The sequence below is a fragment of the Podarcis bocagei genome, assembly GCF_964188305.1.
Source record: "Podarcis bocagei genome assembly, chromosome: 16".
Classification (NCBI taxonomy): Eukaryota; Metazoa; Chordata; class Lepidosauria; order Squamata; family Lacertidae; genus Podarcis; species Podarcis bocagei.
Window position 1 is genome coordinate 13,730,964 of NC_138142.1, and position 255,749 is coordinate 13,986,712.

The 255,749-nt window shown below is 46.3% G+C and overlaps 4 protein-coding genes and 1 long non-coding RNA gene across 13 annotated transcripts; 2 read left to right on the forward strand and 3 right to left on the reverse strand.

Annotated features, from left to right (window-relative positions):
• Window positions 1-29,208: 29,208 nt before the first annotated feature.
• Window positions 29,209-240,037, reverse strand: GP1BB (glycoprotein Ib platelet subunit beta). 6 transcript variants are annotated; one of them, XM_081175179.1, is made up of 2 exons: window positions 239,991-240,037; window positions 29,209-30,902 (listed from the first exon to the last, which is right to left on the reverse strand). In XM_081175179.1, the coding sequence occupies exon 2, from the start codon at window positions 30,892-30,894 to the stop codon at window positions 30,289-30,291; it is 606 nt and encodes a 201-aa protein (XP_081031305.1). In that variant the 5' UTR covers window positions 30,895-30,902; window positions 239,991-240,037; the 3' UTR covers window positions 29,209-30,288. The 6 variants fall into 6 exon arrangements, 5 of the variants coding, with proteins under 5 accessions (XP_081031305.1, XP_081031301.1, XP_081031302.1 ...); XM_081175175.1 differs by lacking the exon at window positions 239,991-240,037 and adding an exon at window positions 37,923-38,820; XM_081175176.1 differs by lacking the exon at window positions 239,991-240,037 and adding an exon at window positions 35,362-35,700.
• Window positions 39,714-129,084, reverse strand: SEPTIN5 (septin 5). Of its 4 annotated transcripts, none has more exons than XR_014002964.1 (13): window positions 76,524-76,754; window positions 71,657-71,692; window positions 63,870-63,966; window positions 62,646-62,732; window positions 61,272-61,395; window positions 59,812-59,946; window positions 58,749-58,866; window positions 56,052-56,153; window positions 54,668-54,764; window positions 51,188-51,323; window positions 48,830-48,932; window positions 41,613-46,938; window positions 39,714-41,582 (listed from the first exon to the last, which is right to left on the reverse strand). XR_014002964.1 is itself a non-coding variant. In XM_081175023.1 (13 exons), exons 1-13 carry the CDS (start codon window positions 128,914-128,916, stop codon window positions 46,882-46,884), a joined length of 1,146 nt encoding a protein of 381 aa, XP_081031149.1. In that variant the 5' UTR covers window positions 128,917-129,084; the 3' UTR covers window positions 39,714-46,881. The 4 variants fall into 4 exon arrangements, 3 of the variants coding, with proteins under 3 accessions (XP_081031149.1, XP_081031147.1, XP_081031148.1); XM_081175023.1 differs by lacking the exon at window positions 76,524-76,754 and adding exons at window positions 128,697-128,707; window positions 128,874-129,084 and having other exon boundaries at window positions 39,714-46,938; XM_081175021.1 differs by having other exon boundaries at window positions 39,714-46,938.
• Window positions 139,828-203,759, reverse strand: LOC308575921 (septin-2). Its single transcript, XM_081175079.1, has 13 exons — window positions 203,633-203,759; window positions 194,883-194,934; window positions 193,991-194,090; window positions 189,833-189,919; window positions 185,912-186,035; window positions 179,885-180,019; window positions 178,483-178,600; window positions 173,129-173,230; window positions 172,577-172,722; window positions 170,130-170,213; window positions 167,466-167,523; window positions 151,359-151,450; window positions 139,828-141,082 (listed from the first exon to the last, which is right to left on the reverse strand). Exons 2-12 carry the CDS (start codon window positions 194,907-194,909, stop codon window positions 151,382-151,384), a joined length of 1,050 nt encoding a protein of 349 aa, XP_081031205.1. The 5' UTR covers window positions 194,910-194,934; window positions 203,633-203,759; the 3' UTR covers window positions 139,828-141,082; window positions 151,359-151,381.
• Window positions 185,973-188,688, forward strand: LOC308576083. The gene is made up of 3 exons (XR_014003068.1): window positions 185,973-186,110; window positions 186,446-188,157; window positions 188,610-188,688. It is a non-coding gene; the product is annotated as an uncharacterized lncRNA (long non-coding RNA).
• CLDN5 (claudin 5) lies at window positions 234,606-236,691 on the forward strand. Its single transcript, XM_081175363.1, has one exon. It carries the CDS (start codon window positions 234,764-234,766, stop codon window positions 235,427-235,429), a length of 666 nt encoding a protein of 221 aa, XP_081031489.1. The 5' UTR covers window positions 234,606-234,763; the 3' UTR covers window positions 235,430-236,691.
• Window positions 240,038-255,749: the final 15,712 nt, after the last annotated feature.

A 255,749-nucleotide genomic window follows, 5' to 3' on the forward strand; every position in this document is an offset into this window, starting at 1 on the left:
TACCTTGGTTGGACTGAGATCTGAAATCCTGGAGAGCCACTTGTGATCAATGTTGTGAGATGGGCCAAAGCGCTGACTCAGTATAAGGCAAAGCTGAGTGGCAGAGTGTGGGAATGTTCAGGGATGCAGGAGAGGATATATTGTTTGGTTACAGCCTTTCCAACTTGTGTAAACAAGTTCACAATTTAGCAGAGTAACATTCCCTTTTTTAAACTCACAGCACATGAGTTTGCTCAGGCTCGTTAAAGCCTCTATAATAACTGTCCTGGTATTTCCCCCTTACTCCCTTATGAAAGATAAGACACGACACAGTCTTCTATAAAAGTATAAAAAGAGTTTACTCACATTCTGTTCACAATCGGATCCCAGAAGGCAGACTTATCTTAGAAAAGTAACATACACCTGGAAACTATCTCATAAGCAGATAGTCCCTTTGTCCTCTCTTGGCTGGAGCCAAGAGGGCATCTTTGGCTAAGCAGATGCTGCTTCTTCGACAAAAATAGTCAAAGAGAGAGAGATGGCGGCCAGTCCTATGCTTTTGTTACCTGCACAGGTGAGGCCACACCCACCTCTAGTCACATGCAGAGGAAATCTGTCCCAGCCCAGAAGGAAACAGGAAGTTTACCTGCTGGCTGGACAAACATTCCTCCCCATGTGTAAACATGTTCACTCTAGGAATGTTGTACTTGACTGCTCTTGTGTTTCACATCCCACAGAGAGCAGCTGCTTTGCATGCAGAAGGTCCAAGGTTCAGTCCCCTTCATCTCCAAGTAGGCCTAGGGAAATCCTGGAGAGGCACTGACAGTCGGTATAGCCAAGGAATAGGTCTCCTGGTGTTGTTGGACTACATCTCCCACTGTCCCTCCCTATTGGCCATGCAGGCTGGGGCTGATGGGAGTTTGAGTCCAATGAGATCTAGAGGGTACCACCTTGGCTTCCTATTTTATGGACAACACTGAGGTGGAGGAACCTCTGATCTTACTCGTTCTAAGGCAGCTCCCTCTGTGCCTATGATTCGCCCTGTTGGTGGGTTTTCTAGAAGCACGTGGCTGATCTGTCTGAGAAACAGATAATATGGATAATATGAATCTTCAGTCAGATCTGGCAGGGCCCTCCTTATGTTCTGGCACTGCCTGAAGGATCAAAAAGCTGCTATGCACAATGGAATCACAGAAGCAATGATACAAGAGGATGTGATGCAACCTCCCTACACCCCCCCCCCAAATCGATCGGCTATGTTAACATCTTAATCACCATTTCATGCTTATCTCCACTTTCCTGCATTGGCCGGCATCTCGCTCATTTTATTCACTCAAGTGGGAGGCCATTAAGGCCAATTACATCTCGCCTTGGGAGGTCTCAGCCATCTGGACCCCTGTAGGGCGATGAGGAGCTTGGGGGGGGAATGCGCTTGGGAAACAGGAGCTGAGAAGGAGAGGGAGCCATCATGGGGGGCAGGGGTGTCCTGGGCCAAGGAAGCATCAAAGCAAAATGGGCACACCACCAAGGCTTGAGCTGCGAAAGAAAGCTTGTTTTGGGGAGTTTCCCAGTAATGACCCACCTGCCAATCTTGTTGCTCAATCTTGTTGCAAGGCAACTTTCGTTCCTCCATCTCACCTGTGCACAATTGTCCATTGCCAATGGCACAAAGACCGGAGAGAAGAGACGGTGGAAGAAGACTGGAAGAAATTTAAGGAATATTTGAAAAAAATATGTTAATATTTAAACCTTAGAACAGCTTTGGAAGTGGATATAGGCTGCAGGGTTAGAAGTAGAAGATAGTGTGTTTTAAAATAGTATTATTTGTAAGTGATAAAATGTGAAGATTTTTATGGTTAAAGTAAGCGTGATTTTAAAAAAAATGGTTAGAAATTGTGATCTATGTAAACTGCTAAAGCTGAGGTAAAATGAAAACAGATAGGGGGGGACTTGGGAAAGCCCACCTAACAATGTTTAGAAAAAATAAGGCTAAGATAAGAATTTGTTTGTATTGTTTGTTTTTCTGTTTGTGTTGTTTATTTGTGTTATAAAATGAATAAAAAAAATTTGGGGGGCGAAAAAAGAATTCTATGTCCTGAGAAACTCGGCGCTTCTGAAAATGTCTAGCCCGAGTCAGGTCTGGCCTTAACAGACTCCCTCAGGCAGACGACAAGGCCCCAGCAGCTCCTGTCAGTGCGGATTCCTACTCCCATGCACTCATGGGTCTGCAAGCTGCCATTTTAAATTTCCCACAATGCCTAGAGTGCTGCCACATCATGGGCATTGTAGGAAAGGACTGCGGCTCAGTGGTAGAACACTGGTTTTTCGTACAGAGGTTCCCAGATTCAATTCCCAGCATCACTAGGCAGGGGTAAGGAAAAACCCCTCCTTGAAACTCTGGGGTCCTACTGCCAGTTGTCGCAAGCATTACTGAGCCAAATGAACCAATGGTCCAACTCAGTACAGTGGACGCTCAGGTTGCGAATGTGATCCATGCGGGAGGCATGTTTGCAACCCGCAGTGCCGCATCTGCGCATGCGTGGGTTGCAATTTGGAGTTTCTGCGCATGCGCAAGTGCTGAAATCCAGAAGTAACCCATTCCGGTACTTCCGGGTTTTGGCGCGTCCGTAACCCGAAAACATGCAACCTGAAGTGTCTGTAACCCCAGGTATGACAGTAAGAGCTGTTCGACAGTGGAATTTGCTGCCAAGGAGTGTGGTGGAGTCTCCTTCTTTGGAGGTCTTTAAGCAGAGGCTTGACATCCATATGTCAGGAGTGCTCTGATGGTGTTTCCTGCTTGGCAGGGGGTTGGACTCGACGGCCCTTGTGGTCTCTTCCAACTCTATGATTCTATGATTCTATGACTGTACAGTGGTACCTCGGGTTACAAACGCTTCAAGTTACAAACTCCTCTAACCCAGAAGTAGTTGCTCCGGGTTGCAAACTTTGCCCCAGGATGAGAACAGAAATTTCACTCCGGCAGTGTGGCAGCAGTGGGAGGCCCCATGAGCGAAAGCACGCCTCAGGTTAAGAACGGTTTTGAGTTAAGAACGGACCTCCGGAACGAATTAAGTTCGTAACCCGGGGTACCACTGTATAAGGCAGCTTGCAACCCTCCAACACGTTGAGGCAAAAAACCAGGACGCTGCCTTCCAGGCTCCCACGCGAGTCACACGACCCACGTGAGATTGTGCCCACTCCCCAAAGCGCTTTTTAGGGACAAGATCACAGCTCCCAAAATGGCCGCCATGCTCTCGTGTGAAAAAAACAGGATGTTCCAATTTTCCAGGGACAGTTGAGGGGTATGAGCTGCCTATGTTCATTGCCCCCCCCCCAATATAATTTATATTAAATTTTTAAACATTTTCACAATAACCTTCAAATCAAATACAAGTTGACTTCCCAACCATCTCCACAGTGTTTTTACTCAAACCTTTTCTACTGCATTATATCACAAAAATTCTCTATTGCAATTATTTTGACATTTTCTTCTACTTCTTTTATCTTGAACTCTGCCAGCGTTTTCATTTGACTGTAATATTTTTTTTAAAAAAAATAGTCCACGAAAGGCCTCCATACTTCTGTAAAAAGTTCACCAGTTCGATCTCTTAATTTCACCGTCAGCCTTGCCATTTCTGCGTTACTTTCAAAAGCTTCTTCTCTTCTTCCCGTTCTTGTGCATATAATATTCTAGCTGCCATCATCACATACGTAAATAATTTTGTCCTCTTCTTTGGAAAATCCTTCCCTATTCTACTCTAAGAAAAACTTCAGGTCCTTTGGGAATAGCTCATTTAAACATTTTCTTCATTTCATTACATCGCTTACTTCATTACATTATTACAATAATCCTGCCGATGTTTTTATCTGTTTGCAATTTATCTGTAAATTTTCAATAAACCATTTCTATTCTTTTATTTAAAAGTGTGTTTTCTTGATTTCTTATTCTTCCAGTAAGTTTCACCATTTCTGTATATTCCATCAGTTTCTGTATCCACTCTTCCTTTGCTGGGACTTCTGTTTCCTTCCACTTTTGGGCAAGAACATTCTTGCTGCTGTGGTCACATACATAAACTTCTATACAATTTAGGTAGTTCTGTCCCTATAATTTCCTGACATGCCTGTCACATTTTTGTGTGCTTTTCAGATTTGTTTATTTTTTTGGAATCAAGTATTTGTGCACTTTTAAACTTTCTCCCCAATTTTTTTTCAAAATTTTCAAATTTTCAAAAATTTGCAGAATCCTGACCCTCAGGCCCCTGTTTTGTACAAAGAATTGCAGCCTCACAGCATAATCCTAGGCATGATTGTTGTTGTTGTTTAGTCGTTTAGTTGTGTCCGACTCTTCGTGACCCCACGGACCAGAACACGCCAGGCACTCCTGTCTTCCACTGCCTCCCGCAGTTTGGTCAAACTCAAGCTGTTAGCTTTGAGAACACTGTCCAACCATCTCGTCCTCTGTCGTCCCCTTCTCCTTGTGCCCTCCATCTTTCCCAACATCAGGGTCTTTTCCAGGGAGTCTTCTCTTCTCATGAGGTAGCCAAAGTACAGTGGTACCTCGCAAGACGAATGCCTCGCAAGACGAAAGAGTTTTCCATTTTTTGAGTCGTTCCGCAAGACGAATTTGCCTATGGGCTTGCTTCGCAAGACAAAACGTCTTGCGAGTTCTTGCGAGTTTGTTTCCTTTTTCTTAAAGCCGCTAAGCAGTTAATAGCCGCTAAGCTGCTAAGCCGTTAAAAGCCGCTAATAGCCGTGCTTCGCAAGACGACAAAACCGCAAGACGAAGAGACTCGCGGAACAGATTAATTTCGTCTTGCGAGGCACCACAGTATTGGAGTCTCAGCTTCAGGATCTGTTCTTCCAGTGAGCACTCAGGGCTGATTTCCTTAAGAATGGACATGTTTGATCTTCTTGCAGTCCATGGGACTCTCAAGAGTCTCCTCCAGCACCACAGCTCAAAAACATCAATTCTTCAGTGACCAGCCTTCTTTATGGTCTAGCTCTCACTTCCGTACATCACTACTGGGAAAACCATAGCTTTAACTATATGGACCTTTGTTGACAAGGTGATGTCTCTGCTTTTTAAGATGTTGTCTAGGTTTGTCAAGCATGATTACTCGGAAGTAAATCTCCCTTTGTTCAATGGCATGTGCTTCCAAGGAAATGTCCTTAGGGTTGCAATTATCTTTAGGATTTTTTAAAAAAATTAAATGTATGTAAAATAAACCACCCTGCAATCAATTTAGGGCAGTGTAAAGTTTCCTGAATCAACTGTATCATGGGACAGTCTCTCCCTGCTATCTCTGGTCACCTTCAGATTGTTAAGAATTTGACAGGCGTGAGTCAAGCACCTACTGGAAAGGGGATTAAAGTGCTCTGTCATCCTAGCACAACAAATCCGCTTACAAAAAACAAGAGAGGATGTTCTGCGGTTAGGAGAGCGATGTGGAAAGGTTCTGAAAAGAGCGGGAGGAACAAATGATTGATGGCAAGATGGGTAAACACCATGGAAACATGATGGAAGTTGACATCATAGACATTTATTCATGGCCTAGAGAAAGCAGTTAGAGAAAAGTATTTCTCCCTCTCTCATCGCACTACAACCTGCGGATACAGTGCCGGATTTACGTATAAGCTAAACAAGCTATAGCTTAGGGCCCCATTCTAAGGTTACCAGATTTTTTTCAATGAATCCGGGGACACTTTTCAACTTCAATGGATTTTGTATGGGGACTGGTTTGTAAATCTGGGGACTGTCCCCAGGAAATGGGGATGTTTGGTAACCTTACCCCACTCTCTTGGGGGCCCCCAAAAAAATTCAAGGGAAAACAAACTGGATGTACATTTTCAAAATATAAGATAAAAAGCAAATAAAATAAAACCTACATACAGCAATAGTGTTTTGTGTTGTGTAGGCTCCTATGATGTAAATAATGGGCCCTGCCTGCTAGCCTGCTCCCTAAAATATCACTGGTTTGCTCATTTCTATATATAGGGTGCCTACATTCTGCATGTGCAGATGGTTTTAGATACCTATTAGGGACATAAATTATGGGACGTGGGTGGCGCTGTGGGTTAAACCACATGATCTTGCTGATCAGAAGGTCAGCGGTTTAAATGCCCGTGACGGCATGAGCTCCTGTTGCTCAGTCCCTGCTCCTGCCAACCTAGCAGTTTGAAAGCACGTCAAAGTGCAAGTAGATAAATAGGTAAATAGATTTACCTTCTCCGGTGGGAAGGTAAACGGCGTTTCCGTGTGCTGCTCTGGTTCGCCAAAAGTGGCTTGGTCATGCTGGCCACATGACCCGGAAGCTGTACACCAGCTCCCTCGGCCAATAAAGCAAGATGAGCACCGCAACCCCACAGTCGGCCACAACTGGACCTAATGGTCAGGAGTACCTTTTACCTTTAGGCACATAAATTACCATATAACATATATTCAACACAAAAAACAGCGACAATTTGTTGTTGACAAAGGACAGCTGGACATATAAAGGGCCCCATTACCTTCAGTAGCTTAGGGCCTCATCCAACCTAAATCTGGCCCTGTGTGGATACTCAGCAAAGATGAATGTTAGAAGGTTCAACACAGATAAAGAAATAATTCTTCCCACCAGAGGAAGCGATGTGCACCAACTCAGATTGATTTGTTGTTGTTGTTTTAGTTTTTATTTATACTTTTCAAATTTATACAGCTCATTAATTTTCCAATCATTTTAACATTTCAAAGTTTAACTTCCTTCCCCCTCTTTTGGGAATTATAGGGACAGAACTACCTAAATTGTATAGAAATTTATTTATGTATGCTACTACAGCAGCAAGAATGCTACTCGCCCCAAAGTAGAAAGAAGCAGAAGTCCCAGCAAAGGAAGAATGGATACAAAAACTTATGGAATATGCAGAAATGGCAAAACTTACCAGAAGAATAAGAAATCAAGATAAGAAACTTTTTATAAAAGAATGGAAATGGCTTATTGAATATTTACAGATAAATTGCAAACAGATAAAAACATTGGCAGGATTATTGTCATAACCTGCGGTTTCATAGGAATATATATTTAAAGCAGATAATTAAATGAGCGAATTAAATGAATTTGGATATGCAGAAGATATTTAAAAATAAATTTAAGGAACCACAGAAAAAGGGGGAAGGAAGTCAAACTTTGAAATGCTGAATTGATTGTCAAACTAATGAAATGTATAAACTTGAGAAGTATAAATAAAAACTTTTTTTAAAAAAGTGTGTTTGTGCAGCACTCATCAGATCAATCACGTTGGTGTAATCTTCCCAGAAATGGTGGAAGTGAAGAATAAACCAACCGCCTAGTGCATCATCTGCTCTGTAGATCTGGTCTGGGGAACCTGTGGTTCTCAGGCTTTTCCCTCAACTACCGTCCCCATCTTCCTTGACCATTGGCCTTTCTTGCTGGGGCTGACGGGAGTTGTAGTTCAGCAACACCTGGAGGTCCAGAGGCTCTCTCTTCCCCAACATACATGGAAGTTAAACATCGCTTCCTACAAACACAGAGTTGGACCCACAGAAGCCTGTGACCAGCACCACAGCCACCCACTTACAATGGTCAGAGGGAGGAACTCATCACAATTAACAGCACCATGATACTCATATGTGAAATAGTACCAAGCACATAGTTTTGCATTCAGGTACGTCCTGTCCCCTCCCTACCGCCAGTAACTGAAAGGCAAAATATCTGTATTATTTTGAGGTCATAGTGCCCTCTTCTGTCTGGCAGGGAGCACTTTGCGTCAGTCCTTAAATATGAAACTGGCTCAAGAGTCTTTAAGCAACTCTTTTGGCAAAAGCAAATTGGGGGACAGTTTGTGTTATAGCTAGGGATGGGTGATAAATTCTTTTTTTTCTTCTTTTTTTTGGTAGGCATCTTAATGAGAAATCCGCACATCTCAGTCCAATTTCCACACTGGAGCACAAAAACCGTTCAAAACTCATGCTTCTCCAGGTTTTGCAATGCCGCGGTGGCAGAGCTAGTAACACTACGAACCATAAAACCCGATGCTAAAAGCAGCTGCTGTTTTTTATTGCTTTATTTCACAAGATTTCCATACTGCTTGATTGCAATCAAAAGCTCAAAACTGTTTGGATAAAACAGAAAAGCAATAAAACCATTAGTTTTTAGTTAATAGTTGTTTAAAGCTATTTAATGCACACAACAATTATTAAAATTGAATAATTTCATTTGTTATTTAATAATATTTTTTAATAAATAGAATAGAAACCAGATGGAAAAACAGATTGTCAATGGTCTACATGTCTAGATAAAGGTAAAGGGACTCCTGACCATTAGATCCAGTCGTGGCCGACTCTGGGGTTATGGCGCTCATCTCGCTTTATTGGCTGAGGGAGCCGGCGTACAGCTTCTGGGTCAAGTGGCCAGCATGACTAAGCCGCTTCTGGCGAACCAGAGCAGCACACGGAAATGCCGTTTACCTTCCCGCCGGAGCGGTACCTATTTATCTACTTGCATTTTGACACGCTTTCGAACTGCTAGGTTGGCAGGAGCTGGGACCGAGCAACGGGAGCTCACCCCCTCGCAGGGATTTGAACCACCGACCTTCTGATCGGCAAGTCCTAGGCTCTGCGGTTTATCCCACAGTGCCACCCGCGTCCCTACATGTCTAGATAGGCTTGCCCAAACAAAGAATGTTTTTAGCAGGTGCAAAAATGAACACAGCAAAGGTGTCTGTCTGAGGTCAACAGGCAGGGGGTTCCAAAGTGTGCCGTACTAAAAGACTGATTTCTTACAAGTATTATGTGTGGCACCCGTAACCGTGCCAGCTCCACAGATCAAAATGGTCCGGTGAGCATGTATGAGATAAGATTATCTCACAAGCAATAATCCCAGGCCTGCCTTTCAAGGGCAAATAGCGACCAAAGTCCTCCAACTATCAGAGGGAGCCCTGGGGAATCAGCCACAAGGGTAGCCTGGTCGCTGGATAGTTGTTGATTTCAGATAATGCCTGGAACACCATCAAAGTAGGAAATAATCCGACATTCATATCATGTTTGTTATGTTTTACTTGGCACCCTTTCCAGGATCTTTCTTTCTTCAGATATCGTCAAAAGCTGAGAAAACAGCTGATTAGATCCTCTAAACTTTCCCCCTGCTGACAGAAGTTTTCTTCCCAGTGGTATGAACCCAACAAGCCAAGTCTGAATGGTTCCAGAGAAGCAGCTAATAGTTTTAAAGACCTGGCTCTCCCTCTAAGAGACGTTGGGATGAAATCAGATTATTTGTTCCACCACTACGCTCATCCTTATTTCTTGGTTACTCTGTATTATGGCTGGGGAAGAAATTCACATCAAAAGGTGAATCTATCAAATACAGTGGTACCTCGGGTTAAGTACTTAATTCGTTCCAGAGGTCCGTACTTAACCTGAAACTGTTCTTAACCTGAAGCACCACTTTAGCTAATGGGGCCTCCTGCTGCTGTCATGCCGCCGGAGCACGATTTCTGTTCTCATCCTGAAGCAAAGTTCTTAACCTGAAGCACTATTTCTGGATTAGCGGAGCCTGTAACCTGAAGTGTATGTAACCTGAAACGTATGTGTCAGAGCTGCCCGAGGTCCCAGCTCACAAAGGACCAACGCCAGTTCGTTGTTATATACAAAAGTCTTTATTGAAGTTCAGTTTCGCTTTCACAGCCGCAGCGTGCAGCTCTACGTCTGAAACTCTAGACCGCTGAAGCTCCGTCTGAATCTCCTCCCCCCAGACACCAGTTTAAGACTCTAGCCTTGCTCCACCTCTTCCTTTGCTCTTTCCTCCTCTGGCTCCGCCTGTCAGCTGGGGTCTCGCCCTTCCTAGACTCTTCTGACGCTGAGTCCCCTGAGTCTTCCCCCTGCCTCCGGCGGGCTTTAGGACCTGGTTCCCGATCCGGGTTTTCTGCTGTCCCACGCGCCTGTACATTCGAATTTGGCGCGCGCGCCCAGCCGGCAACCTTCCTCCTGACCGTTACACTGCTCCTGTCACTGCTTCCCCCTTCGGGGAGGCTGGCTGGACCTGACCTCCCCTCCATTCCCCCACTCTCCGATAGAGGCGTGGTCAGCCCTGACTCATCTTCTCTCCCTGCTGGAGGAGACGCTGGCCCTGACGCATGGGACTCTTCCCCCCCACTACGCTCTGGTGGGGAAGCTGGTCCTGATCTCCAGCTGCTGCTTTGGGAGTCCCCGCTGGCCCCTTGTTTCTGGTGTGTCCCCCCTGGGACCCCCCTTGCCCTGACCATCGGCGCCTCCTTCTGGGAATCTTCTGATTTGCTGGAGAAGCTCATGGAATCTCTCGGGTCACTGCCATACTCCCCTACGCTGCCCTCAGATTCTTCCCCTTCGCTCTCCGTTTCCTCTCTCCCCTGTGCCTCTGTTCCTGAGCCCCTGACAGTATGTAACCTGCGGTACCACTGTATTGCCTACATTGACTTTCGGCTTTCCAAAACCATAGGACAACTGAAATGAAGCCATCTGTTGAAATTCACACTTCTCTTAATTTTGCGATGCAGCTGGGCAGCCTAGTAATAGCCACGAAAATGCATGCACTGTGGGTAAGGTACACATAAAGATGCATAAGTTGGTGAAAATGCAAAAAAAGAAAAAAGCATTGCATTACATTACATTACATTACATTACATTACATTACATTACATTACATTACATTACATTACATGGTTTGCAAAAATGCATTTGTCAGTCAAAACTTCCTACAAAATTGTCCTTATTAGGAGGAAATCCTACCAGGATGCTGAAGAAGATATAAACTTCCCCCCTGCCCCATGTGCTGGGTTATTGATCAGAAGTCCCATAGCTCAGTGGCAGAGCATTGGCTTTGCACGCTGAAGGTCCCAGGTTCAAATCCTGCCATCTCCAGGTGGAGCTGAGGAAATCTTCCTGTCTGAAACCCTAGAGAGCTGCTGCCAGACTAGGCTGAACTGGATGGATCAATGGTTTGGCTAGGGGTAAGGCAGTTCCTACTAATCAAGTTCCCCTCTTCCTGTAATTATTGACAACAATGTAGGCGGGGCGGAGCCATTATGTGTATATGTTCTTTAGCCCTATGGCAGCTAGTGAATATGGGACAAAAACTGGTGTTTCCTGCTTAACCAGTTCATTGATAAATATAACATATACTGAATTTATCACATCCAAATAATATTCCAGTCTGGTTCTTGAACAGGATTCCCAACCATTTGCCTGTACCCTTGTAACCGGAAATTATTTTCACCTTGAGAACGAAAGGATATCAGCTGACTGTAATTATTCTTTGCTAACTACCCTTTGGAGGTCCTGTGCTTAACAATTAACCTGCCAAGCTTAATTATGACTATCCTTTAATGTTCCACTTCTTAGACCAGCCCCAGCATCTGAAATTCTCAAGCCATGACTGACTTTCGTTTTTAACTCAAAAAAATGTCAGCCAGTCAGTCATACAAGGGCGATCAGATTTTACATCTCAGAAATTTTAGAATTTAATATTTTGCCCATATGGTGACTGTTGAGAGGTGATCTTAAGCAGGGTTATAAAGGAAAGCAAGGATATCTTTAGGGTTCAATGAATTCTAAACCTCCCCCATACTCCTAGCGTTGAAAGAATTATGGAGATCGGAATGTGACATTATAGCTGCAGTTCCACGTTTGCCTGTATAAAACCAGGATAGAAGTGATATGGATATTACACAACTGTTCTATTCCGTGCTATCCCATGGTACTTGAAGATTTGCATTTAGCCATCTATATATAGATATTTTTAATCTTGCCATGTAGTCATTTTTCCTTCAAGTCAAGGCATACCGTGCATCTTCCAGAGGCGTCTTTGAACAACTTTCTCAGATAAATTTAGAAAGCAACCTTTGCCTACAATATTGGCATCATGGGTTGGATATCTGCGAAGGTTCACTTCCCAGTGGTGTGACACTGCCAACCCCCCTCCATCCTTCCAGAGACCCTGGAGAATGAGAAGGAGAAGGAGAAGAAGGAGGAGGAGGAGGAGAAGAAGAAGAAGAAGAAGAAGAAGAAGAAGAAGAGGAGGAGGAGGAGGAGGAGGAGGAGGAGGAGGAGGAGGAGGAGGAGGAGGAGGAGGAGGAGTTTGGATTTTATATCCTGCTTTATCACTACCCGAAGGAGTCTCAAAGCGGCTAACATTCTCCTTTCCCTTCCTCCCCCACAACAAACACTCTATGAGGTGAGTGGGGCTGAGAGACTTCAGAGAAGTGTGACTAGCCCAAGGTCACCCAGCAGCTGCATGTGGAGGAGCGGGGACATGAACCCAGTTCACCAGATTACGAGTCCACCGCTCTTAACCACTATACCACTCTGGCTGCCAGTTAGTGTGGACCAGTGGTGAGGAACCTGTGGTCCTCAAGGTGTTGCTGGGCTACAACTCCCACCCCTGGTGTAGACAGTGCAAAGCTAGGTGGACCAACAGTCTTGACTCAGTGCAAGAAGGCTTCCTTTGATTCAAGGCACCAGGCATGGGGAATATGTGGTTCTCCAGATGATGTTGAACTCTAGCGCTCATCAGTCCCAGCAATCATGGCCACCGGTCAGGGATGATGGGAGTTTGGAGTTAGGGTTAGGGTTAGGGTTATGGAATAAGGACCAGCAACATCTGGAGGAGGGACACAGAGGTTTCCCACCTCTGTACAACACCGAAGCCTAATGACCAAAATGACTGCGGTGCTTCTTCCATATCCATGAAAGAGGGACACACACAAAAAGTTCCCCGAAAGTGCCTTTAAGTGGTGGTGTGTGGATGGACGATGATTTCCTACTACTTTACCTGCTCCAAAACAAAAGCTTTTGAATGCACCTCCATCCTGTTTGCTGATTCCCAGCTATTCTATCTGCTGGAATTGAGCATCTTGCTTTTTTTCCTCCCTTGCTTTGGAGATTCAGCTGACACCTCTGCTGAAAGGCAAGTTGTTTTTAAAGCTACGGAATGGATTCTTGCATGGACCCACCTTTGAAGGGGTGATGACAGTGGTGAATATACAGGAAGTCAGGTTAGACCTGACAAGGATGGCCTAAGATACTCTATATTTAAAGAACGCAAGGAGGAAAAGCATCATCTCTCTATCTGCCACGGGATGAATCATGGAATGTTCACAAATATTCAAGTGTGAGGTTAGCTAATTTGCTTACTTACAATATTGAGGCCCTGTCTTTCTGCATGGTAATGGGTCTCAAACACGGCGATGGAGGGTGATTAATTTTTGTTATTTTGTTTCAAACGCAAAAATGCTATCAAATAAGCATAAAAACAATAACATATGTCATGCTAAAAGTGTTCACCCAGTGTTCGTATGGCCTACTGTAAAAGAAAATTCACACACAACAAGGACTGTTATTATTACTTTAATTAAAGGGCAAGAGTGGCTTGGGCAGCAATCCCATAACCATTTTCCTGGGAGTAAGCACTGCTGGACATTCACTTTGCACTCTGAATGATTTTCTTTCTTTCTTTCTTTCTTTCTTTCTTTCTTTCTTTCTTTCTTTCTTTTTTCCTTTTTGGGATTTTAAATTCTCCAGGTTTCAAATTTTGGAGTTTTGATTTCAGTTTAAACTTCTCTATATTTTGCATGTTTTGCTGTTGTCAGCTGCTTTGATACTTAGATGGTGAAAAGTGAGCTATTATAGTCTGAATAAATATAAATGAATAAATTGTGAATCCAAGACAGATACAGCTGCAGACTTCTGTTTAAGGAAATGCTACCAGCTGAAATTTTCTTCAGAAAAGGAGACGGATTCTTATTCTTGAATCTTTTCAATAATGGGGACTTCATACATGAGGTTTCCCCTCAGCCCCAAGTTTTTATGATCACCGGTGCCCATCAGGGAGAGATGAGTCTTTCTTTATACAAATTTATATAAATAATAATGATGGTGATGATTTTTGATTTCTCATTTTTCCTATTTTAGTTTCAGTTTTCCACATTTCTACATCAGCAGTTTGCCATTAGGTGCACGGAGGAATGGACAAATTTGCCAATTTCAAATTCTCCTAGTACTCCGCATTTTCACCCTTAAATTCAGTTCTCCACATTCCATCAGTTTGCAAGTTTCTTTTTTAAAGACACACTCCTCATGAAAATGCAGCAGCAGTTTGCGCAAATTTTCCCTAATGTGCGCAGTTTTGCATGCAATTGTGCCTAACATAGACATTTTAAATGCAGTTCCTCTAACGCAATAAATTCTGTATTTCCCCACACACACACACATGAATTAATGCATTTTTATGCTCGCTTTACCCTAATATACTTATTTTTGTCCACCTCACTCGACTGGAAAACCATACTGCAAAATTCAGGAAGGTGGCCATTTCGAAAGACTGCTGGGTCTTAGTTCACATAGTATTTCGGAAAGCCAGGAAGGGGTTGGTCCACCTTTAGGTGCACACTGAGTTGAATTTCTCCCCCTGACCCCATTGCCCACACAGGTGCCTTCTCTCTCTGACAGGCCTTCAATTAGCTCTTGGCCTCAGGTTATAAATTAAGCCAATAAAAGGGCCTGGAAAACACACAAAAACGGGCCTTCCCCTCTCCATTCAGATTTAGTCAAGTGGCAAAAGCCACTTCTGTGAGAAGCATCTTGTGCTTCGCTGCCCTTACGAGAGGGAATTTGCCCTGCTGATGCACCCATATCCCTGCCCGGGTCATTGGGGACATGTCTGAGGGTGGGTTGAGTCCTGGAGGTCATTCCAAGGTTGCTCTCTAGAGCGATGCTTTCTACGAGAGCCTGGATTTACAACCCAGAGAGCCGTCTCAGGAAACCCAGCCTAGTTCGAGCCCGAAATAGAATTTTATGTCACAGAGGTTAAGCAAGCAACGTTATTTTTTTTATTATAGGGGCCCGGCCTACCGCAAATATCACGAGGAATAAATTTCGCCCAACAGGCTCAAGCCATACTTTATCACCTCGTGTTTTTAAACATTTTTTTTCTCTCGTTTCTTTAAACCACACACATCAAAAGTAGATCTCAGAGCTTCTGAGCCGAGCAGAGAGACTATCCACAAAGTCAGTAGGTGGTCGTGAACAAATAAATAAGTGTATTCCTTCACTCAGTCAAATGGAGCTGGGAATTATGGGACCAGGCCAATGCAGGGGGCATTTGCACCCCATCCTGGCAGCCTTTAAGCAGCCGCTGGCCATATTGCAGAGTGAATGAGGCAGCCATACTGGGCACAGGTGCTTTGACGGATGTCCTTGCAATAATTTGCAAGACATATGTCTATGATACCTCAAGAACTGCTTGGTCCCATGATCCTGAGATTAAGGGTCTACCAGCTGAACTATTCCTTATATCCCTGCCCAGTCACTGAGATCTTAGTGGTCCCCCGTGACATGGATACATTGCCTGTATCCATCAGGAGTTGTGCGTTCAATATTGTGGGCCCAGTTTTATCGAACTCACTTCCAGTTGAAGTCAGACAAGCTCCCTCCCTGTTGTTCTTACCAGACTCTCCAAGTGTCCCTAATTTCCAGGGACTGTCCCAGATTTACAGAAGCCACCCCAGTTTCTGGTTTAATCCTGGATTGTCCCACTTTTCCTTAGGGTGTCCCTGTTTTCATTGGAGAAATGTTGGAGGGTATGGAGTTTTGTGACCCACCCACCCCGAGCCAAGGAGATAAGTAACAATACAACCTTTAGAAGACATCTGAAGGCAGCCCTGTAAAGACAAGTTTTTTAATGTTGGATGTTTTATTATGTTTTTATATATGTTGGAAGCCACCTAGAGTGGCTGGGGCAATTCAGTCAGATGGGTAGGGTATAATAATAATAATAATAATAATAATAATAATAATAATAATAATAATAGAATAGGACACCCCAGTTTTCATCCAAGAAATGTTGGAGGGTATGTCTCAACATACCTACAGAAGATGACTTCTTCTTCTTCTTCTTCTTCTTCTTCTTCTTCTTCTTCTTCTTCTTCTTCTTCTTCTTCTTCTTCTTCTGGTATTCCAGCAGGAATTTCAACTGAATTCTGATGTTATATTTGTAAGACCTTTTCAGTTTCATTGAAATAAGTTTCTGTATACCGCTTAAAGGCAACCGTAATTAAACCGTATATAAATGGCCTAAAGTTGCTCTGGATGAGGTCCCAGTCTCCCAGAAGGAACAGGTGCAAAGTCTGGGGGTGCTCCTGGATCCTGTTATCTTCCTGGAGACACAAGTGACCTCAGTGGCTAGGAGTGCCTTTTGGTTTGAGAGCTACAGTTCCTCCACGATCTGGATAGCCTAACCACAGTTGTCCAGGCACTGGTAACCTCGTGGTTGGATTACTGCAACATACTATATGTGAGGTTACCCTTGGGGTTGGTCTGGAGGCTGCAGCTGATGTGGAACGTATTGGCTAGGCTGTTTGTGAAGGCGAAGTACTGCCAGTATAGAACACCTTGCTAGCAGGATTTGCTGTGACTGCCAGTCTGCTCCTGAGCCAAGTTCAAGGCATTGGCCCTAAGCAGCTCAGGACCAGGTTACTTGAGAGGCCCTATCTCTTATGCAACCAGCAGATCACTGTGGTCTACAGGAGAGTTTCTCCTGCAACTTCCAAAGATCTCAGGAACCTACTCCACATCAGCATGGATTAGGGTATTTAGTGTGGCTGCCCCTGTTCTGTGGAATGGCATTTTTTGAGTTATAAAAAATAATAATTATATACTGCTGATTCATTTAAAAATATATCAGCTATCAAACCCTGTTTTTATTTATTTGAATTCTCTGGATTCCTGCTTTTATATGCTTTTATACTAGTTTAACTGGTTTTGTGTTTTAATGACCTTGTTTTTTGTATTCAGCTTGAACACCCCTTAGAGATTTAAAAAATATGAAGCAGTATATAAGTGCTTTAAAATAAATAAACAACAACAACTGTGCATAAAATCATACAGCAAAAACCATGTAAAACTGTTAAAATCAGAATTCAGATACTGCTGTGGAAAGTTCTGTTCTTAACTGCCTTCATGAGCCTGATGAAATAGAAAAAATACGTAAATAAATCACCAAGCTTATAAAAGTTGAAACAGAATCTCTGTTCCACTGTTCCACAAGCCTAGGCCAATGACACTGAAAACCCAGTTCCTTGTTGTTGTCCAATGAGCCTCGCCAACCCACATCCCAAATGAGCCTCACATCCCTTTTGAGATACAGCAGGCGTCCACTCTATGCCCTTTCCAGAAACAACCGAATGCATTTTTGTTCCAGCAGGCTGTCCCAGCTGGATAAATGGGTCTCTACCACGAGTGTCCATTTGCTGGGGTTTTAGTGATCTAAAAAAATACCTTTATCTTATGCCTTAAGACAGTGGTATAGGTATAGGTAAAGGTAAAGGGACCCCTGACCATTAGGTCCAGTCATGACTGACTCTGGGGTTGCGGCGCTCATCGCGCTTTATTGGCCGAGGGAGCCGGCGTACAGCTTCCAGGTCATGTGGCTAGTATGACTAAGCCGCTTCTGGCGAACCAGAGCAGCGCACGGAAACGCCGTTTACTTTCCTGCCGGAGCAGTACCTATTTATCTACTTGCACTTTGACGTGCTTTCGAACTGCTAGGTTGGCAGGAGCAGGGACCGAGCAATGGGAGCTCACCCTGTCGCGGGGATTCGAACCCCCGACCTTCTGATCAGCAAGTCCTAGGCTCTGTGGTTTAACCCACAGCGCCACCTGGGTCCCTTAAGACGGTGGTATAGAAGGTGATTAATAAACCAATGGCAGTGATGATACTAGTAATAATATTTGATTGATAAAATCACATAGCAGATGCTTCCAAATGAGGGTTAGGGTGCGATTCAGAAGTCACAATGGGAGAGGCTTCAGAATTCCACCTCTCTGTGAACTTCCTCCTCCATTGATTTCAGCTTTGGCAGATCAATGTTTGCTTCAGAAGCTGAATGTGGAAGAGAGCCTTCGATTTAAAAGAAAATGTTGAAAATAAAGGGGAAAGGGTGTGTTAGGAGAAGGAAGACAGGAGGATGTGTTGCGCCTGATGCTCCTTTTGTCTTGGCCGGACTCCCCTGAAAATGTGTGTTCAGTTTGCCTAGTTAATTACCCCCCCAAAAAAAAACCCCAACACAATACAAGGACCACCTGACTGTGATGGATAGTTTGATGCACCAGATAGGTGCGTGCGACAAAAGAGTGTAATTACACAAGTGCTTCCACGCTGGCCATCCAGCCAATTGTTTGGCAAAGGAAAAGAGTGTTCATCCTTGCCTTCCCCTAGCAGATAAGAACAGAATGCCCCATAGTCATGGGTAAACAAGAGAGCTCTTCCCTGGACATCACGAAGCAGCCAGCAGCCGTCAGCCTGACCCATCACCGAAGATTCCTCTGCAGAGAGAAAACACAATGGGCTGGATGCAATGTACGCTCAGCCAACGGTCACCTTTTCTGAAGGGGCTGAATAGCCAAAGACGAGATAAAGATCGCTCCGGCAAGGGCCACAGCAGGCCAGGTGGACAATGGCTAGGCTGAGGCCTCATCCCCATCTGTCATACGGAAACAAAGCAGTTGTCAGCCTGGACGGCTGCATCCTCCAGGCATGTCAGACGCCGGCCACGTTGCGTGAGACGAGTCGGTCACGGCCTGAGCAGACCTCAAGGAAGGTATACTTTCAGCAGGGGGAAGAACAGAACTTCCGGACCGAATGGAGAGCTGCACATAGAGGTATTGTTTGTTTGTTTGTTTCCGGTACTTCACCTTTCCACTTAAACCTCCCAGGTTGGCTTACAGTTACAATAAAGCAACCTGCCTAATAGCAACCTTTTAACATCTGGGGGGGAAACATGGGCCTAGGCCACCAATACGCTGTACCACTGAAGCACTATGATGCCACTTTGAACAGTCATGGCTTCCCCCAGAGCATCCTGGGAAGTGTAGTTTGTTAAAGGTGCTGAAGAGTCCTTAAGAGACCCTTATCCCCCTCACGGACCTACAGTCCCAGAGTTCTCTGTGAAGAGGGATTGTTGGTTAGACCACTCTGGGAATTGTAGATTTGAGGTGGGGGCCATAAAGGTATCCTAACAATATTCAGCACCCTTCAGAAACTACACCTCCCAGGCCGTTGGGGAAGCCATGACTGTTTACAGTGGTATCATAGTGCTTTTAATGTATGGTGTGAATGTGGCTCTAGTTCAGACAGGAAGGACTCTTGCACGGTTAGGACATACCCTTCAACATTTCTCCAATGAAATTAGGGACATCCCGTTCCGTAATGATAATTTTACTATTTATACCCCACACATCTTACTGGGTTGCCCCGGGCACTCTGGAATAAACATTTTTATATTTTTTAAAAAAAAACATTCCCTATCCAGAATTGCCTTCAGACGGCTCAGGGGTTGGATAACTCCATACCCTCCAACATTTATCCAATGAAAATTGGGACATCCAAAGAAAAAGTGGCACATTCTAGGATTAAATCAGAAACTGGGGTGGCTTCTGTAAATCTGGGACAGTCCCTGGAAACTAGGGACACTTGGAGAGTCTGGTAAGAACAAGGTGGGATCTTGTCTGACTTCAACTGGAAGTGAGTTTGATACATTGGGCCCACAATATTGAACACACAACTCCTGATGGATACAGGCAATGTATCCAAGTCATGGGGGACCACTAAGATCTCAGTGACTGGGCAGGGATATAAGGAATAGCTCAGTTGGTAGACCCTTAATCTCAGGATCATGGGACCAAGCAGTTCTTGAGGTATCATAGATTTATGTTGTTAAGGGTCTTGCAAATTAATGCAAGGACATCTGTCAAACCACCTGTGTCTAATATGGCTGCCTCATTCACTCTGCAATATGGCCAGCGGTTCCTTAAAGGCTGCCAGGATGGGAGTCCAAATGCCCCCTGCATTGGCCTGGTCCCATAATTCCATTTGACATCACGGGGGACCACTAAGATCTCAGTGACTGGGCAGGATTATAAGGAATAGCTCAGTTGGGATGGCTTCTCTAAATCAGGGACATCCCTGGAAAATAGGGACACTTGGAGGGTCTGTAAGGACAGTACATTCCTTGCATGGGGGGATGCATGTTCAATCCCCAGCATCTTCAGATTAGGCTGGTAAAAACTCCTGCCTAAAACTCTGAAGAGCAGCTGCCAGCCAGAGTGTACAGTCCTGACCTATGTGGACCAACAGTCTGACCTCTATAAAGCAACTTCCTCTGTTCCATCCTAACCATAGTTTCCCAGACATTTCCCCCCTGATTTTCACCTGGACACTGCTTCCGAGTGCAGTGTTCTGGGTATGACCGGGAAATTCTAGATGTATAGCAACCCTATTCCCAATGCACAGGACTTGAGTCTGAGTCACCACCCCTCCTCAGATCAACATGCACAAGGGGAAGAGATTTGGGGGAGGACCTTAGCCAAGTAGTAGACCATCAACCTTGCATGCAGAAGGTCCCTGGCATCTCTAGGTAGGGGAAGGAGAGGCCTCCTGGAGAACTACTTCCAGTCAATGTAGGCAATACTGAGCTTGATGGGCCAATGATCTCATTCTATATCATGGGTAGGCAAATTAAGGCACAGGGGCCAGATCCAGCCCAATCACCTTCTAAATCTGGCCCACAAATGGTCCGGGAATCAGCGTGTTTTTACATGAGTAGAATGTATGCTTTTATTTAAAATCCATCTCTGGGTTTTTTGTGGGGCATAGGAATTCATTCATTTCGCCCCAAAAATATATAGTCCGGCCCCCCATAAGGTCTGAGGGACAGTGGACCGGCCCCCTGCTGAAAAGGTTTGCTGACCCCTGTTCTATATCATGCGGAATCCTCTGTTCCTAGAGTTTCCGTTCTTGGTCAGGAAGAAACAGGGGCTTTATTGTTGCAGGCAAACTTAGCAAACTAGTAGTTTCTTCTCAAGTCAGGCTATCAAGCTAGGGCTATAGCGAAGAACTGCTGTGCTGCAGCAGCCTAGGAGGGTGAACTGCAAATCAAGAAGCCCTCTGTTCGAATCTTACCTTGATCGTAAACTCACCAGGTACACTGAAGCAGGTACGCTCTCTAACCCTCAGCTCCACCCCCGTCTGAAACATGGGAGATACTTAATACTTTGCATGTGGGGTTGTTAGGAACAAAGGAAACTGCCTTATTGGTCCACCCAGTTCAGTAGAAGAAGAAGAAGAAGAGAAGAGTTTGGATTTGATATCCCGCCTTTCACTCCCTTTAAGGAGTCTCAAAGCGGCTAACATTCTCCTTTCCCTTTCTCCCCCACAACAAACACTCTGTGAGGTGAGTGGGGCTGAGAGACTTCAAAGAAGTATGACTGGCCCAAGGTCACCCAGCAGCTGCATGTGGAGGAACAGGGAAGCGAACCCAGTTCACCAGATTACGAGACTACCGCTCTTAACCACTACACCACACTGGCTCTCGTCTATGTTAACTAGAAGTGGCTCTGCAGGGTTTCAGATACAGTGGTACCTCAGGTTACATACGCTTCAGGTTACAGACTCCACTAACCCAGAAATAGTGCTTCAGGTTAAGAACTTTGCTTCAGGATGAGAACAGAAATTGTGCTCTGGCAGCACAGCAGCAGCAGGAGGCCCCGTTAGCTAAAGTGGTGCTTCAGGTTAAGAACAGTTTCAGGTTTAGAACAGACCTCTGGAACGAATTAAGTAATTAACCCGAGGTACCACGTAGCGCTGTGGGTTAAACCACAGAGCCTGGGACTTGCCGATCAGAAGGTCGGTAGTTCAAATCCCTGCGACGGGGTGAGCTCCTGTTGCTTGGTAGCTGCTTCTGCCAACCTAGCAGTTCGAAAGCACGTCAAAGTGCAAGTAGATAAATAGGTACCACTCCAGTGGGAAGGTAAACGGCGTTTCCGTGCGCTGCTCTGGTTCGCCAGAAGCGGCTTAGTCATGCTGGCCACATGACCCGGAAGCTGTACACCGGCTCCCTCGGCCAATAAAGCGAGATGAGCGCCGCAACCCCAGAGTCGGTCACAACTGGACCTAATAGTCAGGGGTCCCTTTACCTTTACCCTTACCTTACCACTGTACTAATCTTTCCCTGTCCTGCCTGGAGTTGCCAGGGAGTGAAACTGGGATGTTCTGCATGCAAAACATATGCATACCCTCCAACATTTCTCTGATGAAAATAGGGACATCCAAAGGTGCTCAGGCACTGAGCTAAATCTCTACAGTTAGGAGGATTACAACCAGATAAAGCCATTTCCGACCATCGGGAGGAGAGGGGGTTGCGGTCTGGCCCCTCCTCCCTCACGCGCGGGGGCTGAGCTTTGCCCCCGCGAGAGCTGGGGGAATCCCTGGGCGTGCTCGCCACCCACCTGCCAATCGGCAGGCTGGGGAGGTGTGGCCTGGGCTATTTAAGGCCGGGCACGCCCAGGGACAGCCCTCTTTACCCCTGGCCAGCTGAGAGGTTTTTCCCATCCCACCCACCCTTGAGTTTAGGTAGACATAGGTAGATATGACCTTGCTATGGACTTCGGTTGGTCGCCGCAAGGGGCCTGGTAGGAATTTTTCCAAGTTGGCGAACTTACGGCCTTTTGGTTTTTTCGCCTACCTCGTAGCAAACGTCACAACTTTCCTCCGTATTGGCGGTTAGGCATTGGCTGGGGTTCAAGTGGTACGAAAATGGGGGGGGAAGGAACGCCATCACCTTCCCCCAAGGTAAGGGGTAGTCCGGTAGAGGACTCCAGGGGGCGTTGTCTTGTCCGAAACCTGGGAAGGTAAGGGCCTCCGGCACGCCCCCGAGCGATGACACCCGTGGGATCCTAGTTGGCGTACTTCAACAGGACCCCCCACGGTTTGTGTTAACCCTTCCCGGTCACCATGCCGGGTAGTTGATAGGAGCCAATGCCTAAGGCCAATACCTTCAATTCTTTAATCAATAAAGTTGTGGCCTTTTCATGCCCATTAAACTTAAACAATGTGTCCTGTGTCTTTATTTCATTTGGGGGAGGGGCATTGACACGCAATGCACAGGGAGCACTTTGAAGCGCATGAAAGCACTGTACAAATGTTAAATATCCCTTAATTTTGATCAATAAGTTTTCAGCAGCATAATCACTTCACTGTCGGTTTGAGGCCTACTCCAGCCAGGGTTGACCAAGCCCCCCTTTAAATGGGCTGGGCCTCCATTTTGAACCCAAATGGGGGTAGACGTCTTTGATCTAGGGCCCCTCTCAGCATAACATGGGATTAGAACTGAATTGGGACCTGTTTGGGAGCGTTTGCCCACTGATGCAAATTCCCCTCCACATCTGTGCCTCAGAGGGTTGCATCTAATGCTAGTCATGGTCAATCCGTTGAAATTAATGGACGCAACTCGCTTAGGCTCATTAATTTCTGGGGATCTATTCTGAATAGAACTTGGCTAAACGCAACCCAGAATTAATTTTTTGGACCCGTACTATGTAAACAGGATTTTCTCCCTCCCCATCTTCTCTCGGCTCGCTCTCTAGACGATGAGATTTTTCTTTTCTGTGTCACGTTTGGTGACTTTTTGCTTATTTTTCTCCAGTCGGGAAAGATGCCATGAAGCAGGAGCTGGGCCCGTCCACCCATTAATCAAACGCAGCAAGTACTCTACAGGGAGGCACAAAACCTCTGTGTGTTTTCTCCCATATTTCTGAAGCAAGGTCAGCAGGAGGCCGGGGCGGGGGGCACAGGCCTGGCCCAGGGAACCCCCAGTTAGATTAACATTTTATTCAGAAGCCTATTCATCAAAGTCAGGGGTGGCGTGAAGTGGCACCAGCAGAGAAAAATGGCTGGGTGACCAAAATACAGAGAGAGAGAGAGAGAGAGAGAGAGAGAGAGAGAGAGAGAGAGAGAGAAATTATTTCCCTTCTTCTTCTTCTTCTTCTTCTTCTTCTTCTCCTTCTCCTTCTCCTTCTCCTTCTCCTCCTCCTCCTCCTCCTCCTCCTCCTCCTCCTCTTCTGTTTAGATACAAACACAGAGAGAGAGATTATTTTTCTTCTTTCTTTCTTTCTTTCTTTCTTTCTTTCTTTCTCCTCCTCCTTCTTCTCTTTCTCCTCCATCTCCTCCTCCTCCTCCATCATCTCCATCTCCTTCTCCTCCTCCTCCATCTCCTCCTCCTTCTCCATCATCTCCATCTCCTTCTCCTCCTCCATCTCCTCCTCCATCTCCTTCTCTTTCTCCTCCATCTCCATCTCCATCTCCTTCTCCTTCTCCTTCTCCTTCTCCTTCTCCTTCTCCTTCTCCTTCTCCTTCTCCTTCTCCTTCTCCTTCTCCTTCTCCTTCTCCTTCTCCTTCTCCTTCTCCATCTCCATCTCCTCCTCCTCCTCCTCCTCCTCCTCTTTGAGTTGAACTTGTCCCAATTTGCTAACGTTCCAGCAAATCACTGCCCAAGTCATTGCTTTTCCATGCCTTTGTCTGTTTTGGATAGATGAAAGAAAGGGGACTCCTTCACACCACTCATAGCTCAACTATGGAATTTGCTCACCACAAGAAGTAGTGGTGGCCCCAACTTGGATGGCTATAAAAGAGGCTTGGACAAATTCCTGGCCAAGTAGGTCTGCTTCAACTGTTCGAGGCCCAATGTCCCTGAATGTCCGTTGCAACTTTAGGAGGGAAGAGTTGTTATTGCAGTTGGGTCCTTGCTTGTGTGCTTCATGCAAGGACAACTGGTTGGCCACTGGGAGAACGGGATGCTGGACTAGAACGGCCTTTGGCCTGATCCATCAGCCTCTTCATATCTTCCAGTGTTGAACACCTCCAAAGCAGACCTGGCGGAGGAGCAATGGCAAGGGCAAAGAACAATGTGGTTCCTCCTAAGACCAACATTTATAGTGGTATATTTTCCTAAGAAAATTCCTGAGAATTCTGGATTCCAGTTGCCAGGACTGGTGGGCAGGAGAGTGCTATTACGCTCACGTTCTGCTTGTGATCTTCCCATAGGCTTATGGTTGGCTGTCATGAGACCAGGGACTCGGCTATAAAGCTGCAAATAAAACGTTTTAAGTGCAATATACAACGGGACACTAGATGCTGATGGCGAGCCTTATGGAAAAGTCAATGTGTTTTTTAAAAGCGCTTTTAGAAAAAGCATTTTCAATGTGGTTTTTATATGTGTCTGGATTCCACCAAGGGTTCAAATCTCACTTTCAGCTGGTCACTAGCTCTTGCCCATATCTACTTCACCGGGTTGTTGTGAGCAGTGCTATTTTTCTAGAAAAAGAGGAGCCAGAACATACCATGAACCCTTTTTCTCTTAGAATGGCAATGGTCCCATGCTAATCTTCTCTGTATCTTTCCAATTTTAGTATATGTGCTGCCGAAGCGAGATAAGTATTGGAAAGGGAATCATTTACCCACTAGGGGAGAGTGGTTATGTAAGCTTTCAGAATATTTAGAATTAGCCAAATTGACAGATATAATAAGACAAAAACCAAAAAGTGAAGTGAAAAAGGAATGGGAGTGTCTCAATGAATACCTTAAAAGCCAAGGTTCGAGGACAGAAATCTGGCTGAGTCTGGAATAACCTTGCAAAGTGAAAGGATAGGAAGGAGGGATTTATATCTGGATGCTAGGATAGAGATGATAAGGAAAACAGGAAGACACAAGGAGAGGTAAAGGAGACGCTGTGGGATTGGTGGAAGTCAATGTTTTTCTTTTTAGTGTTTATACTATTAACTTGTAAGATAGGGATTTTTTTGGTTTTTTGAATGTTGTGTTTTGTGTTTTGTTATTTTTCGTGTTGTTGTTGTGGAAAAAATACTAATAAAATTTATAATAATAATTTTTAAAAAGAATGGCAACAGTGCCCACTTGAGAGGTGCCACAGGTGAGCTCCTGTCAGCTCCAGCTGGGGTGGGGAGCCCTGGTTTTGAGGATAATATGGAATATGGGAGAGAGGGTCGCCACTCTGAGCTACTTGGAGGAATAGTGGGACATAAATGGAACAATACATCAAGAAAGAAAATTTTCTTAGCTTATTTTTTGCAGTCTGGGCATGCCCTTAAAATGGAATGGAAAGGTTTTATGCAAGGAGGAGCTTTATTCAGTGAGGTTTGCAATGCCAGAGGCAGAGCCCCACAGCGCTGTTATCAAATGATGTTACCGGTCACAGACAGGTAGCATTGAGACAGAAAAGGTAGTCCACTCTGCCAGAGTGTAGTAATTACCCCCGCTATTGAAATATTGGGGATTTTTCTAAAAGCCTATTATAAAATAATAGCAGCGCCCAGTTACTGTGGGTTTATCTCATCCATCAATGGAATGCAGAGGTTTTGCAATTCATCTCCTCTGTTTGTAGGGGAGGAGGGAGGTGGAATTTTAGACAGCTGATAATAAAAATTGCCGTGAGAAAAATACAAAATAAGCCTGGGTAAAGCCCCTTCATTTCACTGACCAAGGTTTTTGGTTTTTTTGTCTGTGTTTTTTTTGTACAAAGAGGATTGTGGCATTTCATATAAGGGGGCCATTGTCCTAGAAATAAAATCTCCATTTCACCTTTCTTCTCTGGCCACGATCAATAGGAGGAAATTAAAGTCCTGTCCTGGGAAGAAGCAGAAAGCTAGCTTACTGCCACAGCGATGAAAGATCAGGTAATCATAATATAGGAAAGGGAAGCACAGGTGAGGTTTGGGCGCCATCTCTTGGACACTGAGAGGCAGTGCTGCTAAGAAGGCCCACACGAAAGCTTTTCAGAAGGCAGCGTGCAGAACAATGAATGGAAGTAAAACATCAGATAAACTGAACAGAGGAAGTTAGCCCATGGGAGTTTAGCTTAGTTTCACTCCATAAATTCTTCTGTGAGAATCTATCATGGCCATAGGTGGAGGGAGAAGCCAGTGGCGTAGCGTGGGTTGTCAGCACCCGGGGCAAGGCAAGTACCGTATTTTTTGCACCATAACACTCACTTTTTTCCTCCTATAGAGTAAGGGGAAATGTCTGTGCGTGTTATGGAGGGAATGCCTATGGGTGGCATGCCTACGGATTTTCCTCCTCTAAAAATTACGTGCGTGTTATGGTCGGGTGCGTGTTATAGAGTGAAAAATACGGTAATTTGCGCCCCCTAACCCGTGGATTTGCGCCCCCTAACCCGTGGATTATTTGCACTCCCTAACCCTAACCCCCAGGTGTTGCGCCCGGTGCGGCCGGGCCCCCCCCTGCACCCCCCCGCTACACCACTGGGAGAAGCATGCAACCAGCTTTATAGCAAGGTTACGGCTAGGGCAACCTGTGGCCCTCCAGACATATTGTAAAATCATAGCGTTGGAAGGGATCCCAAGGGTCATCTAATCCAAAGCAGGAATATGCAGTTGTCCCGTGTGGGGATTGAACCTGCAACTGTGGCATTATCTTTTCTTTTTTTTCCCCAAAAAAATTATTGGTTTTCACACTTATAAAAAAAGAAAAACAAGAAAAAAGAAAAACATTACAATGCACACAAAAAGAGAAAAACACATAAAAATGAATTTTAACTTCCGAATCCTAATTTCATCACATTGATAGCTGACTTCCTCAAATCCCCTCTAACTGAATTTCATTATATCACCTATTTAGCAGTTCTCCAAATTCTTATTTCTAATAATATTAGCTTCTTTCATTTACTAACTTCTTCTCCTTTATTAGTATTCTAATCTTTAATATTTATTAATAACATATTCATATTCTACCCCTAAGCCTAATGATTACTTCCAAGAAATTTCTCTTTATCTTATATTACAATATTTAGCCAAATATTCTTTAAAATTCTTCCAATCCTCTTGTGTCTCCTTTTCTCTCTGGTCGTGGCATTATCAGCACCACGCTCTGTTGTTGCTGTTTAGTCGTTTAGCCGTGACCGACTCTTCGTGACCCCCTGGACCAGAGCACGCCAGGCACTCCTGTCTTCCACTGCCTCCCGCAGTTTGGTCAAACTCATGCTGGTAGCTTCGAGAACACTGTCCAACCATCTCATCCTCTGTCTTCCCCTTCTCCTTGTGCCCTCCATCTTTCCCAACATCAGGGTCTTTTCCAGGGAGTCTTCTCTTCTCATGAGGGGCCAAAGTATTGGAGCCTCAGTTTCAGGATCTGTCCTTCCAGTGAGCACTCAGGGCTGATTTCCTTAAGAATGGAGAGGTTTGATCTTCTTGCAGTCCATGGGACTCTCAAGAGTCTCCTCCAGCACCATAATTCAAAAGCATCAATTCAATTCCATTATAGTGTTGGCTGGGGATAATGGCAGCTGGGGTCCAATATTTTGAAGGCCATAGGTTTCTCGTTGATACTTCAGGAGAAGGGCCATAGCTCAGTGGCTGCATGCAGAAGACCCCAGGGCCCTGGCAACCGTAAATACACACCTTCCGGTGCCAGGCGAAAACATTCCTCTTCCACCAGGCCTTTGGCCTATTAACATCCTATACCCTTTTTAAATGTGTTTGTGGGATGGGGGATTATTGCTTTTGTTTGTAGAGGCGGAGAAAGGGGGGTGCAGTGGGTGCGGCCCACCCTGGGTGCCATACCTGAGGGGGGAGTGACATTGCCACGCTTGTGGCAGCCGCACACCCCCGGGACGCTCACCCCACCCCCCTGGGACATTCACTCCGCCCCCCTGGGATGCTTGGTGTTATGTACTGAAGTTCTCACCCTGGGCCAGCAGGGGGATACTGTAGATAGTTTTCAATCAGGTCCACATATGCAAATAAGCGGTTGAAAGTGACGTTCAGTGATTGGATAGTTACAGAAAATGGTTACTGTTGCGTTCTAGTGGAGCTCTGACTGAACCCTTCAGTTCAGTTCTGTTCTGGCTTGTGAATAAACAAGAGCTGTTGGAAGAATCGCTGTGCCATCTGATATGTTAACCCACAACTTAACACTAGCCCTGCCCCCCAGGTGCACGCCGCTCCATGTGCCAGAGCAGCCAGCTCCGCCTCTGCTTGTTTGTGTTGTTTTTGTGATTTGAAGTCATTTTGCATGTTTCCCTTCCATTGAGAAAACCTTCCTCCTTCCTAGCTTGGCACATTCAAGATTCCTAGGCGTCCTCTGGACCCTTACCAATCCCTCATTCATAAGAGCGTAAGTAGCCACCCTCAGCGCCATGCTAATGAACTGCACCATGACCCTAGAGCGGTTTATAAGTCCTGGCAGGGCAGGCAAAGCCATAAATCTATGGCAACACACTTCTCCACTCATCTCTGGGCCCCCATGCTCCATGCAGCTTCTTCATCTGTCATGCTCACTCGGCTGCATCTGGGTGGGCAGGAAGGACTGCTGATTTGAAAAGTGCTAATTCAGTCACTCTGGTAGCTGTGATTTATTCTTTTATTTTGTAATGGGCATAGAATGAGGGATTCACAACAGATGGATTCAGTGATTTTTAAAAAACGAAAACAAAACCTTGCTATTTTGTTATAATTTCTAACTTTTCTCCTGAACTTCAACATTTCACAGCACAAAACAGAGTGTCATTTGTGATGCCCCCCTCCCAGACCCCATCCTCATTTCAAGAAGTACTAACAGAGCTTGTCCCCCGGCCCACCCCAACCCCACATCACTGGAGGCTCCACAAGGTCTGCTATATTTGTTTTAAAACTATGGACTTACCAGCTTGTTATCCATAGCTGGGGAACTTTATGCAGGTCTCTTAGGCCTTAAACAAAAAGCTTGGATAGTGATTTTTTTTTCAGGCCATTGTTTGTTAGTGGTCCACTTGCTCCAAAAGGGAGCAAAGCCTTTTATTGATTGAAAATCTGCCTTTGGTTCCATATTGCAGGTTCGTCTTTGGAGCAAATTTGAACAGAGCTTATACAGTGGTACCTCGGGTTAAGAAGTTAGTTTATTCTGGAGGTCCGTTCTTAACCTGAAACTGTTCTTAACCTGAAGCACTACTTTAGCTAATGGGGCCTCCCGCCACCACTGCGTGATTTCTGTTCTCATCCTGAAGCAAAGTTCTTAACCCGAGGTACTATTTCTGGGATAGCAGAGTCTATAACCTGAAGCATCTGTAACCCGAGGTACCACTGTACTTTTGATCCAATCACGGTACCATAACACATTAGTAAAGGTCCACTGATTTAATCAAGGACATCTCCCTGACAGAAGGATGTGTTCTTGCTCCCATCTTATTTAATCTATATTTGATGGACCTTCCCCGTACCATCTCATCCACCTAAGACTAGGCTAACTAAAGTCTTTATTCTCCTTTGTGTTGGTGACACTGTTATCTTATACAAAGCTGGGCCAATATATATTTTTTTTAAAAAACCAACCACCTGAATATTGCGTATTTTTGTTTTCAATACTACTGAAACAAAGCCATCTCATCCACAAGTGGACTTCTGCTGAACTCCCCTCTTCTCCCACACATCCAACCCGTTGATCAGTCTGCACCCTTTCGAGAATGAGTCGACCACGTATCTCCCCGTTCGTCGAATTCGGTGACCGTTCGCCTGGCTTCCTTGGCTATCCTTCGAATTCTACGCAGGTAGACGATGACCAGGAGAAGCAGGACTGCTTGCACGAGGAGGAAGATGAAAAGGCACATCTGAGAGATGAGCGCCAGGCCACAGTACCAGTACTGACAGGTGGAAATGATCTCATCCTCTGACAAATAGCTGATGATCCTGCCTTGAAGATGGGAGGGGGATAAGCATATGACGTTCCTGTAAAAGCTCCGGTTCTGCTGCCACTGGAGCCAGGAGCGCAGGTAGAGGATGTGACAGTCACATTCCCAGGGGTTTGCCCACAGGTGAACCACCTGGAGGTCTTTCAGGTTGTCAAAGAGCCCATTGGGGATGGAGGTGAGATTATTGTGGTTGAGGTAGAGCTTGGTGGTCGAGGGAGGGAAGGAGGTGGGGAGGTTGTTGTGCATAAGATCTTTTGCCGTGCAGTCAATGAGAGTGGAGGCGCACAGGCAGGGCTCAGGGCAGGTTGGAGTGACGAGAGGGAGGAAGACGAGGAGGAGGATGAGCTGGAGGAAAATCATCTTCCACCCTGAAAGACGCAAGAGTCGCCAGTTAGACCAACAAACAATACAAGCAACACAAAGACCAGTATGCTAGATAGCACTGCAATTCTTATTGCATAATATACATGATTTACTACAACAAAAACAAAATGTGTACACTTGTAAATTCTCTAATATATTTGAAATCAAATCAGTCTTTGAAAGTCTGTAGAAGTATATTAAGTCTATGGTTGAAACAAAGTAATAGATGCTATCCTGTTGGCTAAGCGGTAAAACTTTTTTAGGCATTCATGGTGCCGAAGTAGTAAGTGAATAACAACGTAGGACAGTGATTCCGGATAATCTGACTGTTTCGCTGGAATCTTCTTCAGCACAACTACAAAAGAATTCAAATATGAAACAATGACCTGTGTACATGAAAACTATATAAACTTCACACATTACAACCCATATGCTACAACTACAATAAGAAGAACAAAGGTACATACCCCATAGATTAGAAGAATGCACAAGGAGCAGTGGTCATGAGAATATGTAACCACTGCTACCAGTTGCATGAAACCATTCCCAGAGGGCGCTCATTACAGGGATACTGAATTGCAGTTATGAATTGGCCAGTTAGACCAAAGCACTACCATCACACATACCAGGTCAATCACTCAAGGGAATGGAAGGACGGGGTCAACATTGCAGGTCGTCTAAATCAGGGAAATGGTGGAGCTCAAGATGTTGCTGGACTCTAACCCTGATCACCTCTGACTCTTGGCCATGCTGGCTGAGGCTGATGGGAGTTGGAGTCGCAACAGTATGGGGTGGGCGACACTGTTCCCTCCATCTCTGGTATGAACTTAAGAGTAGAAAAATGGGAAACTGAGAGAAATAAGAATTGACAGGTTTTCTCATCCCGGCGCAAAATCAGTGTGACCCCGGCTGCTTGTCATCTTAATTTGACCAAAGGTACTTCCTTTACTTTTCATAGTATACAAGCAGCCATTTGTGATAACAGGGTGTAGGGATTCAGCTATACAGCTGCAAATCTAATGTTTTGAGTGAGTTTTAAATGCATTGTACAAAAGTGGCGCTAGATGGCGATGGTGAGCTAATGGCAAATTGAATATATATATTTTTAAAAAAATTAAAGCATTGTCGCAGAATGTGTGTGTGTGTGTGTCTAGATTCAGCCTAGGTTGGGGAAATGGCCTGACCCACCCAAAAGTACAGGGCCCAGAAAATTCTGCAAATGCCGCCATAGCTCAGAGCGAAAGCCTGTTTTCCTCCCTCTGAAAAGCACCCTAAATTTGCACCTTTAAAAGTAAATCAGCAAATGCAAAACGCATGCACATCATATGCAAACTTGTGCCCCAAGTCTTTAAACTCTATATTGATGCCCCTGTACATTGGTCATTTTACTATTTTATAAAATTCAATTGCCCAGTACCCTTTTTCCTTTCTTGCTAGTATTTGGTGCTGCCAACCAAACTCCCTTATACCGAGTCAGAGCATTGGTCTATCTAGCTCAACACTGCCTGATCTGACTGGCAGCAGCTATCCTGGATTCGAGGCACGTATCACTCCCAGATCCACCTGCCGGGGAATGAACCTGAGACCTTCTGCATGCAAATCAGGTGCTCTACCACTGAGCTATGCCCCTTCCTCTAAAAAAACCCAGTCCTAAATTAAGATAAAGGTAAAGGTAAAGGGACCCCTGACCATTAGGTCCAGTCGTGACCGACTCTGGGGTTTCAGCGCTCATCTCGCTTTATTGGCCAAGGGAGCTGGTGTACAGCTTCCAGGTCATGTGGCCAGCATGACTAAGCCGCTTCTGGCGAACCAGAGCAGCGCATGGAAGCGCCGTTTACCTTCCCGCTGGAACGGTACCTATTTATCTACTTGCACTTTGACGTGCTTTTGAACTGCTAGGTTGGCAGGAGCAGGGACCGAGCAACAGGAGCTCACCCCGTCGCGGAGATAGGAGCAGGGAAGGCTCATTCGATGAGCAGAACTTCCCCTCCGCAGGAAAGGAATGAGGATGAACCAGAGGTCACATATTTTGGGAGGAATACTTTTAAATCTACCAACACAAGAGATTTGGAGGGGGGAGGAGAATGAGAAGCAGGAGGTTAGTGTAAGAAGAGCTGTTCAAAAAGCCCATACAAAGGGATCGCAGCCCGTGTAAAGAGTTTTCCGTAACTCAAAACCTTGTGTATTCTTTCATCAGCTGACACAACGGTCAGGAGAGAGACAGAAAGTATCCCATTGCTTATTCTTTCATCTGTTGCTTCTATGGGACCAGAATAGTTGGCTCCATATCAGACAAAGCGCTGGCAACAGGCAGATCTCTTAGAAATTCTTTGATACCCAGCGCTGGGTGAGTTTTTAAGACATCGCTTTGAGACAGGAGTGCTAGCTCAGTGGCAGAGCATCCCAGGTCCAATCCCCTGCATCTTCCAAGTCAGGTTAGAAAAGATCTGTGCCTGAAGTCCTGCAGAACTGGGGCCAAACAATGGAGAGACAGATGAACCAATGGCCTGACTTGAAAGAAGGCAGCACCCATCTCTCTAGAGCAGTGGTTCTCAGAGGGTGAGATGCGCCACAGCGGTGTGGCAGGAAAGGATGGCAAATGTGGTGGTGCAGTTCAGTTTTTTGTGTTTTAGGGACGCGGGTAGCATTGTGGTCTAAACCACTGAGCCTCTTGGGCTTGCCGATCGGAAGGTCAGTGGTTCAAATCCCCATGACGGGGTGAGCTCCTCTTGCTCTGTTCCAGCTCCTGCCAACCTAGCAGTTCGAGAGCATACAAGTGCAAGTAGATAAACAGGTACCATAGCAGCGGGAAGGGAAACGACGTTTCTGTGCGCTCTACTTTCCATCACAGTGTTCCGCTGCACCAGAAGCAGTTTAGTCCTGCTGGCCACATGACCCGGAAAGCTGTCTGTGGACAAACGGCGGCTCCCTCAGCCTGACAGTGAGATGAGCGCTGCAACCCCATAGTCGCCTTTGACTGGACTTAACCATCCAGGGGCCCTTTACCTTACCTTGGGAAAAAAGGTAAAGGACCCCTAACAGTTAAGTCCAGTTGTGGATGACTCTGGGGTTGCAGCACTCATCTTGCTTTACAGGCCGAGGAAGCCAGCGTTTGTCCAGAGACAGTTTTTCCGGATCATGTGGCCAGCATGACTAAGCCGCTTCTGGTGAAACCAGAGCAGCGCACGGAAATACCGTTTACCTGACCACCGGAGTGGTACCTATTTATCTACTTGCACTTTGACGTGCTTTCGAACTGCTAGGTTGGCAGGGGCTGGGACAGAGTAACGGGAGCTCACCCCGTCGCAGGATATTCGAACCGCCAACCTTCTGATCAGCAAGCCCAAGAGGCTCAGGCTTTAGACACAGCGCCACCCACGTCCTGCGTTACCTTACCGTTTACCTATTGTGTTTTAACAAACAGCCATTACACGAATAAAAATAACAAGAATACTGCTGCTAATAGTGGTTTACATTTCTACTCCCGACCTTTAGAGGATAAATCATTTCCCATACCCCCTTTAAATTTTGTTACATGAATGTGTAGAGCCTTAGTAAGAAATTTGGGTGTTCTAAAGGATATATAACTTCTCTACATCAGACAACAGAAAACAGGTCTTTGCAAGAGATGGCCTCCCCTTCTACAATCTTAGCAATGGGTGGATGTAGTTGTTTCTAATATTATTACAAAAAGGGCATTCAAGGAGTATATGAGTTGTGTCTTCTGTTGACACAGAGTTGCAGCCACAAACTCTGTCCTCCTTCGGACAGCCCATCCAATCTAATGGAAGGACGTTTAGTCTTGCCTGTGTAAAGGCTACCCTCATTTCAACATTTGGTAAATCTACCACGTACCTTGGCAGGGATAAATACAATGGAATAAAGGAAACATACAATTTATTAGATTGACAAATCACAATCTCAGCAGTTTGTGATTGCATCTTGGTGTGGTGGAAAGATTCAAGGACAATCAAAGATATTTAAACATTTCAGTGTAGTATTGACTTTTTAAAATTTGCAGAATATGGATAGATATCTTTTCCAGATCAAGCGCTGCTAGGAGCTGTTTCTTTTTGTTTTCCAGTGCATTTCTTATCGATAAAAGCATTGGGTGTGGCACAAGCAAATTTTTAATCGGAAAGTGTGGCCCAGAAGAAAAAGTTTGAGAACCACTGCTCTATATTTATACCCCGCCCTTCCTCCCAAAAGAGCCCAAGGTGGAAAATAACTCTTGAGACTGCGATATCCTTAGGGGAATTGCAAAGATGCACCAAACGACCCAAGAGACTTCCTTGAGAATTCCTTGCAGAGTCACTGAAGACGTTGGAGCACAGCTCAGTCCTGGCTCATGCAAAAACAGGTGAAGACTCAAGTTTGGGAAATGCTACTCTAGATGGACAAACAACCTGACCTGACACAGGACAGTTTCCTATATACCTGTGGGGGAAATGGTTTTAGACTTACCACTCTCAGCTCGCTCCTCTGCAGAATGAGAACCCAAGCTGAATGCTGGCCAGCTGTGTGAGAATTAGTAAGTGTGCAGCTGAGCAATCCTGATAAATCCACTGCCTGCACCAGAAAGATAAGGGGAAGCCTGTTCCTAACCCGTCATTCATTCTGCGGAGATCCCACAGGCTTGTCCTTGCAAGCTGATGCTTCTTCCCTGCTGACTGAAAGACCTGTTTTTTGCATCATGCTCAGAAATGGAATTGCACTCAGGAGCACTCTCAGTTGTGGCAGAATGGTAAATAAGAAAACAATTCTGCAATAAAATAAAAAAATTCCTTCCAGTAGCACCTTAGAGACCAACTAAGTTTGTTATTGGTATGAGCTTTTGTGTGCATGCACACTTCTTCAGATTCTGCAATAGTTCACCAGCAGGGATTCAGAAATACGTTCTCATGTGCCTGTAAGGAAGGGAGGTGGCAGAGGTCCTGTATTTTAGTGTATTTTTATTATTTTGTTGGAAGCCGCCCAGAGTAGCTGGGGAAACGGGCGAGGTATAAATAAATGAAGAAGAAGAAGAAGAAGAAGAAGAAGAAGAAGAAGAAGAAGAAGAAGAAGAAGAAGAAGAAGAAGAAGAAGAAGAACAACAACAACAACAACAACAACAACAACAACAACAACAACAACAACTTCAGGTAGGGTTGGGAAGAACCCCAGTCTGAAACCCTGGAGAATCCTGGGAAATTTAGCTTTTTCAGAATGCTGAGAATTATTAAGAGGCCCCTGTTCCCCTCACATAGTTACAATTCCCAGAGTTGCCTGGAAAGAGGGATAGATTATTATAGAACTCTGGGAATTGTAGCTCAGTAAGGAGAATAGGTAAAGGGACCCCTGACCATTAGGTCCAGTCGTGACTGACTCTGGGGTTCCGGCGCTCATCTCGCTTTATTGGCCAAGGGAGCCGGCGTACAGCTTCCGGGTCATGTGGCCAGCATAACTAAGCCGCTTCTGGCGAACCAGAGCAGGGCACGGAAATGCCGTTTACCTTCCAGCCGGACGTGCTTTCGAACTGCTAGGTTGGCAGGAGCAGGGACCGAGCAATGGGAGCTCACCCCGTCACAAGGATTTGAAACGCCGACCTTCCGATCAGCAAGCCCTAGGCTTTGTGGTTTAGACCACAGCACCACCCACATCCCCCTGTGGGAAAAAGTGGTCTCCTAATAACTCGTGTGTGCGTGTCTTTGTGATTGAATGATTTTACATGTTTGAGTTTACAATCATACCACAACACATTCTAAGTTACAAGATTCCTACAAACCTCTGGACTTCCCACCTTCCCCTGCATGGGTTCTGTTGTTAAATCTTTTCTGCTGCATCTTTATTTTAATAATCCAATTTTTTATAATTCCATTGTGTCCATAGTTCTCATTACATTACAAGCATTATTGAAATCCTGCTAACATTTTCAACTGCTTACAGCGGCCTTCAAGGTAAATTATAATTTCCCCCCATTCTTTATTAAAGTTTTGGTCTTCCTGATCCCCGAGTCTTCCGGTCAGTTTTGCCATTTTGGCATAGTCCATCAACTCGATTTGCCATTCTTCTCCAGTAGGGACTTTATCTTCTTTCCATCTCTGGGCTCCTAATAGCTCTTAGCACCCTTAACAAATTATATTTTCCAGGATTCTTTGGGGCGAGCCATGATTGTTAAAAGTGGTGCAGAAAAAGGGCCCACGTCTCTGCCATAAATGTGGAAGGGAAGGAAGAGGAGGTCCATGCAATTGTGCAACAGATCTGCAGATGCTTTCTGCACACGATTCCTCTCAAATATTCACTCAGGATGAGCAAATTTGTGCACTCGTCGAGTCAAGGGTAGGACTGACCACAAGGACTGATAGCCTGCCTCTGATGACTTGACACCAAAAGCATATGTCGCCCTTAGTTAAGGATGGAGTTCCACCACATCCTGTCAACCGGAACTCAGTCATGCTTCGAAATGTGCACCTCTCTGAATTTTGCAGTGCTGTTCTCCATCCAAGTCATGCATGCAAAAAACACAGGGTAAAGTATATTGGTGAAATTAGGAGACAAAAATGCACTGTGTAAGGGGAAATTGCCTTACAAAAAATGTGTACATTAGGCAAAATTGTGTACATATGGGTCCAATGGAGGAATTCATGCAAAAATCTTGTTGAATTTTCATGAGAACTTTTTTTTAAAAAAATCACATACTGGTGTGGAAATCTGGAGAACTGGATTTTTATGAGTGGAAAAAATGAGAAACTCAAACTGGCAGATTTACCCATCCCTAGTAGAATCTAGCCTTCTGTACAAAGGTGGATATCCTGTATGTTGCTCTGCCGACTTAAGCCTGACAACCAAGGAAGGTTGTCCAGAAGGGAATGTGAACCCTGACTGAAAACATTTCCCCAACCCTGATATAATTTATTGATTTTATTGACTGCATTTGCAGACCACCTAATAAAACAAGACCATCTCCAAGCGGCTTCCCATAGAAGAATCTAGATATAGCTATATAGATATTTCAATCCAGATCATGAAGCTTCTTGCTCACTTACCATGACTGATGGCGATAGTCCTCTCGCTGCAAGAGCCGGCCAACGCTTTGGATCTGAACAAGACTGAAGTCATTGCGTTCAAGGGTCAGGGAATGAGGGAAGGAAGGAATTCTCCTTGCTCAACTTCACAGGCTTAGGTTGTTTCAGGATCCAGACTGCTCTCGCCAGAAAATGCCTGTCCAAAGATTCCACCACTTATTCAAAAGGAAGCTAGTCTGCGATGATGTACAATCTGCGAGGCAGTGCCCTTAACAGTTGGGGGATTGGGCTAGTGCCTAGTATAAAGTCTAGCCTTCCTGAATGGCACCCACACTTCTGTATGTGGACTTGCTCCCTCTTGTCATCCAGATGCAGCCTTGGAGATTGCTGCTCTTCAGCTCTCAAATGGACTGAACCCAACATTCACCAGAGAGTCTGAACCTTCAAGCTTCGTGTGATGAAGGGAAGAAGGGTTGGCCCTGCCTACTCCATCATGTGTCCCTGTCACAACTTCAACACTTTACAGATGCTAGGAAGGCAGATTTCTGCAATGGGGATCTGAGGCAACACCAGGAATGGGGAAACTGTGGCTGTCCACAGTTGATTATACTACATCTCCCATCACCCTGGACAACTGGCCGTACTGTCATGGGCTGATGGGAGTTGTACTTATTTGGAAGCAGAAAGGGCACGCTAGTGGAAACAGAAATGGGAAGGAGGGGCCCCCATGTTGGGATGGGGGACCACTGCTGGTCACTTAAAGGTGAAGGGACCCCTGACCATTAGGTCCAGTCGTGGCCGACTCTGGGGTTGCGGCGCTCATCTCGCTTTATTGGCCGAGGGAGCCGGCGTACAGCTTCCGGGTCATGTGGCCAGCATGACTAAGCCGCTTCTGGCGAACCAGAGCAGTGCACGGAAACACCGTTTACCTTCCTGCCGGAGTGGTACCTATTTATCTACTTGCCCTTTGACGTGCTTTTGAACTGCTAGGTTGGCAGGAGGAGGGACCGACCAATGGGAGCTCACCCCGTCGCAGGGATTCAAACTGCCAACCTTCTGATCGGCAAGACCTAGGCTCTGTGGTTTAACCCACTTACCCAAGGGCTATTCAAGTTCTGGAGCCAGCATTGAGTTCAGGTGATTTTTTTAAAATAAGAATTCACCAAGATCAAACTCCTTAAGCATCCCTATTCTGCTATGGGAGGACTCGCTGATGTGATACCTGTGGGTACTAGTGTGCCTGCCTATGGCGCCAACCAAAGGTCTTAGTAAATATCCCCTCAAAAATCCACAAGGCCCAAGAGACTGTTGACTCAGTTCCTGTTCGCACTGGCTTGTCCTCTCCTACATTGGACACACCGCTTTAAAGATGCCCACCTTTCAGTGAATACCAGGATCAAACACCCATCCTCCCTTCCATTCTGAACAAATGAGAGAATCAAAGAGCTTCCCACTGAGTGGGAGCCTAGTGGAAGCTGATGTAAATGCCTTTCCCTCCACTGATGGGGTGGGATGCCCACACCATTTTATGTTCCTGACTCTCCTCCTGCTCTTTTAGATGTGGCAGCCATTTTGTCTTTTGCCATGCCCTCAAGACAGCAATGTAATGTTATTACACCCCCCTACGGCAGCCATTTTGTGTTTTGCTATGACAAGACAGCCATCTTGTGTTATGCCACACACGCCACGGCAGCCATTTTGTGACTGGCGGCCACGACACCGTCTCAAAATGTGCCCACGGACTTTGAAAGATCGACGACCCCTGTGTTATGGATAGTAATTTAACAGAGTGATCAATGACAAAAAGCGTGGTTTCGGGTTTTTAAAACTTTTAGTTTACTTCATTGATCAGTTCAGGTAGTAAACATTATATTAATAATAATAATTATAATAATTATAATTATAATTTTAATAAAATGGATATGTTTAAAAGGTTCTGTTCTCTTTTATCACCATGACCAAAAAAAAAAAAAAGTTCAACAGAAATGTACAAAACAAACAAACAAACGAAAAAGCGGTAGGGAACAGAGCAAGGCAAGGCGGGTGTCACAGAAGCAATAGCAACAAGCCGCAGTTTACAACATGGCTGCAACGAGTGAGGTGCGAGGGGAAGCCTGAGAAAGGCAAGAGGTCATCACACAGCACAGAGAACAACCTTCCCCCCCTCCTTCCAGGAAAAAAAAAAGGCATGCGGAGTAACTTGTGAGAACAAGCACAAAGCGTGTACCGTTGAATAGCAAACCACCGTTTGTGGGAGCAAATCAGGGTATTGGCACAGATATTGGCTCAGCACCTCCCTGGTGAGGCACAGTCTACCTTGGACCTCTCCAACCCACCACCCACATGCTACTTATGGAAGTTGTGGGCTTGCATCCCCATTGAGACTCTCTTAAGAACATTTAAGAACGGCCCTTGCTGGGTCAGGCTGCTGGCCCTTCCAAATCCAGCATTCCCATCCTCACCGTGGCCAAGCAGACAACCGTGGGAAGCCCACGGGCAGGACCTGAGTGCAACATCACTCTCTCCTCCAGCGATCCACAGCGACTGGTTTTCAGAAGCACCCTACCACCCACAGCAAAAGCATTGCCTCGAACACAGCACGGGGAAGAGCAGAGAAGCGTACCTCCCGGGCGGTTGTAAGGAAGTGCAGAAATGTTCAGGCCAACCTAGGAGAAGAAAGCAGCAAATCCATCGGCGTCCTTTGCTTTTGGAGGAGGGTGGAGAAACTGGTGACCCTCCAGCTGTCGTTGTTGGGACTCCAGCTCCCATCAGCCCCAGGCAACATAGCCAACGGTCAGGGAATGGTGTGAGCTGGAGCCCAGCAAAGGCTTGTGCACGGCCACAGGTTTCACCATCCCCAAGTTGCAGTGCTCAAAAACTGGAGCGGGAGGACAGAGAAAAGCAGGGTGGGCCTTAATTAAAACCCACAAGCCCCGCTGCTGATATCCTCTGATTTTAGCCATACTCCAACAGCTTTCTAATAAAAAATAAAAAATAGGAAAGGGGTGCAAGGACAAAAGATAATAAGACTGGTCCCTCACTGCCTATCTCCTGTACTTCAAGCACTGGTTTGTAACAGGCCAAACCATGTGTTGCTGTTAGAGATAGAAGGATTTGTCCATTTGAGTTCTCTCCGTTTCCCATTTTTCCAAACTTAAAGTCAATTCTCCACATCTCCACAGCAATTTTAGCTTTAAATAAATCCTCAAGAAAGTTATTCAGCATCTCAGTGTGACTTTTTCCCCCCAATAAGCATCTCTGCGTGTGGAGTTTTGACACAGTTTTGCAAAGCCGTTTCTCTTGATATGTGAATGCTATTCCCAATAAAATATTCATTTTTATGCGCTTTCGTAAATGTTGTTTGGTTGGAGACCTGAGCCGTAAAACTCGGGTAACTCTGAATTTCGAAGGATTCTGTGCTTTGCTTCTCAGAGTGTTTCAGAAACAGCAAATCTGATGGATTCGGAGTTAAATGAGTACAGAATTGAAATTCTCCTCCATCTCTAATTGCAGCCCATCAGGATTCGTGCAGATGCACCACGGGCCATGGACCTTTCCCATAGACAGCTGGAGAATGGCCAAATGGACTCTACTCTGGTGCAGCTGTGCGTATTAGGGTGTAAGGCAGCTGTCCTTAAGGCAGTGTTTCTCAAACCTATTTAAAACTCAAGACATCCACAACTGTTCTTGGGTTCCCCTTCATTTAAAGACAGACCAAACCATCTATGTTCCATTTGCCAATGAGCACACAGACCCACGCTGAACCTGCTGCTATGAGCTAGGACAAAGAGCCCCTCCCATTTAGAGGTGGGGCCATAATTTCTATCCAATTATATTTCGCTTCAGCCCATTCAACAATATTTCAAAGCCCCTGGAATGTTTCCAAAAGCACAGGAAGAAGGAAACATCAGGGGAAGAGCTTCACCTTTCATTGAGTCTCAGGGTTGTATCCAAGGTACCTGTGGCTCTCCAAGCTGTTGTTGGACTACAACTCCCATCAGCCCTGGTCATTGACCATGCTGGATGAGAGCTGAAGTCTAGCAACATCTGGAGGGCCACCAGTTCCCCAATCCTGCCATAGCATCTCATACCTTCTCGAAAGAAGCAGTGGTGGCAACACCAGGAAGTCTCCAACTGCCCCAGGATAGTCCCCCTCCTTTGAATTTCCAATGAGCTTCTGTCCCTCAGCTGGAGAACATTGGCTTTTAAGCTCCTGTCTTTAAGGCAAGCCATAGGGCATGGCTGGGGAGGCTGTACCCATCCACATGTTGCTGGACTCCAACTCCCATCAGCCCCAGCCAGCATGGCCAATGGCCAGGATGGAGAGGAGCTGTAGTCCAGTAGCAACTGCAGGACCACAGAGGCCGCTCACCACTCCTGCAAGAGAGCATTTCAGCCTAACAGTTGGCCATACAGAAACCCAGTGGGACACTACTGAATTTCAATTTGTCGGACAAATAGCTGGAGCTGAGATTACTCTGCATGTATTAAAGAGCTTGCCTACGTCACAGTATTTGCATTATCACCAACATTGCTTTGTCCATTGTTCACGGTGTCCTGCCTTGTTCATTGGTTACTGTAACTATGTTGCTTTCAGCTAATCATCGCTGCCTGTTCTTTTGACATTCCATTCCCTGCTGACCTCATTCATTCCCGCAATGCTGTGTCTCATACGCACGCTTGCCAATTTAGGATACACTCAATGCATCTGATGGAGTGGTCCATGTGGCCCGCAAAAACGTATGGCGTAACAGATTTATTAGTCTTTCAAGACTCTCTGCTGGTTTTGCTCCAGCAGGCTAGCTCAGAGAGTTCCCACAGTTATGTAGAAGAAATAATGAGCTTTAGATGTATGGCATGTACACAGCCTAAGCAAGGCTGTGGCATGGTCATGTGGGTTGCTTGCTCTCCTGTGAAGTACCGCCTTATCAGGGAAAGCCACACAGCCTACAGCTTTCTTCACTGGATGCGAGGCTAGCATGAAAGACACGCAGAATGAGAACAGAGCCGTGGCTGCAGGAGAAGGCAATCCTTATCTCTCGCCAACAGTTCCCTGTGCCTTCCAGGATAAAGGGGGTATCATGGAACTTGTCACCCAGACTGGGGCCCCAAAGAGACAAGAGACAAGGGCTGTATTCATACCATCGTTTTAAAGCTCTATGGTGCCACCTTAACATGGTTTCCTGCAAAGCATTCTGGGAGCTGCAGTTGCTTAAGGGTGCCAAGAGTTGTTAAAAGAGACCCTATTCCACGCACAGAGCTACAATTCCCACAGTTCCCTGTGAAGGTAAAAAGGTAAAGGTAAAGGGTCCCTGGATGGTTCAGTCCAGTCAAAGGTGACTATGGGGTTGTGGCGCTCATCTTGCTTCAGGCCAAGGGAGCCGGCGTTTGTCTGCAGACAGATTTCCGGGTCATGTGGCCAGCAGGACTAAACCGCTTCTGGCACAACAGAACACTATGATGAGTGTCAGAGTGCACAGAAATGCAGTTTAGCTTCCCGTCACAGTGGTACCTATTTATCTACTTGCACTGGCGTGCTTTCCAAGTGCTAGATTGGCAGGAGCTGGGACAGAAGCTCATCCCGTTGCAGGGATTCAAACTGCTGACCTTCCAATTGGCAAGCCCAAGATGCTCAGTGGTTTAAACCACAGCGCCACCCGCATCCCTTTGAAGAGGGACTGGCTGTTAAACCGCTCTGAGAATTGTAGAATTGTAGCTCTGTGGGAGGAACAGGGGTCTCTTAACAACTCCAGACATTTACACTTCCCAGGATTTGGGATGGGTGGGGGAGATGAAGGCTGTTAAAAGTTAGAGCATTATACTGTAGATATAGAGGCAGCTTTAAGTAGAATCTGCCTGCCATTTGCTCCAGCTCCTTCTGCAATTGGCCACTCTGCCTTCCACCCAGGGCAGACTTGCCCATGAGCTTAACCGAAGCAGCCGCCTCGGGTGGCAGAATGCTGTGAGATCTCATGAGAGTTCCACAAGATTTCACCGGAAGCCACCACAGCTACACAAAAACAAGGCCGCAGTGGTAGGGGGCGGCAGGAGAGGAGGTGGCAGGGAAGCTTTGCCTCAGGTGGCGAAACAGGATGGACCGCCCCTGCTTTCAACCCTGCCAGTCCCAATGGGCACCAGCAACTGCTGTCCCCTCCACCATTGCCCCGTACGGAAGCTGATGGGTTGATTCTTGGGAATAGGACACAGCCGGACATTGCAGCTAAGAGCAGTAAGCTAACAGGGGGTTCAGGGTAGGCCTCATGCCACACACAGCTCTGTCCTCCAACACCTCAGCACCATTTGCAACACACACACAGATTCCACCTGAGGCAGCAGCGGTCATTGCGGCCAATGTCAGGGCCGGCCTTTTCTGAGCACAACCATGAGACTCCCCAAGACGCTCTGTGTGCCATCTCGATTTCCTCCAGGCTTTAGCCAGGTGGAACTGAGGTATAAACTAGGGCTGCAACTTGGGACCCTGAGAAGTTTCACTTTCTATAAGGAAAGAAGGAAGTCTTCAGGTTGGTAGGCCTGTCAGAGATGTGGTTGAAAACATATTAGAAGTATTTGGAAAGAAGAAGCAAACATCTGGAGAATGATTCTGCCATGCCCCATGTACTTGCTGGGGCCAATGTGAGTTGTAGCGGAAACATCTGGAAGGCAGCAGGTCACCAAAGGCTGTCCCAAACTTGGGTCTCCAGCTGTTATTAGACTACAAATCCCATCATCCCCAGCTACCAAGATTGGTGGTCAGGGATGATGGGAACTGTAGTCCAAAAGCAGTTTGGAAAACACTGTCCTAAACGAAAGTATGGCACATCTAAGGGCAACACGCTATATTCTGCTTGTTTTTCTGTTTAAGATGGGAGGCGAAAGATAGAAACAGAAAGAAAGAGATTTCACCCTTCTCCCTGCAAAGGAGGCCGGTGCTCCCTTATCTTTAGCAGTGCCGCAATAGGGTATTTTGATAGGGATATATTCACATTTCTGTTGTGACAAGTTGCTCCTGTAAAAAAAATATCCGTTTCTAGTCAACAGTTAGAAAACAAGGGGCCCCATCTCTCTTTTGCATTCAAAAGCAGGTGAGGGTGAAACTTGTGGCCCTCCAGAGATAAACTACAACTCCCACCATCCCTAAACATCGGCCGTGCTGGTTGGGGCAAGTGGGAGTTGAAGTCCAACAACATTTGGAGGAGCGGGAGGTTTCCCAGCCTGTCCTAAAGGGAGAAGAAGGGTCAAAAGAGCAAAGAAAGCAGAAGGAGCCCTGTAATTTCAAATTAAAAGGTGGGCCCTGGCTACGAGAAAGCTGCAAAAGCTGCACAACACATTCCCCTCTCCCTGGGAGCCTCTGGACACTTTCCAGAGTGTTACACACTTTGCACAGAATTTAAGTTTCCTTGTTGCAGAATGTGGACTTCTGGGTGCGAGGTGTATAAATGATCTCTGGCCATAAGACTGCCAACTGCTAGCAACAGTAGAAAAAATTCTGCCTCCCCTATTCAGATCTCAGCTGGTTCCATCTGTGAAGCCATACACCCTATAGCCACATCTCCTCAGTTCATGCATGTGTAGTTTGCTCTCAGTCTCACTGCATCATGGACTTCGTAGATGTAACCTTGTGAGTGCCGGGTGCTGGCCTCTAGACTACAAAATCCACGATGCAGCGCAACTGAGCACAATAAGAAAGACTCACACTAACTCTTTATGCAGCAGACATTTGCACGGTGGCCCAAACTGAAGCAATGCAAGTTTCTAGAAGCCCACAACCACACGACACAATCCCAGGTTAGCAGAATACCATGTTTTGCTCCCATCCCAAGTCCATTTTCGGCTGGGATTTTTTAGATCCCTAAAAATGACTTGAGACATTCACTGGACAGCGTACAAACCAATTAGCACATTTCTCTAGGAATCCAAATTTGCTCCATGGTTGGTGAGAGATGAAGCATGGGCTGAGCGTGCCAAGATGATGCTAAACCTCAAAGTAACTCCCGCCTTGCAGATCCTTACCTCTGCAAGAAGTCCAACAGTTGTACATCACTCAATACAACGCACCTAAAACAAGGGCAGTAGGAGCTGTTTTTTTACTAGGATCCCTCACCAGCAGGTCTTTTAAGTCCTTCCCCCCGTAGTGCAAAAAAGAGCCATGAGATTCTTAGTAAAAACATCATCGTCATGTCAGGAATGTTTTGAGAAACCATCAAAGAACGCCACACACCCAACCATCCTCATCCTCTCAAAGCGGCTGGTGGGGAAGAGGACCAAGGGATGTCCTAGGCAAGAGGTCAGGCTGGTTGGTGCTCATGTCAGCAGCACTTGGTTCAGAGGTATCGTCGGCCTTCTTGCAAAAGCTTGCCGTGACCTCCGAAAGTTTGAGGACAAAATGGGGGGGGGGGAAGGCTGGAAAGAGGAGGAGAAGAAGGGTCACAGCACCTTGGTTAGAAGTAAACAGTTAACGTGCATTTACACAAGAGTCCTCAAAATCCATGTGCCATAGAAACGGTGGTTGATTGGTTGGTTGGTTGGTTTTAAATACCAGAATGCTCCTTAACAACAGTTTAGTATATCTAGGAAAGAGTGGGGACAGCAGGGAATATCCCGATCGTGGAAGAGGTCCGCAGCAAGCGGCCTCTCTCCCCTCTCGTCTTCCCGCCTTCCCACTAACAGACGTTGCTACGATCGAAACAGAGCAGGGAATAGTTGACATGGTGTCCTACAGCCATTGCTGGACTGCCAACTTCCTGTGATGGGCGTTGCAGTTCAACAGTGTTTGCAGGGCACCAAGTTGGCTACCCCTGAATTAGAGAGACGGAGGGAGGGAGGGAATGGGCGCCGCTCTTGCTCACAAGTCTCTTTGTTTTTGTTTTCTTTTCTTTGCAACAGGAAAGTCCTTCCTAAATTATCTGCGATTCCAGCTGAACTACAGACAGTGACAAGGATGTTCCTTTCCTTCGCAACTTCCATCCCAGCTTCCTTTTTTTCACTGGTCTTGCATCTGCTGTTTCATTTTCTGCAGCATCTCTTGCATTCTACGCAACTGTAGGAAGAAAAGAGAGGGAGGGAGAGGTTTCGCTGTTTATTTGAAACATTGGTATTCCACTTTTCCAGCTCAAAATAAAAAAATTCCTTCCAGTAGCACCTTAAAGACCAACTAAGTTAGTTCTTGGTATGAGCTTTCATGTGCATGCACACTTCTTCAGATACACTGAAACAGAAGTTGCCAGATCCTTCTATATAGTGAGAAGGTGGGGAGGGGTATTACTCAGAAGGGTGGTGGGAATGGGAGATTGGCAGATAGCTGAGATGAGCCTGTTGACGACTCTTAACGACTGTAATAGGTCTTACAGGAAAAGGCAAGGGGTGAGAAGGTGAGAAATGGCTTAGTCATGTATAATGAGATAAGAATCCAATGTCTTTGTTCACTTTTCCAGCAATACTCTCTCCCCCACCCCACCCCCGCCGCCAGGCTGCCCCCCATTTCAAGGCAGATTATATTTCTACACTGCATCATGGGCTTTGTAGTCTTCAGTGGTATAGTACAAGACCCTGAGTCCTAAAAGAAAATGGTGTTGCTGAACTTGTGCAGTGGAGTAAGGAATAAGACCTCCAACATCTGACTCTGAGTACTTACACTGCCAACAATGGAAAATTTGCACTTTCAGGCAGCGCAAAAGTCCACTCTTACCTAGAGACATGAACACGCCCCACTCTATTTTTGACTGATGGGAACCTGGTGTTTACATTGCTATTGGAGGCTGCTGGTTAAATGTTAAGGTAAAGGTAAAGGGACCCCTGACCACTAGGTCTAGTCGTGACCGACTCTGGGGTTGCGGTGCTCATCTCGCTTTTCTGGCCGAGGGAGCCGGCGTACAGCTTCCAGGTCATGTGGCCAACATGACAAAGCCGCTTCTGGCAAACCAGAGCAGCACACGGAAACACTGTTTACCTTCCCGCCATAGCGGTACCTATTTATCTACTTGCACTTTGACGTGTTTTCGAACTGCTAGGTTGGCAGGAGCAGGGACCGAGCAACGGGAGCTCACCCCGTCACGGGGATTCAAACCGCCAACCTTCTGATCGGCAAGTCCTAGGCTCTGTGGTTTAACCCACAGCACCACCTGCGTCACTCCGGTTAAATGTTAGCCTCCTTCAAAAACAGTTGACTTTGGGATTGCACCTATTGGACAGTGCCTGTGCCGTCACTGATGACAAAATGACACACACTTAATACTGACACCAATGACTGTGGAAGTTCTGAAGTTTTCTTCTTCTCTTTTTTTCTTAATATACTTTCCTAAGTATGCAAATATGCTTTGGGTTAATTGATGAGCCAGGGTGCTGGACCAGAAGGTCCATTGGCCTGATCCAGCACGACACTTGATCCTTTTTCAAGATGAGAGTGAACAATGGTAGGGTTGCCATATTTGAAAAAGTAAACACCAGGACACCCTAAAAGTTGTTCAGCTTTTTTTTAGGAAGACCCCCAAATGGTTGAGCTTTTCTTTAGGGGACCACCAAGATTGTTGAGGGTTTTGTTTTGTTTTTTACAAAAATGCCAAAAAAACGTGATTTTTCAATTGGCTTGCCTAATCATCATCATTATCATAATTAATTTATACCCCACCCATCTGGCTGGGTTTCCCCAGCCACTCTGGGCAACTCCCAACAGAATTGATGATGATGATGATAACAACAACAACAACAACAACAACAACAACAACAACAACAACAACAACAAAACATCAGATATAAAAACTTCCCTAAGATCCAGGACAAAATACTGCCTTTCAGAAATTCCTTCTAACAATGGCAAAGTGCTCCAGTGCACGACAAAAGTACCACCCCCCCCAAACAGCTCCAAATTCAAGAATAAGATAGCTAGCTTGGGTGATGTCTCAAGAGCGACCAACAGCGAAATGCTTCCTTACCTCTTCATCTTTCATCTTGATCAGCTTCTCCGTTTCCGCATCCGGTGTTGGGAGCGGCAAAATCGGAATGGGGCTCTCTATCCTGTTATCCTGAGTCAGCTTGCTAAAAACATGAGCAGGAGAAAAAGGGAGAGCGAATTAAGCTGGGTTTCATTAACTCTCCAATCCAGGAGGTTGCTTTATGGCAGTAGTGACGAGTCAAAAGTTCTCAGAAGACACTTTTCTAACAACAACAAAAAATTCCCACTACCACCCCAGGAAAAAAAGTCCCCCTGCAACATTTATCCTTCATTCACCAACAATCTTGTACATGCCGTTGTTTGCGAGCTCTAAGCACAACAACAAAAAATCAGTGCAAAGTTTGATAATGATATGGAAGAAGAAAAGGTTGGGAAAGGAGAAAGGTAGAACCATCTCTGTTAATCCCCTTAATTACCTGGGTTATCAGTGGTTAAAATCAGTGCAATTTTTAAAAGGTTCAGTCTGCCATCTTGATTCAAACTAGTGTCCCATTGTATCCAAACATTGGGGGGGGGGGGTCCATAATTTCAGGAACCGCCATGCAAAATTTGGTTGAAAACAGTGCAGGTTTGAAAGGTTCAGTCCACCATATTGATTCAAAATGGTGTCCAATTGTGTCCAAAGATGGACGGAAATCTGCTCCTTGATTTCAGGCACCACCATGCAAGATTTAGTTACATGTAAAGGTAAAGGGTAAAGGGACCCCTGACCGTTAGGTTGAGTCATGGACGACTCTGGGGTTGTGGCGCTCATCTCGCTTTATTGGCCGAGGGAGCCTGCATACAGCTTCCGGGTCATGTGGCCAGCATGACTAAGCCACTTCTGGCAAACCAGAGCAGCGCACAGAAACGCCGTTTACCTTCCCACTTGAGCAGTACCTATTTATCTACTTGCACTCTGACATGCTTTCGAACTGCTAGGTTGGCAGGAGCAGGGACTGAGCAACAGGAGCTCACCCTGTCATGGGGATTCGAACCGCCAACCCTCTGTGGTTTATGCCCAAATGCATAGTGAAAAATGAACAAACAGCTTTCCAAAATATATAGTTGATTCACTCATCCAGCCAACCATCAACTTTAAATCTCAATCTGGTTTAAGGAGATAACAGAAATCACTGGGTTAAAGCTGACCAAAAGTTCAGCGGTAGCATTATTATCAATTTATGATGGGGTGGAAGGTTTGCAGGCTATGAAGGACCTGCTCACAAACTTATTGACGGCTGCACAAAATATTATAGCTAGGAAGTGGAAGGGGCAGGCAGAATATAAAACCGAAGAATGGTATAAAAAGGTGTGGGATATACCTATGAATGATAAATTCACATGTGCCATTAAGGTAAGGCAGGGAATATGCAGGAGAAATGATTTTGAGGAGATGTGGAGGCTGTTTGTAGAATTTGTACTGTTAAAACGGAAAGGGGTCAAACCATCGCGAGAGGTGTTGAAATTTTGGGAGGTTGGGTAGTTACAATGGAATGGTCTCGGTGGTGGGGTGTGCATTTTTTTCCTTATTTATTTATTATTATTACTTCGTTTAAAAAAATCTCATTCTGAAGCAAATGGCTGGTAACAACAAATAATAAATAAAGAATAAATAAAGATTCTAGTCCTCATGGGTTTAAGTAAAGGGCTGAATTAAACAGAAACAGAGGCTCCACCACTGAGCTAAGGCCCTTCGCTGAAATGTTGCGTGTCACATTTTCAGAAGAGAAATCATCCCACTTTCAGAAGACGTTTGCCACACAACAACAACAACAGCTCTAAGCATAGCTGTCAACTTACAGATTTGAAAATAAGGGACCAGCAGCCTGGAAAATAAGGGACCAGTAGCCAAAATAAGGGATTTTAGTCAACCAGCTCCTGAGCCAAAGGCAGAAAGCCCAGCCAGCAGCCAAACGAAGCCTCAAGCAGTGGTTCCCACAGCGCAGCAAACCAGCAAAGGAGGTACAGCAAGGAAAGCCACCATCACCTCTCCGCTGGGAAGCGCTGAGCAAAGGCAAGTCCCCAGGCAACACGGCCGATTTAATCAGCACAAGGCATGCAAGCTCCACGCCCCAGTCATTCTTAGACTTCGTATTGGGTGAGCAACGCAGCCAAGCAACACAGTTGGAGCCTCCCTCCGCCCTGGCCGGCAGGGAAGGAGGGAGGGAGAGGAGCTGCTTCCTTTGAAACCCGGGAAATTTAAGGGACATCATCAATAAGGGACAGCAGCAGGACACGGCGCTGGGATAAGGGAGTTTCCCACCAAATAAGGGACGGTTGACAGCTATGGCTCTAAGGGCTGATTCACACAGACGCATTCATCCCTTGACGGAGCAGAACCTCAGGGGGACCCTACCTGGTCATCTGCTGGATGCACTGCGCCCGATAGTTCTCGTAGTGAACGTCGCAGGTGACGTCCTTCAGGTCGTGCATGTGTGTTCGGATCAGCATGTTCCGCAGTTTCACAAAGTCACAGTGCGCCTGGTTCTCCACTGAGGAAGCAGCAACAACAGACATCGTTTGGCACACAGCAACATAATAATAATAATAATAATTTATTATTTATACCCCGCCCATCTGGCTGGGCCTCCCCAGCCACTCTGGGCGGCTTCCATAAAAACCAAAAATGCAGTAAAATATCACACGTTAAAAACTTCCACGAACAGGGCTGCCTTAAGATGTCTTCTGAATGTCAGGTAGTTGTTTATCGCTTTGACATCTGCTGGAAGGGCGTTCCACAGGGCGGAACACTACTGAGAAGGCCCTCTGCCTGGTTCCCTGTAGCTTTGCTTCTCGCAATGAGGGAACCGCCAGAAGGCCCTCGGCGCTGGACCTCAGTGTCCGGGCAGTATGATGGGGGTGGAGACGCTCCTTCAGGTATACAGGACCGAGGCCGTTTAGGGCTTTAAAGGTCAGCACCAACACTTTGAATTGTGCTCGGAAACGTACTGGGAGCCAATGTAGGTCTTTCAACAGACAAACAAATATCGGGGGGAGGAAATATATGCACCAGAATCCCCCTTTATATCCTAACCGTATTCAGTTATTTCAAGCACACACACACACCAATGTGTATGACTGTAAAAGGAACTGTGTTAGAGAATAAACGTGACAAGCACAGCTAAGCTGTGGTGGAAGGAAATCCACCGGATAGCTCATTTCAGACACATTCCTCTGACATGCCTAGGGGAACCCATGAAAAGAAATATGCAATTTCAAGGGGATGCGGGTTTTTTAATTGCATACGACGCATGCGTGTGTGTGGAGGCTGGTCCCTGTTTAGGGAAGCTTTTAATGTTTGATGCATTACTGTATTTTAATATTTTGTTGAAAGCCGCCCAGAGTGGCTGGGGAAGCCCAGCCAGATGGGCGGGGTATAAATAAATTATTATTATTATTATTATTAGGGCAGATGAGGCACTTTGCAGACACCAGTGGAAGTCACCAAAGGAGCCACTGCCGCCACAGGTCCAACCATGAGCTTCACATCCTCACAAATTGCTAAGTCTCCGATTAGTCGAGATGGCATTGTTCCACATCCCCTCTGTTAGTGATTGGGAACATACACATGGCCTCATCAGATTACAATAAGGCGCAGGGTTATGCTCCAACACTAGCCTGCCAGAGGCCTCTGAAGCGGGGGGTGGGGAGAGATCTGGCCCCTCAGGTGCTGTTGGACTACAGTTCCCATCATCTCTCTCTACTGGCCATGGTGGCTGAGGCTCATGGGAGCTGGAGTCCAGGAGCATCTACAGCAGGGCAGTCTAACCTCTCTGACCACGTGGGCCGCAAGAGTACTTTGACACAGAACCTGCGGGCCACAGCACTGAATTTAATTCTCACATCATAAATGAAAGAGTTTGCAATATAGTTAATACTATTTAATTTACACAATTAATATATTTAATTGGACGACTCTGATCTAGAGGACATCAGGTTGGGGGAGATTGTTTTAAAAGCTTCCCCAGCAAGCGCATTCTGAGTTTTTTGACCATTGGCTCTCTGAATTCCATTGATGCTGCTTGCCATTTTAGCACATCGTGTTATTTATATCATGCTTTTAGCGCTGTGGTTGTTACGCGCTTGTTGCCGTTACTTGCTTAATCGTTTGCTGGGTTTCGTTAGCTGCCCCCATTGGAGGGGAGGAAAAGCAGAGCATTATTTCATTTAATTATTTTAAATATATATATATATATATATACCCTGCTCTTCATCACACCTGGGTCCTAAATCTCCTTGCAAAAACAAAAATATACGATATACAAAATTTAGAACATGAATTAGAACACCGGGAGAATAAAACAGCATTTGTGGTGGTGCAAAGGTCTCCTGAAATAAAACTGCTTTCACCTGGTGCCTGAAACCTACCAGAGGCAGCAGGTGTGCTGGGTTCCTCCCAACATTGTGGGTGCCCAATGCGTGGACATGACTGGTAGGAGCCCCAACGCACCTTCTGAAAGGTCCGTCAGGGCCTGTTGTGACTGCGGCAGGCTCCATCAGGCCCTCCGGCTACTGCCACAGGTTCCAACGGAGCCTCACCTGCAGCGGGAGGGACCATCAGAGCTCACCACAGTCAGAGTAGGGGCAGCTAGAGCCAAGGGTACCATCTCACCCTCAGGATTGTGGGTGCCCGTCGCCACAACGCAGATGTGTGACGTCACACATGCAAACCTTCACATGCAGGACACTGAGGTCCATCTCCAAGGCATAGCTGTCAACCTTCCCTTTTTTGGTGGGAAATTCCCTTATTCCAGCGCCATTTCCCACTGCTTCCCGCTGCTATCCTGGATTGTTACATATCCCGTAGACTGTCCCCGGGACAGGTGAGGCTGCTGATCCCTTATTTTCAAATCTGAAAGTTGACAGCTATGCTCCAAGGGCCTTCTGGAGGTTCCCTCACTGTGAGAAGCGAAGTTACAGGGAAGCAGGCAGAGGGCCTTCTCAGTGGTGGTGCCCTCCCATCAGATGTCAAGGAAATAAACAACTATCTAACTTTTAGAAGACATCTGAAGGCAGCCCTGTTTAGGGAAGTTTTTAATGTTTGATGTTTTGTCGTATTTTTAATATTCTGTTGGGAGCCGCCCAGACTGACTGGGGAAACCCAGCCAGATGGGTGGGGTATAAATAATAAATTATTATATTAACATTATTACATGTGTGTGTGACGTCGCACAGCTCTGTTGTGCTGGCCGATGGTGGCTCTTCTCCACAGTCAGTGATGCACCCTATTTCTGCAGGGAGGGGCTCAGAGAGACTCTGCCTCCATGTCTGACACACACACACACACACACACACACACACCCAGAAAAGGGTGCCTCTCATAGGCATCTTCACTGCCACCTGCCAGCTTTTCTCATTGACTCTGTGGGTGCCCAGCCCCCACAATTATATTCTTGTGGGTGCCCAATCACCCATGGCTGCCTGGAATTGGCTCCCATGGCTGGAGCCCGCCCAGCTGTGGAACATTGAGGGGGCCCTTTGAATTTTTTTGTGGGTGCCGGGGCACCCACAGCCCTGCAGAGATGCCACCATGAGAGGCAGCGAATGTCTGACTTCTAATAGGAGGGAGTTCCATAACGCTGGACCCACCACACTGAAAAGACGACTCCTCGTTGTCATGAGTCGTGCTTCTGGTCCATGGGGGACTGCTAATAGCAGAAATCAGAGTAGAATTAAATAGTATAAATAACCGAGGCATGGGCTTCCCGCTCTGGGTTGGCACTTGGAGATAGAATGCCCCTGAACCAGCAGGTTCCATTTAGCTAGGAGGGCCAAACAGCTTTTCGGAGACCCAACGTCCAGGACTCCCATCTCACTTCCCAGGACCATGGCTCACCTTCCACAATTCCCCAAGGGTAGAGCCGCCCTCGTACCCTCTGACCTTTGGCCTCCACCACCGTGTTGCTGCCGATGACTGCGAAGGGAGCACTTTCCTGGAACGGGAGGGTTTATTGGACATGATCAGACAGGGACAGAGAAAGAACGTAGAGATCAGAGCAGTTGGAGAAGACCAGTGGAAGAAAAGAAGATTTAAGGAAGCAGAGTGAGGGATTCCTCAGTTTTCTTGGCCCAGGGTTCAACAGTTCCCATCAGCTCCAACCCCTCTGGCCATGCCGATTGGGAGTGATGGGTCTGGGAGTCCAATAATATCTGGACAGGCAGATGTGGTCCATATTGCTTTAGATGTTTGCCTGACATGCTGAAGGAGGGAGAGGACCATGTTCACCCATCAAGTGTGGGTATTTTAGGACAACATTTGTGTCCAAATTCATATTTTGTGATTCAACATATACTGTATTTTTCCGTGTATAAGACAAGGTTTTAATTATTATAAATAAATGTTAAAAATTGGGGTTCGGCTTATACACGGATAGTGCAGAGGGGGGACGGGCGACTGGTGGCAGCCATGAGCAGGAGATCGGCAGCGGCGATTGGGCGAGGGATTGGTGCCTGTGTCAAGGCCTGCTGGCAATTGGCTGCTGCTGTGGCAATTGGGTGGGCAATTGGCAGCAGCTGGTGGCAAGCGGGCAGATGATTGGTGGCTTCCGCAGGCGATTGGCACTGTCTGCAATCCCCCCCCCAAAAAAAGCTCAACAACTCTGGGCAATCTCCCCCCATTTCCTTAATTTGTAGTCCCCCAAAATAGGGGTCGTCTTATACACTGGGGCGTGTTATACACTGAAAAATACGGTACTTAACTAATGCACACTTAACAAATTTTCACGGCCCTCTAGTGGCTATGGTGGAAGTAATGTGTTAGTGTTGACTCTGAAAGCATATACTCAATTCTCACTAAACTAAGCTTTTTCATGTATATTTTGCTCTAGGAAGTTTAGTTGGCTCAGAATCAAGTACGCACTTCCAGAGTTAATATTAAACACATTACTTCTGGTAAATGAGTCACCATAGCTGCTAGAGGGCTGTGAAAATTTGTGTCCCAGGCTTTTAAAGACTCAGCTACACATGTACAGTGGTACCTCCGGTTGCGAACGGGATCCGTTCCAGAGGTCCAGCCGCATCCTGAGGAATTCGCAACCACAGGGAAACATTTGCACTGAAATGCTGGTGAATTTTCATTACGATTAAATTGCAAACTGATGTGAAAATGTGGAAAACTTAAGACGGACAAAATGAAAAGCTGAAACAACCCCAAACTGACAGGTTGTCTCATCCCTAACCATGACCAAGTATTATGGAAAATATTTTTCTCCCTTCCTCACCTTCAGCTCTCTGTCTTGTTGTTTGAAGTCCTCGTCTTCGTCAGAATCACACTCAGGAAACTGGTAAACTTTAATTCCAAACTTGTCGATCTCCTCCCTGATCTGCACAGGGCGATGGAGGGAAAACAGGAAGAACGCTCACATTACAACATAATACTTGGCTGGTGCCATAAAGAGAAACCTTTAAAGCAGGAGTAAGGAATCTTTTTCAGTCCAAGGGCCACTTTCTCTTCGGGGCAATCTTCCAGGAGCCACAACACCACTTGCTTTCCACTACATCAGACCAACGCATAGCTGTCAACTTACAGATTTGAAAATAAGGGACCAGCAGCCTCGAAAATAAGGGATCAGCAGCCAAAATAAGGGATTTTGCTATTGTAAAGAGTTGCATACATTGGTAGGATTGACAGATGCTGTCAATCCGGAATGAGGCGGTTGCGGCGGCGCCACAGCCGCTGAAGCGCCAGCCTTCTGCGTCCCTCCCTATCCCCTCCTCTTCCTCCTCCCTCAGGCCACCTCCTCAGCTGCCACCACCGCTGCCGCCTCCGGGCTCGCGGGCGAGAGTCTCTCTCCCCCCCCCTCTCTCGGGAGGGGAAAGGCCGATGGAACTCCTCGCACCAGGACGACGGCGCCAGCACGCTCTTTCACGCAGCGGAGGACCCCGAGCCACTGCTTCCCTCTTGAGCCGGGTGAGCATGAAACCCGGAAATTTAAGGAACATCATCAATTTGGGACAGCAGCGGGACACGGCGCTGCGATAAGGGAGTTTCCCGCCAAACTAGGGACAGTTGACAGCTATGGACCAACAAGCCCAGTATTATTTAGTCTGGGCCAAAAAGGAAGCACACCCTCGTCCTTACATCAGAGCATTGTTACAACTGGTTTCTTGCAAGCTGATTTGAGAATCACATGACTGAAAGGCAAGCTACAAGCCAGCCTTCCCCAACCCAGTGCCCTCCCACTCTTCTGAGCTAAATTCAAGGTGTCACCATTTAGTACAAGGGTCGTCAATGCAGTGCCTCTAAATGTCATGGGCTACAACTGCCATCTTCCCTGATGGTTGGCCACACTGACACTGATGGGAGTTGTAGTATATACAGAGGGCATCACACTGGCTACACCTATATTAAGTATGTCAAGTCCTCAACAGCTTGGGACCAGTTTACTTGAAGCATTGCCTTACTCCACAAGTACCCACTTGACTGCTTCGATCTATAGAACTGACACTTTCACAAGAGCTACGTAATGTTGGTTCCACACTTGTAAACCGTCGATCCTTCGGTGTGGCAGCACCTACTCTGTGGAACTCCCTGTCCCATGACTTTAGGCAGGCACCCACTCTATGTTATTTTTGGTGACTGTTAAAATCTGCTTTGTTTAAGCAAGCCTATTCAGGCATGTCATTTTATTGTGTATACAGTTGTACCTTGGAAGTCAAACGGAATCCGTTCCGGAAGTCCATTCCAAAACGTTTTCAATATGTTCTGTCCTCTCCCCCATGCTTTTCAACATCTACATGCAGCCAACTGGGAGAGATCATCAGGGGGTTTGGGCTGGGTGTTCATCAGTATGCGGATGATACCCAGCTCTACCTCTCCTTTAAATCAGAACCAGTGAAGGTGGTGAAGGTCCTGTGTGAGTGCCTGGAGGCAGTTGGAGGATGGATGGCGGCTAACAGATTGAGGTTGAATCCTGACAAGACAGAAGTACTGCTTTTGGGGGACAGGGAGCGGGTTGGTGTGGGGGATTCCCTGGTCTTGAATGGCGTAACTGTGCCCCTGAAGGACCAGGTGCGCAGCCTGGGAGTCATTTTGGACTCACAGCTGTCCATGGAGGCGCAGGTTAACTCTGTGTCCAGGGCAGCTGTCTACCAGCTCCACCTGGTACGCAGGCTAAGACCCTACCTGCCCGCGGACTGCCTCACCAGAGTGGTGCATGCTCTGGTTATCTCTCTCTTGGACTACTGCAATGTGTTCTATGTGGGGCTACCTTTGAAGGTGACCCAGAAACTACAACTAATCCAGAATGTGGCAGCTAGACTGGTGACTGGGAGCGGCCATTGAGACCACATAACACTGGGCTTGAAAGACCTGCATTGGCTCCCAATACGTTTCCGAGCACAATTCAAAGTGTTGGTGCTCACCTTTAAAGCCCTAAATGGCCTTGGTCCAGTATATCTGAAGGAGCGTCTCCACTCCCATCGTTCTACCCAGACACTGAGGTCCAGCACCGAGGGCCTTCTGGCGGTTCCCTCACTGCGAGAAGCCAAGTTACAGGGAACCAGGCAGAGGGCCTTCTCAGTAGTGGCACCAGCCCTGTGGAACGCCTTCCCACCAGATGTCAAAGAGAACAACAACTACCAGACTTTTAGAAGACATCTGAAGGCAGCCCTGTTTAGGGAAGCTTTTAATGTTTGATGCATTACTGTATTTTAATATTTTGTTGGAAGCCGCCCAGAGTGGCTGGGGAAGCCCAGCCAGATGGGCAGGGTATAAATAAATTAGTAGTAGTAGAAGTAGTAGCAGTGCGTATACACCTAGATATGCTGGCTGGGGCGGATGGGAGTTGTAATTCAAAAATCTAGGAAGGCACCAGGTTGAGGAAGACTGGTATAAATCTTCAAAATGAATGAATGAATGAATGAATGAATGAATGAATGAATGAATGAATGAATGAATCAGCACTACCGCTGCTCACCCGCTCTTTTAGCTTCTTGATCTCAGAAGGAATGAGGCAGTCGGCTTTGGCAATAAGGGGAACAATGTTCACTTTTTCATGCAGAGCCTTCATGAACTCCACGTCTACCGGCCTCAGCCTGCAACAAAGAAATGCGGTGTTAGAAGGCAAGTGATCTCTATTTTTCCCTGCACACTAGCAAGGGGAACTTTCTGCCCCCCCCCCCAAAAAAAAGGACAGGACTTCCTCTTATAACAAGTCCCTTTTCCTAGAAGGGCAGCTTGGAAATGTTAGACTCTAAGCTTAATGGCTTTGTGGGGAACTTCCTGCTTCCTCTTCAGATCGTAATGTGTGCACTTATTTTATAATGTAGCAATCCGGTCCCGTTGCATCAGGGAGTCCCTCCTGGTCATTCTGAGGAGTGGCAGACTGGAAGTCTGCCTTAAAGTCCAGTACTGATGGCACCAATGCACTGTGGCTCTTATTATCAGGGGAGGGAACCTTCATCCCATGGGTCTAATAAGGCCCATCAGGTCTCTCCCATTTGACTCACAAGCCCATTTGGGTCAAACCACACCCATCTGCCCTTCACCTGATGCCATATTTGATATTCATCCTTACATTTTCCATTACAGTAGTACCTTGGGTTACAAGCACTTCGGGTTACAGACTCCGCTAACCCAGAAGTAGTACTTCGGGTTAAAAACTTTACCTCAGGATGAGAACAGAAATCACGCTGAGGCGGAAAGCCCCATTAGCTAAAGTGGTACCTCAGGTTAAGAACGGTTTCAGGTTAAGAACGGACCTCCAGAACAAATTAAGTTCGTAACCAGAGGTACCACTGTATTACATCTGCATCCCACTGTTCCTCCAAGAAGCTCAATGTGGATTTTACCCTCATAACAACCCTGAAATGTAGGTTAAGGCAAAGAGAAGGTGAATGGCCCAAGGTCACTGGAGTTTCATGGCTGAATGGGGACTTGAACTCTCGTCTCCAAGGTGCTAGTCCAGAACTCTAACCACTACGCTACACTGGCTCCAGGGTATGTGAGGCAGATAAAGGAACAAGCCCATCCCACCTTACCCATGGCCAAAGGGGGAGATAAAGTAGAGGCAGCAGTGCACCCGGTTGTCCTGGATGTTCTTCCGATTGAGGCCGCTCTCATCTCGGAAGTACTGTTCAAACTGCTGGTCAATGTAATCCGTGATGGCCTTCCAACTAGAGCGAGTCACAAGGAAAGGATTGCAATGGGACACCAGTTTAGATGGTACTTAGGGACAGAGGATAACACACATTAACAGAGGAGAGATCCCTTAGATCCAGTGTAGAAATCGCTGAACTAAATATTGCCTATCATAGAGAAAGAACATAAAGAATTTGCATCCTGTCTGTCAACAACTGCAAGGATGTTAATGGCTCAAAACCGGAACGTTACATTACTCCCTCCTTGGGAACAACAGCTTGGGACTGGACCATAATAGCAAAAATAACTTATCTTTTCTAAGAGTGAGAATTGCAGTTCCATATAGAAACAAATTCTGGGGAAACAGGTTGCCCCTTATACAGCGTTGTCAAGAAAATAATTACCTTCCATGAAAGCAAATTCGAGGAAGTTTTGAGCTTTTGCACTAAAATGTAAACATGGGGGGTAATGTTACAGGTGCATGTTATTTCTTTCAGCTTTCACAGAGCTGCTGAAAGGGCTACTGAGAAGATATGCAAAGTGCTTAGTAGGGCTGCCCTTGAGACTGACCCAGAAACTCCAGCGGGTGCAGAATGCCGTGGCGAGACTCCTTATGGGATCCTCACTGCGGGATCACATTCACCCGGTGCTGTACCAGCTGCACTGACTCCCGGTGGAGTACAGGATCAGGTTTAAGGTGCTGGTTTTAACCTTTAAAGCCCTATACAGCCTAGGACCCTCGTACCCACGGGACCGCCTCTCCTGGTATGTCCCACAGAGGACCTTACGGTCTTCAAACAAAAACATTTTGGAGGTTCCAGGCCACAGAGAGGTTAGGCTGGCCTCAACCAGAGCCAGGGCTTTTTCGGCTGTGGCTCCGATCTGGTCACCAGAGACTAGGGCCCTGCGGGACTTGACATCTTTCCACAGGGCCTGCAAGACAGAGCTGTTCCACCAGGCCTTTGGCCAGGGCACAGCCTGACCCCCTCCTCTGGCAGTCCTCACAGAACTCTAGCCCAATGGTTGCCATTAATCTGATTTGAATTGATTTTAGAATGAAATGATTTTAGAATGCTGTATCATTTTAATGTTGTTAGCCACTCTGAGCCCAGCTTCGGTTGGGGAGGGCGGGATATAAATAAAAATATTGTTGTTATTATTATTATTATTATTATTATTATTATTATTATTATTATTATTATTCACTTAAACCTCTTTGCATATCTTATAGGCCAGTTTGCACTGGTATTGCAAAAGGCATACGAAAAGGGGGAAATGGTCTATTGGAGAGAAACCAGACTGTGTCTCACAATTTCCCCTGCAGCAGAGGTATCCAAAACGGTGTGGGGTTAGGACTCACCACTCAGTGTTGTTCACAGCATCTCCAAAACCTGGCGTGTCGACAATTGTTAACTTCAACTTCACCCCCTTCTCCTCGATGTCCACCGTGTGTTTCACAATCTCTACTGTCTGACTGATTCTTTCTTGATATACAAAGATGGAAGAAAAAGAATAACGGAGGTTAGCGCCAGAGCTGTCCCTCCCCTACCTCCAAATCGGCCTCACATATTTATGATTAGTTGCCAGGTTTTTCTCTCTCTCCTCTCCTTCCCCAAAATGGGATTCCCCTGCCTCCCACCCATCCACCCCAAAAAACAGGGATCCAGTGAGGATCCTAGAAATTATAGGTTGATTAGCTTCACCAGGGAAAACTGGTGGAAAGGGTTGTTAAAGAAAAAAATAATGGAGCATATAGAAGAACAAGCCTTGCTGGAGCATAACCAGCATGGCTTCTGCAAAGGAGGAAAGATGTGCTGTTGCACTCAGGTCTTGCCTGAGGGCTTCCTATAGGTATCTGATGGCCCACTGGCTTGATCCAGCAGGGCTATTCTAACACTCATAATTGTTCTAGAAGCTTTGAACTCTCAAGGAAACTTGTACCCCTCCAGTAGTTGTTGGGACTTCAGCTCCCATCATCCCCTGACCATTGATGATGCTGGTTGGAGCTGATGGAAGTTGGAGACAAACAACATCTGGAGAGTCTTAGAGACCAACTAAGTTTGTTATTGGTATGAGCTTTCGTGTGCATGCTCACCTCTTCAGATCTGAATAAGTGTGCATGCACACAAAAGCTCATACCAATAATAAACTTAGCTGGTCTCTACGGTGCTACTGGAAGGATTTATTTTATTTTTTGGTTTTGTTTTGACTACGGCAGACCAACACGGCTACCTACCTATATCTAGAACATCTGGAGAGTCACAGATACTCCCCCACCAACCCTTCTTTTGAACAAAGCAGCTTGGCTTTGTAGAATTAGCTCCCACATCATCCATGTGGTTGATGCATCTATATCAATAGTCTTTTCAGATCCAGGATCTACCTTTAACCAAAGCATGCATTTGCAGACAGACTTAATTTTTTACCATATATTTATATGGCGGTAGTGCTGCTGTTGCTACTTACATTAGATCAGGTCGTGATCAAGTCATAACCTACTGGTTGAAGACACTATTATTGCTCTGCTCAGAAACAAAGAGGCAACATTTCAAGCAACTGATGCTAGAAGCAGATCCCAGTTTATCAAGCCTAGGTTCCACTGTGGCTACAAATCTATGCCAGGGCTATAGCACTTCAAGCCACACGACAAGACAGAATCGTAGCTGACAGCAACGGCAGGAAACAGCACCACCTACTGGTCGGAGGTGTTGCCTGTCTGATCACGGGCAAATACCTTCGGCATTGAGAAGTTTTCGGTCTTTGTAGAGGTCTGTCAGGAACAAGCTGTTTACCAAAGTAGATTTACCCAGGCCCGACTCTCCTAAAAAGGGACAGGCGCAAATACCAGGTTAAAAGAACATCTTGGACAAGAGGTTTTCATGCTAAATTCCAAGATTATGCATTTGTTACTCTTCAAGAATGGCACCAGGGAGGTAGATTATCGTTCCCCCAAGCAGGAAATGTTTCCATGAAGAATGCTCTGTCCTTGGATTGACACAATATCTCATTGCCACAAATCTAGTTTGTCTTATTCACAATGCTCACATAAGATGCTGTTATTTCGGCAGGGAAAGATTCAAAGGCATTGATTTGGCCAAGGACACACTGAGGGTGACCCCTGAGAGCCTGTAGAAGCAGGCTATACTCAGGCCCCATCTACACTGTGCATTTAAAGCAGGATCGTACCATCCTGGCTACCCCCCAAAGAATCCTGGGAGCTGTTGGTTTCCTAAGGCTGCTAAGAGTGGTGAGGGGTCCCCTATTCCCATCCCAGAGCTATAATTCCCAGAGTTCCCTGGGTCATAGCTGTCAACTTAAAGATTTGAAAATAAGGGATGAGCAGCCTCAAAAATAAGGGATCAGCAGCCAAAATAAGGGATTTTCAGAGCACAGGTATGTTCAACTTCTGAGCCCCTCCAAGCCAAAGGCAGAAAGCCCAGCCAGCAGCCAAACGAAGCCTCAAGCGGTGGTTCCCACAGCGCAGCAACCCGGCAAAGGGGATGCAGCAAGGAAAATCACCGTCACCTCTCCGCTGGGAAGCACTGAGCAAAGGCAAGTCCCCAGGCAAGGCGGCCAATTTGATTGGCACAAGGCATGCAAGTTCCACCCCCCAGTCGTTCTTAGACTCCTTATTGGGTGAGCAACGCAGCCAAGCAACACAGTTGGAGCCTCCCTCCTCCCTGGCCGGCAGGGAAGGAGGGAGGGAGAGGAGCTGCTTCCTTTGAAACCCGGGAAATTTAAGGGACATCATCAATAAGGGACAGCAGCAGGACACGGCGCTGGGATAAGGGAGTTTCCCACCAAATAACGGACAGTTGACAGCTATGCCCTGGGTGGAGGGATTGATTGTTAAACCAATGGGCTGGGAAAACCTGAAAGACCACCTCCATCCTGACAGACCCTCCTTAGATCAGCACAGAGGTCTCCCTCTCTTCGTAGTTCTGCTGAGGAGTCTCACCTGCCACCATGAGGGTGAAATCAAAGCCCTTCTTCACAGATTTCCGGTGCACCTGGTTGGGGAGAGTGGCAAACCCCACATACTGCTTTTCGTGGTCCTGCAAGAAGGATAGCAGCAGCCATTGGTCACCTTCTTATTGCTGCTTTTTAAAACATTTAATTAGCTGTTCTATGGCTCCCCTAATCCAAAAAGGCAGAGAATCAATATCCTTACTGCAATAAATAAGGAAGTCGTTTTGAAATTAATTCAAATCAATCAAAACGGAAAGGTTATTATTATTAATTGTCGCTGTCGTTTACTTCATATGCCACTTGATACCAGGCTTCTAAGCAGTCTACAAGTACAAAAACCAGCTGCGCAAACATGAAAATATAAACATCCATCATTAAAACAATCCCATGAAAATATTAAAATGCAGACATCCGTAATTTTAAAAATGTGCAATGGAACAACCCCATTAAAACAGGAGACTCAGGACAAGAGGTGAAGGATGAGATGAAGTGAAACAAGGCTCCAGATTCAGAGAAAGTCGGCAGATTCCAAATATTGGGGAGACAAGGGTTTCAGAAGCACACTGATGGACCTGTGCAGCCAACACAGGAGGTGAGTTCGGATCCTCAACAGGTCCATTATAGCCCAGTTTTACAGTGGTGGTGGCAAGCAGAAATATTTCCTGCTACCACTCTTCCCGCCCACCTCCAACCCCTTCAAAAGAAACCAGTCCCTTGAGAAAGACACTATAGAACTGTTGCCATGGTGCATTCAACAAGAGTACGAGCTGAGTAGCTGTGCATGCAGATATTTGAGCTGATTCAGGGCCGGATTCAGGTTTGATGAGGCCTTAAGCTACTGAAGGTAATGGGGCCCTTTATATGTCCAGCTGTCCTTTGTCAACAACAAATTTTTACTGTTTTTTGTGTTGAATATATGCTATATGGTAATTTATGGACCTAAAGGTAAAGGTCCAGTCGTGGCCGACTCTGGGGTTGCGTTGCTCACCTCGCTTTATTGGCCAAGGGAGCCGGTGTACAGCTTCCAGGTCATGTGGCCAGCATGACTAAACTGCTTCTGGCAAACCAGAGCAGCGCACAGAAACGGAGTTTACCTTCCTGCCAGAGCGGTCCCTATTTATCTACTTGCACTTTGACATGCTTTCGAACTGCTAGGTTGGCAGGAGCAGGGACCGAGCAACGGGAGCTCACCCCGTCGCGGGGATTCGAACTGCCGACCTTCTGATCGGCAAGTCCTAGGCTCTGTGGTTTAATCCACAGCGCCACCCGCGTCCCCAATTTATGGACCTACTAGGTGTCTAAAGTCATTTGCACATGTTGCCATGCAACCAGTCCATGCAGAATGTAGGCACCTATATACAGTGGTACCCCGCAAGACGAATGCCTCGCAAGACGGAAAACCCGCAAGACGAAAGGGTTTTCTGTTTTGGAGGTGCTTCGCAAGACGAATTTCCCTATGGGCTTGCTTCGCAAGACGAAAGCCCATAGGGAAATCTCTGGGGACCTGTTTTAAATTGCTGGCGGTCGGGAGCAAAGACTTTCGCCCACAGCCGGCCTTCAGAAGAGGTCCTGGACCTCTTCTGAAGGCCAGCGGGGGGCAAAAGTCTTTGCTCCCCCCCGCCTGCCTTCCCGGGACAGCGGAGACTTCTCCGCTGCCCCGGGCGATCTTAAAATGCTGGCGGGCGGGAGCGAAGCGTTCGCTGCCGACCCCCAGCATTTTAAAATCTCCCCGGGACAGCAGAGACTTCTCTGCTGTCCCGGGCGATCTTAAAATGCTGGCGGGCGGGAGCGAAGCGTTCGCTGCTGACCCCCAGCATTTTAAAATCTCCCCGGGACAGCAGAGGCTTCGCTCCCGCCCGCCAGCATTTTAAAATCGCCCCGGGACAGCAGGGGCTTTTAAAATGCTGGCGGTCGGCAGCAAAGCCCTCCTGTCCCCGGAGCTTGCGGGGCGGGAGGTGGGAAGAAGGGCTTTTCTTCCCACCGCCAGCCTTCAGAACAGCCTTCTGAAGGCTGGCAGTGGGAAGAAAAGCCCTTGTTCCCCCCCCCCCAGCCTTCAGAAGAGGTCGGGGGACAGACTGTCCCCGGACCTGGTCTGAAGGCGGTTTCCCTAGGAACGCATTAATTGATTTTCAATGCATTCCTATGGGAAACCGTGCTTCGCAAGACGAAAAACTTGCAAGAAGAAAAAACTTGCGGAACGAATTAATTTCGTCTTGCGAGGCACCACTGTATAGAAATGAGCAAACCAGTGGTATTTTAGGGAGCAGGCTAGCAGACGGGGCCCATTACTTACATCATAGGAGCCTACACAACACAAAACACTGTTGCTGTACACTGTAGGTTTTGTTTTATTTGTTTTTTATCTTATATTTTGGAAATGTACATCCAGTTGTTTTTTCCCTTTAATTTTTTTATGGGGGGGCAAGAGAGTGGGGTCCTAAGCTATAGCTTGTTTAGCTTATACGTAAACCCAGCACTGGCTGTATTGTACAGGTATTCACATATAACATTCAACAAGTGTAGTCTCTGTACTCTACAGCTGATCAATACACACTGTCACTCAAGGTTTGTTCAGCCATCACACTGAACACAGGTACAAGCTGTCTCTACTGGTGTATCAGTGGTTGTGCGAAAGAAACGTCCGCTTACATTGATTTCTCCAGCTTGTATACAGATTCAAAGTCTGATGTTACATGTGAAGCACTGTACAAGTGAACAGGCTCAACTATTTGTGTACATGGGACCACAGGTTGCACGCTCGCTTAATGTAGCATGTGCAGACATTGTACATCATCCCCCTCCCATTGGAGAAAACGCCCAAATGCCACCCTCTTTTCAATGTCTGCAAATGAAGTGGGGGAAGTGGAAGGTTAGGTTGGTTTGGCCCTGCCACCCAGTCTGCTCGACAGCAAGCGAATTTGTGAAGCCATCTGACAACCTGAACAACTGCAAGGTGGGTGGGTGGATGATTGGCACAGCCACAAAGCGGTGACTGGAAATCAACCGTCACAGAACAACAGCTTTCCTCCCGTCTTAAGCAAGACACTTTACAAGCGGAAACTTGTAATCCAGAATGCAGCAGCTAGACTGGTGACTGGGAGCGGCTGCCGAGACCACATAACACCAGTCTTGAAAGATCTACATTGGCTCCCGGTACGTTTCCAAGCACAATTCAAAGTGTTGGTGCTGACCTTTAAAGCCCTAAACGACCTCAGCCCTGTATACCTGAAGGAGCATCTCCACCCCCATCGTTCAGCACTGAGGTCCAGCTCCGAGGGCCTTCTGACGGGTCCCCTCACTGTGAGAAGTGAAGTTACAGGGAACCAGGCAGAGGGCCTTCTCAGCAGTGGCGCCCGCCCTGTGGTATGCCCTCCCATCAGATGTCAAGGAAATAAACAGCTATCTGATGTTTAGGAGACATCTGAAGCCAGCCCTGTTTAGGGAAGCTTTTAATGACTGATGTTTTAATGTATTTTAAATCTTTTGTTGGAAGCTGCCCAGAGTGGCTGGGGAAACCCAGCCAGATAGGCGGGGTATAAATAATACAGTGGTACCTCAGGTTACGTACTTAATTCGTTCCGGAGGGCCGTACTTAACCTGAAACTGTTCTTAACCTGAAGCACCACTTTAGCTAATGGGGCCTCCCGCTGCCGCCGGAGCATGATTTCTGTTCTCATCCTGAAGCAAAGTTCTTAACCCGAGGTACTATTTCTGGGTTAGCGGAGTCTGTAACCTGAAGCATATGTAACCAGAAGCATATGTAACCTGAAGCGTATGTAACCCGAGGTACCACTGTAAATTTATTATTATTATTATTATTATTATTATTATTATTATTATTATTATTATTCACCAAAGCCACTCCCGAGCAAGGGAGGAGGTGGGGTTGCAGGCTTCACACCCCTCCCCACACACGTGGGGGCTGGCTTTCCGCCCCCGCGATCACAGGGGAATCCTTGGACGCGTCATCCCCCTGGCTAGCCAATCGGCTGGCCCGGGAGGCGTGGCCCGCTCTATTTAGGGCTGGCACAGCCAAGGATCTCCCTCTTTCTCACACCTCAGCTCATCTGGTTTATGCAGATGAGGGGGGGGAGGAAGCGCCATCACCTTCCCCCAAAACAAAGGGTAGTCCGGTAAAGGATTCCAGGGGGCGTGGCCTTGTCCTAAGCCTATGGAGGTGTGGGCCCACGGCACGCCCCCACGCGGTGACCCCAGGGGGAGGTCCTAGTTGACGTGCCTCAGCAGGACTCCTCCCACTGGTGGTTAACCCTCACCGGCCTTCAACCATGCAGGCTGAAGCCGGTTAGTTTTTAGGACCAATGCCTAAGGCCAATACCGCTCAATTCCTGTAATCAATAAAGTTGTGGCCTAATTTGACCCATTAACTCGAATTCTTGTGTCTCGTGTCTTTTTTTCTGAGGGGGGAGGCGGGAACTCGCCACGCAATTGCCCATACAGCTGCAAGTCATTGTAGGTGGTCCACACACATTAAATAAGAATTACAGGTGTCCCATTATGCAAGTGGACGAGGACTACTTTCTTTAAAAGACTCAAGTGATATAGGAGCTTATGGCACCTTGAGCTTCTTGGAGGAAAGGTGGAAAAGCAGAGGTGCGGAACCCTAGGCCCAGAGGTCAAATGCAGCCCCTTGGCCTGTCTCTCTCTATGGCCTCTGGGACTCTCTCATGGTCCTTCCCCAAGCCAGACCCCCATGCCTGTGCTCTGTACCTTCCCCTTGACTACTTTTGCCCGGCTGGACTATGCCCTTGAACCAGTGGTGTAGTGTGGGTTGCCAGTACCCGGGACAAATCTTAAGGCTGCTCTCCCTGCTTTGAAATAACACAGGGTTTGCTTTGCCTTTACTCCATCAAGATTTTCTCACTCCAAGTGTAGCTAACCTGCATTCCCTCCAACATTTCTCCGATGATAATAGGGACATCCTATTCTATTATTATTATTATTATTATTATTATTATTATTATTATTATTATTATTATTATTATTCCGCCCATCTAACTGGGTTGCCCCAGCCATTCTGGGCAGCTTCCAACACATAATAAAACATTAAACATTAAAAAAAAACTTCCCAATACAGGGCTGCCTTCAGATGTCTTCTAAAGGTTGAATAATAACTTATCTCCTTGGCTTGGGGGTCGCATAATGCCACCCCCCCAACATTTCTCTGATGAAAATAAGGACGTCCTAAGGGAAAGTGGGACATTCCGGGATCAAATCAGAAATGGGGATGGCTTGTGTAATTCTGGGACTATCCCTTGAAAATATGGACACTTAGAGGGTCTATCCATTCTGTCAGGGACTGGTGGCTGGACCCTAAGAAGTAGGCACCAGAAGAACGGAGGTTAGACTTGGAAAAAGAAATCAGTGATCTGGGGCAGAGGCGGAGCTAGCTGCTCCGTGGCGCACATTCTGTGCACCCGGAGGCGGGGCTAGCATCTGGGGGCACGACAATGTCACCCCCCCTCAGGGATGACACCCAGGGCGAACCGCCCCCACCACACCCCTCTTCTTCCGCCACTGATCTGGGGGAGCCTGTAGCAGCCAAAAGAGGCAGGATTGGAGAGTGAAGAACAGGTAGAGACTCAAGGACTTCCACACCTCCTCCTGCTGCTGCCCTATCCATCTCCTGCTCCACTGTCTCCCAGGACCAGGAGAGGACTGAAGCGGGAGGAGCAGAAACGGGTTACACACAGGCGTAGTCTCCACCTGCTTACGGGCAGCTCAGGTGGGGAAAATATATAAGAGACCACCTTGCCTGTCACTTAGTGCAGACCCAGGTCATCAAGCCTGAGCTTCTACAGCTGCCACCCGCCATGAACCACCATTGGCGGGACTGGCAGCAACAGTAGTGGATACGTTCTGCACTTAAGGTATTTTACTCTCTTGTTAATTATGCTGTTTTTATTTTATATTTGACTTCCTTTAGTAATGTTTTATTTTGAAATGTTTAAGGTATTTCTTTTGTTAAATGTGCATTCTGTGCAGCAGTCGCTCTCCTTTGTAATGCTTTATTTTGAAATCTTCAGGATAACATTTGAGCGTCCTGTTGAATGCTCTGAATGTATACTTTATATCTGTTATATTCTGGATTGTTTTATTTGATGCTTTAATGCGTCGTAAACTGCTTTGAGGTTTTTCTTAAAAATGTAAAGCGGTATTGAAATGAAATTCATGATAAGCTGAGGTCAGGATTGGGGCCTCTCTGTTGAGGCAACTGCCTCATCAGGGATACACCCAGGAGTAGCTGAGAAATGCAGGACTAATGGACATGCCTTTTCAAAACTTGTAGTTGTATATTTTGACAATGAAGAGTGAGTTTCTCACCCTGGACATTCCTTGCCTGACAAGCGCCGTGTCACACTCCATAGGACCTGGCAGAACATGGTTCTTACTACTACAGAGATACTGAATTCCTGGATATATTAATTAGAAATATTAATCCACATGACTAATCTAACATGATTAAATTTTAAACACCAGTGAAAATAATTAAAAGGAAGATGGGTCACAGGGCTGGTCATTTCTCAGTGTCTTCCGAAGTAGAACATTAGATGGATGGTGGACGGACAAGCGCTTTCTTAATGAAATACTCGCTGCACTGCCAAGCTTGGGAGAAAGATGGATTAATCCTGATTCTCTCTTTCCACATTAGCGTGATGGTCGCTTGTAGCTGGTGAATGAGAAGTTAAAGTGTTTCTTTAAGTAGATGTTTTAAGCGAGTGCAGAGTTTAAAGAAGCCTCCGGGGTGGAGCAAGATGAAAAGTCATTCATGGAATTGGCAACTGGGTGAATGGGGTTTTTTTTTTGGGGGGGGGGTTGAGGCTGCTATCCAAACAACTAGATCTGCAAATGAAAGGATGTCCACTTGTGCAATGGAATTTGAGTTCCTTCTCCTCTCTCTACACAAGCCCCCCTCCCCAAATATGCTCCAGAGGATTGGGGAACACACACACATACCCGAACAGATTTAGGGGGTGGGCAGAGAGAAGAGAGGGGGGAGAAGTTTGTTTATTTATTTATAAAACTATTTGTAGACTTCTGTATCATAAAAATATACACTTTGCAGCAATAGAAACATAAAAGCATGCAGTAAAAGCATAAAACAGTTAAATGCATAAAGCAAAACAGTTAAATGCAAATGTCAATAAACCATTGTTGTGTTCTTGCACAAAGGCCTTGCACTAGTGGTTCCACTCTATTGGATTCTGCCCTAAATTTGAAAATTCAGATCAGGACTACAAAAGGTTAAAGCCCCCTACCGCGCCCCCTACCCCAACATAACACAGCAGGGTCCTGACGTGGGTTACACACACACACATTTGTCATTTACATTGTAAAGGCCTTTAATAATAGCTGTTTTCCTTTTAAGAATTTCCATCCTACCCATTTCTTGAAACGGATTCAAGACGATTAACAAAACACTGGTGACCAAAGCCAACATAAACCCTTAAAAAAAAGCCCGGAATGCATTCAAATTAATGTCAACAATGGTTTTACTTTATTTATTTTTTAGATCAAGCTTGCCTCATTTTGCCCTTTGTATAAGTTAATGTATGGAACACTTTTCCCTTTGCTGGCTCTGAGGATGGATGGACGCAACAAACTATTCTTTAAGGGGGGTGGAGTTTTGGTGATTAAAGTGGCATCATGCCTGGTGCAAATATGGGATAAAAGTCCATTTCTGGTTGGGTTTTTAAATGGGAAATCCCAAAAACATCAGCATGGAAACACACTGTTTTTAAAAAAAGAACTACTTACAAGGTGATCCGAGGGTTGCAGGTTGCCTCCATTCCTCTAAAAGTAAAAAATGAAAAATTCCTTTTAAAACTTCAAAAAATTAAGTGCCCAGCCACCCACATCCTGAGATGCGAGGGCACAGGGCACCCTGCTACAAATTGCACACACAGCAAGCTCCCCAGAGGGAGATAGGATTGGTACCCTTCCAGCGCTATTAGGAGGAGTTATAAAGAAAAGCAACACTGTCCCCAGGACTCACAGTTCCTGCTTCAACAGAAGGAACCTGCTGAGCTAGAACCCAGGCGCCCGGTCCTCAAGAGTTTCAGATACCGTATTTTTCGCACCATAGGACGCACCGGACAATAGGACGCACTTTGTTTTAGAGGGGGGAGAACAAGAAAAAAAAGTTCTCCCCCTCTCTGCCCAGTGCCCCTTCAGTGAAGCGGCAGGAGGCGCTGCACAGAGAGGGGGAGAACTTCCCCCTCTTGTTTTCCCGCTCTAAAACAAGGTGCCGTTTAAGGTGTGTTCAGGCGGCTACCTTGGAAGCCTGGAGAGCGAGAGGGGTCGGTGTGCACTGACCCCTCTCGCTCTCCAGGCTTCAGGTTCCTTTAGACCTGCTCTTTGGGGCTGGTGAGGGGAAGCCCACCACCAGCCCCAAAGAGCAGGTCAGGGAGCAGCGGAAAGGCGCAGCAGAGAGGGTCGCGGGGCTATGGCGTCTTCGCTCCATAGGACGCACACACATCTCCCCTTCACTTTTGAAGGGGGAAAAGTGCATCCTATAGAGCGAAAAATACGGTAACTGGTCTGTGTGGGGAGGGAGCAAGGGTGTGTCCACACAAGTCCGGCCCCCAACATTCCTGCACACACCAGCACCATGGCAGACCTTTGATTATATTCAACGCCAGTCAACGTGTGCTTCAGAGAGCCTCACACCATCAACATACGAACAGCTCTGCTGGATCCAGCCAATGGCCCATCTAGACCAGATTATCCTGTTCTCACAGCAGCCAACCAAATGCTTATTATGGGAGGTCCACACATTGTATCCAATGCTCAGAGTAGACTCATTGAAATTGATGCACATAACTCTTTTTCTGCCCACAATTCACATTTGGTTTACTATTTCTTCAGAATACAGTGGTACCTCAGGTTAAGAACTTAATTCGTCCTGGAGGTCCGTTCTTAACCTGAAACTGTTCTTAACCTGAGGTGCCACTTTAGCTAATGGGGCCTCCTGCTGCCGCCATGCCGCGATTTCTGTTCTCATGCAAAGTTCTTAACCCGAGGTACTATTTCTGGGTTAGCGGAGTCTGTAACCTGAAGCACCTGTAACCGAGGTACCACTGTACCACCAGAGCCCAGTTCAAGACATTTTAGCACCACAAAATGGCACCCCCTGCCTCCTTCCCTGCCAGGGAAAAAGGGGTGAGTGAAGATCTACATCAGGAAGAAGAGAGGGGGAATAAAGATCTATGTCGGGAACGAGGGTGGGAGACCTAGGAGCCAACTCCTAGGGACTGAGATCCCTTCAGCTCCTTCAATAAAATACAGTGGTACTCAGGTTACAGACGCTTCAGGTTACAGACTCCACTAACTCAGAAAAAGTACCTCAGGTTAAGAACTTTGCTTCAGGATGAGAACACAAATCGTGCAGCGGCAGCGGGAGGCCCCATTAGCTAAAGTGGTACTTCAGGTTAAGGACAGTTTCAGGTTAAGAACAGACCTCCAGAACAAATTAAGTTCTTAACCCGAGGTACCACTGTACCTGAGGGGGCCGTGGGCCCTCAAAGTTAAGGGGCATTGCCATTTAAACGGTGTAGGTTTGTGTGTTGTGATTACTTGGGACGGGGCATACCTCTCACCCCCAATATTTTTTTTAAGTTGGTGGAAGGAGGCCTGCAGCACCTCCTATTCTCCAAGAGACCACTGTAGAGGCGGCGTTGGGGGACCACCAATGGATCCACAGTGACGGCAGCGAGTGATGCACTCCTTGGAGGCAGGATCTGCTGCCCCTGTGGATCCCACCACCCAAAGTAATCCACCTCACCTTGTCTCATGGGTGGCGTTGATACATCACCCAGGCCTACTTGTGAGTCCCAGCAACTGGTAATTAGAAGCAATCTGCCTCTGACAGGGCATGAGGGCTAAAATGTGAAGCTCAAACCCACCCAGCCCTCCATGTTTACATTGGCTCCAGAACGAGGCAGATTTGTGGGCCTGCTTTTGTCAATGGAATTCCAGCTCTGCTCAGCAAAGCACCCTCTGAATACCCCATTCATTGCTCGTGGTAAATCTAAAGAGGTCCTCCCAGCTGCTTTCTGCTCTTGATACACACAGAGGCTTCTTTCTCCCAAGCAGAACCACCTCCATCCTCATTTAAGAACTGCTATTCCAACATCTTCTCAACCCAGTTTTTGCCGTCCATCTTTTCTTCTCCCTCCCTGGTCCCAAGACAACTGTTTAGCGAAGTTTTTAATGTCTGATGCTGTATTGTTTTTAATATTCAGTTGGAAGCCGCCCAGAGTGGCTGGGGAAACCCAGCCAGATGGGCGGGGTATAAATAATAAATTATTATTATTATTATTATTATTATTATTATTATTATTATTATTATTATTATTATTATTATTACAACACGCAGCGGAAGCCATTCAACTTCCAAGGCATGTTTGAAAATGGAAGCATTTGCGTCCGGGTTTGGGGCGTCCGGGTTCCAAAATGTTCAACGGAAACGTTCGAAAACCGAGGTATCACTGTACCAGTTTTTCTGGAAACCACAGGAGGGCAGAGTGTTCTTGCTTCGCATGGGGGCATCTGCTTGGCCACTATGAGAACAGAATGCTGGACTTGACCCAGCAGGTTCTTGTTCTATGTTCTATGTTCTTCAGATAGGGAGCTTGTGGCCCTCTAGGTGTTGTTGGCCTACAACTGCCATCACCCCTTGCATCACTTGCATCACTGACTCTGCTTGCTGAGGCTGATGGGAGATGTAGTCAAAGGACATCTGAAGGACCAGAGGCTCCAGGCCACTTTGAAAGCCTTCTGAGATGAACTGGTGGTTTACCACCACATCTAGTGGCAGCAAATTCCACAAATTAATTGCATGTTATAAAAATAAACATAAAAAGGAAGGAGACTCCATAAACTCTCCAGCCACAGCACCACCAAAGAATGCCATAAAACAGTTAGGCGTTAACTTTTATGGGCTTGGAAGGACAGACAGGAGGGGAAAGTTCATCTCCTGCTAGGACAATACCAGTCAGTGCATAAACTGAATAGGGGAAGGGTCGTAGCTTAGTGGAAGAGCATCTGCTTTGCATGCAGAAGGTCCTGGGTTCAATCCCCAGCATCTCTAGATAAACCCCTGCCAGTCAATGTAAAGGTAAAGGTAAAAAAAGAGGTGAAGGACCCCTGGATGGTTAAGTCCAGTCAAAGGTAACGATGGGATGCAGCGTTCATCTCACTTCAGGCCAAGGGAGCCAGCGTTTGTCCACAGACAACTTTCTGTGTCATGTGGCCAGCAGGACTAAACCGCTTCTGGCACAACAGGATACCGTGACGAGTGCCAGAGCACACAGAAACGACATTTACCTTCCCGCCGCAGCGGTACTTATTTATCTACTTGCACCGGCGTGCTTTCGAACTGCTAGGTTGGCAGGAGCTGGAACAGAGCAATGGGAGCTCACTCCAGCATGGGGATTCGAACTGCCAACCTTCTGAATGGCAAGCCCAAGAGGCTCAGTGGTTTAGACCACAGTGCCACCCGTGTCCCTGCCAATCAGTGTAGACTGTACTGAACTAGGTGGACCTGTGGTCTCACTCAGTACAAGTCAGCTTCCTATCATCCTGTGAATTAATGGAGGGGATATTAAGGAGCCTTTGCCCCTTTTGTCAAACTGCCTACTTCCTCCTTTCTTCTCAAAGATTTGGACGGCAGGCAATAGAAGAGGAAGCCTTCGCAAGAGACCCAGAAGGCAAATTCTTCCTCCCTGCCATCTGTCTCAGACAGGGTACTATTGGGAGGGACATCTCCCCTGAAAGGCAAGCTTTGGAAATGAACGTTCAGAAGTAACGAAATAGTAACAGATTGCGGCTCCAGCCTTCGCCTGTGCACAGATCCTCGACTCAGGCCTGACTCTGGCTGGCTCCCTCCGTCAGGCGCAATAGCATCCTAGGCTAAAAAGAAAGGGCAGGAAATTTATTCGCTGTCTTCCCCTGAATTCCCTGCCGAAAGCAAAACCATCTTCATCATGTGCATCTCGCAGTTTGACTTGGCACGGCGGAAGACATCTATGTCTAGAGTTAGCATAAAAGCAGACTCCTTGGGCGCACACACCCCAAATGACCCCCCCCCCCCACTGAATCAGAAACTCGCACATCACAGTCCCCCAGCTGTCTGCACACCGGCGGTCCAGCGACTGGGCGCTGATCGGTCCAAAGTGGGTCAAACGCTGGGTGCCCAAGACACACATGCAAATGTGCATTCAAACAAACATATTGTCTAATGAAATGGTACCCTATCCGAAACGTCAGCCCCAAATCAGGCACCCACAAAAGGCAGCATGTGTACATCAGTGTGTTTTCCTTCTGGCTTCCACTGATGTGAGCGGCAACGATGGGAGGACAGCACAGAAAAGAGGCTGGTGTTTTGTTTTGTGGCTTGCATTTTATATAACCCACCGCAGCCTCTCGCAGATTCTGGCCCCCTCTTCCCCTCCCCTGATCTCTCACGCTCTGCCTTCGCCTCCTTACCGGCTTCCTCCTGTTCCTCTGCCCTTGGCAAGTCTCTTCTGTGGCTAACTGCTTCTCCTCAGGCACCATTCTTGTGCCCCCACCCCCTCCTCCTTCTCTCCAGCTCTCGGCTATTACTATAAATATACCCTTGTACCTTCAGCTTGGCTGAGTGGCTTCTCTGGGTCTGGGTCCTGGGAGAAAGCAGCCGCTCGACTAATCGCTCCTGAATAATGATTGAATCCATAATAACCAACGGCAGGCCAGACCGGGAGTCACCATGGGCCAAGCGGGAGAAAAAGCCCAGCCCATGCACTGCCTCCCAGCTTTGACTAAATCCATAAGGCTGCCACCCCCGCCCACACACGGGGAGAGAGAGAGAGAGAGAGAGAGAGGCAGCCCGGGCCTTTTCTGCAAGGCAACCACCAGCTGGCTAGAATTTCCTGTGTTGCTGTTGCCGCCTTGCTCACAGGAGGGTGGAATAAATATCAGACAACAAAGGCAGCGGCTGCCATGTGAGGAGAAGCAGCTCCGTGGGTGACAGTTTCCTCAGACAGTAGCAGCAGCACGGCGTAATGGTTAGAACAGGTCTGACTCGGTTCTGAGGCAGCGTCCTACCCCGGAGACGAAGAGAGTCCTCTTCATCGCTTCAACTGGTGAACCAGAAGCTCTAAGAAGGAGGGAGGGTGATTGGTTGACGGGCCTCCAAACTTTCTCCCATGGTGGAACTCAAGGCAGTGAGAGCCACAGCGCTGAGATCAGGAGATAAACATAAGGGCATAAGAACCTGTTGTCCAACGCCCTGTTCTCTCTTCTTTTAATACAAATTTATTTATTTGGTTTTTCAAATTAAAGTTTTGCAGAGATACATCAAACATAAATCATAAAAACAAGATTCCAAGGAATCTCTCGGACTTCCCTCCTCCCCTTTGTGGGTCCTATTCTTAATCATTTCCTTCTGCATCTTTTATGATAATCCAAATCTTTTACATCTCCATTGTGTCCAGAATTCACCATTAAACTACAACTGATATTCCAGTCCTACTAACAATTTTAACTGTTTGCAATGGTCTTTAAGATAAGTTATAATTTTCCCCCATTCCTTATTAATATTTTGGTCTTCCTGATTTCTGATTCTTCCGGTCCTTTTAGCCATTTCAGCATAGTCCATCAACTTCATCTGCCATTCTTCTATGGTCTGGACTGTAGTGGTTTGGAGTTACTCGTGCGTAAACTGTCCCCGTTTGGGAGCTTAACGGCCTGGGTTAAACCATCTTGACTACATAGCCCATCTCTGCGTGGCTGCCTCAGTCGCTAGCAGAATCTGTCTGTGGGCGTCTCTTAAACCTTTGCCAGCATAAAAGCTGTTTGACACCCAATCGTCTCCGCCTCTCATTGCGCGGGAGTCTCCTGCGCAGGGAAGGCGTGGGTAGTGGAGGACCAGTGCTCTCCTCACTGACTTCCAAGGAAGAATCCCGGAGCCCTTCCCCCTCTTCCCCCATTTGCTCTCCTGGATCCTTGGTGTTGCGCTGATTTCCTTCCCCCTCTATCAAGCTGCATCTCCCCCTTGTGCTGGTCCCTTCTCCTGCAGAATCGGAGATCCTCTCCTTCTCCTGTTGCTCCAATGTCAGTTTCCTGACATGGACTTTGTCTTCTTTCCATCTCTGGGCCAATAACATCCGTGCAGCCATGGTCGCATACATAGTCTTTTCTGCTCCCTTGGGATTTCAGCACCTAAAATCCCTAAAAGGAACACCCTTTTCTCACAGTGGCCAACCAGATGCCTGTGGAAAACTCGCAAGCAAGATTCAAGCACAACTAGAATTCAGAAGCATCCTTGCTTCCAAGTGCAGAGCTGAGCCATTGTGGTTAGGAGCCATTCTCCTCCATGAATCTGTCTAATCCTCTTTTAAAGCCATCGAGGTTGTGGCCCTCACTGCCTCCCGTAGGAGGGACTACCATAATTTGTGCTGCATGAAGAAGTATTTCCTTTCATCTCTCCTGAATCTTCCAACGTTCAGCTCCATTGGATGCCAACGAGTGTTATAAGAGATGTTGGTGCTGACCTTTAAAGCCCTAAACGGCCTCGGCCCAGTATACTTGAAGGAGCGTATCCACCCCCATCGTTTCTGCCCAGACACTGAGGTCCAGCTCCAAGGGCCTTCTGGCGGTTCCCTCGCTGCGAGAAGCCATGTTACAGGGAACGTTTCAAAACATGCCTCAGCACTGCATGGCGCATTAGGCTTCCTGTATACACATCTACCAACATCATTCCCTTGATATTCAACGTGTTGGTGCTGACCTTTAAAGCCCTAAATGGCCTCGGCCCAGTATACCTGAAGGAGCATCTCCACCCCCATCGTTCAGCACTGAGGTCCAGCTACGAGGGCCTTCTGGTGGTTCCCTCACTGCGAGAAGAGAGGTTACAGTGAACCAGGCAGAGGGCCTTCTTGGTAGTGGCACCCGCCCTGTGGAACGCCTACCCATCAGATGTTATGGAAATAAGCAACTACCAGACTTTTAGAAGACATCTGAAGGCAGCCCTGTTTAGGGAAGCTTTTAATGTTTAACCGACCACTGCATTTTAATACTTTGTTGGAAGCTGCCCAGAGTGGCTGGGGAAAACCAGCCAGATGGGTGGGGTATAAATAAGTTGTTGTTGTTGTTGTTGTTGTTGTTGTTGTTGTTGTTGTTGTTGTTGTTATATTATGGGGGGGGACTTTCTCTAGCCACTTCTTCAATGCCATGCACAACTTCTCTTGTGACCTCTTGCTTTCCTTTAAATGCATGTCCCCAACGCTGCAGGCTTTCCTCATAAGGGAAGGAAGCTGCAGAGATGCGTTGGCTACTTCCCCGTGGCTCGTAGGGCCAGATCTGGCCCACAACTTAGCTAATACTGCTTTGAGAAACACTTGCCGGCACAAAGGCAAAGCCAGGAGGTGTTGTCTCAAAGCAGGGAGAGCAGCCCTACAACTTGAGTTCTGCTCAAAGGGAGAGCATCTGGGTTAGGAAACCAAGCACACGCCCTTGAACATTTTGCAAAATGAAAACAAGGGCACGCTTGTTAACGCCCTTAGTCTCATGCTACATACTGTTTTGCAGGCCCCACCCTCTCCATTGCTACATGTCAAAGGCTCTTTGCGACATCCCTCCCCTTTGCAGTAGCCCCTGTCCTTACTCCACCGATACAAAAGCCAAGAAAGACATGGTTCCTAGATTACATGATAACCTGGAAAATGTCAAGGTCCAACAATGCTATCAACGTTTCAAAACATGCCTCAGCACTGCATGGCGCATTAGGCTTCCTGTATACACATCTACCAACATCATTCCCTTGATATTCAACGTGTTGGTGCTGACCTTTAAAGCCCTAAATGGCCTCGGCCCAGTATACCTGAAGGAGCATCTCCACCCCCATCGTTCAGCACTGAGGTCCAGCTACGAGGGCCTTCTGCTGGTTCCCTCACTGTGAGAAGAGAGGTTACAGTGAACCAGGCAGAGGGCCTTCTCGGTAGTGGCGCCTGCCCTGTGGAACACCCACCCATCAGATGTCAAGGAAATAAACAACTCTCTGACTTTTAGAAGACAGCTGAAGGCAGCCCTGTTTAGGGAGGTTTTTAAGGACTGGTGTTTTTATTATGCTTTTAGATATGTTGTAAGCCACCCAGAGTGGCTGGGGAAACCCAGTCAGATGGGCAGGGTATAAACACTGGCGGAGGAAGAGGAGTGCGGGGGGAGCGCACCACCCCCGGCAGCACAATCCCAGTGGGGTGCCATCACGACTGCCCCCCAACCCACTCTGGGCACCACGCCCCCGCAGGCGGCACGTCACGCCCCTGGGATGTGCACCAACCCCGCCCCGTCTGCTCTCCGCCCCCCATGAAGCTCCACCACTGGGTATAAATAATAAAATTGTTGTTGTTGTTGTTGTTACTGACAGGAATAGACTAATCTGTCAGTTTCATTTTCTCTCTCCGTTTCTCATTTTTCCACTCTTAAATACAGTGGTCCACATTTCCACATCAGTTTGCAAAGTAAAATAAATAAATAAATAATACAGAACTTTAGTGTGAACTAATATACACATTTTTGCAAAGCAATCCCTCCTTAGAGATTTTTGGATACTATTTGAATGCATCTATTCATGTGTGCACCTCTATGCACACTTTCCCCTGGCACATGCATTTCTGTACACATCACTTCGCTGAAGAACTGCATTGCAAAATTCAGAGAAGTTGTGAATCTCAACCACTTTGCTCAAGAACTTTTGCGTCTGGGTTTTCGCTTTCTGAACTATGGCAGCCCTAAAGAAGCGAACACCAGTGAATTCCGCTCCTGTTTCCATTTTCATCAGGGTTCTGCAACATCCCTAAGAGGAAGTGAGTTTTACACAAAGAAAAAGTCTGTTTGCAAAGCAGGCCAAGGTTAGAGCTGCAACGGCATGCTCACGCCAGAGCAAGAATTTCATTAGGTTATAAATCTAAAAGGGCTCAGGCAGCTGTTATAATACATCTGTAAATGTCTCTCATCAACTAATCTGCTTTGGGATGTAGTTGTGGACCTCCAAGGCACTTGCCATTTGGCTGATTGGTAACCTGGCCAAATCGCAGCCTGTAAATTCTCCTTGAAATATGACAGGAGCTTTCATAACACCATCTATTGTCCAAAGCAAACAACATAAGCACATCCCCTCCCAGCCCAGCCACACCAACGCATGAAAAAGAGACACAGAGAGGAGGTGAAAAGAGGACTAAATAAGATAGACAACCAAACAATGTTAGAAACTGAGACATATAAGGTAAAGGTAAAGGGACCCCTGACCATTAGGTCCAGTTGTGATCGACTCTGGGGTTGCGGCGCTCATCTCGCTTTATTGGCCGAGGGAGCCGGCGTACAGCTTCCGGGTCATGTGGCCAGCATGACTAAGCCACTTCTGGCAAACCAGAGCAGCGCACGGAAACGGTGTTTACCTTCCCGCCAGAGCGGTACCTATTTATCTACTTGCACTTTGAGGTGCTTTCGAACTGCTAAGTTGGCGGGAGCAGGGACCGAGCAGCGGGAGCTCACCCCATTGCGGGGATTCGAACCACCAACCTTCTGATCGGCAAGTCCTAGGCTCTGTGGTTTAACCCACAGCGGCATATAAACTAGGTGCCAAATGGCTTCTTAAACCAGGGTTGCAGCCGCCCAAACAGAACGTTGAGTTGCCATTTTGGGGCCAGATGGCTTGAAATGGCAAAACATGGAATTTGTGTTGTTGTTCCTGAAGTACATTCTGATTGTGCAGATAAAATATAACCGACAGGATTCCAAGGGACATGTTGTTAGTATGTGAAAAGAAACAAGATACAAGGATCCCCAGGCAGACACCTTCAGATGGTGGAGATGTCCAGCGCCATCCTGGCACCTGGGCACCTGCCAAATTTCACACACTGCAACCAACCACAGGGAGTGATGAATATCCAGCTTGCACTGGTACATTGTGGGAAATAAGAACATGAGAAGAGCTTCCTGGATCAAACCAATGACCCATCACATCCTAGCACCGTGTTCTCACAGTGGCCAACCAGATGTCTCTGGGAAGCTTACAAGCAAGACAGCACTCTCCCACCTGAATTTTCCAGACACCGGTATTCATACGACCTCCAACAGTGGAGGTAGAAGAAGAGTTTGGACTTGATAGCCCGCCTTTCACTCCCCTTAAGGAGTCTCAAAGCGGCTTTTTCTTCCTCCCCCACAACAAACACTCTGTGGGGTGGGTGAGGCTGAGAGACTTCAGAGAAGTGTGACTAGCCCAAAGTCACCCAGCAGCTGCATGTGGAGGAGCGGGGAAGCGAACCCGGTTCACCAGATTACGAGTCTACAGCTCTTAACCACTACACCACACTGGCTCCCATAAATACATACATATCATGGCTTGTAGGCACTGACAACCTTGACCTCTATGAATTTTCTGGTTCCTCTTTTAAAGTCACCTGAGATGATGGCATCTTGTGGGAGCTAGTTCCATACGTGTTGTGCGAATAAGTCCCTCCGTGGGTCTGTTCTGAATCTGCCAACATTCAATCTGCTTCAAAAGAATGGCCAAAGGCCACCGAGTTCTCTGTCCTGCTGTCCACAAATGCAGAACACAAAACACAAACTCACCTCCTACCCACTGAGGGAAGAGCTCGTTGGAAAAAGCAGGACCCAGTCGGTGGCACCTCTCCAGGGCGCTTGGGGCCAAGCAATGACCCACTGCTGGTGCCCCATAGATCAAGGACTTTGATGGGGAGTCTGCCCTGGGTATTGTCTAGGTCAGCGTTTCTCAACCTGTGGGTCCCCAGATGTTGTTGGACTACAACTCCCATCATTCCTAGCCAGCATGATCAGTGGCCAGGGATGATGGGAGTTGTAGTCCAACAACATCTGGGGACCCACAGGTTGAGAACCGCTGGTCTAGGTGCTTTGACAATCAACCCCTCTTCCCAGGGAACTCTGTGAGGAGAACAGGGGCCTCCTCACCATTCTCTCCTCCCTTAACAAACTGTGCTTCCCAAGTTTCCTTGGGGGGCTGACAAAATGGTACAGGGGTGCTTTAAATGCAGAGTGTGGGTGTGGGCCTAGTTAACTGGTGACCTGACTCAGAATGGGCTGAAGAACACAGCATCTCCTAAGCCATGAGCTCCTATAGCACATTGCAGCAAATCCCAGCTTCTAGGGATTTCTGATACAGTGGTACCTCAGGTTAAGTACTTAATTCATTCCGGAGGTCCGTACTTAACCTGAAACTGTTCTTAACCTGAAGCACCACTTTAGCTAATGGGGCCTCCTGCTGCTTCCGCGCTGCCGGAGCACGATTTCTGTTCTCATCCTGAAGCAAAGTTCTTAACCTGAAGCACTATTTCTGGGTTAGCGGAGTCTGTAACCTGAAGCGTATGTAACCTGAGGTACCACTGTACTTGTACAAACTTTAGAGTTGAAGCAAATTTCTTGTAATTCAAGCAAGCTGTTCAGTGCTGTGAATCAGGAGAGGGTAATTATGTGATGCAACAGCTGTCATGCAAGAGGAAGTTCCTGGGTCTTGGAACACTTCCCAGCTCCCTTCTCCTTTCCTACTTCTGAACAGCCGCTTTAGCTCCATAAAAATAAGTCTATTTTTAACCTCCCTGATGATGTGTTGTCAGGAAAGACCATTTTGCCAGCGTTTTGGCTTTCTCTCCTTCCGACACCTTCGACCCCGTCTCCATTCACAACTTTTGAAATCCAGCTTTCGTAAGGGATGGCTTCCCAGTAGTCGAGAGCGATGGCTCCCTCTAATAGCGAACAGGGGTGGTGAGTGCCGATGGACATGGAGGCAGAACATGTTTGATGATAAACCAGAGGGCCGTATCAAGCAGCTGCGAGGGAGGGAAGGGAAACACCCGAGATCAAAATCAAAACACTAATGATCTCTAAAGGCAGGAAGCAAAACTGCCCCACTAAAAATAAAAACAGCCCAAAGGACTGAGCATTCTCAAGAGCCACGAAATGTTGCCAATTGGAAAAGGAAAGTGGGAAAATGGGAGGGTGTAGGAATGGAATATTCTAGAAAAGGGGCATGGCTAGCTGGCTGGCAGAAACCCTGAGCAGGAATACTCCCATAAAGTGTTATAAAATATAGAAGAGCATTTCATGTAGGTTTCATTTGTGACATACCCAAAATACTGTAGTCGTTGGCAGTGTCCGGGCAGAAATCAGCAAAATGGCTTGGAAGATTCGGACGCTGGACGCATGGCAACCCAACTTTGCCCAAAAAAGCTCAACAACTTTTGTGTACAGATTTTCACTTTTTGAAATACCTTGGAAGTCGAACGGAATCCATTCCGGGTCATGTGGCCAGCATAACTAAGTCACTTCTGGCAAAGCAGAGCAGTGTACGGAAATGCCATTTACCTTCCCACCAGAGCGGTACCTATTTATCTACTTGCACTTTGACGTGCTTTCGAACTGCTAAGTTGACAGGAGCAGGGACCGAGCAACGGGAGCTCACCCCGTCGCGGGGATTTGAACCGCCAACCTTCTGATTGGCAAGCCCAAGAGGCTCAGTGGTTTAACCCACAGCGCCACCTGCGTCCCGCAAAATATAAATTTTGTTAAAGAAAACAAATATGGTTTTCCAGACCTCTCCTTAAAGGGAGGCTCAAAAGATTGTGACAAAAGAGAGGGCCTTTTCAGTTGCGGCTCCCCATCTACTAGAGACTGCCACCTGTGCTTGCATTCCTCGCCAACCCCATCTGACCCCCACCAAACTCAACACCCCTCCCTTCACATCTCACCCAAGCTCTCTTCCCCTCACAGTTCCTTAAAGCCCCCACAGCTTATTCAAGCCCCGCCCCCATGTCCTCACAGTTCATCTGTGTCCCTCCATCCCTGATCTATTCGAAGCTGTTGTTTAAAACTGCCATTTTAATACCTGCCTTCCCACTTGCTCCCCCGCCCAACTTCACGCAAATCCCAGATCGTGATGCAGCACTACAAATCCTCCAGTGGGGGGCTACGTGACGACAGCCTTCCAGTTTTTTATATATAGGAAGATATGTAAGATTGGAGGTGTTGTAGGAAAATGTTGATGCTTTATGTGCATTTTTCTATGGGATGATGTATTTATGATTATTGTTTTTAAACATTACGTTGCTTGGAAGCCTGTCAGGTAAACAAAGGACTAATAAATTTAATAAATAATTTTATTAAAAATGTAAAGGGGTGAGATGAGTGTACTGCCTCTCCCCAAATGACCTTAGGCTACAAAGAACACTGCACTGTTGTTATTATTGTTATTATTTTTATCCCAGCTGCTTTTGCCCCACTTGGTACCAAGCTGATTCCGTCTCGTGCATCAGATAATTCTCTCTAAGGGAGCCCTTTGTCCACCGAGTCAGCAGCTGCCTCAAATGGAGCGGGAACAATCCAGGCATTCTGCCCCAGCCATCTTAAAAGGACACTCACTTCCTCTGAGTGCAAAACAAACCAGTGGGTGTGTCCAGCAGTTATTTTCTTTTCGGTCCGAAGTTATTGGGTTGTAGTCTATGCTAGTCCTACTCAGAGTAGACCCGCTGAAATCAAGGGGCTTAACCTAGTCATGTTCATGACTTTCAGTGGGTCTACTCTGCATAGCCATAAAGGCTACGCTGTTCCTCCATTGTTAGAGCAGTGATGCTTCTGCTCGGAATTACAGGTAGGCAATGTGCTCTTGTGCCAAGAATTGTAAGTTGGAAGGAATTCAGAGGGTCATCTAATCCAAGACACTGCAATGCAGGAGTCTATGGTTCTCTGCTCCTATTTTGGCAAAGTAATAATCATAAATAGGTAAAGGTAAAGGGACCCCTGACCATTAGGTCCTGTCTTGACCGACTCTGGGGTTGTGGCGCTCATCTCACTTTACTGGCCGAGGGAGCCGGTGCACAGCTTCCGGGTCATGTGGCCAGCATGACTAAGCCGCTTCTGGCGAACCAGAGCAGCGCACGGAAACGCCGTTTACCTTCCCGCTGGAGTGGTACCTATTTATCTACTTGCACTCTGACGTGCTTTCGAACTCCTAGGTTGGCAGGAGCAGGGACAGAGCAACGGGAGCTCACCTTGTCATGGGGATTCGAACCGCCGACCTTCTGATCGGCAAGTCCTAGGCTCTGTGGTTTAACCCACAGTGCCACTCATGTCCCAATAATCATAAATAAATAAGAATAAAAATGTGCACCCCACCACTGAAACCATTCCATTGTAACTACCCAACCTCCCAAAATTTCAACACCTCTCACAATGGTTTGACCACTTTCCGTTTTAACAGTACAAATTCCACAAACAGCCTCCATATCTCCTCAAAATCATTTCTCCTGCATATTTCCCGTCTTACCTTAACGGCACACGTGAATTTGTCATTAATAGCTATATCCCACACCTCTTTACGCCATTCTTCCATTTGATATTCTGCTTGCCCCTTCCACTTCCTAGCTATAACAATTTGTGCAGCTGTCAATAAATTTGTGAGCTGGTCCTTCATAGCCTGCCAACCTTCCACCCCATCGTAAATTGATAATAATGCTACCTCTAGACTTTTGATCAGCTTTAACCCAGTGATTTCTGTTATCTCCTCAAACACCCTTTGCCAAAATAATTGTACACATTTACACCCCGACCACATGTAAACATGTGACGCAGGTGGCGCTGTGGGTTAAACCACTGAGCCTAGGACTTGCCGATCAGAAGTTCAGCGGTTTTGAATCCCCGGAACGGGGTGAGCTCCCGTTGCTCGGTCCCTGCTCCTGTCAACCTAGCAGTTTGAAAGCACGTCAAAGTGCAAGTAGATAAATAGGTACCGCTCCGGCGGGAAGGCAAACCGCATTTCCGTGCGCTGCTCTGGTTCGCCAGAAGCGGCTTAGTCATGCTGGCCACATGACCACATGAAGCTGTACACCGGCTTCCTCGGCCAATAAAGCGAGATGAGCGCCGCAACCCCAGAGTCGGTCATGACTGGACCTAATGGTCAGGGGTCCCTTTACCTTTAGCTTTTACACATGTGAACATAATTCCCTGTTTCCTGGCATCCCCCTCCTCCCTGGTTATGTTATTATTCTTATTGTTGAAGATATTGTATACATCCCGGCATACTAAGGGGCTGTTTGTAGTTTTCAAACCTTTTTTGCTTAACCCCCCCCAAAAAAAATCCTGTAATCTGTTGCAATAGAACCGCCACCCGCTCTCCCTGCCCCCACACAAAATGAGAAAGAGAAGAGAGGGGGGAAACTAGTAATTCATTTAACAGTTGCCACATTTCGAATTACAAAACTTCCCAAAGGGAGGCGGAAAACCTCCAGTTTTAAACAGACCAGCTGATGATGAAAGCGCCCATAATATTTCAACACAGCAGATATATAAGCATACAGCACAGGCGTTCTCTGCACAACAACATCTACCAACCAGGAAATTGGATAAGGAAATGAGAAAGTAACCAGGAGCTCACATCAGGCTACTGACTTCTCAGGCAGACAGGCCTTCTCACCTCCTAAATACAGATAGGTAGCCGTGTTGGTCTGCCATAGTCAAAATAAAAAAATTCCTTCCAGTAGCACCTTAAAGACCAACTAAGTTAGTTCTTGGTATGAGCTTTCGTGTGCATGCACACTTCTTCAGATACACTGAAACAGAAGTGTATCTGAAGAAGTGTGCATGCACACGAAAGCTCATACCAAGAACTAACTTAGTTGGTCTTTAAGGTGCTACTGGAAGGAATTTTTTTATTTTGACCTCCCTAAATGTCACTTTTAATACTGGACTCTGGTGCTCATCCCAAGAAGCAACCAATGAGTTTTAGCCCTGTGCAAATTAAAAACCCTCTCCCTTTTTGCAGAATTCTGTTCTTCCACTAGAGGGGTGCACCGGACTGCAATACAGGCAGCTAACACCTCCTCGTCCCTTGTCAATCTTCCTTCTACTAAATTAGCCAGACCATTGTTTGATTATTTTCCAAACAGGGTTCTGTGGAAGGCTCCCCAGGATGGTCTGCTAGCTAGGGATCATGGGGGTTGTAGGCCAAAAACATCTGGAAGGCCAAGTTTGAGGAAGCCTGCTCAAAAGTAATCTTACATAACACATCTGCATCTATACTTAGTGGAGAGGAAGCAGCCAGCCTGCCTTGTTGCATAGTTGTTCTGTTGGGATTTTTAATATACTTCAACTGAGAAAATGAAAGCTCAGCTGAGTGATTTGTGACCATTAATGTTAAAAATCCAGCAATGGGGAATTTCTGCAGTGCCCTCCTTTCCCTGATGCCCAAAGCACATGCTTATTTTGCTTAATGGTTAATCCAGCCTTGCATCTAACCCTATATTATCGACAAAGACTGGCAGCAGTTCCCCAGGGGTCCAGATGCAGTCCTCTCCCAGGTGGGGATTCAACCTGGGCTCTTTCGCCTGCTTTGCCACTAAGCCACTGCCCTTTCCCCGTAGCTCCTCTGACAAAGATGCAGTGGCTGGCCCAGTGCTGGATTTACGTATAAGCTAAACAAGCTGTAGCTTATGGCAGAATCCGAGACCAGGGAGAAGAGTCGGTGGAAGAAGACTGGAAGAAATTTAAAGACTATCTACAGAAATATTGTAAAATTAATGAATGATAGAATGATGTTGGATAGAAACTAAGGGGTTTCCAGCTGTAATGATTACGGGAATATGGAAAAAGGGTTATAAATGGGTTAAAATCTAACGGTAAGGATTTGCTGAACCAATAAATTGAAGTGGAATAAAAAAAAGGGAGGTATGAGGAGGTCCAGGAAATAAGTTAAAAGAAAATAAGTAAAAGGAAAAATGTATGTTTTTAACTGTTTTTATTTTGTTTTTTTGTTTTTTTGTTTTTCATTTTTACTGTTATATTTCAAAAAAATTTAATAAATATTTTATAAAAATAAATAAACAAGCTGTAGCTTAGGGCCCCACTCTCTTGGGGGGGGGGGCAAAAAAATTAAAGGGGGAAAAACTGGGTGTACATTTCCAAAATATAACATTAAAAACAAGTAAAATAAAACCTACATACAGCAACAGTGTTTTGTGTTGTGTAGGCGCCTATGATGTAAGAAAGGGTTCCTCAAACTCAGCCCTCCAGATGTTTTTGGCCTACAATTCCCATGATCTATAGCTAGCAGGACCAGTGGTCAGGGATAATGGGAACTGTAGTCTCAAAACATCTGGAGGGCCAAGGTTGAGGAAGTCTGATGTAAGTAATGTGCCCCCAATCATTTTAAGTTAGAGCTTATTAATTATTTCATAGAATCATAGAATCATAGAGTTGGAAGAGACCACAAGGGCCATCGAGTCCAACCCCCTGCCAAGCAGGAAACACCATCAGAGCACTCCTGACATATGGTTGTCAAGCCTCTGCTTAAAGAACTCCAAAGAAGGAGACTCCACCACACTCCCTGGCAGCAAATTCCACTGTCAAACAGCTCTTACTGTCAGGAAGTTCTTCCTAATGTTTAGGTGGAATCTTCTTTCTTGTAGTTTGGATCCATTGCTCCGTGTCCGCTTCTCTGGAGCAGCAGAAAACAACCTTTCTCCCTCCTCTATGTGGCATCCTTTTATATATTTGAACATGGCTATCATATCACCCCTTAACCTCCTCTTCTCCAGGCTAAACATGCCCAGCTCCCTTAGCCGTTCCTCATAAGGCATTGTTTCCAGGCCTTTGACCATTTTGGTTGCCCTCCTCTGGACACGTTCCAGTTTGTCAGTGTCCTTCTTGAACTGTGGTGCCCAGAACTGGACACAGTACTCCAGGTGAGGTCTTACCAGAGCAGAATACAGTGGCACTATTACTTCCCTTGATCTAGATGCTATACTCCTATTGATGAGGCCCACTATTAATATATTTCTTCTTAATTGTATTTCACTATTAATATACTTCTTTGTATTTCAGTTCAACAAATGCTTTGATAAAATACATATTTTGTTATGTGCAAATGGCTTTAAGACTTTTAGGTCCATAAATTACTATTTAGCATATATTCAACACAAAAATCAGCAACAATTTGTTGTTGACAAAAGGACAGCTGGACACATAAAGGGCCTCATTACCTTAAGTAGCTTAGGGCCTCATCAAACCTAAATCTGGCCCTGGACCATAAAGAAGGCTGATCGCAGAAGAATTGATGCTTTTGAAGTATGGTGCTGAAGGAGACTCTTGAGAGTCCCATGGACTGCAAGAAGATCAAACCTCTCCATTCTGAAGGAAATCAGCCCTGAGTGCTCACTGGAAGGACAGATCCTGAAGCTCAGGCTCTAGTACTTTGGCCACCTCATGAGAAGAGAAGACTCCCTGGAAAAGACCCTGATGTTGGGAAAGATAGAGGGCACAAGGAGAAGGGGACGACAGAGGACGAGATGGTGGGACGGTGTTCTCGATGCTACCAGCATGAGTTTGACCAAACTGCGGGAGGCAGTGGAAGACAGGAGTGCCTGGCGTGCTCTGGTCCAGGGGGTCACAAAGAGTCTGACATGACTAAACGACTAAACAACAACAGCTTAGGGCCTCATCAAACCTAAATCCGGCCCTGAGCAGGCCCAAGGCAAGTCATGTATTCCAATTTCCACGGTGGAGATGCAAAATAGAGTTGGGTTCCCCCCCCCCCTTCAAGGACTCCACAAGAGTTGGCCTCCCTCCAGCTGAAGCTGCCCGTGACCTCGAGGGGAACAAATTTTGGTATGAAGTGACAAGTATTATGTTCCTGAGCCAGCAATATCAAAGCAGCCGAACGACAACAAAAAGACACGCACACCGAGGCCCGGACACATAATACAAACGTGGATCCTCCTTTCCGATCCAGGGCAAAATGAAAACAACCGCCCTTTTGTCTTCTATCCTTGGCAGAGTGAAATCAAAGGAGCCTGGAAGCGCTTTGTCTCCATCTGACATGCTGAGTGCAGACATGTTTGGGAGGTGGCAGTTTTATGAAAGGGTGAATTATTTTACCCAAACGAGCCGTCGGTCAGCTGAACTGTACACTTGAGGCCCTCAGTGCTGGGAGCACAAGCCTTATATTGAGTCTTTCAGGCCCTTGGGTCCAGGGAAGGGCTAGAGCTCAGCGCCAGAGCACATCACATTGCACACAGAAGGTCCCAGGTTCAAATCTCGGCATCTCCAGGTAGGGCGGGGAACATCCTCTGCCTGAACCCCTCGGAGATCTACAATTTCCAGAGTGTTTTATCAGTCAATGCCTCTTCCCAGGGAATTCTGGGATTTGTAGCGATTTAAGAAGAATGGGGATGCAGGTGGTGCCGTGGGTTAAACCACAGAGCCTCGGACTTGCTGATCAGAAGGTCGGCGGTTAGAATCCCTGCGACAGGGTGAGCTCCCATTGCTCAGTCCCTGCTCCTGCCAACCTAGCAGTTCGAAAGCACGTCAAAGTGCAAGTAGATAAATAGGTACCACTCCGGCAGGAAGGTAAACGGCGTTTCCGTGCGCTGTTCTGATTTGCCAGAAGCGGCTTAGTCATGCTGGTCACATGACCCGGAAGCTGTATGCCGGCTCCCTCGGCCAATAAAGCGAGATGAGCGCCACAACCCCAGAGTCGGTCACAACTGGACCTAATGGTCAGGGGTCCCTTTACCTTTACCTAAGAAGAATAGAGTTTTCCTAACAACTCTCGACACCCTTAAGAAATTACATTTTCCAGGGGAATAAGCTCTGACTGTTTAAAGTGGCATGATGGTGCTTTAAATGTATGGTGTGCCATTTTGAATATCATCATTGTTTTCTAACATAAATCTCTCAAGTTTCTTCCACCATGTACTCGTTGCAGCCCACATGCTCTTAGGGTTAATCAATAAATAAATCTGAACAAGACTGGTGAAAATTTAAGGAACTTAAATTGGAATAGTAAACAGAAGACAATTAACTACAGTCTTTCTGCCATTTTTATGAGAAAGCATGGCATCTTAAAAAGCAGAGACATCACCTTGCCGACAAAGGTCCGTATGGTTAAAGCTATGATTTTCCCAGTAGTGATGTGTGGAAGTGAGAGCTGGACCATAAAGAAAGCTGATCGCCAAAGAACTGATGCTTTTGAATTATGGTGCTGGAGGAGACTCTTGAGAGTCCCATGGACTGCAAGAAGATCCAACCTATCCTTTCTGAAGGAAATCAGCCCTGAGTGCTCACTGGAAGGACAGATCCTGAAGCTGAGACTCCAATACTTTGGCCACCTCATGAGAAGAGAAGACTCCCTGGAAAAGACCCTGATGTTGGGAAAGATGGAGGGCACAAAGAGAAGGGGACGACAGAGGACGAGATGGTTGGACAGTGTTCTCAAAGCTACCAACATGAGTCTGACCAAACTGCAGGAGGCAGTGGAAGACAGGAGTGCTTGGCGTGCTCTGGTCCAGGGGGTCACGAAGAGTCGGACACGACTAAACAACAATGGCTTCACCCAAAATGATCAACATTTTGAAGCTCAGAATAGCTTTATCATAAGTTCACTTCTTTTAATAGGTATTTGTTACTCCACTTCTGTACTTAATATTATTTTAAAAGATTTGGACAAGGATTTACCCACAGGTTATTTTTAATAACATTATGTTATTCTATTTCGCAGGAGTTGCATTCTCTTAATCTCCAAATGAAATACTTTTTTAAGATAACGATAAAGGCAACCAAAATGGGGAAGGTCTGTGCCTTCCTTCTCGTCGCATTTAACATACCAAAAAAAATGAAGAGTGTGTCGCTCCCATGGCAACCATTTGCTTGCTCCCAATCTCAGCGTGTGCCTCTTATTTGGCAACCGCGCCTCACACTCCTCCTAAAGAACTAAGCCCTTGGCACTGCCAACAGATGTCAAAGGCTTTGGATTGGGCTCCCTCGCTCTGCGTTACACCAGCGACCCTGTTTGCCCTCCAGAAAGGTCCACTGAAGGCTCAAAAGGAAGATGGCACTCTCTCCAGAGTTGCCTCGGTGTCAGCATGGCACTGCCAGTTTCCCTGGGTGCTGGGTGGGCACGCTTGGCACACAACTCTAGAGCTAGCAATGACCACACTTAAGCCACATTCGCACCGTACGTTGGATTTCCCCCAAAAGAATTCTGGGGGCTGTAGTCTGTTAGGGGTGCTAAGAGTTGTCAGGAAACCCCTGTGTTTCCCTCACAGAGCTACAATTCCAGAGCACACTCGGAAGAGGGGTTGGTTGTTAAACCATAAGGGTTTGAGGATGGGTTAGTCTACGCCAGTGATGGCCAAAATTGGCCCTCCAGCTGTTTTGGGACTACAACTCCCATCATCTAACAGGAGCAGTGGTCAGGGATGATGGGAATTGTAGTCCCAAAACAGCTGGAGGGCCGGGTTTGGCCATCACTAGTCTACGCTTTCTCCATCTCTTTTTCTTTCTTCGCCTGAACTGCAACGGAAATCATCCTTCTTTCTCAACGCCAGAATGTCACAACTCTGCCAAGTCTGTTGCTCAAGCCCGCTTCATTTGGGGTCAAGAAAGTTCTCCTTTCTCAGTATTCGTGGTTCCTCTTTCATCCGAGCATCATCTATGAAAATAGCTATCTGAATTCTGCAAGAGCCCAAGGTTTCTAGAAGCACAAAAACTATTTTTACGGGGATGGGAGTGCAACTAAGCAGGAAAGCAACTCCTGAACAGCCCATTGGTGGCAGTGAGAGCCAGTTGGCATGGAATTGTGACGGACGTTTGGAGTGGTGGAGGCAACGGAATGGAGTATCCTGAAAGAGGGTGGTGACTGACCAGTGCAATAGCAGGTCAGGAAATGCAACAGCTGTATACTGTCTGTACTTTGTGAAATAAGAAAAAAAGTTTGTCAGCAGCCTGGAGGACTTCATTGATCGACAAAAGAGAAATGTCATAAATAAAAATAATTAGTGACATGGAGGCTTTTTATTTAAATAGGAAAGGGTGGTGATCTACAGCCCCCCCAAAAAAAAAAATTATTATAATTGGTCTTAGTATTACATTTGTAAGTTGCTCTGGGTCACTTTTGTGAGTAAAGCAATTAATAAATATTACTGATAATAATAATACTGGAGGCCTTTACAGTGTGTAAAAAAAGGGCTGAAAATGGACTCGATTCCAATACACATATAATTAGTAGAAGAAGAAAGAACTACCGGATGGAATTAGTTTAAGGAAGCTCATTTACTAACCGCTAAGCAGCCTAGAAATTCCAAATCTTCAATGTACGAATATTCAGCAGAGGCAGAACATAAAAACATCATGGCTGGCAGCCAATGATAGCTTTAAACTCCATGAATCTGTCAAATTCTGTTTAGAAGAGCTCTGGTGGGTCAGGCCAATGGTGTCTCTAGTCCAGCACCCTGTTATAGTGGCCAACCAGATGGAGAGGCCAGAAGCAGGACTTGGATGCAGCAGTTGTCCTCTTGCCCCTTGTGATTCCCAGCAACTGTTAATCAGGGGTCTACTGCCTCCGTGTAATAGGTATGAGTTACTCATGCGTAAACTGGTGCCTTTCTCGGTTAATTTGCCTTGTTAAACCTTTCTGACTGCACAGCTCCTTCTCATCGTGGCTGTCTCAGTCACTGGCAGAATCCGTCAGTGGGCGTTTCTTGAACCTCTTCCAACATAAAAGTTGTTTGACACCCAGTCTCCTCCTCCTCTCACTGCGCGGGAGTCTTCTGCGCAGGGAAGGCGTGGGTAGCGGAGGACCTGGGCTCTCCTCACTGAGGTCCAGTGAAGAGTCCTGGAGCCCTCTCTCCAATTCCCCCGTCTGCCCCCCTTTATCCCTGGTGTTGCGCTGATTGGCTTCCCCTTCTACTGAGCTGTTTCTCCCCCTGCTGCTGGGTCCTTCGCCAGCATCATCTGGGAGCCTCCCCTTCACCTCTCGCTCCGCTGTCAGTTCCCTGACACTCCAATAGGGGAGTTGGAACATCGCCGCCCTTGTGGCTGCTAGCTGTCAGTAACCTTCTCCTCCAGGAATTTGTTTCACCCTTGTTTTGGAAACCATCCAAGATGGCGGTCATAGCGACATGGATGTCGTGGATGCGAATTCCATCGTTTAACTCTGCGCTGTGTGAAAAGGTCTGTCCTTCTGTCTGTCCCCAGTCTTCCAACGTTCAGGTTCCTTGTATGGCTCCAAGTTCCAGTGATTTGAGAGAGGCCTTTCCAGAATTATAGGGACAGAACTACCAGAAACTTATTCATGTATGTGACTATAACAGTAAGAATGTTACTTGCCCAAAAAATGAAAAGAAGAAGTCCCAGTAAATGAAGAATGGGTGCAAAAACTGAAGTGAATTTGGATAAGCAGAAGATATTAAAAATGAATTTAAGTAATCGCAGAAAGAGAACGAAGGAAGTCAAGTTTTTAAATGATTGTAAAATCAGTGAAATGTATATATCTGAAAAGTATAAATAAAAAAATTAAAATAAAAAGAGATGTTTTTGGTTGGGAAGTGAGTGAGGAGAGGAAAAGAATTTGGTTCAGTTCACATTCCAAGATGAACCTACCAAACAGACCATTTCTAAAACACAACACAATCTGAAGCACAGCCGTCCTTCAATGTTTGCTCTTCCCTGGATTTGCAGTGCAGTTCTCAACCCAAGTAACAAGTGCAACAATGCATCTACGGGGTTTAAATTGTGCCTAAAAAGGCATATATTCATGACAATAACATATAAAAACATGCTGTGCTAGGGGGAATAGCATGCAAACAGGAGATTATTGGGAGAAATTTGCCTAAAAATGCTGGTTAGTTTTCATGAGGACCTTTTTTTTAAAAAAAAAAAATGCAGACTGATGTGGAAATGTGGAGACCTCAGCTGCAGATCACAGACATCCTGCCTCCAGCCTAGCCCATGCAGACAGAGGTTATTATGTGCAAGCAATAAATAAATCTGTATTTAGGCAAGGAGCCTAAATACACGCCTTGCAGCAAAGTATTTCAGAGGAGGCCTGCGACATACCCTCCAACATTTCCCTGATGAAAATAGGGGCATCCTATTTAATAATAATTAATTAATAATTAACGGGTGGCACTGTGGGTTAAACCACAGAGCCTAGGACTTGCCGATCAGAAGGTTGGCAGTTCGAATCCCCGCGACGGGGTGAGCTACCGTTGCTCGGTCCCTGCTCCTGCCAACCTAGCAGTTCGAAAACACGTCAAAGTGCAAGTAGATAAATAGGTACCGCTACGGCGGGAAGGTAAACGGCGTTTCCGTGCGCTGCTCTGGTTCGCCAGAAGCGGCTTAGTCATGCTGGCCACATGACCCAGAAGCTGTACGCCAGCTCCCTCAGCCAGTAAAGCGAGATGAGCGCTGCAAGCCCAGAGTCGGCCACGACTGGACCTAATGGTCAGGGGTCCCTTTACCTTTATATAATAATAATAATAATAATAATAATAATAATAATAATAATAATAATAATAATAATAATAATGGTAATAACAATAATATTTATACCCCGCCAATTTGACTGGGTTGCCCCAGCCACTCTGGGCAGCTTCCAATATATATAAAACATAATACAGGGTGGCAATATGTCCAGAATTTCCTGGACATAGCCGGTATTTGTCCGTCGAAAATAGTGTCTGGGCGGAATTTTCAAAAATCCAGGCATAAGGCAGCCCATATCGGAAGTGTTGATTTTTTTGGTGAATTTCCCAGAAAAATAGCTTTAAAGAGCTCAACAACATTAAAAAAACTTCCCTAAACTGGGCTGCCTTCAAATATCTTCTCAAGGTTGTATAGTTACTTATCCCCTTGGCTTGGGAGTCGGATATTTCCACACCCCCGATATTTCTCTGATGAAAATAGGGACATCCTAAGGAAAAAACGGACACGGGTGGCGCTGTGGGTTAAACCACAGAGCCTAGGTTTTGCCAATCAGAAGGCCGGCGGTTCAAATCCTTGTGACAGGGTGAGTTCCCGTTGCTCGGTCCCTGCTCCTGCCATGCTGGCCACACGACCCGGAAGCTGTACGCCGGCTCCCTCGGCCAATAAAGCGAGATGAGCACCACAATCCCAGAGTTGGCCATGACTGGACCTAATGGTCAGGGGTCCCTTTACCTTTACCTTTAAGGAAAAAACAGGACATTCCAAGAACAAATCAGAATACTGTTGAGGGCAGAAGAATGCAGTGGAATTTGCAGCCCCCCCACTCTGCAATGTTTTGTTGTGAGTCTCACTTGTAAGAATGCAAGAGCAGCCCCACCGGATCAGGCCAACGACCCATCTAGTCCAGTATCCTGTTCTCACAGTGGCCAGTTAGATGCTTATGGGATGCCTGAAAGCAGGACCTGGCTGCTACAGCAACTCTTCCCACGTTGCTGGGAATTGCGAGGCATACTGCCTCCGACAGTGCACAGCTACGTTATCCCATTTCTGTGGGGCAACTGGGGGAGCGGGCTGTTGCCTCCACGCTCTGCTTGCCAGTTTCCCAGGAGCATCTGGCTTTCCACTGTGGGAAACAGGATGCGGGACTTAATGGCAACTTGGCGTGATACAGAAGGGCTCGTCTAATATTCAAAATTCCTAATGCAAGCAGAGTTGCATGAGAAAGCGAGCTCACCACAGCCTCAAGAGCCTCTCAAGAGTCAGCACGTGAATCAATCTTTTCACATCGAGAGAGTGTGGGTGTGAGGACGCATCGGTTTAACACATTTATATCCTGTCGTTCTCCCGTCACAAGTGGCCTCTGCAACAAAATGTTGCAGCATGACAAAAATAACAAAAATAAAAACAAACAACAGCAAACACAACAGCAAGCAAACAAACAAAACTGTAAATAGAAACAACATCAAATCCATAAAATGGGATTCTCCGAATCCCTTCACTTCCCTCCCCTGGTTCCTTAATTTTCTTTTTCAACTGCATATCATTTCTACTCCAAATTATTTTTCTCCCTCACATTTCTTACACTATTTCTAAAATTACAAGTGTTCTTAAAATCCTGCCAGCGTATTAACCTGTTTACAATACTTTTGTAAGTACATAACAAACATTTCCCATTCTTTTTTAAACTTCTTGTCCTCTTCATTTCTGAGCTTTCCAGTTAATTTAGTCCATCTAAAAATAAAAATAAAATGTTGCAGCATGAAGTGCTACAGTTCTGCATTCTAGGCACTGAATTCTATTCCTGTACCTCCATCTTAAACTTTTACTTTCTCCTCCTGCTTAAGCCCCATGAAATCCGCGCTTCCATCTCCATTCCCCCAACAAACACCTCTCGAGGCCCCAAAATATATGATCTGACTGGCATCAAGAGCGTGAACAAAGTCTGCATGCAACTCTGGAAACTCAGAAGTCAAATTTTCTTTAGGTGCGGGAAATTGTCAACAGAGCAGAACGGAAACATAAGTGCTTGCACACTTTCCAAAGATCTCATGTTGCGCAACTTATTTTACCCGTTTTTGCCAAGGAAGAAAAAGAGACCTTTCAGAACATCGCTTGGTCTGCCTGCTATAATTATTACTTTAATCTGGTTCAGCAAGGCCAGTGAAGTTCATAGCTCCCGGGTTCGGAATACAAATCTGTCCAGCTTGAAACACCCGGTTACATCCAGTGTGAACAGAGTGCCATTTTCCTGAAACAGTTCTCCAGTGTCATGGACTGGCTGGACACAGAGGGATGGTGGAGACGCTAGCTGGGCCACCCCCCAAGGGATGAAGGCTCAGAGCCCAGGGATTGGTGGTGCAACAAGGATGAGTGGTCAGAGGGAGAAGAGGGAAGGAGCAGACTGGGAGGACAAGGTATCAGAAGTAGCAACAAGGTTTAGTGAGCAGGAAGTGGCTGTGGCAGAGAGACCTCCAGAATCAGAGGCAGAAGTGGAAGCAGAAGAAGAGGGAGGCCAAGAAACAGAGAAGAGTCAGGCTGGTGAAGAAGCCAGGGGGTCTCCCCCTCCTGCTGCAATCAGCTCCCTTTCCACCAGCCTGCCAGAACCAGAAGAGGTATGAAGAAGGAGGAGCAGTGGCAGGTCCTCTGGCAGAGTCTCAGATTGCTTGGGAAGGACCCAGGAGATGAGGAGGCTTAGGCAGCTGTGGGAAGGTGTGGACCTTCATGTCATGAAATTCTACTTAGTATTGATCCAGAGTAGATTCCAATGTATATTTAGCAGAGTAACAACTTAAACAAATTGCAGGATTCCCATGTATTTCATCCAGCAGAACTTTACCCCTACTGAAGGCAAATGAGCATAATGGTCACAAGTCCAATACATTCAGGATTGGCACTGCCCATAAGAAATCCAGTTGCAGCAGACTTAACTTAAACTTACAATAACTTACAATAAGTATAAACCTTAACACTAAGCATATTGTGTACAGAACACCACACCAGAAGGCAAAGAGATAGAAAGAGAACGTGAAACCCAGGTTCCTTCTGGTCCTACTTTTATAGGCAGCATGACCTTGATTAAAAGAGATAACAGAACCAGTTTAAATCAGCTGCACTTGAAAAGGAAACAATTGGATAAAATTAAGGGGAGGATTTGCTGAAAGAAATTTGGAAATTGGGATACAGAAAGGGGAGGTACGGGGAAGTCGGTGAAGTAAGGTTTAAGAAAAAAGGATTCGAAATTATACATGTTTGTTTATGTGTTTGTATGTATGTTTTGTGTATTGTTTGTGTTTATATAAACTGTGAAAAACTAATAAAAATTTATTTTAAAAAAATAAATCAGCTGCACTTGGCTTCTCTGAAGGAATAACCAAAAAAATCCTGAACCTTCTGCTTGCTTCTTTCACACAGAGAAGCTTCCAGAAACTTCCAGAACCCTCTTGAAATCAGAATAGGAAAGATCTCTACACATCAGATCAGTACTTTCTGCACTAAGAAATGCAAACTGACACTTCAGTCCCCATAACTGCCTCATAGGCGCAAGAGCTTCCGGGAAAAGTTGCTCTGCTCATTCGGCCTGGCGCTACTGAGCAGCTTTGTTTTGCCTAATAAACAGTTAACATCACTTACTCCGTGTGATTTATTGCTGGCTGGCTCCTGGCATCCAGCTCAGAAGCTCAAAAAAGAATTCATGCCCTGCCCATGCTCAGCAGACACAATGCCCTTTGTAGGTGCAAGTGGGAAAACATTTTTTAATGCTACCCAACAACTCTCAGTGATCACTGTGTAGACTACAGGAGATGGCCACTTCAGCATTGTCCTCCCCCAAAAAGAAAATGCATCACCAAACAAAAGAGAGCACAGATTTGCCTGTGCTGATGTGGGGAGAGAGATGGGCATTTAGAAATAATCAATGTGATTTATACAGAACTGCAAAACTTTGCTCACTAGTGGGGAAGACTATGTCCAGGTGACCTGCTCAGTCTGCTGACCAGATGCAGCTTTCGTTAGGGGTCCTCAGGGCTTTTTTTCAGCCAGAACCCACCGGAACTTGGTTCTGGCACCTCTCAGGGGGGCACCATTGCCATTACAGCCGTACCTTGGGTCCCAAACGCCTTGCGAGTCAAACGTTTTGGCTCCTGAACACCACAAACCCGGAAGTGAATGTTCTGGTTTGCGAACAGTCTTTGGAACCAGAACATCTGATGCGGCTTACACAGCTTCTGATTGGCTGCAGGACCTTCGTGCAGCCAATCAGAAGCAGCGCCTTGGTTTCCGAACGTTTTGGAAGTCGAACAGACTTCTGGAACGGATTCCTTTCGATTTCCGAGGTACCCCTGTATAAGAGAACAAGGGAGGTGTCCATGGTGAATTCCAGCACCTCTTTTTCTAGAAAAATAGCACTGCAAGTCCTTTATCTTGGATCCACCAGTTGCTAGAAACAACACAATTCTTTGGTTCTTTTACCAGTGTCACACCTTGCCTGAACTCCCTGCGATATTGACCTTGGACTGTCACCTGACTTTGTCTGTGGACCACATTTGGACAAGCATATTGTCAAGGCAGAGACACGGGTGGCGCTGTGGGTTAAACCACAGAGCCTAGGGCTTGCCGATCAGAAGGTTGGCAGTTTGAATCCCTGCGACGGGGTGAACTCCTGTTGCTCGGTCCCTGCTCCTGCCAACCTAGCAGTTCTAAAGAACATCAAAGTGCAAGTAGATAAATAGGTACCGCTCCGGCGGGAAGGTAAACGGCGTTTCCGTGCGCTGCTCTGGTTCGCCAGAAGCGGCTTAGTCATGCTGGCCACATGACCTGGAAGCTGTACGCCGGCTCCCTCAGCCAGTAAAGCGAGATGAGCGCCACAACCCCAGAGTCGGCCACGACTGGATCTAATGGTCAGGGGTCCCTTTACCTTTATTGTCAAGGCAGCTATGGCAACAGCTCGCCTCTCCAAAACAGTATGGGAGAATATGATGCTAATGGCCAATACCAATATGAAGGTCAACCAGGTTTGCGTGCTGAGCATGCTACTTTATAGTAGTGAGACGCAGGCAACTTACACCCCCCAGGAGCGATGCCCCCACCAGCATGACCAGTGGCTGAGGATCATGGGAATCGGAGTCTAACAACATCTTGGAGGGCCACAGATAAGTCACATCAGAAGAGGAAACAGCAGAGTTCGTGGAAGGGTCATCGTTGAAATAATTGATTTTGATTTCCCAAAAATAGTCTGAAGAAAGACGTTGAACTTGGAGCGCCCGGGAGGCGAGGCGGCGATTGCATGGCAGAAAAAGGATATGACAGCCACAAAAGACAAAGGCAAAAGCCACATCCAGAATGAGAGATAGAGAGAGGGTGAGATGCACTCAAAGAAAACGGTGTGTGCCAGATTATGTATTGCCAAATGGCAACCCTGATGCTGAAGAGGGAAAGATTCAGAAGTCAGCACACTGCTGGAAGGAACAGCCCCGTAAGTGTGCTTAATTAGGGAAAGGTCTCTCCATGGCACCTGCGTCAGAGAGATGGTTGTATCTGAAGCGACAGAATCAGGCTAGCTAGGAGGAAATAAAAAGGGCGTCAATCACGGCATGTCAGTTTGGGGCACAATTCTGAAGTGGCATTTTTGCTAACGGTGCAAATCACCATTAAGGTTTTTCTTAAAGTTTCTTCATGATACAATATAGGAAACCTCAAAACAGCTTCAAAAAGTAAAAAATAATAATAACAGAGTAAGGAGTCCTCTCTTAATGGCAGCTCTCGCCACCCACAGAAGGTTGTATCCCCTCACAGGTCTTATCTGGGATGTTTCCTTTCTCCTCTGTCTCTCACCATGGGGGACCAGCATTTTCCTGCCTCCCACCAAGGCCCCTCCATCAATCACTTACCACCTCCATGAGTGTACAATCCCTAGACCCTAATAAAGGCCCTGAGCAGAGGTCACCAAAGTAAGAGATGAAGAAGAGGAAAAAGAAAGAAGAAAAAGAAAGAAGCAAGAAATCAGAGAAACGAAAAGAAAAATTAAATTCAAAGCACAATTCAAAGTGTTGGTGCTGATCTTTAAAGCCCTAAACAGCCTCGGTTCTGTATACCTGAAGGAGCGTCTCCACCCCCATCATTCAGCCCGGACACTGAGGTCCAGCTCTGAGGGCCTCCTGGCAGTTCCAGGCAGAGGGCCTTCTCGGTAGTGGCGCCCGCCCTGTGGAACGCCCTCTCATCAGATGTCAAGGAAATGAACAACTGTCTGACTTTTAGAAGACATCTGACGTTTTATTTATTTAGGGAAGTTTTTAATGTTTGAAGTTTTATTCTGTTTAATATTCTGTTGGGAGCCACCCAGTGTGGCTGGGGGAACCCAGTCAGATGGGCGGGGTTTAAATAAATAATAATAATAATAATAATAATAATTATTATTATTATTATTATTATTGTTATTATTATTATTATTATTTAAAAAAACGATAAAGAAAAAAGCGAAATCTGGGAGTTATAGCTCTGGTAGAGGAACTGGGGATCTCCTAATAACTCTTGGGCCCTTTAACCAACTACAGCTTTGGGTCTTTTCAAGTGCGTTGCCACATTTCCAAAAGTGAAAATCCAGACAAAGTTGTTGGGGGGGGGGTTGCAGGGGGAAGAGTTGTTGAGCTGGAGAGGCCCGGCCAGATGGGCGGCGTATAAGTAATAAATTATTTTATTTTTTAAATTATTATTATTATTATTATTGGTTTTTTGCAGGGGGAGTTATTGAGATTTTTTGTTTTGCAGGGGGAAAACATCTCCCTGGGGGAAAAAAATGTTTTCGGGCTTTGGGGGATTTATAATGCATTTTCAAAAAGAAAAATCACACTACTTGCCATATGTTCAGGTTTTTCTGGACATTTGGCTGATTCAGCAAAAACCCGCCCAGATGCCATTTTGCAGCCCAGATGTGTCCGGCGAGACCCAGATGTATAGCAGCCCTAGGTATGAGCCCACTTTAAATGTCCAGTGCAGATGAGTCTGTGGGCTGCAGGTTCCCAACTTCATCTTAAACCACCCCTGAGAGATGGAAAATGAAACCAGCCACACTCCCCCCTTCTCCCTTCCTCCCGCCTGCCACAAGAAGTCCGGAAACAAACACCTCGAAGTCCAAAATGCACATGGCACAACACAGTTTGAGGCCAAACATGCCTGTTCTGAGTCTGTCCAAAGTTTTCCCTGGCTGAGTAACAGAGAAGCCGTGTAATGGCTGATGGGTCTTGAGTTTGAGCTTTCTTGGCAAGTGTCAAAACACACACGCCCCTTTGCTATATATTTTGGCTCTCCCCCTGCCCGGGACGTAAATGGCTGCGTTCAGATTCAAGTCCACACCCTGGCTGCTGGAACATCTTAAAAAGCATTCAGTTTGCCTTCCTTATTGGAAAAACAAAGTTAGCAAGGTGCTTCATTGAAAGAGTCTTTTCTGTGCCTTTTCCAGCTTTTGTTGATGGATTGACCAAAACTGTACCAGTATTCCCCATAAGGCTGCACCATAGCTTGTCTCTCCGGCTAAGAGGGAGCCCTGAAGAGACTGGGGGTACAGAGGTACTTTGTTTACATTGCTCAGGCTCCCCGCTTAACAATTGACGCATGCAATAGCGCATCAGCCGCCACTTTTCTGCACAGCCAGCCCCAGAGCTTCAACTCTAGTTGAGAAGAGAGTTGCATGGAAAGAGATCAGGAGAGAGAGCTGGAGATGGGTGTTTAGAGGCTTTCTAGAGAGTGCTTCCCACTCACGCAATTTTCACTTATGGTCATGGGGTCCTGAAACATAACCCCTATGTAAGTTGGGGGGTAATTTGCAGCCATCTCCTGCCAGGATGATGCCTGCAAGCTGCATGCATAGTCTTTAATATAAGGAATAATAATAAAGAATAATAATTTATTACTTATACCCTGCCCATTTGGCCGGGCCTCCTCAGCCACTCTGGGCAGCTCCCAACAGAATATTAAAAACACGATAAAACATCGAACATTAAAAACTTCCTGATACAGGGCTGCCTTCAGGTGTCTTTTAAAAGTCAGATAGTTGTTTATTTCCTTGACATCTGATGGGAAGGCATTCCACAGGGCAGGCGCCACCACCGAGAAGGCCCTCTGCCTGGTTCACTGCAACATCACTTCTCGCAGGGAGGGAACCGCCAGAAGGCCCTCGGAGCTGGGCCTCAGTGTCTGGGCTGAACGATGGGAGTGGAGACGCTCCTTCAGGTATACTGGGCCAAGGCTGTTTAGGGCTTTAAAGGTCAGCACCAACACTTTGAATTGTGCTCGGAAACAAACTGGGAGCTAATATAGGTCTTTCAAGACTGGTGTTATGTGGTCTCCCTGCAGTCCCTAATCACTTAGCTATTTGCCCATCCCTAAGTGGGAATATGTGCCACCACCCATAGAGTCTTTTATTCCTCCCATCTATACACAAAGACTAAAAGGAAAAAACAACAGCGCCTGGGCCCACCGCTATAGTTGTTTACCAAGTAAACGATCCCGCTATCTCCTGACATCTCCCCTCGATGGAGCAGCCAGGAAGCATCAGGGGGGAGCGAGGTTTGGAGGAGAGAAAGCAAGAGAGCCCATCAGCAATTCAAATCGAGCCTCGCAATTAAAAGTCCTGGTACTGGCTGGAGCCTGCAAGCAGCTGTCCAAAAGGACAAGGCCTCCAGCCTTAAAACAGGAAAGCCTTTCACTCGCCGCCAGTGTGGGACGGCTTAAAATAATACTGCCACACAGCATCTCGATGGCATGCAGCCCTGCTCAGTCACACACACCGAGCAAAGGGGGGAGGCACTGGAAAAGACAGCCGAAGAGATGAGGAAAGCTGGGATCTTTCTTTTTTCCTTTTTCTTTCTCCCCTACTGGGCTTTGTTTATTTAAACAGTTTTTATATGTGGAGTCAAAGCTCGGGAGCTTTCCCAGAGCCTGGGTGCGCATGGCGGAAGGGCGGAGGTTTCATCAAAGCTGCAGAGGGAGGGAGGCTTGTTTTCAAAAGATGACAACATCCCCGCCAGTCTTCCGAAGACAAAAACAGGGACACGCTCAGAACGCCCTGATCCTCATACTGAGCGTCGCTGCTCAAGCCTCACCCTTCGCTGTCATACATTGCTGAGGGCTCTAGCCTGCATTTGTTTAGGGTTCCTTAAGCTATGGCTCCTCCTCTTAAATACAAAAAAGGATGAGGGTGCTAGTCCTCATGGTTCTAAATAAAGGGTAAAATAAACCAAAAGGGACGCGGGTGGTGCTGTGGGTTAAACCACAGAGCCTAGGGCTTGCCGATCAGAAGGTCAGCGGTTCGAATCCCCGCAATGGGTGAGCTCCCGTTGCTCGGTCTCAGCTCCTGCCAACCTAGCAGTTTGAAAGCACATCAAAGTGCAAGTAGATAAATAGGTACCACTCCGGTGGGAAGGTAAGTGGCATTTCCGTGCGCTGCTCTGGTTTGCCAGAAGTGGCTTAGTCCTGCTGGCCACCTGACCCGGAAGCTGTCTGCGGACAAACACCGGCTCCCTCGGCCTAGAGAGCGAGATGAGCTGCCACAACCCCAGAGTCGTCCGCGACTGGACTTAATGGTCAGGGGTACCTTTACCTTTACCTAAATAAACAAAGGGGAGAACATTGCAGTCCAAACTCGTAGGGACATACGGATGTGCGTTATACTGAGTCACATCACTGGTCCATCTAACCAGGAGACTTACGGACCCTGGGGAGCTGCACGCCCCTGGCCTCCCATAAAGGGTAAGGAGACCAACCTGACCCCATCCATCTGTCAGTGAAAGAGGAGCTGCTTCGCTGCTCGCTTTCCTCTTCCCTCCCCAGTCCTCTTTCCTTTCATACCATGCCTATCAGATACAAAGGTTGCCTTAACTTTTAGCATATGTGCAGCACTTGGAAAAATTTAGGGGCTATGTGTTAAGCACTTAGGAGTGCCTATTGCCAGCTACCACTGTCCCTGGATCAAGTCAGCATGGCCACTGTTTTCCATGCTAAAGTAACTTCCCATCTTGACTACTGCAATGAGTTCTGCATGGGGCTGCCCTTGAAGGCAGTCCTGGAACTGCAGGTAGGGCAAAATGCTGCCACCAGAGTATTGACTGGCATCTTGGTGTCATAAAGCACTTATATTACAGTGTCAGAACCGGCTACCTGCGTGCTCCTGGGCCCAGTTCACGGTATTGATGCCCTGAACAATTTAGGACCTAGATACCTGGGAGTGGGCCTTACCCGGTATTAGCCAGTCCAGGCTTTTAGATCTGCAGAGGGAGTCCTTATTTTTGACCCACTGCTTTGTTTACTGTATTTTTTTGCTCTATAGGACGCACTTTTTCCCCTCCAAAAATTAAGGGGAAATGTGTGTGCGTCCTATGGAGCGAATGCAGGCTCCTTGGCTTCAGCGATAGCAACGCGAAGCCTCCGAAGCGCAGAGGGAGCGCTCCCTCCGTGCTCCGGAGGCTACATGTTGCTTTCCCTGAAGCCTGGAGAGCAAGAGGGGTTGGTATGCACTGACCCCTCTCGCTCTCCAGGCATCAAGAATAGCCGCCTAAACCCTTTGGAGCGCAGCAGGAACTCACGCTGCGCTCCAAAGACTTCAGGTTCCTTTTGCTGCAGCCGGGAGAGCAAGACTCTCCTGGCTTCAGCAGAGAGGGAGAGCTGCGCAGCGCTCCTTCAGCCAAGTGGGAGGGGAAATGGAAGGGGCTCCGTTTCTCCTGCCGCTTCACTGAAGGGGCGCTGAGCAGAGAGGGGGAGATTTTTTTTTCTTGTTCTCCCCCTCTAAAACAAGGTGCGTCCTATGGTCGGGTGCGTCCTATAGAGTGAAAAATACGGTACTTGCTCAAGTTGTCTCTGAGCAGTTTGAGCATTCCTTCCAGGTCTGTTTGCACAAAGCTTACATAGAGGTTAGATTATATCCGGTCTCTACTGAGCCTTCGATCTCATTTTCTTCCGGGGTGCTTGTAGGATCAATGAGCATGGCTCCTGATTTTGACTGCGGGGTGTTTATAAAACTTCCCACTTGTCATTTGTTCACCCAGCATTACTCAATGCATTTTCCCGTTGCTTTCCAAACTGAGTATTTTCTTAAGAAGTGGATGTGTTGGGAGATCTCTCTGCTTTGCTCTTGAATTCCTTCCGCCAAATAGTGACAGTTTGGAGACAACTCAAACATTGCTTGCTGGGTGGGAGGACACAGGATTCCCAAGACTCTGGAGATGCTCACAGATGCTTACATTACTGATGAGCTTCCGTCGCTTAATTAAAACACATCTGTTCTCTCAGGCTTTTGGAGGGCTTAGCTTTCCGAGAGTGGCTTGTGTGATTTATTGGTGCTGCCGATTTGTGCCTCATCTGCCATTTTGTTTTAAACGCTGTGTTTTATTTCCGGGATGGAGACACAGCCCTCTGGTTCTCCATCTGCAGTGAACGGCAGCCTACAAAATTTATAACTGCAAGGACATTATAAAAAGGAAGGACGTTAAAGTCCGCAGGACTTACAGCCCCTCCAAGTGTCCCTATTTTCCAGGGACAGTCCCAGATTCACAGAAGCCATCCCAGTTTCTGATTTGATCCTAGAATGTCCCACTTTTCCTTAGGACATCCGTATTTTCATCAGAGAAATGTTGGAGGGTAGGGAGTTATGCGACCCCTGAGCCAAGGCGATAAGTAACTACACAACCTTAAGAAGGCAACTGAAGGCAGCCCTTTATTGGGAAGTTTTATAATGTTAAATGTTTTAATATATGTTGGAAGCTGCCCAGAGTGGCTGGGGCAACCCAGACAGATGGATGGTGAATTATTATTATTATTATTATTATTATTATTATTATTATTATTATTGAATAGGGTGTCCCTATGAAATCAGCCCTGTGTGCTCACTGGAAGGACAGATCCTGAAGCTGAGGCTCCAATACTTTGGCCACCTCACGAGAAGAGAAGACTCCCTGGAAAAGACCCTGATGTTGGGAAAGATTGAGGGCACAAGGAGAAGGGGATGACAGAGGACGAGATGGTTGGACAGTGTTCTCGAAGCTACCAGCATGAGTTTGACCAAACTGCGGGAGGCAGTGGAAGACAGGAGTGCCTGGCGTGCTCTGGTCCAGGGAGTCACGAAGAGTCGGACACGACTAAACGACTAAACAACAACCATGTTAATCAAAGAAATGTTAGAGGGTATACATATACTCTAAGGTAATTGTGTAGTGAAGGCTGTACCAGGACTCTGTACCGAACTTAAAAATGGAAAGCGTAATGCAGTTGGTCAACAAAAAAGGTTTAAAGACTCTCTCAAGGCAAATCTTTAAAAAGTAGTATAAACACCGACAACTGGGAAACACTGGCCTGCGAGAGCTCCAATTGGAGAACAGCCTTTACCAAAGGTGTCATGTCTTTGAAGACGCTCGAACTCAGGACGAAAGGGAAAAACGTACTACGAGGAAGGTATGCTTGGCAAACCCTCACTGTGATCAACTCCTGCCCGGAAACCTAGGTCCCCACTGTGGAAGGACGTGTGGATCCAGAATTGGCCTCCACAGTCACTTACGGACTCACTGCTAAGACTGTGTTCATGGAAGACAATCTTACTTGGCTACAAGTGATCGCCAAAGAAGAAGAGGAATAGCAGGAATGGTGACACTCAGGCCTAAAGTCCATGTGTGGCCCTCCATATATTTCTATCTGGCCCTCAAGACTCCCCACAGCCACATCCCTCTTTGTACTCTTCTTGGGTGTTTCTGCCCAGTCAGGATGTGTCCCCAAACTCTGATAATGTGGGATGGTGTGTAGAAACTCACCAAGCATCCAAAGGCAAAATTTTCACTTGATTTCCCTCTCACCTTTGCCTCTGGCCACCGTTGATATGTGGCCCCTGCAAGGCTGCCCAGACGGTTGTGTGGCCCTCAGACTGAAGAAGTTTTACCTCCCTAAGAGTAGAGGCTTAATCCATTTGGACTGTTGAGTCCATTTGACAGTTTGGGAGGAATACTTCTATACCTGCTTACAACAGCAGGCACCGGGGCTTACTTCTGAGTAGACATGCCTAGGGTTGTACTGTGCCTCTCTCTGAAGGCATTTTGAAGTAATAATATTAATTCTCACCCAGGTTATATTCCAACCAGCCCCGAGCCGTTGTAATAGGGCGGGTAGACACTCTCAGAGGCACTACATTTCATTCTCAAAATTTCTGTTTGGAAAAACTGGAATATAATTGCCTGCCTTACCAGTAGAACTGAGTGAGGATTAGCACTCAGTGCTTTAATAACTGCTGATGAAAAGAGGACGTATTATAGCCACCGTCTTCAGAGGCATCCTCTCCACCTGTCATCACAAACTTGCCTAAAGCGTGAGCAAGATTAAAATTAAGAGTCGGAGCTGATTCAGTGAATCTGTCCATTTTCATGCCTCACTTTTCCTGTCTTAAATTCAATTTCTGCATCAGGTTTTTTTAAAGCCCACATGAACATTTCTCTGAATTTTAGGGTGCATTTCCCCATATATATATATATATATATATATATATATATATATATATATATATTTTCTGCAAGCAACTCCTCTCTCTCTCTCTCTCTCAGCTTTTACATTTCTATCTCACCTTTCCAAGGAGCTGAGGGTGGCATCCATGGTTTTCCTCCTCACCATTTTTATATGCACAACAACCTTGCGAGGTAAGCTTAGGCTGGGAGTCTGTGACTGACCCAAGGTCACCAAGCCACTTTTATGGCTGAGTGGAGATTCGAACCCTGGTCTCCCATGCCCTAGTCCAGCACTTTAAATGCTGCACCACACATAATACATATCTGTACATTATTTGCACTAGTATGTGCATTTGTGTGTACACTTTCTCCCAAACAGGGGTGGCAACTGAAATAAAGGATTGTGGGGGTCCAGGTAAGCCCCGCCCTCTTTAATCGATCGCACACACATCCATTGAATGGCAACGCGCATCAACTTGGGGGTGGGGCCTCAAATACTTTATTGTGGGGGACAAAGCCAGAGTTCTCTGATAGGGCTGAGCAATATCTGGTTTTCAACATCACAGTAAATCACCAGCTAAACATTGTGATATACTGTTATATCAAAATGTCTGAAATCAGGATAGAGCTCTGTAGAGGCATTGGCTGGCGTCACGGTTTTTCCCACGTTGCAGTTTTATGCATAGAACCAGTGTTGGATTTACGTATAAACTATAAATGCTATAGCTTAGGGCCTCACTCTCTTGAGGGCCCCAAAAAAATTTAAAGGGGAAAAAACTGGATGTACATTTCCAAAATATAGGATAAAAAATAAAAATAAAACCTACATACAGCAACAGTGTTTTGTGTTGTGTAGGCTCCAATTTGTTATGTGCAAATGGCTTTAGATACCTATTAGGTCCATAAATTACTATACAGTGGTACCTCGGGTTACATACACTTCAGGTTACATACGCTTCAGGTTACAGACTCCGCTAACCCAGAAATAGTACCTCGGGTTAAGAACTTTGCTTCAGGATGAGAACAGAAATCGTGCTCTGGCGGTGCAGCAGCAGCAGGAGGCCCCATTAGCTAAAGTGGTGCTTCAGGGTAAGAACAGTTTCAGGTTAAGAACGGACCTCCAGAACAAATTAAGTACTTAACCCGAGGTACCACTGTATAGCATATATTCAACACAAAAAAACAGCAACAATTTGTTGTTGACAAAGTACAGCCGGACATATAAAGAGCCCCATTACCTTCAGTACCTTAGGGCCTCATGAAACCTAAATCCGGCCCTGCACAGAACATACACACACCCATGATTCGCGATACAGCGCCGGGTCGATAATTATGACACCAGTATCCTGATACGGATTTCAAACCGGTTTGGGGCGATATATTGCCCAGCCCTATTCCCTGGAGAGAAGGATTGCTAAACCACTGTGAGGATTGGAGAAAACAGTTTCCCTTGAAGTTCAGCAGCGTGAAACAGAACTCGCCCGCCATTCTCTTGCAACTGAACTCCTTATGGTTCCTACATGCTTAGCTTTGGAGCATACAGAATTGCTTCTCAGTGTCCTTCTGCAGAGTGACCTTAGGAGCCAATCATTCACCTCCTTTCATGCTTATTGGCTCCAATCAGGGCAAAGGGGAGGGAGAGACTTCTCGGTGGCTAAAGTGCTCCCTTTTGTGCTAACTTGTGGTTCTAGGATGCTGGACACAGGACCCCTGCTACAGAAACAGTAAGGGGTCTTCAGGCCACTGGAACCCCAAAGCACTACACCTTTGATTCCCAGGCCTGACCTAAAGGTAAAGGTAAAGGGACCCCTGACCATTAGGTCCAGTCACGGACAACTCTGGGGTTGCGGCGCTCATCTCGCTTTACTGGCCGAGGGAGCCGGTGTACAGCTTCCGGGTCATGTGGCCAGCATGACTAAGCCGCTTCTGACGAACCAGAGCAGCATATGGAAATGCCCTCTACCTTCCCGCCGGAGCAGTACCTATTTATCTACTTGCACTTTGACGTGCTTTTGAATTGCTAGGTTGGCAGGAACAGGGACTGAGCGACGGGAGCTCACCCCGCCGCGGGGATTCGAACTTCTGATCGGCAAGCCCTAGGCTCTGTGGTTTAGACCACAGCGCCACCCGCCTCCCTTAGGCCTGACCTATTACAGTGGTGCCTCGCAAGACGAAAATAATCCGTTCCGCGAGTCTCTTCGTCTAGCAGTTTTTTCGTCTTGCGAAGCAACCCTATTAGTGGCTTAGCGCTATTAGCGGTTTAGCGGTTTAGCGGCTATTAAAAGCTTTGTGGCTTAGCGGCTAAAAGGCTATTAGCGGCTTAGCGGTTTAGAAAAAGGGGGGGGAGCCGAAAAAAATGGCAAGACTCGCAAGACTTTTTTGTCTTGCGAAGCAAGCCCATAGGGAAATTCGTCTAGCGAAGCAACGCAAAAACGGAAAACCCTTTCGTCTAGCGAGTTTTCCGTCTTGCGAGGCATTCGTCTTGCAGGGCACCGCTGTATATGTTATTGTGTGAAACCAAACCTTTGCCTCTGGGAAAACTAACCAGTGGAAGAAAAACCAGGCGGACCTCTCTGAACCAAGATTTTTCTGGAATTGTATTTCCACTCCTTTGCCTTAAATTTCTCTTTGGGATGCTTGTTCAGTTCACGCCTTACCTGTTCTACCGGACCTAGAAACTCAGAACAATACTCTTTCAGGCTACAATCACACCCTTCACTGTTACTCCCACAAAGTTTCAGGTCACCTCCACACCCAAAATCCCTCCCCAAAACAAAGTTTCCTTCAAGTTGGGCAAACAGAGTTTCATCTGCTCTAAGGCACCATCTAACCCTTATATAGTTCACTCCACTCAACAACCATATATCATTGATTCATTTGGTTTATCCGTCTGCAGTCAGGTTCCCCGCCCCCCTGGCCAATGAAATCCTTCAGCTTCCAGCTACCCTCTAAGACAGGGATGGGGAAACTGTTCTGGCATCCCATGACTGACAGGTCAAAACCCAGGCAGGCAGCTGTCAGGTGCTTGGGAATCGCAGCACAAGAAGCAATTCCTCCCTCCCACACCATTGCCCACCACAAAAGGATATTCCAAACACTGAGCAAGCATATTCCCCTGGTTATCAGGTGGCCTTTACCAAAGACACAGCCGTTCGTGTGGCAGGCCCTGCCCCGTGGAACTCCTTGCCACTAGAAGTTTGTTAGGAGTCCTCCCCGTTTTCCCTTAGCTATCTTCTAAAGATTGTTCTGTGACAAGAACTTTTGTAATAGCGCATCAGACGCTGTTGCAGACCTTACTCTGATGTACCGGTACTTTGACTGCATAGTTCTGTATCCACTACATGCTTTCTATAACTCAATAAAAAAATCATTTACCAAGCAAAAATTGTCCTCCCCACACAGGCCTTTGGATCGGGAATTTTTATCAGCTGGTTTTTACTGCTGTTATTGCTGTTGTGTTCTGTTTTTCAGTTACACACACACACACACACACACACACACACGAAAAATGTTGTTTATAAATACAGTCAAATCTTGCTTCTCGAACACCTTGGCACGCGTACATTTCAGCTCCCGAACGCCGCAAACCCGGAAGTGAGTGTTCCAGTTTGCGAACGTTTTTCGGACACTGAACGTCCAACACGGCTTCCGGTTGACTGCAGGAAGCTCCTGCAGCCAACTGGAAGCCACGCCTTGGTTTTTGAATGGTTTCGGGAGTCGAATGGACTCCCAGAATGGATTAAGTTTGAGAACCAAAGTACCACTGTATTTAAATTAAAAAAATAGATTTCAAACTCATTTATTTATTTTATTTCTACACTGCCCTTCATCCAAGAATCACAGGGCCATCCACAGTCTAATAACACAGAAATACATACCATAGTAACAAACAAAAAGAACACCTCTCTCCACCAACAGTTTAAAAGATTTGTTTAATTAGCCCAAGGCCTGGTTGCAGAGGAATATTTTTCCCTGGCACCTAAAGATATGTAGTGAAGGTGCCAGGTGAGCCTTCCTGGGGAGAGAATGCCACAAACAGGGAGCCACCACAGAAAAGGCCCCGCTCTCGTGCTGCCACACTCCAGACATCTCACAGAGGAGGCACAGGCCCTGAAGCAGGGCCTCAGATGATGATTGCAGGGCCTGGGTTGGTTTATATGGGGAGAGGCTGTCCTTGAGGTATTGCGGCCCTGAGCTGCTTCATATTGCAAGCTTGAGGGCAGGCAATGGTCATTATTCCCGGTATTTGCAATTGGTGTCTTTTCTTAGCGGCAGGAGCAGGCTAAGTGCTTTAGAGACAATAAAATGTGCCCCAGTTCTATGCAGAGCACAACCCCAGAGATCAGCAAAGATAAAATCTATCCTCAGACCCTGAAAATAGCAGAGCCGTCGCAGAGACTATGGTTGGGAAGTTATCAGGAAGCAAGTTAGAGAACCTGACCAGAGCCTTTCAGCTCTCGACGTGTTGAATCTTGCTCTCGCGCCATTAAGATGACAAGCCATGTGAATCGCATTAGGACATCTTTGACAGTTGAGGGACATTTGCAAAAACCACCCTTCCAAGAAGAATGTGCAACAGTAAACAGGCAGCGCTTTTTCCCCCCTTTCTTTTTCTCTCCCTCCCTTTGCTTTGAGGCTAAACATAGTGCTGACATTTTAAAAAAAGCAAAGAACACACAGACCACATTACTGACCACAGGGGAATTACGCTGTGTACTGAGGAACTCCCTGTCAACATGCTCACACACACACACACACACACACACACACACACACATGCTGATGGGTTTTGAATTGTAGATGTTGGAAGGGACCCCACGGGTCATCTAGTCCAACCCCCCGCAATGCAGGATAAACATGAGTTTCTATTTTGTTCTTTTACAAATTTATAATCAGCACTTAGTACAATGTATAACTATAAAGCCAACAAAAGATTCCCCAAACCACACCCAGCTGTCAAGTGACTGAGGTCACTGATGTTTTCAACTGACAGGTGGGAGGACAGGGTTTAATCCTGCACTGGCTGTGCGATCTTGATCCCAGCGAAGAACAGGATCCTGAAGCCAAGGCAGCAAGGTTTAATCACCACTCATCATCTGAGAAGGGGTTAAAGCCCTGTGCAAAAGCACCCTTTGAAGCCACTCTCGTGAGAGAGCTACTTCAAATAAGCTTTAGCAAAGGCTTTGAGACAGCGCCTCTGCTCCCATTTGCTCAAACAGGACTGCGGAAACCGTCTTAAAGCTGGTTGCCAAACCGCTCTCAGAAACAACCTTTCCCCACCCCACCCGCTTTAAAAATTGGGGGGAAGTCTCGAGATTTAGAGAAATCTCATTTTACGGATATGTATTTGGTATTGTAATAAATTTATACTTGCATCTTAAAAAGCAGAGACATCACCTTGCCAACAAAGGTCCGTATAGTTAAAGCTATGGTTTTCCCAGTAGTCATGTATGGAAGTGAGAGCTGGACCATAAAGAAGGCTGATCGCTGAAGAATTGATGCTTTTGAATTATTGTGCGGCTGCCACAAGCGTGGCAATGTCACTCCCCCCTCAGGTATGGCACCCAGGGTGGGCCGCACCCATTGCACCCCCCTTTCTCTGCCTCTACAAACAAAAGCAATAATCCCCCCTCCCACAAACACATTTAAAAAGGGTATAGGATGTTAATAGGCCAAAGGCCTGGTGGAAGAGGAATGTTCTCGCCTGGCGCCGGAAGGTGTGTATTTACGGTTGCCAGGGCCCTGGGGTCTTCTGCATGCAACCACTGAGCTATGGCCCTTCTCCTGAAGTATCAACGAGAAACCTATGGCCTTCAAAATATTGGACCCCAGCTGCCATTATCCCCAGCCAACACTATAATGGGAATTGAATTGATGCTTTTGAATTATGGTGCTGGAGGAGACTCTTGAGAGTCCCATGGACTGCAAGAAGATCAAACCTCTCCATTCTGAAGGAAATCAGGCCTGAGTGCTCACTGGAAGGACAGATCCTGAAACTGAGGCTCCAATACTTTGGCCCCTCATGAGAAGAGAAGACTCCCTGGAAAAGACCCTGATGTTGGGAAAGATGGAGGGCACAAGGAGAAGGGGACGACAGAGGACGAGATGGTTGGACAGTGTTCTCAAAGCTACCAGCATCAGTTTGACCAAACTGCGGGAGGCATTGGAAGACAGGAGTGCCTGGCGTGCTCTGGTTCATGGGGCCACAAAGAGTCGGACACGACTAAATGACTAAACAACAACAAAATCAAATAAAAATGTTTTTTTTAAAAAAAAAAAGGAATAAATGTATAAACGGGCAAGCATTTTGCCTGGGCCCACCCCCTTTGAAAGGATGTTTACAAAAGGCTACTTGAAAGTGACAGCAATCACAGCTTCAAATAGATGAATCACTTGACATCACTATGACATCAAGTGACTGACAATTGAGCAGCCCCGCCCACTTGCCCATTTTGGCCCAATAGGGGTGGGGAAGATAAAGATCTCGCCCTCCAGCCAGGAAACAATCCCCACCTCTGAATGTAGACCATACTTTGCTCAATGGACCAATGGTCTGACTCAGAATTCTACGTTACCCCCAAATATATGCATCTGAAATTGCTGGAGAGGACAGAACGAGGAGACGCAAATAATGGAAAATCCAATTAGGGTAAAAAGTACTTAGAGTTTATATTCTGCAAACGGTTGGGTCCCATGTCAACAACACAGAGCATGGACGAAAAGCTTCTTCCCCCTCCCTGCGGGCCGTTTTATCCTTTTGCCGGATTAATAATTCAAGGGAGAAGAGCCCAGCGGTGGCTCCACGATGCTGTTGGCAAGACTTTGATGAGCAGGCCTCCAGCCGCTGTGACATGCATTTCCTGACCTCCTTTTTGCCACCGACTCAAAGGCAGCAGAGGACAGATATTGTTGAGGTGCATTTTCCACTGGGGGGGCGGGGGAAGCCTTCCCATGTGCCTCACACAGGCCATCTGGCCAACGACAGGGGCTTCTGCCGCAGAGCCGCTTGGACAGATGTGCAGAAGGAGGTGAAGCTGGCCGAGGTTGAAAACCTTCTGACCTACACCTGACCCAGCCTGGCTAATATCCCAACTGTTGTCTTGTTCTGAGAGGCAGAGCAGACAGGCAGGCTGCATTTGGGCACAAGGAAGCCAAACAGGCAGTTTTCCAAGAGAGAAGGAAGATGCATTTTTTCTTTGCTTTTTGGTGTTCCTCTCTGACCTAGAAGCAGATGAAGAAACAGCAGCAGTAGCTCTGAGCTTTGGGAAGGGCCGATAGCCAAATCGTCTGACCGAGTAGAAGGCAGATTCTTGTGACAGGCTTTCCCCCAGAGCTTTGCAGAGCTAACAGATGACTTCTCTGTGGCCAGAGTCCAAAGACCTACTTTGTACAAATATTCAGGAGTTTTCACAGGCCTGGGCCAAGGAGGGGCTGGAGAGGGCATATGCCCCAAGCAGGTTATGGGGGCAGCAAAACAGCAGGTAATATCAAAAGCTGCTAGGAGATGAGACACCCCAAAGTGTCCCTATTTTCGAGGGACAGCTCCGGATTTCTGATTTAATCCCGGAATGTTCCGCTGTTGCTTAGGACGTGCATATTTTCGTCAGAGAAATGTTGGAGGGTATGGAGTTATGTGACACCCTCAAAGCCAAGGAGATGAGTAAACTATACAACCTTTAGAAGACATCTGAAGGCAATCCTGTATAGGGAAGTTTTATAATGTTTAATGTTTTATTGAAGACAGGAGTGCCTGGCGTGCTCTGGTCCATGGGGTCACGAAGAGTCGGACACGACTAAACGACTAAACAACAAACAACAATGTTTTATTATGTGTTTATATATGTTGGAAGTTGCCCAGAGTGGCTGGGGCTACTCAGTCAGATGGGTGGGGTATACATGGAATAATAATAATAATAATAATAATAATAATAATAATAATAATAATAATAATAATAATAGGACATCCCTATTTTTATTCAGTGCTGGATTTACGTATAAGCTAAACAAGCTATAGCTTAGGGCCCCGCTCTCTTGGGGCCCCCCAAAAAAATTAAAGGGAAAAACTGGTTGTACATTTCTAAAATATAAGATAAAAAAACAAATAAAATAAAACCTACATACAGCAACAGTGTTTTGTGTTGTGTAGGCTCCTATGATGTAAGTAATCAGGAAAAATAAATACAGTAAATGGACAAAAGTGTAAAGATTCACAAAATGTTTAGGGGCATGTGTGTCTCTGCGTACAACCAGAAAAAAGCACTAGATAGATAGATAGATAGATAGATAGATAGATAGATAGATAGATAGATAGATAGATAGATAGGAATATATATTCCTACTACCTGACATTCAGAAGACATCTTAAGGCGGCCCTATTCAGGGAAGCTTTTAATGTATGATATTTTAGTGTTTTTTGGTTTCTGTGGAAGCCGCCCAGAGTGGCTGGGGAAACCCAGCCAGATGGGCGGGGTACAAATAATAAATTATTATTATTATATTATTTATTTATATATATATATATATATATATATATATATATATATATATATATATGCGCGCAATGGGAAAATATGGAATGGCTCACTGATGCAACATCATCTAAGCTCCCCACAAACAATTCAGAATGGATGCTCCTTAAACAGTCAACATCGTCTAATCTCTTTGCAAACAAATCAGAATAAATGCCCAAGGCACAGGTTATCTGGGAGCACCAGTGAAATCAGACGACTTTAACTTCCAGCCTCTACCTCTTCAACCAGCTGCTTCCAAACCTCTAGTCATCTTCTCCTCTGCTTGCTGCAAAGGCAACAGAAAAAAATTGTCCATCTGAGAACTTGTGGAGCCACTGGCATTCAGTGCACACAGTATCCTCTAAGGTAGTCCAATGGCCTGGCTTAGTATAAGGCAGTTTCTGAGGTTCCTAAATATTGCCGCTAATAATAAATCAAGTTCCTTTGTCTAGTATAAGGGGAGCAGTTTTCAGTCTCCTTGCATTTAAAGGTTTGTTCCAAGCTGACTTCTGACACCTAAACACAACCTTAATCTTTGCCCGCTGAAAAGGGAGCAATGTATTTATCACATTACTCTGGGGAATCCTGAGGTAAACAGTTGGAAGTTTCTCCAAGCACAGCACATCTGTTGTGGCTTTCTGTCTCTCACAGCTGCTTCTTCTAGGCCAGTCACTTGAAGAACGCAGAGTCCAGAGAGAAAAGAAATCCTAATAACTACTTGCCTCTGTGGGGAGGGAATTCACCACTTGGGGCTGCCACAAAAAATACCCTCTACCCTGGAATACTCTCACCTGCTGCCCAACTTCTGAGGACAACCAAGAGGGTCTCCCCTCTGCTGATGTTTACACCCAAGAGGATCTGTAGGGAAGGAGAGGGTGTTGCAAATATTTGAGGCTTAAATCATTTAAGGCTTTAAACACTAGTGTGAGTACCTTTAAAAGGTAAAGGGACCCCTGACCATTAGGTCCAGTCATGGACGACTCTGGGGTTGCGGCGCTCATATCGCTTTATTGGCCGAGGGAGCCGGAGTTTGTCCACAGACAGCTTCCGGGTCGTGCGGCCAGCATGACTAAGCCGCTTCTGGTGAACCAGAGCAGCACACGGAAATGCCGTTTACCTTCCCGCCAGAGCGGTACCTATTTATCTACTTACATTTCGTGCTTTCGAACTGCTAGGTTGGCAGGAGCAGGGACTGAGCAACGAAAGCTCACCCCGTCATGGGGATTTGAACCACCAACCTTCTGATCGGCAAGCCCTATGCTCTGTGGTTTAACCCACAGCGTCACCCGCGTCCCTTGTGAGTTCCTTTAGGGCTGCCATATTTTGAAAAGTAAAAACCAGGACACCCCAAAAGTTGTGAGCTTCCCCCCCCAAAGACCCCAATGTTGTTGAGCCTTTCACAACACAACCAGCCTTTGAAATCCACACTCCTCTTAATTTTTCAAATAATGTGTACTCTAAGTAATGCATACAAAAATACATATATTGAAGGAAAGTGCTTTGCGAAAATGTGTATATTGGGCAAAAATTGCACCAAACATGTATATATATCAGCAGAAATTAGCAGAAATATATTAGCACTAAAGTGCTGGTGAATTTTCACAGTAACTTTCTCTTTAGAAAAAAAAGAAAAATGCAAACTCAGAGGTGCCTTAAAATGTTCTCCCACCTAATCCTAAATCAAATCCCACTGGGAGTAAAACTAGGACAGCAATAATGTTTAATGACCTTAAAAAAAATAAAAAAGGTGGTACTTCCCTACTCATTCATCATTTTTATAAGTTTTCTCCATAAGTCTAATTGTTCAAAAGTGTTAATTTAATTTAGCAAGAGATAAAGTATTTCAATGCTCCGGCCATGAGCCACTGATGATATCATTAAATAAAATAAAAAGCAGAATATAACTACGCTAATATTTACATTAACAGTCCTACAATCCATAAAAACCCAAGGATCGATCCCTGCATTTCTTTAGCCTATAATACCGTTCTTGAGATAAGCCATCTCACAGACGGTTCCCCAGATGGTCTGTGCAAAAGGCAATCCTTTGATGGCATGAGTCATTGTTACAAAGAGTGGGTAGATCTTGCAAAAAGGGGTGGAAAAGAAGCCTCTCCAAATATAGAGACAGCCCTGTGTCTAATCAGGAGGCGCAGGAAAGTGGGACACACCGATAGTCAGAAGTTCAAGGCTAATTAGGAAAACAAGATCTACTGCATATTTCAGATGCCCACAAAAGACAACAAAGCTTGTACGGCAGAGTTTGTGGAAGCAGACATCGCCTCCCCACCTTCTCCTGACAACTCCGAAATTTAAATACATGTTACTCTCCTTGACATTATTTTCAAAGTCATTTTTTATACAGTCATACCTCATGTTACATCCGCTTCATGTTATGTTCTTTCTGGATACGTCCCGCGGCGACCCGGAAGTACCGGAAAGGGTTGCTTCTGGGTTTTGCCGCTCGCGCATGTGCAGACACGCAAAATGACATCTCGCACATGCGCAGAAGTGGCAAATCGCAACCCACGTGTGCGCAGACGTGCCGCTGCAGGTTGCGCTCTTTTCATGTTGTGAACGAGCCTCCGGAACAGATCCCGTTCGCAACCAGAGGTACCGCTGTAGTGTCACATGCTTCTCCGCCGAAACACAACGGACTAGCTGCCCGTTCAAAAAGGAGTGGTGCCCTCTCTGGGCATGCCAAGGCCCCATCTGCACTATACATTTAAAGCAGTATCATACCACTCTAAGTAGCCCGCCCAAGGTATCCTGGGAAGTGTAGTTTCTTAATAATAATAATAATAATAATAATAATTATTATTATTATTATTATTATTATTATTATTATTATTATTTATTATTATTTATACCCCGCCCATGTGGCTTCCAAAAGAATATTAAAATACTATAATACATCAAACATTAAAAGCTTCCCGAAACAGGGCTGCCTTCAGATGTCTTCTAAAAGCCTGGTAGTTGTTGTTCTCTTTGACATCTGGTGGGAGGGTGTTCCACAGGGAAGGCGCCACTACCGAGAAGGCCCTCTGCCTGGTTCCCTGTAACTTGGCTTCTCGCAGTGAGGGAACCACCAGAAGGCCCTTGGAGCTGGACCTCAGTGTCCGGGTAGAACGATGGGGGTGGAGACGCTCCTTCAGATATACTGGACCAAGGCCGTTTAGGGCTTTAAAGGTCAGCACCAACACTTTGAATTGTGCTCGGAAACGCTGAGGGCGCTGAGAGGTGTTAGGAGACCCCAGTGACCCTTCAGAGAGCGAAAATTCTCAGAGCGGTTTCACAGTCAATTCCTCTTCCCAGAGAAATCTGGGTATTATTGCTCTGTGAGGGGAAGAGGGGGTCTCCTAACGACTCTCAGCACCCGTAACAAACCACAGTTCCCAGGATTCTCTGGGGGAAGTCAAGACTGTTTAAAGTGGTGGGGTGGTATGGATGAGGCCTTTGTCCGATGCTGTTGATGGGACAGTCTCTTCTGTGGCACTTGAGGGCAAGTCAGCCCATGGAGGGCAGGTGAGGTGGGACACACAGCTTGGTACGTCCAGCACTTTGCCAAATCTATCTAGATTTATGTCTGTAAGATCAGTGGTGCTTCTTTCAAAGAAAAGGATTTTAATACTGCAGTGCAGTATCTGAATTTTAATAGACCTTTAAAAAAAAAATATGGTTTTAATTCTCTTATATTTCAACAGTGGCATTTTCAGCTATTGTCTTTTATGTGTTTCCAGAGTTCTGTATTTTATCTAGGTTGTCTTAACTTTGCTAAGCCACCTTGAGTTCCAGACTGGGGAAAAGGCAAAATATTATTGATAATAATAATAGTAGGATGGTTGTTATCCCAGCCCTTTCAATATCCTTTCAATATGCAGATTAGATAGATAGATGATAGATAGATAGATAGATAGATAGATAGATAGATAGATAGATAGATAGATAGATATAGATAGATAGATAGATAGATAGATAGATAGATAGATGATAGATAGATAGATGATAGATAGATAGATAGATAGATAGATAGATAGATAGATAGATAGATAGATAGATAGATAGATGATAGATAGATAGATATAGATAGATAGATAGATAGATAGATGATAGATAGATAGATAGATAGATAGATAGATAGATAGATAGATAGATGATAGATAGATAGATTTGCCTTTAAATGCAAACTGAATCTAATTTCTTCCTCATCCCAGAGGCACCAACTTGCTCCCAAGACTGAGGGGAGCTAATGGAGTGAAAGCAAGCTATGAATACAATCCAGTTTGGGCAAAAGGAGCATTATTATTATTATTATTATTATTATTATTATTATTATTATTATGTGGGTCTGCCCTCCATTTACACTGGGTTGCACTGGGTGTCCTAAGTCCTCTCTGTCTATTTTCTTCACACACCTCTGCCACTCTCTTCTGGTACTAATTGGTCATCCTTTTTCTAAATTATAAAGCTGCAATGCTTTGGGTCCCATACCTTTACCTCTTGCTATGCCTCCTTTAGCTACTGTTTTCTTTCCAGGCTACAGGAAGGGGCATAAGTTGACTCCAATTGATGGGGACCACAGAGTGGGCTTATGGGTTTCAATAAGGCCTCTCCCTGAACACTGGCGGAGGAAGGGGGAGCGGTGAGGGCGGACCGCCCCAGGTGCCATCAATGGGGGGTGACAAAAAGCAACTCAACGCTGCCTGTGGAACCAAGCATGGTTGAGTCCCATCACGATGCGTCCCCTTCCCAGGCTCTCCCTGCCCATCCCGTCCATATCCCACCCTTGGGGGGGGGACGACCCTGCCTTGCCTCATGAGCAGCAGCACAGCTTTGAGTGCGGCTGCACACACACACACACACACACACACACACTGAGGGGGGTGACATTCGGCGCACCGCCCGCCTGCCTGCGACTCCCAAGTCTACCCCGAGCCGTCGGGGAAAGGCAAGGAGCTGTGCTGCTTTGCCAATGGCCTTCCCCCTTCTTTTGACAGCTTGGGGGAGGGTTGGGAGTCGCGGGCAGGCGGCGCACCATTGCCCAGTGCGCTCCCAGGCTGCTGGAGGAGGGCAGGGCACGGCTCTCTTTGACAGGGGGGTGGAGAGAGGAAGGGGGAATTTCAATGTGGGGTGGAGGTGACAAGGAAATTCTGCCCCGGGTACCACCTGACCTTGCTATGCCACTGCCCCTGACTTTTGCCTATGCAATGTGAGCATGGCACATAAATCTACCCAGCAATTCTGCACAATCTCAGGGTGTGTTCATATTGCCACTTACTCTGATTCCAGTCCGACTGGAAAACTGGACGCAGAGGAAGCCCTAATTTGAACATACTCTTTAACAGTCACCGCACATGCGCAGATGAGCACACATGCGCAGGTGACAGCTCAGTGAATAGGAGCAGGGAAACCCAGTATGCATGACTATTTCAGGGCACCCCTGCCCTCTCTCAGATATGAACAACACCATGCAAATTCAGCTTGAAACGCATCAGGGGAGAAATGACCTCGCAGCATTTCGAGCTGCTAATATTAACGTGCCATCATGCTCCCTAATTGCCACACAGACAGGTAGTCACACTTATTATTGTGCACTGTTTCTTCCTTGAAGTGCATCTTGAAAGAGTGCAGATGCCGGGTGTTGCCTAGCTACAAGACAGGATGCAGATGCAGAAAAATGCCTTCCGTCTCCAGCAACGCTGCTAAACCTATTCTTATCCCACCAAGGCTTCGTGTTTCTCTGTGACTTACTAGCTCAATCCCATTGTCCGTGCCCAGTTGACAGAGGGCCAGTTCTCAAGTTACACCTGTGTAAGCAGAATTAGTGGTGACCTTTCTTTTCCCCCTGAAGGCACACAGGATGGAGGCACACAGGACAGCAGTTCTGAAAAATGCAAGGTCTCCATATTGGTCTGAAAAGCAACAGATCTCCCCGCAAAACATCTGGGGTAATATTGGCATTTGATGTGCTGACCTTTATGGCAGAGTCAGGGAACCTTTCTTCTGTGTAGGACCGTTGAGCCAATGGTGCGCAGACATCACAAGATTGTACAGATCTCTGCGAGCCACACAGTCTCTGTGGGTTTCATGAAATTAGGGTTCTTGTGCAGCCTGTGGGTTGCAGGTTCCTTACCCCATTGGTCAAATCCAACATGGCAGACATATTGAGGGTGTGCCTAACTGAACGTTAGTTGCAAACATAGGTTTCGTTTCCCCCCCCCCAGGCATTTGAGGAGGGGGGATTTAAAGCAGCAGAGGTCCCAACCCTTTCCCATCCACTGTTAACTCTAAGTTGCCCCTTCTCAAGAAGTCTCCTTCGCAAAGTTCCCAAAGTGCATTTAGCAAGATACATATGCTTTTGGAAGAAGAAGAAGAAGAAGAAGAAGAAGAAGAAGAAGAAGAAGAAGAAGAAGAAGAAGAAGAAGAAGAATAGTAGTAGTAGTAGTAGTAGTAGTAGTAGTAGTAGTAGTAGTAGTAGTAGTTTGGATTTGATATCCCGCCTTTCACTCCCTTTAAGGAGTCTCAAAGCGGCTAACATTCTCCTTTCCCTTCCTCCCCCACAACAAACACTCTGTGAGGTGAGTGGGGCTGAGAGACTTCACAGAAGTGTGACTAGCCCAAGGTCACCCAGCAGCTGCATGTGGAGGAGCGGAGACGCGAACCCAGTTCACCAGATTACGAGTCTACCGCTCTTAACCACTACACCACACTGACTCTCCACTACACCACACTGGAAGTGTGGAGAGAGGGCAGGAAAGGAGGGCAGGAGAATGATTTATGTAGAAGAAGCAGTAACGATAGCATCATCAATTGGTTCGTCTGACTCAGAATTGTTTATTCCCTGGGTGGCCAACATTATCCCCTTGAGATGTTGATAGACTACAGCTCCCATCAACCTCACCCAACATGGCCAATGGTCAGGGGCGAAGGAAACTGTAGTCCAGCAACACCTGGAGGACCACAGGTTCTCCATCCCTGCTCTAAAGCAACCTTTTCCATCCAAGTGTCCTCCATTGACCATGGAATCCAATGACATCTGAAGGATACCATGTTGGCTACTCCTGGTATATAGGATTCCTATCTATCTTGGTTGTGCCTAAAATGTAGACAGCAGTTACTTTGGGAGCATGTGTGCCTTTAATTGACTTATTTATCCCAGCACATAATTTGAGAATTACTGCACCAAGAACATGGCAGCAGCCCAGCTGGATCAGACAGAAAAGGCCCATCTTGTCCGGCTTCCCAATTTCCACTATGGCCAGGCAGTCACTCCTGGGAATATAGGGTGTTGCTATAAAAGGTAAAGGTAAAGGACCCCTGGACAGTTAAGTCCAGTCAAAGGCGACTAGGGACTTAGGGCACTCACTTTGCTTCAGGCCTAGGGAGCCGGTGTTTGTCCGCAGACAGCTTTCCAGGCCATGTGGCCCACAGGAATAAGCCGCTTCTGGAGCAACAGGACACCGTGATGTAAACCAGAGCGCACGGAAATGCTGTTTACCTTCCTGCCACAGTGGTACCTATTTATCTACTTGCACTTTTTGGCGTGCTTTCAAACTGCTAGGTTGGCAGGAGCTGGGAGGGAGCAACAGAAGCTCACTCCGTTGCAGGGATTTGAACCACCAACCTTCCAATTGGCAAGCCCAAGAGGCTCAGTGGTTTAGACCACAGCGTCACCCACATCCCTGGTGTGGCTATATGCCAAGTCAGACTAGTGGGCCACCTACGTATCTCAGTATTGTCTACAACCTTTTTTATTTTTTCATAAGGGCCACGCAAGCTTATAGCAGGTCAGACTATTCATTCACCTAACCCAGTATTATCTACCCTAGTGACAGTCAACGTGTTGTCCTGCAGATGCTTTGGACTACAACTCCCATCATCCCTGATCATTGGCCATACTGGCTAGTGCTGGTGGGAACTGTTGTCCAACAACATCTCGAGAGCACTATGCTGCCTGCCCCTGGTCTACCCTGGCTGACAGTGGTTCTCCAATTTCCCCAGAGGTGCCAGGGATTGAACCCAGCCATAGGAAGCTGCCTTCATACCAAATAAGACATTTGGTCCACATACTGCAAGAAGATCAAACCTATCCAATCTGAAGGAAATCAGCCCTGAGTGCTCACTGGAAGGGCAGATCGTGAAGCTGAGGCTCCAATACTTTGGCCACCTCATGAGAAGAGAAGACTCCCTGGAAAAGACCCTGATGTTGGAAAAGATGGAGGGCACAAGGAGAAGGGGACGACAGAGGACGAGATGGTTGGACAGTGTTCTCGAAGCTACCAGCATGAGTTTGACCAAACTGCGGGAGGCAGTGGAAGACAGGAGTGCCTGGCATGCTCTGGTCCATGGGGTCACGAAGAGTCGGACACGATTAAATGACTAAACAACAACAAAATCAAATAAAAATGACCAAACTGCAGGAGGCAGTGGAAGACAGGAGTGCCTGGCGTGCTCTGGTCCATGGGGTCACGAAGAGTCAGAAACGACTAAACAACAACAACAAGCTCAGCATTCTTCACCAGGCATGGACAACCTGTTCCCCCGCCCAGATACGGTTATACTCCAGCTTCCATGATCCTTGGCCATTGGCCATGCTGCGTGAAGCTGATGGGAGTTGGAGTCCAGAAACATCAGGAATTCCAAATCTTGAGCTCGATCATGCTGGAAGAACCTCAGGCCTCTCTATCCGGTCCCTCAGGCCTCTCCTCTGGCCATCTTCCTTGGGCTGTGCCCTCCACAACAGCTGGTTCTGGTGCCTGCAAGCCATGCCTTCAGTGAGGATCTTCCTTTGCAGCTTGAGTCCAAGCCAAGCCGCAAAGGAAGAAATGAAAAAAGGGGAGAATGCACGTTCCAGATTCTTTCCTTTGAAGTCAGGTCCCCGAAGACCAGGGTCACAGCTCCTCTGGTTGGTTCCAAAACCAACTGCTCTAAAGCAGAGTCATTTAGCATCTCGTAGAAAGTTTGCCTCTTGACTGGAACAAGCGATTGCCCCAGTCTAAGAGAAGGGAATTGAAGTCACCCCTTTCTCTGCCTCCTGGATTTCATCCTCCTTCTCTCAAGAAAGTGCAATAGCTCAGTGGCTGAGCACACAGAAAGTCCCAGATTCAATGAGCATCAGCAAACCCACCACTTCAAGTCTGCACTTATCTGCTGTCAGAAATGATTAATAACCAGGAGAGTTGAAGCATCGCCCCATTCACTCCCTAAGCCAATTGTGACAGTAATTGCAGAATAATAATAATTGCAGAATTGCAGAATAAACTATCTTCTCTCTCTCTCTCTCTCTCTCTCTCTGTGTGTGTGTGTGTGTGTGTGAGAGAGAGAGAGAGAGAGAGAGAGAGAGAGAGAGAGAGAGAGAGTCCGGTTTATAATACCAAATACAGGAACAAGCTTTTGTTTTCTTGCAATTCCTTTAACCTCTGGATTTTCTGTCCCACCAAACCTCGAACACCAAGCCAAGAGACATTAATTCAACTCTTCCTGTATCTCCATTGAGAATGATTCATGATACTGGAAGGCCAAGCCAATCTCAGTTCACTCCCTGGGCTGATGCTGAAGCTTAATCACCAGGAACCAAAAAATCTTTCTCATTAAATACACAGAGAGACACACTCCCAGGCTTCGGTTCATCCTAGAACGCTGAATAGCAAACCCACATTTTAAAAGGCATGCAGCTAGATCAGCCACACACACATATACCATTTTCTGCTAGATGCTAGAAATACAAAGGCGCAAACGAAGTCACAGATAAACAAGTCTTCCTTGATGCGTTCTAGTTACATCACCCCTTCCAAGCTCACGCAAACAGGCACACATCTCCAGAGAGATGTGTACCAAAAGGATGCTGAAGAGGTGTGGACCACAGCAAGGAAGGGAAGTTTAAAAAAAGGAAGACAACAACAGCATGCTTTTAATGTCAAAAGAAGGATCCCAGAGAAACGCGGGCTGACTGTGCCATCTCCACCTGCCTGGCCTGTGGTCCTAAGTCTAGATGCATTCCAGTTCCATCAATCACTGGCCAATTGGCATGATGGTGGATGCAACCCAAAAACATTCTGGAGAGGTTCACAGATTTCCCAACTGTGCCCTAAAGCACCACGAGGGTGACCAAGTCGGGTTGTCTGACCATCCACTGGGTGTGGAGCCTTGCTTCAAAACACATGCACCCACCACGCCATCGCCAGCATCACACAGAGAGTGGATGCCACCAGAATCCATCATGGGATTTTTCTTCCAGCCATTAAAGAGGAAACAGAGCTCCTTTCTCTCCTCCCTGCCTTCCCCAGTGTCAGCTATCGACACAGGCAGACTGGTAGCAAAATACACACACAAACACGTACAATGAACCTTCCACAAGTCCCTCAAGATTAGGGGCTGACAAAGAGGATGGTGGGGGTGGGGTGGAGAATCGGTCCTTCCTTAAATCAGCAAAGAAAAGGGGTGCGCCTCTTTTTCGGGGGGAGGCGCCCTGATTTGATATAGCATCATTTGGGAATAAAAAGAGCCACAACCGAGAAAATAAAATAATAATCAAAAAATCAGCCTCACCTGTTTTTCTTCTGCAAAGGGACACGTTGGGAAGCGGCAAGAGATGTCCAGGAGGGGGTCGGAGAGGAGGAGAATAAAACGGGAAGGCATTAGCAACGTCCAGCATCAGTCCCAGTAGTAATAATAATAATAATAATATAGACGCATGAATGCAAACGCACCCATTAGGAGCCTTACCTGGGTTGACCAGCTTGCTTTTGTATCGTATGGCCGTGCTCATCTTTCTCTCTTAAGGGATCAGAGGGGATTGCACCAGATGTAGCTTCCTCCGGAGAGGCGAGCCACCCTCTTCTCCGATCTGCTGCTCTCCCTCCGGTCCTCCCTCCTGACTACAAAAAGGTCTCTCTCTCTCTCTCTCTCTCTCTCTCTCTCTCTCTCTCTCTCTCTCTCTCTGCATGCGCCTGTCAGCCAGAATCTGCTGCTGCCGCTGCCGCTGCATTAGAGAGGCTGGCCGAGGGAGAAAAATTAAAAAAAGGAAGGCGGGGCAGGATGCGGCCCAGCCCTGCCCACAGCCCTCAGCCAATCAGAGCCTCGCCCTGAGCCACCCTATCTGCATCCTCCGCCTCCTTTTCCAGCCTGCAAGCTGGCCGTGTCTCCAGAGCATCCTCCGTTCTCCCTTTTGTTATTAGTATTACTCTTTCGCAGACATCAGATGGTAAAGAAGGGGGGCGGGTAAGCGAGGAGCATGGCTCTGGGCCTCCCTTCCAAGTTGGAAGCCCTCAAGCAGCTCGCAAGGAAACAGGGTCTTCTGCATGTGTGCGTGTCTAGCTGTTGGGTGGTGATAGATGATAAAGTGTGTGTCTGCGTTATATGTGTTTTTATGACACATACATGCATGCCAGTGTGGAGTAGTGGTTAAAGTGCTAGTACATTGGGACGCGGGTGGCGCTGTGGGTTAAACCACAGAGCCTAGGGCTTGCTGATCAGGTGGTTGGCGGTTCCAATCCCGCGACAGGGTGAGCTCCCGTTGCTTGGTCCCTGCTCCTGCCAACCTAGCAGTTCAAAAGCACGTCAGAGTGCAAGTAGATAAATTGGTACCGCTCCAGCGGGAAGGTAAACGGCATTTCCCTGCGCTGCTCTGGTTCGCCAGAAGTGGCTTAGTCCTGCTGGCCACATGACCCGGAAGCTGTACGCCGGCTCCCTCGGCCAATAAAGTGAGATAAGTGCCGCAACCCCTGAGTTGTCTGCGACTGGACCTAATGGTCAGGGGCCAGTGTGATGTAGTGGTTAAGAGCGGTAGTCTCGTAATCTGGGGAACCGGGTTCGCTTCCCTGCTCCTCCACATGCAGCTACTGGGTGACCTTGGGCCAGTCACACTTCTTTGAAGTCTCTCAGCCCCACTCACCTCACAGAGTGTTTGTTGTGGGGGAGGAAGGGAAAGGAGATTGTTAGCTGCTTTGAGACTCCTTTGGGTAGTGATAAAGCGGGATATCAAATCCAAACTCCTCTTCTTCTTCTTCTTCTTCTTCTTCTTCTTCTTCTTCTTCTCTAGGACATTGGGAGGTTGGGGTTCAAATTCGCAGCCAGCCACGAAGCCCACTGGGTGACTTTTGGGTCAGTTACCCTTGCACGGCCCGAACTGCCTCACAAGGTTGTTGTGAGGGTAAAATGAAGAGGGAGAGAAGTGTGCCTTGGCCTCTCTGGAGTGGGGAGGCCTGGATATTAATGTAAGAATAAACAAATAAACTGCTTTTTGGTAAACCGCTCTGAGGTTGTTTCTACAATTGAGCGGTATATGGATTTTATTAAGTAAAAAAAAAAAAAGCAGTGTAAGCCTGTGCACGATTTTTAAAGCATCGCAAGTCTGTTCTGAATGTTTGAGCGATGATGTGTCAGTCACTAAAACCATCTATTTACTACAGTGACAGACAAAGCAGACATTATGGTCTTAAAGGCAGAAGCCAAAGCTTTAATATATCTGTTTTGCTAGTCATTGTAATTCTCTCTCTCTCTCTCTCTCTCTCTCTCTCTCTCTCTCTCTCCCTCCCTCCCTCCCTCCCTCCCTCCCTCTTTGTGTGTGTGTGTGTGTTTGTGTGCAAGAACTCAAGATACACACAAATGTATGGAAGTTTATTTTGAGGGGGGGAAATATTGATATTAGAATATAAGAGGATCAGTAAATGAGTAAAGAAACTAACTGATTGCAACAGCCTTATGCAGCAGAGTTGCCTGGGAGTACCGGTAAGTTTCTCTGAATTCAATGAGGCTTACTTCAAAGTAGACATAAAAATGCTCGCAGTGTTTGCATATTTATATGATTATTAAAGTTAATTCATCAATTGCTTTTTAAACCACTGTCTCAAGGTGATTTGCATCTTTCTCCTTTCTTTGGCGATCCCTTGTAGCCGAGTAAGATTATCATGAACAAGGTCTTAACAATGAGTCCATAAGTGACTGTGGAGGCCAATTCTGGATCCACACGTCCTTCCACAATGGGGACATAGGTTTTCCAGGTGGGAGTTTATCACGGTGAGGGTTTTCCAAACATGCCTTCCTCTTAGCATGTTTCTGCCTTTCGTCCTGAGTTTGAGCATCTTCAAAGCCCATTACAACTTTGGTAAAGGCTGTTCTTCGATTGCAGCATTCACAGGCCAGTGTTTCCCAGTTGTCGGTGTCTATACTACATTTGCATTGAGTCTTTAAACCTTTTGTTTAAGCATTACACTTTCCATTTTTAAGTTTGGAATAGAGGAGTTGCTTTGGAAGACGATAATCAGGCATTCACACAACATGACCAGTCCAACGAAGTTGATGCTGAAAAATCATTGCTTCGACACTGGTGCTAAAAGGCTCTCCTAGTCACTGAAGACACCTGTTCCTCCAGTGACAGAGTTGCATCTAAGAGCATCTCCAAACTACACACCTGGCAGAGTGTGACGCCATCCAAGGTAGGTCACTTACCTTTCCCTGAACAGGACTTGGACAGCAGCACTAAAACAGCCCTAGAAGACCAATGTGTGTAACCTAGGTGAGCTATAGGTGACATTTTCAAAGAAAAAATACATAGGCTTGTATGAGACTAAGTCATAGAGTAGACCCACTGAAATTAATGAAACTGAGTTAGTCACACTCAACAGTTTCAATGGGTCTACTCTGAGTAGGACTAGCATTGGATACAACCCAGAGGTGCCTGAACTTGTTTGGAAATGGATCAGAGCCTTTATGGGCCTCCACATTGGAAATAAAACTATCTCCCCCTGGAAATAAACTATTTTCCCCAGTCAAACCCTCCATCAAATTAGCAAGGGTTGGTTTCTCCACCTTGGGCAATCTTGCAAATGGGCTATTGGGTTTCAACTACTTGCATAGGGAAGGGAGATTCTGGCAAAAGAAAAGTGTATTTGGAAAGGGACTTGACTGGCAAGCTTGCTCCTAGGACAAGTCTTGAAGGTATAATATTCCCACACACACCCACTCCGGTGTAACAAGAGTGGAGGCTGGGAATCCAGCATCCCTGTACAACTGTGCTCTCCTGGACGCATGGCATGCCAAGTCTATTTTTAAGGCTGGCAGCTTAATCATTTCTAAAACTCAAGCTTGGAAAGGAATTTGCCGCCTCCTCCTCAAACCTGTATTTGCCGAGTGTCGGCAATGTTGACTGGAGCCGTACAGAACAGCGGGTCTTTTGTACAATTCACCTTGGGGGGGGGGGTAGGGGTGTGTGTGACAGCCCTCGGCACAGGTTGGGTTTACATCAGCGATCTGTTGGTAGATCATCTGGGTGACCCATAGGAGATCACCAAGGGTTGCTGTTTCAGCAATAGCAACAAATCCACTCTTCTGCACCTAAATTCGATTTCTGAAATGAAGAAGGCTTGCGGGTAACCAGGAGGGGATATGTGTGTGTCTGTGTTTTTAAGGACTGTGAGCTCAGCTCTGGTACTGAAAATGAGATTGCTAGGCTCAAGATGTGCTCAGAAGCACTCTGTTCTTTAATTGTAACCACTGGGGGCCAGAGCTCATTGGGAATGGTAGGGCAGAGGTCCGGGTGCCTGTTAGTGGGTGGAGCCAAGGAAATGGGGGGTGGAGCCAACTAATTCTGGTTTTGTCCCTATCCTCTCTGCTGAGTTCTACAAAGGCAAACCCGAGACCGAGGAAGATACCCTAATGCAGGGGTGGGCAACCTAAGGCCCGTGGGCCGGATGTGGCCCAATCGCCTTCTCAATCTGGCCCGCATACAGTCTGGGAATCAGCGTGTTTTTACATGAGTAGAATGTGTGCTTTTATTTCAAATGCATCTCTGGGTTATTTGTGGGGCATAGGAATTTGATCATTTCCCCCCCCCAAAAAAAAAATAGTCCGGCCCACCACATGGTCTGAGGGAGGGACAGTGGACCGGCCCATGGCTGAAAAAGGTTGCTGACCCCTGCCCTAATGGATCGACCTCCACTGATTCTAGCCGACTTCCTTTTGCAGCCCTCTCTGATTGGTAGGTCTTGGAGCTGTAGTAAAAAGAAAAAGGAAAGTAGATCTACGAAACCTGTGGTGTGCACATCCCTGGCCTGCAGGACTCAGCCAGCCAGCTCTGCGTTTTAAAACTGGATAGTGCTGTTTTCTGTTTGTGAAAACAAGGGTAGGCCTGGGATAGCTGTCAATAAAGCATGAGACTCTAAATCTCAGGGTTCAAGCCCCATGTTGGACGAAAGATTCCTGCGTTGGAACCGGTTTGGCTAAATGACCCTCATGGTCCCTTCCAACCTTATGATTCTATCAGGCACTCAGAACACTTTCCAAGTCACATGTAGGTGCCACGACCCTCAAACCAGGACTAATAACAGTTCCAGGGGAGGGTGGAAAATGAGCTGGTCACATCATGGAGAATCCCATGAGCCTGTTTTGATTCTAAGGCTGCTGCAATTCTGCACATGCTTGCCAAGGAGGAAGCCCTACTGAAGAAGAAGAAGAAGAAGAAGAAGAAGAAGAAGAAGAAGAAGAAGAGGAGGAGGAGGAGGAGGAGGAGGAGGAGGAGGAGGAAGAGGAGGAGGAAGAGGAAGAGTCCCAACTCAAGAGCAGAGCACTTTGCTTTGCATGCAAAAGGTCCCAGTTCAATCTCCAGGATCTACAGGAAGGACTGGGAAGGAGCCCTGTCCAAAACCCTAACAATAATTGAGCTTCTTGGGTTGCAGCTTGGCGGCAGGGCATCCGATTTTCATAACAGAATCATCACAGAATTGTAGAGTTGGAAAGTTACAGACTCTGCTAACCCAGAAATAGTGCTTCAGGTTGAGAACTTTGTTTCAGGATGAGAACAGAAATTGTGCAGCAGCAGCAGGAGGCCCCATTAGCTAAAGTGGTGCTTCAGGTTAAGAACAGTTTCAGGTTAAGAACGGACCTCCAGAACGAACCTCCAGAACGAATTAAGTACTTAACACGAGGCACCACTGTACCTAACATTTAGAAGACATCTGAAGGCAGCCCTGTCCAGGGAAGTTTTTAATGTGTGACATTTTAATGTATTTTCAATCTTTGTTGGAAGCCGCCTAGAGTGGCTGGGGAAACCCAGCCAGATAGGGCGGGTACAAATAATAAATTATTATTATTATTATTTATTACTATTATTATTAGTAGTAGTAATAATAGTATATACGTATATTCATGCAGGAAACTGGTGTGTTCAAGTGGTTCCTGCCATAATCAAATACCACCTTTTTGAAGTGATGCAGTGATTACCGCAGGCCTTCTTCCGTCGCCTCTTCCGCATAAAATGCTTCCCTCACGACGAGGCAAAGAAGAAAAGCTCAAAAAGTTGGCCGCTGGCCTGTCGCAACAAATGCATGTAACCAAAGCTGCTTGGAAACCTCTCGAGTTCTCGGTTCAACTCAATCAATGGGGGTGGGGTGGGAAAGAAGAAATGGAGTCCATATTGGCATGATTTTTTAAAGGCTAGACAACCGCAAAGCCGTTTGAGTCTCTGCTGCGCAACAAAAGGCAACCTCACCGAGTCAGATCTATACATTGTTTGACAGCCTGCCACCAGAAATTTAAGTCGGATACAGACTAAATGGATAATTCAAAGCTTGTTCAGGAAACCGTGTCGTGGTGGGTTTCCTCCTAGCAAAACACCACAGAAGGAGAGGCCTGCTGCCTGGATCCAACCAAGGGTTCCTCTAGTACAGGAATGGCCAAACTTGGCCCTCCAGCTGTTTTGGGACTACAACTCCCACCATCCCTAGCTAACATGGCCAGTGGTCAGGGATGATGGGAATTGTAGTCCCAAAACAGCTGGAGGGCCAAGTTTGGACATGCCTGTTCTAGTACAGGACAGGTAAAGGTAAAGGTAATGGGACCCCTGACCGTTAAGTCCAGTCACAGACAACTCTGGGGTTGTGGAGCTCATCTCACTTTACTGGCCGAGGGAGCCGGCGTACAGCTTCCGGGTCATGTGGCCAGCATGACTAAGCCGCTTCTGGCGAACCAGAGCAGCGCATGGAAACGCCGTTTACCTTCCCGCTGGAGTGGTACCTATTTATCTACTTGCACTTTGATGTGCTTTCGAACTGCTAGGTTGGCAGAAGCTGGACCGAGCAACAGGAGCTCACCCCGTTGCGGGGATTCGAACCATCGACCTTCTGATTGGCAAGCGCTAGGATCTGTGATTTAGACCACAGCGCCACCCGCTCTAGTACGGGACAGAGGGAGGGGTAATTTGCAGCTCTTGACTTAATCTCAGAAGATGCCTGCAAGATATCATTTCAGAGCTATCCTTCCCTCTCTTGGCAGCCTGCTAGATGGGGAATGAGAGGGCTAAAAAGAGAGGGGGAAAGGGATTGTCCCACCCACTTTTTGCTCTAGTCCCACCCACTTTGGCTTTGGTCCTGCCCACTGCTGGTTTTAGTCCTGCCCACCACTAGCATGTGTTTCCAGAGAGAGAGAGAAAGGCTCCTCCTCCACCACCAGATGCTTGTGAAGCAGATGCTCCCAGGATGCTTTGGGGAAAGTCATGTGTCATGGACTGGCTGGATGCAGAGGAGTGATAGACATGGAAGGCACCAGCTGGGGAGCCCCCAAGGGAAGACAGCTCCGAGTCGGGGGGGATGGTGGTTGGATGGCGAAGAGTGGTCAGAGGGAATAGACTGGGAACAGGTGGTGTCAGAAGGCTGGGGCAGAGAGCAGTCCAGAATCAGAGGATGGTCAAGAGGCAGAGTGGAGGCAGACTGCTGAAGAAGACAGGGAATCTCCCCCTTCTGCTGTGACCAGCTCCCCTCTCCACTGATCTCCCAGAACACTCAGAGAGATGAAGAGGGCGGAGGAACGAGAGACAAGACAAAGGAGCTTCAGTTTGCTGGGGAAGGACCTGGGGATGGAGCCTTAGAGAGCAGTGGGAAGGCAGGGACCTTCAGTCCTCGCAACTGCCTCATTGGGGCAAGACCAGGCTTCCTCAGCCTCGGCCCTCCAGATGTTTTTGGCCTACAACTCCCATGATCCCTAGCTAGCAGTACCAGTGGTCAGGGATGATGGGAATTGTAGTTTCAAAACATCTGGAGGGCCAAGGTTTAGGAAGCCTAGACAAGACCTACTGGGAAGAGTTGCTGTGATCACTAGGTCTGTGCTGTTTGGGTTTCTTTGAATAAAGAGTTCACTGACACTAGAAATTTTCTTGCTGACCTCCCCGTGACTCCAGCTCCTGACATGCTTTTTTTAAAGTGCTATGATACTGCTTTGAATGCATAGTGTGGATGTGGGCCTTCAGACAGAGGCTGCAAAGCCTGTGAGCCAGACCTGGGCTACTAAGCCATTTGCAATGGCTCAGCAGTTCACCACCAACGGCACAACAGGGAAGAAAATCTCATCCCCTCCTCTCTTCCCTGCCAACACCTCCAGCACCAAGCAGAATCAGAGCACTCAGGAAACAGTCTATGGGAAGCTTAGAAGAGTTTACATTACTGTGAAGAGAATGACAGCTCATTTCCTCATCAGTGATAGTCCACAGTTTTAATCTACATATCTTTCTTGCCTTTATGGACCCTTTGATTCAGACCGTGGCTGAAGTTCTTCCCTTATAAGGCTGCATGCACACCATATTTCAAGCTCATCCCTCTTCCCCAAAGAATTGTGGGAACTATAGTTTACCCCTCACAGAGGCTACAATTCCCAACCCCCTTTGAATATATGGTGCATATGCAACCTAAGAAATTGATTCCCCACTGACATTCCCTGGGAGTTTAGGGAACTATTTGTATGCTCAGTGTTTAGGTAATCAAAGACAGTGACTTGTTTTTTCTCCCATTGGCAATCCATGCCGAAGATCAACCCAAACTACCACATCAATTTCAATTTCTGGATGCAGCCAACACCCGGCAAGGGTTTCCCCCATGAAAATACAGTGAGACAACTGTATTCCTTATGCACATTTATTTGGGAGAAAGCTCTGGTGAATACAGACTTGCTCCAGAACAAATAGGCATGGGACTGGGCTGCAGCAAAACTACAGAAGGGTGCCATCACTTCCAAAATGAGGAGGGGAGAGCAATTGCCTTGCATATCCCATTTCCAGGGATGGCTGGAGCCCATTTGGACTGGTGGGACGCAAGGCCAGGGAGCCGAATGGTAGATGGAGCAAGAGGCAAAGCCAACCGTTTCTGGTTTTGCCCCCATATTCCTCCTCTTTGCTGAGTTCTACAACACTGAAACTTGAGAGGAGGAAGCAAACATTCCCTCCCATCTGGGCAGGTTGTAAGGAAGATGGCAAGACAGGTGGAGGGGTGGCTGAGGTTGGTGGGGCAGAGCCCAATTTGCCTCAAGGACCAGCCCCAGCTGCCTACTTGTGGGCTTCCTAGAGGCATCTGCTTGGCCAATTGTAGGGGGAGACGATGCTGGACTAGATTAAGGTTATCAATTTTTTTTCAATGAATCCAGGGACACTAAATAAATACATACATACATACTACACGTTCGGGATGTTGATGCTGCAGCGATGGTGGTGGCAGAGGGGCGGCCACCACCTTGACCTCAACCATCTTTCCTCTTCCTCCGAGGCTCATATCTCCTTTCTCCATGAGCCTGGGCAGCCCCTGAGTTATTGGTTCGGTGGTGGTGGTGGTAGTGGTGAAGCGGTGTGTGGTGGGTCAGGCATGGAAGGTGGAGGAGGGCCAGAGCGGCGGCAGTGAGGCTCGGGCAGCGCAATGCCTCCCTTCTCATCGGAGCAGCCCCAATCCCATTCCTACCTGCGTGCAAGCAGGAGGGGGCGGGGATCCCTCAGCTGGGAAGGGAGGCTTCCCATTGCCTAACTAAGAGATCCCTGCCCCCTCTGCTTGCACGCAAGGTCTGATAGGCAGCGTAAGCCTCCCTTCACAGCTGAGAGATCCCTGCCCTGCTCCTGCTTGCACACAAGTAGGAGTTGGGAGGCTGCTCCGATAGGCGGCATGAAGCCTTTCTTCACAATTTAGTTGCTGGGGTCAGGGAAGGTGGAGGCAGCCCGGAAGCTGCATCTTTGAGCCCCTGCACCACCATCCGAGCAGCTCCTGAAACCAAGCCCAAGCCAACTGCTCCAGGCTACTGATACTGCCGCTGCTGTGTTTCCCGGGGACATTAGATAAAATCTGGGGACATTCCGGGGATGGGATTTGTCCGGGGACTTATTTGCAAATCGGGAAACGGGGACATCTGGTAACCCTAGACTAGATTGACACTTTGCCTGATCCAGCCAAGTTCTTATACGAATCAGTCCCAGTGACTTTCAAGTCAGAATTAGGTTGCTGCAAAGCTGCACAGCAGTCTCTTCCTTGCAAGTATCTAAGAATGATAATAGGATTTAAGGTGGGTTTGTTTTTACACATTTGTGTTTTATTTTGATCAGGGCTCACCAATGTTTTTGCTAACCAGTGAAAGAGTTGTGGACACAACTGTACATACTTGAGTGACGCGGGTGGCACTGTGGTCTAAACCACCTAGCCTCTTGGGCTTGCCAGTTGGAAGGTTGGCAGTTTGAATCCACACGATGGAGTGAGCTCCCGTTGCTCTGTCCCAGCTCCTGCCAACCTAGCAGTTCAAAAGCACGCCAGTGCAAGTAGATAAATGGGTACCGCTGTGGTGGGAAGGTAAATGGCATTTCCATGTGCCCTGGTTTCCGTCAAGGTGTTCCGTTGCGCCGGAAGCAGTTTAGTCCTGCTGGCCACATGACCTGGAAAGCTGTCTGTGGACAAACACCGGCTCCCTCAGCCTAAAAGCGAGATGAGTGCTGCAACCCCATAGTTGCCTTTGACTGAACTTAACTATCCAGGGGTCCCTAAAAAGGGTAAAGGTAAAGGACCCCAGATAGTTAAGTCCAGTCGCAAACGACTTTGGGGTTTGCCGTGCTCATCTCGCTTTACAGGCTGAGGGAGCCGGCGTTTGTCCGCAGTTTTTCCAGCTCATGTGGGCAGCATGACTAAGCCGCTTCTGGGGGATCGGAACACCGAAACCAGAGCAGCGCACAGAAACACTGTTTTACCTTCCCGCCGGAGCGGTACCTATTTATCTACTTGCACTGGCGTGCTTTCGAACTGCTAGGTTGGCAGGAGCTGGGACAGAACAATGGGAGTTCACCCCATTGCGGAGATTTGAACCGCCGACCTTCCGATCGGCAAGCCCAAGAGGCTCAGTGGTTTAGACCACAGCACCACCAGCGTCCCTAGGGGTCCCTTACCTTTACCTTTTATACTTGAACACCCCACACTCATGCCTAACCAGTTGCTGGAAACTGCAGGCGAGGAGAGTACAGTACTCTTGTGTTTGGGCCCTGCTTGCAGGTTCTCCACAGGCATCTGATTGGCCGCTGTAAGAACAGCATCCTGGCCTAGATGGGCCATTCTCCAGCAGGCTCTTCTTACGTTTTTACTAGCATTGTGTTTCCATTTCCCACCTCCACCCCACCAACTGAATTTTGGGGGAGCAGGGTCAGCGACTTTCCTGGAGACTTCAGCTGGAGAGGGGAGAGGGGTAGGTATCCTGTGGTCCTCCAGATGCAGCTGAACTTCAACACCCATCTGCCCCAGCCAACGTGGGCGGTGGTCAGGGGTGATGGGAGTTGTAGTCCAACCACAACCGGAGGGCCATAGGTCCCCCATCCCTGGGTCTTTACAGATTCTGCCGACGTATTTTGTTTAGTGAACCAAAATAGAAGGATTTAAAAAACCACACGCTTTACTTCCCCTCGTGTCTGTTCAATTTATTACAAAACTGCAAAGGGACATTTAGTGTCATGATACAATATAAAATAATTGTGAAAATACCATTGTTCTTTCAACCGAGGAAAAACAAAACCTGTTCCGATAGAAAAGGTTGCTAATTAGTACCTGAAAAATTCAAGGCGGATCTTCTAGGAGGCCTCTGAGAATATTTGGCATGTTAAGACATTTGCATGATTTTTAAGGCATCGCGGGTAAAAGGATGGCTCATCCTCCCCCATCACTTTAGTGTTCTGTACCGTTTATTTGTATTTTTATAATAATAATAATAATAAAAACAGGAAGCAGGAAGCACCAAGGGGAATTCTACCCCAGAGAGCCAAAGCACAGGTGACACTGACGTAGCGCCTTCCAGATGTTTTGCACCACAATTCCCACTAGCCCATTGGCTCGGGCTGGTGGAAACCGTACGCCAACACATCTGGAGGGTGTTAGGTTGGCAAAGACTAGCTTACAGAGACAGACATCTTTTTTTAGTGAGAGGAGAATGTTGGTCCCATAAGCGCTCAAAGTAGCATCATTCCATTTTAAAGAGTCATGAGTTCCCCCAAAGAATCCTGGGAACTGCGGTTTGTTAAGGGGACCGAGAGTTATTAGGAGACTCCTATTCTCAGCACCCTTAACAAACTACACGTCCCAGCATTCTTTGGGGGAAGCCGTGACTGTTTAAAAGTGGGGTGGTACTGCTTTAAACATACAGTGCGGACGGGGCTGTTGTAAACTAGCAACAAGTTACACAATGGTTACACAAAGCCTAAACAAAATGTAGTTAGGAGACTGAAGACATTTATGGTAAACAGGTCACCACGTCTTTTAGTAAGAAAGTTGCCACACACACACACAAAAAGGTATCATGTTAGCCTAAACAAAACGAAACATGGTTCATCAACCTACTCTCAAAGCCTACTGCATATAAGATGGCATGTTTGCTTTTGAATAAAAAAAAAGGAGAGCGGGAAAGATAAGGAAAAGTAAGTCCCACATTATAAGCACGAGCATATTGTTACCAACAGGGTGATATAAGCAACATGATTAAGGAGAGGTATATATATATATATGGGGAGAAGAAGAGAAGCTGCTTTCCAATATGATCTTCAAGACCGCCAGCTGCTCCTCGTAGCATCCAGCCCTGCGTCCAGGCATGATCCATTGGCGTTTCACTAGTGTCACCGTTCAGTTTCAGATAAAACACTGACCCATTTTAAGAGCATTGAGTAGCCACTGTAAGAAAAAGAAGAAAAGGCCGTAGACTTCCTTCCACAGGTAGATCACCTTGTGTAAATGAACACAGCACAGATCCATTCTATTGAAAGAAACAGAAAACTTCCCATGGACACAATTCCCTGGTATTGGCTTTCGTGCTCTCAATGCAGGACATGCCCTCCCCGCTGAAATACTAGAGCTCCCCGCCATCAGGGTTGGCATGCCGCCGGTTCCATAAGACTCACCTGTTTACTCAAGCATTTAACTGAACGGAACCCGCAATTTTACGGTTTTGACAGTTTAAACATTTCAATTTATTTTTACTCTTTGTTTTATTGTAATTTTAATTAAGGATAGGTTAAAGCCACGTTGGATTTGTAATTGCATATTTTAATTATGTGTTGACTTAATTATGTATTGATTTGATTGTGCATTGATTTCATAGTTGCAAACTACTTAGCAGCCATTCTGGCATCTAAATTAAATAATAATAGCAGTTACTAAACATCCGAGCAGTTCAAACATACAAAGTTTTGCACATGCTGTCTGCCTCCAAATCATGCGAATGATACCAGTGTGTGTGTGTGTGTGTGGTTTTTTTGTGTGTGGGTGTGCGTAAGCTGCCTTGAGCCCCAGTCTGGGGAAAAGGCAGGATATAAAGATTATCTGTTATTGTTATTATATTGTCAATTTAGTCCTTTCAATAGTTAGGCACCACACACGTTTTTATCTTTATTTTAAGGAGGGGAGGAACCTGAAAAAACCCCTATCCTGCCAATTTCCTGGAAGCAGACTAAAATTAAGGGAATGCTACCTAAATTTGCTCCAGGGCAGATTACATTTTATTAGACACAATCCAGCAGCAGCAGCAGCATCTTGTTTTTCCAGTTTCTTTGAGAAAGTGCCAGTTGTGCTGGGTTAGGCACTGTGTCCTAATTGAAAAACAGGGCAAGAGCAAAATGGGAAACGAGGAATCTGAGTCCAGAGATCTTTGGCAAGGGAATTAGGCCAGGGAGGGTCTGAAGAACCGTAAAAAGAGAGAGGGCAGGGCCGCAGACCCACCCTCCCCTCGCCCCGGGACTATCTCAGGTTTCCACTTTGAATTCCCAGATTTGAAAACGTCAGCCTTTTTATCCTTCTACTTGGGGAAATATTTTTTTGAAAGCAGACTGGCCATATTCTGCTAAATTACTCACCAAGGCATAGTGCAGTTAGAGAACTTTAAGACGGGGTGGGGAATGTTAGGCCCAGCGCCCAAATGCGGCCATCCAGGCTTCTCTATGTCAGCCGTAGAGTTTTAACCAAGCCATACCCTGTTCTCCCCAGACCCTCAGTGGCCCTGCTTCACACACCCTGGGGGTGATGAGCGTTTTAGTCTGCAACATCTGGAGGGAACGCTCCCACCCCTGACCTAAACCACTGCTGTTGCTGTTTCAAAGGACCTTTGCAACAGTACACTGTGGGCTCTGCAGCTGCAACCAGCTCTAAATTCTGCTCTCTGTAAATGTTGCAGTCCTGCCTTGACACTGTTGGTTTCCCCAGAAGAGTCGTATTTTTAAATCAGACGTTACACACTGACAGATAAGCGCTGGAACGACAAAGTTAACAGGTCGACACCTTAACACGCCTTTATTTATTGCTGAGGCCATGAAAGGACAGAAAGCAGCAGTCAAGCTCTGCCCCACCATGCCTGGATCCAGCCCCAGTTTAGACTCTAGACTCCTCCCAGCTACCAACTGCCATGGCAGAGGTAATCAGAGGGAGAAGCTGTAGCAGCCCCTCCATGGTGCTTACTTCCAGATCCCATGACCTGCTGAATTACTGCCTGCCATAATTGAGGGGAGGGATTTGGGGAAACAAAGTTAGGCTAATGACCATCCCTGGGAAAAGTTAATAAAAAGCTGATAAAACGAGTCAAAACTAATTAAAACTAATAATTCGATATTTTGATGTTAGAACAAAGTTTGCGAGGCATCGCAGCATGCAAAAGAGAGTGCTGGAGGTGGGTAGTCTAAAAGCTAGGCCAGCGTTTCCCAAACTTGGGTCTCCAGCTGTTTTTGGACTACAACTCCCATCATCCCTAGCTAGCAAGACCAGTGGCCAGGGATGATGGGAACTGTAGTCCAAAAACAGCTGGAGACCCAAGTTTGGGGGGAAACTAGGCACTTCAGTTGAGGAACAACTTGAACCCACAGTTAGGTCCTGCTTAGGTTAGGGGCTTCCTGTAGGAATCTGGCTGGTCACTGTGAGAACAGAGTGCTGGACTAGGATGGGCCTTTGGTCTGATCCAGCAGGATTCTCTGTTCTCATCTACTGAACTGCAGCCACAAGCCTTGCAGTTACTCCAAACAGGTTTCACTTTCAGATGAGTACCAGGGCACTCACTGGTCTGAAAGCCCTGGGTTTCTCCTTTCCTAACAGGTTAATAGCTATCCCATCTGACATCTCCACTAAAGCGAAATAAATCTGCTTTCTTCAACCTAGTGCCCCTCCAGAAGTTCTGGACTACAATTCCCATCACGCCCAGCCAGCAGGGCTGTGCCGACTAGGCCTGGCAGGAGGTGCATTCCAAAATTCCCGGAGTGCACCAGGATGGGGAAGTCTGCTTGCCCTGCTTCGATCCAAATCCGTTAAGCTGTTTTATAACGTGACTGAATTGCAGAATTCTGGCAGGAGGCCACTTCATACCCTTGTCTATTTATGCAGCTGTGCTGGGAACATAGTTGAGCAGTCCAGGTAAGAGCAGAGGAAGATGCTAAAATATTTGGGACATTCGCCTCAGAGGCAGGATCGACAGAAAACCAGGGGGCTTACATCACAGCAGGTGCAAGGGTTTGTCACGAATCTCTCAAGACCTAGCACAAGAGGCCAAAACAAAACCCTTGGTCCACTGCAAACTGAGTATTATGAATGTAAATGACATAAGAAGCCCTTGGGATAGAAAAGCATACTTGCAGGAAGCGGTGTAGATCAAGCTAAATTGGCTGCCTGTCCATTGATGAGTGAGGGTTAAATCCTGCTCTATTCAGCACTCTTTCAGGCTAACTTCCTACCGATTCAGGAAGCTGTTTGCTACCACAATCCCCTGCTAAAACTGATTCCACCATTGCCCCCCATTATTTTAGTAGACCAGTCCATGCAAACCTGCATGGGATCCCCTGCTAAAACAATGGAAAGCTCCCTTTTAGCAGGGGATTCCAAAGCCCACCCAGCCCTGAATCACAAAAAGGAAGGCATTGGAATCTCTTGCTAGAACAGGGGTTTTTTTTTCACCTGCTGAGAGAAGAACCTTTCCCTTTTCGCAGAACCATGCAAGGCGCTTTGAAGCCCTGACTTTGGGATTTGCCATTATGATGCCATTATGGCACCATGTGATTGACAGGTGGGGAACCCCACCCACCTTCCAAATTTGGCCAGTGAGTCCAATTCCAATTAGGCTCTGGCCCATGGAGTCAAAAAACTTCCCTGCTCCTGGCCTAACCTCTCCCACAAGGTTGTTGTTCCAGCTGTTGAACCCCACTCCCTTGCCTCAAAGGACATCAGTCAAAGCTGTTGTCTGGTAGGGAGAAGCAGAAGGGGAACATAAGGGAGGAACACAGATGAGGATAGCAAATGAATAAATCCTGGCGCCATGTTGTTTCTGTCCCCAATACCAGAATGGGGCTCTTTTTATTGTAATAATCGTTCGTAAGCTACTTTGATCACCTCTCAGGGTTATAAAGGAGGATATATTAATCTAGATGAATGAATGAATAAAATATTTTGTAAGGATAAAGTGAAGAGCGGAGTGGGGAGACTACAATCATGTACATCACCTTGAGATCCTTGGCGGAAAGGTGGGGTAGAAAAGAAATTGATGGGTTAATGAATAAATAAAATGATAAGATTGCTAATTCCCCCAGCCTCCTGTTTGTTTACCAACACAATTCTCCACGTGGGTTGCAAGTGTGGTGCCATCAAGAGAAAATGTGAAATCTGGAAACATTCCCTTTGTACTGAACACATCAGTGACTCTGATTGATGTACTTCAATCAGTCACCAACATTCTAGGTATTTTCACTTCCTTGCATTTACAAAATAAAAAGGGGGGAATTTGCAGGGTGAAGCTTACAGAAGTCAAAAGGATACACCACAACTCCATCTGGAAAAGATCACTGACAAAAATTGTGAAATGACACTAACACCAAAAGGATTAGAGGAGACGAAGAAGCCACGTGGAGCCAGACTTTCACAATCATTTAAAAACTGGCAGCATGAGGAGAAATAAAACATGGATCACTAGTCATAGGATATTACTTGTTTTGGCTCTTTCTTTTTTTTTAAGCACTCCTACTTGAACGGTTTGTGTTCTCTCTTACCTCAAGGATTAAAAGCTTAATACAAAACCCAAATCCTCTTTTAGCACAATATTAGTTATTGTACTTTTAAAATCATACAGCACCTTCCTCCCCCCCACTAGCAATGCAAAGATGTTAAGAACACTAACACATGGGCCACAAATCTGGAGCATCGTTTCAGCTTCCTGAAGTATCAGAATGCAACCCTCCAATCTTTAAATGGAAAGAAGCAGGTTCCTAGTCCTCATGATTATGATACAGTGATAAAACTGATGAAAGGACAAAAATCCAATGAATAAAAGGGATTTCAGGCCCCTTTTACGCCCTAGATGATTCCCTGCCTTTTTCTACACGGATGCTAACTGTCTCCTATGACTCCTACTGCTACCCCCACCATCAAGGTGGCATTGAGAGAAACAGAACAGAAAGAACAGAGATAGGGGAGGTTATCCTCCCCGTTTCCTTTACTCCTCCCTTTCATACCGCACCACTTGCCCTCCGGATGAGCAACCAGCGAAACACTACTCATGAGCTCCACCAGAAACTCCATCCCAACAGTATTTCATGCTTCCCAAAATACTGTTCAACAGTGTTACTTGTTGTCAGTGCCTGTGGGCTAAAGGGATACAACACCATCTTCCCCAGAATCTATTCTCTGGGTTCTTCATTATCTTCTGAGCTCGGGCAGGTGGCTACTGGCAAGAGGGCCTTCTCCCCAAACAAACCTGTCAGGGAACTGCCATCAGAGGCACGGGAGAAGGAGAGGGTCTCTGATTCTGCAGGAGAAGGTCCCAGCGCTAGAGGGAGACTCAGCTGGGAAAGAGGGGAAGAGAATGAGTGTAACACCAGGGATCCAGGAGAGCAACGGGACAGGGAGGTGCAGCGGCTCCAGGACTCTTCGTTGTAAGTTAGTGAGGAGAGCCCAATCACCCCGCTGCCCACGCCCACCCTGCACAGGAGACTCCCGCGCAGTGAGAGGCGGAGACGCTTAGACGTCAAACAACTCTTATGTTGGCAGCGCTTTAAGAAACGCCCACAGACAGATTCTACGAGTGACTAAGGGCAGCCACGCTGAGATGGGCTGTGCAGTCCGGAGGGTTTAACCAGGCAATCCGATGCTCAAACGGGGCAGGATTACGCACGAGTAACTCCCAACCACTACAAAACCACAACTGGTTTGTTGTTTGTTAGAAACAAACCATGAGCCACGAGTCGGGCCAACAAGAAGAGCCTCATGGTTTGTTGCTCCCAGTGAGAGGTGGGTAGGAGCAAATTGTGGGATTTTGAGCAGCATGCACTGCTTGTTCGTATTAAAATATAGTTAGGCTATAGAATAAGGAAGCTGTAGAGTTGGAAGTGACCCAAGGGTCATCTAGACCAACCCCCTGCAATGCAGGAACATGCAGCTGTTCTAGAAGGGGATACAACATGCAACCTTGGCATTTATCAGCACCATGCTCTAACTAACTGAGCTATCGAAGACCTGAGATTTACATCAGGGGAAACCCACTCAGCTGTAAAACTCAGTGGGTAGCCTTGGTCAAGTTGACACTCTCTGTCTCTGTCTCTCTCTCTCTCTCTGCCAAGCTTACCTCATAGGGCTGTTGAGAATATGAGAGTGCAACATACTGAGCCTCATGCTCCATGGAGGAAAGGCAGGGTGCACACAAGATTAATGAGTTAAGGAGAAAAAGGGTTGCTCCCACCTCACCGGAGCACGCAATGACCTCATGTTAAGGAAGATCACTACCATGTGAGCGTAATCCGCAGATCCGAGCAACCACAAAACACCCAGAAAAATCTTCCCTCTTTAAAAGCCACAAATCTCTAGGTCTTCACAGAGCATAAAAAGAACCGGAATTTTTCATTATTTCAGCATTACCCTTCAAAAAGACGGAGGAAGCTTCAAGCAGCAAGTGAACCTCATCGGAGCAAATCCCAACACATTTTCTGCAGACGCAACAAAGCAGACGGGCCGGCGTGACTCACGGCGAGGCAGGGGAGCCAGAGCGTTGGGGCAGCTCACCCTGCCTTGGTTAGCAAAACACCCCGGAGGCTACAAGGTGGTTGCTCCAAAAAGGCTAGAATTCTGCCTAAGCTTCACATTCCAGGCATCAGAAGCTACAGACACAAATACATCCTTCCTCCCCCACTAACCCCCCGAGATGACTTTTCTCATCACATCAGTTTGGCATCGGACCATGATTAAAGTCTGGTTGCTAGGGCAACGCCACACATATTTTTCTTTTAGAACCCCACGTATCCATTATTGTAGGGAGTGGGCTGTTTTTTCAGTTCTTTGCAATGTGCCTGTCAGGAGCATGACTAATGGTTTTAAAAGCAAGATAAACCACACGTTGTGATAATACGGTCAAGTTAGGCGAAAGTAGCTCAAGACGCCCCCACCCCCTTAAAAAAAAAAAGCCAAACACAATAAACTCTTCCATCGTTATGCAGGAACATTACAAGATAGGTGGGATGAGTTAATTGTCACAGTCTTTTCCAGAGTTTAAATTCTTGACTCTGTCCCAAAGTTGCTATGTTAAATCAGCCTTCCTCAACCTGATGTCTCAAACAACTTCCATCATCTTTGGCTACTGGGAATGCTGGCTGGGGCTGATGGGACTTGGAGTCCAACAACATGGGCGGACAACAAGTTAAGGCAGACTGCCCTAAACGAACTGAGCAGAATATGAAGGCAATCCAATCTTGCAAGTTTTTAGTTTAGTGATGGGAGATTATTCTTTGCCAAAAAAATCTGGAGGGGGAGGCAGATTTATGTTGCTAATTCTCATTTCCAGAAAGAAAAACAGAAAGACATCTCTATCACCTTACCGCAGCTATTTCGGCAACACAGGCAGATTGAGATGCCATGAGTTATAATAATAATAATATAAAGCACTGGTCTAATTTGGAAAACTCAAAAAAGAAAAAAAAGGCTTGGGATTGTTTTATTGAAGCCCGCTGCCAAAAAAAGGGGAAGCCTGCAGAGTTGAGAAAGAGATGGAAATCCATCAGCCGACAGCGTGATTCTCTGCTGTGCTGTGCAGACAGGACTGCGCTTTCTGGGCTGGAGGTTGGGCTCCCAGATCCAGTGTGCCAGGAGACATTCCCAGTCTTGCTTGCACTGGTGCTGATGTGCTCACCCACACCCACTCCCAGTGCTCCTATCAGCTCAAAAGAAGTCTGTCAAATGGTAACAGAGTAGGCAGATGGAACAAGAGTAAAAGCACATCTCAGGCAGTCTGAAAACAACATTCTGGCAGGAGTGGGGAATCTTTTCCATCCCAGCCTGGCTTTGGATGACAAAGACATCCACAGACGGGCCTTTACATCCTCACATACAGACAGGCACATTCGAGTGATGCTTCAGTTCTACTGACCCTAAGCAGGGAAGGGCTTTTCAAGTCAAAACCAGCACTCTGAATTGGGCCCCCAAAAAGACAGAGCCAGTTCAATAGGCATTAGTACCAGCTGCTGAGAAAGACTCCCTGTCCCAAACCCTCGCTACCAGTAAGAGTTGACAGCACTGAGCTAGGTGGGCCAATGGAAGGACTTGGTGTAAGGCAGCTATCTATGTTCCTGCTTGCCATCTGTGTTAAACAATTCAGTAGCCTGTAGGCTGCAGTTCGGCCTGTAATGCTAAACACCCCCCTAGAACAGGGATGGGGAAACAGATATTGCTGAACCTCCATCAGCCTCAGCCCACAGATGCCGGCTCCGTGGGCTCCTGAGCACCCACAAAATTCTCCATGAAGTGCCCGGGCTCCCACAAATTTCAGCGCAAGGGCCATGCGCGTTGCATGGCACCCACGGCCCAGGGCACCCAAAGTCGTGGGGCAAAGCTGGCACTCCTGCCTCAGCCAGGGTGGTCAATGGTCAGGGATGATGGGAGCTGTAGTCCAACAGCATCTGGAGAGCCAGAGGTTTCCCATCCCTGCTCTAGAAGAACACAAGCTAAGGTGTGGCCATGGATAACCCTTATCCAGGCTTCCTGCTGCAAACTCTGAAGGATGAATGGTTTCCCACATTCAGCTGTGTGTGTGTGTGTGTGTGTGTGTGTGTGTGTGTGTGTGTGTCTGTTTGTGGATCCTCTCACAGTCACACAATTCTGTAAACATTTCAGTAAGGTTTTGAACAGACTTCTCAAAAGTGCACTACCAATTATTAGAAGTGGGCTTCTAAACACAAGCGGGGGGGGGGGAGGCTTTCTGAATACTTTCTTCCATTGAATAGTTTCCAAAGGAGTAGCTGTCTTAATCTGCCCCCCCCCCCGGGGGGGACACAGGAAGGAGTCTCGTGGCACCTTATTATGATGGCATAAGCTTTTGTGGACTAGAATCCACTTTATCAAGATGTGGACCACATCTGATGCAATAGCATCTCATCCAGAAACACTTATGCAAGTGTAAATTTGTTAGTCTTTTTTAAGCTCCTCTGATATTTTTTTTTCTTCCAGTAAAAACACTCCTAAGAATTCTGAAATAGCTTGCAACTTAAAAACAGGTTCTTAACAATGCTACAGGTTTTTTGGTCTTTTGAATACACACAAAACCCCTGTTGTCTTTCTCAACCTTCACTGTATACTAGTCAGAAAGAAGCAAGTCAACTTTGAAAACAGGCTTCCTTTTGCTGGAAAATAGGCCACATAAGGAGGTGGACAAGGCTTGGACTGGATGATTGAATCACTTTTTCAGAATGCCAAATGCTGTGGCGTTTAGACCTCTGATAGCATCAGTGTTGTCTTAAACAGAATTCCAGCTGGTCCTTAACTACTTCCTGGCTGCCATTGTAAGCAGATGGGTTTGATTTTACAAGGTAGCGGGCTTTGGGGTTTTTTGTTTTTAAAGAGTCTTCTTTTATATTCAAAAGCAAGTTTGTGCTCCCCATGTTGGTAGAAAAGGACTTTTCATATTTTAAATGCAAAAGCAAATGCAGTCCGAAAATAGCTCTAAGACTGGAAGGATTCATGAAGGTCCATTCAAGACCAGGTGGACAGATGCTTCCAATCCTCATACGTTCATTCATAAAGCCCAGCACCGCTTCCCTTGCCTTCACTTGTTCCATGAATCCTATTTCTCTCCCCGCAACCCCCCTCAGTTACCATGATTATCTTGGAGTTTGGGGAAATCGTGCAGGTGCCATTTTGGTAAAGGACGTTATTACCATTGCTGCTGAAAGCCTAACTTTGTTCCCGTCCAGTAATTTGAACAAAAAAACCCCTAAGTGTTCTTAAACCGTATCAACTGCTTAGCTTCTTGGTGAAATGGCAGGACAGGCTTCCTGAATTGTGGAAAGTGGTTTGTAGCTAGCTAAGATGTCTACAACAACGTAGAAGGGCTGTGTGCGTGTGCTTTTAATGCAAACAGGAAAAGCAAAGGTTCAAGTCGAGGCAACAAAAAACTCCTTATTTAAGGGCTGGAATGTTGGCAGCTTGTCACGCGGTCATAAGGTAGAATATAAACCATTTTTACTCAGGCTTTACATTCCAGAGAACCAGCAAACCAAAGCTGGGTGTCTTAAAATTTGAGCATTCAGCAACAGTAGCAACAAACTCCGTGTGCTCTCCCCCCCCCATGTTTTCGATTTCCATAGTTTACGGGGAAAACATGAGAAGTGTACCTACCTTTCTGAAGCCAGAAGAGGCCTCCAGGCAGGGCTCATTCCTGCCAAGCTGTGCAATGTAGCCCGATGGCCCCTCGAGGACCAAAGGAACCGTATACACAAATCCATTTATTACAGAAAGCTGGAATTTAATCTGATCGTACTGCTTTGCATTTTCTCGTTGACACAAAACTGCCAGCCTAGTCATTCCTCTGCATGCTTACGGTTGTTGCTCTTTTATTTTCCAAGGAGATGTACCCCACCACCACCACTGTTTTTTCGTTGCTGCTGCTGAAAATTGACCTGCATGAACTTTTAGAGCCAAGGCCTCCAAAATGTGAAGCGACACCTACCGTCAGTGGCCTGGTGAACCGTCTCACTCGTCGCCAGGCTTCAGCCTCATCTGGGCTTGCATGTGAGCAATCATCTCCTGCATGCGACGCAACTGTATGGAGGCAGGAAAGGAAAGAGAATTCTAAATGCCCAGCACAATTTAAACAAGTTCCTAGCACAGTTAAAACAAATGCCATGAAAACTTATCTTGCAGGGTTTGATTTGGCCGGGTTTTTGCCTCTGCTTTGTCAACTAGGGCCCTGGTTTTCAACTACCGTATTTTTCGCCCTATAAGACGCACTTTTCCCCCTCCAAAAATGAAGGGGAAATGTGGGTGCGTCTTATGGGGCGAATGCAGGCTTTCGCTGAAGCCTGGAGAGCGAGAGCGGTAGGTGCGCACCGACCCCTCTCGCTCTCCAGGCTTCGCGGACCTCTCCCCAAGCAGCGGGAATGCTCCCGCTGCTTGGGGAGAGTTGCCGGCATCCCGAAGCCTGCGCGTGCTGATCCCAGCGCCTGCAGGCTTCGTGGATCTCTCCGCAAGCAGCGGGAACGTTCCCGCTGCTTGGGGAGAGTTGCCGGCATCCCGAAGCCTGCGCGCGCTGATCCCAGCGCCTGCAGGCTTCGCGGATCTCTCCGCAAGCAGCGGGAACGTTCCCGCTGCTTGGGGAGAGTTGCCGGCATCCCGAAGCCTGCGCGCGCTGATCCCAGCGCCTGCAGGCTTCGCGGATCTCTCCGCAAGCAGCGGGAACGTTCCCGCTGCTTGGGGAGAGTTGCAGGCATCCCGAAGCCTGCCCGCGCTTATCCCAGCGCCTGCAGGCTTCGCGGATCTCTCCGCAAGCAGCGGGAACGTTCCCGCTGCTTGGGGAGAGTTGCAGGCATCCCGAAGCCTGCCCGCGCTGATCCCAGCGCCTGCAGGCTTCGCGGATCTCTCCGCAAGCAGCGGGAACGTTCCCGCTGCTTGGGGAGAGTTGCAGGCATCCCGAAGCCTGCCCGCGCTGATCCCAGCACCTGCAGGCTTCGCGGATCTCTCCGCAAGCAGCGGGAACGTTCCGGCTGCTTGGGGAGAGTTGCAGGCATCCCGAAGCCTGCCCGCGCTGATCCCAGCGCCTGCAGGCTTCGCGGATCTCTCCGCAAGCAGCGGGAACCACCGCTGGGCTCCCACGGCTTGCAGAGAGCTGCCTGTTTGCGGGCTGGGGTCGGGGGAAGCTCGGGCTGCCCCAGCCCCGCGCCTGGGGGGGAAATAATTTTTTCCCTTTATTTCCCCCCCAAAAAACTAGGTGCGTCTTATGGGCCGGAGCGTCTTATGGGGCGCAAAATACGGTAGCTTAGGAGTGGGGGTAACCTGTAGCCCTCCAAATGTTGTTGGGACACCAGTTCCCCAGGCCCACCAACCACACCCCAGCAGGGCCAGTACAGAATCTGGAGGGGCAGCAGGCTCATCACCTCTGAACTGGTGGGTTAGCAAACTGGTGAGTTGCAGCCTGGCCTAAGGCGTGTCATAACAGAAGCCCTACGGCAGAGAGGTGGCAGTTGCGTTGCCTTATCCTGCTGCAGCCGCTTCTTGCATTTTATCGTGATGGCTCTTAAAAATTACTAAGACTTAAAGGAGCTATAATTCCTTGTTTTATTATTTTCATAAGCTACCTTAACTGTAATTCGTCCGGAGATCAGGGATATAAAGACATTAAAAATACAAACAGTCAGTAGGGAAAGGAATTCATGGGAGGAAAGGCAGGGACATTTATAGGAACAGAAAATAGAGAAGGCACCCCGCACATCAAATCAACAGGACTGTCAGCCGTTTTACATATATACAGTGGTGCCCCGCAAGACGAATGCCTCGCAAGACGGAAAACTCGCTAGACGAAAGAGTTTTCCGTTTTGGAGGTGCTTCGCAAAACGAATCTCCTATGGGCTTGCTTCGCAAGACGAAAATGTCTTGCGAGTTCCTGCGGGTTTTTTCCCTTTCCCCCCCTTTTTCTAAGCCGCTAAGCCGCTTATCAGCTGATCCGATAAGCCAATAAGACGCTAAAAGCCGCTAATAGCGCTAATCCGCTAATCCGTCAATGGGCTTGCTTCGCAAGGCGAAAAAACCGCTAGACGAAGAGAATCACAGAACGGATTCTTTTCGTCTTGCGAGGCACCACTGTAATATTAAATCGGGGCTATCAGGAGCACCTGGCATCCTCAGAAAGCTGCCACAGCTTCATCGGGGCATAAAACTAACGTGAATAGTTAAGTAAGTAGCACATGAGACTCTTAATCTCCAATTGAGCAAAAGATTCCTGCATTGCAATGCTTGTTTAACCTGGAGGTAGGCTGTCTGAATTGTGCATTGCTTTGTAACGATTTGTTGGGTCTCTGGACCGTAATAAAGATTGATTGATTGATTGATTGATTGATTGATTGATTGATCGATCGATTCCTGCATTGCAGGGGGTTAGGCTAGAGGACCCTCGTGTTCCCTTCCAACTCTACAATTCAATGATTCTATGTTCTCTAAGACACTTTTTTAACAACAACCACAACAACCCTTTTCAGGCAGCTGGGTTTAGCTGCCATTCAAGTTTCCCAAAAGGCTCCAAAACCACAATACAGTGGTACCTCGGGTTAAGTACTTAATTTGTTCCGGAGGTCCATTCTTAACCTGAAACTGTTCTTAACCTGAAGCACCACTTTAGCTAATGGGGCCTCCTGCTGCTGCCGCACCACCGGAGCCCGATTTCTGTTCTTATCCTGAAGCAAAGTTCTTAACCTGAAGCACTATTTTTGGGTTAACGGAATGTGTGACCTGAAGCGTATGTAACCCGAGGTACCACTGTACTGGGTCATTGTGGGAAATGAAAATGGCAGTTAGTCTCAGTCACCTATCATTGCTGCGACTCACCACTACCAGATACATTTTTTCCAGGGTGCTCGGGCAGAGGAGGTCACTTTGGCCAAAGCCTCCTCAGACCTGGAGCTGGCCCTAGCCAAAGCCCCGCCTCTTTTCTCCAAGGGCATCAAGGCCAGTGGATGTGTTTTTTGCCTGCCTGGCAGGAGCTGGTGGGAGTTGTAGTTCAGAACACTGAGAAGGCACCCGGCTGGTGGATAAGACTGCTGCATGTATTTATACACAAGACTTAATTTCAGTGACCCCTAACAAGGTTGCATTGAATGCACCCTCTTGGGGGTGAGGGGACACATTCCCTTTGGGAATGAGCAATCGTTTTCAACACTCTAAACTGACAGTATCATTAAAACCCATCTGCTCAGCGGTGCCGGCAGGAGCTTTTCAAGGCAGACTGCTCATCCTACGTTCCATGTAAAGAACTGAAATGATCTGGCCTCGTGACATTTACCTTTACCAGGAGGAAACAAAGAGCCTCTCATAAATATTCAGGGCAGAAAACGAGCTCCCTTTCCCCTCTCTCCCTGCAAGTGTGTGTGTGTGTGCGCGCGCACACACACACACACACACACACACACACACTCATGCTGGCTGGCAGAAAGTAAAAGCAGCCAGCTCAACCATCCATAGGAAAGGATGTCTGCTTCAACTGATTTGAAAAACAGGCTGAGGAAAGAGCACGTGAGCAGCCATGATTCAGAGCCCATGTCAAGGCCCTGCTCAGGGCATCTCCACCAAATGAGATAGAGGCAGGTGATTGGTGGTGGATTGATGGCTCTGCTGATGGGGTCCAAAGGAAAGGAAAGCAATATATTCGGCACCAGCTTGGCTGCAGGAGTAGCTGGGAGGCGGCGTACAGGGCGTTATCCAAGAGTCTTGAGGGACTCCGCTCTGGATCTGTGTAGGGTTTAATCCTTCACCTTTTCTATCCCACAAGGCAGCAGAGGTGTAGGATCAGAGTTTTCCTTCTCCTAGATCAGCAGTTCTCAACCTGTGGGTCCCCAGATGTTGTTGAACTACAACTCCCATCATCCTGAGCTCTGGCCTTGCTAGCTGGGGGTGATGGGAGTTGTAGTTCAACAACATCTGGGGAGCCACAGGTTGAGAAAGGCTGTCCTAGATGAGCTACCTTGATGAGCCTCATCTGACCCTCACCTCCCTTTACAGCACATGCAGAAACAGCTTTCTTGACCCTTGGACCCACAATCTGCCAGGGGCTGTCTGCGCTTGCAGGGGAAGCCCCTAACTCACTGAGGGTTTGAGACCCATCAACTACCCTCACCTGGTTTAGCTGGCTAATTGAAGCCATTCCTGGGGTGTATCCACTGTCACATGCTGACAGCTTCTAAAAGCCACAAGTGAGAATCGAGTGCAAGGCACCTCCATCGTTCTGCCCGGACACTGAGGTCCAGATGGGTGGAGTATAAATAATAATAATAATAATAATACAGTGGTGCCTCGCAAGACGAAATTAATTCGTTCCGCAAGTCTCTTCGTCTTGCGAGTTTTTCGTCTTGCGATGCACGGCTTCCCATAGGAATGCATTGAAAATCAATTAATGCGTTCCTAGGGAAACCGCCTTCAGACCAGGTCCGGGGACAGTCTGTCCCCGGACGTCTTCTGAAGGCTGGGGGGGGGGGGGACAAGGGCTTTTCTTCCCACCCCCAGCATTTTAAAAAACCCCGGGACAGCGGAGGACTTCTCCGCTGTCCAGGCGATCTTAAAATGCTGGCGGGCGGCATTTTAAAATCGCCCCGGACAGCGTAGGACTTCTCCGCTGTCCGGGGCGATTTAAAAGCCCCTGGGAAGGCAGGCAGGGGGGACAAAGACTTTCGCCCCCTGCCCGCCTTCAGAAGGTGTTCCCGCCCCCAGCCCCGCTTCGGAACAGCGTTCCGAAGCGGGGCGGCTGGGGCAGGTGTTCCCGCCCCCCCTCCCCGCTTCGGAACAGCGTTCCGAAGTGGGGCGGCTGGGGCAGATGTTCCCGCCCCCCCTCCCCGCTTCGGAACAGCGTTCCGAAGTGGGGCGGCTGGGGCAGCTGTTCCCGCCCCCCTCCCCGCTTCGGAACAGCGTTCCGAAGTGGGGCGGCTGGGGCAGCTGTTCCCGCCCCCCACTTCGGAACAGCGTTTTAAAATGCTGGGGGTCGGCAGCGAAGCGTTCGCTGCCGACCCCCAGCATTTTAAAATCTCCCCGGGACAGAGAAGTCTCTGCTGTCCCGGGGAGATTTTAAAATGCTCCCGACTTCTCTGCTGTCCCGGGGAGATTTTAAAATGCTGGGGGTCGGCAGCGAACGCTTTGCTCCCGCCCGCCAGCATTTTAAGATCGCCCGGGGCAGGCGGGGGGGAAGGCAGGCGGGGGGGAGCAAAGACTTTTGCCCCCCACCGGCCTTCAGAAGAGGTCCTCTTCTGAAGGCCGGCTGTGGGCGAAAGTCTTTGCTCCCGACCGCCAGCATTTCCCTATGGGCTTTCGTCTTGCGATGCAAGCCCATAGGGAAATTCGTCTTGCGAAGTGCCTCCAAAACAGAAAGCCCTTTCGTCTTGCGGGTTTTCCGTCTTGCGAGGCATTCGTCTTGCGGGGTACCACTGTAATAATAATAATAATAATAATAATAATAATAATAATAATAATGCAGACAAACTAACCCAGGGGCATGACGTGGCCCCCACCAGGGGTACCACCCCTCCCCTAACACCCCAATAATGGGACTATACGGTGTATACAGTGGTACCTCGGGTTAAGTACTTAATTCGTTCCAGAGGTCCGTACTTAACCTGAAACTGTTCTTAACCTGAAGCACCACTTTAGCTAATGGGACCTCCTGCTGCCGCCCCACCGCCGGAGCACAATTTCTGTTCTCATCCTGAAGCAAAGTTCTTAACCTGAAGCACTATTTCTGGGTTAGCAGAGTCTGTAACCTGAAGCATATGTAACCTGAAGCATATGTAACCCGAGGTACCACTGTATTATAAAACATTCAAATAAACTGCATGCATTTCTAGTCTTATACATCATGGGTACAAGTGGCTATTTACCGTATTTTTCGCTCTATAAGACGCACCAGACCATAAGACGCATCTAGTTTTTGGAGGAGGAAAACAAGAAAAAATATATTCTGAATCTCAGAAGCCAGAACAAGAGGGATCGCTGCGCAGAGAAAGCAACGATCCCTCTTGCTGTTCTGGCTTCTGGGATAGCTGCGCAGTCTGCATTCGCTCCATAAGACGCACACACATTTTCCCTTACTTTTTAGGAGGGAAAAAGTGATCTTATAGAGCAAAAAATACGGTATTTGATGGAGGGCATGTTTTGACTAGTTGTCCAGCACAACTGAGCCACAGAGATTCCTCCAGTAGCTCATACAAGGCCCTACTATGGACAAAAGGAAAGAAAAAATAGGAGACAACCAGGACCGCTGCGGAGCCTGTCAGCCGTTTAGCCAACTAAAACTGAGAGAGACAGAAATAGCCACCTCTTAACTAATAAAACCCAGCAGAGGATTGCAGGGTGAAGGACCAAGAGAAGTTTCAGGGCCGTGGAGAAGCAAATAACAGGAAGACGTTCCCACGATGCTAAATGCACTCTTTGGTATTCAAGGTATTTTTAACTAGCCACTAATCTCGCTGCGCACAGGCCAAAAAACCCACACACAATCAGAAGCCAGTTTTAATGCTTATTTTTTTCAAGTCTCCCGCGGGAAACGTTTTTTTTCCATGGGACTTCTTTGGGCATCATAAAAGAGACATTCTTCAAGTGTGACAAGCTGCTGCGCCCCAGCTATTTATGGACAACAGCTTTCTCCCCCATCTTTGTATTTAGAACAAGTTGAACAATAAAGGACGCAAAAGACTCACTGAAGCCAGTGTACTCATGTCCTATTCTGGGCTTCCCAGAGGCAACTCGATGGCCACTGTGGAACAAGGGTGGCTAACCTCACCCTCCAAAAGGGCTTGGAACTGGACACTGAGGTCCAGCTCTGAGGGCCTTCTGGAGGTTCCCTCACTGCGAGATGCAACGTTACAGGGAACCAGGCAGAGGGCCTTCTTGGTGGTGGCACCCGCCCTGTGGAACGCCCTCCCATCAGATTTCAAGGAAATAAGCAACTATCTGACTTTTAGAAGACATCTCAAGGCAGCCCTGCTTAGGGAAGTTTTTAATATTTGATGTTTTATTCTGTTTCTAATCTGTTAGGAACCACCCAGAGTGGTTGGGGGAAACACAGCCGGATGGGCAGGGTAGTATTATTATTATTATTATTATTATTATTATTATTATTATTATTATTATTATTATTATTATTACTGCTACTGCAGCTTAAGCTGCAACAGCAAGGAATATTTTTATTTTGTGAAATAAGCACAGTGCTCGTGTGGGCACCTGCCTATTCAGCCCAGTTCTGTAACAGGGACAGAAATTTCCCCCACCCTGATAATCTACATGGATCGCCTAAGGAGGAAGCGTGTGGATAGGCATGGGGAGCTCACACCCAATTTGGTTCATACCCAACAGTGGCAAGTGGCCCCCGGAGGGCTTGGCCAAGGATGAATGCGGCCCTCGGGCCAAAAAACAGTTAGCCACCCCTGCACTTTAAGACAGACAAATGAGAAGGCAAAGGCGGAGGACATGCTGTGGTTCAGCCTCCCAGGCTGGCAGCTTTTAAGCAGATCTGGATCTTGCTAATGATAAGCCTTGTTCCATGCATTCTTTGAACACTTGCAAACACAGTGTGTGTTCAGGAGCAGATGTGCAGGCGCCACCCCCACCCCCACTATGGATGTTGGTGAATTCTGATGGGGGGAAAACGGGAGAGGAAATTACCAGTGGGTTGGTTATTTGTCCCGTCTGGAACAGTAATAATCTACCCAGCAAACACCATTGGTATTTGCTGTTGCGTTTTCTTCAGTCCACAAACAATACATAAATAATTGCATAAATCACTTACATAATTTCACCATGGAAGACGATTAACATGGGTTTTGGTGGAAGATGAATTGCAGCAGAATGGAAACAGCGCTGCATGTGATGACTACAAGGCAGAACAGAAAACGATGCCTTCCTACATCCCTGTCCCCTCTGCCCTAAGAGGACAACTTCAGACTGGGAAATAACTTTGGAATGCAGCAGGCACAACAATCAAGGTGTGTCCGTTCATCCTACACACTTTATGCCCACACCCTATCTTTTGAACTCATGGAAAGGGTCACAGCCTGCCAGGACTGGAGAGTCCCATAGCTTCTAATCACCAGGTTCTGGTTGGCATGCATTTCTCAGAATTAGCAAGGTTATCTTCTTGACCCCACATCCTAAGCAGCAGAATCAAATCAACATCTCTCATTCATGCAAACAAGGGAATAGTGTTTCATTGCACCTCAAAGAGTTACAGATCAACTGTGGCATGAATGCTTTGTGCAACTGTAAATGTAATAATCAACTGCATTTCAAAAAGCAAGCCCCCTAAACTTGTTAAAACCAGCAGAGTCATAAATGTACCTTGGAGATCTTGTTGTAACAGACTAACACAGTTAACTCCTCTGTTATTCATCTGTTATCAGTGCTAATTTCTCCAAGGGTGAATAATTTCACTTCACATTGAACTTTTATATTTGTGCCCCTGCTCTGCTTACTGCTTCGTGTTAAATATTATCTTCTGGCTTTCCCAAATTCCTACATTATCTACTTATTTATCAGCCCTTGGGGAGTTGACAGCAGCCAAGCCTGTACCACATTACGCCCCCTTGTGGCTTCCTTAGGTACAGGCTTGCGTTTATTTTGGTTTAATAATCTGCATATAAAAAAGCAACATTTCTAGAAATAGGATATATAGTGAGGCCGAAGAGGGAAAATAGAAGTTGACGTGCACACAGTACAGCCATGCGTGTTAAATTACAGAATATGTTTACTGCTAGCTAAGCACTGTTTATTTACAAGCTGCTCTGCATTACTTTAGAATGTCGGTTATTTTCCAAAACGAAGACCGCTTTAAGAAGCTAATGCAGCACAGAGCAAGAGAAAATGATTTAAGCTAGATGTATAAATGTTGAGCAAGAGACATAAGGTCAGTCTTCAGATCAGAGTGCTATAGGATGATACCTTTTGACCACAAACTTGACATGAGCCAACAGTGTGACGCGGCAGCTAAAAAAGCCAATGCAATTCTGGGCTGCATCAATAGGAGTATAGCATCTAGATCAAGTGCCACTGTATTCTGCTCTGGTCAGACCTCACCTGGAGTACTGTGTCCAGTTCTGGGCACCACAATTCAAGAAGGACACTGACAAACTGGAACGTGTCCAGAGGAGGGCAACCAAAATGGTCAAAGGCCTGGAAACGATGCCTTATGAGGAACGGCTAAGGGAGCTGGGCATGTTTAGCCTGGAGAAGAGGAGGTTAAGGGGTGATATGATAGCCATGTTCAAATATATAAAAGCATGTCACATAGAGGAGGGAGAAAGGTTGTTTTCTGCTGCTCCAGAGAAGCGGACACGGAGCAATGGATCCAAACTACAAGAAAGAAGATTCCACCTAAACATTAGGAAGAACTTCCTGACAGTAAGAGCTGTTCGACAGTGGAATTTGCTGCCAAGGAGTGTGGTGGAGTCTCCTACTTTGGAGGTCTTTAAGCAGAGGCTTGACAACCATATGTCAGGAGTGCTCTGATGGTGTTTCCTGCTTGGCAGGGGGTTGACTCGATGGCCCTTGTGGTCTCTTCCAACTCTATGATTCTATGATTCTATGATTCCAGTAGTGGCCTTTGAGACTTTCTGTTCTAGTTCAGTGGTAGCCAACATGGGTCCTCCAGATGTTCTTATACCACAACTCAATCACTGGCCATTTGAAATGCTGAGGAGGCTTGATGCAAATTACCCAAGAACATCCAGAGAACACCACGCTGGCTACACCTCTGTCCTAGTTCAACCTTCTCCCGACGTTCCTCAACTACAATTTCCATCATCACCCCTGGCCACTGGCCATACCAGCTGCAGGTGATGAGAGCTGGAGTGCAAACACCTGGAAGGCACCAGCTTGGGGAAAGCTTACCTAACAAGTGTATGATCTAACAGGTGAACACGCCAACATGTGTGGTGCCATGGTGCGTGCACACAAAAACACCCCCAAAAAATGTTGGTAGGACTTCACCTAGAAGAGTTGCTCTGTCTCTGGTAATGTGGATGAAGAGACCATTTGAAGCACATCTGTAATGGGCCTAAAGGCAGAGGGAGAGAAGCACTGATGTGGAGAGTCTCCCTACAAAAGGTGCAGATCCGAACAGCAGTAAAGTGGAACCTTAGAGAAGCCATGGGAATGGCTAACACACACAAGGATTTTCAACACTTAACGTTCAATCAGACATAAACAAACAACCCTATTAATTTTTTGTTGGGGGTGGGGGAATAGACTAATTGTAACAAATAAGGAGGCTAATTGTTTGTAACACAAGGACAGTAGACTGATTGTAAGACACAAGGACAGTAGACATAGCATCCTATGGCACAGTGAAGACTAACAGGTCTACAGTAACAGAAGCTTTTGTGGACTGGCATCCACACTGATGGAGGCATGGATCTAAAACAAACATTGGTGACATCTCATGGTTAACAGTGGAGGCTAGTCCATAGGGTGACTGGAGCACTGCACCACTAACCTTAGTCTGCCCTCAGTATGCCAACACCTGCTTCCTCCTCCTCCTCAGTCTCAGCCCTTGTAGAACTCAGCATTGAGGTAGATGACAACAAAACCAGAATGAGTTGGCTCTGCTTGTCATTGACTCTAGCTACACCCATTCATGCTCTGGTTCCTCCTACTGTTGGTCACCCTGCCAGTACCAAATAGACACCAGCCACCACTGGTGGCCACTGAGGAGCCATCTTAACTCTGAGAACTGGCTTGAATAAAGCCAATCTTTGGCTTAGCTAAACCTAGCAGTAAAGAGGTCCGGGGGGACGGGACTCCTGTCCCAGAGCCCACACACTTGTGTGCACTTGCTAAACCAGGATTTGGTTAACAGGGTCATGCAAAGTAACTCAGTATGTATATATAGAATAAGATTGTAAACAGGCCACGAAATGCAAAACACACAGCTTGTCGTATTTCTATTTGAAGCTCAAATATCCTTCTTAAAGTGACCAAAGGAGGATAGCAGAAATGTGCTTGATGGCATCTTGAGATCTGCAGAAGGGTAGTCACTCTATCAAGTCTCCCTATGAACATCCTTCTTTGCAGACACAACTAGTTTTGCATCTGGAGAAAAGGCATAAAAAAGGCAGTTCCGAAAACAAAAGCCAGCTGCTGGTGGGAGGGCAAAAAATAAATCTACACATGTCCGAAATGATCTTGCAACACGGTCAAAGAAAGCAGGCAAGAGATTAATGGCTCCAACCAGCCAAGCACAGTGTCCTTTGATAAAATCCATAATGATTATTTAGCAGAAGTGATGTCTTGATAATGGTGGACCGGGCACCTGCCCAAGACTTCATCCCCCCCCCCCCTGCCCCGAGGTTATGTAAACCTTGCAAATCTGTAAATAGAACTTCAAGCATCATTACTGCTCAGAATGTAAAAACAGAAAGGGAAATTGATGTTTGTGTTCTCAAGCAAAGGCCAAAGAATGTAAGCCCATTTCCTCTGGTTTGCCCCCTAACCCCCCAGTCCTCCCCCAACTCGACTCCTCAGCAGACTGCTTTGGAGATAAAGAGATTTCGTGCCACCTTATCTACACAAGACTAAGCAAAGCCTCTTCGGTCCTTAACAGAAATGACAGACAACAGGAATTCAATAAACATTTGTTTTCTTGCAATATCTGTCCAATCCTTCCCAACTTTAAAACAGCAGCTGTTTAGGGCAGGCCTATCTCACAAGGAGCTCACCCTCCAAATACAGCCAAAAGCCTTCAACGTATATTTGTATATAAATTCAAAACTAAGGCACAGAGGAGGTCACTTAATCCCTTCCGAAAAGAAACATTAAAATGCACTGGCCTCATTCCTGCAACGGAATCCTGGCTTAATAAGGCAGGATATACATGAGTAGCACGCACCCATATGCCACTCCACTGCTGTCACTCTGCTTGAGCAGCAAACACACCACAAAGCAGCAGCTGACCACGGTTTCCCATTACGCGCAGATTGGAAACCATGGTTAATGGCTTCCTAACAATTCCAAAATTCGAGAGCCAACTTCACTACTTACACTGATATTTCTGGGTACCCAGATGAGTGCCTACCTGCCAGTTTAGGACAACTATTCATGAAGTGGACTTAAAAAACAAGACTTGGTCTGCTTCAATCCAGTGTTTGCAACCAAGGTTAGGAACAGAAGTAGTGTTAGCCACCAACCAGGCAAATTAACCAAATAGGGGATTAGACAAATCCAATGGAGAAGAAGGCTATCAAGAGCTACTAGCCATTATAGCTATGTTCTACTTCCAATGTCGGAAGCAAATAGCCTCTAAATATTGCTAGGAATCACAAGTGGGCAGAGCGATGGCAGTCATGATGTTCTTCAGCTTCCAAAAGCTTTCGCCAAAATAAATTTGCTAGTCCCTTAAAGGTACTGCAAGATTCTTTGCGGGCTTTGATACTTCACTGCTTGCGTGGTACACAACACTATGCAAAAACGGGTCACCTTATGTCACAATTGACAGGGAAGCAGACTTGCTTACCTACCAAACTTGTTCTGCAGGAGGTGTGAGCAATACAGATCCAGGGTGCTGCCCGGATCCAGTTCCCCAGCCCCGATTTGTCCATACACAATTATACATGACATTCCAACCATAAGGTCTAGAAGTCTGCTTGCTTTCAGTTTTAGTTTTCATAATGAAACTTTCGGGAAAGTGGGTGTTGTGCCTACTAACACAAGAATGGGAGGCCTGTAACCCTCCAGATCTTGCTAGACCAGCACTCCCATCGTTCCTGACCATTGGCCATGCTAGATGGAGTTGATGGAGAGATGGCAGCCCAGCAACATTAGGAGGGCCACAGATTCCCCACCCATGTGGGGAAGCTGCTCGCTGTCTGCACTAGTGGGTAGCTGTAGAAACAGGATAAGGGAGCTGTCCATCTCACCAAACGTCCTCCCATTCTGCATTTGCACATTAAATGTGCATTCTTAATACGCTCATCATGTTTCATTGTACATTTTATATTTATACAACAAAGAGGCTTGGAAATACATTCGGGAGAGTTCAAGAGGGGGAAAGGACGGGTGGTTTGCTTCTCTGTTGTTTTGCTGACAGTTGCCAAATACCCTGGAACAGGGAAACTCAGCAGGAAAGAGGAGAGTCAACATCAATATTATCACGGCATCTTGCGTGGTAGGTTAAGCTAACAGCTGCTACGTTCAGCCAAGACTCAGACTCCGCTCAGAAGTCAAACTCTTGGCAAAGACTTTTTGAGAAATCCACCCAAGGAAAAAGCTTCTAGCCTCTTCCACATTTCAGAATCAGCACTGACTCCCCTATGTGTGGACAGCCAAAGTGGTGTAATGGTTAGTGTTGGACTGGAACCAGAGATACTCAGGTTCAGCGCCTCTGGCGACCGTGAAGTTCACTAGGTCACCTTGGGCCAATCTTGGTCTAATCTACCCCACAGGGCTGCTGTGCAGACAGAGGGGGAGAGAAGGAAGAACCATCTGCATCACCCCGAGCAACTATGAGGAATGGCGGGATTAAATGTGATACAAACAAACATTACATCCTTCAGGGGAAGCTAGCAGGCTCGAAAGAAAATAAGAGCCAACACTCTTCCAGTTTACAAAGGCTTCCTCCTACAAGACCTCCTGCCATTAGCAGCCCTTGACAAAATCCTGCTCCGTAAACTACGCAAGAAGCCAAGCTTCCGAGAAATTTGGAGTGCAGTTTTGGAACTAATACCTACACAACCAGAAGCAGTGGGAGGGACAATGCAGGGAGGGAGATGTCTCAGATGTAATAATGGTTGTTCATCTGGGACCCCAAAATGGCACTAACCCTTATCTGAGCATGAAAGCCTGACATGCCAAACAATGAACAACCAAAATGGAAAAGCTGTGATTAAAAAGGGAGGGGGACACACACACACAAGGGCTGAGGGAGGTAGAGGAACTGGGAGGCGGACAGGTAATAGGAGACTGCAATATTTTATTGTAACAATGTGAAAATCCTAATCAACTACAGTGGTACCTCGGGTTAAGTACTTAATTCGTTTCAGAGGTCCGTTCTTAACCTGAAACTGTTCTTAACCTGAAGCACCACTTTAGCTGCCGCCGCGCCACCAGAGCACGATTTCTGTTCTCATCCTGAAGCAAAGTTCTTAACCTGAGGTACTATTTCTGGGTTAGCGGAGTCTGTAACCTGAAGTGTATGTAACCTGAAGCATATGTAACCCAAGGTACCACTGTATACATAAAACAAAGGCTTCCCCACTGATTAACTGGAGGCCAACTTCACCCAAACATAGCTATTAACAAATTTGTCTTAGGCCTCGTTCTCAAACCTGAATCTAGGCTTAACCACTTCACCCTGATAAAATGTTCCCGCACCTTGTTGGGGGTCAGGGGTGGGGAGAAAGGGGAGGATTCCTACAGGGGGGAAACTAGCATGTCAAAAATTAATCTGGACTGCAAGACTTTTTCTCTGCTAACATGCTAGCTTCCGATGTGAAAGGATTTACCGTATTTTTTGCTATATAAGACGCACCAGACCACAAGACGCACCTACTTTTTGGAGGAGGAAAACAAGGGGGAAAAAATTCTGAATCTCAGAAGCCAGAACAGCAAGAGTGAAAGCACAGTGAAAGCAGCAATCCCTCTTGCTGTTCTGGCTTCTGTGATAGCTGTGCAGCCTGCATTCGCTCCATAAGACGCACACACATTTCCCCTTACTTTTTAGGAGGGAAAAAGTGAGTCTTATAGAGCGAAAAATACGGTACATATTTGAAGTAAGGTGGGGAACAGATAGATGGCTGTGACAAGTAGAAGCAGCCAGCAGTGGGCGCCAGATGTTTAGCTATCAAACAGAAGTGGAATAATATACAATGGGCCACACTTTTGGAGCGGGCAAGGATATGGGATACCGTGCACAGATCTGGTGGCTGCAGTAGGAAAAGTACATCATAGAGCTGGAAAAGATGCTGTAAAGGACAACCAAAACGATTGAGAGACTGCAGCTCCCTTATGAAAAAAGAGGTGCAACATTTGCAGCTTTTCATATTAGAAAAAAAAACTGAATAAGGTGCAGGGAGGCAGACGTGATACAGGTGTGTTAAAATAGGAGTGGTGTGAAGAAAGCAGGTAGGCCCTCACTCACAAGACTAAAATTAGGGGATGATCCAATAAAGCAGAAGAGAGGGCACTTCAGGACAGGCAACAGGAAGAACGTCTTCATAGAGCACATAGTTGTAACTGTGAGGTTCACTTCCACAAGGTGTATCTATGGCCACCAACCTGGATGGCTTTAAAAGGGCAGGAGACAAATTCATTCATTTGTATGTGCTTGTGTGTGTCTTTTTATATAATGCTGTTTTACTGGTTTCAGGTTGTGCTTTAGTTTTTTGTGATATATAGTTTCTTTTTTTAGACTGTACGCCTCTTAGAGTTATTCAAAGTATTAAAAGGTAAAGGGACCCCTGACCATTAGGTCCAGTCGTGACCAACTCTGGGGTTGCGGCGCTCATCTCGCTTTATTGGCCGAGGGAGCCGGCGTACAGCTTCCGGGTCATGTGGCCAGCATGACTAAGCCGCTTCTGGCGAACCAGCGCAGTGCACGGAAACGCCGTTTACCTTCCCGCCAGAGTGGTACCTATTTATCTACTTGCACTTTGATGTGCTTTCGAACTGCTAGGTTGGCAGGAGCAGGGACCGAGCAACGGGAGCTCACCCCGTTGAGGGGATTCGAACCGCCGACCTTCTGATCGGCAAGTCCTAGGCTCTGTGGTTTAACCCACAGCGCTACCCACGTCCCATTCAAAGTATTAAGCGTATATAAATGCTTTTAAGTAAATAATGTGCCTCTGAATACCAGTTGAAAGAGGACTATGGTGCTCAAGTTCTGTTTCTGGACTTCCTGGAAGCATCTGGTTGGCCACTATGACAACAAGATGCGAGACCAAGATGGGCCTTTGGTCCGATCCAGCAGGGCTCTTCTGACGCCAGAAATAAGGATTGTACTCAAATGGATTTATTTTTATTTGCACTCATTCAGAATGTCATTAATTCAGCCGAGCGCCTCGCTGCTAATGAGATGTTAACTTAGTTTTGCTCGCAAGCTTACCTCCGCCTCCTTCTGCTGAAGGATCCTGTCTTTGTCCACAACTTCTTCTTCAACAGGCCTGTCAGGTACAAGAAATGCACATTAGCATCACAGGCGCTAAAGGACAAGGGTTCAGATCTTGAGCAGAAACGTAATGCAGCCAACTAGACAAATTGGTTTTATTAAAAATAATTTGTTCAGCTGGAAAAGAAACCTAGCTCCTTTAATCAGACAGATTTTTTTTTTTAAAAAAAATGTGTTTTCAATGCAAGTTCTTACAAATATGCAGGTGGCAAAAACCGTCTTAGAAGAGGCATTTCCTCCTTTACAGGTGGGAACGTCTCTTCTGTGATTAAGCCCTGCATTATCTAAAAACAGGGATGTTGTTAGACTATAACTTTCAACATCCCAGATCACTGGCCGTGCTGGTTGAGGCTGATGCAAGTTGGGAATCTGGCAACATCTGATCTAAAAAGAAAAGAAATATGCTTTTTTTGCTTCAGGGCAACTGTTTTATTCATTTACCGACTGCTGTAGATGTAACCAATTAGAATTCAGACAATGATTTGACCCGAGTTTCCATATTGTAACCCTTCTCTAAAAATGCAATGGAGGAATTGCCTTTCTGCAGTTTTCTCAAGCCCAGGCAGCCTTGCAGCTGTCACCTTCTCATTCTTCACTCTTGTTTTGTATAAGGAATTTCCTGGATTTTTACACCCTAATTCTGTCCTACACTTCAGTGGAGCCATTTCCTCTGCCTAACCCCCTACCCACACCCTATGGCACCAAGTTATAAAACAAAGAACCAGCCCAGACACACACAGTCATTTCCTTAACTAGAAATATTTCTGCACTCTCGCGCCGAGCGATATCAAAGAGAAACAAGTTTTTTTTGTCAGGAAAGGCACAACACGAACAGAAAAGATTCACACACTAAAAACAGAATGGTCAAGGGCAAAATATTCACACAGAGGGACTGAAGTGAGTTTAGAGTGGCATCAGGAAGAGGAATTAAGACATTTTTAGCCAAGATAATTTGCCTGGTTATATAAAATTAACACAGAGAGAAGGAAGCTGGGACATTCTCAATCAAGAATCATTGGACTACAGTAGTACCTCTGGTTACATACTTAATTCGTTCCGGAGGTCCGTTCTTAACCTGAAACTGTTCTTAACCTGAAGCACCACTTTAGCTAATGGGCCCTCCTGCTGCCACTGTGCTGCGGAGCACGATTTCTGTTCTCATCCTGAAGCAAAGTTCTGAACCCAAGGTAATATCTCTGGGTTAGCAGAGTCTGTAACCTGAAGCATATGTAACCTGAAGCGTATGTAACCCGAGGTACCACTGCACATTTCTGAACGTTGAAGAGTCAAGCTTCACAGGCATGAACACCACTTGACTGATTCCTCGGCACTCAACAAGCCACAGCTGAATTAGTGAGTTATAACAGCATTGAACACACTGCATTTGAGAGGGCATTTAAAAGTTCTGTCCATATGGTGTTTGATTTGGTTTGGGGATGGTTCATTCAGGCACACAGATCTCAACTTGACATCAATAGATGAACATGTGTGAAAACAGCCCTTTGCCTTTCCAGTGCAGTCTGCAAATAGGGACTCTGAACGCGGTCCACTGTGACCATCTGCGCATGCTGTTTTAAAATATACGAGATATGTGCAAGACGTATAGGAATTGCTGTGAGATCTACGCATGAGACAGGGAAGGGGCAACAGCATTGGATGCAGAAGGCTCAGTCCTTAAAATATTTAGTTTAAAACACCAGAAGCAGTCTTATACCAGGTCAGATTAACTGTCACCTATCGTCTACAATGGCAACCGTTCTCTAGGGACTCAGGCTTTCCCATATCCAGCTACCCGATCCATTTTAACTGGAGATTCCAGTGGCTGAGCCTGGGACTCTCTGTATGAAAAGCATGTGCTGTACTACAGAGCTACAGTGTGTCACAATCCTAGATTATGGATCTCAGGGAGCAGCATTGGGAGAAGATTTTGGTCTGGAGAGCTGCCGCCAGACAGAACAGGCATAATACGGCTAGATGAACAAACAGCCTGACATAGTATAAGGCAGATTTCGATGTTTGTATGCATATTCCCCATATCTATCTAAACGGCCCAAGTCAGATGGGCAACTTAAGAATAAAGGGTTGCATCCAACAAGGTCGACCCATTTGCACATACCTAAAGACACCTCCAGAGGATCAGGGGAATCCCCAGGACAGATCTGGGGGGTGCATGGGAGTGGACTCTCCATTGAGCAAGCTGCGGTTCTTGCGGAAACAAGACAAGTTTGGATACAACCCAAAGATTACATCAATTACTGAATGAATACTGGGTGGGGGAGAGAGATGTCATATTTCACAAAGCCCTTAGCTGGTATACTTTCTGGAGCTTGCATGCGCGCGCACACACACACACACACACACCATCCTAGCTGGATCAGTGGTTTCTTCCCGTTAATTAACACAGAGGAAGCAATTTAAAACAGGAGCCCCTTCCCCTTGGTTTCCGTGTGTGTTTTCAGGCTAGGAAAAGGAAGGGAGAGGTTACGAGAATGAGATCAGCAGATACAGGAGTTGGGGAGGGGGCTGTTTCTGAAGCTACTTTTAAGAGCAAGGCTGGGCAGAGTCATAAGGGAGAAAGCACAACTCAAGAGAGAGACTCACTTGCCGGTGCGTTTTAGCCTCTCTGACCGGAAGTTTTCGTAGTGCAAATCTTGAGTCACTTCTTGAAGATCCTGCATGTGGGTCCTGAAACGAGAAACGCAGCTTTTAACTTCCTTTGCCAGTAGCTCCTGAGTCAAATTTTATTAAGTTAGGTTCATCTCTTAACTGGATAAAAAGAAGCATCACAGCCTTTACAGACATGATTCATGCCAATGCTTTTTTTCATGCCACTTCTTGGCCAAAGTACAGTTGTACCTTGGATCTCGAACACCTTGGCTCCCAAAAAAATCGGCTCCAGAACGATCAAACCCGGAAGTGAGTGTTCCAGTTTTCGAACATTCTTTTGGAAGCCAAATGTCCAACAAGGCTTCCATGGCTTCCGATTGGCTGCAGGAGCTTCCTGCAGCCAATCGGAAGCCATGCTTTGGTTTTCGAACATTTTGGAAGTCGAGCGGACTTCTGGAACAAATTCCGTTTGACTTCCAAGGTACGACTGTGCCTGAAATCCACGTGCAAGGAAATTTATACACGTAATAAAAACAGAATGAAGTTATAAATGGGCAACACAGAACTCAACAAAAACAACTGAGGAGCCCACAAATACATAAATTTGGGCTAAGAATAGAAAATTCAACCACTATTTAAAAAAACAAACAGAAAAATCTTGTTTCAGGCCCATACTCTCCACACCATATGTTTAAAGTACTATTATGCCACCACAGAGTCACTGCTTCTGTCAAAGAATGCTGAGAATTGCAGTCTGTAAAGTGTTTGAGATTTGTTAGAAGAATCCCTATTCCCCTCACTGAACTACAATTCCCAGAGTGGTTTCACAATCAATCCCTCTTCCCAAGGATCTCTGTTGGGTGAAGAGGGGTCTCTCCTAACAACTCTCAGCATCCTAAAACAACTTTTCCCAGGATTCTTTGTGGAAGCAGTGACTGTTTAAAGGTGGGGAAGACTCTATGTCTGAATCCTTGGAGACCCATTGCCAGTCAGTGCAGATAATACTGAGCTAGGTAGACCAATGGTCTGGCTCAATATAAGGCAGCCTCCTATGTTCCCCCAATCCATTGTTTATTCTGTGAACTGCCCTGAGCCCTGCAGGTATAGGGTGGTATATAAATTCAATGAATGAATGAATGAATGAATAGTTTTCTCCATTTTTACTAACCCATAATAACTGAAATGCTATATTTCCTGTCTTTTCAATGACAAGATCCATAAGCTTAATTTAAATCTTAACCGATTCCAAACTTCAAAAACAGACAGTATTCTGTTCCTATAACCCACATCCTCAACAATTCTCTACTGCGGTGATACATATTGGTAAGCTTCGCACAGGTCCACCTGCTTTAGAAAAATATTTATCTGGGATGTTTTCTTAAATGTGATGCTAAGAGGAACTTCCTATCCTGGAAAGTATCATATGTGAAGGAAGATGGGATTACAGTAGCATGTAAAGTGAAGGTACTCTTCCATCAAGTCAGCCTTTTCACTTGACCTACAGACACAATAAAATATAGAATCTGACCTCCACCTTACTTGCAGAAATAGTCTTCACTATCACTGTGGCTTCAAAGGTGAACGTCACACGTGACATGGAAACAATCCAGCAGGGGGAAATCTTTGACTGGAACTTTACCAAGCCAAGGATTTTTAATGGAATCAAATGCCACAGAACTGCTGTAACCCACAAAGCCTGATTAATGGAATTACTCTAGGAGGAATAACTCAGACATTATTAAGAGTCACACAGCTAAGTAGCACTTTTTGGATTATCAGCCCTAACATATTCCTGGAATTTTACTATATTTAGTTTCTCAGCACTTGCTGCAAGGAATGCTCCGCTTGACTAGTTTCAAATCTTTTTTGGTACAATTGCATTGTTAGAGGAGATAACATACATTAGTCGAGGTGCGTGTGCATGTACGGAGGGGTGAGAGAGAGAAATCTATACACTGACAATGAAGCTATAACATATCTTGTGGCTATGATTCAGAACAGATACACATTGCAGAATAAAACTAAAATCAACTTCAATCTCTTGCAAAAGCAAATATTGAAATAACTCAGATTCCAAGAATCCCCCTTGCCAATCAGAGCTGCAATATGATCAAGATGAATTCTGAAACATCCTGATATTTCAAATTTAAATTCCTTTAAGGATTTCTGCTTCAAAATATGGTACATTCCAATTAAAGCAAGCCAGATTTTAAGCAAGCCACCTATTTCCTAACAACATATTTTTATTGATTATTTAGCCAAGAAACAAAAGACAAAAGCAGTTTCAGTATAAAGAAAGAAGCAGAGTTCTCACGTAAACCTTGCAGCTAAACAGGCGAACATGTTTTTGTGGACAGTATGTACAAGAGGGATCTCTCTCTAACAAACACATTTTGTTAGAGATGCCTGTAGTTTAAGACTAAATAAGGGACTCTACTTACACCAGCATGGTGCGTAACTTCAGGAAATCATTGTGCTCCGGATTCTCGACTTCCACCACTCCCCAGGGATACAGGCGACCTCTGATCTTTTTCCCTTTCACTTCAATAAGTTGGTTGGACCCAATCACAGCAAAAGGAATGCTAGCCTAGATGAGTCAATAAATTCCATTTTATAAGATCATCAATGAATAATGCCGATGGTACGAGTCAACTTGCCACTTAATATACCCTGACTGTTCAAAAGTTTTGGCACAACATTCCACAGAAATCTCCACTTTCATTTATGTTGAAGTGCAAACTTTTAACTCATGGGTAGTTAAAAAAAATAAAATCATTGGTATATTACCATTTTTTGCAGAGGTAAAGGTAATTTCTGCTACAGCCTCAGAAACTGGAGTTGTGAGATGTTGGCAAAGGTATTTTTCAACTGCAAAAATGGGAGGTAAATATGCCTTCTTGTATGCAATAATTATAGCAAAACTAAAACCTATGTGAGGAATACATTTAAATTAGACGAATGCCTAATTTAGCACCTGTTGATATTGAACCCACCTTCAGAACTCGGGTCTGTTCTTTGAATTCCTCGTCCTCATCAGAATCTGCATCAGGTAACTGGTAAATCCTTATGCCATGTTCAGAAATCTCATCTAAAACCTATGGGTGCAGGCAAGCAAGAGACAAAAACGCAGGGGCGATTTTTAGTTACATTCTACATTAGGTGTACATACATGAATTCTGAGAGCCTACAGTGGTGCAGTGTGCTGAGACTTGGATCTGGGAGACCAGGGTTCAAATCCTCGCCCAGGTATGAATCTCCCTGGGTTACCTTGGGCCAGTCACTCACTCTCAGTCTAACCTATCTCAAGGTGTTGTTTTTGGGATTACTGTATTTTTTGCTCCATAAGACGCACTTTTTTCTTCCTAAAAAGTAAGGGGAAATGTCTGTTCGTCTTATGGAGTGAATGTGTGGTCCTTGGAGCCAAATTGCCCAGGGGCAAAAAGCAGATCATGCTTTTTTTTTAAAGCGGGAAGTGGGTGTTGAAACAAAGCCATTGATCATTTGCCGATCGGGGAGAGAGATATGGGACGCTAGAGATAAAGGAGGCTGCCTGGGAGGGGAGAGGTAAAGACAGCAAATTTGCAAAGGGGGGAAACAAGAAAACTAAAGCAAAATCATGCACCCACTGTTGTGTGGGGCTGCAATGGCGCAAAAATGTGGTTACAAAGCACAGATCCACATGGATCCTCAGGATTTTTGCATTGGCTTACCCCAAATTCACCATCAGATCACATGTCTGTGGCCACAGCATGAACCTCAAAAATCATACATCTACTGTTTCATTCAGATTTTTTTTTTCTTGTTTTCCTCCTCTAAAAACTAGGTGGTCAGGTGCGTCTTATGGAGCGAAAATTACAGTAAATTAGAAGAGGGGAAACCGTGTAACCACCTTGAGCACCTCAGAGAGAAAGGTGTGGCATAAATGAAATGATTACCATTAATAATAAATTGTATTCTTATGTTGTTGCCACTCAAACCCCAGAGCTTGCATTATTTCAGCTATTAAGGGATTTGTTCCTAAAGCACTGACCTATTCTTCCATTTTTCTTACACTCCTTCATGGTGATTAAATTAAATTGATTGCTTCCACTAGCAAATGCCACTAGATTGCAATATGAAGTTACTGTTTAAACACTATCCCTAGACAGAAAAATAGTTAAGAGTTATTGATTCTTTAGCTTGTTATTGGGGAACGGGGAGTGTTTGGTAAAAGAAAAAGAAAAAATAATTTTGCAACAGGGAATGAATTGGTTTAGCACTGCAAAATTCAGCTGTTATTTGGGAGGGGAAGCAATCGTGACGCACTTTGAAGCTTAACAAAATTATGAATTGGTGTTTCCTCCCGCACAGAACCCAAAAGACTAAGATAATTTTCAATTGTGTAAAATCCAGCAAGCCTCCCAAAGGCATGATTTTGAAGCAACTGGGCTTCTGGAGAGAAAACCCAAGACATCCAGAGAAAATCCTGACTTGTGAAAGGCAAGTAGTTCTTGTTCAGACAACACTAAAAGGTAGAGGGTAAAGGTACCCCTGACTGCTATGTCCAGTCACAGATACCGTATTTTTCGTCCCATAGGACGCTCCGTCCCATAGGACGCACCTAGTTTTTTTGGGGGGAAATAAAGGGGGAAAAAATTCCGGGGAACTCCTGCAAGGCTCCCCACGCTGCAGATGTCTGCCTGGCGGGGGGGCGCTCTGTTTCAGGGCGCCCCTCGCGCTGGGCAGCAGGCTGCTATCCGCAGCCTAGACATCCCTGCCGGACCTCCCATAGGGCTGCCTAGGCTGCGGATGTGTTCCTGAAGCCTGGAGAGCGAGAGTGGTCGGTGCGCACCGACCCCTCTCGCTCTCCAAGCTTCAGCAAAAGCCTGCATTCGCCCCATAGGACGCACCCAGATTTCCCCTTCATTTTTGGAGGGGAAAAAGTGCATCCTATAGGGCGAAAAATACGGTAACTCTGGGGTTGCGTACTCATCTCACTCTATAGGCAGAGGGAGCCAGCATTTGTCCACAGACAGATTCTGGGTCATGTGGCCAGCATAACTAAGCCGCTTCTGGCAAACCAGAGCAGCGCACGGAAATGCCGTTTACCTTCCCGCCAGAGCGGTACCTATTTATCTACTTGCACTTGACGTGCTTTCGAACTGCTAGGTTGGCAGGAGCAGGGACCGAGCAATGGGAGCTCACCCCGTCGTGGGGATTCGAACTGCTGACCTTCCAATCGGCAAGCCCTAGGCTCTGTAGTTTAGACCACAGTGCCACCCACGTCCCTCAGACAACACTACCTTGAATTAAAAAGCCATTATTTACTAAGCTGCGAACAAGTAGCCTGTCCACATCTCCATACCAGCATGGTGTTGTTTCTATTGTGGTTTGTGCAAACGACAGTTTCCAGAATCACTGGTTTAATTTTGACCTACTAACTGGGATCAGATTCTAGATATATATCCCTGGTTAGTAATCAGAGATTAAGCCACAGTTTCCTGGTTCGAATGGGAAACTGTGGTTTAAATGCACCACAACAGAAGCATCAACGCCAGTGCACAGGTAAAGAGATGAAGCAGGGGTGATGGGCCGAATATGGTACACCTGATGCTCTGACCCAGCAAATTCAGCCAGAATGGGATATTAAGAACAGAATGGGTCAGTGGTCAATCCAAGCACTAAAAAAGTTCCCCAAGAAAGACTTCACAGAAAGGGAAAGCAATGGAGTTGCTCTACGGCCTTCCGCACCGTCAATCATTAAATGAGATAAACAACCAACAACATCCAGGCCCAGTCCACCCAAAAACCCAACACACTGGAGAATGAAACGTATTCTCTATGCAAATCTCGGTACTTCCTTAAGGAGGCATGCCTGACACAGCTTGGTTTTAAAGGCACAGCATCTCTAGCATTTGCTACACAACAGAAAGTCAGTCCCAGTGCAGAGGAGCAGGGTGGCATTGCAACTCGCCTTTCACCAGAGGCACGGAACAAGAAAGCCCATTTCTCTGGGCAGAGATCCTAGTGATAAAAGAGGAACAATGGCGGGAAAAACCCAACAAGGGTGCTGGAATAATATATCACAGCTGTTCAGCCAAGTGCTTTCCTGAAAGGGGAAAGGGGGGGAGCAAATCTCAAGGAAAAACAAACTGCTTTTCATATTCCCAACAATGAAGCAACATTTTGCTGCTTCGGACATCGGTTTTATTGGCCCCAGGAGGTTCTGTGGTTCCTAAAGATTAGCATTCCCCGGGGAAATGTGTTAAGAAGTCAAAATCCAAGGTTCCCTCCCCCCCGCCCCCCAAATCCCCATTCTCATGTAATCATTCTTTTGAGCAGATTTCCTCTTGCGGCTTTGCAGCACACAGCTTGTGAAACTGCCCTCCAATTCTTCTCGCTCAAAAGAAGGGTGTTTTTATATTAAAAATGAAAAACGAAGTTTGAAGAATTCCACAGAGTCAAAACAGGAATTACACCAAGCTGGGTTTCCTTGACAGAAGCCCCACAACTAAGCTTTCTGCTTATTCCAAAAAAGAAAAAGAAAACCTCTCCACAATTCAGGACAAAAAACAAAGCCCAAAAAACCCCTCGCATTACCTTAGATTGATTGCCAAATGGCAGAGACATCTAAAAAAAGCCTAGCAAAGGCTTCAAAGCTCCATCAGGAGAGGCAGATCCTGACCGCCTGCCTTGATTACAGATTTTGAATAGAGAGATGTTTTTTGAGTTAGAAAAATATACAGTAGCTAAGCTTTCAAAGCTCTGGATCAACATTAAAAGCATTCAATCCTGGTTAAGCTGCTGGTAACAATGGCTGACCCAAGCGGACCAAAGGGCTAAGATGTTTATATTTAATTGTCCTTTAAGTGCTCCTTATTAGGCAACGGTTTTGTTGCAGCTGGTGTTCATTTAAAGCAGCGGTGAGTAACCTCAGGCTGGGGCAGGGGACAATGCAGCTCTTGAACTCTCCACCAGCCCTGCTTCACACCCCAAGTGTTTCAGCGTGGCTGAAACGCATTCTTGAACTCTGATCATTCCTCCTGCTTGTCTGGAGGACAGGGGTGGATGCGTGTGCGTGTGTGTGTGTGTGTGTGTGTGTGTGTGTGTAGAAACCAACCTACAAAGGTAAAATCTGCATTCATTGCTCCACCAACATCTGCCTCTGGTCCTGCCTGCCCCCCACCCAGATGTCCCCACCCACACTGGCTGCCCAGAATGGCATGCTGGCTGAATAATTGTGTCATCTCTGATTTAAAGCGAAACAAATAGCGAACGTTTACAAGTGTGCATTGTTAAATCTAGACTAAGGGGAATAGTTTCAGCACGTTTGCATTATCAGACAGCAGCCTGGAAAGAGCTCTAGCACATTATACTTTTTGCAACTAATTGCTTAATTAACTAATAAGGAACAGGCAATTCCATCTTTATTGAATCAGTATAAAATCGTGGCGCAAAATATATAAATACCAGTGTACCTTTGAAATGTAAGCACACCCCAGGCAGTTCCATCAATCAAAATGCTACTTTTTGAATGAAATGACTTACATAAAACGAGTTTGATTCCCACCCTCCCATGATTGTGAAGATCAACAGTCCTTTTCTCCCTTTTAATCCAAGGGAATTTAATTGAAGAGTGTTGTGTAAATGCTCATGATAAGGAAAACAAACAGCTTGCTTTGGTTGCGTTTATTCCTTCCTCCTCACCCCCTGATTTATTCATTACCTTTTTGAAAAATGAAGAGCAATTAAGAATAACGCTCAATCCTGCCCATTTGACAGACTAAAACGTGCTGTCCGATTAGCAGGAGAACAGATTGAACAAAAATATTTTTTAAAAAATACAAAACACAAAAGATGCAGGTTTCAAGTGCCATGTTAGAAGAGGCACACCCCCTTCTGCGCCAGAAATTAAAGAGAACATCTAAAATGATGCCCATAATAACCAAATTGTGTCATCTGAAAACACAGAGAAAGTATACTCCCCCTCCTCCTTTAGAACAGGTGTTTCTCAGCTGCCTCCCTCCTTATGCCAGACACCCTGTCAATTTAATTGATGGGAAGCATGAATGAAATTCATTACGGAATAAAGGTGGACTGCACACATTCTTAATATAATGCTAGCAGCCTTCTACTCGGCATTTGCTCCGGGACTGCACAAAACAAAATCAGTGCACTATCTTGATTCAAAATAGTGTCCAATCGTATTTTTTTTAAAAAAGTGATATCAGGAAACATAATTTGGTTATGGGATCTCAAGAGGTGTCCAAATGCATAGCAAACAGATACACAACTTTCTAAGGCATATAGCAGATACAAACTCATTGGAAACAGGATGTGGCATTTCATCTTAAAAGCTTATACATACCCTTCTTTTCAGTCTCTCTCTCTCCTTCAGTGTCAAAGTGTCTGCCTTGGCAATCACAGGGACAATGTTGACTTTCCCATGAAGTGCTTTCATGAATTCTACATCCAAGGGCTTCAGCCTGTGTATCAATTATTGGGGGAGGGGGGAGGAAACCTCAATAATTATTAAGGGAGTCCTGAGTGAAGATATCCTTGGCAGCATTTTATGGATCATCTGTTATGTATCTAAAATCAAAAAGATCCCAACAAGCAGCAGGGCCTTTGCAAATGCAGCCCTGGAACTCCAGAACACCCTTTCATGGGTGGTTCATTTATCTCCCTCTTTAATTCCACAAACAAAATTAGTCCTCTGCTCTTGTGGTTAGTCCTGCTGCTGATATTGTTTTGATAACCACTGGGGGGGGGGGTTCTGGAGAGGATCGCCAAACGTTGCTGGACCACAACTTCCATCCCCCGTGACCTGCTTATATACTCAGTAGCTTCTTAAGCTAATGTTTTCGATACCACTGAGTAATTTTTAAAACGAACATTTCTCCCATTGAACTGCAATCCCCCAAATTTAGATCTTGGTCTCTAACACTCATCTGCCATCACATCAATACAGTCATACCTTGGTTGCCAAACCCCTTGGAACTCACATGTTTTGGCTCCCGAACAATCGGAAACCAGAAGTGAGTGTTCCAGTTTTCAAATGATTTTCGGAAGCCGAACATCCGGCACGGCTTCCATGGCTTCTGACTGGCTGCAGGACGCTCCTGCAGCCAATCAGAAGCTGTATCTTAGTTTTCGAACAGTTCCAGAAGTTGAACAGACTTCCAGAACACATTCTATTTGAGAATCAAGGTACAACTGTATAGCTAGCTGGCTGGGACTGATGGGAGTTGGTGTCTAGCAACTCTTAGAGGGCCAAAGGTCCCCCTCCCCCCATCATTGTTTTAGAATGTTCAATATTTTCAATATTGTTATTTCAGTTGAGGGCAGGAGGGTGTACACCATTTTCAGAGTTTAACTAACTCTTGTAAGTTAAAGAAAGTTCTACTTTTGCTGGCAACAAACAGAACTTCCAAGACCCAGGTGAAAAGCAAAACTACTTACTTCAAATGTGGGTGGCTGACATGCTTAATTAAACTTTCCATATACACATATGAAAAGACATTGTTATTACAACTTTTACGTTTCTAGATAGTCATCCATTTTTAATATGTGCCCCCGACAAGTTTTAATAGCAAATCCTCTCTGAAATGGAGGTCATTAATCCCAAAGATGATTTTAATTGAGTTGGCCGACTGACAACAAAGAAACTTGCTTTGCTCGTAAGGTGGTTAAATCTCTTTGCTGGAATTTCCCCGGCGGCTGCTTAACGGTGAAAAAAAGTTCACCCTAGAATGCAAATCTTTTCTTACCCATGTCCAAAGGGGGATATGAAGTAAAAGCAGCAATGAACTCTGTTGTCTACAATATGGCGCCTATTGAGGCCGCTCTCGTCATGAAGGTACCTTTCAAACTGATTGTCAATGTAGTGGATGATGGTCTTGAAACTGCAGTGAGAGAAAAGGGAAAAGGGGGAACTTGTGAAGAGACAGGTTTGCATCCAGGCACTTGTGAAATATTTAGTTTCCACTTCTTCTACAGAGCCCCTAACCGTCAAGGCATTCAGAGCATGCTTCCTCATACTCTGTGCCTCTCATTTTTTCTTCACAACCGCTACTGGTGACTGGTGCCCACTGGGGGGGGGGGGCGAAGCAGGAAGCCCAACAATAAGTTGAGCATGAGCCAATGGGATGTGGAACCGAGTCAACCTTGTTTTGTCCCCCTTCCCCTTCCAGCGGTTCCCCTCACAGAGCTACACTTCCCAGAGAGGTTTAACAAGCAGAGAGCCTAGGACTTGCGGATCAGAAGGTTGGCGGTTCAAATCCCCGCAACGGGGTGAGCTCCTGTTGCTCAGTCCCTGCTCCTGCCAACCTAGCAGTTCGAAAGCATGTCAAAGTGCAAGTAGATAAATAGGTACTGCTCCGGCAGGAAGGTAAACGGCGTTTCCGTGCACTGCTCTGGTTTCGCCAGAAGCGGCTTAGTCATGCTGGCCACATGATCCATAAGATATACGCCGGCTCCCTCGGCCAATAAAGTGAGATGAGCGCCGCAACCCCAAAGTCGGTCACGACTGGACCAATTGGCAGGGGTCCCTTTACCTTTACCTCCCTCCCAGGGAACCCTGGAAACTGTATCTATGTGTGGGGAATAGGGGTCTGCTAACAACTCTCAGCCCCTTTAAACTAGGTTCCCAGGATTTTGGAGAGAAGCCATGACTGTTTAAAGTGGTATGATGATGCTTTATATGTATTGTGTAGATGAGGCATAGTTCTGCCTTTGTTCCTATTTTCCTCTTTGTTGAATTCTACAAAGGCAATACTGACGCTAAGGAGGAGGGGGGAGGTGGCTGACAGCCAGTGCCACCCCCTAGACTGGTTTAAAGTACTGTAATGAGGTAAACATGTGGGGGCTGACTCAAGGCAGACTGATCTTGGTGGGGCTGCCGCGTTATGGACATGTTTACAGCGCAATACGCAGCATGACTTGGACACGCGACAGTCAAATGCCAGCAGAATTAAGTACAAGTGAAAAAAGGAAGCCACCCACCCAAAGCAGGAACACTTTCAAATGGCTGACTAATTCTGAGTCACCTCTTTTGCGGCCCTTTCCCTTCCCTCCTTTCTCATGCTTTCCTTTAGGACTAGAGTTATTAGGGTTACAAACCTCATGAAGCTTCATACCTGACGTTTCTCTCCCTGCCAACTCTCAGACCCACCCCAATGTTGGTTCCAAACCTCAGGGTTTTCCGCCAGAAGTTTTTACGACCCAAACCATAACCAAGTTGAAATCTTAGAAGGGCAGTGTTCACAATATATTGCAAATACATGTTTGTGTTTGTTTGTTTGTTTGTTTGTTTGTTGCTTTCATTTTTATCCCACCTATTTCTCCAAAAGACATCACCTTGCCAACAAAGGTCCACATAGTTAAAGCTATGGTTTTCCCAGTAGTGATGTATGGAAGTGAGAGCTGAACCATAAAGAAGGCTGATTGCTGAAGAATTGATGCTTTTGAATTATGGTGCTGGAGGAGACTTTTGAGAGTCCCGTGGATTGCAAGAAGATCAAACCTATCCATTCTGAAGGAAATCAGCCCTGAGTGCTCACTGGAAGGACAGATCCTGAAGCTGAGGCTCCAAGACTTTGGCCACCTCATGAGAAGACTCCCTGGAAAAGACCCTGATGTTGGGAAAGATGGAGGGCACAAGGAGAAGGGGACGACAGAGGACGAGATGGTTGGATTGTGTTCTCGAAGCTACCAGCATGAGTTTGACCAAACTGAGGGAGTCAGTGGAAGACAGGAGTGCCTGGCGTGCTCTGGTCCATGGGGTTACGAAGAGTCGGACACGACTAAATGACTAAACAACAATAACATTTCTCCAAGAAACTCAAGTTGATATACATGATTCTCCCCCTCATTTAATCCCCAATACAACCCTCTGGGGTAGGTGAGGCTGAGAGGCAGTGAATGGCCCAAGGTCACCCAGTGAGCTTCACAGCCGACTGAGGATCTGAACCCTGGGTCTCTAGGTCATAGCCTGACACTTTAACCACTACACCACACTGGCTCTCTGAATGGGTGCCAAGAATTGCTTGAAGCATAAGACTGTTAAGGGAAGGGGGGGGGACTCCTGAAGGGCAAAATGCTGGGGAAGGAAGAGTTAGGATTTAAAATGCAGGTGGTGGGTTTGGGATCAGGGTAGAGCAGGCTTCCTCAACCTTGGCCCTCCAGATGTTTTGAGAATGTAATTCCCATTATCCCTGACCACAGGTCCTGCTAGCTAAGGATCATGGGAGTTTCAGGCCAAAAACACCTGGAGGGCCGAGGTTGAGGAAGCCTGGGGTAGAGGGTGGATATGGTTCTTAGGTAATGGGCAGAGAGGACCTTTTCCCAGTTGCAGAATGCCCTCCCCAGAGAGACTTGCCTTGTATCTACATTATGGCTGCTTTGGCACCAGATGAAGACCTTATTAATTTTCCAAGGTGTTTCAAATGCCTAAGAACATCTGGTGCTTTTTAACACTGTTTTATATGACTGACTGGTATATCTACTTTTATTGTGATTAACTTTTATTGTGATTAACTGCATATTTTTACACCATTTTAGAAAACATTGTTCACTGCCCAGAACATATCAGTTATTAAAGGTATTCAAATGATGTATTATTTTATTTTACTGTATTATATTATTTTACTGTTGTTAGCCTTTCTGAGCCCGGCTTTGGCTGGGGAGGGTGGGATATAAAGAAAATTTTATTATTTTTATTATTATTATGTAAATAAATGGATGTTTCCTATTTTGGGAGTTTCTGTGTAAATAGTTCTTTTGAAAGTTCTACTACAAGCAATACTGCACTCACCTACAAACTGAGATTATTTGTCTTCAGTTCCCTTATGACTAAAAACTGTTAAATTAGCAAATCCTGTTCTGCCTCCCACAGAAGTCACATACAAGCACCCACCCCCAAAGCAAAGGGTTCATGGTGAGACGGTGATAGTACACACGTATACCAAGCTTCCTCAATTTTTCTACCTCCACAGGAATTACAAAAAAGTTTGGCAATTCAAGGGAAGTGGGACTGATGAAATATGATCAGGAGGGAAAACCTCAGCGTGTTGTGCCAGAAAAACTTACGTGCTACTTTCAAGTCCTCACTGCTGTTCCGTTTTTCTGTAAGTGTAAGTCAGCAGTGAATTGTACATTCTACCTTCCGGGAAGCACCTGCTTTCACAGTATCATTAGTTAAACAACTCCATATCCTGTACTATGCATTACAACAGCAAACAAAGCAATCTTTTTTTTCCATAGGGAAAAAATGGTTTTTGAGAAAATGAAATAAACCGAATGTTGCCAAAACACATGCCCTCCTTCCACCTAACAAGGCAGCAGCCCAGAAAGACTGGTCTTGTTGTAGTGGAACAAAAGGTTCAGAACAGAGGAAATATCACCTGACACCTTTTTATTTAACACAGAGCCACATGACAGGTTTAATATAGCCGCTAGAGCCCTAGAACGGCAAAGGCATTTTAAAAAAGTATATATCACTTTTCTTACATACTCATAGCACGTCATACTATATTATTCCTGCTATCCTTAATGACAAACCCGTAAAATAAGCCAGTATTATACGGTATGACAGATGAGCTGGGCAAATGAGGCCTGAGACTAAGGAAACAATGTTTGATCACAGCTTCCTGGTGAGTATATAGCTGGAATGTCCCCCAATCTCATCGTTCTGCTACACTAACTCTCAGTTGGGACATAACAATGACGCTGTAGGCAGAATATCAGTCTTCCATTGGATCCTGCCTGAGGGATTATTCCCAGGAAAGTAGTCAAGATCGACTAGCAGATGAAGGTCCAAGTGGTAAGACAAAACAAGAAGTGGCACAAAAGACTGGTCTTCAACAGTGGGTCACACCCTGAGCTCGGGCAAGTTGTGCCAGGAGGCCAACATTTTCAGGGGCATGCTGTGTAAATACGTGATATACTGCTTTCTTAAAAGTATAAATACTTTGAGAAGATAGCTTTTACAAACCCTACAACACTCTTTTTGACTGTGGAAAGAAAGGGAATTGAAGCCTCCAACGTGGGGAGGTGGGAGAAATAATAGTTTCTACATAGCCCTTGTAATCCTATTCTGCAAATTTAATCCTCTGTTGCAAATTCAACAACAGTAATGCAATGATGGACCATAACACCATCATGCTGCCTGCCGCTTGCTCGGCCTCCCTGCCGGAAAAAGTGGGTGGGGATTCAAACTCGCAGGATTCGTAAGAAACATTTCCAAAGAATAAACACGGCATCAGAACACAATCAACAGGAAGTCCTACTTGCAACACAATAGCCAAGCTAAAGGGGCTTGGAGATCCCACAGAAGGAAATTCCAAGTCAACTATTACAGAAAATGTTAAAACCCATCCTGCGCAGAAAGACTAGAAAAATCACTCCAGGAAAGCAAAATTATTTAACAATACTGTGTAGGCCAAAGCAGCAGGATACGTAGCATCTGCTTGAACTATTGTATTTCAACCCAACAATCACAAAAGTCAGTTGCTCCCAGTTTACAGCATTCATTGGAGTGAACCTCTACAGGGGCATTGAACTAGGGCTGCTATGCGTCCAGAAAATCCCGGTCGCTTCCAAAAATGGTGTCTGGGCAGAATATTGAAATTTCCGTTTAAAATGTCTGGGAACACCTGGACATATGGCAAACCATGTCTCCAGCCAGTCACCCCCATGAGCACATGGGACGGATCCACACCAAAGCGCTCCACAATGCATTCAAACATATACGTGTTTGGCTTCCCAGTTAGCTGTCCCTGGGGTGCACTGCCCGCTGCGGGAGAAGCGGTGCTCCAGCGGCTGTTGTTGGAGACGAAGAGGGTGGCCTTGTCGTTGTGGCTGAGGCGCTCCACTGCCTCCCCCAAAAAACAGGTCAACTGTTTTGTCCGGGTTTTCACTTTCTGAAATATGGCAACGCTACATTGAACTCCCTATGCCAGTGGTTTTCAACCAATGCCTTGAATGATGGTCAGGGGTGCTGCGGGCAACACTGGCCTCTGTCCCTCTTTCCTTCCTTCCCTCCCTCCCTCTGATGCCCTCTCACGTCTCTGCCTCCCAAAGGCTTGCACAGCTGTTTGTTGCAGCCCTGGCTACAAACTCCCCAGGCGAATGGTGCCTCTGGGACTGGCCAGGGAGTGCTGGTTGCCAGGAGCTGAGGCAGCCCTTGCTGTTGGGAATGGACTGACAAGTCACAGGCCCTTGTGGGGAAGTGTGAGGAGGTACCTCTCTTGGGGGCAGGGGGGCATCTCAGAGACCATGGGTGGCGACTGTGGCTGCCCAGAGGACTCCCAAGGAGAGGGGAGGGGAGGCTGAGGGGAACACTCCGCAAGGGAGCGTGTTCGAAAAAGTGTGAGAGGGGGCCAGCTCTGCAGGCAAGGGGTGAATCAGCTGGGCTCCTGAGCCCCACAGGGGTGCCACAGAAAGAATGTAGTTGGTCAAGGCAGCTGTGGACTCAAAAAGGTTGAAAACCTCTGCCCTGTGCATCACCTGATGTGGGGGGGGGGAATGTTCAATCAAGCTTTCTTTAAGGTTCGTGGAGTTTGGGAACTGACTGGTGCACCCAAACCAAGAAGGACTGAACTTTCCACACATCATCTGATGCATGGGGAGGCTCAATCCTGGTTTTTGAAGCTGTGTCTCTGCTGCCTAATCCCCAGCACCGATAGGAAGACATGAGAGTTAAAACAGTTTAAAGTATCACCAAAGCTGTATACAACAGAATGGAAGCCTGGGACAGATGTGAAGATTCAGCATCACAGCCTGAGGAAATAACATACCAGTCTTGGCTGTTAATGGCATCTCCATATCCTGGAGTGTCGACTACCGTGAGACGGAGTTTCACCCCTCGCTCCTCTATTTCTACGGTGGAAGCTTCAATCTGGACCGTTCTCTCTATTTTTTCTAGAAGAGAAATGTCATATAATGTTAAAAGTTTCCTGGCCGACAAAACAGTAAAATGTTATTCAAACTACAGTGGTGCCTCGCAAGACGAAAAGAATCCGTTCTGTGATTCTCTTCGTCTAGCGGTTTTTTCGTCTTGCGAAGCAAGCCCATTGACGGATTAGTGGATTAGTGCTATTAGCGGCTTTTAGCGGCTTATCTGCTGATCGGATCAGCTGATAAGCGGCTTAGCGGCTTAGAAAAAGGGGGGGAGGAAAAAAAACAGCAGGAACTCGCAAGACATTGTCGTCTTGCGAAGCAAGCCCATAGGAAATTCGTTTTGCGAAGCACCTCCAAAACGGAAAACTCTTTCGTCTAGCGAGTTTTCCGTCTTGCGAGGCATTCGCCTTGCGGGGCACCACTGTACTGAGGGAGGGAGGGAATATATAATAGAAATTAGGCTGGAAATGACATCCCCCACAAAAGAAATGCTTCCTATGCCCAGTCTGAATCCCCAAGGATTCCTGTGTATCCAGTGCATGTGCCCAGCCTTTACTGAGAATTCCTCAGTGGCTGCCCTCAAAGAACTCAAAAGTAGCATGAGGATTTTGAAGATTCTGTTGTAGCCACGGAGACCACCCTGTTCCAGGTCTCACAGCCACCTGATGGTGCAGAGGGTGAGAATGAAGAACAAGGCATTCTCGCTGACAGCTCCCTGGCTATGGAAACCCTTGCCCCATGAAACCCAGCTGATGCCATTCCTTTTCACAGTCAAGCATCAGGCTAAGGCAATACGATACAGAAGTGTGTTTCATCAGGCTCCTCTTTAATCTGTTTCAGTTTCAGTTTGGCTGCTGTGTTTTTAGGTCACAAAGCACTCTTAAGGCCACTTTGACAGTCACAGAGAATCCCGGGAACTGTAGTGTCCACCTCACAGAGGTACAGCTCCTTGCACTCTTAACAAACTACAGTTCCCGAGATTCTCTCTGACTGTCAAAGCGGTCTAAGAGTGCTTTAAATACGTGGTGTGGATATGATAGTATTGCTGCTGTTTGCAATTTGGCAATCCTACAAGCCTATTTGGGTGTTCAACCCAGCTCTATAATCATGTAGTGCAGGAAAGTGGGGAAACCCAACAGGCTCATTGAGAACGCATGTCTGTATAGGGCAGCCTGCTTTAAGTACTCAGGTTGCCTCCCTATGACTTAGAACTCTGGGCAGTCAGGGTTCTAAGTCACAGGGGTAACTTAAGAGCAGGTCTCCCTCTATAGATGACTGCCTGGGGGGTGGGGGTGGTAGGACTCAGGATGGGGTTAGGGCCAGGAAGGATAGTCATGATGTCCCACTTCCACATAATAGCACTCACATAGAGTGAACACCCAAATAGAGTAATTATGTTATGGTTAATGGTTGCTTTATTGCCACTTTTATGGTTTTCTGGTGGCTGTTAGTTGTCCTGTGGTGTCTCAGTTGGGGTGAAACAGTTCAGAAAGCAAGAATGAAGCTGCCTCGGGCATGCAGAACACAGTGAGTGGCCTTTGAGGATCCTGTCAACTGGCTAGTTTATGGCACTTCATTCCAAAAAGCATGAAGCTTTTTTTCTTCTTTTTCTTTTAAGTCATTCCCTAAAGGATAGATAGGCAGAACACTGTGGGAAATTAGAAGACAACCAGGATAGACAATATAACGATTTCAGTGACAAGTGAGAAGTACTTTGAAGTCAAACAACAGAAGCAGTGATGCGAAAAAGAACATGGGACAAAAGGCAGAAAGAAGACAAGTTGAATGGGATATGGAACAATTTGCAACATGCTCCTTATATAATGATGTACAAAAGGTGCACGCCAGAATATATATTTATTAGGACTGCAATATTAATTGAGCCAATCAGTCCATTAAAAATCTTGGACTCAGTAAATCGAGTTTTGCATCCATGTCAATCCTCCAAACCCACCTGTTGCACTTATAATCTCTCACTGTCTTTTCCTCTGTCTTAGAAGGAGGCAGAGATCCCTTGTCTTTCTACAAACTCCAGCAGATGACAAGGGAACTCTGCTTCATGTCAAGCTGGGGAGATGAAAAACAGTAACTTCCACCTCAATAGTGGGCTAATACTTCAGCATGTCTATACTATTCAGAGAACGTGTCCAGAGGAGGGCAACCAAAATGGTCAAAGGCCTGGAAACGATGCCTTATGAGGAATGGCTAAGGGAGCTGGGCATGTTTAGCCTGGAGAAGAGGAGGTTAAGGGGTGATATGATAGCCATGTTCAAATATATAAGAGGATGTCATATAGAGGAGGGAGAAAGGTTGTTTTCTGCTGCTCCAGAGAAGCGGACACGGAGCAATGGATCCAAACTACAAGAAAGAAGATTCCACCTAAACACTAGGAAGAACTTAGGAAGAGCTGTTCGACAGTGGAATTTGCTGCCAAGGAGTGTGGTGGAGTCTCCTTCTCTGGAGGTCTTTAAGCAGAGGCTTGACAACCATATGTCAGGAGTGCTCTGATGGTGTTTCCTGCTTGGCAGGGGGTTGGACTCGATGGCCCTTGTGGTCTATTCCAACTCTATGATTCTATGATTCTATTCAATCGAGCATTTCTGCACCCTAGCGCACTTTGGGGATGAACTGGATGTATTAGCACATGTGTTAGGCTAAATCATTTGCAACTGCATTCAGAAGCATAATAGTCCTTCTAATAGCAAATTCAGATGGCAAGCGCCAACAAAAATATGAGAGGAACCATGTATATTGCCATCACACTGGCTTTTGAAGATGTACCTGAACCTTCTGTTTTAATTTCTCCAATGTTTTATTCTCTATTTTAAGTAACAATGTTTGTATAACTGGTTTTTTCTAATTTATGAACCCCTTACAATCTTATTTTGGCATAAAGTAGTATAAATAATGGCCAAAAACAGACCACTGAGAACCAAAAGAGAGGTATCTACATGCAGAAATATGAAAATGTAAGAAGGGGAGAGAAAAAACCACCCACAATTGTTTACAATTAAGAGTGAACATGTGCTATAACCCCAATATCTGCTTTTTAGGTTCTACGTGCATTATAAGCCACTTGGAGACCTTTGCACAACAAGCAACTAATAATAATGTTGAATAGCAGTTGGAAAAGAGAAGAACAGGAAGCTGGGGAGAGCAGGATCTTCTGCTTGAGCCTCAGACCCAATGGGCCAAATGCAGAATGTGGCCCTCCAGCCCTCTCTACCCAGCCCTTGAAACTCTCCCAAGGCTGCCCTCCTTCCCTAGGCCACTCCACACACCCTTTCTGCCTAGCTGGTATGCATCTTGGTGAAGGTGCTTCTCACCTGCCCAGGTGGAAGTAGGCTGCATATAGGAGTGCAGAAGCCTTTGACTTTTGAGAGGCTGGAATGTAGTCTACTGTGCGGAAGTTAGTGTCACAGTTATGCCCCACCCATTTTTGCCTCTGGCCTGGCCCATTACTGGCATGCAGCCTATGGAAGGTGCTCCAACCCTGGTTTATAGTATCAGGGAAGGGAAGCAGGAGAGAAATGGCTTCCCAGCTAGAATGAACCCCAAACAGACACACTCCTACTAGGAAGTGCAGTTATTCTTCCATCAGAGGTCTTCGGTTTTACACACCTTAATCACTTAATTCATTGATTAAATCTACAGTTTGTTGTTGGTTGTTGTTGTTTTTAAATGAAGCTACAGCCCTGATATTTATGAAAAGAAGTCTATCATCATCAGTACATAAGAACAGCCTTGTGCAAGCGAAATATCAGAGGAAGCAAAGCATGTGAAATCAGAAAGTGAGCATTAGGAACAAACCGATTTACCTGCAGCTCCAGGAATGTAACGTTCAGGATAGAGATCAGTCAGAAATAAACTGTTGATTAAAGTGGATTTTCCCAAGCCAGATTCACCTGTAAATGAGATGGATGTTTAATTCCTGGAATAATTCCGCCCCCCACTTTCATGCAAGCCACAGGTTTATCTCTTACGGCCAGTATCCACCCTGGTTTTATAAGATAACGACATCAAAGGCTTTCCTAAGCTTAGCTAAAGTAAACAGGAAAAACAAGCCTGAGGAAAGTGAGCCGTGTGAATTCTAAATTTAATCCACCTATTTTCATAACGCAACCCATAAGGCCAAATTAAGTGCTCTAATCAAATACAGTGGTACCTCGGGTTAAGTACTTAATTCGTTCCGGAGGTCCGTTCTTAATCTGAAACTGTTCTTAACCTGAAGCACCACTTTAGCTAATGGGGCCTGCTGCCGCCGCTGCGCTGCCACTGCACAATTTCTGTTCTCATCCTGAAGCAAAGTTCTTAACCCGAGGTAATATTTCTGGGTTAGCGGAGTCTGTAACCTGAAGCGTATGTAACCTGAAGTGTATGTAACCCGAGGTACCACTGTACCTACAAGACAAGCATCTTTCCAGCACTTTCTCTTCAGTTCCTGTATTTATTTGATTCGAGTTTATCTCTTGATATCAAGTAAGTTCATGCATCACCACCACCCCACACTCGAAAAAGCAAGTTGGGGTGAATGGCTATGGAGGAAATTTTCTCTCCTAAAATCAATCACACAACATTAGTCCATTCATTTCTGAGGTGGTAGCCATCAAAGATGGCTCAAGGTATTTGGGTTGCCTTGAATGAAGGGCAAAGTGTCACACTTCCTTTTGCACATTCAGAAGCTAGCTGAATGTGGATCGAGTCTTACTTCAATGCTGGCAAGACAGCATCCTCTATTGCACATGAATGGGGGCTAGCTAGCAGAAGGGGTACTGGACAGGCCACACACAACTGTGTCCACAGCTCACTGCCCCCGTTGCCCCACAGACATAGAAGGGGACATTTTGGCAAGCCTACCTCCACCCTGGAAAAAAAACCTGGAGCCATTTCCCTCTGCCTTCTGTGTGACCCTGGCAGCTCTTTCGACATATGAAGGTTCTGACTAGGGAGGGAAGAATCTGCCAGTTTTGGTCCTCTCAGTTTCCCATCTTAAATTCAGTTCCCCACATTTCTGCAGCAATTCATGGTTTTCATTTATTTTTTTAAAAAAATCCTCACAAAATTCTTCAAAATTTCAGTGCAAACTTCTCCACACATTATTGTGTACATTTTTGACTTAATGTACACATTTTTGCAAGCAGCTTCTCTTAACATAATGCATTTCCGTATGTTGTTTTCCCTAATGTATTCCTCTTTATGCACGCTTTTACCTAATATATCCATTTTTCGAAGCGTTGTTTGGTCAGAAAACCACATCACAAAATTTGGACTAAGTGTGAATTTCAAACCATGACTGCGTTTCAGTTCTAGTATTCTTTCAGAAAGTGCAAATTTGATAGATTTGGCTTTACTTTTTATTTTTTTAAAATGCAAACCAAATCAAATTTCTCCCCCATTCCACAACTGTGTCTCAACAGAATTTTGACCATTCTTGTAAGCTTCCCAAGTGCCCTCATAGACAACTTAGAGGAAGTGAGTCAGAGGGAGTTTTGGTGGTGTTAAAACCTAACCGCAGTCAATGTTGGTACAAATGACTTTCCAATAATAGTCTAGGTTCAGTGTCTTAATGACATAATCTCTAACCGCGAGAAAATGTTCTCTCACTAGCAGCTTCCCTAAACAGACAGCACTTGTGAAATAATACATGTATGTACCAACATTTAATGGCCTAGTTGAGACGTAAGTCACCAAACCACATCTAGGAGATTGGGTGCAACTCGCAAACTTGGTCACTTTCATCTCCCTCCCTCCCTCAGGCACCAATTTCCTCCAACTTCTCTTTTTGGATCCAATTGGGGTACATTTGTATCTGCCCACAACTAGACATGGTCCACTTAAATGCAACCAAAGTTAGGAACAGAAGCAGCAATGGCCACCAGTTTTGATGGCATTAAAAGAGGATTTGACAAAATTCATGTAGGATGAGGCTATCAATGGCTACACCTGCAAAAAGGAAAGCAGGAGAAGAGCTCACAAGCTTGAGGGTCCTTTCAAACTTTCAACTATGGTTTGGGTAGCTGCTGGAAGATTACATCTGCACTGGGCCTCATTTCCAAGCTTCCATTCATGGTGCCTCCCAACTGCCTGCATTTTGCAGAAGCAATTCCAACACAAACCAGATGTTTAGGTTTGCGTAAGTGAAGTGGAATAAAGAAGTCTGTCATGATACACATGCATACACACAAACCGTGGACTTTCTGCAGTTTGGAAATTGATGGGGAAACGCACTGAAAAGCGTGGGATGGAGGAATGACTAACAGGAAGACATGAAAACACTCTGCAAGCATACTGTATAAAAATGAATGCAAAATGAATTATCATTGTTGTACAGTGGTGCCCCGCAAGGCGAATGCCTCGCAAGACGGAAAACTCGCTAGACGAAAGAGTTTTCCGTTTTGGAGGTGCTTCGCAAAACGAATTTCCTATGGGCTTGCTTCACAAGACGACAATGTCTTGCGAGTTCCTGCTGGTTTCCCCCCCCCCCTTTTTCTAAGCTGCTAAGCCGCTTATCAGCTGATCCGATCAGCAGATAAGCCACTAAAAGCCGCTAATAGCGCTAATAGCGCTAATCCGCTAATCCATCAATGGGCTTGCTTCGCAAGACGAAAAAACCGCTAGACGAAGAGAATCACAGAACGGATTCTTTTCGTCTTGCGAGGCACCACTGTATAACGGGGTGGGGAGCCTCCAGCCCAAGGGCAAATGCAGCCCTCAAGGCCTCTCCATCTGACCCTCATGACTCTCCCCAGGCTACATCCTCTCTTGCCAGGTCACTTCCCTCACTGACCCTCATCACACCCCAATTGTTCTTCCCAGGCTGGAATGTCTACTTGAACTGGAGGAAAACTCAGTCGGTAGAACATGAGACTCTTAATCTCAGGGTCGTGGGTTCAAGCTCCACCTTGCGCAAAAGATTTCTGCATTGCAAGGTGTTGGACTAGATGACCCTTGTAATCCCTTCCTACTCTTACGATTTTATGATCTAAGAACTCCGGTAACGCCTCCTGCTTGCCTGGTTGGAGGATGGAGAGGGATGTGTGAGTGTATGTAAAAACTAACCTGCTGTACAAAGGTAAAATCTGCATTCAAACACAGATTGGTTTCAAATCATAAAATTATTATTATTATTTAAAAGACATCTGAAGTACATGGAAGTTTTTTTAATGTTTAATGTTTTATTATGTTTTTATATATGTTGGAAGCTGGGGCAATCCAATCAGATGGGTGGGGTTCTAATAATAATAATAATACAGTGGTACCTCAGGTTAAGTACTTAATTCGTTCCGGAGGTCCGTTCTTAACCTGAAATTGTTCTTAACCTGAAGCACCACTTTAGCTAATGGGGCCTCCTGCTGCCGCCGTGCCGCCGGAGCACGATTTCTGTTCTTATCCTGAAGCAAAGTTCTTAACCCGAGGTACTATTTCTGGGTTAGCGGCGTCTGTAGCCTGAAGCGTATGTAACCCAAGGTACCACTGTACTACTAATAATATTCATTGCGCCACCCACTACTGCACCTTACATCATAGGCCCTCAGAAAGTTGCCCAGAAGAGAACTGCCCTTTGGGCTGAAAAGGGTTCCCTTCCCCTGTCATATAACCTTCCTGCAAGCAAATCCCTATGTGCAAATGGTAGAGGTTGAAACTGGGGTCTTCTCCATGCAAAGAAGATGCCCTGCCACTGAGCTATTTCCCTTCCTTCACCAGCAATGGCAGGAAGGCTGTGCCTCTTTAGTAAGATACTAACTTCAGTGCTCTTTACCTCGTCTCTTTCCCCACCCCCCAAGAACAGGGACAGACAATTCACAGGAAGAAATCCAGACTGAACTAGCTTCCATATGTCAGTTTCAACAATAGATTTCTACACAAAAAGAAGGAAGAACTGATGGAGACACACACAAAATAAAGATATATATTTAACAGCCTAAAATAGTCTAATAATGAAGTGCTTATAAAAAAAGAAGGGGGGGAGCACCTACCAACCACCATGAGGGTGAACTCAAAACCTTTCTTGACAGACTTCCTGTGGACTTGGTTGGGGAGATTGGCAAAGCCTACATATCCTGCCGAGTCAGAAAACTGAGGAGACGGAGAAAAACAATAAAAGTTGTGAATTCGACATGGAAGTCGGTTGTAACAAAAGCACAGGGGGTTTATGACGAAAGCACACAAAATGAACCAAGAAAGAATCAACACAAATCCGCAGGACCGAAAAAAAGGGGTTTGGTGTTCTGACAGAAGTGGAACAGCAAGAACAATAACTCATGTTTCCTCTTTTCCTGGGTCTCATGTAAATGTTGCATGGGAGGAAATGTTCATGTCATCCCCAAATTTGGAGAACGTGCCCTCTACACATGGAGTGCAGACATCCTGCCCTCACGCAGACTTAGCCACACTTCCTCTTTCGCCACTTCTTGTGTGTGTCGGAAGTGGCACAAAGTTCTCTTAATAACCAAATTACTGCTTAATAACCCAACTCATGTTTGAGAATTGTGTGGTTTATACCCAACTGCTGACTATGCAGCAAAGGATGGCTGCTGGAAGGCTAACCTTCTGCTCAAATCAATGTCATACAGGACTGTACAGAAGGAGCGGGTAACCCTTTCTGGCTAGTGGGCCAGATCACTATATCTCCACCCCAGGCAGGCCAAATTTGACAGCTGACCACCTGGCAACCACACAATGTCACAGTAATGTCAGGTGGTGCTGCGCTTCGAAGCCCCTTTGAAGTCAGGGCTTCAAAGAGCAGCACGGGGGCTGTTTTGAAAGCCCTTAACATGCAGCCCCACGCTCACAAGTCAAAACACACATACATGCAATGTTGCTAGCACAGTGTTCTGGTAAGGTCTGCCACAAACCCATTCTACTTACCTTCACTTTCTCACCAGATTGAGACATGTTCTCACACTCCAAATTTCAGAGCCTGGATAGGGGTGGGAGGAAGAGAATAGGAACAAAGTCTGTGTTAAATGGGAAAGCTAAGAATTCATCACATCATTTTTACAGCTATGGCACAGGGAACCAAATAGATGCAGTCCCTCACCTACCTCTGGCTATGGAAATACGTGTTAGGGGAAAGGACTGTTCTGTCCATTATTTGGTAACATTTATTTTATTATCTGTAGAGTGATGGCAACTGGTTCGTTTTAAGCTTTTTGAGTCCCATCGATAAGTTAATTGAACCAGCTACCAGTGGCTGACTTGCAGCTGTTTTATGCAGAGTTGGATTTTATTCCTAGAAAGTTGCGGGATTGGTTTTAGTGCTGATTTGTCATTATGTGCTTTGTTTTTAATGTTGCTTATTCTTTTGTACGTCTCCTAGAGTGTATTTTATTGGGTGACTCACAAATAATAAATACTGTAAAAAAAATTGCTAACCAACCAAGTTGGAAGCAGCAAACAAAGAAAACATCATTTTGCAAATGAGACAGGAGCGTGGCTCTTCAAGCAGTAGCTTCTGACTCTCAGCTAAGTTGCAATCTGATTGAAGGGGGAAAGAGCTCACATATGTGCTTCTTGCTCAAAGCTCAGACCACATGGCTCTCAGAAGCCACTCTTGAGTTCCTATACCAATAATTTAGGAATTTTCACCACTGTAACTAAGCCAGGACTAGCAGGTTCTTATGTTTCTGGATTCCCAATAGACTTGTCGTGCAGTTGGGTATAAAAAAATATGAAACCAACTGCTCCTTTATTCAGAACACATACAGAAACAAAGGAGGAGAGACTCAAGAAATTTAATCACTGGCCTTCTTGACAAACACATTTCGTGGCCTGAAAAGAAGGAAGTGACCTACAGACAGACACCTGTGACTTCTGGATGCAGATGCTTTCCTGTTGCTTACTAATGTTCAGTGTTGCTGGCAGGATGCAACACCAAGTTATAATAGAATGCAAGAGGACTGCTAAATGCTTGCACTAGAAAAATGGTTAGAAAATTAGTTGGAGGGAGGGGAATCTTCAGCTTTTCCCCATTGCTCCCCAGCAAATATACAGATCACAAATACATAGATCAACCATTCACAGTGCTGGTTCACAGCGCTTGCCTGTTTGTTAAAGTTCCCCACCACACTTTTAGTATATTATTATTACCCACGATTCCCCAGCAGGTCCCAGGGCAGGTCACAACAATCTGAAACTCAGTATTAAAAAGTTAAAACAAGTTACAGCCACAGGAATAGGGTGGGTCCTGAAAACACACAACTCAGGTGTCTGGAAACCAAGATTGATGAGGAACAGTTAAGAGAGTTGGGTATGTTTAGCCTGGAAAAGAGGAGGCTGAGAGGAGATAGGATAGCCATCTTCAAATATCTAAAGAGCTGTCACATGAAGGATGGAGCAAGCTTGTTTTCTGCTGCTCCAGTGACTAGGACCTGAACCAATGGATTCAATTTACAAGAAAGGAGATTCCGACTAAACATCAGGAAAGAGCTGTTCGACAGTGGAACTGACTCCCTTGGAAGGTGGTGAACTCTCCCTCACTAGAGGCTTTTAAGCATATGGTCATCTGTCATGGATGCTTTAGTTTGACTAGATGCCCCTTGCGATCTCTTCCAACTCTACAATACTATGATTCTATGAAAGGCCAGGGTAAAGATGTGTATCTTCAGTAGAGGTAGTCTGCACTCAAAAGAAAAGGAAAAGCTGGATATGACAAACACTGGCTATGACAGCAAAGCCCCAAACTCTGCAATCAGTCTTAAGTGGTGTTGACTGGTGCCCATTGGGACTGGTACGGCAAAATGCAGGAAGCCAAAACAGCAGGTGGAGCCAGAACCAACAAGAGAGAGAGCCAATTAATTATCATTTTGGTCCCATCCTCCTCCTTGCTGAATTCCAGAAGGACAAAACTAAGACTAAGGAGGAGGCAGCTTACAGCCAATACCACCCCCAGGATTGGTTGTAAGTAGGAAGGTGGGGAGCTGGAGACTGGCTAAGGGCAGATTGAGCGTGATAGGGCAGTGCCCCTTCATCCTAACGGACCAGCTCCAGCTGCTCTAAACAGTGCAAGAGGTGCTGCAGAGATGTGCATCACACCCAAATGTACATTTACTCAGAAGTTAATTCACACTGCGTTCGTTCAGTGGCACTTAACGTTCATTAAGCATGCATAGAACTGCCACCCTCATTAGGTTAGATCAGAAATAGGGAACCTGGTGGCAGGACTGGAATGCAGCTCCTATCATCCCTGACTACTGGCCGCACTGGCTGGGGGTGATGGGAGCTGGGAGTTCAATGGCAGATGTTGGCTAGCCCTGCTTTAGATGATATGTGCGTGCACTGCAGCCGGCATCTGTTGGAAGAAGCATTTTCTCTTGGACAACAGAGATGAGAGTAGATGGGATCATGTTTGCCATCTGATGTTTTGATAAAACAGTATTTTTTAAAAAAATCAGCTGCCTAATTAACTAGTCATTAAAAAATAATAATCGCCAAACATGTTTTTAAACAATAGTCTCAACGCAACTCCGTTACACGTTCTGTTAAGGACCTCCCCAGCCCAAAAAAGGCAACGCAGCTGTACAAACAGAGCTTTCAGTAGTGTTTGGACGAATGCCCAGGCATCTTTCCTAGAGGTCAGCTGATAGCCGAAGCTGATTTGACTAAGCACCAACGTCCAATAAACTTGTAGCATTCTCAGCCCTCTTTGGAAGCAAAAAATCCAAAACCCATCCTCATATCTTTGTAGGTATGTTTGCAGCCAACCTATGCTACGAGCATCACAGCTGTAGCCTTAAATAAGCTTCATACAGGAGGCCCAAAAAATAATTAATCCTAAGAGACTAAATGGGGGGGGTGTTCCCCCACTGGGCGGTGCCTTCTACCTAGTGCACCAACATAGTAAGAACAGACCTCTTAGTCCCTCCTCTGTCAGTCCGCTTGGTTTCCACATTCATGGAGGAACAGGCTTGTCATCCTCCACTGACAGCATGGAAACAAAATGGGCTTGCAGAGGAAGGAAGAAGCAATCCGTCCTGCAGGGATGTGGGGAGCAGAGCCCTCTTCTGACAAACACTCCCACCCCCTAACTGCTTTGCTATTAGTTAAAACTACACATGGCAGTGTGGAAAACAAACACAGTCCTGCTTAAGGAACATCTCAACTAAGCAAAAGCAGACCTGATTCACAAAACTGATCAGCAATCAATGCAGAAGCAAATTTCCATATTTGAGGTACCACTGTACTTGACCACATGTGGTTTAACAATTTCTAGAGACACACAAGACTGAACAATTTTTTTAAAAATGAAGTACTGGGCATATTTTGATGTTGTATAACTTGGTAAGGCACCATTCATCAAAGCTGATTTCAGAAGGACACATACTGTACCAATAACATTTCCGATCTCACGGGAGCGCAGGCTTTTGAAAATTACACTCAAAGAGTACAGAGATCCACGTCAGTTGGACATGACAATCAAACACTAGCGTCCAAAGTATGTTGTCATCCCAAAAGTCCATTACGAGATGAGGCCCCCTCTGGAAGAGGCAGGAAGGAACCCAGGTCATTTCCTTTGTAACTTTGGGATGCAAAAAGTAAACTTAGTAGCTGGCATCTGAGGACTTCACTCTCCAGTCACAACAAAATGAAAACATTATATAAAGTTTTCAGGTTTGCAGTACACCCAAAAATTAGCCAATGATTTATCATCATGGCTATAAGAGCATGTGTGTATATAAAAATAATTCTTTATATCCTGCTGCTCTTGGTATCCAGAGTGATTTTCTATTTTTTTTATAGTAAGTTGATTTTGTAATTGGCATTAAAACTTCTTAAAGACTAGAATACTTATTGTGCCATCACGGTTTAGCGCCCTTAAAAATGAATCCATAAAAAATAGGGTAACATTCCCAAGTTTGCAGAAATGTCTACCATTGTGAGAGTAGCCATCGTGTGATGGTGTCTCTTTTAGCTTTTGTAATTCTGAAGTGATTACAAACCAGCTCAGACATCCATCCCTTATTCTTTCAAATCCTGCGTGTCTGGCATGTGGAGCAGTGATTATGTCTGTAGATGGTTTTAACTGAGTAAGCAGCCTGATGCATTTTTAATACCAAAACCAAAGACATTTTACAGCCTTCCAAGGGAAGAATAGTTGGATGAAAGCCACAAAAGAGCTTTTCCATCTCTCCATTTAAGTTTATTTTTTTAAAAAGGAAAGGGATATATGCAAGAATGAACAAAAAAAATCCAACTCTTGAGCAGTGTGTTGAAGATCAAGTTTTGCTGCCAGGATCTATACCCAATAGCTTAGACCAGACGCTCTCGGTGGGGATGGAAGCAGGAAGTACTGGATCCATGTGGCATTCCTTAAATGCTTTCAGAATTGCAAAGCCAAGCACAAATCTGCAGCTTATGAGCACAGAGAAAGAAGCAGGGGTTAAGATGGAGAAATCCTAAGTATTTAGCTGTATAACTAGACATCAAAAGCCATTCAGTGATAAATGGATGTGCATGTCTGACACCAAGCTCACTCAGAGATGCTTGCGTGTCATACTTACAGCTTCTCCCGTGTGCGGCTTTATTGCAATTTTGTGGCAGCCTGCACAAATGTCCTTAACCCTCACCACTTCTGTTATTCCTCACTTCCCAATACAACAGCGCAAGCGTGCGTGGCTTTAAAAACCCACACAAAGGATTAGAAAGACAGCTCTATGAATGGCTGCCAAATAGGGCAGGACATAATCAGAAGCCACCTTCCTTCTTGCCAAAGCAGCAAGCAATGAATGGATTTCCCATCTGCAACCTGCAACACCTATGAACATATGGACAGACACATGAAGCTTTTAAGTATTTTAGCATTGGAAAATGCTCCCCACGCCAACAGAAAATTAAATTAAATTTCGATGCAGCTAAATGCAGTTTGCCTTACTTTATAACATTTCCAAACACACAGGTCTTCCTTTCCTCAAGCTCCCAGTTCCATCTGGGGATTTACACTGCAAAAAAATAATAATTAAAAATGCCCAGGCAGCTGTCAGAGCCAGCACTGCACATATTTCCCTGTTTCCACTTCAGAAGTGAGTTAACGGGGCATTCCTAGGAAGAGGGAGGAAGATACTAGGGGTGCTAATTCTTTAGATTAAAACAAGCATTTAGCATTCCAATGAACTACTGCTTGATGCAAACATGGGGGAGGGGGGGAGTAGCTCCAGGTTCCCATGATTACTTTTAAAGCTGTATAATAGGTCAAAATTAACCGCATTCCCCCTCATCCCTGCTTGGAACTATATTGCCTGCTTATTTTTATTTTTGCACCCAGCAAAGTCACAGGAGCCCTCCCAGGGACAGGGTCGGCTTTCAAATATGTGTGATAAGCAAAAATGCACAATGTGTAACTTTGCACAGAGAGAGATATGGACTATCATCTAATGTGGAATTTTGCTTGATAGGAGGTTGGGGCACCATCAGGAAATCCCGAGAGTAGATTTTAAATGTATGCAACAGGCAAAATATCACCAGGTGATGCTTTCCACCACTAACTATCCCACCCATCCTGCATATCTGTTCCAGCAGAAAACCGTTTGTTGATTTTTACTATTTTTTGACTGATACAGGAGCTCTGCCAGAAAAAACACAGGAAGCTGCCTTATATCAGGTCAAACACTTTGTCCACCAAGCCCAATAGCTGCAGCACTGTGTCTCAAAAAGTAGTTCAGAGTTCAAGGTTCTTGTGTTAATTTGCAAGGGCCTTAACGACTTTAGTACAGGATAGCTTAAAGACCACCTGACTCCTTATATTGCTGCCCCATCACTGAGGTCTTCAGGGGAGTCAGTTAGTGGCCCCCCATGGCTTGGATGCGCAGCTCATACTTGGGGTTCTTTGAGCCTTTGGCAAGGAGCTGTATGAAATAAATCATTTTACCCCATGCCTGGAAGGGAAGCTTCTTCCATGTTTGATCTTGCCATGACAGCAGCATAACGCCGTCACACTCCTATACATCATACACTCCATAGACTGACAGGAGATTTTTGTGCCCCCAGCGGGGGCCGGTTTCACCAACCTCTGACTGTTGGCCCAATTCTGTAGAACTCCCTCCCAGCTTAGACCAGACAAGCCTCCTCCCTGTTGAACTTCCAGCACTTATTGAAAACCTTTTTTATTTATTTCAGCAAGCATTTCAAGTACGTTCTCTGGTTTTATGGTTAGTTTTAACCAATTTTATCTTTTTTTCTATCTTTTTATCCTTACTTTACATCACTTAAGAGACTATGGTGCTAAGAAGTATATACGTACATAGTTAAAAAACTGAAATGTTTATTATGGTCATGCCCCATTAAATTAAGTACAAAATATAAAGCAATACATAAACACAACAGAACTAACTGTTTGTTTTTCAACGTGACAAAATCTTCCCAAAAAGAATAAACATCCCTTATCCTTCGGAGGGGGGAGCATTATCAGGGAGAATAAATCAGACTAGGATCTTCTGCATGCAAAGTCTATGCTCTACCCACAAAACAACAGGCCCTTCTACCTCACTCCACAAAAAGAGACTGCCACTACTCATTCCTGGAAGCGAAAGCATTCAGGTTGTGTTCAATAACATTGACCTGGGGAGCTTCTGCATGCAAAACAGCAGTCATTTTCTTGATTTTACTGTTTTATCTCTTTGCAAACCACTTTGCGGTCCCCTTCCAACCTAGCAGTGTATAAATTTTATGAAGATAAAAATAAAGCAAATAAAATGAATGAAGCATGAACCAAGTCACAGCCCACCGACCCCCTGCAAAGAAAAAACCCAACCAGTTGCCCCTCATTCAAGCAGGGGTGTCTTCCGAGGGGGGGGGGGACAGTAAATTAAGCTGCCTGTCTTCTAGCTCAGTTGGTCAAGTATGAGACTCTTAGCTGTCAGTTTGAGACCCATGTTGGGCAAAAGATTCCTGCACTGTGGAGGGTTGGACTAGATAACCCTCAGGGTCCCTTCCAGATCTACATTTGTATGATTTTTATACAGTGGTGCCTCGCAAGACGAAAAGAATCCGTTCTGTGATTCTCTTCGTCTAGCAGTTTTTTCATCTTGCGAAGCAAGCCCATTGAAGGATTAGCGGATTAGCGCTATTAGCGGCTTATCGGATCAGCTGATAAGCGGCTTAGCGGCTTAGAAAAAGGGGGGAGGGGAAAAACCCCGCAGGAACTCGCAAGACATTTTCGTCTTGCAAAGCAAGCCCATAGGAGATTCGTTTTGCGAAGCACCTCCAAAACGGAAAACTCTTTCGTCTAGCGAGTTTTCCGTCTTGCGAGGCATTCGTCTTGCAGGGCGCCACTGTACATGCCAACTGGAATAAAATATTGGGGGGGGGGCAGGTAAGCCCCGCCCTGCCTAACTGATCACATGACACAGCACCCAACCACCATTTGAATGGCAATGCTCATCAACTGGGGGGGCAGCCCCCTCAAATATTTTACTGGGGGGTGGGTGGGCCCAAATGGGTTGGCTCCCATGAACTGCGTTAACAGTTTGCCCTTTCCCCCCAAAACAGCCGCTCGCGTCAGGCTGGATTTGATTTAAATCAAATCAATTTAGATCACGATTTAAATCACTAGTCAATAAGACATGAATTAAATCATTTTTTTACAGAAAGACTCATTCTTGCATATTTACAACTAGATGAAGGTTTCATTTTTGGAATGATAAATTTTCAGAGTAGTTTTTACAGTTATAGCAAAAATTTCTGATTTGGTTACACTATTAGAAATACGTAGACAGATCATTATGAAATTATTGTGAGGTTTAATAAGTTAACTGTTTATATTTGGACAGCTTTCCTGCTGTACTTTATTGAAAGGAGAAAAATAAAAATTTAAACAATTTATTTAACTAAAACAATAACATTATAGCATATGTATCCATGTTTGTTAACTGATGTGGTTAAACAATTGAAAAAAACCCTGAGTTTTAGCACACATCAAAAACTTAAAACAAATCCTTATTTCCTGATGAATAGCCTTTGGACTATAATGTAACTTAAACAGAAAACTTTCTTTAGAAAGATTTTTCCTCCAAAAACATTTTATTTTTAAAATTCCGATTTAATTCTTTTTAAAAAACCGATTTTAATTTTTTAAAATCCGATTTTTTTATTTAAAAAAAATAATCATTGATTTTTCTCCACCCTGGCCTGCATGCAAAGTGTTCTTGCAGTGGCCCACAGCCCTTTCTCTGCTCACCCCCCCCGCACCCCCATAACTGGGCACCCTTTCATTCCCGGATGGATGCCAACCACAGCAGCCCTTCCTCCTCAGCGGGTGCACCAGGGGTGCCAACTAAAAACAAAATATGAGGGGGTCACTTGGAGAACGCACAGAGACGCCATTTGAATGGCAGCGCTCATTCACTGGGGGGGGGTGGGCGCTCAAATATTTTATTGGGGGGGGCAGGCAAAGGGACCTCGGCCCTTAGGAAAAGGGGGGCACCTCCTGCAACGCCCCAGTGGAGGAAGCTGAGGGACGCCGACCCTTCTCGCTCCCCCCCCCCACTCCAGGGGCGGCTGTCAAGTCAGTCAGCCGGTCTTCCTTCCCCTCAGTCCCCTTCCCTAGACTGGGCTGTGGGGAAGGAGGGAGGGAGGCCTCCGACTCGGGAAGCCGGAGGAGCAGCCGCCGCCGCTACGCCCCTTACCTCGTCCAAAAAAACCTCCTCAGGCACCGCAGTCAGCAGCCAGGCCCGGAGTAAGAGACGGCGCTGGGGGAGGGGAGGAGGCGGGGGACTTCCTCGTCCTGAAGCTCCGCCCGCATCCCACAAGGCTCGGCGGCCCGCTCTAGCCCTTACGCTCTCTGTGTCGGCCTGGCTGCCGTTGCCTGGGGAAGAGACGGAGGGAGCAGTCGAGGAGAAAGTCCTAGAGTGTCTCTCCCGCTCTCTCTTTTTTGTTACCTTCCCCCTCCCCACCCTCAGATTCCGCTGAAGTGATTCTTTCCTTGCCCTTGACAGGGATGGGGAGCATAGCTGTCAACTTTTCCCTTTTCTTGCGAGGAATCCTATTCGGAATAAGGGAAGTTCCCTTAAAAAAAGGGAAACGTTGACAGCTATGATGGGGAGGGAGGAGGCATTAATCCTCTTTGCTCGTCCACGTCCTCGTTTCAAATCCTGGAAATGTGTGTGTGTGTGTGTGTGTGTGTGTGTGTGTGTGTGTACAACAATTGCAACAATATATTATGTGTTCTCTCTATATATATATACAGTGTGTGTGTGTGTGTGTGTGTGTGTGTGTATAATATTGTTGCAATTATTATTATATTTTATTTTAAAAATAAATTTCACTGGCTTTTGTGTGACAAGCATATAGCAATAACATCTCTAATCTCTCTGCCCCCACTCCTCATTAGGTATCAGGTTGTATATACATTAAGGTAACTGGGTTTTTTGTTTTGTTTTATGCTTTAATCAATCCGCACAGATTCTGCAAAAGTCAAGCATGTGAAGTCCTGGGGACAGCAGCACAGAAATCGTCTTATCTGTCATAGATGGCAGTAATAATAATGTGTGTAGTTCAGACCGTGCTGTTCACACTAGCAACAATACTCTGAAGAGTTTGTCTTGAAGACCATTATCATTTGCATATTGAGTAAATGGCCATATTGCAAAAGAAAATAAATAGCAACAATATATAATGTTTGCTTTCGTAGATTTTCACGGGTACAGGAATGTAGGTTTTGGTGTCTTCGGGTGTCTTCCCGTGTAAGAGTTGGGGTGTCTAGGCGACGTTTCGACGAGGTCTCACTCGTCATCTTCAGGCTGGTGCTTTCGGCTTCTTGTTACTAGCTCTGTTCTAGTAACAAGAAGCCGAAAGCACCAGCCTGAAGATGACGAGTGAGACCTCGTCGAAACGTCGCCTAGACACCCCAACTCTTACACGGGAAGACACCCGAAGACACCAAAACCTACAATATATAATGTTATATATACAGGGGTACCTTGGTTCTTTAACTTAATCATTCCGGAAGTCCGTTCCAAAACCAAAGCATTCCAAAACCAAGGCATGCTTTCCCATAGAAAGTAACTCAAAATGGATTAATCCATTCCAGACTTTTAAAAACAACCCCGAAAACAGCAATTTAACATGACTTTTACTATCTAACAAGACCATTGTTCCATAAAATGAAAGCAATAAACAATGTACTGCAATCACACAGTCAATCAGTAGCTGAACTGGGTTCCACACAGTCACAAAAACAAGAGAGCCTTAAAAGCAAAAACGCAAAATTAATAGCAAAAACAGACAGACCTCAGCTTAACACTCAAAACCGAAGTGTGGCACTCAAATCGAAAGTGTAACACTCAAAACAGAGCATGTTTGGCTTCCGAAAAAAGTTGGCAAACACTTCCAGGTTTGCAGTGTTTGGGTTCCAAGTTGTTTGAGTACCAAGGCATTTGAGAACCAAGGTACCACTGTATATATAACACAACACACACACACACAGCCTCTGTTGTGCTCCTTCTGGGGTAGTTTGTCCACCTTTGGCCTTCTCCTGCACAGCCCCCTCTAAAATGAATGATACCTCTGCAATCAATTGAGACTCTACAGGACAGTTTCCAAGAGGATTGGGCCCATAACTTTCACATTTTTATACACTGCCTTGGGAAATGTTGGCAGGAGAAAGAAAAAAAGATAGGGCTGCGCAGATAAGTTCTAACCTTTGAAAACGTGACTGCAGGGACAATTGTCCCCTGATCTCCCCAACAGTAGCCTATTACAACAATGATGTTTAGATAAGTGAAGGTCATGTATGCTTACTCACTAAACTAATCCAGTGCATGTATTCAATTTTTAACTGTTTCCAGCTTGATCAGAAATGTAGACAGAATCTTCTTTGTCGGAGATCTCCTTCTCGTTAAAATTCTCTGGGACCATCTGCACTATTCATTTAAAGCAGTATCATACCACTTGAAACAGTTGTGTGTTCCCAGAGAGAATCCTGGGAAGTGTAGTCATGGGGAATGGGGATTAAGTCAGACCCTCCAAGTGTCCTTATTTTCCAAAGACGTCCCTGGTTTAGAGAAGCCGTCCTGGTTTCTGATTTAATCCCAGAATGTGCCACTTTTCCGTAGGATGTCCCTATTTTCATTGAAGAAATGTTGGAGGCTATGGTGTTATCCAACCCCCAAGCTGTCTGAAGGCAATCCTGTATAGGGAAGTTTTATCAATGTTTTATTATGTTTTTATATATGTTGGAAGCAGTCCACAGTGGCTGGGGCAACCCAGTAAGACGTGTGGGGTATAAACCATATAACACAGGTCTTGAAAGATCTATATTGGCTCCCAGATGTCAAAGAGAAAAATAACTACCAAACTTTTAGAAGACATCTGAAGGCAGCCCTCTTTAGGGAAGCTTTTAACGTTTAATAGGTTATTGCATTTTAGTGTTTTGTTGGAAGCCGCCCAGAGTGGCTGGGGGAACCCAGCCAGATGGATGGGGTATAAATAATAAAGTAGTAGTAGTAGTAGTAAAATTATCATTATGGAATGGGATGTCTCTTTTCTCATTGGAGAAATGTTGGAGGGTATGTTAACTGTTAAGACACTCTGAGAATTGTAGTGCAGGTAGAGAGCAAGAAGCTTCCTCAGCCCTAGAGCAAGCACATGAGGCAGCTATTCTATATGCTACTGAGCTTTGTGCCAGGGCCCCCAACAGAGCAGTTCAACTCTGTCCTGGAGGACCACCCCCTGGTCTCCAAGCTGTCTGGCTCCATGGAGTTCCTGGGGAAGTGTGATGCCCTGGAGAGGAAGACATCAAGAACATAGGCTGTGTGTTCAACATGGAGGTGGAGTCGCTGACAGACCATGAGACCTACAGCCCACAGCACCAGCTGGTCCAGAAGAAGATAGAGGTACTCAACAGTAAGGTCTGGGTTAGTTTGCACAAACTCCCTTGTTCCTGGCCATCCCTGGGGATGCTTAGTGTAAAGTCGCCTGCAGGACACTCCTACATTGGAAGTTTTTAAGCAAACGTTGGGTGGCCATTTGCCAGGTATGCTTTAGTGATGAAGCAATGATTCTTCAACATCAACTTAGTTGGACTGAACATGTTGTGCAGATGCCTGATTATCGTCTTCCAAAGCAACTACAGTGGTACCTTGGGTTACAGACGCTTCAGGTTACAGACTCCGCTAACCCAGAAATAGTACCTCGGGTTAAGAACTTTCCTTCAGGATAAGAACAGAAATCATGCAGCGGCAGCGCGGCAGCAGCAGGAGGCCCCATTAGCTAAAGTGGTGCTTCAGGTTAAGAACAGTTTCAGGTTAAGAACGGACCTGCGGAACGAATTAAGTTCTTAACCCGAGGTACCACTGTACTCTATTCTGAACTTAAAAATGGAAAGCGTAATGCTGGTGGTCAACAAAGGAGGTTTAAAGACTGTCTCAAGGCGAATCTAAAAAAAATGTAGTATGAACACCAACAATTGGGAAACACTGGCTTGCAAGCGCTCCAATTGGAGAACAACCTTTACCAAAGGTGTCATGGGACACTCAAACTCAGGACGCCAGGGAGAAACATGCTAAGAGGAAGGCACGCTTGGCAAATCCACACCGTGATCAACTCCCACCCGGAAACCAATGTCCCCACTGTGGAAGGACGTGTGGATCCAGAATTGGCCTCCACAGTCACTTACGGACTCACTGTTAAGACCGTGTTCATGGAAGACAATCTTACTCAGCTACAAGGGATCGCCAAAGAAGAGTTGTGATTCCTGCATTGCAGGGGGTTGGACTAGATGACACTTGGGGTCCCTTCCACCTCTACATTTCTCCAATTCTCTTTCTTACTGTGTATGTTGAAAGGGAGGCAGGACAACTACGTGACAAATGTCACCTCTAGCCCTAACAGCTCATTTATTTTGAAGGAGCAGAAACTTCCCTAGTTATAAACAAACTCACCCAGAGACACAGATTTTTTTTTAGTAACACGTCAAACTTGCACAAAGAATGGTTGTTGCTTTTCATAGATGAAAATCACCTTTCCAGGATGCTAATTAAAAAACATCTCAAGAAAATGGCACTAATGAGGCAGAGAGAGAGGGGGAAAAAATCTCTGGATACCCATAACCTTGAGATCATAAATAGCTTAATCGCCTCTGCCAGGAACAGCCCTGCTCTGCAGTGTAATCATAATAATTAAGGAAAATTAGGGTGGCTTCACCTTTGCACATGGATTCCTTTGCTGGAAGCAATGTTGTTTCTCTTCCTTATATACCGTAACTACAGTGGAAAGATAACACAGTTCACTCCTAAAAGACAAAAGATGATGCAGATACATCAGAGTATGAGAGAGAATGTGGGATTTTCATGTTTGTTTGTTTTTAAATGTAGTTTGCTTATATTGACACACAGTTGCAGAACTCATATTGGCCTTGCTGTTGCAAAAATCAGATTGTACTGTCACCAATATTGTTGATGTGCCTAAAACCAGAATTGGGGACCAGGAGGAAACCAAGACAATATCCACAGCAGTGTTCTTCAATGTTGATTCTCCAGATTTTGGACTACAAATTTCATCATCCAGCCTAGTCAGTGTCCAGGAATGATGGGAGTTGTAGTCCATCAACATCTGGGGAGCCAAGGTTGAAGAACCCTAGTCCAGTGTTTTAAGATATGATGAAATTATTATTGTTGCACACCATCCCAATGGCCATGTGTCCAACTTTATATAGGAAAGTCCTATGTTTAAAGGGTCATCTGGTTCAAGTCCAGTTTAAATATAACAAAGTCAAAGAAGGATGAGACTTAAAGTTGCCCATCAGCAAACTGAACAAGCACACAAATCACTTGGTCAGTCTTCCCTACTTTAGTCATATGTATTGCATTGTATTTATATTACAGGGAGTGTTCCTAAATTTGCATTTGGAGATATAAGTTAGCATATTGCAAATTGTCTGCAAATCAGTGTCCTCTTTGTGATGCAGAGGTGCACAAGCGGCCATTGTTGTAAACCTGGGATGGGGAACCAATGGCCATTCGGACATTGTTGGACAACACTTCCCATCAACCCTATCAAGCTGCCAGAATCTCCATTGCCCCAAAATGGAAAACCTTACAGAACTTGTGGCTCTCAGTTTGGTACAAAATATGTGGTGTTTAGCATTAGTTTAAAAAATAAATCAAAAATTGTTGTTGTTGTTAATCGTTTAGTCGTGTCCGACTCTACGTGACCCCATGGACCAGAGCACGCCAGGCACTCCTGTCTTCCACTGCCTCCCGCAGTTTGGTCAAACTCATGCTGGTAGCTTCAAGAACACTGTCCAACCATCTCGTCCTCTGTTGTCCCCTTCTCCTTGTGCTCTCCATCTTTCCCAACATCAGGGTCTTTTCCAGGGAGTCTTCTCTTCTCATGAAGTGGCCAAAGTATTGGAGCCTCAGCTTCAGGATCTGTCCTTCCAGTGAGCACTCAGGGCTGATCTCCTTCAGAATGGATAGGTTTGATCTTCTTGCAGTTCCATGGGACTTTCAAGAGTCTCCTCCAGCACCATAATTCAAAAGCATCAATTCTTTGGCCATCAGCCTTCTCTCTGGTCCAGCTCTCATGTTGCCAAAGGTTCAGATGACCCTGAAAAATATGTGTTTAGTGGGACCTTATCTCATATATAATAAATACATACTCCACAATACAATGTGAAACTTGGCTTTCCAAATGGTCTTAAATACTATTAACTACCTGATATTAATATTAATTATTATTATTATTATTATTATTATTATTATTATTTATCTGGGCGGCTTACAGTAGAATATGAAAACATGATAAAATGTCAAATGTTCAACACTGCTCTTTTGTAGTTGTATTTATATTATTCTTATTGTGTTTTATGTGTTGGATTTATTTCAATAAATATCTATTTTTAAGTGCAAAATTGAGGAACTTGAGCAGCTCTTGATACTATTACATTTTTTCAGAATCACATTATCCATTCATGTGAACCTGAAAGAAGAAGTGAAAGTAAGGGAAGAGGAATGCTGACAAAGGGTCTGGCAGAAAAAAAGAAACTCACGAAACCTTAATGCTGTCTGGGGGGAAAACAAAGAAAGGTTAGGAGCCCTGGTTTTCTAAACCTCTCCTACTTATACAGATTGCTGGCCTCTGGCAGTGGAGACAAAACATAGTCATTGAGGCTAGTAGCTCTTGATAGCTTTATCTTCCATTACAGTAATCCAATACCCCCCCCCAAAAAAAACCCCTGCATTTTAAAAGGGCATAGGATGTCAATCAAATCAACCAAAGGCCTGATTAAAAAGGAACGTTTTTTTCCTGGCGACTAAAGGTATATAATGAAGGCGCCAGGCAAATTTCACTGGGGCGAGCATTCCACAGATGGGAAGCCACTGAAGAAAAGGCCCTTTCTCGTGTTGCCACCCTCCGGACCTCCCGAGGAGGAGGAGGCAGGTGAAGAAGGGCCTCAGAAGATCATCTCAGGGTTTGGGTAGGTTCATAAGGAAGGAGAAGTTCCTTGAGGTATTGTGGTCCTGAGCCATTTAAGGCTTTATAGACTTTATAGACCAAAACCAGTACTTTGAATTGGGCCCGGAAACTAATTGCTAGCCAGTGCAGTCGGACCAGGATCGGTATAATATGTTCGAACCATCTTGCTCCCCTGAGCAACCTGACCACTGAATTCTGCACCAGCTGAAGTTTCCAAACCGTATTGAGAGGCAGCCCTACGTATAATGCATTGCAGTAATCTAACCTTGAGGTTACCAGAGTGGTGTTATGTACTGAGTTGAATAGGATCCAAAATGCAGCAGTCTGATTGGTCCTAGAACAATTGGATTCAGAATGCAGCAGTCTGAATGGTCCACAGGAGCCACCCAATCCAGCTCCAGGTGGAAGTGAATCCACAACCTGATTGGCCTACAGGTGAATCCCGGAATTAGCCAATCACGTGGGGCCCATTGTGTAAATACAGTGGTACCTCAGGTTAAGTACAGTGGTGCCTCGCAAGACGAAAAGAATCCATTCTGAGAGTCTCTTCGTCTAGCGGTTTTTTCGTCTTGCAAAGCAAGCCCATTGACGGATTAGCGGATTAGCGCTATTAGCGGCTTTTAGCGGCTTATCGGCTTAGCGGATAAGCGGCTTAGCGGCTTAGAAAAAGGGGGGGAAGGGGAAAAACCCGCAGGAACTCGCAAGACATTTTCGTCTTGCGAAGCAAGCCCATAGGAGATTCGTTTTGTGAAGCACCTCCACAACGGAAAACTCTTTCGTCTAGCGAGTTTTCCGTCTGGCGAGGCATTCGTCTTGCGGGGCACCACTGTACTTAATTCGTCCCAGAGGTCCGTTCTTAACCTGAAACTGAGCTTAACCTGAAGCACCACTTTAGCTAATGGGGCCTCCTGCTGCCGCCACGCCAACAAAGCCCGATTCTGTTCTTATCCTGAAGCAAAGTTCTTAACCTGAAGCACTATTTCTGGGTTAGCAGAGTGTGTAACCTGAAGCGTATGTAACCTGAAGCGTATGTAACCCGAGATACCACTGTCATGTATATAAAGCAGACATTCTGGGGGAACTTCTATTCCTCTTCACCACTAGGAGCTGAATAAAGAGCATGAAATCCACTCTTGACTCCGAGTATATTTCACAGAGCATAGGCAACAGTAGCTAGGCTATCCCTGTCCAGATAGGGGCATAGCTAGGCAACCAGCCGAAGGTTGATGGAAGGCACTCCGGACCAATGAGACCACCTGAGCCTCGAGCGACAGCAAAGGATCCACCCCCAAGCTATGAACCTGCTCCTTCAGAGGAAGTGTAACCCCATCAAGAGCAGGCAACATTGAAGGCATCCAATCTAGGGAACCGTCCACTAACAGTGCCTCAGTTTTATCTGAACTCAGTTTCAGTTTGTTGGCTCTCATCCAGTCCATTATTGAGGCAAGTCCAGCACTTCCACTGCCTCACCTGCAGCTGTAAAGGAGAAGTAGAGCTGAGTGTCATCAGCATACTGCTGACAACGTTCTCCAAACCTCCAGATAACTCCACTCAGCAGTTTCATATACAGTGGTACCTCGGGTTACATACGCTTCAGGTTACAGACGCTTCAGGTTACAGACTCCACTAACCCAGAAATAGTACCTTGGGTTAAGAACTTTGCTTCAGGATGAGAACAGAAATCGTGCTCCAGCAGCACAGCGGCAGCAGGAGGCCCCATTAGCTAAAGTGGTGCTTCAGGTTAAGAACAGTTTCAGGTTAAGTACAGACCTCCGGAACGAATTAAGTACTTAACCCGAGGTACCACTGTAGATGTTAAACAACATAGGGGATAGGATTGAGAATTTGTGGTATTAAAAGTCAGGAGATTTCAGCAGAAAATGATGAGATATGCACTAACTGTGAACAAAACATTGTGGCCACTCCAAATATTTTGCAGGAAAAGGCAGTACTGAGAGCAGGATAATGAGGACAAATCATGGAGAGGGGTTATTGGTTTGGGGTTTTGTTGTAGTAGTTATCATGGATTTTGTGCTTTTATATTGCACTTTTATGTTGTGAGATCTGCGGATGAAGGGCAGTGTCCTTTTTCCTCCATTGTTCAAAGTTTTTTAGTATTATTATTATTTTCCAGAGTTTCAATACATACATACATATTCTACATATTTTCCTTCATTTATTCCCTTTAGACTTCCCACCCCACCCCACCCTGGCTTCCTATTTTTCCTTTTTATGCTGCATATCCTCAAACAAAAAATTACCACCCGTTATTATTCTATTCATTATTCCGGTTTGTAATTACTTTTGCTTATATATCAATTCCTTCTTGTAGACTTATTTGGTTGTTTTACCTCTTTAGGATAGTGTACGAATTTAATAAATACTACTACTACACTACTCATAATGTAGCCACAATCAAAAGGACATCTGGAGGGGCCTTTAAGCATCTGACGTACCCATTTGTGCTGTGAAGACAATGAGAAGGCTGGCTTACTTTATAATTGGCCTAAAGAGTAAAGAACTAATGTATGTGATGCTGTGAAGACAAGGAAAATGCTGGCTTGCTTTATAGTGATCCTAAAAATTACAGACCTAGGGTGAATCTACACACAGGGGTGGGGGGTGGGGGACTATAAATAAGTCAGAAATTAGATCATTATAATTAAAGGAAAAAACCCTATGTAAAATCCCATAGAAAAGTTTTTGCTCTACACCGCCATCTGGTGTTGCATGTTTATAATGCATTCAAACTGTGTTTTTTTGACTCATGTAGCTGAGTCCCTAATGGATGTGAAACACTTTGAACTCTTAAAACAGGTATGGGAGGACTGTAGTATTATTATTATTATTATTATTATTATTATTATTATTATTATTATTATTATTGCTCATTGAGTTTATATACCACACTATACCCAAAGGTCTCAGGGTGGTTCACCGAAAAGATCACAACATATATAATCAAAATAAAAACAACAACCCAATAACACCCTCTCCCGAGAAAAGATCCACATTTTAAAAGGGTATAGGATGTCAAACAGATAAACCAAAGGCCCGGTTAAAAAGGAAAAATTTTGCCTGGCGCCTAAAAGTATGTAATGAACTTCCCTGTGGAATACTCTCCCCAGGCAGGGAGCCACTGCAGAGAAGGCCCTGTTCTCGTGTTGCCACCCTCCGCACCTCTTGAGGAGAAGACACAAAAGAAGACGGCCTCAGAAGGTGATCTCAGACTGTAACCCTCCAGGCAGCAGGAGAAACACCCCTGAATTCATTGGTTCATCCTTCATGCATGTTGCTTTTCTTCAGATCCCTGTGTTTTCCTCCATCTCTTTCCTTCAGCCTTCCTGGCTGCGGTACCCTGGCACCACATTTTCCTTGCGCTGCTCTCTGAAGTTTCGTTCCCAGCCAACTTGACGCGCCGAACATACATTCTGCCACTGGAAGCTTTGTTCTCCGAGCTGCGGGAACACCGGTGACATCACACACTTGTGCCTGCCGGAGACTTTCCTGCCGCTAGCCCAGAGCAGAACATCCCTCCCTAGTCCCGAAAATGCTAAGCTCAGGTGGAGAGTGCCAGCTGGACCGGAGCCCAAAACAGATGTGACGGGAAACAAAGAGGGCAGGATCAGAATGCACGGGGGAGAATCCCAGGTTGGTAGAAGTAGTTCTTAACAATCCTTCGTGTGCCCCCCCCCCAAAAAAATTTTTTTTTAGAACGGAGCGTTCTTAGTGTGACCACAAAACCTTTACTGTCATTGGAAAACAAGAGAAGGAATGGAACGGAATGTCCTAGAGGAGGGCACGACTGGCAGACCAGCTGAAATCCTGAAGAGGTGGGCTGCAGCATTTTGTTGTAGGTCCCACCTATAGGTGATTTTAAGAAGTCTGGGTTTGGAAAGTGGCTGCAAGACATTTAAAGAAACTTGAAAGGACATTTACAACACCACCACCCCGCAAAAGAATTCCCGTGCATTAACGAAAGAACAATGGCAAGGGAAGCTTATGGAATATGCAGAACTGGCAAAAGTAACAGAAAAATTACATGAAAAGGACAACGAAGACTTTAGAAGAGAATGGGAACCATTTACAACATGTATGAAGAGGCAACATAAATAAATGGACTTATTGGCAGGGTTTGAGTAAACAATCACAACTGTATACAACAAAAAATAAGACTATATGTACTGAGAAAATTTTGGGGAAACAATACACAGGGTGAACAATATGGAAATAAAACAAAACGGGAGTATGGGGGAAGTCCAGGGGAGGAGGGTCGAAATATGAAAAATTGTTAAAGATATATTGTTAGAAGAAGTATACATGGAAAAATCAATAAAAATTATTTAAAAAAATAAAAATCCTGTGCATTGCAGTTTGTCCCATGCAGAGCCTGATTAGCTTTTCAGATACCTTTTAATTGAATCACTTTCTAAACTTTCTAAAGAAATGCCTGAAGTAACTGATATTATAATTTGAAGGCTTATTTTCATATTTTGCTCCAAGAAGACCCGTTTATCCTAAATAGAACCCAATAAGGTAGACATGTATGTACAAAATATCTATTTTATGTGATCCCATTGAGATCCCAAGATGAAATTTTGCAGGTAGCTCTTAGAAATAATAATCAATACAATTTTTTGAATTTTTAAATAATTTTTTAAAATCACTTTTTTAAAAAATTAAATTTTGTAACTTAAATTTACAATTTAAAGTAAGTCATCGTGTGACATATCATATTAAAGCCCATGAAGTTCTAAAGAGACTGGTGCTTTTAGTTTCGATGTGTCTCAATTCTGAGCTGAGCTTTTAAGGGTTTTGTGTAGGCCAAAATTGTCGATTTTTTTAAATTTCAAACCCTCATAACTCACAAATGGAAGGAGATAAAAAATAATAATTTAGATTTAAACTTAGTTTTTATCATTCAACAAGTGTCAAATATATTAAGAAAATTAAATGACAAGAGGTTTTTTAAAAGTTGGATCACTTGATATGGAATATCCCAGCAGTGAAATATTCCTGCGGTTTCAGACACTTACCCAGGATTTGTGTTTCCTTTGGAAATGAGGCACTGCAGAGACCGTGGTGTATTTATGATATATGGTTTATTTACATACATACACAAACTTGGCCTACGATGGAGACTGGAGAGGTTCCCAGCGTTACAATCCAAGAGGATATTTTGCTGTGTTCCATAGCCTTGGCTCCAAAATAGAAACCAGCCATGCACTCTGTCTCCTTTTACAGCTTGTCACAGATTTTGCTAATTAAAGGACCACTGGACAGTTAAGTCCAGTCAAACGTGACTATGGGGTTGCGGTGCTCATCTCACTTTCAGGCCGAGGGAGCTGGCGTTTGTCCACAGACAGCTTTCCGGGTTGTGACGTCCTCTCGTACAAGAGACGGAATGGAATGTTAGCCGATTATTGATAGTTATAAGAATTTTCTACAATGACATCAGATATTGATTTTAGCGTAGTGCCTAAATCTTAATCTTAATCTTAAATTTTTCTTTTGAATTGCTAATATTTGTCCTTGTGAGCTGTGAATTGTGTTATATTACTGGTGGCTTGTACGAGTCCACTGTTTTATTTGATTTGTTTTGTTGTGTTGTGCTTTAGATGGGCGTAAAGCTGAATAAACATTTTCAAATTTCCAGGTTGTGTGGCCAGCAGGACTAAACCACTTCTGGCGCAGCACAAGTAGTGTTTGCTAACACACCACTGCCAACTGCCATCCTATAAACTCTCGCCTTTTGTTTCCTGCTAACTACCTCTCTAGAGGAGGGAGGGACTCGCACCCCTCTCCTGCTTTGTTAATTGCCCATCTCCCTGCTCCTTTACAGTGGTACCTCGGGGTACATACACTTCAGGTTACATACGCTTCAGGTTACAGACTCCGCTAACCCAGAAATAGTGCTTCAGGTTAAGAACTTTGCTTCAGGATGAGAACAGAAATCATGCTCCGGCAGTGCGGTGGCAGCGGGAGGCCCCATTAGTTAAAGTGGTGCTTCAGGTTAAGAACAGTTTCAGGTTAAGAACGGACCTCCAGAGCAAATTAAGTACTTAACCCGAGGTACCACTGTATTTGCATAACAACTCTGCCATTCTCAAACCCAAATATTGATCAATTCTTTTCACGGACCCAGGAATGTACGGTGTCTCACACCCCGCCAAATCATAACAGCATTAGCCCCTTCTTTAGTGGTGTCCAAACTTTCTTCAAAGAGGGCCAGATGTGATGAAGTGAAGGGCCAACCAAAACTGTTAACCTTTTTTTAGGATTGAAGCCGTTGAGCGCTTTTTTAGGATTGATGTTGTTTTTAGGATTTTACCCCAGAAAGTAAACTGCCACAGGGGCCAGATTAAACCAACCAGCGGGCCGGATTAGCCCCCGAAACGGACTTTGGACATGCCTAAGCATGTTCATTATATGAGGCTGGTTATCCTGCATAAAGTTCCAGGGCTTGAAGGAAGAACAAATCCCACATGTTCTGTTTGCACCTAGGACAGGGGTCTGCAACCCGCGGCTCCGGAGCCGCATGTGGCTCTTTTACACCTTTGCCGCGGCTCCGGGGCGGATACTAGCGAGGGTAGGAGGCGTATTGTGCGCCCCGACACTCCCCACTGTGGCGGGCGCTGTACTGGCTGTGACGTCGCATGGGGGCGGTGCGTGCGTTAGTCACGCACCGTCCCGACGTCACCTTCCCGCCCGCCCGCCCGACGTCACCTTCCCGCCAGGGTTCGCTTCCCTGCTCCTCCACCTGCAGCTGCTGGGTGACCTTGGGCCAGTCACACTTCTCTGAAGTCTCTCAGCCTCACTCACCTCACAGAGTGTTTGTTGTGGGGGAGGAAGGGAAAGGAGATTGTTAGCCGCTTTGAGACTCCTTAAGGGGAGCGAAAGGCGGGATATCAAATCCAAACTCTTCTTGTTCTTCTTCTTCTTCATGCTTTGGGGTGTGGGGTGGGGGAAACAAGCCTACATCTCTGACTAGCTGCTAAAATGTTTCCTCTGGAATTGTTTTCTGCCTGCTCAGAGCATCAGACCAGTTTCCTCTTTGTGTGGCTAATGATCAGTAGACCAGGCCATGAGACACTTTCACCACAAGCAAGTAAGGGGTTCGGACCAAAACAAGGAACCCAAAGCATTTGCAAAAGAGGCAATTCAGTGACATACCGTATTTTTTGCACCATAACACTCACTTTTTTCCTAAGGGGAAATATCTGTGCATGTTATGGAGTGAATGCCTGTGGGTTGCAGGGGGGATCTGCTGCAGTCGTGAGCAGAGGATCCATGGTTCCCCTTCCTTCCCTCCTCCATGGTTACAAAGCATGGATCCACATGGATCCTCAGGATTTTTGCATTGGGCTACTCCAAACTCACTGTCAGATCACATGTCTGTGGCCACAGCATGAACCACAAAAATCATATATCCACTATTTCGTTTAGAATATTTTTTTTCTTGTTTTCCTCCTCTAAAAACTACGTGCGTGTTATGGTCTGTTGCATGTTATAGAGCGAAAAATACGGTAATCTCCAGTTGTCTTTTTTTTTTTTAAGACAGCCACTGACGTTTTATCTACTTGTTTCATTCCATTTCTTATCCCATCCTTTACCATAGGATTCCAGGGAAAGTTACAATGAGAAGATCTACAATTATAATGCAAATTAAACAGATACAGTCATAAAACAAAACTGTAGAAACAGAAAAAGAAGAAACAACCCTATTCCAGGTGTAAAAAAGCAATACAAAGACTTAACAAAAAATATCTGTTAGATAAACATAATTTAAAATAGGTCCAGTGTTTTTTGGGTAAATATCTTCACTTAAAAGGCTTGTTGAAAAGGAAGGTCTTCGGTATAAATATAACAAAATCTTTTTCCCCCTTTTTAAAAGTTTTCATTTATAATCTGTTAGATAAACATAATTTAAAATAGGTCCAGTGTTTTTTGGGTAAAGATCTTCACTTAAAAGGTTTGTTGAAAAAGGAAGGTCTTTGTATAAATATAACAAAATTCTTTTTTCCCTTTTTTAAAGTTTTAATTTATGCTTTTCAAGTTTATACATTTCATTAGTTTTACAATCAATTTCACATTTCAAAGTTTGACTTCCTTCCGCTTCTTTCTGCAGGTCCTTAAATTTATTTTTTAATATCTTCTGCATATCCAAATTCATTTAATTTGCTCATTTAAGTATCTACTTTAAATATATACTCTTATGAAACTGCAGTTTCATTACAATATTCATACAATAATCCTGCTACTGTTTTCATCTGTTTGCAATTCATCTGTAAATATTCAATAAGCCATTTCCATTCTTTTATAAAAAGTTTGTTATCTTGATTTCTTATTCTTCCGGTAAGTTTCGCCATTTCTGCATATTCCATAAGTTTTTGTATCCATTCTTCGTTTGCTGGGACTTCTTCTTCTTTCCATTTTGGGGCAAGTAACACTCTTGGCGCTTTAGTCGCATAAATGAATAAGTTTCGATACAATTTAGATAGCTGCCAAAACAACTTTGTGTCCGGATTCTCACTTTTTGAAATATGGCAAGCCTACTACATACACACTAACCTACTTGTAGCACAAAAATGTAGCTTTTATCCAACTGGAATCTTTCCTGCTCATCTTCAAGAAGCTGCTTTAAATCTAGATTGATTCTAGATCCTGCCATCCAGAAGGGTGGGTGTGGTTATTTGAGATGTACCGGTATTTCAAAACCCTCGGAAGAAGTACCAACATTGAAAGATTGGCAACGTAATTTTTTTGAAATGAATGAATTAGCAAAAATGACGGCAACAATTAGAATGCAATCTAATCCAAATCTCAAACAGGAGTGGAAATGTGTAGAAGAATACATGACCAAAACATGCTCCAACAATAATTTATTGATATGTATAGACTGATTCCACAAAGTTAAGCTAAGCAGATATATAAGACTGAATGTTTAATTATTAAGATACAAAAATACAATCTCAATAATAAAGTTATAAAATAATAACAAGGAAGTCATGCACGGGTGGAGGGAAGACACAGGGTAAGAAATGGATAAATGTTGGTACATAATGAAATGTGAAAATGTGAATTTAAGAATATAATGTATATGTATCATTATGTAAAGATTTAATATATGTAAAGGTAAAGGGACCCTTGACTGTTAGGTTGCAGTGCTCATCTCGCTTTATTGGCCGAGGGAGCCGGCGTACAGCTTCCGGGTCATGTGGCCAGCATGACTAAGCCGCTTCTGGCAAACCAGAGCAGTGCACAAAAATGCCGTTTACCTTTCCACTGCAGTGGTACCTATTTATCTACTTGCACTTTGTGCTTTCGAACTGCTAGGTTGGCAGGAGCAGGGACTGAGCAACGGGAGCTCACCCCGCTGCGGGGATCCGAACCTCTGACCTTCTGATCAGCAAGTCCTAGGCTCTGTGGTTTAACCTACAGCGCCACCCGCGCCCCTTTTAATATATGTATTGCAACATTAATAATAAATAAATTTTTAAAAAATTAATTGTCAGAGCTGCTCGAAGATCCTAGCTCACAGAGGATCACGCTAGCCAGCGATCATTAAGTAAAAGTCTTTATTGAATTACAGTTTCCATTTTCAAGCTGCTGCGTGCAACTCTACGTCTAGTAGCTAGATCGGCGCAGCTCCGTCTGATTCTCCGCCCCTTGTGCACCAACTTAATATCCTAGCCCTGCTCCACCTTTTCCGCCTGACTGTTCTCCTCTGGGTCCCTCTGCCCCCCGGGGTTTCTTCCTTCCGGGATTCTTCTGACGCTGACCCGGACCCTCCTGCCTCCTTGCGCCGGGCTTTAGGACCTGGCTCCCTTTCCGGGCTGCTTACTGCGCCGCCTTCCTCTGCATTTGAACTTGGCGCGCGCGCCCAACCTTCCACTTTCCGCTTAACCGTTTCTTCGCTCCCCGATGGAGGTGTGGCCACTCCTGACTCATGCCCTCCCTCCTGTGGTGAGCTGCCAGCGCTTGCCCCCTGGCTCCCTTCCTCCTCTCTGCTCCCTAGCGGTGACGCTGGTCCCGATTTCCAACTGCTCTCCTCTGAGTCCCCTCTGGCTCTATCTTCCTGGGGTGCCCCCCTAAACTCCCCCCTTGCCCTGGCCACTGGTGCTCCTTTCTGTGAATCCTCTGATTCACTGGAAAGACTCGGAGATCTCGGGTCGTCGTCATCACTCATCTTTTCTTCTGCCTCCTCCCCTTCGCTCTCTGTTTCCTCCCTTGCCCTTGCCTCTGCTCCTAAACCCCTGACATCCATCCCCCCCTCGAAGCCCCCCATTCCCCCCTCCCCTCCTTCCGGTGCTGGAACTGGGTGCTGCTGTTGCAAAGGGACGAATGTCGGATATCGCTCGCTTCCCGTGGCGGGCCTCCATCTGAAGGCTCCCGGGTCTTCCTCCCTGCTCCCGTCGACGACGGTCACCTCCGCTTCCATCTCTGTGCCGCCGTGCTCGAAACCAAGGTCGTCCCCGAAAACGTCCATGTCCGTCTCTCCCTCACTTCCTCCTGGCGGCGTTGCTCGTCCTGGGCATTCCAGCCACTTTCTGCGGAACTGCTCCTCTGGTCTATCGTCCCACCAATACGAGGGTTCTGATGCAGATCCTGAGGGTGACCCCTCCGGGGAACGTACGTCTTGTGTCGGGTCCTCGTCCGAGTCGAACCCCCGGAAAGTGCTGGCCGAAAGCGTGGGCGTGAAAAGCCAGTCGTCGAAAAAGTCTGCTGGCATTGGTCTATGTGGGAAGAGGGCGTGAAACTCGTCTTTGAGTAGAGGTTCGTCCAAAGCGTAGCCCGGCACCCAGCTGTTCGCACTGGCCGGGGTGCCCTCCTTGGCGAGAAAGTATTCTACCCCCTCCTCCCCCCATCTGGAGTCCAAAATCTCCGTGACTTCGTTGATGCGCTCCTTCTGTGCCACTCCCGCGTGCCCTGTTCTGTCTCTGACCGGACTCGGCGCCGTTCCGGGTTCTTGGAACCTGTGCGGTGCCTTGTAGGGAGTGAGCACCGATCTGTGGAACACCGGATGCATTCTGGAACCCTCCGGAAGTGCCAGTCTGAAAGCTACCGGGTTGACCTGCTCTTCGACTTGGTAGGGCCCCAGTTGTTTATGCCCTAGTTTCTTCTTGGCCAACGACCTGGCCGGCACTGCGTGGGCTGCTAACCAGACCCAGTCTCCCACGTGGAGCTCTTCGCCAACCCTTCTGTGCTTGTCCGCTTGTACCTTGTATGCGTGTTTGGCCAGCTCCAGGTGGCGCCTCAGCTGATCGTGGACTTCCTGCAGTTCCGACGCGAACGCATCTGCTGTCTGCGGCTCCCCCTCCCCCATTCTTTCCAGTCCCGGGAAGGTTCTGGGGTGCCTCCCATTGTTGGCGAAGAACGGCGTGACCCCCGTGGACACGTGCTTCGTGTTGTTGTAGGCGAACTCGGCAAGCGGCAGGTAATCCACCCACGTCGCAGGCTGTTGATTTGCATAACATCTCAGGTACTGCTGCATGATGGCATTGACCCGCTCCGCTTGCCCGTTGGTCTGCGGGTGTCTCGCCGACGCCAGGTTGATCTTGACGTTCAGGAAGCCCATCAGCTTCTGCCAGAAATTCGAGATGAACTGCCGCCCCCGGTCGGACAGAATAGACCGTGGCAGACCGTGAACCTTGAACACGTGGTCTATGAACAGTTTGGCGGTTTGCTCCGCCGTGGCCACCTTCGCACACGGAATGAAATGTGCCATCTTGGAAAACAGGTCCACCACCACCAGCACTGCCGTCTTGCCTCTCGAGCTGGGCAGATCTGTGACAAAGTCCAGAGCCACCCTCTCCCAAGGTTCGACCGGAGTTTGCAGCGGTTCCAACAGTCCGGCCGGCGGTCTGTGCACTGGCTTGGCCCTCTGGCAGGTGTCGCACCTCGCCACGTAGTCTGCGACCTCCCCTCTCATTCCAGGCCACCAGAAATCCCTGGCTACTAATTCCACCGTCTTCTCCTTGCCAAAGTGCCCGGCCGTGGGCGCGTCGTGCAGCTGCTGCAGCACCTTGGCGCGAAGGTCGTCTCCCGGCACGTAGATGGCCCCTTTACGGATGAGCAATCCATCTCGTAGCTGGAAACCGTCGGCCGCAGCCTTGCCCCTTTGCACCTCCGCCATCTTTGTTTGCGCGAAGGAGTCATCCTGCAAGGCTCGTCGCACCGCCTCCAGGTCCACGGTGGCCGCGGCGCACGCCCACACTGTTGGTGCGAAGATGTGCATGGCGGCCGCTGGCGTTGCGTCCTCCAGATACTGTGGCTTACGGGAGAGGGCGTCCGCCATGATGTTAGTGTCCCCCGGGACATACTCTATGCGGAAGTCGAAGTTCGCAAAGAACTCAGCCCAACGTATCTGCCTCTGGTTTAGGAACTGTGCCGTGCGCCAGTGCTCCAGATTCTTGTGGTCCGTGCAAACCTGCACCGTGTGCTTGGCGCCGATCAGGAAGTGCCTCCACGCTTTGAACGCTGCATGAATGGCCAGCAACTCCCTGTCCCAGATGGTGTAGTTCTGCTCGGACTTGCTGAGCTTCCTGGAGTAAAACGCTCCCGGGCGCCACACCCCCTGCTGGTCCTTCTGCAGCAGGACCGCCCCCACGGCTCTGTCCGAGGCGTCTGTCTCCACCCTCATCGGCCTGCTGGGGTTGACATGAAGCAGCTGCTCTTCCGACGCGAAGAGACGCTTGAGCGCCTGAAAGGACTGCTCCGCCTGCTCTGTCCAAACGAACTTCTTTTTCTTGGAGCTAAGCGTGTCAGTGATGGCCGCTGTCTGCATAGCGAAGCCTTTGATAAACTTGCGATAGAAGTTCGCGAAGCCGACAAACCGTTGGACCTCCTTCCGGTTGCGTGGACTCTTCCAATCCAACACCGCTCGAACCTTGGCGCTGTCCATGGCGAGCCCCTTGTCAGACAGCTTGTAGCCCAGAAAGTCCACCTCCGTCACGTCAAATTGGCACTTCTCCAGCTTGGCGTAGAGCCTATGTTGCTTTAGCCTGCTCAGCACTTCTTTGACGTGCCCGTCATGCTCCTGCTGCGATTCCGAAAAGATCAGGATGTCATCTAAGAAACAGACGCACGTCTTGTAGAGAAGTCCCGCCAACACGTGATGCATGAAAGCTTGAAAAACGTGGGAGCCATTTTGCAATCCAAAAGGCATAACTCTGTATTCGTAGGTCCCCAGTGGCGTGAACATGGCCGTCTTCCACTCATCTCCTTCCCGCATGCGAATGAGGTTGTACGCCCCTCGCAGGTCCAACTTGGTGAACACTTTTCCCTTCCGCACCTTCGCTAGGAGGTCGTCGATTCGGGGCATGGGGAAGTCCGATGGCTTGGTCCCACTGTTCAAAATGCGATAGTCCACGACCAGTCTTTTTTGGGGCGTGTCTCGCTTTTTAACAAAGAATACAGGACTGCCCCCCGCTGCCTTGGACTCTCGGATGAAACCGCGCTCCAAATTATGATCTATGAACTCCTTGAGTTCTTGCAGTTCGTCCTCTGACATGGAATACAGTTTCCCTTTAGGCAGCGCCGCCCCCGGCAGCAGGTCAATTTTGCAGTCATATGGTCTGTGAGGGGGTAGTCTGTCCGCCTCCTTTTCGCAGAAAACTTCCAAAAATTCTGCGTACTTGTGGGGAATCGCTTGCAGCGTGCCTAGCAGCAGCTGTGACTCCTCTTCCTCTCCTTCCTGCCGGGGCACGATGCAGTGTTCAGCACAAAAGGAAGAGCCGAAGACCAGCTGCCTCTGGTACCAAGCCAGCGTTGGGCTGTGCTTGTCCAGCCAACTCATTCCCAATACAATGGGCGTATCCGATAGTTGAGTGACATTGAAGCTGATGACTTCTCTGTGATTCCCAAGTCGCATCACCATCGGTGGCGTCTGCTTCACCACTTGCCCCCCTAGCAGCTCCCTGCCATCCACCGTGACAACCTGCAGGGGCAGTGTGGCCGGCAGCAACTGTATAGCGTGTTTGTCGACAAAGTCCTGCCCTATAAAGTCCGCGTTGCTGCCCGAGTCCACGGTGATTGGCACGTCCATGGTGATGCCATTGGGCAGCTGGAGAGATGCGGTGAGCCTCACTACTGGTTTGGGCGGGAGGGGGTTCACGGGCTGTAAAATCTCTGGGGACTGCGTCACTAACACGTCTGGCTGGGCCCCAGTGCCTCTTCCTCCAGCCAGACTGCGTCGTTTCCCTGCTGTGTTCCACCTTGCTGCGTCGCTGCAGTCACCATTGCTGAGGCTGCAGTGAGCTTGTGGGGCCTCTGGGGACACTCTTTCGCCATGTGCCCTGGCTCCTCACAGACGTAACACTTCCTGTTCCCTCTAGGAGGCTTCGCTTTCACTGCTGCCGGTGCTAGGGCTCTGGTTGCTGACTGAGCCCTTGCACCTCCCACCTCCATAGGTTCCGCTCCTCCTCCTGGTGGAGGCGTGGATTGCACCCGCGCTGCGTCTCTGGGAAGGAAGGAGGGGCCCCTGGCTGGTTCGCGCCCTCCACGCCCTTCGTCCCTGCTCCACGGACGTTCTTCCAGCCGCACCCCCACTGCCAGTGCCCTCTGAACGACCTCCTGGGTGGTCCGGGGTCGCTCCCCCCTCGCGATCTCATCTTTAATCGAGTTGTGCAGCCCCTCCCAAAAGAGGTCTCTCACAGGGGCCGAATCTCTGTCCCATTCCAGGGCACTGACCAAAGCGAAAAAGCGGGCATGATATTGCCGTACGCTGGCCCTCCCTTGCCTTAGTCCATGCACCTCCTTCCGGGCAAGATCCACGTCAATGCTTGATAAAAAACACCCATCCATCGCTTTAATAAAGGCATCCGCATCTTGGAGCGCCGGATCCTTATCTCTCCATAGATTGCGCAGCCATGCTTTAGCATCCCCATGCAAATGGGACATGATGAATCCCACCTTCTCTTGCTCATCTCTAAAGTCTTTATTCAGCAGTTGCAGTGCGCACAGTACATCTGCTCTAAAGTTGGGATACTGTTGCAGGTTCCCATCGAAGTGAGAGACCAGACCGCCTGTACGTCTCGCCAACCCAATTCCCTCCTGTCTGGGTGTCTGCTTTGTAAGCACGTCTAACCTGACTTGGAGATCCCTGCAGGCGGCAGCTGCCTCCTCCTCTCTCTTCCGGGATGCGAGAGCCTCTGCATTCAGTTGTGACACTGCTCTTCTGAGTTCCTCTATCTGCTGCTCAGCCGTCATGTCGGCTGCCGTTCGTGAGCTCGCTGGTAGGCACCTGCTTCTCTCCCCTCCTCGAGGCTGTAGATGCCCACACTTGGGAGACGGAGCTTACTGTCAGAGCTGCTCGAAGATCCTAGCTCACAGAGGATCACGCTAGCCAGCGATCATTAAGTAAAAGTCTTTATTGAATTACAGTTTCCATTTTCAAGCTGCTGCGTGCAACTCTACGTCTAGTAGCTAGATCGGCGCAGCTCCGTCTGATTCTCCGCCCCTTGTGCACCAACTTAATATCCTAGCCCTGCTCCACCTTTTCCGCCTGACTGTTCTCCTCTGGGTCCCTCTGCCCCCCGGGGTTTCTTCCTTCCGGGATTCTTCTGACGCTGACCCGGACCCTCCTGCCTCCTTGCGCCGGGCTTTAGGACCTGGCTCCCTTTCCGGGCTGCTTACTGCGCCGCCTTCCTCTGCATTTGAACTTGGCGCGCACGCCCAACCTTCCACTTTCCGCTTAACCGTTTCTTCGCTCCCCGATGGAGGTGTGGCCACTCCTGACTCATGCCCTCCCTCCTGTGGTGAGCTGCCAGCGCTTGCCCCCTGGCTCCCTTCCTCCTCTCTGCTCCCTAGCGGTGACGCTGGTCCCGATTTCCAACTGCTCTCCTCTGAGTCCCCTCTGGCTCTATCTTCCTGGGGTGCCCCCCTAAACTCCCCCCTTGCCCTGGCCACTGGTGCTCCTTTCTGTGAATCCTCTGATTCACTGGAAAGACTCGGAGATCTCGGGTCGTCGTCATCACTCATCTTTTCTTCTGCCTCCTCCCCTTCGCTCTCTGTTTCCTCCCTTGCCCTTGCCTCTGCTCCTAAACCCCTGACATTAATGAAAACCCTCCCTTGGAGGAGGTGATCCACACCTTTTTCTCCCTGCACATGGGTAGGCAAACTAAGGCCCACAGGCCGGATCAGGCCCAATTGCCTTCTGGATCCGGTCCACAGATGGTCTGGGAATTGCGGCATGGATCACCAGTGCACACGTTCTTTCCTTCTCTCTCTCTCCCTCTCCCTCCTACAGCGGTGGCGGTGGCGCCTCCTCCCTCCCTCCTCCTGGCTTCTCCTCGTCATGCCTAGAGGAGGAAGGGGCTGGGCTTTGTTGGTGCCAGCAGCAGCAGTGCTCGAGCAGCCGCCATTTTAAGCAGCCCCTCTCCAGAGCCCTTTCGCGTGTTCCCCCGCCGCCGCTGCCGCCAACACCTGCCGCTCACAAGACACAGGTAAGCAGCTACCGGGGCTCGTGGTGCTCTTGCATCATTTCTCCCCCCCAAAATATATTCTGGCCCCCCACAAGGTCTGAGGGACAGTGGACCGGCCCCCTGCTGAAAAAGTTTGCTGACCCCTGGTCCAGATGAATGAAAAAGGGTGTGGTGATTGCAGTTGTGGGGAACACCCACCCATAATGTCATTGGGCAGCTGTGGGTCCACAAAGACACCATTGCCAGGACTGCCGACATCTGTATTCAAAGGGATGTGCTGTGGGAGCAATGCAGAGTCAACCTGCAGCAAGCTTTCCTTTTTGGAACGAAACCAAATTCTCAAGAAGCATTTTCCAGGGACACACACAAAAACACCAATGCGTCTAATTTGTGTGTGTGTGTGTGTGTGTTATGTAGGGGGGAAAGTAAGTATTCCACTGCTCCTGGAATAAAATGTCATGTGCACACAGGCGAAGAAATAAATATTCCTTAAAAGGAAATGAATGGTCAAAGAGGGTGCACATGTAACCACAGAGGCGTCTTTTGTGGCAATCAGGAAATGACTACTGTATTGACCTCTAGCATGACATGTCAGGACTGATAGCAAGGAAGCGGAATGTGTGGAAAGCGCATCCGATGGTTGGGTCTGTGTCCCCATGAGTCATGCGGGGATTTAGTTATTTTTTAAAAATAATAATTTTTATGAGTTTTCAATTACAATCTTGTCACCTGCGGATTTAAACATGGCAAAGAAATACTAAAAAAAAATTACTTACATGTGGGCAAAAAAACTTAGGAACATAGGGGTTATAATAAAACTAACTTAGGAACATAGGGATTTCCCTTCCACCGAGTCTGCCCATTGGGTCCACTTAGAATACAGGGGCGCGGGTGGCGCTGTGGTCTAAACCACTGAGCCTTTTGGGCTTGCTGATCTGAAGGTCGGTGGTTTGAATCCCCGTGATGGGGTGAGTCCCTGTTGCTCTGTCCCAGCTCCTGCCAACATAGCAGCTTGAAAGCACACCAGTGCAAGTAGATAAATAGGTACCACTGTGGCGGGAAGGTAAACAGCGTTTCCATGTGCTCTGGTTTCCATCACGGTGTCCCGTTGCACCAGAAGCGGTTTAGTCCTGGTGGCCACATAACCTGGAAAGATGTCTGTGGACAAACACCAACTCCCTCAACCTGAAACGATATGAGCGCCGCAACCCAATAGTCGCCTTTGACTGGACTTAACCATCCAGCGGTCCTTGACCTTTTTTTTCACCACTTAGACTGGCTCAGTATATCCTACACTGACTGGCAGCAGCTCTCTAGGGCTTCAGGCAGCAGTCTCACCCATTTACACCTGGAGATACTTGGGCAAGCAACGGAGATGCTCTACCACCTGAGCTACCAGGCTTTGCTGAGTTAATTAATACCTGTAGAGCAAGGATGGACAAACTGGTGCTCTCAACAAGTTGCTGGAGTCACTTCCCTCTTCCCACCAAAGAAACCATTGCGGTTACATGTACAGACACTCTGAGTACTTCCTTTTTTTAGGAATGGCAAATCAAGCAAATTGCAAATGTTTTGCTGGGAAATTCATGAGCACATTGCTTCTGGTCAAAGTATTAATTGGGGCACTTTCCCCCATGCTTGCTTATTTATTGATTTATTGCTTTGTTTTATTGAGATTATTATTATTGTAAAAGTTAATTAAAACAATAGAAAAAAGAAAAAGAGGCTACATTAATTAAAAAATAAAAGCAGAGAAAAGAGCAATCACAAAATAACCAACAAATATAATTAAGATTACAAAACTGTATACGGCATATATGTTGATGGAGAAAGTAATTGTTTCCCTCAAGCTAGGATAAATCAAGGTTTCTGGCTTCTATTGACATGTAAATGTGGCCAGTTACTATTTTGCCTGAGTTTATTGTTTTCCTCTTCCCTCCTTGTCCCTTTTGTCTTGTGTGTCATGCCTTATAGGTTGTAAGCCCAACGGCAGGGATTGTCGTGTTTTAACATTACATTACATATAAGCCACTGTGGAATTCTTTTTGTTTGAAGAGTGGGGTACAAACGATGTAAATAAATATACATATTGTTGTGTTGTTGTCGTTTCAAATGAAGTTAATATGGAGGGCAGAGTTACTCTGCCGAGATCATTTTACTATCGCTCTTTTTCATATCGGGAAGGGGTGGATTGGACCGCTTAAGGATAACGCAAACCTCCTCGTCATCTTAGAAAAATGAGGTCCACGGAAATTAATTGGCTTTATTGTTCTTTTCACAGAGAGCCAACCAACGGCCACAATTGCATTGCCTCGTTTCAGGAAGCCTCTGGCAGCAACCGGAGACCAACCTCTGCCTTGAAACTCACTAGGGAGTCTGATAATTAGTGCCGTATACTGTAATTCCTCCAACACAGAGTGAAAATGCAGGTGTTTTAAGGCAGACGGGGCGTGTGTTTTGATGTCATAACGGGGGGGGGGGGAGGAATACTTCTGATAATTAATTACGCATAGGAAAGTTGCATAGGGAAGGGTGGAACATTTGTCGTACAGCCACATGGATCAGAGGGCTGGCTGAACGTCAGATGGAGACATCCTTGGGCAACGGCCAGGGCCCCAATTCCTGGGAGGGTCTGTTGCTGACAGTGCCGGATTTATATATAAGCTAAACAAGCTATAGTTTAGGGCCCCACTCTCTTGGGGGCCCCCAAAAAAATTAAAGGGAAAAAAACCTGGATGTACGTTTCCAAAATATAAGATAAAAAACAAATAAAATAAAACCTATATACAGCAACAGTGCTTTGTATTTTGTAGACTCCTATGATGTAAGTAGGGACACGGTTGGCGCTGTGGGTTAAACCACAGAGCCTAGGGCTTGCCGATCAGAAGGTCAGCGGTTCGAATCCCCGCAACAGGGTGAGCTCCCGTTGCTCGGTCCCTGCTCCTGCCAACCTAGCAGTTCGAAAGCACGTCAAAGTGCAAGTAGATAAATAGGTACCACTCTGGTGGGAAGGTAAACGTCGCTTCCGTGTGCTTCTCTGGTTCGCCAGAAGCGGCTTAGTCATGCTGGCCACATGACCCAGCAGCTGTACGCCGGCTCCCTCGGCCAGTAAAGCGAGATGAGCGCCGCAACCCCAGAGTCGGCCACGACTGGACCTAATGGTCAGGGGTCCCTTTACCTTTTGATGTAAGTAATGGGCCCCACCTGCTAGCCTGTTCCCTAAAATATCACTGGTTTGCTCATTTCTATATACAGTGGGGTACCTTGGTTCTCATATATTCAACACAAAAAAACAGCAACAATTTGTCATTGACAAATAAAGGGCCCCATTAGCTTCAGTAGCTTAGGGCCTCATCAAACCTAAATCCGCCCCTGGTTTCTGACCCCTGCCCTGGACTCCTCCTCACTTTCTTTTACCATACTCCTTGCTCAGTGTGATTACTTATTTCTTAAGAGCTGCCTCCAACTAAATTCCATTCAGCGTAAACCCCTTGAAAGGAATGTCTCTAAGTTAGCTGTGCCCTCAGTTTCAATGGGTCTGTTATGAGCGGGGCTAACAATGGAGACCACCCCCAAATTTATTACCCCACTCTTCTTCCCAAAGGCACCCAGGACAGCAAACACCAGGCTATGAAAACAATGCAATTAAAAAGAAAATAAATATTTGAAATATTTACAAACCATTAAAAACAAAAGGCTTATCTGAAGCATATACAAAGCATGAAAAATAAAATAAGAGACATATTTAAAAACCATTAAAAATATTTTAAAACTATCACACATGCACACACCTGATAACTTCACTATTGACAGACTCTTTTGCCAGGGTGAACAGGAATTTTAAGTTCCTCTTGAACATTAATAATGAGGGAGAAAGACGTATCTCACAAGGAGTGCATGCCACAAAGGGTTAAAATGTTGTTGTTAGTATTTGTATCTTGCCTTTCTCCTAAGCCAGGGAGAAATACATTGGGCAATCAATATAGGTTATAATATTGATATGGCAGCATGGGAAAGATCTTGGAAATGAGATGTAAAATTTACAGCATGCTATGCATTAGAAGAAAACTGCATGAAGACGATGTATAGATGGTATTTAATGACTGTTGTTGTTTAGTCATTTAGTCGTGTCCGACTCTTCGTGACCCCATGGACCAGAGCACACCAGGCAATCCTGTCTTCCACTGCCTCCTGCAGTTTGGTCAAACTCATGCTGGTAGCTTCGAGAACACTGTCCAACCATCTTCTCCCCTGTTGTCCCCTTCTCCTTGTGCCCTCCATCTTTCCCAACATCAGGGTCTTTTCCAAGGAGTCTTCTCTTCTCATGAGGTGGCCAAAGTATTGGAGCCTCAGCTTCAGGATCTGTCCTTCCAGTGAGCACTCAGGGCTGATTTCTTTAAGAATGGATAGGTTTGATCTTCCTGCAGTCCATCGGACTCTCAAGAGTCTCCTCCAGCACCATAATTCAAAAGCATCAATTCTTTGGCGATCAGCCTTCTTTGTGGTCCAGCTCTCACTTCCGTACATCACTACTGGGAAAACCATAGCTTTAACTATACGGACCTTTGTTGGCAAGGTGATGTCTCTGCTTTTTAAGATGCTGTCTAGATTTGATGACTAGCAAGCTGGAAAAAATGTATGTCTAAATCCAATATATGTTGGAAGTGTAAAAAGAAAGAAGGTACTTTTTTCACATGTGGTGGTCCTGTAAAGTTGCAAAAGCCTTCTGGGAAATGATTTATAATGAATTGGTTAAAATAACTTTTGTTTGAAAACCAGAAGCTTTCCTTTTAGGTATACTTGGAGAAGAGGTGCTGAAAGATCAGGAAAAAAACCATTTATGTATGCTACCACGACTGCCCGGATGATATATGCACAAAACTGGAAAGAGAAACCGACCCCAAAAAGAGACGATTGGCAACTAAAATGGATGGAATACGCAGAGATGGCAAAACTTACCAGAAGGTTAAGAGATTAGGATGATAAATACTTTGTAGCAGAATTGGGAAAATTTATTGAATACATATGAAATCAAACTGTAAACAATTAGAAACATCAGCAGCATTGATATAAACACAAGCAGTAAGGATGCTAAGGGAATTAAAAAGGATAAATGGGTAAAAAGGATAAATTAAGATATGCAGTAAGAATTTGATAGAAAAATAATAAACCGCAGAAGAGGAGGGAGGAAAGCAGCAGAAAACATTATTGGATTTGTGTGTGATTTATAGTTATTGTTGAATATTGTAAAATGGAAAAAGATATTTAGAAAAACCACAAAGTGACTTACTTCTCAGTAGATGTGTATAGAGAATTATAATATCACCACTTGATTCTGCTTGACGAGTAGCAGTGGGATTAAATCGGTTTAGGGCTTTGTAACAAAACTTCACTTGGGCTGTATATTTTTCATCTTCCAAAGTGATACATCTAGAAAGATCTAAGAGTTTGTCCTAACAAGCAACGGGAGGGAGATGCTTACTAAATGCAATATTTGCCTTTCATGATCCCCCGCCTTCCTTGATAGTCAATGGGGATTAAGTGTTCTTAAAACAATTTTGCCTTGTTCCTCTGCTGCAGTAACTCTTAAGTACCGTCTGGCAAAAGATAAAGGCTAAGAGAAGAGTAACATTTGGTTGAACAACCAATAATTAGTTGTTGTTGTTCAGTCGTTTAGTCATGTCCGACTTCGTGACCCCCTGGACCAGAGCATGCCAGGCACTCCTGTCTTCCACTGCCTCCCGCAGTTTGGTCAAACTCATGTTTGTAGCTTCGAGAACACTGTCCAACCATCTCGTCCTCTGTCGTCCCCTTCTCCTTGTGCCCTCCATCTTTCCCAACATCAGGGTCTTTACCAGGGAGTCTTCTCTTCTCATGAGGTGGCCAAAGTATTGGAGCCTCAGCTTCACGATCTGTCCTTCCAGTGAGCACTCAGGGCTGATTTCCTTAAGAATAGATAGGTTTGATCTTCTTGCAGTCCATGGGACTCTCAAGAGTCTCCTCCAGCATCATAATTCAAAAGCATCAATTCTTCAGCAATCAGCCTTCTTTATGGTCCAGCTCTCACTTCCATACATCACTACCGGGAAAACCATGGCTTTAACTATACGGACCTTTGTTGGCAAGGTGATGTCTCTGCTTTTTAAGATGCTGTCTAGGTTTGCCATCGCCTTTCTCCCAAGGAGCAGGCATCTTTTAATTTCGTGACTGCTGTCACCATCTGCAGTGATCATGGAGCCCAAGAAAGTAAAATCTCTCACTGCCTCCATTTCTTCCCCTTCTATTTGCCAGGAGGTGATGGGACCAGTGGCCATGATCTACGTTTTTTTGATGTTGAGCTTCAGACCATATTTTGCACTCTCCTCTTTCACCCTCATTAAAAGGTTCCAATAATTAGTACTTATTTACTAACTAGGGATGGACAGATCTGTCAATTTTAGTTACTATGCATTTCTCATTTTTCCAACTCTAAATTTTGTTCTCCACATTCCCACATCAGTTTTTGTTGTTTCATGGGTGCAGGTGGCACTGAGGTCTAAACCACAGAGCCTCTTGAGCTTGCCGATCGGAAGGTCAGCGGTTCGAATTGCAACCCTAAATTTTGTTCTACACACTTCCACATCAGTTTTCTGTTATAATGCTATTGTTTGTAATTGTTTGTAATCTGCTTTGAATGGAAAGTAGTCTAGAAATACAGGGGATGCTCGGGTTGCGAACGTGATCTGTACGGGAGGCATGTTCGCAACCCGCCGTGTTTGCAACCCGCAGCGCCGCATCTGCACATGTGTGGGTTGTGATTCGGTGCTTCTGCGCATGTGCAAAGTGCAATTTAGTGCTTCTGTGCATGCGCCAAAACCCAGAAGTAACCTGTTCCGGTACTTCTGGGTTCGGCACGGTGTGCAACCCGAAAACGCACAACCTGAAGTGTCTGTAACCGGAGGGATGATTGTACAATACAGTGGTACCTCGGGTTAAGTACTTAATTCGTTCCGGAGGTCCGTACTTAACCTGAAACTGTTCTTAACCTGAAGACCACTTTAGGTAATGGGGCCTCCTGCTGCTGCCGCACCGTCGGAGCACGATTTATGTTCTCATCCTGAAGCAAAGTTCTTAACCTGAAGCACTATTTCTGGGTCAGCGGAGTCTGTAACCTGAAGCGTATGTAACCTGAGGTACCACTGTAAATTAAACCAAATGTTTAAAAAAGTAAGTTCTTTCCCAGAGGGAAAGATTTCTCCCCACTGGTGCAAGCAGGTAATTTTGGACTCTAGTCTTCGAGAGAACAGAGGAAGCTGCCTTATACAGAGTCAGACCATTGGTGCATTTCCAACACTGACTGGGAGGTTTTCAAAACGGAGTTTCTCTATCTTCCTGCCTGGCGCACGTCTCACACGGGACACAAGCGACCTCCCTGGCACAGACGGAGCCTTCCCCCTTCTTTTTCTCCTTCCTTTCTAAACCCTGGGAAGTACCTTTGCCCCATGGCACCCTTTCCCCACCGCAGTCACAAGGGGATGAGGAGCGGGCGGCGAGCGGCTTCCGTTCCCTCGCGCCCCGTCGAAGCGTGAGTCACCCGCACGCGTCTTTGTGTTGCCCTGTTTCAACCGCTGCCTCGCAGCCCCCTCATTGGCTGCGAGGGGGCCGCTGCCCTCTCCCGATTGGCTACGGCGCGCCTGGGCGGGGGAGGCCCTCCGGCGGGGGCAGCCGGGGTCCGCCTGCCCGGGCATCGCGGCCGCCTCTATAAAGAGGCACGTCGGAGCGGCTTCTGCATGAGACTCAGGCGGCAGAGCGGGCTTGCAGAAGACGCAAGGAGAAGCAAGGCTGAAAGAGGCGACCCGGGCTGATCGGAGGAGAGGAGATCCAGAGGTCAGATCCCACCCCGTCTTTGGAGAAGCGCCGTCGAGACCAGACGCCGGGATGGCGTCCGCCGCGCTGCAGATCCTGGGCTTGTCGCTGTCGCTGCTGGGCTGGCTGGGGGCCATCGTGGTGGCCGGCTTGCCCATGTGGCAGGTGTCGGCCTTCATCGAGAACAACATCGTGGTGGCGCAGAGCACCTGGGAGGGTCTGTGGATGAACTGCGTGGTGCAGAGCACGGGGCAGATGCAGTGCAAGGTGCACGACTCCATCCTGGCGCTCAGCCCCGAGACACAGGCCGGCCGCGCGCTGATGGTCATCGGGGCGCTGCTGGGGCTGGTGGCGCTGCTGGTGACGGTGGTGGGCGCACAGTGCACCAACTGCGTGCGCCCCGGCAAGGCCAAGGACCTGATCGCGGCGGTGGGCGGCGGCCTCTTCGTGGCCTGCGGCCTCCTGGTGCTCATCCCGCCCTGCTGGTACGCCAACATCGTCATCGGCAACTTCTACGACCCCTCGGTGCCGTCGTCGCGCAAGCGGGAGATGGGCGCGGCGCTGTACCTCGGCTGGGCCGCCGCCGCGCTCTTGATGGTGGGCGGCTCGCTCATCTGCTGCTCCTGCGCCCGCAAGGGAGACCCCTCGGCTTTCCCCGTCAAGTACTCGGCTCCCAGGAGGCCCGCCACCAACGCCGCCACTTCCAACGGGGAGTACGACAAGAAGAACTACGTCTGAAGGCGCCCCCGGTAGGGGAACTTCGACGGCGGCCGTCGGAGCCAGCGCAGCGGGGACTTCGCGGGGAGGAGCGGCGGCGCTGGCGCGTCTCTCGGCCTCGCCGTCGAGCTTCCGAGGGGCGATCGCCTTGGCAGAAGACCAGCGCTCCCTCCCCTCTCCCTTTTAAACTGCTTTTGTCTCTTCTTCCCAAGAAAACTCTCTTTTGCGAAGAAAAGGAATCGCGCCCAGGAACTCTCCGTTGCATTTTGGACTCCTCTGGGTTTGGGGGGGGGAGGTTTTTTGGACCCCCAAATTGTACCGATTTCGTGGCGTCGCTTCTGAAATGGAAGCTGCGGGTGGGAACACACACACACACACACACACACACACACACACACACGGTCTGCTTCTTTTAAATTATATGTAAATGGGAGAATTTGCACTCTAAATCAAGCCGGGCAAAAAAGAAAAGAAAAGAAAAAATGGGAAAGCCCTCCTGATTGTAAATATTCCGGGTGGGGATGGGGGGTTGCCGTGTTTTGTACTGTTTCAAATGATCCAAAAGGATTCGATGGGTATTAAACGCTGATCAAGCATTGCTTAAGATGTAAAGCTGGTTTCAATCGGCACACTTCATGTGGTTGATAAGGCAGGAGTATTAGATCGTTTTAGAATTGGTTTTTTTAATGGCTCCTCGAATTTGGAGTAAAACTGGAGTATGGCTGTGATCCCAAGTGGTCTCAGTTCGGCCAGATGTGAAGTCAGTGGGATTGTGCAAAGGCTGGCTTGAGGGTCAGAGCTTCCCTGTGTTCAAAGGGCAGGGCACTCATAGGGTAAGATTTCCTCCCTACACACTTGCCTTAAAAGTGTTGGGTTTTGTTTTTTTAAAAACTTTTCAGTGTATGTTGTTAACTATTAAGCTGTGTGATAAGGAGGAGAATTTCACACTTGGATTTATTTTTTATTAATGACCGTGTCAGTATTTTTTGCCTCTAAATAAAAAATCCATCCCGGTTCCAAAAGACTGGTCAAGTAATCAGTTTCTCAAGGTTTCAATTCCCAGTTTTTCTTTTTTCGTTTACATTGCACTCTTAATTTACAGCCTTGCTTTTGCATAAGCTTCGATCATTTCAGTGGGGTTGACACAGGAGTCAAGACTGGTACTGGATTCTACAGTTTTGTAACCTAAACTTAATCCTCTGTTGTTCCGAGCAGTATTTTCGAATCCAAGATCGTCAACTGTTTTATATATTGTGTATATTTATATAAATATTACAACTGCATGGTGGTTTTTGGGTCATTTTTAAGGAGGGAAACCGTATCTGCTCATGTTTACCAAGTGTCCCTGAAGCCGAATTGGGTTCCTTTTGTCTTTCTTGCTGCCTGGTCTGCTTCCTTTAGTTCTGTAGGAACAACCCAGATGGGGTAAAGGCACTTTCAGACTGTGGCTATTTTGGGGTGGGATCCAGTCATGCCCAGGCAGGTTCAGGTCGCGCAGTGATAATCGAATGGGAGGTCTCCTTGTGCAACAAACCTGCTTCCCTAGAGGATCAGGCCAATGACCCATGTAGTCTAGCCTTCTGTCCTCAGAGTGGCCAACTAGTTGCCCCAACGGGAAACTTGCAAGCTAGACGAAAGTGCAAAAAGCGCAGGAAACTGATAGGAAAATGCACTGGAAACTCTGGGATGGTACTTTCCCATTGGTGCAAAGTCCTCTACCCTCCTTGCAAACAAATGGGGATGAATGTTCAAGTAAAAGAGGTTGCCTGTCAATGTCCTAACAGGTTTAAGACATAATTTTGAGAGTAGGCTAGCAGGAGAGAGACCAACGCTTTTCCTCTGCAACCTTTGTGTGCGTTTGTGGCTGCTGTCCGGCTCTTTTGAAACTTGGCCCAGCCTTCCTCAGCCTCAAGTTGTTTTTCATTCTGGGTGCTGAGTATTTGTTTAGTTTCAAAGCCCTGCTTGGTGGTGCAAGGAGATTAGTTCAAATCCGGCAGGGGTGGGGGCGGGTGGGCTGCTCCGATTTTAATAGCCGCCAACCGACCTCTGTGGGTCTTGATTCTTCGGGGCATGAAACTGGCATCTCTTTTGTTGTTCACATGCCATTCTCTGTGTGCCGGAGCACAATTCCTCCAGGAAAAGGTGGGTTTTCTTTCGTATGATTCAAATGCCAGAAGGGAAGCTATTGTTAAAACTCCAGGTTTGAATGCATGTTACAAGAAAAGAAGTTGCGTAGAACGGAGCAAATGTTTCCGCTGAGTAAAATTGCTACAGCTCTTTGCTGCAACAGCTACAAATCTATCCAAAAGAATCGATATGGCAGCAGGTCGTGACTTCAGGACAGTATAGATGTCTTATCCCTTAATACAGTCTTTGCCAACCTGGTACAGTCACACTTTGCTTGCTGAACACCTTGGAACTCATATGTTTCCGCTTCGGAATGATCGAAAACCAGAAGTGAGGGTTGTGGTTTTCGAACTATTTTCGGAAGCCAAACATCCAGCGCAGCTTCCTTGGCTTCCGATTGGCTGTAGGATGCTCCTGCAGCCAATCAGAAGCCACGTCTTGGTTTTCAAATGGTTCTGGGAGTCAAATGGACTGCTGGAACGCATTCTGTTCGAGAACCAAGGTACGACTGTACCCTCCAGCTGTTTTGGACTACAACTCTCATCAGGTGGGGTTGATTAACATTGTAGCCCTGCAAAAGACAGATGGAACCAAAGGTTGCCTTAGGCTGAAAAGGATGGTGCTAGAAGTAGAAAATATACAGAAAAGAGCGACCAGTATGACAAAAGCGTTGGAGCACCTGTCTGATAAAGAAAGTCAAGCATTTGGGGGTTTTCAGTTTAGGGGAGAGACCACTGGTGGGGATGATAAGATTTTAGGCATGCAGAAAAGTGGGGGAAGGACTGTAGCTCAGTGGTAGGGCATCTGCCTTGCATACAGAAGGTCCCAGGTTCAATCCCTGGCGTCTCTAGGGATTGAACTCCTACAATTCTGATTCTATGAAGAGTCTGTCCGAAACCCTAGAGAGCCACTGCTAGTCAATATAGACAATACTGGGCTGGGTGGACCAATGGTCTGACTCTGTACAAGGCAGCTGCCTGTGTTTCTAAGTGGCTAGAAATTTCGGCATCTTTCTGTCCCTTCATTGTCAAAGTCTGGGTCATCCAGTGAAATGGATAGGCAGTAAATTTGAGGCACTGGCTTCTTATGAGTTACTAGATTTGGATCCTCCTCTATCACCTGCCACAAGCTCAGACATCACTGTCAATTTCCAAGACAGTCTTCCAGAGAGGCATCATTTTTCATGGTGTAGGGTCCATGTCGGGTTGCTCTTGTTGGTTACACACACAGGTGTTTGCTGAGATTCTGAGCCAAGTCATACCATTATTTGTCACTCTCTTTACACTATACACACGCGCACACATTATTGGCAACCCAGTACAGAAAAAGAGATTAGCATGAACAGGGGCATCTTGGAAGTGGTTTACTGAAAAATAAGCTGTGAATTTTTGAGGTTAAAAACTAATAACCAGGACTATTCAACATTCTTTGTCCATTAACACAAGGGTAGATTTAATGCTGCTCCCTGGAGGAATCTAATGCAATAGTTGCACTCGTGGAAACCCGTGCTTAGAGAAGGATTTCACAAGTAGGGTTGCCATATAAATTCGATTTCCTGCACTGGCAGACGGTTGGGCTAAATGGCCTTTGTGATCCCTTCCAACAATTCTATATCCTTCATTACTGGTAGGCCTGTGCAATTATTTTAAAATGTCCCTTTAATGATCTCTTCCTGTTGTTTTAAAATGTTTTCATGTCCCTGTGCACTACCCCGATGTTCTGCGAAACAGCGGTGAAGAACTACTTTGATAAATGAACACAATTAAATATTATTAATGCAAGCGAGAAATCCTTTGCAGAAATGTCAGCTTCCTGTTTCGGACATCATCACTCCATGCCTCTCCACTTCATGCCAGACTAGATAAAGACATCTTCCTGTTTGGTATTTCTAAGAACATATGAAGAGCCTTGAAAGATCAGGCCAGTGGACCATCTAGTTCAGCGTCCTGTTCTCACAGTGGCCTGTGGAGAGCCCAAGAGAAGAGAAGAGTTTGGATTTGTTATCCCGCTTTATCACTACCCGAAGGAGTCTCAAAGCGGCTAACATTCTCCTTTCCCTTCCTCCCCCACAACAAACACTCTGTGAGGTGAGTGGGGCTGAGAGACTTCACAGAAGTGTGACTGGCCCAAGGTCACCCAGCAGCTGCATGTGGAGGAGCGGAGACGCGAACCCGGTTCCCCAGATTACGAGTCCTCTGCGCTTAACCACTACACCACGCTGGCTCTCTTAAGCTCAAAAGCAGGACCTGAGAGCAAGAGGACTTTCTCCCTCCTGTGGGTTCCAGCGACTGGTATTCAGAAGCATCGCTGCCTCTGAGAGCCAGTGTGGTGTAGTGGTTAAGAGCGGTGGACTCGTAATCTGGTGAACTGGGTTCGCTTCCCCGCTCCTCCACATGCAGCTGCTGGGTGACCTTGGGCCAGTCACACTTCTCTGAAGTCTCTCAGCCCCACTCACCTCACAGAGTGTTTGTTGTGGGGGAGGAAGGGAAAGGAGAATGTTAGCCACTTTGAGACTCCTTCGGGTAGTGATAAAGCGGGATATAAAATCCAAACTACTACTACTACTACTACTACTACTACTACTACTACTCTTCTTCTTCTTCTTCTTCTTCTTCTTCTTCTTCTTCTTCTTCTTCTTCTTCTTCTGACTGTGGAGGCAGAGAGCTTAGTCCTTGTGTCTAATCGTCTTTCAAAGCCATTGAATTCTCTTGAACATCCTGGAGATCCCGGGCCACAGAGAGGTTAGGCTGGCCTCGACCAGAGCCAGGGCTTTTTCGGCTTTGGCTCCGATCTGGTGGAATGCTCTGTCACAAGAGACGAGGGCCCTGCGGGACTTGACATCTTTCCGCAGGGCCTGCAAGACGGAGCTGTTCCACCAGGCCTTTGGCCAGGGCACAGCCTGACCTTTGGCAATCCTCACAGAGCTCTAGCCCAATGGCCCAATGGTTGCCATCAATTTGATTTGAACTGATTTTATAATGAATTGATTTTAGAATGCTGTATTATTTTATTGTTGTTAGCCGCTCTGAGCCCGACTTCGGCTGGGGAGGGCGGGATATAAATAAAAAATTATATTATTATTATTATTATTATTATTATTATTATTATTATTATTATTATTAAAGTGATGGATTTTGACCAGACCCTCCAGATAAAACCCCACAGCAAATCTACTTCAAACCTGGCTGGGTCAACAAAGGGGAAATTACCCAGTCAGCAGGCAAAGAGGAAAAGGAAACGCTCAGTCACATCTGCAGCAGGATGTTTAAGGCAGCATTTCCCCTTCCTGTCCACAGATGTATTTGCCGTGCATCTGCTCTTTGGAGAATACTCCAAGCTCCTCCACCCCATTCTAAGCTAACAATTGCATTGCATGGTTTTTTTTATATAGCATAACACAATCAAAGTAGCTTACAATGATAGCATAAACACACACAATGCCTTGCGGCACCTTGAAGACTAAAGGCATGTACACATTAGCAGCTCAAAGCACAATGAGGTCATTTCCCCCCAACCCACCCCGGCTGTGTTTCAACCTAGGTTTCACATTGCTGTACACAACATTACCTGATTTGTTTTCCCGCGCAAAACCTGATTTCCTCCCCATTCTGTGCTTGCAACCTGCAAAAATCTTGTCTAGGGGTCAGCAAACTTTTTCAACAGGGGGCCAGTCCACTGTCCCTCAGACCTTGTGGGGGGCCAGACTATATTTTTTGGGGGAGGGAAGAATGAATTCCTATGCCCCACAAATAACCCAGAGATGCATTTTAAATAAAAGCACACATTCTACTACAGTGGTACCTTAGGTTAAGAACTTAATTCGTTCCGGAGGTCCGTTCTTAACCTGAAACTGTTCTTAACCTGAAGCACCACTTTAGCTAATGGGGCCTCCTGCTGCTGCCGCGCTTCCGGAGCACAATTTCTGTTCTCATCGTGAAGCAAAGTTCTTAACCCAAGGTACTATTTCTGGGTTAGCGGGGTCTGTAACCTGAAGTGTCTGTAACCTGAGGTACCACTGTACTCATGTAAAAAAACGCTGATTCCCAGACCGTCCGCGTGCTGGATTTAGAAGGCGACTGGGCCAGAGGCATTGACTGGCTTCACGGTTTTCCCCACATTGTGATTTCTGCATAACACACACAGAGACACACAAAATGATTTGGAATATATTGCCAGGTCAAAAATTATGAAACTGCTATCATGATATGGACTTGAAATATTGCCCAACCATACTGCTAAGTTTACTTATTGTTTTTAAAGGTATTGCTATATTGCTATATTGCCATATCACAACATATAAAGGAAGTGTACAACCCTAAAACGCCATTCAAAACAATAGGAGGAATTCAACACAGTGCTAAGCAGATTGCTCCGTCAGCTTGCCTGATGGACCAACCTGCCCTCTTTCCCCCCCTGCAGACCCCTCTCCAAGAGCCAATGGGGTGCACAGAGAGGAAAGCCCCATTGCACCAGTTTAAGTCCTTGCACGGGCTTCTGTCGGTGGGAAATCCCAGAGGATTGCTTCCAACAAAATTCTACTCCAGAGTAGACCCACTGAAATTCCATCCAAACGTTAAAAACATCCACAATTAAAATATACAAGACAACAAGCTAGTAAAAAAGCACATCAATTTAAACATTTAAAAGAGCAATTAAAACAACTTGGTCAAGAAGTTCAAGTTCAGGAGAATGTTGGTCTAAACAGGTGTATCTACAAGAGCCAGGAGCTGCCGCTTCTTCTTTGACGATCACTCATAGCCAAGTAAGATTGTCTTCCATAAACACGGTTTTAACAGTGAGTCCATAAGTGACTGTGGAGGCCAATTCTGGATCCACAAGTCCTTCCACAGTGGGGACATAGGTTTCTGGGTGGGACTTGATCATGGTGAAGGTTTGCCAAGCGTGCCTTCCTCTTAGCACTTTTCTGCCTTTCATCCTGAGTTTGAGCGCCTTCAAAGCCCATGACACCTTTGGTAAAGGCTGTTCTTCGATTGGAGCTCTTGCAGGCCAGTGTTTCCCTGTTGTCAGTGTTTATACTACATTTTTAAAGATTTGCCTTGAGACAGTCTTTAAACCTCTTTTGTTGACCCACCAGCATTATGCTTTCCATTTCCAAGTTCTGAATAGAGTAGTTGCTTTGGAAGACAATAATCAGGCATCCGCACAACATGACCAGTCCAACAAAGTTGATGTTGAAGAATCATTGCTTTGACATTGCTGATCTTTGCTTCTTCCAGTACACTGGCATTAGTTGCCTGTCTTCTCAAGTGATGTGTAAAAAATTTTGGAGACACCACTGAGGGAATCTTTTGAGGAGTTGGAGATGGCGTTTATAAGTGGTCTGTGTTTCACAAGCATACGGTAAGGTTGGTAGTACAATAGCTTTGTAAACAAGCATTTTGGTTTCCCTGAGAATGTCCTGGTCCTCAAACACTCTGCACTTCAATCGGGAGAAAGCTGCACTTACAAAGCTCAGGAGATGCTGGATTTCGACATCAGTGCTGGCCCTTGTGGAAAGATAACTGCCAGGAGTTTGCCAATTCCAATAGATTTTCTCTTATTTCAGCAGGGGAGGGCATTCCACAGCACTGGTACCACCGGTGGAAGAAGCCCATCTCTGTGTTACCACAAGATCATGGGTCCATGGCAAAACTACATAAATTGTATGTTTCTGGTCAAAAGGCCACCGAACCCCGGCAAACCTTCTTTGCATGTTCTTGATGGAAGTTTGTTCATTTAGATTCCTCTGCAGGAGGGGTCTGTCTGTCTGACCTCTTCCCCTCCTTACTACAGTCTTAAGTTACAAGGGAAAGACAATTTCAGCCAGTACGTCATGGATAAAAGTCCCCATGGCAACTGGGAAGGCTATGAAGTTGCTTGGCTACCGGAGCTTGTTATACCATTTTGCCCCTTAAACACGGAGGGAGGCTTTCTGTAATGAATCAGCCCACCAGCTTGCATTGTCTTGTGGCATTTTAGGATCTTGTTTACAACGTACAGTTTTCCTGTCTCCCCGCTTCCCCGGATCCTTTGTGCACATTAAGCAGCTTTTGGCCTGGCATTCTTGCAGAGGAGGAATGCAAGGTTTGAGGTGCTATGAATTCAGTCCGGTACAGGGAAAGAAGTCGCGTTCACTCGAAGACCTGTGCATCCCGTTCCGTTTTTCAAAGCTTCAAAAAATCTGCTTCGTTTGTTGCATTTATTGCTTCCTTTTGTGAGTCAGGCTTCTTCTTTTGCTGCCTAAAACAGAATCACAAAAGAAGCGAGAGGCTGTAAAACAGCGGCTCCCAAACGTTTTGAAGGAGTGTTCTTGTGACTGGGTCCTGCTTGCACGCTTCCAGTAGACATCTGGTTGACCCCAGGGAGAAGAGGGGGCTGGATTAGATGAGCCACTGACCTGGCCTAGCAAGACTCTTCTTAAGTTCTCAAGGGTATTAGACAGAGTTAGGAAAGGTAAGGCTATCAGTAAGGCTAAACACAAGGACCATGTTCTATCTCCACTGTTTATCTCCACTCTTCTGCTCAGGTCCTCCTTGTATAAAGGTAAAGGTAAAGGACCCCTGGTTTTGAATTGTGGTGCTGGAGGAGACTCTTGAGAGTCCCATGGACTGCAAGAAGATCAAGCCTATCCATTCTTAAGGAAATCAGCCCTGAGTGCTCACTGGAAGGACAGATCCTGAAGCTGAGGCTCCAATACTTTGGCCACCTCATGAGAAGAGAAGACTCCCTGGAAAAGACCCTGATGTTGGGAAAGATTGAGGGTGCAAGGAGGAGGGGATGACAGAGGACGAGATGGTTGGACAGTGTTCTCGAAGCTACCAGCATGAGTTTGACCAAACTGCGGGAGGCAGTGGAAGACAGGAGTGCCTGGCGTGCTCTGGTCCATTGGGTCATGAAGAGTCAGGCACGACTAAACGACTAAACAACAAAGGACCCCTGGACGGTTAAGTCCAGTCAAAGGCGACTATGGGGATGCGGCACTCATCTTGCTTTCAGGCCAAGGGAGTCAGCGTTTGTCCGCAGACAGCTTTCTGAGTCATGTGGCCAGCAGGACTAAACCGCTTCTGGTGCAACAGAACACCGTGACGGAAACTAGAGCACAAAGAAATGCAGTTTACCTTCCCACCGGAGCGGTACCTATTTATCTACTTGCACTGGCGTGCTTTCGAACTGCTAGGTTGGCAGGAGCTGGGACAGTGCAATGGGAGCTCACTCTGTCGTGGGGGTTCAAACCTCCGACCTTCTGATCGGCAAGCCCAAGAGGCTCAATGGTTTAGACCACAGCGCCACCCGCGTCCCTCCTCTTTGTGTGCTTCTCATTGGCATCAGGTGTGCCGCTGTGAGAACAGGATGCTGGACTAGATGGGTGATTGGACTGCCCCAGCAGGGCTCTTCGTATGAGATCACGGAATCATAGGGTTGAAAAGTATTTAAGAGGTCATTGGCTCCATGCAACTACAGTACCTATCTCCTGTAAATAAATTCAAATGTGGATCCCATTTAACATAATTCAGTGTGGTAGAAGCTCAGACACACATGCTGCACATCCCCACTTCCTGAACCAGGGAGGGGGAAACAAATGCCAGCTGTCCTTCTTGAGCTGACCTACTGAACTTCCTGCCATGTGAACCTTATACCCTTAGGGGTGCTGACCTCACTTCCTCTTCCTTCTTTTCTATGCCTCTCTCATGAGAAGAGACATCTCTCTTTTGAATCTCTCTCCATCCGAGATGCAAGAGCAGGGAAGGCTCAGTGCATCATCACACCTTAGTTAGAACAAAGATCTTTCCTCTATCAAGTTATCTATTTCCTACAATAAACGTAGCTGTATTATTTTCCAAATTCAAGAATCCCAGTGTGCTTCTCCAGCAAGAATTCAATTTTCTGTTCAGCTCCTGTCAGCATTTTAACTCCAAACAGCAAACATGAAAACCCAAGATCTCCTTACTGGGTATAGGGCATCAATTTGCGGAACTACCTCTCTTTTTAAAGAATCGTTGGAATTGCAGCTTTTGAGAATACTGGAAGTTCTTTGAAACTTTGGGGATTCCCAAGAGTTCTTGACTGTGAAACCCCTTCCCCCTCTGATTTTCTTTAGATTTTTAGTATAAAGACATCAGGTCAGGTCTCTTGACTCCTGTTGAAAATGAGGAAATGAAAACGACTTCTCTGGAAGCCGTTTCTGTATCGGTTTCAGGAGCATCTCTCATATGGCAAAGGACTTTTCTGAAGGTCTTTTCCTAGCGTTCTCCTGCTGGATATCCTGTCTGCATCACTTTTATTAGAAGTAGGATATCTGTTGCATTCGCCAGGATAACCTTTACCCTAATCTACCCATTATAGACCTTTAACGGTGACAATAGCAATCTTTCATTTCGCAGTATAAATAAACCCAGCTGCTATCTCGAAACAGAAGGCAGAAATGAACAAGCAAGACTTGTCAAAAGATTAGAGCAATTTATACTTGCCATATTTCCTGCTATTATTTCTCTGGAAGCGGCTGCCAAGATACAGCCCACTGTTAGCATGTTGCCTGTTTTGCTTACATCTTCCTTCTCTTGTCCCCCTCCCCTTTTAAATATAACGCCAAAATGCAGCTGTGGTGAGTACTCTATCCAGTTAGCACAGCAGCCCCTGTGGGAATTAATACTTAGGGAAGAGCAGCAAACTAGAGATAGAGCATGTGCTTTGCATGGAGCAGATACCAGGTTCAATGTCTGACACTTCTAGGTAGAGATGGGAGCATCCCATCTGAAGTCATGCAGAACTACTGCCAGTCGGTATACTGAGCTAAATGGACCAGTGGTCTGACTTGGTATAAGCTATATCCATGGTGGCGCTGTGGTCTAAACCACTGAGCCTCTTGGGGTTGCCGATCAGAAGGTCGACGGTTCAAATCCCCACGACGGGGCTGTGGCGATCACACAGGGTCCCCAGACGTTTCACCGTCTATTGATCCCTGTGCCACCAGCTTATTTCTCGCTGACCACCCAAGCCCTACCTGGTACAATACTGAGTCCAGCCAGGGTTAAATCGGAACATAAACTTCTGTTTATTTATTGCAGTTTAACAAGCGTGTGATTTCATAAACAGTATCGGTCAATTACAATCATGGGGCGACTATCCAGACCTATAACTTCTGCTACCTGCTCTCACTCACTAAACCACCTCTCAGATGTTTACTTGTCTTCCTGGCTCCTAACTGTTCCTGACTCAGCTTATTTCGCTGCACTAACTCAACCTACCCACAGACTCTATCCCAATTCACTCCCACTCCAACCAACCACCCAACTCCCAAGGAACTTCCCCCCTCCCAGAGCTGGTTTTATAGTCCCTCTGACTCCACCCCCTAGGTTCTGATTAGGTAACCTGTTTAACTAGTTCACCTCCAGCACTCTCATATGTTAACGTCACAGGGGAGAGCTCCCGTTTCTCTGTCCCAGCTCCTGCCAACCTAGCAGTTCAAAAACATGCCAGTGCAAGTAGATAAATAGGTACCACCACGGTGGGAAGGTAAATGGTGTTTCTATTCTCTCTGGTTTCCGTCACGGTGTTCCGTTGCGCCAGAAGCGGTTTAGTCCTGCTGGCCACATGACGTGGAAAGCTGTCTGGGGACAAACGCCAGCTCCCTTGGCCTGAAAACATGATGAGCACTGCAACTCCATAGTCGCCTTTGACTGGACTTAACCGTCCAGGGGTCCTTGACCTTTTATTTCCCTCTACCTTTTTATATATTCCTATACATAGGCACCTACTCCCTGGGGCCCTGGGTGCCCAAGCACCCACAAAATTCCCCATGAAGGGGCGGGGCACCCACAAATTTTGGCGCCAGGGCCATGCACGCTGCATGGCACCCATGGCCCTGGGCACCCACGGTTGTGGAGCCAAGTTGGCACTCCTGTTCCAATACCATATCTTTTGGTAGACTGATTTTACTACCCCAGATAAAGCTAGTGATTAATTCAAATACATGAAGCTATCTTGTATGCCTGGTTCTCACTGAGTAAAAGTGTCTAGGATGAACTATGTTATGAACCTGGGGGTGGGGCTTCCATGGCTGAATGGTCCTCCCTACAAGAACACTACCCTTCTCGGTAGTGGCGCCCTCCCTGTGGAACGCCCTCCCACCAGATGTCAAAGAGAACAACAACTACCAGACTTTTAGAAGACATCTGAAGGCAGCCCTGTTTAGGGAAGCTTTTAATGTTTGATGTATCACAGTATTTTAATATTTTTTTGGAAGCCGCCCAGAGTGGCTGGGGAAACCCAGCCAGACGGGCGGGGTATAAATAATAAATTATTATTATTATTATTATTATTATTATTATTATTATTATTATTATTATTATCATCATCAAAGGCTGCATACTGAAAGCTAGCAGTTCAGGAGACTAGGCTGAAACGATCCTATAAAGTGCTAGCAAAGTTGTCATTGGGGCATTGATTCTGATGTAACCAAAAGGGCATCATCCACACACAAGAGGTTGAGATAACCTCAGGGGTTATAGAAGTGGATATATAAATTTGCAGGGTGGAGACTTAGTTGATGCTGAGTGTCTGTTGTGGGGAGGAGGGGATGGGAGAGCAAATGAAAGAGCAATGACTGCTGGCTGGCACATTGAAAAGGAGAACTCCACAAGTACAACTCTCACTTAAGGCTCCCAAATTTATGGTCCCTGTTTAATCACCCGCTCCTATTTTTGCCTTTTTGGTTCTTCGTCAACATTTTGTTAGTGTCACGCTTCAAATTTCAGTTCCTGTTCAGAGTTCTTAGAAGTTAAACCTTAGAGAGATTTACAGGAATCCAGGAATGGCCTCGTAAGGGATTTTTAAAAAACAACCCATGATGGTGATGGTTTATTTATTTCATTTACGAATTGCTTCCCGCCAGACACCCCGAAGCAATTTACAATAACATATGTAAAAACAGTTAGAACAAAACAATTGTAAGTATAAAAACAGTTTCAAGCAATAACGGCCCATACATAAAATCGATTCAAGTCCAGCAGACAGCAGCTGGGATAAAGATTGTTAGAAGGATTGCATTTGGACCAATTTGTTTTTTTAAGTGTAGAATGAAGGTCTGGTGGTGGAGGGAAGCAAATAAGCAGGGATGTGGCGACAGACGTTTATAAAATTACATGGTGGAAAGAAAGTGGAAAAACAGGTGGTTTTCTCTCTCTCTCCCCCATAATACTAGATCAGGGTTTCCCAAACTTGGGTCTGCAGCTCTTTTTGGACTACAATTCCCATCATCCCTGACCACTGCTAGCTAGGGATGATGGGAGTTGTAGTCCAACAACAGCTGGAGACCCAAGTCTGGTTGGCCACCGTGAAAATAAGAGGTTGAACTAGATGGGCCATTGGGCCTGATCCAGAAAGCTCTTATGTTCTTATCTAACGTGTGATTTTTATGGAAGTCACCATCACAAGCTGTGGGGGCAGCTACTGTGGCTTGGATGGCATTGAAAGAGAACTGGGCAAACTCCTGTAGGAAAAGGGCGTCAGTGACTCAGATAAAGCTCCCAGACAAAGAGGCGTTGTGCTGCTAAGCTCCAGTTGTGGGAACAAGGACAAGGGGGCAGTTGCCTTAATGTCCTGCCTGTGAGCTTCCCAGGAACATCTCATGGGCTCTTCTGCCCCACAGGAAGCTAGGCTAGATGAATCACTGGGCTGATGCAGCAGGTCTCTTGGTAGGTTTCCTTGGCATCAGGAACTGGCTGTAAATGATTGCTTAAGGCACAGCAGGAGTGCACAGAATCATCGTATATTTTCAACTTAAAAGGAGACTTTTTAAAAAGGTAGAAGCGCTGCATCATCCATCAGGAAAAGCATCGAAGGGAATGTCCAACGGGGACCAGCGATAACACTGGTTCACATTTTGTGCATCGGTCACAACAGCAGGTGATGTGTTATTTGAAGACAGCATCACTTATTCTTACTTAAAGATCCCCCCTTTTGATGCCAACAGAAGTGGTTCCTTGCAGGACTGTATACTGTGAGCAACGAAGGAGAATCTGATGTGCATTTCTGTTTCACAGACATAATTATGCAGAACACCTTCCATTTTCTCTTCTTTTGCAAGACTTTTCAGGGAATCTTCTTCCTCCAGTCTTCAGGGTGAAACCTTTCACTTGGTCTTCTTACAATGCAGGGCTGCTGCCCTTTCAGGAAATGACTAGCTGCTTACACTCCCTGAAGAAGTAGGTGCCTTGCTAAACAAATTTAGGATGTGGGGAAGCAATGGGCCCAGAGCCATTGTTCTCTATTTCACTTCACATGCTAGAAAGAGTTCCATTGATCATATACAGTGGTACCTCGGGTTACATACGCTTCAGGTTACAGACTCCGCTAACCCAGAAATAGTGCCTCAGGTTAAGAACTTTGCTTCAGGATGAGAACAGAAATCGTGCTCCAGTGGTGCGGCGGCAGCAGGAGGCCCCATTAGCTAAAGTGGTGCTTCAGGTTAAGAACAGTTTCAGGTTAAGAACGGACCTCCGGAACGAATTAAGTACTTAACCCGAGGTACCACTGTACACAGATACTGAGATTCTCTCCTGATCTCAGAAAATCAAGCCAGAATTGCTCCTGTTACATTCCCACCCCCATTAGCTCTTTTTCTGTATACAGTGGGACCTCGGTTTAAGAACAGCCCTGTTTACGAACTTTTCGGTTTAAGAACTCCACAAAACCGGAAGTAGTGTCCCGGTTTGCAAACTTTACCTCGGTCTAAGAACGGAATCCGAATGGTGGAAGGGCACCGGAGGCCTCATTAGGGAAAGCGCACCTCGGTTTAAGAATGGTTTTGGTTTAAGAACGGACTTCTGGAAAAGATTAAGTTCATAAACCGAGGTACCACTGTATTTTGATTGCTCATGTTGTTGCTTGGGGGGGGGACTTTCTTCCCCGCTGTGTATCAGCTGGAAACTGGATTCCCACATACAGTGGTACCTCGGGTTACATAGGCTTCAGGTTACATACGCTTCAGGTTACAGCCTCTGCTAACCCAGAAATAGTACCTCGGGTTAAGAACTTTGCTTCAGGATGAGAACAGAAATCGTGCTCCAGTGGCACGGTGGCAGCAGGAGGCCCCATTAGCTAAAGTAGTGCTTCAGGTTAAGAACAGTTTCAGGTTAAGAATGGACCTCTGGAATGAATTAAGTACTTAACCCGAGGTACCACTGTACTGTGTAGTATACTGTGGAAGCAGAGGAATAGTTTGGCACCCAATTGCCAACAATCACACAGGATGCAGAGGAGAAAGTGGAAGGCAGGCCTCTCACAATGTTGCACTTCCTGCCCCACCCATGCAGACAGAGGCTCTTATGTGCAAATAATAAACAGATCTCTATTCAGGTAAGTTACGGTACAGGCTTGGCAGCAGACAGAGTTCAGTAGTCACGATTTAGGAATTCAAGATGCTCAGAACTGGATGGAAGCAACAAAAGCGTCCTGACGGTTTTCACGCCCCGCCAAGCATTTAAAGATGAGGCATGACCTGCTCTTTAGTGAGACTTTGCAGGAAGCTTGGGATTGCAAACCACACTCCTCCAGGATGGGAAAGTCTGCTGCTCCCACCTGATTTCAGGATTCCTAAGCCTTTAAAAAGGCCAACCCCAGACTGCCATGTTCTGCCTTTCAGGATGGTTCAAAAACTACAGCCGGTGCAGAATGCAGTGAGTCGCACTGCTGGTGGAAAGTCAGAACTTATGGTGCCAGTATGAGCATAGCTGCACTGGCTGCTTATACATTTCTCTGCCCAGTTCAACATCTTGCTTTTCACTTTTAAAGGCTTCTTTCTCAGAACCACAATAGCTGACTGACCACCTTTTCCAACAATGGTGTAGTGATTAGTGTTTGATTAGGACCTGGAATAGGGACACGGGTGGCGCTGTGGGTTAAACCACAGAGCCTAGGGCTTGCCGATCAGAAGGTCGGCGCTTCGAATCCCCGCGACGGGGTGAGCTCCCGTTGCTCGGTCCCTGCTCCTGCCAACCTAGCAGTTTGAAAGCACATCAAAGTGCAAGTAGATAAATAGGTACCGCTCCAGCGGGAAGGTAAACGGTGTTTCCGTGCGCTGCTCTGGTTCACCAGAAGCGGCTTAGTTATGCTGGCCACATGACCCGGAAGCTGTACGCCGGCTCCCTCGGCCAAGAAAGTGAGAGGAGCGCCACAACTCCAGAGTCGGCCACGACTGGATCTAATGGTCAGGAGTCCCTTTACCCTTTAGGACCTGGAAGACCAGGGTTCAAATCTTCTCAGCCATGAAACTCACCGGGCAACTTTGGGTCCACTGTTGTCTCTTAGCAAAACCCACCTCATGGGTTGTTGGGAGTTTGAAGAACATACACCACATCAATGGGACCTAAGATAGTCTGGATCCAACTCTATAGCAGAGAGGGGAGATCCAAATACCTCTGCCCATTAAAAACAAAATGCCTCTTTCCACCATTTAACTCCGGGGAATTTACTTTCATTTAATCAGTCACTCGAGCTTGTCAGGCAAAGAGCGGAGACACCTGCCATTGAGTTGGAAGGAATTCAGGGAGACAGGCAGTGCTTGGTTTGTTTTCATTTGATTTAAAGCTAAAAAAGAAAAAAGAAAAAGTACCAGCAAAGGAACAGGAGCAATTATGCCACATAAAGGTATCTCGTCTGCTCTGGAAACCTGGGTATACTATTGCCTTTAGCTGATGATGGCTGAAGTATGTTGTTGTACAAGGCCACTGTGTTCATTCTAGCATACTCTCCAATACTCTCAGGGATATGCTTTGAACACCTATATTTTTCATTCCTGGGTTCACTTTGCAAGTTGCATTCCCTCTACTATTTATACATTTATACATTGGTGAAGGCTCTTCGCCTTGTGTGTGCTGCATTCATTTACTCTGCATCTGTCCACTAATATAAAAGCCGGAAGAAAGTTTGTTTGCTTAAATAAATACCAAATAAATCATAACTGCTGTATCTCACCAATGGTTTGGAACAGACATCAGTTGGGTTGGGATGTGTCTCAGCATCCAGTCCCCTTGCTCCTCTTCTTTATGCAAGTGAGCAAACAAACCAGAAAGCCTTCCACTAACTTCAGCTTTCCACCTGAGACCAGATTTTCACTTCTTGAAATATGGCAGCTCTAGGTTAACAGTCTCAGAAAAAAGCCAAGCCATTAAGCCAACTGCAGGCTTCCTTCTTTCCACCCTATTTGTGGGCTGGGAAATGGAAAGGGCAGAGCGAACTGCTTTAATGAATTTCTCCACAGAGGAGAATAAATTCTCCAACAAATTCTCAGTGGCAGTAACTACCTCTTTCTTCCCCTAATGATTTTAATTTTTTTGTTGCTGCTATAAAGGCGCCTGTGTTGGCAGCCTGGCCTCCATTTCACATCCTCAGAAATATCTCGGACTAAGCATCATTGTGAGGCACGGTGGCAAGGAAAATGGCAATTCCAATAAGACCGGTGGCGCATAGTTGAGAAAATTCTGCAATAAGTAGCCTTTTTCCAAGAATGGGTTGACAAAATTAAATATCTCAAAAGTGTCACAGAAACCTCCAATGGAAAGCTTTCTTCTTATTAAACACATCAGTCATTCACTCTAGAATCACAGCCAAGAAAACTCCTAAAAGGCAGCAGAGGTACAATTAAAAAGGGGTGTCTGTAGAAGCAGAGCATTTACTTAGGGAGGTTCCTGAAGGCCTGGTTAAGTTACTATCGATGTTCTTGGGAATCAGAAGCCGCGTGCTTCCCCAAAACAGCCAGGATCGTTAATATTTGGTCTTTGACTCACTTCTTTCACTGTGCCAAATTACAAGCGGTAATTATGGAACTGAAATACTTGCAATGACTGGAGCTCAGCCTGCAATCAAGGAAAGGGCTCCCCCCACTGAATTCACATTGTCCTTCTAGTACTTAACACTTATTAATGTTTCCTGTTGGCAAAATTCATATTTCTAGAAGGCCAGAAGTTTTTAAGGCCGCACCGTATTTTAAGGCTTCTCTCCGGAATCAGTGTTGGTCTCCAATTGTGATTATTTTTGCAAGAATGAAGTAATGGCCAATGAAGTAATTTTCCATCCAGACTTTTAATGCACGACTGTCAAAACCAGTTGGCCTAGAGGCAAGCAAAGCATAATTTTAAATGCTTCCTTACCCTATGCACAAGGGCTAAAAATGAAGTATGATTTCTACTATTTCCCATATAGAGAGGGGGAAATCACAGTGGTACACCATTACATATCACACATACATGTGACTACTTTTGCTGGTGTAGAATCTACACTGTAAATCCTGGGTTGGCAAACTAAGGTCCATGGGCTGGATCAGGCCCAATGGCTTTCTAAATCCGGCCCGCAGATGGTCCAGGAATTGCCGCGTGGATCTCCAGCGCGTGCGTTCTTTCCCTCTCATGGTGGCGCCTCCTCCTCCTCCCGGCTTCTCCCCGCCCTGCCTAGAGGAGGAAGGGGGCTGGGCTTTGTTGCTGCCAGACCCTCTCCGGAGCCCTTTCGCACACCGCTCATCATTGTCCCACCGCCAGCCCCTGCTGCTCGCAAGACACAGGAGCTGCGGTTGGCTGAGTGCCCCTCTTGAGTGGCCGCCATTTAAAGCAGCCCCTCTTCAGAGCCCTTTCACGCGCTACTCATTGTTCCTCCGCCACCATTCATCCCCCCCCAAAAAAATATAGTCCGGCCCCCCACAAGGTCTGAGGGACAGTAGACTGGCCCCCTGCTGGAAAAGTTTGAGGACCCCTGCTGTAGATGCTATTGGAGTCCACTGGACACTGAGGCTTCTCATGCACTTGTCACATGATAGCATGTCACAGTATGTGAATAGCATTCAGTTATGTGAACTCTCACCAATGGATGAGGTTCACCACCTCAACTACAGTTTGTGCAATACACCTAAGGCCATGGATCCGTGCACTGGCTCCCTGCTAAGCCGTTAGGAAACTTGGGAGCCATGCTTGCATGTTCCATACTCAAATGCTCTCTGCTTAACTGTGGCTAGGAATTCTGTCCGTTTAGAGCCAACCATTTTTTGTTTGTTTCTAAAACAGGGTATTTAACCATACAGTGGTACCTCGGGTTACAGACACTTCAGGTTACAGATGCTTCAGGTTGCAGACTCTGCTAACCCAGAAGTAGTACCTCAGGTTAAGAACTTTGCTTCAGGATGAGAACAGAAATCGCGCAGCGGTGGTGGTGCAGCGGCCAGCGGGAGGCCCCATTAGCTAAAGTGGTACCTCAGGTTAAGAACAGTCTCAGGTTAAGAACAGACCTCCAGAACGAATTAAGTTCTTAACCCGAGGTACCACTGTAGTTTGAAACAGGTTCCAGGTCCTGGGTTAAGGTTGGGCAAATTATTTATCAATATTTCTTGCTATCTTGGCTTTCCTCGGAAGAACTAAGGATGGTACTTCTTCCCCTAGCCTAAGACCAAAAGAGTGTGGCTGACCCAAAGTCACCCAGTGAATATCACAGCTGAGTGGGGATTTGAATGTGGGGCTCCCCATCGCCTGATGCTTTAGCCACAGTTCTACAACAGAATTGCTCCTGGGAGGCCGCATTCCCAAGGTGCACGTTTGCGTACACCTGAACCAGCATTATACCCGAACCAGCTCAATGTGCATCCTTCTCAAGTATCAGGTATCCTTATCCTGTTGGAAAGTCTAGAAACAACAACAATACAGTGGTGCCTCGCAAGACGAAAAGAATCCGTTCTGTGATTCTCTTCGTCTAGCGGTTTTTTCGTCTTGCGAAGCAAGCCCATTGACGGATTAGCGGCTTTTAGTGGCTTATCAGATCAGCTGATAAGCGGCTTAGAAAAAGGGGGGAAGGGGGAAAAACCCGCAGGAACTCGCAAGACATTGTCGTCTTGCGAAGCAAGCCCATAGGAGATTCGTTTTGCGAAGCACCTCCAAAACGGAAAACTCTTTCGTCTAGCGAGTTTTCCGTCTTGCGAGGCATTCGTCTTGCGGGGCACCACTGTACATACATTCAGGTGAAGGCACCTAGTTCACACCTCACACAATCCATCTCTGCCCATTTGCCATAAATGAGCCACTGTTTCCATAAATGAGTCAAGATTGGCCAGCTTGCAACATGAAACAGAATGGAGAATTTCTTAGCTTTTTTCAAACACCCTCTTTAAATCTCAACATATTTAATAAGAACGGCCAATAATTAAGAATTGTCTATCAAAGCAAACAAGTACTGTGTG

Coding starts and splice junctions, on each gene's coding strand:
- GP1BB (XM_081175175.1), bottom strand. CDS start 37,995: ATGACTTCAGTCTTGTTCAGATCCAAAGCGTTGGCCGGCTCTTGCAGC. Junction 30,903..37,922: donor GACTATCGCCATCAGTCATG/GTAAGTGAGCAA, acceptor TGCGTCTTTCAG/GGTGGAAGATGATTTTCCTC.
- SEPTIN5 (XM_081175021.1), bottom strand. CDS start 76,613: ATGGATTCAATCATTATTCAGGAGCGATTAGTCGAGCGGCTGCTTTCT. Junction 63,967..71,656: donor TGCAACCCTCGGATCACCTT/GTAAGTAGTTCT, acceptor TCCTTCTTGCAG/GACCACGAAAAGCAGTATGT. Junction 51,324..54,667: donor CCCTTGGGGAATTGTGGAAG/GTGAGCCATGGT, acceptor CTGCTTCCTCAG/TGGAGAACCAGGCGCACTGT.
- LOC308575921 (XM_081175079.1), bottom strand. CDS start 194,909: ATGTCTCAATCTGGTGAGAAAGTGAAG. Junction 194,091..194,882: donor AATCTGGTGAGAAAGTGAAG/GTAAGTAGAATG, acceptor CCGTCTCCTCAG/TTTTCTGACTCGGCAGGATA. Junction 173,231..178,482: donor GAGAGAGACTGAAAAGAAGG/GTATGTATAAGC, acceptor CTGCACCCATAG/GTTTTAGATGAGATTTCTGA.
- CLDN5 (XM_081175363.1), top strand. CDS start 234,764: ATGGCGTCCGCCGCGCTGCAGATCCTGGGCTTGTCGCTGTCGCTGCTG.